The 288,358-nt window shown below is 39.5% G+C and overlaps 12 protein-coding genes, 2 long non-coding RNA genes and 1 pseudogene across 23 annotated transcripts; 9 read left to right on the top strand and 6 right to left on the bottom strand.

The window, feature by feature from the left end:
• Positions 1-14,555: 14,555 nt before the first annotated feature.
• Positions 14,556-19,956, top strand: fastkd3 (FAST kinase domains 3). Its single transcript, XM_067577810.1, has 7 exons — positions 14,556-14,680; positions 15,555-17,054; positions 17,170-17,255; positions 18,980-19,154; positions 19,238-19,307; positions 19,427-19,541; positions 19,668-19,956. Exons 2-7 carry the CDS (start codon positions 15,590-15,592, stop codon positions 19,764-19,766), a joined length of 2,010 nt encoding a protein of 669 aa, XP_067433911.1. The 5' UTR covers positions 14,556-14,680; positions 15,555-15,589; the 3' UTR covers positions 19,767-19,956.
• A 34-nt stretch (positions 19,957-19,990) lies between these two features.
• chmp5b (charged multivesicular body protein 5b) lies at positions 19,991-23,968 on the bottom strand. Its single transcript, XM_067577812.1, has 8 exons — positions 23,800-23,968; positions 22,121-22,225; positions 21,564-21,610; positions 21,339-21,432; positions 21,173-21,244; positions 20,796-20,904; positions 20,432-20,547; positions 19,991-20,339 (listed from the first exon to the last, which is right to left on the bottom strand). The coding sequence occupies exons 1-8, from the start codon at positions 23,866-23,868 to the stop codon at positions 20,289-20,291; spliced, it is 663 nt and encodes a 220-aa protein (XP_067433913.1). The 5' UTR covers positions 23,869-23,968; the 3' UTR covers positions 19,991-20,288.
• Positions 20,817-32,193, top strand: LOC137173106 (uncharacterized). The gene is made up of 2 exons (XR_010925104.1): positions 20,817-20,946; positions 31,983-32,193. It is a non-coding gene; the product is annotated as an uncharacterized lncRNA (long non-coding RNA).
• Positions 26,698-33,345, bottom strand: LOC137173103 (delta-type opioid receptor-like). The gene is made up of 4 exons (XM_067577811.1): positions 32,986-33,345; positions 32,381-32,633; positions 29,502-29,854; positions 26,698-29,153 (listed from the first exon to the last, which is right to left on the bottom strand). Exons 2-4 carry the CDS (start codon positions 32,623-32,625, stop codon positions 28,624-28,626), a joined length of 1,128 nt encoding a protein of 375 aa, XP_067433912.1. The 5' UTR covers positions 32,626-32,633; positions 32,986-33,345; the 3' UTR covers positions 26,698-28,623.
• A 24,828-nt stretch (positions 33,346-58,173) lies between these two features.
• LOC137173419 (parkin coregulated gene protein-like) lies at positions 58,174-59,114 on the top strand (annotated as a pseudogene).
• Positions 59,115-98,806: 39,692 nt separating this feature from the next.
• LOC137172997 (regulator of G-protein signaling 20) lies at positions 98,807-107,979 on the top strand. The gene is made up of 5 exons (XM_067577662.1): positions 98,807-99,000; positions 100,110-100,270; positions 103,948-104,031; positions 104,160-104,394; positions 107,227-107,979. Exons 2-5 carry the CDS (start codon positions 100,113-100,115, stop codon positions 107,413-107,415), a joined length of 666 nt encoding a protein of 221 aa, XP_067433763.1. The 5' UTR covers positions 98,807-99,000; positions 100,110-100,112; the 3' UTR covers positions 107,416-107,979.
• Positions 107,980-108,658: 679 nt separating this feature from the next.
• On the bottom strand, positions 108,659-112,800 carry lypla1 (lysophospholipase 1). The gene is made up of 9 exons (XM_067577661.1): positions 112,459-112,800; positions 112,295-112,326; positions 111,331-111,396; positions 111,053-111,100; positions 110,892-110,962; positions 110,690-110,763; positions 109,654-109,755; positions 109,180-109,356; positions 108,659-109,089 (listed from the first exon to the last, which is right to left on the bottom strand). Exons 1-9 carry the CDS (start codon positions 112,525-112,527, stop codon positions 109,030-109,032), a joined length of 699 nt encoding a protein of 232 aa, XP_067433762.1. The 5' UTR covers positions 112,528-112,800; the 3' UTR covers positions 108,659-109,029.
• Positions 112,801-113,394: 594 nt separating this feature from the next.
• mrpl15 (mitochondrial ribosomal protein L15) lies at positions 113,395-117,283 on the top strand. Its single transcript, XM_067577660.1, has 5 exons — positions 113,395-113,583; positions 113,713-113,870; positions 115,707-115,872; positions 116,557-116,680; positions 116,774-117,283. The coding sequence occupies exons 1-5, from the start codon at positions 113,479-113,481 to the stop codon at positions 117,109-117,111; spliced, it is 891 nt and encodes a 296-aa protein (XP_067433761.1). The 5' UTR covers positions 113,395-113,478; the 3' UTR covers positions 117,112-117,283.
• A 6,378-nt stretch (positions 117,284-123,661) lies between these two features.
• Positions 123,662-125,111, top strand: sox32 (SRY-box transcription factor 32). The gene is made up of 2 exons (XM_067577863.1): positions 123,662-124,076; positions 124,260-125,111. The coding sequence occupies exons 1-2, from the start codon at positions 123,719-123,721 to the stop codon at positions 124,946-124,948; spliced, it is 1,047 nt and encodes a 348-aa protein (XP_067433964.1). The 5' UTR covers positions 123,662-123,718; the 3' UTR covers positions 124,949-125,111.
• A 23,522-nt stretch (positions 125,112-148,633) lies between these two features.
• Positions 148,634-150,806, top strand: sox17 (SRY-box transcription factor 17). Its single transcript, XM_067578213.1, has 2 exons — positions 148,634-149,151; positions 149,536-150,806. Exons 1-2 carry the CDS (start codon positions 148,854-148,856, stop codon positions 150,441-150,443), a joined length of 1,206 nt encoding a protein of 401 aa, XP_067434314.1. The 5' UTR covers positions 148,634-148,853; the 3' UTR covers positions 150,444-150,806.
• A 14,766-nt stretch (positions 150,807-165,572) lies between these two features.
• Positions 165,573-177,011, top strand: LOC137173494 (uro-adherence factor A-like). The gene is made up of 4 exons (XM_067578363.1): positions 165,573-165,818; positions 167,153-167,807; positions 168,519-168,675; positions 169,096-177,011. Exons 2-4 carry the CDS (start codon positions 167,163-167,165, stop codon positions 176,187-176,189), a joined length of 7,896 nt encoding a protein of 2,631 aa, XP_067434464.1. The 5' UTR covers positions 165,573-165,818; positions 167,153-167,162; the 3' UTR covers positions 176,190-177,011.
• A 668-nt stretch (positions 177,012-177,679) lies between these two features.
• On the bottom strand, positions 177,680-189,898 carry LOC137172887 (uro-adherence factor A-like). 3 transcript variants are annotated; one of them, XM_067577472.1, is made up of 10 exons: positions 189,825-189,898; positions 182,463-189,207; positions 182,271-182,373; positions 181,776-181,851; positions 181,586-181,694; positions 181,269-181,400; positions 180,323-180,412; positions 179,646-179,789; positions 179,365-179,549; positions 177,680-179,255 (listed from the first exon to the last, which is right to left on the bottom strand). In XM_067577472.1, exons 2-10 carry the CDS (start codon positions 189,204-189,206, stop codon positions 179,087-179,089), a joined length of 7,752 nt encoding a protein of 2,583 aa, XP_067433573.1. In that variant the 5' UTR covers position 189,207; positions 189,825-189,898; the 3' UTR covers positions 177,680-179,086. The 3 variants fall into 3 exon arrangements, with proteins under 3 accessions (XP_067433573.1, XP_067433575.1, XP_067433574.1); XM_067577474.1 differs by having other exon boundaries at positions 181,586-181,691; XM_067577473.1 differs by lacking the exon at positions 189,825-189,898 and adding an exon at positions 189,466-189,757.
• A 2,296-nt stretch (positions 189,899-192,194) lies between these two features.
• On the bottom strand, positions 192,195-212,220 carry vps41 (VPS41 subunit of HOPS complex). 2 transcript variants are annotated; one of them, XM_067577475.1, is made up of 28 exons: positions 212,031-212,219; positions 211,629-211,667; positions 206,235-206,342; positions 204,634-204,711; positions 201,046-201,120; positions 200,002-200,064; positions 199,797-199,862; positions 198,046-198,165; positions 197,805-197,951; positions 197,653-197,719; positions 197,264-197,361; positions 197,046-197,175; positions 196,812-196,927; positions 196,591-196,709; positions 195,903-195,984; positions 195,660-195,752; positions 195,418-195,545; positions 194,956-195,100; positions 194,801-194,842; positions 194,665-194,715; positions 194,432-194,569; positions 194,288-194,342; positions 194,062-194,202; positions 193,815-193,951; positions 192,993-193,092; positions 192,849-192,893; positions 192,682-192,761; positions 192,195-192,536 (listed from the first exon to the last, which is right to left on the bottom strand). In XM_067577475.1, the coding sequence occupies exons 1-28, from the start codon at positions 212,052-212,054 to the stop codon at positions 192,456-192,458; spliced, it is 2,568 nt and encodes an 855-aa protein (XP_067433576.1). In that variant the 5' UTR covers positions 212,055-212,219; the 3' UTR covers positions 192,195-192,455. The 2 variants fall into 2 exon arrangements, with proteins under 2 accessions (XP_067433576.1, XP_067433577.1); XM_067577476.1 differs by lacking the exon at positions 211,629-211,667 and having other exon boundaries at positions 212,031-212,220.
• Positions 212,221-212,240: 20 nt separating this feature from the next.
• pou6f2 (POU class 6 homeobox 2) lies at positions 212,241-286,666 on the top strand. 6 transcript variants are annotated; one of them, XM_067577479.1, is made up of 12 exons: positions 213,527-213,614; positions 213,840-213,925; positions 217,228-217,373; positions 218,602-218,789; positions 233,236-233,330; positions 237,808-238,027; positions 253,019-253,368; positions 265,834-265,971; positions 271,312-271,521; positions 273,384-273,537; positions 277,629-277,797; positions 282,901-286,666. In XM_067577479.1, the coding sequence occupies exons 4-12, from the start codon at positions 218,618-218,620 to the stop codon at positions 283,406-283,408; spliced, it is 2,016 nt and encodes a 671-aa protein (XP_067433580.1). In that variant the 5' UTR covers positions 213,527-213,614; positions 213,840-213,925; positions 217,228-217,373; positions 218,602-218,617; the 3' UTR covers positions 283,409-286,666. The 6 variants fall into 6 exon arrangements, with proteins under 6 accessions (XP_067433579.1, XP_067433583.1, XP_067433578.1 ...); XM_067577478.1 differs by lacking the exons at positions 213,840-213,925; positions 217,228-217,373 and adding an exon at positions 212,241-212,308 and having other exon boundaries at positions 213,506-213,614; XM_067577482.1 differs by lacking the exons at positions 213,840-213,925; positions 217,228-217,373 and adding an exon at positions 212,263-212,346 and having other exon boundaries at positions 213,506-213,614; positions 283,009-286,666.
• Positions 237,563-242,800, bottom strand: LOC137172893 (uncharacterized). 2 transcript variants are annotated; one of them, XR_010925067.1, is made up of 3 exons: positions 240,919-242,800; positions 238,904-239,045; positions 237,563-238,020 (listed from the first exon to the last, which is right to left on the bottom strand). It is a non-coding gene; the product is annotated as an uncharacterized lncRNA (long non-coding RNA). The 2 variants fall into 2 exon arrangements; XR_010925068.1 differs by having other exon boundaries at positions 238,983-239,045.
• Positions 286,667-288,358: the final 1,692 nt, after the last annotated feature.

Genomic DNA, 288,358 nt, shown 5'->3' with positions numbered 1-288,358 from the left:
GACAAGTGGACCCAAACCATGCCAGCAAAATGCCCCCCAAAGTATAACAGAGCCACCAGATCCCCTCACTGTGGGGGTCAAGCATTCAGACCTGTACCAATTTTTCCTTTAATTTGTCAACCGTCTGTATATATAGACTATGAAGGATGATATCAATAAATGTATAATGAGCATAAATGAAAACAACAATTGGCCATAAAGATATGTTATAAAACCATGTATCTTTATTAAAAACACGAGGCATTATCAGTGAGTGATCTTTGGAAAACTGTTGACCTGCTTGATGAACCTTCAACACTGTAGCTTCTTGGTGACGTCACCTTTGTCAAATCCCAAAACTCCGGTGAATGCAAGTATAGCTCGCCGGGTGCGGTGGCGCGCGCCTGTAGTCCAAGTTACCGGGAGGCTGAGGCTGGAGGATCGTTTGAGCTCAGGAGCTCTGAGCTGCAGCGGACTATGCCGATCGGGTGTCCGCGCTAAGTTCGGTATCGATATGGTGCTCCTGGGGGAGCCCGGGAACACCAGGTCGTTTAAGGAGGGGTGCACCGGCCCAGGTCGGAGACGGAGCAGGTCAAAGCCCCCGTGCCGCTCAGTAGTGGGATCGCGCCTGTGAATAGACGCTGTAGTCCAGCCTGAGCGATACAGCGGGACCCAGTCTTTTTACACTCTGCACACTTTACAACAAACACCTGTGACATCACACAAACATCAAACATCATCTTTACATCTTAAAACAGCTTCATGTTCCAGGAACAAACCTCAGAAACCAAAACTGTTTAGTCTGATCCACACTGCCTCCACCTGGAGAAGAGGAGCAACTACTATCAATCACACCAATCAATACAGCACCACAGATACACAGAACTGTAACACTAGAACTATATTGTGTTAGAACTATTTTTATAAACTATAACACAAGTTTTTCCAGTGGTGAAAGAAGTATTCCGATCCTTTGCTTAAGTAAAAGTACCAATACAGCAATGTAAAAATACTCCATTACAAGTAAAAGTCCTGCATGAAAAATCCTACTTAAGTAAAAGTACATAAGTATGATCAGCTTGATGTAGTTAAAGTATTGCAGTAGAGAGAAATCTTTATTGATCTGATTTATCGATCGGGACAGTGTGCAGTTTTTAATCAATCAAAACATACAACAGCAGAACAACAAACGGTACAAAGCAAAAAACACACAGAACAAACCATACAAAATACAAAATACAAAATACAAAATAAAAAACTACACACAACAGTACATCACATACACCCACAATGTCAATCAGAAAGTAATAATGTAAACTTGTCAAATTAAAGGCAAGACTACCGGCACTAATCAGAAGACCATAGATAAAGTTTAGACTTAGTGGTCACACAGCTGATTGGTCTTTAGCAGATTTTTTAATTTGGCCTTGAATGCATTGATTGAACTACAATTCTTCATATCATCAGGTCGGACGTTCCACTGAGTTGTGGCTTTGACAGAGAAAGCTGACTGTCCAAATGCAGTTCGACGATATGGTCTGGTACAATCCTGTATAAAGGATATTCTGGAGGATCTAATAGAATTTGCTGAGCGAGTAAGTGGTTTGGTCCCTTGAACAAACCTCAGAAACCAAAACTGTTCAGTCTGATCCACACTGCCTCCACCTGGAGAAGAGGAGCAACTACTATCAATCACACCAATCAATCAATACAGCACCACAGATACACAGAACTGTAACACTAGAACTATATTGTGTTAGAACTATTTTTATAAACTATAACACAAGTTTTTCCAGTGGTGGAAGAAATATTCGGATTCTTTGCTTAAGTAAAAGTACCAATACAGCAATGTAAAAATACTCCATTACAAGTAAAAGTACATAAGTATTATCAGCTTGATGTAGTTAAAGTATTGCAGTAGAGAGAAATCTTTATTGATCTGATTTATCGATTGGGACAGTGTGCAGTTTTTAAACAATCAAAACATCCCATTTTTAAACAATCAAAACATCCCTCTAGAAGAGTCCAGAGACTCATAGAATCAGTACCAAGACTGACGAACACCATTCTTCAAAAAGATATTCCCTCATTTGGTGTTTTGATGATGGTGGTGGAGAGCGCTGTCTAACACGTCAGTCCAAAATCTCCATCGGTGTTCAATTGGGTTGAGATCTGGTGACTGTGAAGGCCATAGCATATGATTCACATCATTTACATACTCATCAAACCATTCAGTGACTCCTAGTGAACCTGTGAATTGAGACATTGTCATTCTGGAAGAGACCACTCCCATCAGGGTTGAAATGTTTCATCATATGATAAAGTTGATCACTCAAAACAACTTTGTATTGATTTGCAGTGACTCTTCCCTCTAAGGGGACAAGTGAACCCAAACTATGCCAGCAAAATGCCCCCCAAAGCATAATAGAGCCACCAGATCCCCTCACGCTAGGGGTCAAGCATTCAGACCTGTACCAGTTTTTCCTTTAATTTATCAAAAGTCTGTATATATAGGCTATATAGAATGATATCAATAAATTGATAATGAACATAAATTAAAACAGCAATTGGCCATAAAGATATGTTATAAAACCATGTATCTATATTTAAAACACGAGGCATTATCAGTGAGTGATCTTTGGGAAACTGTTGATCTGCTTGATGAACCTTCAACACTGTAGCTTCTTGGTGACGTCACCTTTGTGAAATCCCAAAACTCCGGTGAATGCCGGTGTATCTCGCCGGGTGCAGTGGCGCGCGCCTGTAATCCAAGTTACCGGGAGGCTGAGGCTGGAGGATCGTTTGAGCTCAGGAGCTCTGAGCTGCAGCGGACTATGCCGATCGGGTGTCCGCGCTAAGTTCGGTATCGATATGGTGCTCCTGGGGGAGCCCGGGAACACCAGGTCGTTTAAGGAGGGGTGCACCGGCCCAGGTCGGAGACGGAGCAGGTCAAAGCCCCCGTGCCGCTCAGTAGTGGGATCGCGCCTGTGAATAGACGCTGTAGTCCAGCCTGAGCGATACAGCGGGACCCAGTCTTTTTACACTCTGCACACTTTACAACAAACACCTGTGACATCACGCAAACATCAAACATCATCTTTACATCTTACAACAGCTTCATGTTCCAGGAACAAACCTCAGAAACCAAAACTGTTTAGTCTGATCCACACTGCCTCTACCTGGAGAAGAGGAGCAACTACTATCAATCACACCAATCAATACAGCACCACAGATACACAGAACTATAACACTAGAACTATGGTTTATTAGAACTATTTTGTTATAAACTATAACACAAGTTTTTCCAGTGGTGGGAGAAATATTCAGTCCCAATACAGCAATGTAAAAATACTCCATTACAAATAAAAGTCCTGCATGAAAAAACCTAAAGTAAAAGTACATAAGTAGCCTATTATCAGAAAACTGTAGTTCAAGTATTACAGTAAAAGTAGTGGTTTGGTCCCTTGGAATAGAGACTGATGACTGGCCATTAAGGCTTCATCAATGAAGCCTTAATGGCATCACTAATCAGGTCAAATGACCACTGCTGTCAACTAAGAACTGATAAAACCACCAGTGTGGACATCCTCTTTGATGTCATATAGCAGTGACATGACAGATGACGCCACGACTGACATAAAATAAAATGAAAGAGTAAAATAAACATCTGAAATTCAAATTCATTGATAGATAAAATATTTCTCACAACAACAGGTGGAGTTAAGGGAAGCTTGATTAAAGCCAATCACAACAGCTGCTCTCATAAGCAGCAGGCAGTTTAATGAGCCAAAAGTTCAGGAGAAAACTGTTCTTCCAAAGACAAAAAATATACACTTAAATACCTAAATATTACTATACAACCATGACAGCACCCCACATTTATACAGTAGGCCATATATGCTTTGGACATAAAATTTGACTTTGTGTTGCAGAAGACACTGAAGTTCCTGTCACCACCTGCAGTGTGCACATTGTTAGCAGACAATTAGTTTATAATATACAAAATATTACAGGAAACCAGCAGGTTTTTGTAAATATTTGTTTTGAAGAACTAATCAACTTTAAAACATTCCCAAATGACGTCACTAATTTTACTAAACTGTATGACCTGTAAACTATGTAATTTAGCAAAAAAATTGTCACAGAGTTGATATTGGATCATGAGGATGTCTTGTCATACTATGACTTTTTGAAGAATGGTGTTCATCCCTCCAGAAGAGTCCAGAGACTCATAGAATCAGTGCCAAGACTGACGAACACCATTCTTCAAAAAGATATTCCCTCATTTGGTGTTTTGATGATGGTGGTGGAGAGCGCTGTCTAACATGTCGATGTAGAAATGTTTCATCATAGAATAAAGTTGATGACTTATAACAACTTTGTATTGATTTGCAGTGACTCTTCCCTCTAAGGGGACAAGTGGACCCAAACTATGCCAGCAAAATGCCCCCCAAAGTATAACAGAGCCACTAGATCCCCTCACTGTGGGGGTCAAGCATTCAGACCTGTATCAGTTTTTCCTTTATCAAAAGTCTGTATATATAGGCTATATAGAATGATATCAATAAATTCATAATGAACATAAATTAAAACAGCAATTGGCCATAAAGATATGTTATAAAACCATGTATCTTTATTTAAAACATGAGGCATTATCAGTGAGTGATCTTTGGGAAACTGTTGATCTGCTTGATGAATCTTCAACACTGTAACTTCTTGGTGACGTCACCTTTGTGAAATCCCAAAACACCGGTGAATGCAGGTGTACCTCGCCGGGTGCAGTGGCGCGCGCCTGTAATCCAAGCTACCGGGAGGCTGAGGCTGGAGGATCGTTTGAGCTCAGGAGCTCTGAGCTGCAGCGGACTATGCCGATCGGGTGTCCGCGCTAAGTTCGGTATCGATATGGTGCTCCTGGGGGAGCCCGGGAACACCAGGTCGTTTAAGGAGGGGTGCACCGGCCCAGGTCGGAGACGGAGCAGGTCAAAGCCCCCGTGCCGCTCAGTAGTGGGATCGCGCCTGTGAATAGACGCTGTAGTCCAGCCTGAGCGATACAGCGGGACCCAGTCTTTTTACACTCTGCACACTTTACAACAAACACCTGTGACATCACACAAACATCAAACATCATCTTTACATCTTACAACAGCTTCATGTTCCAGGAACAAACCTCAGAAACCAAAGCTGTTCAGTCTGATCACACTGCCTCCACCTGGAGAAGAGGAGCAACTACTATCAATCACACAAATCAATACAGCACCACAGATACACAGAACTGTAACACTAGAACTATATTGTGTTAGAACTATTTTTATAAACTATAACACAAGTTTTTCCAGTGGTGTAAGAAGTACTCAGATCCTTTGCTTAAGTAAAAGTACCAATACAGCAATGTAAAAATACTCCATTACAAGTAAAAGTACATAAGTATTATCAGCTTGATGTAGTTAAAGTATTGCAGTAAAAGTAGTGGTTTGGTCCCTCTAACTGATATATTATTATGTATGACATCATTAGATTATTAATACTGAAGCATCAGCCTAGGGGTCAGGCCCCTCCAAAGGGTCACCAGATAAATCTGAGGGGTCGTGAGATGATTAATGGGAGAGGGAAGAAGAAAAAACAAAGTTCTGATACACAAATGTGTTTTCAGGTTTTGGACTTTTTATCTAATCTTTTATGTTTGGTGAAATATTGGATCATTTGAACATTTATGGAAATGAAACCATGTGAGAGGTTTAGAGGGAAAAATCACTATTTGGTGGATCTGCTAACAACTCATAGACATCTGAGACGTGACCCCGACTACACACTGCTTTTTGTAAGATGTCAAAAGCCAAAAAGGTTGGAAACCACTGGTTTCATCTTTAACAATGTGTTGTATTTTAAAAGCTTGTTATATTATCCATTGTGTCAAATCTTCATCTGAAAAATAACTAAAGCTGTCAAATAAATGTAGTGGAGTAGAAAGTACAATATTTCCCTCTGAAATGTAGTGAAGTGGAAGTATAAAGTTGCATCAAATGGAAATACTCAAGTAAAGTACAAGTCCCTCAAAATTGTAGTTAAATACAGTACTTGAGTAAATGTACTTAGTTACTTTACACCACTGAGTTTCTCCCCGAACAAAATAGTTCTAACACAATATATTTCTAGTGTTATCGTGCTGCTGTGTATCTGTGGTGCTGCATTGATTGATTGGTGTGATTGATAGTAGTTGCTCCTCTTCTCCAGGTAGAGGCAGTGTGGATCAGACTAAACAGTTTTGGTTTCTGAGGTTTGTTCCTGGAACATGGAGCTGTTGTAAGATGTAAAGATGAGGTTTGATGTTTGTGTGATGTCACAGGTGTTTGTTGTAAAGTGTGCAGAGTGTAAAAAGACTGGGTCCCGCTGTATCGCTCAGGCTGGACTACAGCGTCTATTCACAGGCGCGATCCCACTACTGAGCGGCACGGGGGCTTTGACCTGCTCCGTCTCCGACCTGGGCCGGTGCACCCCTCCTTAGACGACCTGGTGCTCCCGGGCTCCCCCAGGAGCACCATATCGATACCGGGCTTAGCGCGGACACCCGATCGGCATAGTCCGCTGAAGCTCAGAGCTCCTGAGCTCAAACGATCCTCCAGCCTCAGCCTCCCGGTAGCTTGGATTACAGGCGCGCGCCACTGCACCCGGCGAGGTACACCTGCATTCACCGGTGTTTTGGGATTTCACAAAGGTGACGTCACCAAGAAGCTGCAGTGTTGAAGGTTCATCAAGCAGATCAACAGTTTCCCAAAGATCACTCACTGATAATGCCTCATGTTTTAAATAAAGATACATGGTTTTATAACATATCTTTATGGCCAACTGCTGTTTTAATTTATGCTCATTATCAATTTATTGATATCATCCTACATAGTCTAGCCTATATATACAGACGGTTGACAAATTAAAGGAAAAATTTGTACAAAAATATTGAGTTCATTGTCACACTGTGAACTGTGTGATGTGCACTGAACCATGAACTGATTGTCTCACGACACCCTTAATGTTCACATATTAGTCACACAACAACAAACTTACAACAAGATAGAAAAAAAGTTGAGTGTTTGTGATCCAGATATTCTGTAATCTGATTGTCCTGCCCAAATCATTGTGAACATATTTTATTTGCTGTTTTAGAAAAGTATTTTAATTTATTTTAAAGCTTTTTTCTCCACCAAGTTCATTCAAAAAATTAGGGAAAAACTCAGTGATGTAAAGAAATTATGTCCATTTACTCAAGTACTGTGCTTGGGACAATTTTGAGGTACTTGTACTTTACTTGAGTATTTCCATTTTATGCTACTTTATACTTCCACTTCACTACATTTCAGAGGGAAATATTGTACTTTCTACTCCACTACATTTATCTTACAGCTTTAGTTACTTTCAGATGAAGATTTGACACAATGGATAATATAACAAGCTTTTAAAATACAACACATTGTTAAAGATGAAACCAGTGGTTTCTAACCTTTTTGGCTTTTGACGTCTTACAAAAAGCAGTGTGTAGTCGGGGTCACATTTCAGATGTCTATGAGTTGTTAACAGCTCCACCAAATAGTGATTTTTCCCTCTAAACTTCTCACATGGTTTCATTTCAATAAATGTTCAAATGATCCAATATTTCACCAAAAATCAAAGATTAGAGAAAAAGTCCAAACACTGAAAACACATTTGTGTATCCGAACTTTGTTTTTTCTTCTGTCCTCTCCCATTAATCATCTCACGACCCCTCAGATTTATCTGGTGACCCTTTGGAGGGGCCTGACCCTTAGGTTGGGAACCACTGGACTAAACTAGCTAACTATGTATAAAGTAGTTGAAACTAGCTCCACCTCCAGCAGCTACAAAAGTAACATGCTGCTCTAACACTGATGCGTCAGTATTAATAATCTAATGATGTCATATATAATAATATATCAGTCAGAGGGACCAAACCACTACTTTTACTGCAATACTTAAATTACATCAAGCTGATAATACTTATGTACTTTTACTTAAGTAGGATTTTTCATGCAGGACTTTTACTTGTGATGGAGTATTTTTACATTTTTGTAATGGTACTTTTACTTAAGCAAAGGATCGGAATACTTCTTTCACCACTGGAAAAACTTGTGTTATAGTTTATAAAAATAGTTCTAACACAATATAGTTCTAGTGTTACAGTTCTGTGTATCTGTGGTGCTGTATTGATTGGTGTGATTGATAGTAGTTGCTCCTCTTCTCCAGGTAGAGGCAGTGTGGATCAGACTAAACAGTTTTGGTTTCTGAGGTTTGTTCCTGGAACATGAAGCTGTTTTAAGATGTAAAGATGATGTTTGATGTTTGTGTGATGTCACAGGTGTTTGTTGTAAAGTGTGCAGAGTGTAAAAAGACTGGGTCCCGCTGTATCGCTCAGGCTGGACTACAGCGTCTATTCACAGGCGCGATCCCACTACTGAGCGGCACGGGGGCTTTGACCTGCTCCGTCTCCGACCTGGGCCGGTGCACCCCTCCTTAGACGACCTGGTGTTCCCGGGCTCCCCCAGGAGCACCATATCGATACCGAACTTAGCGCGGACACCCGATCGGCATAGTCCGCTGCAGCTCAGAGCTCCTGAGCTCAAACGATCCTCCAGCCTCAGCCTCCCGGTAACTTGGATTACAGGCGCGCGCCACTGCACCCGGCGAGGTACACCTGCATTCACCGGTGTTTTGGGATTTCACAAAGGTGACGTCACCAACAAGTTACAGTGTTGAAGATTCATCAAGCAGATCAACAGTTTCCCAAAGATCACTCACTGATAATGCCTCATGTTTTAAATATAGATACATGGTTTTATAACATATCTTTATGGCCAATTGCTGTTTTAATTTATGTTCATTATCAATTTATTGATATCATTCTATATAGCCTATATATACAGACTTTTGATAAATTAAAGGAAAAACTGATACAGGTCTGAATGCTTGACCCCTACAGTGAGGGGATCTGGCTGCTCTATTATGCTTTGGGGGGCATTTTGCTGGCATGGTTTGGGTCCACTTGTCCCCTTAGAGGGAAGAGTCACTGCAAATCAATACAAAGTTGTTCTGAGTGATCAACTTTATCATATGATGAAACATTTCAACCCTGATGGGAGTGGTCTCTTCCAGAATGACAATGTCTCAATTCACAGGTTCACTAGGAGTCACTGAATGGTTTGATGAGTATGTAAATGATGTGAATCATATGCTATGCCCTTCACAGTCACCAGATCTCAACCCAATTGAACACCGATGGAGATTTTGGACTGACGTGTTAGACAGCGCTCTCCACCACCATCATCAAAACACCAAATGAGGGAATATCTTTTTGAAGAATGGTGTTCGTCAGTCTTGGCACTGATTCTATGAGTCTCTGGACTCTTCTAGAGGGATGTTTTGATTGTTTAAAAATGGGATGTTTTGATTGTTTAAAAACTGCACACTGTCCCAATCGATAAATCAGATCAATAAAGATTTCTCTCTACTGCAATACTTTAACTACATCAAGCTGATAATACTTATGTACTTTTACTTAAGTAGGATTTTTCATTCAGGACTTTTACTTGTAATGGAGTATTTTTACATTGCTGTATTGGTACTTTTACTTAAGCAAAGAATCCGAATACTTCTTTCACCACTGGAAAAACTTGTGTTATAGTTTATAAAAATAGTTCTAACACAATATAGTTCTAGTGTTATAGTTCTGTGTATCTGTGGTGCTGTATTGATTGGTGTGATTGATAGTAGTTGCTCCTCTTCTCCAGGTGGAGGCAGTGTGATCAGACTAAACAGTTTTGGTTTCTGAGGTTTGTTCCTGGAACATGGAGCTGTTTTAAGATGTAAAGATGAGGTTTGATGTTTGTGTGATGTCACAGGTGTTTGTTGTAAAGTGTGCAGAGTGTAAAAAGACTGGGTCCCGCTGTATCGCTCAGGCTGGACTACAGCGTCTATTCACAGGCGCGATCCCACTACTGAGCGGCACGGGGGCTTTGACCTGCTCCGTCTCCGACCTGGGCCGGTGCACCCCTCCTTAAACGACCTGGTGTTCCCGGGCTCCCCCAGGAGCACCATATCGATACCGAACTTAGCGCGGACACCCGATCGGCATAGTCCGCTGCAGCTCAGAGCTCCTGAGCTCAAACGATCCTCCAGCCTCAGCCTCCCGGTAACTTGGACTACAGGCGCGCGCCACCGCACCCGGCGAGCTATACTTGCATTCACCGGAGTTTTGGGATTTCACAAAGGTGACGTCACCAAGAAGCTACAGTGTTGAAGGTTCATCAAGCAGGTCAACAGTTTTCCAAATATCACTCACTGATAATGCCTCGTGTTTTTAATAAAGATACATGGTTTTATAACATATCTTTATGGCCAATTGTTGTTTTCATTTATGCTCATTATACATTTATTGATATCATCCTTCATAGTCTATATATACAGACGGTTGACAAATTAAAGGAAAAATTGGTACAGGTCTGAATGCTTGACCCCCACAGTGAGGGGATCTGGTGGCTCTGTTATACTTTGGGGGGCATTTTGCTGGCATGGTTTGGGTCCACTTGTCCCCTTAGAGGGAAGAGTCACTGCAAATCAATACAAAGTTGTTCTAAGTCATCACCTTTATTCTATGATGAAACATTTCTACATCGACATGTTAGACAGCGCTCTCCACCACCATCATCAAAACACCAAATGAGGGAATATCTTTTTGAAGAATGGTGTTCGTCAGTCTTGGCACTGATTCTATGAGTCTCTGGACTCTTCTGGAGGGATGAACACCATTCTTCAAAAAGTCATAGTATGACAAGACATCCTCATGATCCAATATCAACTCTGTGACAATTTTTTTCCTAAATTACATAGTTTACAGGTCATACAGCCTAGTAAAATTAGTGACGCCATTTGGGAATGTTTTAAACTTGATTAGTTCTGTAAAACAAATATTTACAAAAACCTGCTGGTTTCCTGTAATATTTTGTATATTATAGACTAATTGTCTGCTAACAATGTGCACACTGCAGGTGGTGACAGGAACTTCAGTGTCTTCTGCAACACAAATTCAAATTTTATGTCCAAAGCATATTTGGCCTAATGTATAAATGTGGGGTGCTGTCATGGTTGTATAGTAATATTTAGGTATTTAAGCGTATATTATTTGTCTTTGGAAGAACAGTTTTCTCCTGAACTTTTGGCTCATTAAACTGCCTGCTGCTTATGAGAGGAGCTGTTGTGATCGGCTTTAATCAAGCTTCCCTTAACTCCACCTGTTGTTGTGAGAAATATTTTATCTATCAATGAATTTGAATTTCAGATGTTTATTTTACTCTTTCATTTTATTTTATGTCAGTCGTGGCGTCATCTGTCATGTCACTGCTATGTGACATCACGGAGGATGTCCACACTGGTGGTTTTATCAGTTCTTAGTTGACAGCAGTGGTCATTTGATGTGATTAGTGATGCCATTAAGGCTTCATTGATGAAGCCTTAATGGCCAGTCACCAGTCTCTATTCCAAGGGACCAAACCACTACTTTTACTGCAATACTTGAACTACAGTTTTCTGATAATAGGCTACTTATGTACTTTTACTTTAGGTTTTTTCATGCAGGACTTTTATTTGTAATGGAGTATTTTTACATTGCTGTATTGGGACTTAAGCAAAGGATCTGAATATTTCTTCCACCACTGGAAAAACTTGTGTTATAGTTTATAACAAAATAGTTCTAATAAACCATAGTTCTAGTGTTATAGTTCTGTGTATCTGTGGTGCTGTATTGGTTGATTGGTGTGATTGATAGTAGTTGCTCCTCTTCTCCAGGTGGAGGCAGTGTGGATCAGACTAAACAGTTTTGGTTTCTGAGGTTTGTTCCTGGAACATGAAGCTGTTGTAAGATGTAAAGATGATGTTTGATGTTTGTGTGATGTCACAGGTGTTTGTTGTAAAGTGTGCAGAGTGTAAAAAGACTGGGTCCCGCTGTATCGCTCAGGCTGGACTACAGCGTCTATTCACAGGCGCGATCCCACTACTGAGCGGCACGGGGGCTTTGACCTGCTCCGTCTCCGACCTGGGCCGGTGCACCCCTCCTTAAACGACCTGGTGTTCCCGGGCTCCCCCAGGAGCACCATATCGATACCGAACTTAGCGCGGACACCCGATCGGCATAGTCCGCTGCAGCTCAGAGCTCCTGAGCTCAAACGATCCTCCAGCCTCAGCCTCCCGGTAGCTTGGATTACAGGCGCGCGCCACTGCACCCGGCGAGGTACACCTGCATTCACCGGTGTTTTGGGATTTCACAAAGGTGACGTCACCAAGAAGTTACAGTGTTGAAGATTCATCAAGCAGATCAACAGTTTCCCAAAGATCACTCACTGATAATGCCTCATGTTTTAAATAAAGATACATGGTTTTATAACATATCTTTATGGCCAATTGCTGTTTTAATTTATGTTCATTATGAATTTATTGATATCATTCTATATAGCCTATATATACAGACTTTTGATAAATTAAAGGAAAAACTGATACAGGTCTGAATGCTTGACCCCTACAGTGAGGGGATCTGGTGGCTCTATTATGCTTTGGGGGGCATTTTGCTGGCATGGTTTGGGTCCACTTGTCCCCTTAGAGGGAAGAGTCACTGCAAATCAATACAAAGTTGTTCTGAGTGATCAACTTTATCATATGATGAAACATTTCAACCCTGATGGGAGTGGTCTCTTCCAGAATGACAATGTCTCAATTCACAGGTTCACTAGGAGTCACTGAATGGTTTGATGAGTATGTAAATGATGTGAATCATATGCTATGGCCTTCACAGTCACCAGATCTCAACCCAATTGAACACCGATGGAGATTTTGGACTGACATGTTAGACAGCGCTCTCCACCACCATCATCAAAACACCAAATGAGGGAATATCTTTTTGAAGAATGGTGTTCGTCAGTCTTGGCACTGATTCTATGAGTCTCTGGACTCTTCTAGAGGGATGTTTTGATTGTTTAAAAATGGGATGTTTTGATTGTTTAAAAACTGCACACTGTCCCAATCGATAAATCAGATCAATAAAGATTTCTCTCTACTGCAATACTTTAACTACATCAAGCTGATAATACTTATGTACTTTTACTTAAGTAGGATTTTTCATTCAGGACTTTTACTTGTAATGGAGTATTTTTACATTGCTGTATTGGTACTTTTACTTAAGCAAAGAATCCGAATACTTCTTCCACCACTGGAAAAACTTGTGTTATAGTTTATAAAAATAGTTCTAACACAATATAGTTCTAGTGTTACAGTTCTGTGTATCTGTGGTGCTGTATTGATTGGTGTGATTGATAGTAGTTGCTCCTCTTCTCCAGGTGGAGGCAGTGTGATCAGACTAAACAGTTTTGGTTTCTGAGGTTTGTTCCTGGAACCTGAAGCTGTTGTAAGATGTAAAGATGAGGTTTGATGTTTGTGTGATGTCACAGGTGTTTGTTGTAAAGTGTGCAGAGTGTGAAAAGACTGGGTCCCGCTGTATCGCTCAGGCTGGACTACAGCGTCTATTCACAGGCGCGATCCCACTACTGAGCGGCACGGGGGCTTTGACCTGCTCCGTCTCCGACCTGGGCCGGTGCACCCCTCCTTAAACGACCTGGTGTTCCCGGGCTCCCCCAGGAGCACCATATCGATACCGAACTTAGCGCGGACACCCGATCGGCATAGTCCGCTGCAGCTCAGAGCTCCTGAGCTCAAACGATCCTCCAGCCTCAGCCTCCCGGTAGCTTGGATTACAGGCGCGCGCCACCGCACTCGGCGAGATACACCTGCATTCACCGGAGTTTTGGGATTTCACAAAGGTGACGTCACCAAGAAGCTGCAGTGTTGAAGGTTCATCAAGCAGGTCAACAGTTTCCCAAAGATCACTCACTGATAATGTCTCATGTTTTTATTAAAGAAACATGGTTTTATAACATATATTCATGGCCAACTGCTGTTTTAATTTATGCTCATTATGAATTTATTGAGATCATCCTTCATAGTCTATATATACAGACGGTTGACAAATTAAAGGAAAAACTCGTACAGGTCTGAATGCTTGACCCCCACAGTGAGGGGATCTAGTGGCTCTGCTGTGGGGGGCATTTTGCTGGCATGGTTTGGGTCCCTTAGAGGGAAAGGTCACTGAAAATCAACACAAAGTTGATCTGACTGATCACCTTTATCCTATGCTGAAACATTTCTATCCTGATGGGAGTGGTCTCTTCCAGGATGACAATGCCCCAATTCATACGTTCACTAGGAGTCACTGAATGGTTTGATGAGTATGAAAGGTCACCAGCTCTCAACCCAATTAGATCGGTGTATTTATAGCAAAAATGAATAAGTATCAAAAAAACTCCTCATGTTGTACTGGTTCAAACAATCTCTGCCCCAATGGGGGATCCTTGTTGGTTAATCTTCAGCTAGTTGTATTTACAACGTCAGTATTTGTATTATGTGCTATAAAAAATCTCTTGGACTTCTAGGTTTAGTCATTTATTCTGAGTCATACGTTTGAAGCTGAGATTTACGAGGCTCCGTGAACACCTCACGATGCTTACGGAACCACGTTAGCATCATGGCACCAGCCGGCATCCTCCCGGTAACTGTTCATTACTTTCTGTGACCCTTTGCCGTCATCAGAAAGCTCCAGGTATGGCTTTAGCCTGTTTCGTCTTGATATTTGTTGTTTAATTATCACTCTGAGATTAAATGTCCGCCTTTAGACACGCTAACAACCAGGATAGCGGGGCGACTCTGCAAGGCTAGCAGCTAAGTAGCTAACGTCAGCTAACAGCTTCAAGGTTAGTTAGTTAACAGTAAAGGAGGAGGTCAGACAACTATTTTACAAACAAATGGAAGAAAGTTTCAAACAAAACAATATATGTGTGAATATGTTGAACTCTGTTGAACTATAATCATATGGATGTAACGTGTAGACTGGTTATGAAAAAGAGAAATCAGAAAATCTGCTGATTAACACAAGTCTTATAATAGTAAAATATTAACTTATTTACACAAAAAAGCCAAATTTATGAACCATCATCTTTTTATACCGAATTTGGCCTTCGTTATAAATCCTTGAAGTGTATGAATTTAAAAATCTGCAAAAGAGCTGCTGAAATTTGTACAACTTTACGAATGAATGAACCCTGAATGTAATAGTCTTTCATTTAAATTGAAGACTTACTAATGTTAATTAATCTTTATTTATTGTATTATTTTTGTTGAATTATTTACAATTTATATATTTTTAAATGTATTTTCTTATTTTTAATAGTTTTATTGCATGGGTTTGTTTTTCTTTTGCTTGTTTGTTTTCTTTTAGTCAGATACATGTCCAGGTTTTTAATATCATGGTTGACTTGCCTTGTTTATAAAATTTATTGTAAATAAAGTATTAAAAACAGTAAAGAAGGAGCGAGCTGAGCACTCTCATTGCCAGTAGTTTTGTTCTGTTCTTTTGTTACATAGTGTGAATATGTGTTTGGTCTCAAACCCTTAAAACTTTTTTCTTGTCTTTAAAGTTTTTCTTCAGCTGGGTCTCAGGAGTCCAGTTTTCATGGCTTTGAAGCTGATCCAGAGACGTCCGCTGCTCGGGCAGTTGGTGATTCAGCGTTACCCTCCTGCTGGACCTGTCTGCCCCACCAGGTTCCTGAGTACCAGCCCTGCAGGTCAGCCCTCATGTGTTGCATGCCTGTGCACTTCAGCCAGTCGCTGCATCCAAAAACAGGGTTGCCGGAAGCTTCAGCCGGACTGCAGAGTAAGGAGCCTGGCCACCATCGTCAGGGAGCCGTCCTTCGTCGCCAGCAGCTCTGTTGGACTCCACAGAGACTCAGTTCCCAGGTTGCATCTGACCCAGCTGCACCGACCCACCGCCATAGAGGAGCAGGCTTTCCTGCAGCGTTTGGGGTGCTGCTCCTCATCCCGGCAGGTCTTCAAACTGCTGCGCACAGTGGAGATCATGTCTGACACCATGGCGGCAGCAGCTCTTCACCGTGTGGCCGACCTGGAGCAGGAGGGTAACTCCCTGAAGGATCCATCCGTGCTGGAGAATGACACCATCAGGGCCCTGTGCTCCCAGCTGGAGGAGGACTCTGGGCGGCTGACGGACGCTGGGCTGGTGTCGGCTCTGCTGGCCTGCACACGCCTCTTCTTGGATCCCTGGAGTACACTGATGGTGCGGCTGGTGTCTGAGAGCCAGGAGAGGCTTGACCGGGGGCAGATGAGTGTGGGGCAGCTGTGCATTCTGGGCCAGGCGAGGCTGGCCATGGAGGGTCATAGCAGTGTGATGCTAGAGGAGGTGATGGAGCAAATCCAGAAGCAGGAGCCCACCCATTGGAGCCTAGCAGATCTCGTCGCTGTTTATAGACTTCTGCAGGGTGGTGTGGGTAAAGACGGAAAATATAGAGACCTGTTGAATGCCATGCACACTCACGCTGTGACCGTCACCTTCCGTATGGATCCTGCTGCTTTCAGCGGGCTTCTCAGTGCTCTCGTGACCCTGAATCAGACCCAGGCCATGCCTCTCGTGATCAGTCTGTGTAAGCAGGCTGTACGGCATATACCTCGCTTCACTGATGAGGAGCTCAGCCTTGTGCTCGGCGCACTAATGCACTTTGGTCACAGTGATCATTACTTTGTGGAGGCGATGGAGAGGTACGTACCCACAATGGCCTTCACCTCCCACCCAGAGACAGTAACCAAGGTGATGCAGTTCTTTGGCCGGAGGAACATCTTGTCCCCGGCGGTGTTCGACGTCGTCGCGGAGAGCTTTGTTTACCGAGCAGATGACTACAGCACCAGCCAGGTGGCCAGGCAGATCATGTCTTTCGGGAAGCTGGGCTACCTTCCGCCCAACGCCGGCGACGTGTTCAGGAAGGTTGAAACCATCCTGCGCACACGCTTCTCACACTTCCAGCCTCGTACGCTGCTCAGCCTGCTCCACTCCTGCATCCTGGTGGAGAGGTTCCCTGTTAACTTTGTTTCCAAAGTTTTTAGCAGTTACTTCCTCCAGCAACTGCAAGGTAAAACATCCTGTCTGACGCCTGTGATATGTATTCACGTATCCTGAATGCATGATAAAAATTTCCCCTTGTAGAGATAAATATTTTGTACATTCTGCATTTATCTATGTTTCAGAGGAAGGCACTAAAATGGACCGGATCGTTCTGGCACAGCTGACTCAGCTCTACATGACGCTGAAGTTAGAATGTCCTTTCTATGAGGTATTTAACTTTTATTTGTGTCAAGTTAGATATTAAAGTGATAATTCCAACCCAGATCAAGATTCCTGAATACCACTTAACAAATCATCAGTATGTGAGGTTCAGTGCATTCCCGTTACTTGTGAGGAAACCTGAACCTGCTATCTTACTGACTTCCTACATTTCCCAGAATTACTTTAGATCAATAGAAAACAGATATGAACTTGTTGGGTTCATCTGCAGCTCAGGTTTCTAGATGACCAGCAGGATTTTTCAGTTGCAGTAATTGAAAGGCACTGAAGCATTCAGATGGAGCGTCTACATCTACTGTCTACAGAGAAGTTGGTGTAGCTCACCTTTATGTATGTGAGGTTTAATGAGGATGTGTTTTTTTTTAAAATAATGTTTTTATCATTAATTGTCTGATACACATACTGTGCGTGTCTCTTTCCATCACAGATCTTTGAACAGTAAAAGGTGGCAAACCCTGTCCCTCCTTCCTTTCTATCATTTTCTCCCTTATATTTCTCTTTTGTTTTTACATATACTACAAGAGAAAGTAAAAAGCATGACAGCCGTAACCTTTGAAAACAGAATCAAGAAACAAATCTATCCAAATACCAAAAACTAAATTAATTTTTAAAAATGCACACCTTTCATATCCAGCAGTGTATACAATTATATTTTAATTTAAACATAACCCAGTTCTTCATGCAGGAAAAGACAATTAGACAACTGGTTTCCAGATGTCAAGCACATAATCTTCCTCTCAGTGTGCCATATTTCTCCCAGACACCTACATTAGTCTTATCAGTGTTTTTCCCCAGTTTGTGGCACTAATCAGCTTTTGTTGTAATATACATATATCAGTAATTGTATACTCGTTAGCTCTCAAATTAAAGGATAGTTTCACATTTTTTCAAGTCTGTCTTAATAACACAATAGCCACATGTCCATATGACCACTGAAACTGTAATCATTCTTCCTGTTCATACTGACCATTAGAAAGTTCCTTCCAATGTGCTTACAGTATAAGTGATGGGGGCCAAAGTTTACAGTTCTTATTTTGAGCAAAAATATATTTAAAAGTTGGTCTGAAGACAATATGAAGCTTCATCTGTATCAGTTAGTCAAATAAAGTGGATATCTTTTGATTTTTTTGTAAAAAAAAATTCCCTCTTTGTGTCTCGACAGTGTTTCCTGTTCAGCTGCAGTGAAAGGATTGTAATAAAAAGAGGGAATTTGGAACTAAAAAGACTGTAACTCTGAAAGATATTGACTTGATTTTCTCATTTGGACGGCTGAAGCCTCATATTAGCTTCAAATAAACTTTCAAATACACTTTTGCACAGGACGAGGGCTGTGTCAATGTTCATTTGGGCACCTGCCTGATATTTTAGGACAGACTTGGAAAATTGTAAACCTATCTTGTCAGATCTGGAGGGTACAAATGAAATAAAACCAGGATACTTGGTGTGCTAAGAGTCTACTTAACATTTACAGCAGATGTTTCACATACTGTAGCTAAAGATCTGCTGTCAGATAGGATGATACCTGTGCATGAATATCTTGGTGTGGCATCATGTTGTTTGTGTTTGGGCAGTTATGTGTAAGACATCAGATATCCAGTCAACAAAGAGAGGCTGGTGAAGCCACGTTCATTGCCAATAGCTGTTGTTGAATGTTGTGAATTTACAGTATTAGTGTGTCCCCGCCTGCTCCTTCACCCTCTGTTGTCTCGTCAGGGTCCCAGACTTCTTCCCAAGTACCGCGTCAAGTCTTTCCTCATGTCTGGACATTCTCTGGAGACACCGGTGGACACACATCTGTACCACTCAGTGAAAACCGGACTAGTGGATTTGCTCGGTGCTCGTTCATACTTTGGATCCAAAGTTCTGACACCATACTGCTACACACTAGGTAACATCCTCTCAGCTGCTTCTCTTCTGAATGTTTCCTATAGTTTATACCTACTTGATATTTAATTATTTTTGTTCTTGTAGATGTGGAGATAAAGCTTGACGAAGAGGGATACGTGTTGCCTGCCAGTCATGATGATGATGTTTTCAAGAGGTAAATGCTTTCATGTATTATATAGGATTACTACTTATGTTACCTGACTACGTTTAACACACAATAGTCATCTTAAAAATGTGTTTTAACTCATTGTACTGTTATTTATGTGTTGACAGGATAGCTCTTTGTATTGATGGACCCAAGAGGTTCTCTACAAACAAGAGGCAGCTACTTGGTAAAGAGGCCATCAAACAGCGACATCTGAGGCTTCTGGGATATGAAGTCGTGCAGGTTAGACCCTCACCTTCGTATATGAGGGAGGATGAAGGATCACAGTACATTATGTCTGTTTTGCATATTTCTTTCTGACTTCCGGTATAATCTTTTGTTCCTGAAATTTGATCTTGTCTTTTCTAGATCCCGTTCTATGAAATGGAAAAACTGCGAAACAAGACCAGTGTGGTGGAATATCTGCACCAAAAAATCTTCCCTCACAGTTACAGACTGAGCTGGTGATGATAGAAAATAACCTGTACGCTGAGGATCTGACATCAGGGGCCGTTATTTCTCTTGAGCTTTTTCTAGCTTAAAGATATCATTATTATTTATTTTTACTAAAGATGCCATTGCCTAAATAATGTTTAATTTATTGATTATGCAATTCCACATGTTTAACTTCACAATAAAGTATCTTTTGTATAAATGATGACTTTTTAATGACTTCAATGTATCACACAAAATTAAGGACTGCTTGAAAAATATAATTTATTTTGTTCTTGGCAGCACAGCGCTGCAGAAACTGTACAATGTTAAGAGAATCCTGATTCCAACAGTCACCTCAGATACATATAACATGAGCTCACTCATACAGAAGAATAATCAAAATTTTTAATTAAGAAACCTGATTTCACGTTAGAGTTTACACAATTTGTCAGACAGAAGATGCTTTGGTCTAAGGCCCGGAGTGTTAGTTGGATAAATACAAAAAAAGAAGGATATGATACATGTAAAACAAGCCCGAGTGTCCTGATTGCTCCTTTATGTGGCAGGAATCTGAGGAAGGCCAAACTCGTCCACCAGAACACCATCCTGGAACACAAAATAAAGACATAAATAGATGCTGTGCAAACAAAAATGTCTTTAAATAATGACAAACTCTGAATCCTAAACCTGTGACGTACCCTGTTGGTTGACTTGTCGCCAGGCAGACCCTGTGGGATGGAAGGAGCTGTGGAGGCCTCGTCCAGGTAAGAGCTGTCTTCATCCAGCAGGAGCTCGTCTCCCAGAGCATCCAGCTCTGTGAACACAGCAAATATGTACATTTGGTCTTTAATATGCACTAAAATCTACTGTGCAGCCTTCTGCCTTACTGTTGTCATCTGCAGAGGGATAATACTGCAGAAACAATATTTATAATTTATTAATTAAATCCATAAATAACTAATTGGAAGAGATTCTCTCTCTTATGCGGTTTTAAAGATGGAGGACAGCACCATCTGCCTGTCACCTCCTCATAAGGTCCTGGCAGATAAATGCTTTACTGACCTGCTTCCAAGTCATCGTCATCAATTTCAGGCGTGCCGTAGCTTCTGCCCAGCGCCTCCTGGATGTCGTTGGCGTCTTCCATCATGTCCTCGAGCTGGTCTTGAATATCCTAAGTATTTAAAAAGGAGTTAAAATGTGGCAAAGAGAAAATGTTGTAAGTTTCTTCTAATGCAATTGTCCTTTTACTGAGTGCTCAGGGAAATTTTTTTATCGGGAAGAGAATTTGGATTTATTATATCTTGGAACATATTCCCAGTTATCTACTGTGACACTCTCTCATCTGCTGATATCAGAAAATATAAACAATCCTTAGTTATAACCAACATTAGATTTAATCACAATGGTCGTCTATCTGCAAAAGACGTAAACAGAAATACCTCAATCTGATCAATTTTCACGTTCTTGTACGCTTTCTTCATGTCTTTGAGGCCGACTTTCATGGCATCAACCTAATAAAAAAAAAAACCAAACAGATATTAGCAGCAAATCATGTTTTCTTCAGTATGCAGCTCGTCTGGTATGTTCACTAATCGTGTCTCTTACTGTGGTTTTAGTGTCTTTAAGGGATTGGATTGTGTAGTTTGCTTGTTCCATGTTGAACGACTGCTGCATGAGGTTGTCTCTCTGACTCTCATACCTGCAAGAGATGAGAATGAAGTTAAGTTTAGCAAATAATGAGAAAAACATTTGAAGCTTATAGTTTTTTGGGTTTTTTTTAACATGTTTAAGAATATGAACACTCTGACTTTAGGAAATAAAATGACTTACATTCTCTTCTGCTTCAGAACTCTCATCGCCTTTTGCTTGACCATGTTCTAGTAGATTAAAAAATTGAGACCACAAACTCATGATCAACAATAAACATCAACTAGACAAAACTACATGATGAGCAGAGCTGGGAGTCAAACCTAAATACTTTTTGGTATCAACTGAAATGCATCAGTAGTATTAAAAAATGTCAAATTATCAAAACTGTCATCAAATGTCTGGTCAGATTTGTGCTGATCTTTACATATTCTTTGATTTTTTCTTATTGAATTCAGAACTTTGCCATTTTTTAGACAGTATTTTATGTTCTTGCACAGTTGATTGTGTTTAGACAACATTTAACATTAGCTTCCGTTGTCAAATGAAAAAAAATGCTTTGTAGAGAAACATGTTTATACTTAAAGTATAGAAGAAAGTATTGTTTTGTTGTGAGTAACAAAGCTTATCACATTGTATGTGACACTTTCAAACAATACTCTGACATAATGATTAGAATCTCAGCATTCAGTGTGATTTTCAGTCAGTATTTCACAGCTGCACTGGACATAAAATCTCACCTTTGAAGGCCCATCTCTCATCTTTTTCATCTGATCTTTGTACTTCACAAGTTCAGCATCTAGTCTGGCAATTTTCTTGTCAACAGACTCTGTCCGACCATCAACCTTAAAGCAGAAAAGAACAGAACATCAACTTTTGTGTGACAGTAGATCATTGGCCATTGAATCATCTTAATAGGGGTGTTACAAACTAAATACAGTCAATACAAATTGATGAACTGCTTGTAGGCTGTCCCTTACGGCACACAAACACAGTAGCCTCATTGATTACCATTAAATATGACAAAACCTCTGTTTCTTCCTGTTTTTTAGCTTCCATTTCAGGGTTAAGGGAGACATAAATAATGATATTTAGCAGCAGATTCTCTGTTTTTTCACCACTAACACTTATGAAATCGTGTTAGACATCGTAGCAAAAAGCCTTAACTCTGTTTAACACATTTTCAGATTTGTGAAACCTTTATTTTGCTTATGAAATTAGAAAAAGGGCGATTCAACTGCTTTTTTTACCCATCCAGAACACATAACAGCAGGTCAAGTTTAAAACCCACTATACTTGGACTTGTCAAATCTGGACTAGATTAACAAGGAGACTCCAGAAACACTTTAAAACACAGTTTCTGATTTGTGACACCTTTATTCTAGTTGTGAAAACCGAAAAAAGACACAAAAAATAAGAAAATAAAGCTACTGTAAAATGAATAAATCTCAGTAGTATGATACTCTGTAATGTCCTCTGTCATACTGGAGTATTGGTTTCTTGAGACTTTTCTTAATACTGAGCAGGTAGGACCGTAGCAAATAGACATAAATGGCAATAAGACTGAAAAACAGTTTACCATGAGTAAGGGCAATAAATAAGAAAAAAATGCCACAGTTAAAATGATCAAAACTCAATAAAGGGCGATTTCACTGCTTTTTCCCCCATCCAGACCACATATGAGCAGATCCAGATCAAAACGCAGTATAGTTAGACTTATCAAATCTGGACTGGATTACTATTATTATTAAGATTTGACAAGTCTAAGTATAGTAGTTTGGTTTGATCTGGATGGGACAAAAAGCAGTGAAATCGCTCTTTTTTCTGTTTTCATAAACAAAATTAACGTTTCACACATCTGAAAGTGGGTTTAAGCAGCGTTAAAGTTATTTGCTACGATGTGTAACACTTTTTCACAAGTGTAAGTGGTGAAAAAACTTAATGCGAAGCATCATTATTTGTGTTTCCCCCTTTACTTTTCCCATAACAGCTAATTTTAGCGTCGCAGCTCTGCCCAGACGAGCAACCAGTATAACTGGTTTAATGTCAGTCAAGTCACTGAGATGAACATGACATAGTTTCTGTTGTATGTTATTCAAATGGCTCAAATTCCAGCTCAAAATTACATAAAGCTGACTCATTACCCAGACACACAAACTGATTTAAATACCTTGATTATCGACGGATATTACCAGAACATGGCGTTTAGTCTAAAGCCTTTGTTTCACTCCCGTCTGGTTTTAATGTAATGTAACACATTATTAATGTATAAGCTCACGTCCATTAAGACAAAATTATAGTTAAACGTGACAAACTCTGGCCTCTGGTTCGGCCCAGAAAAGTTGGCTAGCAGTTAGCTAAAGGAAACCATCTTTGTTTACTTCAAAAGCTCAAAAAGTTGTTCCAGTTTCATACTTACGTTTCCTATGCAGTCCGTCAGGTTCGGCGGTGGACCTTTAGGTTTCCCTCTGCCAAATATACGATTCATTTCGGCAAAATAAAGACTTTAAAATGTTTTAGAGAAAGCCGCGTTAGTTCGCTGTCAACAGCTGGAGAAAACAACCAGGAAGGAGACGGACTTTCAGTGACGTCAGCGGAGTCACGTGATCGGTACTCCCTCGACCACGCCCCCCCCAACAGTACAAACAGTACAAACAAACAAAGAAGGCACATTTTCATGTTTTAATCATCAAAAATCTTCGGCCTCAGGTTGAGCAAGAAAAAAACCAAATATAAAAATGACATAAAGTAATAAAACTTAAATGAAAATGCATAAATAATAATAACAAAAAAGAAAAAAATAGGACTATTTGAAAATAACTTAAACATACGGATGGATGGGTGACAAATTAAAGGAAAAACCAACATAAAGTGCCTCATAAAGGCTTCAGTGCACCTTGGCATTTATTCTACAGTCTCTAAACTCTACTGGAGGGATGAACACCATCCTTCCAAAAGATATTCCCTCATTTGGTGTTTTGATGATGGTGGTGGAGAGCACTGTCTAACACATCGGCCCAAAATCTCCATAGGTGTTCAACTAGGTTGAGATCTGGTGACTGTGAAGGCCATAGCATATGATTCACATCATTTTCATACTCATCAGACCATTCGGTGACCCTTTGTGCCCTGTGAATTGGGGCATTGTCATCCTGGAAGAGACCACTCCCATCAGGATAGAAATGTTTCATCATAGGATAAAGGTGATCACTCAGAACAACTTTGTATTGATTTGCAGTGACTCTTCCCTCTAAGGGGACAAGTGGTCCCAAACCATGCCAGCAAAATGCCCCCCAAAGCATAACAGAGCCACCAGACCCCCTCACTGTAGGGGTCAAGCATTCAGGCCGTCCATCTGTATCTAGTAATGACAACAACTTAAGAGCTTTCTCCACAGTGCTTTGTTTTTGTTTTTGTTGTTTGTATTCTTCTTTTTTCTTTTTTATGGTGTTAAAATGCATTATCGCCACCTACTATGTTGGAGTGTGAACCAGAGTTATATCTGCCCCCTTAAACAAACAAACAAACAGAAGAAAAATAAAACTTAATTCTTTTAATCAACCTAATTTCTTTCAAATACTGGAATAGGCTCCTTAACCTGATAGTAAATAAATTTTTCAGACTCTTCCTCTCCAACCCTCCTGGTTTCCCTCTTTAATGATTCTCATTCTCTGGAGTATTTTTTGCAGTGACAAACTTCATGCTCCACTGATTCCTCTATTTGACACATAATCTATTTGACACATAATCCTGAGGGATGTTTGTCTATTAAAGGCAGTGTTTTATTAAGTCTGGTGTGTCCTGCGCTCAGCCTTGTTAAGTTGTTCTCCTCTGTGGTGCTGCTTTTAACTGACCTCGCTATGTGCACGTCGGGGCTGTACTGCATAAAGGCGTCGTCCTGTGTTTGCTGCATCCCGACTGTGCTGCTGCTCTTTAATGATGTTTCTTTTGATTGTTCCTTTTGCTTCAGATTTACTGAGTGAAATTCTTCTCCTCATGTTTCAGTGCCTGTTTTGCTAATGTGTCCACAATTTAATTCTCCTTTATCCCTCTGTGAGCTGGTATCCACATAGATGTTATCAAAATATTCATATTTTTAAATCTGTACAGAGTTTCATATATCTCATTAACTATATCCTGCCTATTGTGAGATATAAATGAGTGAAGTGACATTAATGCAGAACATGAATCTGTGCACAGAATAACTTTTCCAGTTTGTAACTCTTCTATCTGCTGTAATGCTGTTGCTGTTGTCATAATCTCGACTTTGAAAACTGACAAATGATCTGATATTCTTCTTAACAGAAACTCATAAGGCTGGTTTACTAAAAGCAAAACCTGTGCTCCCTGTCTTATTATCCTTGGATCCATCTGTATATACTGGGATAGATGTATCTTCAACCAAAACTTCAAACTTCAAAGACAGCATTAACAGTAATCTTTATTTGTACCGAACTGCACTGAACTGTGAAATGCTTTACAGAAAGAAATCATGTTAAAAATAAAACAGAAAACTTGTAGGCAATAAAAGCATTAACTGAACCAGAATAAATGGAAAATGGACCCCAGACCTGCAGACCTCGAGACCCCCAGTGGCCTCCAAAAGCTCCATGTGTGGCAGCTGGTTTGTGGTGATTAATTGTAACTCTGTTTGGGACTTCAGGAATCGAGCGCTGACATGATTAAGGACTTTCAGGTGGTTCCTACTTTATTATCCGCTCTTAGGACCCCGTCTCGTAGAGGGACGCTCTGTCAAAATCTAGGTTTCAGGTCAGTCCCACCATGATCTAATCTAAAATATTTCATTCAAAACAACATGAGGAGGAGAAAAGTGACTAATTCTTTGCATTTGTGATGCCACAATGAACAACTAATGCTTGTTATTTTCACTTGATAAGCGACTAACTAATTGGAACATTGGGATCATTATCTGTTGATCAAATAGTTACTAATTAGCTAATCAAGTTAACACTAAATGTGACTGCAATGAAGCTTCTGCAAGGTTTTAGGATTTCTTTTCTAAGCAGACAGATCAGTATTTGCTATTTTCTTCCTCTGGAGGGAGCTGCTGGCTTACACTAAAAAACACAAAATCAGGACGCAAGTGGCTCCTGACCTCTCACCAAAAACCCATATCTGTGCAGAATATTGTCTATAAACTAAAACTGCTCTTCTTTTATCAAACTGTGAGACAATGTGAGGCAGAGTTCTTCTCTTTTAAAGCACGATATGCAAATGTAATGATGTAGAGCAAAGACAGGAAGACATTTGAGCGCTTACAAATCATCTCCGTAAAAGATGAGAGTCAATGTGCATTTGTTAAACTTGCTTTAATATTAAGCACTTTACAAACAGGATGTTTTGATCGATACATCTTCTGTGCGGCTGACAGCAGACAAAGCCAATATACAGGTGCAGATTATAAAACAATAAGCAATGAGAACATAAAATGTCTTGATCACAGTGTAGTTTCCTCTCTTTGTTGTCTAATAACGGAACTTCTGCGCTATTTCTATTTTTATGACCCAGAAAGGTCTGGTTTAGGGACATTAAAGTGAGACTGCGAGTGTTTATGAAAATGGATTTTCTTACTGACTCACTTTAATATTAGCAGAAGTCCTTCTCTAATGATATAGATGAGTTTATACCATGTTTAATCATATGTTTATATAATACAGAGTATATTTGCAGTACATTCAAAATAGTTTACAACAGCACAGTCCATCAAGCATATAGGCTGCTGATGCTGCATTATAATATCATAGCAATGATCACTGACATGCTACAAATACAGTATATTTCATTGATGTCTGTGCAAAGTTTTTCTTTTCTGTCATCTGTACAAAAGAAGTTATTGTATACATACTATCACACTGTACAGCTGTCATGATATACTGTATTTAATCCTGTGCACGACTTGTTTAAACAGCGACTCATGTTTTCAGATTAAAATATTTCTCTACAACGATAGCATGAGTATTTCAATAGGACTATGTGTATTATGGTAAAAGCAATACACAGCACATGTGATTGAATTATATACCATAAATTGAACAACTTATCAAACTGGACACAACTCCAGAGTCAAAGCTGATAGAGAGCCCTCTGTCAAATTTTAAAAGCACATTCAAGTCCAGGATTTTCCCCTTAAAACATTCATCATGGGTAAACTTTTATAGCTTTTATATAACCAACTGTTGCTTTTTTTTGCAACTTCAAAGTCCAACATGAGTCAGTTCTCTCACATCAATCAGCACAATTCAAACTCTTCACAGACGTAAAGAGGATTTTGGCACATATCCGCTGTCAGTGATTCATGCAAATACCACCGACATGTTAACTGTATATATATATATATATATATATATATATATATATAAAAAATTATACATGATGTGCTGTTTGAGCCATCTGCTAATCATTCCTGTAACCATTTTCCACTGCTACAAACATGTGTTATCCTGGACTGTTAAAAGGCACATTTGGCAAAAGATTTATAGCAGGAAATGACAGGAATAAACAAAAAAAGGAGAAAGGAATAAACAGAATGTAGTTAAATGAGAATAAAAACTAAAAAACATTGATGCAACAAATATGAAACTTGCCAATATTAAAGTTTTCATTAATTTCTTTCCCCATGGAGTAATCAACAATTTCCTGAGAAACTTTGGCGTTATGATACTAACATATCACTAATTTTCCACACATAGGAATACTTGTAATCCATATAATTAACGAGCAGTTATTTTTTAGGAATATAATCTCTTTAGGAAAGAGAATGACTTTAAAATCAATACAGTAAAAGGCAAATTTTAATCACATTTGGGCTGTTTTGGTGCTTAACAAACCTGTCTTCTAGTCAAAGTTGAAGTTATAAATACACAATCTTTATCACAGCTGACACGAGGAAATACATGAATGAAAGTGGGAAAAGTCACAGCAGAAGGGAAGTTAAGGGGATTAAGTTATTGTCATGTAGAGACGTTTTGTGGATTAATGCAGTAGATGGAATACAATGTCTAACATGTAACTTTCACTTGATCTCTGAAATGAAATCATATATCAATGTTGGCACTGTTTAAACCCCCCAAGTGACGCGTCCTCTAAAAATAAAAACAAGCGGAGTCAACTTCAGTAATAGAGTCAGAATTACAGTCTACATTGCTGACGTGACGTGGGTTAAGCCCAGGTCATGTGAGTCTTCTTTTCCAATATGGGAAATTGAAGACAGTTCCACTGCTAGTCATGTCGGCTTTCTAGTCCCGTTTGGATTCTCCAGGGGAAGCGCGGCCTCCCTCACAGCGCTGGGGGCCTTCTTGCTCCCCGATACCTTCTCCCCCTTCAATTTGGCTGAGAGGCAGAAGTCTTTGAAGCAGCGTTTGAAGTTCTCATCCAGGAAGGCATAGAGGACAGGGTTGAGGCTGCTGTTGGTGTAGCCCAGAGCCACGCAGAAGAAGTAGGCGGCCATGATGGCGGTGGTTTCGGGCACGCTAACGAGCGCCTTGACGAGGATGAAGATGTGAATGGGCGTCCAGCAGACCACGAACACGGCAACCACCACGACCACCAGGCGGGTGATGCGGCGCAGGTTGCGATCCTTTTCCCGCGAGCCGGACAACATTCGGACGCTCTTCAGCCGCAGGACCATCAGGGAGTAGCACACGGTGATGATGAGCACAGGCACGACGAAGGCAAACACAAACACACATATCTTCATCAGTGTGTCCCAGTAGACGTACGGCTCCGGGAACTGTAAGGCACACTCTGTTATGTCTGCAGGAGGACAGGAGGGAAGGGGGGGGAGAAAAGGTGAATTAAGTGATGAAGTGGACTTGTGCTTCATCACAAATAAATTTCCACTCTGTGCCTCTCTGCTATCAATTTAGCAAGCTGTTATGGAACAGCTAATCTGCACTCAAAAGGGAAACATTTTTGTGCTAAATCATCTATATTCAGGAAGAATGATGCATGATGTGTGGCTAATGGAAAACTCTGCACTGACAGATGATTTGATAGACTATATTTCTGCTCTGAAAATACTATTGCTGCATACTTTAAGTGAATCTCCAACACTGAAAATTGGCTGAAACTTTTCAGTTTTATTCAGGAATTGTTCCTCACCACTGTTTGTCTGGGTTCCACCCAGAATAAAAGCAGGTATCCCTGCGGCTGAGGACAGTATCCAGATGCACACATTGATCATCTTGGCTTTGATTGGAGTGCGGAAGTCGAGGGCTTTCACCGGGTGGCACACCGCCACGTAACGATCCACACTCATCATGGTGAGAGTGAAGATGCTGGTGAACATGTTGTAGTAGTCGATGGAGATGAAGACCTTGCAAACCACCTCACCGAAGGGCCATGTGTTCAGCAGGTAGTCGGTGCTCTGGAAGGGCATCGTGGTGGTGACGAGGGCGTCGGCGAGCGCCAAATTGAAAATGTAAATGTTGGTGGCCGTCTTCATCTTTGTGTACCTGTTAAACATGCAGAACACAAGGTTGTCCTGTAATATCCAGGAAGAGAGATGACCAGAGCTAACCATCCATCCAGACTGTCATAGCTGACGTATATTGCTTGGCTGACTCTGTAGAAGACCTTTCTGCTCGGCTCATTATCAATTAAACACTGGCCATTAGTCCACTCTGCTTCCTTGAATATGTAATGCAATTTTTCGGACTCGCAGTTCATTGTTATGTATAGTATACTGCCGATTTCAGGCTGTGCGTAATCAACCTGTTTTCACTTCATTAAATTATAATCACATTAACCGTCTACGTGATGACTTTTTCAAAGTCTAATTTTAAAGTTCAATTTCAGTTTTTAATTTTTTCCAGTGGTGATGCCTACAGGATATAATGAAGCACTGACATTAACACAGACAGTGATGCATTCTTTTACTTTATAATAATATATTTGTTGTAAACTATATTAGAATGATTATAAAACACAAAAATGATTAAAATGTTGAAACCACATTTCTTGATCCACCATGACCTGCAAGCACCAGGCAGCATGTGCTTGTTTATTGTCATCAAAGGGTGTCGCTATTGGACAAAGACCTCGAAAAGTGATTTATCAAAATCAAACCTGAATTCTTTCTCTTTCCATCAGTAAAACCTTTGGATAAAACCATACATGACACCATTGCAGAGCTGAAGATGGTTATGGATTTTTGAGACATTAAAAGCCTTAAAGGAATAGTCAGGTATTTTGGGAAATAAGCTAACTGTATTTACTGTCTTGACGAGATGAAAAGAAAGATACCACACTCATATTGGATCGAGTGGTATCGATCTTCTCATCTAACTCCTGGCAAGAAAGCAAATAAGTGTGTTTCCAACATTATTGACCTATTCTTCAAAAAATGTATTTATTGATTTTTTTAGGCAAATGGGGCCTTTAGCAACAAGCTAAACACACTATTGACATAATGTAGCAAACCGCCTGTTTGCCTGCACATCAAGCAGACATGGAGCAACATTAGCAATCATTTGGAGTCGTGTTTCTGCAAACTAGAGAATTCAAATCCAATATTTACTCTCCTCTTAGCTGTGTTTTGCTTGAAATATCTCGCTTTATAGCAGTGAAACGCTTCACTATGTTCACCAGCTAGTTGTTAGCTTCATCTCTCTGTTGTTTGGTGCTGAGTAGGGAGCATTACAAGGGATTTTTGAAGTTTCTCTCTATGGAAAATGGCTGCCTGCTGCAGGTGTAAAGGAAGCTGATGAGAGCGGTGAGAGTGAACCAAAACAGTTAAAAGTGTGGCCCGTAAAACCAAAACAATGAGCTGAAAGAAGCTAAAATGCTCCAAAGAGCTGAGAGGAAGTGGAGAGCTATGTGGGTTGATTACTACGAGCAACACCTTTCACACAGTCATTTTTATCTATTGTCAATATAAAGATATTTATTAAGGCAGCTTTAACAAAACAAACTATGCCTACAAGGTGCACTACCAGGTACTGCTCTTAATGGCTTATTGTTTACTGTCTTCTGTTGACTCTATAAGCTTTTGGATTAGTGTAATTTCAAATACTTGTTTACGCTAAATCACCACAAACCACTTCTTTCTCTCTGCCAAAATGACCCTCCACAGAGCAACTAAACAGTAAAACATAGAGTCTTTGCTAAAAACTGAAGTGATAAAATCAGCTTCTACCGACAGGCGACGCAATCACTTTGATTTGAGGTAATTGCGTCTACGGACCAAAGCATTCTGGATGGCACTACTGCATTTCACTGTACATCGGAGGAGATTTGTTGCTCTCACACACCATAAATAACGCCCAATGAGGTGCAAGCAGGCTATCAGCGTGATAAAGCACCACTGGTTTCAACTATAATTAATATCATGTCCACCAGACAATAGGGCTGATTTATTAAATATTGTTATTGTAGTTTGGAGGTCTTGAGGGTTACTGGATTCATAAAATTGGGTACTTTGAAGCCTTTGGGACACTTGTCAGCCAATTTGTAATGACAGCAGGGATTTTAAACCCTTTCTTTGCCAAAATGCTACTGAACTTTCTCTCTTGGGATTTCCTGGCTACAAAACTCATTTGGATGTTGCCCTAGTTGAATAAAAATGTTTCTATTTCCATGCAGATTTGGATGAGCTTCGGAGCAACATGCCTTCTTTTCTCCGGAGGACCTGTCTCCTGAGTGCATCCGAGATCAAAACGCAGGCGCTGAGGAGAACTCTGACATGCACCAGATGGCCTAAAGGTCACCGTAAAAGACTAAAGGGTCGGTGCCAGTGGCTTATTGACAAGCAACATTTACAGAAGCTGTGAATAAACACATACTGCTGGCTGGTTTTCTGCATTCCTGTAAGGCTTTCCTGCATGTGCCAAAAGATACAGTCTTACTATACTACTTACTATACTACTATGCTTTAAATCACCATAACTTTCCATAACCTCATATGATTATTGTGCACATTTTGTGGTGTTATGCAAGAGAGAATATATCAGAATATGTTTACCAAAATAAAATGACCCTACCTGATGATCACATACATGACGAGGCAGTTCCCCAACAAGCCGACCACAAATACTACGGAGTAGACTGCAGTGATGATGGGGATGATGGGGGACATGCTCTCCGGTTCCCAGCTATCATCATGGGTCACATTGCGGTTCTCTGAGTATCCGGACACCCAGGCTGAAGAATTCACCGGACAGTCCTCCATCAGCGTGGAGAGGCACTTATTGTCTTCTTTGAAAATCTCAACCGGAGTGCTTTCCATGCTGACACCTGTTTATTAGGTTGGAAAACAGCTCCTAATTAATAATTTAGAGGATGAATGGATTTTTAAAAAAAAGCCTTACACAAGCCTTAACGGTTAATAATAAAGGGACCGAGCCAGAAAACCGCGTGGAAACAACCACTTAAATAATGGATAGAAAATTTTAAAAATATATCATCACATTAATGCAAAAACATGAGACCTGCACAAACTTCACCTGGGTTTCAGAGCCACTTGTAGATCATGCAAAACACAGTCGAAAGCACACACACACACACACACACACACACAGCTCCAGTCTTTCAGAAAAAAAAAAACCGCGCATACATTTCTGCAATGTGAAGCTCGCAGATTACTCACCTTGGTCACCCCCGAATTAACGAACGCACCCAGATGTGTTTATCCTGCCCGGTAACGATGCAGCTCCGCTTGTTTTGTTGCCCCGCTGAAGGTTACAGCTCATCAAAGTTTGTGGATGCTACTGCGCGCCCGGAGAGGAGCAGCGGCGGCTTTGCGGGCACTCGTGCACACGCACTGATGAAGAGGAGGTGGTGGTGGTGGCGCGCAATCAGGCTAGATCCACCACGCACACACACGCACACACACACGCACGCACGCACACACACACACACACACACACACACACACACACACACACACACACACACACACACACACACATTTGTTGTCCTAGGTCACTTTTGGGGACATTACATAGACTTACATTCATTTCCTGGAAACTTACTCTAACCCTAACCTCAACTACTGACCCAAAAATCAGCTTTCTCCCAACTGGGGGCATGACTTTTGTCCCTAATTGGACAAACTGTACCCAAGTAACTGGTCCTAAGTTTGAAATTTGTCCCCCAAAGTAGCCTATAACAGACCACACACACACACACACACACACACACACACACACACACACACACGTTGTTCTAGGTCACTTTTGGGGACATTACATAGACTTACATTCATTTCCTGGAGACTTACCCTAACCATAACCCTAATCTTAACCATGGACCCAAATATCAGCTTTTTCCCAACTGGGGGAACGACTTTTGTCCCTAATTGGACAAGTTGTCCCCAATTAACTGGTCCTAAGTTTGAAATTTGTCCCCCAAAGTAGCCTATAACAGACCACACACACACACACACACACACACACACGTGTTGTTCTAGTTCACTTTTGGGGACATTAGATAGACTTACATTAATTTCCTGGAGACTTACACTAACCTTAACTACTGACCCAAAAATCAGCTTTTTCCCAAATGTACAAGCTGTCTCCAATTAACTGGTCTTTAGTCTGAAATGTGTCCCCTGAAATAGCCTATGACAGACCAACACATACACACACACACACACCCCTCACCCAAAATATGACATGGCAGAGTGATGACAATGACCTGCAGGCTGACACACAATCTCCTTCAATCTTATGTCACAGTTGAGTAAAAACCATTGAGCAACATTAACCAAGACATCCCTGATTTGTTTAAGCGAATTGGAGATTTTTTTAAAAAGGGTGAACATGACAAAACGTCACTGATCATCCCAGTTTAGTGTTAAATGTCTAAAATCTCTCCTAAATCTAAAAATATAACCACGCAGCTCTCCAAGGAGGCATCTCCTGGTGTAAGTTTTAAAGCAAAGTGACTAAATGTCTGTGTTGATAGACGATGGTGAAGCTGAGAAGTGAGACAGAAGGGAGGCAATGCAGCAGGAGAGATGAATCTGGTGGTATTCAGCCCTGGGTGGGTGCAGTGACGGGGTCATACCTCTTTCACTGGACTCAACGCTGCACATTTTAAGGCATTTCTGCTTTAGTGGACAAAGTACGAGGGCAGCAAAGGGAGATGATATATGACCAAGGTCCAGCAAGCAGACGACACCATTAGTAATAGTATTTTACTGATTACTGACAACAAATGCTCTTATTTTTTACAGAGCAAACAATTAATTCTACCTTTTTGAGAGTTTTTTATGTTAGAAAAAATGCTGATTGAACTCAACATCTGAGAAACCACATATAGATTTGGTTTGAGGGTGCAATTTTGGTCTGATGAGAGCAGAAAAATGTCTTCATACACCAACTGTATATTGCTGCTTTAAAGTCTGAAGCCCTCAGACTGATGTATTGAGCTTGGTTTCTCTGCTAAAGATCCCCTGCAGCGTTGTGCCAAGAAGCAGCTCTCCTTTATTCTGCAATACTGGCAAACACCGGCTGTTAGTGAGATAAGTATTATGATAGCTGCTGAAGCGTGTTGTTGAAGTACCGTGCAGATGTGTGAGGTGCATCTGTCTTCAACGACTGTAAAGTTCTGTTTGGAGTCTCTTAAACCGCTCAAAAAAACATACTTAACACGTCTTTATCAGCTTGATACTTCATGACTTTAGTTAATTTTGTGAGAATTGCTTGTAAAAATGATTTTAACTGCATGATGATATCAAAACATGGTTAAATACAAGTGATTTTCTTATGCTATACAAATCTAACTGATCCCAAATACGCAGTAAGAAATGCCACAATGTAGATGACATACTGCACATTTATTTGTTTGTAAACAACTTTTTGGTAAGCAAAAAGAATATATATTAGCTCATATAAAGGTCATATAACATATAAAGCATGAAATATACATATCTTTATTTGGTGTAATTTTCTACATAGTGGGTTTTAAAGAAAGAAATTATATTTAAAAGACAGAAAAATGGTTGATTTAGCAATTATTATCTATTAAAAGTCTTCTATATAGCACCTTTCATACATACAATGCAGCTGAAAGTGCTTTACATCATTGTATATACAGTATATATATATAAAACACATTTAAAATAAATAATATATATAAATAGCCCATATATATTAACTGACTGATTTTCATTGACAGCCAGGATTATTATTATTATTTTCTTCATATGTTTTGTTCATCGTTTCATCGTCTCCTCCTTTAGAAGCACATATATTGTATTATATTATATTACATTATATCATATTCTTCAGCCATAATAATGACAACAAACATTAAGGCTGCAATGACTCAAAACATTGCATGAAACAGAATAAAAATATAAACTTACAGATGTTTGCATTGGATGCATCGGGGAAACGCTTCGCGTGAACATTATGCAACAGTGATTTACAGCGACGTGAGTCACCCTCAGCTTGTCATCTGTCGACAAAGTAGCCAATCTACCACAGCTGAGCTAATGTTTGAGGGTATAAAAAGGTCTCATTTGTTGATTCCTCAAGGCTCTCGGGAAGCCATGGATCTGTGAGCTTTTGTCAGTAATTATGGTGAATTTAAGGAGCAAAACCAATGAAAAGTCAAAAGTCATTACTGCAGAAAAAATAATTTAAACTGTTTGGCTGCTGACTCAACGTAAGTTATGAATGAGCTCATTTCTGCTCTGGGTATCTGCTTCCATTATTATATCTTTATAGCTAGAAATGTCTCTGTCTAGCAATCAGGCCAATTACTTGCAGCTCAAGTTATTCATGTTGAAGAAATGGAAAAGTATCTGCAGATAACCTTAATGTGCACTTTTAAATACACTCAAGAGACGTATTATCCTCTCTACACAAACTGAGCTTATGAATGTATTTATCTTTGTATATGGTTTGTGAATGTTGAGATTTTATTGTGTACATCCGTCAGTTATTTCCTAAAGCCAGATCAGATCTTACTTTGTCTCTTGTGGCTCTGCTAAGTCATTGGTTTTCTGTGGTGAAACTGTTTTCACATCCCAGCAACAGCAAACAAAAATTCACCAACTTTCTCTTTTATTTTTGGCTTCAGGAAAGATCGGTGCAAGTTCCCAGGAACTGAAACTGAACTCTTGAAAAAGGGGATGGGATTTAGTCCTGAACGAGAAGAAGCAGTTTGAATGAAAGTCTAGAAAGTCAATTAAATCAGCTTCTATTAAGAGGAAAGAAACATAACATTCAATCTGGAGGTAAATATGTGGTTTGTGTGGAATGAATCGTCCATCCGCTGTATACAAACAGTAGACCCTGTACTGAAGATCATTTACATTTACAAGATTCTTCTCAGAGTTTGAATGTTGAACTGGGAAGATGAGAGTCGGACGATACCTGAACCTGAGCACCTGTGCTCATGTTGTCATCCAAGTAACATGTGAGCAAAACTAAAATGATCTTAATACATTATTTATAGCCACAGACTAGAGAGTCTTACCTATGTTGCATCCCTGCCTGGATATTTTGAGAAAATGATCATGTATTTGTATTTATATACATACAAATATGTATTTTTTTTTACTTCATTTCTTTATTGTCCTACATTTTTGCATTAAGACAGCATAAAAACATGAAGCATAAGCACAACAAATACACAAGAGGGCAATTGAAGACATGAAAAGTGTTTGTACTCGGCATTAAATTCGGAATAAAATAAATGATGTACGTTGAAAGAAGAAACTTGTTACCATTTAAGTAAGTAGGTTTGCACATACAAGGAATTCGCCTTGGTGTTGTGGTACATAACAATCAAAATATACACAAAAGTCAAGCAATCATAAATAATATGAATATGAATAATATGAAATTTGCAATAACAACTTGCACAATATATTCTAAGTGAAAAGAGCTGTTGCAAGTTTAAAATAAAGAGGATGAACTGCACAAAATATTGATCAGGAATGTGCAAATATCCAAAGTATAAACAGCACATGCAATGTGCAAATGTGGAGCGAAGAAAACATCAGAGAGCAGAATAAAGATAAGAAGTGCCAAGCTGTGTGAGGAATTAGAATTGGCGGAAATTATTCCGTATATCAGATCAACATGTGAGTATAAATTTCTTAGAAAAACGTTGCCATTGAACTGAATCTCTGATTTAATCTACTGTGATCAGCAGATCTCTGAGCTGGGCAGCATGTGGAGATCCAGTGGAGAGACCTTCCTCCATCCAAGCAAATCCATTTCCTGTTAACTGTTGAACCGGCTGAAGAATCCTTAAGCAAATCTTCCACAGCTGGTTCTGCCCACTAAATCTGTACATTAGATGGGTGAGCTTGAGCGAATTCCCCCTCAGTAATCAATACAACATTAATATTCTAATGAACTTCAATCCCATCCCTCCACACAGACTAATACTCTGCTGATTTAAGAAAAAATACTATATATGTGAACAGACACAATTATGTGTTCCAGTAAGAACTGTAAATACATGTCCGCAGTGAGGGATTAAATAGATTGAAAAGAAGATTACTTTGAACGTCTGCGGCTCCCAACAAACAGCATCAGATGTGACTCATGCTTTGTGCTATTTTGAGAGCGAATACAGAAACCTGGGACTTTGTTGCTCCTCCTATCACAAATGTTTTGATGCTTAAGGTTCAAAAAAAGGTCTCAAAGGCTCAAAAGCAAATTCCACCATCCACCAAGAATATCTCCACACACGCTCGCCAAACACACACAACGCGGTAAAGCTTGTTATTGACTTTCTCCGATGCACACATAACTAGTTTCAGCATCACAGCATCTACTTATTGATATTTTTTAACCCCGAGTACCAAGTCTTCATGGTGCGAAAGCACATCGATGCATGTCTGACAGGAGGATTAATTGACCCTGCTGTTTTGCTAAAGCACAACACATGACGATGACATTTACAAGTTTGCTCTTAATTTGCAGCTTTTGTGGGGAAAGTGTGGGAGGCCGGCGGAGTATCTTTCACAGCTTTGTCTGAACTCACAGGCATGAAAGGACAGATGGATGCCAGAACATGTTTCGTTCGCCTGCACAAAGATGTGAGTGGGTCAGGCGGGAAATCTTGGATCTAAATTAAATTATATAAACTGTGTGATAAATTTAAAGTTTGAGGCACTGACATTCATTTGTTATATTTTTTTTAGTCTAAAAGGATTTCTTAGACAGGCCAATTAAAGTTTGGAAGCCTTTTCTCAACAAAAAAAAAAAAAAAGAGGCTCAAATTCAACTTGGCTGAAAATGAAAAAAAAATGCAATTACTCTTGTCAGAGCAAAAAAAACCCCAAAAAAGTCTGTCAAAAGTTTATTGCACTGAGCCATTACTGTGTGCTCACGCCCATAAACCTACTTCATTTTGTTTAAATCAAACTCTACCATGCTGCTCTTCAGTAATTTGCATATTTTCCCATAATTAAAAACAAGAACATCCTGGAAATTAAGAAAAAGTGGACATCATTTGTTGCTTCTTTGATTTATAAACCTCTCACACATCGCTGGCCATTTTCCAACCTGCTGTGTTTTTCGCTCTTTCTTTTCGTAAATTGGCTCACCAAAAACAGTAATAGAGGTCGTCACTATTTGACGCCAGATGATTAATCTGCTCTCTCCTTCTGCAGGTATTGGTGTGAGTAAGCATCTACACAACTTCTTCTTCACTCGGTAACATGAGGCTGAGATAAAAATGCATAGGTTCAGAGGTGAGAGCGGCTATTTCAAGCTGCTGGTTTTCCCTGCTGGATACATATGGTGTAAGTGGGAAATTGAGCGTGTTGGCTGCTGTTCTGAGGTAGCAGAGTTCATTGCAACATGGAGCAGGCAGTAATGCACTTTTGTGATATTGGAAAAAAAAAAACAGTGGTACTCTCAGATCCCAAAGGTCGCAGTAAAACTCACTACGGAGAACGCTGTAAATTGTATCTTGCAAGTTGAATTCTTCAATCAGAGCTGTTGAGTCATGCACCCACACTGATGCCTCTGCATAAAATACAGCAGGTTTCAGAATGACAACAAACGTGTGTCCTTGATTCTATCGGTTAAACAGATTATACCAACTTTATTTGTAATTTACAAACTTTTGAATTTTTTTCAGTCTGACAAAACAGCCAAAAATCTGATGAAGATGGCTCTATCATCAGTGCTGTAATTAAAACTATTTAAAACACAGGAGAAAAACCTGGCTGGCTTCCATTTCACCCAAAGAGCATTAATGATGTTGGGAAATAAAACCCGGCTCGTGTTCCAGATCATCCCAAAGGTGTTTGAATGGATTGAATCCAGGACTCTGTGCTGGTTTTTCCACACTAAACTCACAAAACTATTTCTCTATGGACCTGAGTTTCTGCAACAAGTCCTCTAAATTAAAAGACAAAACACATCATTTGTAACTGCCCTCCAGAATGACACTTATACGTGTTTTCTGATCTGACACAGCTATGGTTCACTTTGTCAAAGTTGAACGTTTTGTAGACCCATCCAGCCACCCAGACCTCCTCCCTCTGCGGACTTTGTGGCTCTAACAGCATTGCTAGACTCACAGGTCAGTCTTTAAACACTTGCTCATAGAGACTGAGGACAATCTGCCAGGTTTCATTGTTAAAAAGAGGGTGTAGGTTTGTTAGCAGACGTTCTCACTGCTGTTAAAGCAACTACTGGGCATTTAGAAATCCCCAGATTTCGGTAGTCTCTGATTGTCTGGTATCCGGAGACTACAACGTTTCACTCTTTCTTCCTTTGCTCCAGATGGACAAGAGTCATAATTCCTATGAGGGCTTTGTCACTTGAATGTAAACATAAATTGGGAAATATTTGCTGAAACAAGTGACCGATACGCTCACAATTGCCTAAAATATAAGAATTGCTGTAGCATTAGTATTACTCTTCATAGAAGCTGTTGCAAGTATACAAAAGTACTGTGTGTGGACATTAGTATCAGACATACTTTTGGCCATATATACAGATTATTGTTATTTACTAATTAAATACATACAGATATGTCAATGCAATGAAAGAATATATTGTAGATGGGAACTCGAGTGCATCCATACAGTACCGTAGATGTTTATGTGATCCACCTTGAGCGGAGGAGCCAGCAGGGCACAATGTGTTTGATCTATGACCCAAAGGAACAGCTGATCATCTCCAAAAATGCTGAGTGAGCGCCGTGAGAGAACAGGACATTTACAATCAAAGGCCGAGGGATTGGACTGCACACAGAAGCTCCACTACATCAAAAAGCGAGGAGGGGGGGAGGGGGGAGGGGCAAGTTGGAAAATTTAAGGGTTGATGTAGTGAAAAAGTTGGAGAAGGAGGCAGAAGTGATGAAAGATGTGAAAAGAGGCCAGAAAAGATGAGGCAGGTGAGAACAAGAGACTTTTACTGACAGAGGAAAATCATTACCTCACGACCCATGTGCTCTGATGAAAACTATAAAGTATGTAGATAATTACTTAAACCCTTAAAACTTACATAACATTAAACATTTAACCAAAACAGCTGTGAAAGTCAAATAAAATTAATATATATGTTTAAAAGGTAATTGTAGACATAAATGATTCTTTTTCTCATTGGAAAATTGTATTTAATATCATGAACAGTATCATGTCTACTGTTTTTGTGATTGAGTATAACTGCAGACTGTGAAGACCAAATTTATTTATCTTTTTCCTGAACTTTGGGATATCTCTGGTTTCTCACAACTTGGGATTTAAATTCATAGTTTGGGTCATAATTCCTTTTACTAATAGGTTAAATTCTGAGATCTGGAAATGTCATTGTACTGTCAAAACTGTGGCTGAAACGCAGATATTTAAGACATTAAACAGACAAATAAACATTACAAACATTAAAATGGTATCGATCTTCTCATATAACTCTATGAGAAAGTGAGTAAATGTATTTCTCCAAATGTAGAACAATTTCTTTACTCAGGAAAAAAAGGAAAGGAGCCATCAAATGCCAAAAAAAAGAATTGAATATGTTCAACATGTGCACAAATACAGGCATTAATGGCATGAAGAACACAGAAAAGCCTTGGATCCGCAGCTACTCTTGATTGCAACATGTTCCAATCTTCTGAGTAACCTGTTTGAGACGCCTTTTTCCACCGTTTTCTGTGAAACTATTCCTTTAAAAACAAGTCAGATAGGGCAAGAAACAAGAGCAGTCAGGCGTTCATACGGTTTTAAAACAAACCCTCAAGTTAGACCAACATATTTGAAAGAGAAAATGAAGGTAAACCTATTTATCACAGTTTTCAGCTAAACTTCTGTGTAAAGGTTTCAGCAAAATAAGGGATTACCACCTACAGTCCAAATAAAGTGGTTTAGATAATCTGATTGTGTTTCTTGCCCAGTCGGACTTTGTTGTGGTGATGTTACTATGAACCCCTCTTCGTAGCATTTACTTTGGTGAGTATGATATTATCCTAACTGATAGAAATCATAAACTTAGTGGCGATTTAGTGGCTGTTTAATAAAAGCAGACATCTGTTTTAAAATATTAAACCCAGCCCTCCTGCTGTTTTTATTGTTTCATGTGAAAAATCAATCAAAATCGTTTTAGTCTTTGCATCGAGTTGAACGGCTTTATCCCGATATCAACACAATACGATGCTTTTTGTAGAATTAAAGATCAGATCACGAAGCCACTGGAGCCTGATATTACAAAGAAAGCAAACACTAACTCTCTGTAGAAATCTTCCTGTCTTTCAGTGTCAGATATGCTCTCTGTAACGGATGATTTGCCACACAGTCTCAAAACTTGTTCAGCATCAGCGGCTGTAACAAAAGCTCAATGCAAACACAGCTATGTTCACTGTGTGTTTCATGAATATATACATCCAAAACCTGTAGGTATTCTCTCAGATATATTTCTCATCTATTCTGCAGCGAGGACTTGTGTTTCCAACGGTGTGAAGCGTCCTGGCATTAAAAGGTTCTCACTGTGATCTTCCCCCCAGCAGTCACCCAGGGAACCGCCGGCATTTTGATGGAGGCATGCGATTTAATGAGAAGTGAGAGCTGTCAATAGACGGGATCAATAGGCACGCTGATGCATATCTCAGCAGCTTTCGTAGCTTTTCACTCACACGGATGCACACACTCACCCTTGATTCTGAGCGTTGCGGCACTAACTCCCCCATGCATACATGAATACACACAAACATGCATGCATACACATACAGATCTCTCAGCAGACCTGGCCTTGATTGCTGTGTGAAACTGAATACATCAGCAGGACATATGTGATTCATAATAAAGCCCACACACCACAGTGAAAGCAAACATTCACAGCTGATATTCACTCTCAGTGCATTTCAGGACTTTTCTGTATCTGATGTATCAGGTGTTGTTTTTAGTGCCTCAAACAGCTTTTTTGGTTCAGTTAGTGATTTCCTATATTTGTCAGAGTCAGACAGACACTTAAAATCTCCCGGGGAGCTTGTCTGAACTTGCAAATGGCAGCACATGTTGTTCTGAAGAGATCAATGTGTAGCAACAGTTACTCAATCTGAAACAAAAATAAGAGTCGTACTAACAACTGTACTCTGGTTAGTTGAGGCAGATTTCCTTCTGTAGTTCCCTAAACATCTTCCTCTGAATAGCAATTGTCCAATCATAGCTTAGCAACCGTAACTAGGCACAGCAGATCTGTCAAGCTTTGTATTTCTCCACATGTATAAATAGTGTGTACATGGCTTTTTTTTTAACCACCTTTCCAAACACAAGAGAAAAAGTGCAAAGATTTAATTAAACTGCTGTAATGTAAACTGCAAACATTAGCGAAAACCAAGGAACATATTATTATTATTATTATTATTATTAACTACCTACATTATTTTGTGGGGTTACAGATTACATTCAGGCACAGCCATGGTGTAGGAGTCAAACTAGGCTAATGTTAGCAGCTCTGTCCTGCTCTTTACTGGATTTGGGAAACTTTTAAGCGAGCTACGTGTTACCCAAGAAAGCAATAAGTTTCCTAATATTCAACAGTTAATCCTCATCCTCAAAGCCTTTTCTTTTGTAAAAGTGAAACCCACTATTTGAAAATACTAACGATAACACATAAATCTCACCTCTGTATTGCGTGTCAAAGTATGTTTTTCTATATAAAGCAACGGAATGGGCTTATGTTATGACGAAATAACATTTTAATTACATTTTTAATTAAAATAGCTTATAATAGCTATAATGGCTTCTCTGGAAGACAAGAAATGCTGCTCCTTATTGCCTCCATTTCCCTGGGGCATGTAGCTTTAGCCTTAAAGAATAAGTTCACAATTTTTCAGGTCAGTCAGCTTCCTATAGGAACACTGAGAGAGGTTTTAATTGCTGCAATCATTCCTCCTGTTCATGCTGGCTGTTAAAAGATCCCCTTCAAATGCACTTTCAATGTAAGTGATGGAGGCCAAAATCCACAGTGTGTTATTTAGTCTGAAGCTTATATGAGGCTTCAGCAGTCTGAGTTAATCATATCAGGTGGATATCTGACACATTTACAGTCTTTTTAGCATCAAATTCTCTCTTTGTGTTTCCCTGTTGTGCTGCAGTGGAAGTATAGTAACAAAAAGAGGAACTTTGGCACTAAAAAGACTGTGACATTGAAAGATATCTGCTTGATTTGACTAATTTGGACGCTGAAGCTTCATATTAGCTTCAGATAAACTTTTGTCGCAGTCAACCATTCTTGGGTACTTGCTGTCATTTCCCTTTTTCCGAATTCATGTAGCTGAATGTCGGATTTCCTCTGAGTTGATTGGAGGGTTATTCAGGTCACCTGTGGCTCCTTAACAGTAATTGAGAGCAGCTGGGCGCATTCTCCTCGCGGCCAATCAGGGTGTGACGATGCACTTTCTCTGGGGCTTAAGAGAGGTGGGAAATTATGCACCCTTGTCATTCTGATCCTTCATCGACTTACTGTAGACCTTATTTTAGCAGATATTGTCAGACAGAAACTCTGGTCTGTTTAGGCCTTTTTGACGCTTCATTGAAACCTCCTTTATGCACATTTCCTTATTATTGAAGAGGCATTTAATTATAATTGAAGAGGCATGTGTTCATTATTATTGAGTAGGTATTTAACATCACTGAAAAAGCATTTGTTCATTATTATTAAGGAGGCATTTTTCATTGTGAAGGCACTTGTGAGCTTTTTCTCCAAGTAAATATATTTTCTGTTTTTATGTGGTTTGGAACTGGTGTTTCTCAGGCTTCTTCTTCCCAATCAGTTGAAGTCTGGGGAATCAGTGCCGCCACACTTTTGAATACATTTTTGCACAGAAGGAGGAGTGTGGATTTTTGCCCCCCTTCACGTACATTGTAAGTACCAGTGCAGTGTTCATTCAAAACATGACTGTTTGGAACGGGCTGATTTCTCATTACCTGGAGAGAACAGTGCCCATCCCCTAAACGCCTCACATGCAGACTGTCAATAGACAATTTTGAGATGTGCTGACATTGATTGGATGAACTGCAGTGCCTGTTCAAAATGTGCCTGAGACATTCTGCGTTATGTCTTGAACATACATACCAACTTTTCACATGAGGAATGTGAATAAGTTTAACTCTCTGAACTTTCTTAATTCATATGGTAGTTCTCATCACGACTAATGTAATCCCACCACAGTGTGAGTTGCAATGGCAGAGTGGTGCTGTTCGTATCTCTGCTTGTTGACTCCATGTGCAGAAGAAGCAGAAGCAATGTTGTTTATGAGCTATTTTTATATATTGCTCAAATAGTTTTCATCAAAGTCACAGATTTAACGTTAATTAGATGGCTATCAAAAATTCTAAAATTTGTTTAAAAAATATTGAGAATTTAGCAAATGTGCAGCAGTATGGTAAGTTTGACAGGTATAGCAACAGTAACTAAGGGGGCGGGGCTTAGCAATGGTCAATTGTTGGTCATTGGTACAAATTAGTACACTTAGAAAACGTCTTTCCTTTTTGACTCTGAACAGTTACTGATGATTCTTGAGTTTAATTTTTTGGCAAACTGAACTTGATCGCTGCTGGACTGGAAATCTTGATGCAACGTCATATTATTTTCCATTTTGACGGGTGACAGAAAAAAAAAATCACCAAACAATAAAATTGGACCATAGATTCAAGGTACAAAAGAAAAAAAGTTTCTTTAAGCTGTGTTAAATGGTTAACCTCTTCCACTCACCCCTGTTTTGGAGCAAAAACTAAAATGACATATTCAAATTTTTAAAACTGCTACAGTCCCTGAACCACAGTGACTATGTGCATAAATAAAGTCTCGCCAGAAAGGAAAGTTTCTTGTGAAAGTGTCAGAAACTCAGTGAAACAGAAACAGCAAAGAAGGTCTTTGAAGTAGACCTACTATATATATATATATATTATTTCACTATAAATAACTCCCTGTGCTCCTATCTGTAAAGGCCATGGAAGTATGGAACTGTCAACAAAATATCATTGAATACTTGACTTAAATTCAAGGACGACAGCACACAGAGTGACTCTTCACTGTCTGGTGACTTTTGGAGACTCCATATTGTGGTAAACATGAGGACTTCCTTATTATGGTAAAACCACAAGAAAGGGAGAGAGGGCCAACAAGCTGGTTAAACTTGGCTTTTGGACATTTTTCACATGAATTGCCAGAAAACCACATATGTCTGTTTGTGAATTTATCACATGTGAAATGATATCATACAGTGTATATATATGTTGTTTTCACATAAGGACTTAAATTTCACATGAAATACCTTATAAGCAAACTATTTTATGATGTTCCACATGTGATCAGCATCTCAAATGTACTTTTTCTTGTGATTAATTCACGTCTTTTGATTCTACTCCACTCTGTTTGGTTTGTCTGGCATCATAGACAAGATGGTGTTCAGCTTGTTACATCATTCTTTCATGGGTCCACTTAGGCGATGGCGAATGCCCAGACTGTCCAATTTCAGAGCAAATATCGGATGGAAATGAAATGATACTAGGAGCAATTTTATCTGTCTACCCACACAGTTATTTCACCAGATAAATTACAGTGCCAATATCATCTGTTGCAACCAAAATTCATGCCAATAGAAGAGCACCAAGCGCTGTCGCTGCAGAAAAACATATCATTAAATAAAAGACTTCATCTTTGTGGTAATGATCGTTTTGACCGAATACATGAAACAGAAATGATCTCAGGTGGACTTTGAATCCAGGACAGGCAATTAATTCATATGTTATGTGACATATTGTAACATGTGTGGTTTTGCATCTGGCATCAGGTGTGTATGTGTGTAATGTTTGGACTTTGACAATGATGGCAGCGATAGGAACAGATGGTTAAAACAAGTGTAAACATCACTCACACACTACGTTTCTACAGATGCCTCCTTTTATTTTCCTACAGGAAAAAAAACCTCTCAGGTCTTCTGCATTCATCACCATTATTGGTTTATAATTTTGACAAACAAAGTGGAAACATGATTATAATAACCAGTTTCCTCACACTGACATTGATATAAGCAGAGAAAAATATATGGCGTTTAATTCGTTTCAAAACCCGCACATAAAAACCAGGCATGTGCACGTGATTTGAGCGCACAGAACAGTATCTGCGAACAGAAAGCATCCTTATGCGAGCGTTGAGCATCCAACTGCTCAACGCTCGCTAGTCAAGTTGACTTTTGAGACTTTGGAGGCAGGGACGGAGTAGACAGTCCACTCCTTTGGTCACTCTGAATACTGACCTTTGATTGGCTGTTTGGTTTGATCACTGACAGTCAAAAACAGGCAGTTGCCTGAGAGAACAAAGGGAAACATAAATAATGATATTTAGCAGCTGATTTTGTTTTTTTACCACTTCTACTTGTGAAAAAGTGTGATTTCACTATTTCTCCATCCAGACCACATTAGACCAGGTCTAGATCAAAACCCACTATACTGATATATACACCTGTCACCTCTGGACTGGGTAACCAAGGAGATTTCAGAGACTCATTAAAAAACAGTTTCAGATATGCAACTTCTGAAAGTTTCTTTAGCTAATATTCACAATTTTAATCTTGCTTTTCAGTAGTTTGATATTTTCATATCTTTAATTTTTATTGAATTTTAAAATTGTATTTTGTTTCTTTCTTCACAACTTTTGTAACTATGCATGCTTTTTTTTTTGCAACATTATTATATAAAGCACTGTGTTGTTGTTGTAGTAGAAGAAGAAGACTTAATGAAAATAGTTCTACGGACAAAGACTGAGTAAAAACTGCACAATAATTCAGAAGCCTAGAAGTAAATTTAATAATTATAAAATTCAGAGTTGCTTCTCTTATTCTCTCATTATTATCTATAAGTAAATTATTGGGAATGGAGATCTCTCTTCAGCAGAATAACGTCTTATCGTCCTATATTTAGTTATTTCATTTCTCTGTGTAAACAGATATTTTATTAAAAGATGTTTTATTACTTTCTGCAGTCAAATTAAGTTTAATGAAGATCACACCACTGAACGCCTGCATGAAAATGACCCTCACATGGCTGCTTAAAATGATGTCTGAAAAGAACAACAGTATCTCTCAGGGTTTTATGATTATATGTCTTATAAAACTATTCATCGAAGCTGCCCTTCTTCTCTATGCATGCAGGGACAGATTAGTAGACAGATTTTATTAAAACTTCCATATTTGGTTTAACACTGGAGTTGAAGAGTCCGTATCCTTTCCAAAACTTTCTGCTGCCGTAGATCCACGTTATACTAAATAATATTGGGCGCCATGGAGAATATTACAGGGAACCATCAAAGGACAGGTTACATTTTCAGTTATCACACTTATTTAAATTACTTTTCTAAATTTAATTTTTGCTTACTCTAGTCTAAGCGGGCACTGTGCAGCTGTTACCTGGGAAAAAATAAATAAATAAATACTGGATCAGACTCGGTATTGGCAGGACTTGGATCGGACAAGAACTTTGGTGATGGATAATTCAGCAAAACCCTGGTGACATTTTTAAGGTTTAGGGTTCTTTCTCTATGTCAATATCCGTCCATGGTTAAGGTTTGACAAAGATTGGGTTTCGGTTGAAATTAGGGCTGCCACAGAAGACTAAAGAAACCAGAAAATATTCACATTTGAGAATCTGGATATTATTTTTTTTAAAAAATAACTCAAAATGATTAATCAATTATCAAAACAGCTGGCGGATAATTTAATAGTTGGCAACTAATCGATTAATCATTGTTGCAGCTCTAGTTAAAATTTAAAACGCAAATGTTAACTGCAGGTGTGTGACAGGATGCAAACATGGTGGCCACGTCACAAACCTTCTCATATTACAGCTAAACACTAAAATATGTTTCTGGAAATATTTGAGGCGAGAAACAGGCAATGCTGTAACATAATCTTGATTCATATTTGATCAGGATGCCTAGTTTGAAAGTTTAATCTACTGTGAGTTTCTCCCTCTTCTTCTGTTGAGTTGCACGACCGTGTGAAGAGGTGCAAGACGGAAAAGTTCCTGAATGTAGCTGCATGTGTGAATAGTGGAAATCACTAACAGTGCCTGAAGGGTTAGCCCAGTCATTTACTGGGGAGTATTGTGAAAGAGGCTAAACTCTGGTCTCCTGCATGAAAGTCAGACCATCCTGACCTCTACATTCTTACTTCCTGCCTTGCTACATAAATAGCACAGATTGGCACTGAACACTGGCGTTGGATGTTAACGGTGATGTGCAGAATTGTCCAATATGGATAAAAAACATGATCAGGACATCTTTCTTTGACATTGAATAAGAAATGTTAATAACAGTCATTAAATAAAGATTATCTGGCTTCAAGGCCAAGGCGCCATAACACTAATGCTTGTACAAACTGTGTTGTTGCAGCACTGATCTACTCTCCTGGTCCGAGACATTTACAGTAATTTGTAGGTCAGACACCTCAGTGCCTTCTGTGTTTTGACATTTTCCCAGGATGTTTGTGTGCATCAGAGCAGCTCCCCTCCCCTCATCTACAGATGGCTGCACACAGTCACCGACACACACCAGACAGATGGAGAAAGCGGTTTGTGTTGTTGAATCGCTCACTGCTCAGTTGCGTCCACGTTTCCATGCCGACCATAGGCAGCAGTCACACTGGAGTGAGTGGCAACCTTCTTAGAAAGGCTTCATCTATCACTCAATTTAAATAAAAAGACTTTTAGTTGGGAGCTCATAAGGAAAGTATGTGAGCAGTACAGTATATGAGGAGAACAAAATAAAGAAATATTCAAGGAGCTGCAGTGTGTCTGAGGTTAACAAGCCTCATGGATTAGACACACAATAACACAAATATAAAAATGACATTAGCTTCGTTTATTACAGCTGCACCATAAATATTCCTTTATAATTGGCTGCTTAATAATTAATGCTCCGTTACACATGCTTTAAAAGTAAACGTGCGTTTGTCGTTGGTTTGTTGTGCATCATAAAATGAATCGCCCCGTCAGAGGGATTAACATGATAGATCACTATGATGCTGAGCTGTGAGGCTGCAGGCTGTTTTTCCAATTTGCACTTAATAACATACGGCTGGAGTGGCACTGATTTGACTTTACATTTCATAATAGTAGCACTGAGGGTAATGCTGTTGTGCATTAGGCCAAGGGAAAAAGTGATCAGCCTGGAAAAAGCTTTTGTGTTGCCACATTATTAATATGGTTTTATCAACACTGCTGCTGATGCACTAGAGATGTGGGGGAATTATCAGGGGCGGTGAAACATATTGAGTGTCTGTGACATTGTGCTACTGATGGTGTTAATGGTCCCATTTAATTAGATCAGGTAACTTGGACAATATGAATGCTTTTTTATATATTTGCCCTGAAATGCTCTCAAAGCTGAGGGAAACAGCTATGTAATCAGCAATGTGCAACAGAATATTTAATTAGTTTCAGGCATTTTTCACCCTTATTTATCCATTTAGTCACCACGACACCACCTGCAACAACAATTAATTATACTTTAGAGTTCTTTTGTAAATTATGCACTGGTGTAAGTCTTGTAGCTGTCAGATGTCTGTCGATTTGTCCACCACTTTGGTCCAGACTGAAATATGACAACTGCAGGACACATTGCCATTAAATGTTGTACACATTGATGGTCCCCAGAGGATGAATCTTACTGACTTTGGAGATTCTTTGACCACTGTGAGGTTGAGATTTCTGGCTTTTAGTGAAATGTCTCAACATCTATGACATTTGGTACAGATATCCTTAGTGGCCAGAGGAGGACTCTTTATGACTTTGATGATCCCTGGAGGTTTTCTCTAGCGGAAAAAAGTTTTTAATTTGGTTCATGACCAAATTCTTGCAAAACATTAATGGCTTTCCCATAAGCCCCCAAACCTGTCACCTAGAAATTGTGTTCAAATATGTCTAAACCGCTTTGTTAGAAATGCTGGCTGAATTTTCTTTGTTGAGCTCTCTGTCAACATAATGAGAAAATGAGAAAATTAACGTATTTGGCAAATTGCAAAAATGAAATGTTCAGAGACAATGTAGTTTGCTTTTTCCTCACCAAAATATGATCTTGCAGTGACATTATTAAACTTTTATGGTTATGTTTGGGCACTGGCAGCACTTTGATGGTCTTAGTTTAATCCAGAAAAAAAGTCTGCAGTGACTTGAAGCTCGACGTGTTTATGAACATTTAAATGAAACCACAATCTTTCACTAACTTTAACCAAAGTGCTTTGTTGTCTAAACCAAACCACATGCAGGACTCGTAATGCAAACCCCAGACTCTAGTGTCCGACCTCCTCTTTCTGACTTTAGCATGACATGTAGTGCACCGTTGCCTGTGAACATAATCTAAGCAGCAGTTATGTTTGCCAATGCAACATAACCTCAGCTATGCTTTATGTTTAGTGCTAATTAGTAAATATGAACATGCTAAATATAACTTGTTAAATATCAACATGTTAGTACTGTCATTGTGATTATGTTAGCATTTAGCTCTAAGCACTGTTGTGGTGCCCAAGTGCAACCCTTGGTTGTAGCCTCTTTATGTCATGTTTTTCTTCATTTACCAGCTTGGTTACCAAGACACCACCACCACCAAGATATCCCTTTAATGATGCTTTCTGGTTATTTTCCACTGGTGCAGAGTTGCTTCCAACTTCTGAAGTTTTGAACATACTGCACAAAAAGTTACAAGACTTTTTTTTAGACACAAATGTTAATGTTCTCTAGGTTTGCTACTATCAGCACAACACATAATGAAGAAGTCAATTTTATTTACCGTATATAGCGCCAAATCACAACAGTAGTTATCTCAGGGCACTTTTCACATAGAGCAGGTCTAGCCTGTACTATTTAGCTTACAGAGACCCAACATTTCCCCATGAGCAAGCATTTGGCAACAGCAGCAAGGAAAAACTCCCCTTTTAATGGGAAGAAACCTTGAGCAGAACTGGGCTCTAGGTGATCGGCCATCTGCGTCAACTGGTTGGGTTGAAAGAGCAAGATGGAGGGAGAGAGGGGAAAGGTCTAAGACTAAAGGTCTCCTGCGAGAACTAACGATTCCTTCCCTCATATGGTTCAATAAGGATTGAATTCAAATCATTTTTTTCTTTTGAATGGAAACTGACATATGTGAGTGTGACTTCAGTCATTTCCTCCCATTCATTATTAGACAGCTGCTTCTGGGAAACAGCAGGGAACTGGACAGGCAAATATTAATAAATACTGTATATCAGACAGAGAGGGATGTTAAAGGTGCTGGGAAGTGCATTTCTATTAAGTCCTGTCAGCAGCCTTAAATTATCGCAACATAAAGATGGGCAGCAGAGCACTGTAAGGGCTGGTTTGGTGGGAAGCTATAGATTCACACTCAGCTTTACAACCACTAAAATCCGAGCAGTGTGATGGAAGTCTATTGATTGCCATATGAACGGAGAGAGAGTGCATTATATTTGGGTTAAATAGACCGTGGCGAATGAAAAATTTAACTGGTAACCACACACAGGGAAGTCGAGAGACAGCTCTTACCGTTCTCTTACCAATTAAAATGTACCTCAAGCTACTGCTTAATGAAGTATCTACTGTAGTGCAGTACAAACAGTCTTTACAGTGTTGAGTTGTCATATGAAGTTTGACCATGAATAAGCATTTCGCCCCAGCACCCGAACGCTTTGATCGTAGAATTTCTGCACGACAGGTTCATTAAAAACACTTTTTATGCAGCTTCTCAGCATAAACAATATGTAAAAGGACTAGTCAAGAAAATATTTTAAATTTCTTGAGTCAACCTTTTTAATAAAGCATGAGCGGAACAGTACAGAATTTTTGATGGTATTTTGGCAAGGGCTATGTGCAATGGTAATCCTTGTGCAACACTGGCACGGTGCGATATATTCTATATTTTATTAGTTGACTTGAATGCTGATGCAGAGTTTGTTTCTCAGGGATCATTTAGTCCACTGTATATGAAGTATTTATTTGTCTCTACATTGGTGTGTGTGTGTGTCAGGGTATGCTAGAGTAAGGGTGCTTGGAAATGCTGTGTGTGTGTCTGTTTTATGGCTGTTCTGTGTAGTTCTGCACCTTGACCACACAGATTTCCATATCTGGTATAATAAAGTTTACCTTGCTTTTAGAGTGTTGTGCTCTGCTTGCAATCTAATATACATTTAATTTTTTTTTCATAAATTTTCTTATTCTTAAAAAACCCCTAAAGGGAAATTCTCCCTTCCTTTGCTTCAGTGCAGAAGGGAGCTGGTTGCCTTCAACGTCTTGCTCAAGGATACATGAACAAGGCTTGAACCGGAGAGATGCAACCGGCATACCGCCTTTGAAACTCTCCCTGAAGGGCTGTCAGACCAAAACCCAATTTGAGACCCATTTCTGTCATTTGTAACCCTCCTACATCCTCATAATCCTCTATCTGAGCTCTGTGTATGAAATTGATAAATCAGACAGAACAGGGAAGCCACAGTGAGACAAATTAAGGCGAAGGTATTGTAAAGTGTCAAGTTTTGTCCTGACCTCGTACGTCCAGATGAGCCACTTAACCCGAGTCAAGCGAGGACTGAGGAATATATGATACGTCACTTAAAGATCACATATGTGGTGTTTGAGCAGAATTGTAAATAACTGACTATTTTAAGTAGAATTAAGGATATGTAATGTCTATTTCCAATGGTGCAGCATGCAATGTTAGCTCTGGTAAACTGTGTTTTCTTAGCAAACTTGTGGATGGTCGATGAATTTAAATTAGCAGGAGATTACAGGAAATATATTTGACACAGAATGGAAACAGTGTGGTTGGAATGAAATTCAAGAGTGATGATGGATTTGAGGTAATCATGAACAGTGGGACATTTGCTGCAAAAAGAATCCCACTTCCTGTTGAATTATTCATAAAACGCACCGTATACTGTGCAAACGCTCAATGTGACAAGACATGCATCAGGAAAGACTGATGGCAATGTCAGACTAGAGAGAGCAAATATTTACCAGCCATGAATATTCAATCCGTGCATGATGGAGAACATAGGTGAGATTAGAATATGAAAACGTTTCAGATTCAAATGTGTGTCTGTGTTTGAAGTGCAGCTCATAACACATTCAACCCGATGCGTTACAGAAACGTTTGCACATGAAAACACTTCCGGTGACCACAAGTGTGAGCTAAAGCTGCACTATGAAAACCTTTGTTTTATGCTTGCAAAAGAATTGTTATCTTGGCAAAAATGTGAAAAAACCCCCACAAATTTAACTTAAGATACAGACCAAAAATCCCAGAATCACTTTTTTTTTGGAGGACACGTTCCACATATGCGCAGTAGATCGGCGTCTACAGAAACACAGCGTTGTGACACAACAAATTGAAGATGTCCACACGGAGCCTACACTTACACCCTCTGATGACAAAATTTACATCACGCAGACCCTAGCGGACTCTTGTGGACTCACAGATGGATGTGGAAACTATAATTTCTGCTTTAGTAACTGAGTACGTTGTCAACTGTTCTAAAATCACAAAATATTTTTTTGTCATTGCCTTCCAAAGCGTGTTTTCTGATCTGACACTATATCTGTAGGTTCACATTGTTAGTTACTCTGTTTCATTGCTAAAGACAAAAGATTCATATGATAATTAAACCATGACCGTAGTTTAAGTTTAGGGAATGACGATGAAAAACACTTGGTTATTGTTAGAGAAAGTTTGTGGCGATGGTTAAAAGAAACCAACATAGACGGAAGGACACAGGATGCAAGCTGCAGCCTCTGGTGTTAAGGTCACACACTTTGTATAATATAGACCTTGGTTACGCTGCGGTGTTTGGTATCTCATGCAACTATTACAGGGAACCCGGTGAATGAACACTGGAAACAGACAACATCAGCTGTCTGTGAACAGTAACAGATTTGCTCAACTGGAATATCTTTGCATGATTTACAATTTTAAAAAAAACCTCCTTACTTATCTTATACTGGCCCTTTATGAAGGATCTCAGTTCAGCCTGTGTCTGAAACAATCTGATGTCATCACAAGGAGGAAGTGGAGGTAACTTTGCAAATGAAGTGTTCAGAGAATTCAGAGAGCATTTTTACATACTTTCACCTCAAGTTTTGGAACTTTGACCATGTGTAACATAGACATCCAACATTACAACAGTACAAAAATAACAGATAATCACAAAACACATGTTAAGTCCCCTTTAAGTTACAGTGATTCACTAGATTTCTTAGGTTCAGCATGGGGTAAAATTCTTTCTTTATTTCAAAATCATCAATTTTTTAACCATCAAATGAGTTTCTAAGTGATAAAATGTGACTATCAACTATAACTGATGACACCATCTCAATCTGTTTTCCATCCACAGGTCACATGTTTAACAGGTTGATTAGGGAAACACCATCAGAACAATGTGACGGCTCGAGAGCATAAAAGTAACACGCGGCAGCCTCACCACTGACTGATCTCAGGAGGGGAGGAGGAGAGAGAAAAGTTCATTCCCCTGTGAAATATTCTTTGAAGTTACAACAAAAGGATACAGCCGAGGCCTCCCGGGAATCCCCACTGCATCGTTCTACACATTCATTTATTTCACTTTTCATCTCAGAATGCAGAGAAGGTGAGGGTTAAACATTGCCTTTTCTCCCACTGAATGATACCCTGCTCATTTTTTTAACATCATGGTCCCCCTCTAGGTTTCCAAGTTAAATTGTTATTTTTGCTCCTGAAAGGAAACTGTAAATTGGGTCATAATGTACAGTCACGATGTGATAAGCCACAGAAGTATTTTGAAGGAAAGACGGCGAGATTGTCATCTCTCTCTGTGCCACACAAAAACTTCCCAACAGCAAAGGCATGTCAGCTTTTTGGAGGCTGCAAAGTGTTTCATTTCAATCTAGTCTAATATTTGGAGTCATTTTATGCTCAATGTTCCTTTTTAAAAGCACAGCTGCTCTAACAATTATATCTAAACATGGATTCAACATATCAGCTGCATCTGCTGAGGAGTCTGGCTCCAATAGTCCTGGCTCTCAGATGCAACTGGTACTGAGACCAGAGAGTGCTTCTGGAGCAGTAATGATAGGATAGTGTGCCATGGTGAACAGAAGGGCTGCATGCAATCTGAGGATCTGAATAAAGCAGAGAAGGATTCAAAGATTTGAAAAGGTGACATTCAAACCAGATGTCAGAAAAATGTTGTAAAGAAGATGATAAAAGTCTACTGTTTGAAGATTTATTTTCGTAAACCTGGTGAGGTGGCATTTAAGCTTCAATTCATTCATGTCAAAGGAGTCTCATTCACTATTCCAAAAAGGTCAAACAGCAGAGTGCATTTTATTCTGCAAAATGTATACTGGTCTAACACACCTTCATGATGAAGTGACCACATAGGTCAATTGTACCTGCACTTCAGAATGACTCATAGGAGCATTTTCTAATATGCCGCCTCTATCGGCAGTATCACAAAAATAATGTTGTTTTATGGTGTGACAATGCTGTGGTTAAGGTCTGGGTAGATTTAAGCACAAAAACCACTTGGTCAGGGTTAGGGACAGATCATAGTTTGAGTTAAAATGATCACTTGAAACGTGGGGTGGGTTTAAGTTACTTCCTTAAAAGTTATGCACCCTTCATTGTCATGGCAACAGTAAACACCATGACAATCAAAGTTATGTTTTTTTTTAAAAACTGTCCCAACTCTCAGTTGGAAAGGGGAAACAAACAGCGGCCTCCTGCAGCTAATTCCACTTCTATCAAGCCATCCACCCAACCCGCCGCCTCCTAATATGACAATTTGTCATATTAGGAGATCATAAATTCGGTCATAAATGAAAAAAACTATGTGTAAAACAAAGCACTAAGACATTTTGTTGTGAGGTATGTTGACAAAAGATTTCTGCAGGTGTGTTTGCTGAGTTCTTCAAGATAACTCACCGACTTAGTGTCTGAAGTCTTGACTGATTAGCTGTTTATACAAAAGCTTGCCACTGAATGCAGGAAAGCACTTCACAGCTGTTAAACGTGCCATAGAATCAGCAAGCCATTCCGGATAATGAGAAGACTGAAATAATCAAGGATCTGCCTGGTCTTTGCCAGATGGTCTGCTTTCATCACTTGGCGGGTCAGGTCAGGACACAGCTCCTACACCCTCCTCTTCCTCACCTTTCATTAGAGTCAAAATCATTATCAAGGGGCCCACACATCCCTAGGAAGTTTGATGGCTCTGATGAACAACCTCCACAGTCTTCAAGGTGTTACAAAATATAGTCCAGTGAATTAATGAAGGACATGGCAACTTATTCATGTAAATACAATTGATGTTGTCCTGATAACTATACTGTAAGTAAAGATGAACAGATTCATCTGTCTGTAGCTGCCTATGATGTGAGTAAATGCTAACACTGCAGCATATGACATGTTAGGATACTGTAGTAAAAAGTACTGAGACAGATATTTCAACTTTAAGTTTTTTACTGGTTGAACTTTAGTCAATAACAATTCCAGTTAAATGGTATAAAAAATGTTTCCTCTCCGGCTAACATCACTTACTTCCCATTCTGTGTTTACAAATGTTTGCTCCGAATCTTGCAGGAAAGAAAGATCCTTTGCATCAATTCTATCAATTGTCTAAACTAAATAGCAAAGTGTAGATGTGTCACTCTTAGTTTTTTCAATTTTAGGATAGTTGTAGTTTCCAATAATTAGTTATCGTAGCTTATTCTATTCTTAATTGTAAATTATCTTGTGGGCCAAACTCTCCAAACACTGTCAACTCCCATAAAAGGCCCCTTTGTCCACCCACACAGGTGTTACTTATCTACTCAGGGCTGTGTGTGCTTGACTGACATGTTGCTCCTGTTGCACCTGTTAAGGTGAGTTTACATTAGCACCAATCTCTGCAAATATCTGTCTCTGCTTAGCAGTTTTAAAAACTTCTTCTATTGTATTATATTGCCAGTTTATTAGGTACACTTAGATAAAATGAAGAATAATAGAATATCATTGCAATAAATCCTACATACATAAAAGTTCAAATGTTCAATTTTTATTTAATCTCTTTCTAGAGAGGTGTTGATTGATTTCATGGTAATTTTGGAGGCTGCAGTATGTGGTGTTGTTGAGCTGTATTGAGTTATACTCAGAGGTGTATGTAATATTTAGCCTACCCTAATTCATATAAATGGGATGAACAAAATATTAAAACACCTCTGAGTGTATAATGTAAACAATAATATCATTATCTTTATGCTCTTTTATCTTGAGATACAGAAAAAAAACAACTTAACCAGCATAGCAACAGTAGCCAAGGGCGTGGAGCTTAGCAATGGGATTTTAAATAAAGCCTTTACATGCCTTGATGTCCCCAAACAGACTTTTTATGTTTTGCTTCATGCGTAAACAAGAACAACTTAACATGCATGATAGCAACCATTACAAAAAACATGTTGAGAGACACACAAGTATTCATTATCAACATTCCTCTTTGTTTTTGGTGTGGATTCACCACATCATTTAACAAGAGAAGACCTGTGGATAATATGTTTAGGAACAAGAGGCTCAAAGCCCGAGGCTTCACCGTGAAGGCCACCATGAATACTGTGGTCGAGGGTCCCCCAGCTGCAGGGGCTTTTCGGGAGCGCCCTTCCAAGCCAACTGCCTTTTGCTCATCCTACAAGTGTGGAGAGCTGCCGTTGGCACTGCAGCATAAACCAGCATGCAACAGTATTGTATGGAAGGTGGAGACTGGAGCTGGACTACCATCACCACCTGCCTCTGTTCTTTGATGGCTTGTGTTCATCTGTACGAGTTCTGTACGAGGACTGCCCTGACCGTGAGGAACCATCAGGTGATGTGCACTACCCTGAAAGTCCTGTAGCATCTGGTGATGTCTGGAGACCAGGTGGGAGAGGCTCTGGTGCCCTGCTACAGACAGATCCTCCCCATTTTCAACATCTTCAAGAACGGGAATATAAACTCTGGAGATGGCATTGAATACAGCCAGTGGAAGAGAGAGAGAACATTGGTGACCTGATCCAAGAGACTCTTGAGATGTTTGAGTGCTATGGAGGGAAGGACACCTTCAAGTACATGGTGCCCACCTATCAGTCCTGCATGATGAACTGAGAGAGCTGTCAGATCGACAAAGCAGACTTCATACTTTTCACTTTTCTTATTGGATTGAATAAATGATGAAATGTTGCATTTAAGAACTGAGAGCTTTGTTGCTTTGTAAAACTATTATGCCAGAGCATTAATAAGATGTCTGTCAAGTCACAATGTTATTATTATTATTATTTACTCTTAACTGTTGAACAGGCACAAACATATTTACTTATTTTCATTGTGCACACAGATTGTGCACCATGTTCACAGAAATCTAACGGCTTTCTTCCATATGGCAGAAATACCCACGCTGAATAGTGAACTGCTGCAATTATATCTGTGATGCACAGTGCAAATGGTTTTCCCTCGGATAGTACAGCAGAACAAAATAATAAGTTTACCCTTAATGATTAGAGGTGCACTGGTTTGCACAAACTGTAGTAAAAGAGCCTGTTGCTGCTTTTCGTCTACCAGCTCACTGTGGCTGTTTCCTCTTTTACCAATCCTGATTTGTTTTGGTTGTGCGAAGCTGATATGTTGAGTTGGCTATTTAATATGGAGATTTTTGTTCCAGTGAGATTTATAGGAGAGGACACTGTATCCATTATAACAGAACATCTCTTCCATGTAAACTAAATGTTCTGAAATGTTCTCTTTTTGAATCTGTGGAACTGTACATCATGATCTGTTATGTGGCCATCCTGGTAATTATTGTTTAGTGTCTTGTAAGCCCATATGGGCCAGGCACCGGAAAGATGTAGAGCACTTAAATCAATCAATCAATCAAATTTACCAATCCGCCTTTGCAATATATAAAACTGATCTGCTGACCAAATAGCACAAAACATTTTGCTGTGTACACCAATATTGCACCAATAGTGCAGTTGGTTTTGCATTTTCTGTACATGCTTTATAATAAAAGCCACACAGAGGTAGACCAGTGAGAAGTAGCAACAGCAGGAAATGTTTGGACATCAACTTAACACAGTAAATAAGAACATTTTCTTTTCAGTGTTTCCAGTTGTTATAATTTCTGAAAACATTGTTACATGTCCTCCCCTCTAGCCACAAAAGTAGCAGGAACCATGTGCAACTTTCTGCCCTCTAAAGATCATTTTGTAAGAAAGTTTTCAAATGTATACTGTATATTACAAACATTAGCAAATGTTACAAAGACAACATAAAAAATCCAATATACCTATAGCCACAGTTAAAAGGAAACTTTGGTGTTTTTCAACTTGGACCCTATTTTCCCATCCTTATGTGTCTAAGTGACTAATGGGGACAACAATTTTTGAAATTGGTCCAGTATTGAGCGAAAGCACTTCAGCCAGCAGCCACTATATGGGCGGCAATGTAATGTCCTGTCAATGTATGTCCACTAAAAGTGCTTGTTTTTGCCACTAACGGGCTCAGATTTTTATAAGTATCTGACAACATTATGGAAAGGACCATACAGAGAAATAAAATGTTTTTCTTTACCTTTCACTTGATTGTTATTGTGTCTGACCAAGTCTCGCTCATATATATATATATATATAAATAATAAAACTATACAAACTAGCTTGGTGTAATGTCTGGTGTTAGTCAGGACCTCTTCACCATGCTGCAAGAAGTGCACTGTCCACACTGCAAAAATATCTGTTGAACAGACGTCTTTGTGGTCTTCCATATCTTCCAGTGCAGATTTATGAATATTCCAAGTTTGTTGCATCCTTACTTTCAAAGTGACTTAGTCTGCAGTTAAATGTTAGCTGCTAAAGTTATCAAGCGGTAGGATGTCAGAAAGTCCACTTCATCCATCAATGATACTGTCTGACAACTACACCAAGCACAACAAACAAGAACACAAGCACTCTTAAAAACAAAATCCTTTAAGGTAAAAAAAAAAGATAATGTAGCAATCCAAAAAGCTGTTAAATTCCAAACCAGCTGCAGTAAAGTAAATTACTTTGGCGCCTAGACTGACAGTGACTCAATTCAAATTTGGGATCATGGGATGCATTTCTTTGGCTCAACCAATCAGCTCACAACTTCACGAACAGCCTGTCATGACCTGATAAACACTGAAAGTAACAGTCTGCAGAAGCATGAAGAAACAAGGCCTCAGTATTTTAATTCATATGAAAAAAAATACTTCAGACCAATCTTTAAATTCTTTCATTAACACCATGAATTTGAGGGTTTTATTTAAAAGTATTACAAAATAATCTTCAAATTAGTGATTTTCTTTACAAAAGGGAAAACTGTGATTTTCTAGAGTAGTATAATGTTAACTGTGATTTTCTACAGTACTATAATGTTTACTGTGATTTTCTGCAGTAACATAATGGTTTCTGCAGTAGTACTGTCCTTTTCTACAGTACTATCATGATTACCGTGATTTTTTACAGTGACATAATGTCATAGTATGAATATTACTTATTGATTTTCTACAGTAGAATAATGTTTATTGTGATTTTCTACAGTAACACACTAGTTTATGCAGTAGTATATGTAGAGATTTTCTACAGTACAGTACTATAATGGTTACTGTTATTTTCTACAGTAACGTAATGGTTTTTGCAGTAGTATGATTATTACTGTGATTTTCTACAGTAGTATAATATTTATGGTGATTTTCTAAAGTAATGGGCTCATCCAACAGAATCTTTACATGCAGAATTCTGCAGATACATTTTACACATACACAGAAAAACACCAACAAATGCATGTAGAGCAGAATTAGGCAGATACCCAATAATAAATAACATTCAAAAGAGAGCACTCAAATTTTTAAATCACCTTAAACCCAGCCCTCTAGAAAACCCTCCAGTCCAAAGCCGTCAAAACCCAAGAGCTGAGAGTCCCTTATGTCAGTCGGTGCTAAGGCTAACTGTGCCCTCTCAGACACACTCTGACCAGTCTCACACCAACACTGCTTTCCAAACACCAATCAGAGTAAACCAAATCGTAACACAATGTAAAGAAACCTATCAGGAATGTTGGAAAGAAGAAAAGCCAAAATAGATTAGAATGTAATCTGGCCCTAAAAAGAGATTATGAATTGGCAGAATATCTCTCCTCTGTCAGAGATACAAAGCAGAGACAGATCCTAACTAAGTACAGGCTCAGATTGTTTAATTCATTTGTTGATATATTATGAATCACTTATGAGCCATTCAAAGCAATTATAACAAATTATTTTATCATATGAATTATTTGACAATGTTTTGCATTGTCAAATAATTCATAGATAATTAGTTTTTATGAGGATAAGCATTTACAAATGATTTACTGTCAGGGCAAATACACAGACCTACCATCACAGAGATTTTCAATCCTTAGATTTCCTGTGTTTCCAGTAATGGCCAGGTGCTTCGTGACAGTGTCTGTGGGTCTGTGGGAGTGGGATAATGTGAACCTGTAATGTTGTGACCTGCCAGTATAGCTCCTCATGCAGGTGAACAGGGGCCAGGGACTATGTATGAGTCAGCTCTATACTGTACCATCCCGAGCTATTTTAATCAGTGTTCCTCATCTGTTATAAATGATGTGTAAATGTATGGCTAAATCATTTTAAAGTCATTTACAAGTGCTTTTGCCTCCCCCTAATCTAAGGTGTAAACAGTTCATCATACACAAATGTCTAACCTATCACTTTCAGATATGAATTACATCAGACTTGATTAAAATGAGTAAAAGTTTAGAGAATTTTAATAAAAAATTGAGTTGCATCAACAGTAATAGTCCATATATAACATTTTAACCAACTCCTCTTTTTCAGGTATGATGTCAAATCTACTTTGAATAATTAGCATAAACACAATTCAAATTTTAACAAAAAGCATAATGTAAACATTAAATTGCTTATTTTATGTTTAATAACCAAATACATTAATTCATTCTTGACAGTATCATTACTTTCCTGCAACACATCAGTTCAAATTTAAACATTCACTAAATCAAAGCAGAGGTCAACAATTTCTGACACATTAGGGTGAACAGACCTGATGTTCCCTCCACAAAAATTACATTGTGACTCTGCGTTGTGTTTAGTTGCCAGCAATCAGCTTTCAAAATGTCAAATAGACTATTTTAAAGTGCTGCTAAATCTCTCATTTATAAACAAAGTCCATCCACAGGGTCCCAGTAGAGTTTCTTGATCCCCTCTGTCTTAAAGAGTACAAACGTCCCTCACTTTAATCACCCAAAATCCATACACACACCCATACACACACACCCACACACACAGTGAGCGTAGGAACCAACCGCAGCAATTTTGATCAATAGGGAATCAATCAAATTCTCAAACTGCATCTCATCAAAACAAATCCTGCAGTTAAAGAATAAAATCAACCTGAAATAGATCTAAATCTACAGTTTAACACTCAGGAAGTAAAAATTCATCAGGTTGACCTTTGAGTACTGTTCACCAATAAATTAAGACTCTTTCTCAGAGTGGAAACCCCTCAGAGAATAAAAATTAAAACTCAGTCTTGTTGCCCTGATTCAGCTGGACCAGAGAGGAAACTGCAGACATAGATGGATGGAAAGAGGATGAATAGGAGGAGGGAGTCATACCACCTTAAAGATGGCTGGAAGAGTGTGATTTAAGTGCAGGGCGTGAAGGAGGAGGAGGGGGGGGCTTTCATCGAGCCTGTAGCTAATTTCTTCAGTGACATCTTAAAGCTCGTCTTCCCAAAAAGCCCTTGGAGCCTGAATATTGCTGCTAACAGAGGAGCTGCTGACACAGGAAGGGAGGGGAAGGGAGGAGAGGAGAGGAGGACAGGGGGAAACAAGAGATAATGAGTTAGGAGGAGAGGAGGGGAGAGGACAGGAGAGATATTCAAATATGATTGCATAGACTGTTAACCATATAATGCATTATGTATTGAGATGTTTTCATAGTGGTTTAATTCACAACAGTGACACACAACACTTAGGGCAAACACTATCATTACTTGGCTGTCACCAATGCAGGCAGGTCAGGGAGATGTGGATCATCCTGCTCCCTCCCCAGGGCGCTCGATTTGCGTGCATTAACCGTGGTGGCTGTGACAAGGGAAGTTGAAGAGGGAGGGGAAGGGGTGCGTGCAGTCTTGCAGAATTAGAACTCAAATGCAGTTGTTGGGCATTACAGCACGCTTTTAATTGAGAATTGATGCCATGGGCCAAAATTTAAAAACTAAGATATAAAATTAGAAAAAGTACACCACCTGGGGTCTATCTGTGCTCGTGCCTGCTACAATCTCATGTATTGTTTCATTATACTGATGTAGTTTTAATTTTAGTTTGCTCTTAGCTAACTTAACAATACTACCACACATCAATACACAGTAATCAGTCCCTCCAGGAAATTGTGTTTTTACTATCTCAATAATTAATGCAAATTAAAGAAATTGGCGCAATATTTGTGAGTGCTTAAATCACAGCAACCCCCCTCCCCTTCCAAACATGTAGGAGAACTACGGTGGCTGTGAAACTAGTCAAAGAGTCAGTGTTTGGTTTGTCTGTTCTGGGCTACCATATAAACATGACAGTGTGACATGGCGGCCTCTGTGGAAAAGAACCTGCTCCCTATGTAGATATAAAGGGCTCATTCCAAGCTAACAAAACACGATTCTTATTTTCAGGTGATTATACACTAATTAAAACATACTAATAAATATTATATTCCATTTCTGCCAAGTGTGTTCCACTAGATGCCACTAAATTCTACACACTGAACCTTTAACATGCCTTTACCTTTGAATTGACATGTATGCACCAAAATTAAGATGTTTTTCATTCAATTTTGTTGCATACTTTTAGAGCTCATTCATTCTCAGTTGGTTCTGAAAAGCAAAATAAGTGGAGACCTCCGGAGAATTGATGTGCTTAATCCATCATCATGAACAAGCTACAAATTCCATTTTGCAAAGCTGCATCATAATGGTGTAATTAATCTCTTTTCAAAGGAGCCGACCATGCTGAGAGCCATGACAAGACTGTCTTTACTTCTGTTCTCTGAGCCTTTCTCTGATTTTCAGTTTCCCTGTCCAAAATCAATCTAAATAGCAACCATTATAATCTGATTAAAGCCTTGGAAATTATCCAATCAATCTAACACATCAAGGGGAGGCAGGAAAAGCACATAAAACTTGAATCACACTGGAACTGTGAAGATCTCAAACACCAAGTACTTCTATGGGAGATGTCATAGATAACAGAGGAATAAGATGAATACTTGTGTGCTTTTTTGTGCAACAAATTTTAAATAAAAACAATAACACTTTCTTGTTTTGCTAATATGTTATAAATTAAGTATAAAAGTGCCTTCTGTATCTAGATCCAAATCAAGTCATTTGTACATTATGACCACTACAGCAGCAGGATTTTCAACAATTAGTAGAGTGATGAGGTAAATGTGGCAGGTGAGGATGAGATGATTTGTGGTCATTGTGTCATTAGTCATCATCACCTGTAACCAAAAATAAAATTTATAGGGGCAAAAAACTAAACTTAACTGCCGAGATTTTGTGAATATAGGTGTGACTTTGCTTTTTTTACATCTGCATATCTGGACAAATGTGTTTGTTTTAGAATGAGTATTAGTATTAGTTCATGCAGTTTATAATGAAAGGGAAATATCTGATTATGCTAAGCTAACCGTTGTTATTTGGTCATTTCATGTAACATTATTGGCATTTAAAGTTTTGTAATTTGTGGTTTAGTGTGTTTTTTTCTGTGACATTCAAAGTATCAGGTCAGATAGGTCGACTATATTCCATATTACTTTTACTCTTTAGTCTAAACGGCTTAGATATTATTAAACTAACGATAACTTTGTCAGATCTGTCAGATATTAGCAAACTAAAGGCTAATTTATGCTATGTCGCTTGACACTTTTGATAAGTGTCACTCGATAGAAATTATGTATTTACAACAGAAAAAAGTGTTGCTTGACATTTTCCTTTCATGTTGCGCACCTGGAGAATTTTGTTATGTTGCAGAGACCTTCATATTTTGTTGTGCAATGTGATTGGGTAGTGTAACGTAACATGTAACGTTGCCATGGAGATTGTAGTTTTCCTTATTGATAGTTTGGTATGTAACTTAAGATAACTTGTAACGTCCTTGCTTAATTAGTTCAATTAGTTTAGCTAGCTTACTGAAGCATACATTGAAAACATTGTGTGTCTCCTTTTTCTGTCGAGCGACACTTATCAAAAGTGTCGAGCGACCTTCCACAAATCAGCCTTAATGTTTGCTTTGTCAGTTGGTTCATTCAGCTAGCTAACACAACAGTTCCACCTGACATTTAGTAGGTGTAAATATTTAGTCACAACTAATCTCTACTTAAGAACTAGTTTCTGTGGTGCAACCAGTTTTAATTTAGTGAAATGTGTAAATCTCCTCTTACTAAACACTTATAACTAGGCTAAGTTTGAACTTATGAACAGCTGGTGCAAACTGCTCCTGCTGGTGAGGTTTTCTCCTTGTTTCTGACCTATTAAAATGAATCACCCTGGAAAATATCAGCTCATGGATTCTGTTTTCTCGAGCTGTCCATCAAAGAAGGACGTGTCCTTTGATAATTTTATTTTAATCTTGTTGAAAAGTATCCCCTGGGATGTAACTGTATTTTATATTCCTTCAGTTCCATGTGAAATACACTCCATCAGACTTAATTATACTGTTGAAGAAACGAGGAGGCAAGTTAAAAAAAATGAAATATTAATGTCTTTCGAGGGTGTTATGCCATAGTGCCACTGGTATTATCCCAAGTCTTCTGATAATGATAAAGGAAGATATACTGTCTGCACTAATTAGGATAATGCCAATCATAAAGAGCTATTAATATTGTAAAAACTCTGTATAATTTCCATTGTAGACACGTTGTTTGATACGGTATTCAGAATGTGTTTCTGAAAATATGTGTCTCTTGTATGTGAGCAGCACTGGGGCAGATATGGCACTAAGTGTGTTGGAGACTGAGCAGAGAACCAGGTGCAGCTCATGCGGATAACGAGCCACATCTGCCACGAATTAAGCTCTTTGTGTGTCTACTGATGGCAGAAAGACATATAATCATACACCTGAAAACCTGGAATTGTAGCAACACTGTGGACTGTACTGTTGCACCGACAGTGCAGATTTGATTTGGTTTTGCTAATTAATCTATTTGTGTTGCGTGAAAAGCTGCAGGTGCAAATCTGAATTATGAGGATATTATTTGATATGAAGTTCAGATAATTTAACTCTGACTGAAGCATATCTGTTAAATTAATTATGATTTTGGCTTGATAGGATCAATCTGATGAATGCCATATTGCACAAAAGCTCTATATTGCTGTTGGAGTAATTTCTGTTTTTCACCTTGTGACCATGACCTCACTCAAGAGCCCACTGTGGTCTTGTTGCCATTTATATTACCATGTTTCTGATTGGTAAAAGCATGAAATATTAATTAACACTAGTGAACAATAACTTCAACAAAAAAAAAACAGGTTTGAAAGTCAAATCCCTTGATATGATGAGTGCAAAAAACGGTTTACATTCAATTTCATGGATCCTGTAGTTTCCTATAATTTCATAGAGAATAACTGACTATAAATCAATGGGAAGGTTCCTGCAAAAAGGACTTTATTTAGTACTAATAACATGGAAAATGGAGAAAGTGTACCCTGAAAATTAATTGATTCAAATTAATTGCTACCTAGAGACTATTTCAGTGCAAACACAACAGGTCCGCTAAATATCCATAAATATGACATTTGTGTGTAAGTGTGCAATTCAACATGTATGAAGAATAAAGATGCCAACAATAAATGAATAATTGATTTAAATTGAGCTTTTCTGTTTCATGTATTTGTATTAGGAAATTTTGAACCTGTAAAATAAAGTGTTACCTAAAAAATGGACCCAACTTACCGGCATAAATCACAAACCCCAAGCTGCCTCAATCAGCTTTCATTAGACTTATTTACTCACTTAATCTCAACTGATGTAGACACTCAAGTCAATTTTTGTGACATTTTGAAAGCTTTCTTGTAAAGTGACTGGATCTGTGTACAGTTTTTCAGGTCTGTCTTTAAATAACAGTCATTTGTCCATTTAACACTGGAAGAGGTTTTCCTCGCTGTAATCATTCCTCCTGTTCATACTGGCTATTAACACTGGCTTTCAAATGTGCTTTCAATACAAGCGATCCACAGTGTGTCCACACAGTCATTTTGTGCAAAACTGTTGATCTGAAGCTTATATGAGGCTTCAGCAGTCTGAGTTAGTGGATCAAGTGGATATCTGCCACATTTACAGTCTTTTTAGCATCAAATTCCCTCTTTGTGTTTCCCTGTTGAGCTGTGGTGGAAGTATAGTAACAAAAAGGGGGAATTTGGCACTAAAAAGACTGTAACATTGAAAGATATCTACTTGAAGCTTCATGTTCAGATAAACTCTTAAATAAATGCTCACATGGAAGTAGGCTTGTGTATTTTAGCTCCTATAACTTACATTGTAAGGTCATTATTAAGGCGACTGAAAAAAAAACATGTTTAATTTGGGCCCCTGACTACTGTGTTTAAGACAGACTTGAAAAATTGTGAAACCATCCTTCAAAGACAAGGTTACAGCATTTTGGCTGCATCCTGATTTCATCATGTTGACATAAATCTTTCAACTTGGAACAGGAGGTCAAAGTTGGACATCACACGAGGAGGAGATGTAAATCACTGGGATTTCCACTGTGGAAGAGATAGACAGATGGGCTGATTTATTCAAAAATCTGTGATGATTGTGTGAGGTTTTATGTTCATCATGTGGTCACCAGTGTATCACTGTTGTCAAGGAAGTAAAATCGATGAGATTTTGAGCTCAAATGCAATGAATAAGGATGTGTTTTCACCACATATGTAAGGAACGAAGTTCCATTTCTGTGTGACTTCTTGTGTTTCAGTCTTTTCCTTATCATTTCAGATGTATTTCAGCTGAATGGAGGCAACAAATACTCCTCTTCTAACAGCGCTCTGTTTTTATCTCTGAAGTGTTCACACATCTACCAGCCTGCGCGACACTCTTACCCCTATTCTTAACTATGACGAGCAAACCCAAACAGCACATCCCACACACAAACACATGCAATCAGTCATAGGCCAGAGGTAGCATCCAGACAGCAGGCATTACTCTTACTAATAAGCCCTGTCAAAGTGGAACACACCATGCATCCATCAGCCAGTAACAAAACTGTCTACCTTAAATGTCTGAAACATGCAGGGCAATGCCTGTTAATCACAGCAACAAGTCAAAGTAAACTGTCTTTCAAGGATTGAGGTCTCTCTCTGTTATTGCTGGTTGAAAGGAAGTTGTTTTTAAAGTCCAGAGGTCCTCTGACTTCACCTTGGTTGTGTCAATTTTCAGAGTTATTTTAAAGGTTGTGTGTTTCAGTTCTTTGAAGGGAGTGGTGACTATTTCATGTTTTATTGTTGAGCCACATTTAATCATAGTGGATTTTTTGAGCCTGGTAATAAGCAGTATAAACAATTAAGAAACACTTTATGACACATAATGTAGTTAAAAGAAAATAAGGACATTTTAAGTGTTAGTTACATACATTTTAAAGTGTTTATTAGTATATTTGTAAACAATTATCTATATATTATCTATTATAAAGCATGTACAATGGTCAATAAATGCTTAATATAATAGTATAACAGCTATAATCACATTTAATGATGATTACACATATTTTATAGCATTTTATAAAGTATTTATTAATAGTTTATGCACATGTACAAATCATTCAAAGGTGGGTTTAACACCTCATTCAAAAGTCATGAAGACAACTAGTGTATGAACCTAATGAATGGTTTATAACTGCATGCTATGAAGCATTAATAGTCTATACACATGTACAAATTATTCACAGGTGGGTTTAAAAGTGTTAATATATGTATTTAAAACTCATAATGACCTATAATTATATATGATTACAACTATTTTATGTTATCAAGCATTTATAATTTGTTGGGTTTTCTTTTTACACAAGTTATTGAAGCTTTTTAAGAGTTATAGTTGTTGGCATACATAAACATTTAAAAATGTACAACTATTTATCATAGTGTGTTATAAAACATTTAATAATTCAATATATGCAGAATGTAAGTCCTGAATAAGCAGTCCAAATAAAGTGTAACTAATAACACTTTATCCCCAAAAGGGATATGAAGAGGGAGGAAACAGATACACAAATTAAAGAAATTACTTTCAAGAGCTACACTTTATATACATTACAGTACTGTGTCCATACAGGATTTGTGCATTATGCAAATATCTGTATAGAAATACAAAACACATTGTATAACTGAAGGTAATTTACATGTGTGTGCACCCACCCCTTCCAACATCGCTTGTTCCACCATGGTGATTGGTGATTTCATCATTTGGGGGCTCTCGCACCCCTCCCACTACACTCACAGGTCAGTCTCTAAATGCTTCACTCATAGAGACTGAGGACAATCTCCCAGGATTCATGGTTAAAACTGGGTGGAAACAATTAGAGAGTTAAAAAAAAAAACCCTGCATTGCAGAACCAATCCAAAGTCTTTAGGGCGGCCCCTCATATTGGGGTGGTGACATGCAGTTCATTACAGAGGAGAATGGGGGGGCCGCCGTTAAAGCAATTACAATGCATTTAGAAATCCCCAGACTTCAGGGCTCAGAAATCTCCGATTGTCTGGTATCGCGGGACTACCCTCCCACAAACCGCTGTGGTGGTCCACTGTTGTGAGCCCATGTGTTGGACCTCAACACACAGCTTCCAGCTGTGCTTGCACGCTAACATGAGTACTGTGGAGGCACACATTGCCAACTATGGCACTTCTCACCATGAGTCTGAAACTTTAAAACTTTTCTCACCACCTTTAAAGCAACGGGAAAAAAACACTGAAATTTCAGGAGCCTTACTGACTTACAAGAGGGAGACAGAAAAATTTAGTCATCTGTTCTGCTTAAATTCATGGCTAAAAACTGCATGTGACAGATTTAAGGCATTCTTTAAAAGCGATGGACTGCACCCAAACCACAGGGGCTCTCAGGTGCTTGCCCACAACATAGTGCAATGTATTTCACTATGACTACCTACCCCACCCACCCCTGTTCATTTTATAAAACCCATCGCCTCAACTCGACTGCCAACAGAGCTATAAAGGCGGCAAACATAAATAACTTGGTTATAGTTCCCATAAACAGGAACTCATTTTTGCCTGCAAAACAGACAGAAATCAAGATGGCTCTTTTTAATATAGGGGCATTAACAAAGAAATCTTTTGGTATCGATGATCACAGTCTGGACTGTATTTTTCTTACTGAGATCTGGATGGGTACAGATGCACCTGCCACACTGACTGAGGCCTGTCCACCCAGCTACACCTTTTCCTATTCATCCAGAGAGAAAAAGGAGAGTGGAGGGACAGCTGCAATCTACAGACGGTGAAGGGCAGGAATGTGGACCTTTAAATAAAATGCTACTGTTTTTAAATTTTCAGCCTCGTTTCCTTGCTGTGAGATCTCCTAAATTATCTGTCCCCTCTTTTGTAATGGAATTCTTAGACCTTCTATTCAGACAAGCTATGATACTTGCATTTTTGGTGGTGATTTTATCATACATGTTGATAATCTAGCAGATACCAGAGCCAGAAGTTTTAGAATTGTTGGAATATATGGCTTTTAAACAGCACATTAACATACTGACTCACTAACATTGTCACACCTTGGATTTAATTATATCATACGATCTTATCAATATATCCTCTGTCACTGATCTGGCTCTGTCTGACTACCACTATGTGTTTTTTTTAACAGTTTTGATCATACTCTGCCTAGTACCACAGAACATATTGTCAAAAAACGCTGCATAGCCACAACTCTCACATCACATATTGCAATCAAAAAATAACATCATACCATCATCCTGTGAAGACTTAGTAAATGATTTTAACTATAAAATGAAAACAGTGCTTGGCAGAGTTGCTCAAACAAGTCAAATCAATTAAAACCAGGAAAATAACTACAAAAAAGGTTTCCCCATGGAAAAATAGTCAAACCATGGAACTAAAAAGAGGCACGGTATCTCTCTCCGCAACTATGCTGATGACACTCAGCTCTATGTGGCTGTGTCTCCTGATGACACTGAGCTGATTGACTCACATTTTAACTGTATTTTAGATATAAAAGCCTGGATGTCACAGATTTGCAGCTTAACCAGGATATAACAGAAGTACTGATCATTGGTTCAAAGGCTCAGAGGGAGAAACCGTCCTCCAAACTAAACACACTAGGACTCAAATCTAAGAGTGTTTTTGATTCTGATTTTAATGTCAAGGCTCATGTGCGGGTTGTCACAAAAACAGCATTTTATCATTTGAAGAACATCTCCAAAGTGAGGCCATTTCTCTCTCTGAGCAACACTGAGACACCAATGCAGGTTTTTATAACTAGCAGGCTAGACTGTTGTAATGCTCTCCTTTCTGGTCTACTGAAGAATACAATCAATCAGGTATAATTAAATCAAAATTCTGCTGCACGAGTGCTGACTAAGACCAGAAGGAGAGCACACATTATGCCTATTTTAAAGTCTTTACACTGGTTACCTGTTAGTGAATTCTTTTATCAGGCACTACATGGTCTTGCACCAGACTATCTCTCAGAAATACTTTTGGTGTATGAACCAGGAAGGCTCCTCAGATCCTCTGTTTCTCCTCTTTTAGCTGTTCCACAATGCAGAACAAAAATATTTGGTGATGCTCTTTTCAGCCGTTACACTGCCTCCAGAGGATCTGAGAGAAGCTGAAAATATTGATATTTTTTAACGTAAACTAAAAACCATCTATTTAGTCTGGCTTTCATGTAGTGGTTTATAATTTTATGGTTTTATTATTTACACTTATTTGATTTATTATCATCATTATTTATTTTATTCTATTTTATTAACATTTTACTGTTTTACTATAATCTATTTATTTTGTGTAGTATTTTATAATCTTATTTTTGTTGCTATTTAGATTTAGTTTCATAGTCTCATTCAATTACTTTTTTTTGCTTTTTAGTTGTTTTGGTGTGCATTAGTCTGTAAATCCATGTTTGACATCGCTTGTAAATGTGAATTGTGTTTGATTTGTTTGAAAGGTGCTATATAAATAAAGTTTGATTGATTGATTGATTGATTGATTGTGTGAATCTTCCAACATCCCTTTCATTAAGAATTCTGTGTTTTAAATTTAAATTTCAAACATCAAACCAAACCATCACCATGAGATGAAAATGAAAGAAACTGAAGCGTTTGCAGGTCATTGAGGATCACATGAAATGTCTGTGACTGTTGTCTTTTGATATGGAGATGTTGGTTCTCCACACTCAAAGACGCCTGACAAATAACAGCTTGTCTGACATTTTTATCATTTTGAACATTTGTGAACAATTTTTTCATCATCATTTTAGCTTTTCCGACACACCTGTCTCTCAAGACTTTCACACTCTCTCAGCCTCTCACTGGAATAACAGTAACATACCTGAGTGACATTTATAACGAGGTGGGTTTGAGCTCCTTTCAAGATGTCAGAAATGCTTTCAATTTGCCAGGTTCCTCGTTTTTCTTTTATTGCTTTTATTGCAGCTCAGATCAGCTCTCCAGACATATGATGTCCCATGTCAACAGCCTTTGCCCATTCACTCACTTTATAAATCATTTGCTACACAAGGAAAACACAGGGGTTATGGTGTCCACACTGTATCATTTCTTTGTGGAGGCTTCCTATGATAGCCTACCACTAGACAGACTATGGAGACATGGCTGCCCAGGCCTGGACCCTGACTTCGACTGGAAGCATGTTTGGGAAACCATTAAGGAGGCCTCCCGCGACCCTGACCGCCAACAGATTCCTTCTAACTATGTACACAGAACATATCTAACCTAGCGTAAACTCCACTGCATGAGAACCATAAACAATCCCTTGTGTAGTTTATGCACTATGAAGCCCGCGGTATTTTCCTTCACATGATGTCGGACTGTCCACCAGTTTCATGGTTCTGGGCCAAAGTGGCAGCCAGGCTGTCTGACTTAGTATCATGTGATCATCCAAGTGACTGTACCCGCCTTGTTGTTAAATAGCTGAATATCACCAAGCTTAAAAGGCGCATTGTACGAGCTGCCCTGACAGCTACTAAAAAGATGACTGTGTTGCGATGGAAACCTTTTCACTGCCTCACCACCAGACACTGGGTGCTTACATTTTTGGATGTTATTTATATAGAGATGTCAAAATTAATGGGGCTAGAGAGACTAATTCAAACAATTGGCGCACTGCAGCTGACTTATTAAAGGATCTTTTAGAGTGAATCCTTCCATTACTTGGTGCCTTTCAAAGTGATTTTATAGAGTCTCTATATTTCCCTCTGTGTGTGTGTGTGTGTGTGTGTGTGTGTGGGTGTGTGGATGTTTGCTAGGGACGTACAATTTCTCTGATCGCATTGATTGAGTACATTTGGTTCCTTGTGGATTTTGTGTATGTAATTTATAATATTGTTTGTAATTTGTAATAATTTATTTTATTTTGATTATTTATTTTTCAAGTATGTTCTTCTATTATTGTTGTTAAACTCAAACAAGTCATGCTTTTAGTTGTAAATTGTGTGTTTTCATTTCAATAAATATTTGGTTGCAAAAAAGGACTCATACAAAAGCAAAGAAATACACTTGTGTGATAATTGTACTCTGAATTATGTTTATATATATATATACAGCACCTGTGAAGCACTTCAATGAATACCAGGTGTTGCTGTTTGTGTGATGTGGATGGCTGACATTTTAAAAGATATTGAGTTGTAAACATCAATTTGAGACTCCATTCAGATGGGAATTCATGCAGATCACCTGCTGTCAGAAAACAACAATAATTGTGCAAATAATCCATCCAAGATGCAGTCAGGATAAGATAGATGGGCAAAACATAGTGTCTTGTGAGTAAAAAAAAAATCAATAATGATGCTAATATCCTTGTTGCTCATACATGCTTCACAGATTGGATCTATAAATGCATTCATCTATATTCAAACCACAAGTGGAAACTGCTGAGTTTTGCATCCCGAGACCACCAGTAGTTTCTTTATTTTATTTGAGGGATGAACACATGAAGATTTGTGCGATGGCTCAAGCTATAAATAATTTATGAGTATCAAGGCTATTATACACCATCAACCGGTTTCATATTGCTTTCAGACCTTTTGGGCCAGAGGCTCCCCAGATGGTCTTTAGGCTAATGGAAGTGACAACCTGCAAGTGCCATCGAACTAATGGTCATCAGCTTGACAGGCGGCTGCTAATGGGGGCTTTATCCTTCGTCCAGATACCCGACTGACCTTACATACTCTAAACTACATGCCTGAAGCAATTATAGGACTATTACCATTACCAAAACACTTATCACTTATAAATACACTTTAGCACCTCAGGAAGATGCAGTATAGTCATATTTAGGTTTAGATAAGCCTGAAAAAACATCTTTATTAATCTAACTGCACTGGAGGTGCAGAGTTTCCTAATGGCAATATGACCCCTTGAATAAACATTTGTGTTTCAAGTAACACAAAAATTATATACTTCAAAGGACTGAGCAGCTGTTCAGTGGTCAGAGGAAGCCGCCTCTGTTTGATTGAAGTGCCTGTGATGTTAATAAATCTCTAGCATCAGCTTGAATAATCAAATATGTCTTTGATAGGCGTTAAAATATTAAAGTTGCATCAGAAGTTGTTATTAAGTTTTCATCTGAACTTTTAATCAAATCCAATTTGAAGTAATTGTTTGTTTTCTCACATTCTCAGAGGCTGAACTGAATTCTCATTTGTATTCTCATATCATTGTGTGAATAGAGAAACCGGAGTCTCAGACTGAATCCCAACTGACTCCATGAAAGTGACTTTGGTCATATTGCAGCTCCAGGCTTCTTCTTCAGACTCTTGAATAATGTTGCGCCACCGCTCTACAACATTAATCACTCTTTTTTAAATGATACCATCAATCACAAGCCACAATCAATAACACGGGTGTGACTATCTGTCCCGAAAGTGGGAGGTGAGCAGTTAAATGATACAATGATGTTTGTGTTTCAAATCTCCAAACAATGTTTTGATATATTATATGGTCTTTTCTGGAAGTGGTGGACTGATTGCTGCTCTGTGTTCACCTGAGGATGCTGTTATTCACTGGAGGACAAAACAAATGATCCCAAGTTTGATAAAACACATTCACATGCATTTACCTTCCACTATATCATAATCCTACCCAACCCATATTTGCCACCCAGCCTGCAGCTACAGTATTATCTGGTGTATAACTTCAGCACCAACTAAGCAGCAACTACCAAGAATTGAGGCTGAAGCCAATACAGAAGTATCATAAAGTGCAATGCCACTGATGCCAGCTCCAAAAAAATCACTGGATCCAATTTACTGCCATTCAAAATGCGTCAACTTCTCTCTAGAACTACTAAACCAATTTCGTTATGGTCCCAATCGCTAAATTCAGGCCTTTGGGCTTATAGTAGGCTCTGATGTCTGCTGTGTGGGCATTGATTACAGTCTCAATCATTGACAGACTGCTTCACAACATAGAATGAACGTATGTAGATTTGTGTGGTCAAAATACTGTATATGTAAAGAACAATATGTGTCTCTCTGTAATAGTGTGAAAACAGTCATAAAAATATTACATTCCACCATCTAAATTGCAGCTTGTGTGTACATGTTTGTGGAGAGTTTCATGGCTAAACCACCTCCGTTCTTCAAATCAAGCCGTTAGCGTCTGATGGATTTTCTGTCTTTTGAAGAGTGGCCAGTGCAAAAATAAGAAAAATTAATTATTCAAATTTACAAAAGTCTGAATTATTCAAAGCCTGGATGATTTGCTTGCTGCTGCTCTGATTGTAAATGGATTCACCAGAAAAATATCTCAATCAAAAGCTGTTGGTTTCTGCTGAGAAACTCATCAGGTGTTGTCAAAGATGCACAATCTTCACTAGCTGATTTGCAGTTATACTGAAAATTGCATTTTTTTTCTACACAGTGTGATACTGTTCTTTTATCCTTGCAAACAGAAAAATCCTGTTCACTGTTTACTTTTCCTACTCACTTATGTTATCCCTCAAGGCCTGAGTGTGCTCTGGAAGAAGGGTCTACAATTTACCAGGTAATTGGTTACCACTTTCAAGATACAGGAAGGGACAACCATCTAGAATCTACCTTTTAGGAAATCCCTCTGCAGAACTGCAGCCATTGCTCCACAGCACAACAAGTGAAAATGGTTTAGATCAGATCAATAAGCTGTGTTCTGGCTCTTTCTCTCCCCCAGTTTAATTATATCATATCCATCCTGGCCTGCCTCAGGCTCCGTAGGATCAACGTCAACTACTGTCCGTCATGTCATGTCATCTCAGTTGGAAGTGATTGAAGCTGACATCCTAGGTGTGCTGCACCAATTGCCCTTTCCTTTGCACAGCAGAGAAGAAAAGCAAACTGCTGCCACAGTGCAGGATGAAAGAGGAAGGTTTTACACAAATCAGATAACCACACTTGACGGCAAAGAGGCTGAGGTCACTTCAATAGACCTTATCTCTGATGGGACATCAGGAGTGGCTTCACAAAGGTTAATTAGAACCTTTTTTGTCTTAACTGCCTTTTAAAACAGACACTTTGATCATTATCACTTAATACATCAGATAATGTTAAAATCTTTTATGGCAGCTACTCCTTTTTAAAAATGTTTTAAAACTGACTGAATGTAAAGATATATACTGATGGAATCTGTTGAATAAAAGCTAGAAAACTTAAAATATAGTCATGCCAAGAAGTTAACTGCAAGATGTTTCAACCATGGACAACTTATCTTTGCTTTGTCCACATTCAAACAGCTCTTTGAGGGTTTTTCACACAAAGGGGTAAGACAGTAAAAACAATATGGACATAGTTATTGTGACATTACTCATTGGTTTGTGTCATTTTGAAGCCTTGAGTTTGGTGATTTGACTGTCACCATCTTAGATTTGACCGTCTCCATCTTTGATTTTTGGAGCCGGAGGTGACCATATTTGAACAAGAGGGTGCAGTTGACCCTGGCACTATGGTAAACTGTGCTAATGCTAAGAAAACAGGTTTAACACCATTAAAACAAAATATACTTACTGGAAAGACTCCTTAGAGGGTCTTTTAGTACAACCAAACACTGAGCACGACTTTTTTTGGTGACCAAAATGTTACAATTAACTTTCATGAACTGAAAACATACTGTGAAATAGCACATGCTACAGCTATGCCTATACTCTGTGAATCTGGACTTACAACATGGTTATGTTACCTAACCATTGTTGTCGTTGTGGTAGCAACTTGTAAATCACAATGTATCCATGCTCTAAAACATACGCTGCTTTATCGTCAAATTTACATTAAATGGGACCATAATTTGTCAAATGAACATCATGCTGTATTGAAGAACACTTGAAACTAGTGATTGAGACCATAAACCATAGACCATTGGGAAAGTGTTTACTGAGGTAATAAATCAAGTAGGGTCATTTTCTCATAGACTTCAATACAAACGGACTTCTTTTTGGAGTCAGCGGAGTTGCCTCCTGCTGGCCGTTAAAAAGAATGCAGGTTTAAGGCACTTCAGCATTGGTTTCACCTTTCAGACCTGCTTGGTTTAGCCGAATAAATTTGAGCTTTCTGGACTCACAAAGAGCTGCTCTCCTTTAGGCAGGATTGGTAACTGTGGTGGTCTGTGCTGCATGGTTAACTTGCTGGAGGGCATGTTAGGCTCACAGAATCAAAAATACAAATAAAAGGGCTGTCCACTCACCATCAACTGTGGAAACTTTCCTTTATTTATCCAGGAAGTCTCGAGGGAACTGAATATTTGGTTTACAAATGTTCAAAATGCATTTTGCGCCCTTCTTAAAAAATGTTTTACATATTTGTTTTCAGTGAAACTGCTGTATTACTTTATTCTTTTTTTGGACTCCAGGAAATATAGCTTTTGCACTGGTGGCAGCAAATGAGAATACACTTATAAACCTCGCCAAAACATGGAAATGTACACACATTCAGGATCTCATTCAAAGGACAGACAGTCAAAGTGACAGACTGCCAAATGACTTAATGTAAATGTAAGTTCTCTTCAGCTGTTATGTTGTTTAAGTGCACATGTTACAAATGTTTTTTCTATTTTATCAAAGTTCACCAAAATCCAGGTCAAGACATTATTTTCCTGTCATTCATGTGTGTCAGCAGTTGGCAAAAGTCACTCATTTGCATGACATATGCCTCCAGGGACCCAAAGCTCACAGACTCAATTGGTTATTGGTAATTTGATAACTGCTGAGTGCTGGGAGCTCTGGAGGAGAGAGCCGGGAGCAGAGCTGGAGCTTCGGGACAAATAACACCCACGAGTCACACTGGATTCTGCTCTGATCCTGAGCCGTTTACTGACAGGAGGAGAGCTCACAGTTTATTTTTTAAACTTTGAGCAGCAGCAGCAGCAGCAGCAGCAGTGAGTGCTCAGTCCATCTCTGTGGCTACTGGCGAGGCAGGCTAGGGCATTTATATTGATTTACATGTAGCAACATCTTCATGCAGAAACTTATGTCAAGTCATGTGGGAGAATGTTTTTAGAAGGGATTGGGAAAATGGCATACTTTAATCAAAATATGGAACACTACTGGGAAGAGAATGATATAAATACCTCAAAAAATAATGCATCCGCCTTTAAATCACATTTTAGATTAGAATTCAGGCTAAATAAATTAGGTAACTGTTTTGCCAAGGTGGTAAATATTTTACGGGCTTCTCCCCCTCGCAGCCCATTTTCTCACACTTTCCTCTGCTCCGTCTCCCCTCCATTGCCTCTGTGCTCGCTTGGAGAGACACTGAGGCAAATATATGGTAAGACTTTATATGTATATCTCCCAAAACTCTCTTAACTTGCCTGCTCTCCCACATAACACTGCAGCTCAACACAACTCATTCTTGGAGTTCTAGACACATTGCTTGCAGACTATAAACATTATTATTTTTGAATTAAAAAAGTAGCTTGGACATTGGTCTACAATTCACTAACTGGTCTGGGTTGCAAGAGAGTTTTTTTAGGGAGTGGCTGAACACTGGCAATTTTTAAAAAGTCAGGTACGGATATGAGAGAGTAATTGATAATAGAGAGCAGGCTGGGCCCTAAAGAAGGACGGATTTTAGAAATTTTTGTGGGAACTGTGTCACATGGATTGGAGGAGGGCCGCTTATGAGATACAGTTTTTAAAAGGAACTGCAGGGAAATAGGAGCAAATTCAGACAGTAAAATAGGACGGCTGAGTGGGGCAGAGGATAAAACAGTCAGGAGAAAATTGGACCTCAGACCATCAATCTTACCAACAAAAAAAGATAAGAAGTTTTCACAGTCATTAGAAGATGAGGCGGGAATAGCAGGAAGAGAGTGATTTATAAGCTGGCTGGTAGTACTAAACAGAAACCTTGGGTTATGTCTCTTACTATTAATCAAGCCAGAAAAGTAGGCAGCTCACACAGCTTTAATAATTTGGTTCAGTTTAAACAATAACTCCTTCATATGGAGGTGGTGAACCTCAGTTTGGATTTTTTCCATCTACATTTAGCCTTCCTATAGTCCCTTCTTTGTTGTCTGATGTTGTCATTGATCCAAGGAGTTATATTAATAACTGGGACAGCCCTGGAAGTGTATGGAGCAGAAAAGTCCAGGGCTGATGTACACAGTTCATTAAACCAACTAACCAGGTCATTAATATTGGCGAAGTGAGGAGGGCACCTGGCCAGACTAGAAAAGTAGCTGGAGAACGTGGCTGTGGGCTGCTCATTAAAGATGCGAGAGTGGATTATACTTTTCTGAGTTATAGTAGTAGGTAGCAAACGATACATCAAAGGTAGTACAGTTATGGTCAATCTTATTCAGGGAATTAAGAGACATGTCCAGAATAAAAATTAAGTCAAGGATGTGTCTGTGGTTATTTGTGGAGCCAGAAACATGTTGCACAAGGTTAAAAGGTTTGAAAATGTTTAAAAATCTGTGGCAAATGAGTTAAAATGATTGTCAATATGAATGTTAAAGTCACCAACTATAATGCAGCAAGAGGAGCCCAGTGCGGAGGGATGTTGGGCTTGGGCAGAGGCAACAGATAAGCTCATCCTCGTTCTTAAGATCCAATTTCAGAAGTCTGATGTCGTCTTGCAACAGTTTCCACACACAGCCATGATGATGTTTAGCTGTTTCAGAGGTCAGCTAACAATGTCTTGTTGTCTTGTTGTTTATAATACAACAATGGTGATATGGTCTTTTGTACTCCACTGTCTATATCCTGCAATTTCCACCATTTATGTTATTACTTTCAAAGATGTAATCCAAACATGGCAGAAATTATTTTTATACTTTGATGTAAATTGTCCCAGACAGGTCTGCCTGCATGTTTGACTTGACAGAAAGACAAGGCAGTAATAGTGATTTAAATTACAAACAGAGCATGCATATAGGTAGAGACTGGAGGAGCATATTGATCATTTTGATGTGACTCACCGCCTGGAAATGATTAGGGACAAAACTCAGCAGAGATGCCTGATATAGCTCATCAAAGTGCAGCTCATCAAACGAATTCAACTGACAGAAAGGACTCTGAATCACAAAGACAGAAGATCAAAGAGACCCTGATTACAGGTTTAAGATATCAAAGATAAGATTTAGAGTGTCTTCTTCACTCGAGTCCCACGTCAATCTCAAGTTTTGAACCATAAGTTAAGAGTCCATGGATCCATTTAAAGGGGACATATCAGGTCTATATTTATATTCTGGGCCTCTACTGGAATATCTTTGCATGATTTACAGTTAAAAAAACTCCTTATTTATCTTATACTGGCTTTTTATGCAGCCCCTCAGTTCAGCCTCTGTCTGAAACAGGTCGTTTTAGCTCCTGTCTCTTTAAGGCCGCCCTCCCAGTGAGCCCACTCTGTTCTGATTGGTTAGCTTCAGGAAGGTGCATTTCGGCTGACATCCAGTGGATCTCGAGGCTACATAAACCAACACATAAACAAACATTAGTGGATAGCATTTCAACTTCTTTTTCTTGTTCTTTACTCAAAATATAAATTTCTCAAATACGTCTGTACATGTTTGAGCCCAAATCCAATACGAAATATACAAGTGGAAACCTGAACAACCTTAACAACAACAAAGGCTACATAACAGTCAGCTATTTGTGGGCGTACACAAAAAATCTGATGTCATCATAAGGAGGAAGCAGAGGTAATTTTGCAAACAAAGCGTTCAGAGCAGGCTTTTGACTGGCAGGGAGCATTTTTATATACATTCACCACAAGTTTTGGACGTTTGACCATGTTTAACATAGACATCTGACATCAAAATAGTATAAACATGGCAGAAAATCACAAAAAGCATAATATATCCCTTTTAATATAAAATAAATTCTCTTAAACATTTTAATATAATAATATTTATTTACCATAGTTGATGAGATATCTCAGTTTGGACTGAAGTGGTGGAGCGACCGTCATAACCATCCATAGAGCTGCACCTCTAGCGTAGCTAAAAGCGCAAAAACATCCACTGTCTCTCTTCTTTCTCTCAGCCTGTGTGACATCAGGAGAAGTTTATGAATACAAAACTTCTTCTTTTTTTTGCAATTTACACAAAACTATCCTCAAAACTCTATTCAGTTTCAACCTGGAACAAACCCAACTTCTATACTGTATTTGCTCATTTTACATTTTCTCTCTGTGTTTCTTTCTTTGGCTTGTTTTGATGGATGTTTTCATATTGTACTTCGCCCCTTACACAATATTCAGTTGGAACATGAAGGTAGTCCCAATAGGATTTTGCCTAATGATAAATGACCAGAGTTAATACTATTTCCACTCTGCTCCTTCAGGCTCTACTTTCACAGGATATCTTGACTGAGACACATGAAAAGACTGTTTTAATTGACACTTTGTCAATATGAATGATGAATGTTTCTTTAATATGCTGCTTTGGCATTTTTCCTTCTATCTGTTTTTACATTTCATGGCATTTTTCCAATTTTCAATTTCCAGTTTTTTGTCATAACAACGAAAACGTCTACAAATGCAACTGAATGGTTTTTGCTCCTGAAAATCCCTCAAGGTTTCCAATCTCTCTCTCACACACACAGTCAATCATATCAATCAAGTTCCAAGACAATACACACACACACACACACACACACAAGCAGATTTGATAATAGTCGTGAGATTTCTCCAAGAATGTTAAATAAAATCGCTTGGTGCTTTATAGTTATGAGAATCTCATTAAGGCAGTTAATTCTTTTTTTATAGCTCACACTAAACCAAGAGCAGTAAAATCAGTGAGTGGATAGAATAATTTGTGCAGTCAAACACTTAAATTGCCCCTGGCTGTTTTAGACAGTGTGCACATGGTCCTAACAGGTGTACAGTAAAACAGATTTGACAGTCATCTCATTAGATCTGCTGTAACAGCTTTTTAATGCTCCCAGGTGTGTTGTGTTTATTGCAGGGAGGTTTGGCTCATAACTCTCATTTTAATCAGGAGAGTCAAGTGAATGAAGCAAAAAGAAGTGTTTAATTATACAGATGATATTGATGATTAAGTGTTGTCAAAAGTCTTTGGCGCTTAGATTCTACAGGAAGATTTTGAATTGAGGGACATCAGTCCTGAGCAGTAGCAGCAAGATAAAACCCTCCATGGAGTCCAGACACTGGTGGTGGTGCTGATGACTTCTGCTAAGGAAGTAATGCACTGATGAATCTGTGAAGACCGGGTGCTGATTGGGAGGTGATGGGGCGCACAAACGGCACCATAAGAGCACACGTGTTTGAACATGTTTAAAAAGACAGCTGCAATATGATAGGCTGATAATGAGGGTGTATCACCGTGCTATTGGTTAGATATGACCAGATGACGTCTTAATTGATGCCCAAGGGAATGACTGTCAAGGAAAATATAAGTGAGCATGCATGAGGGATGGGAATGACAGTTGGTTTGAGAAATAATACTACAGACCTGAGTGTGCAAAAGATCCTGACTCCTGACTGAACTTTCACTAAGCTTCATTTGTTACAGATATCAGGAAGTTGACTGCATGCCCGTTATATCAAGGTAAACATTTTAGCGTCTCAATTCAAATTAAAATATTTGTTGCCCCCTTTTTCTAGTGCCATTTTGCCCTGATTATGTTAAACAGAATCATACTGTATGTTGAAATACTGAACAACTGAGACACACAAAAATATGAATTATAGTTATTATATAAAAGCCATCATATGTGTTTCCAGGTGATGATATTGTCATTCTGCCTCAGGTGTTTGTAAATTGAAGGACGCATATTGTGATGTGAAAACCTTTTACATCAAACTGTTATATTTTTAGCAGCAGAAAAGCAGCTTTCCTTTCCTATGTTTTTAGCCTCATGGGTCTAGGGATGGCAATGTTAGTGTCCAACACTGAAATATTTCAACTATTAGATAAATTGCCATTAAATTTGATACAGACATCCATGGTGCCCACAGGAACAATCCTAATAACTTGATCTTGATCTGATGGTGATCTCCTGACTTTTCCTCTGGCATGCCACCGGCGAGACAGAGTTTTCACTTAACCTGTGAAATATGTCAACATCTACTTGATAAATTGGCACAAACTGTGTACAGATAATAGTTTTCATAGACATTGACTTTGGAGAGAGACTCTTGACTTTTCCTCCAGCACCATATGACATATGAAGTTTTGGGTGAAATGTCTCAACAACTATTTGATGCATTGCCATGAAATTTGGTTCAGATATTCATGCACCACTCAAGATGAATTGAAATAATGATAGTGATGCCTTCACTTCTTATCTAGCGACACCCACCAGGGGAAAATTGCAATTCGTCCAGTGCTTCGATTTACGAGAAAATACTGAAATAACATTTTCATCAGCCTTTGATGCACAGTGTTTCATGCTAATTAGCAAATGTCCACATGCTAAAACATTAGTGCTGTGTCTCAAATCGCATACTTCTGTACTTACACTTAACATTTTGAGTGCATAAGTGCGTTCACACTGAGAAGTATGGAAAAATGCAGTGCACTGTGAGTACCCGGATAGTGCACTCAAAATGGTCAAAAAGTTGAGTGAGGAACTATGGACACTTCTCGCCCTCAATGGTCGCCATCTTGGCTCGGTAGCTTTTCAAACTGGAAATGGTGGCCGGGTACGTTGTAACTACGGTGAACATCGCCACATTATACAAATGTAAGTTATACATGTGTTTTTTAGCACTAAGTACCACTATACTGTTGTCGGATATAAGCCATCAGTATGGTTTTTGGTTAATTTAGCAGTTTGTAATGATTTGGTAGCGCAAACGATAATGCGAATGCTAAAGCTAGCTAATGCTAATTTGCAATTGTCATTTCCGGTAAGTGCACAACGGCCGTGTTTGATTTGAGACAACACTACCCTGTAGAAATTCATGCACTACACCAGTAAGTACATAGTGTACACAGTGTACTACATGAAAGTGTACTAACAGAAGTATGTGATTTGAGACACAGCTTAGGTTAAGATGGTGAACAGGGTTGCATGCATGCAGGGTTGCATGCATGCAGGGCTTGTTAGTTTATCCAGATCTGTTTCTGAGACATTTACAAATGTAAGAATAATCATAAAATAGTCTCTCAAGCCTTAGCAAGAAATATAGTCTTTCAACAACATATAAATCACTAAACCATGGTGATATATGGTATGTTGTACAGAGCAGTGATATATAGGCTATATTAGACTAGAATTCTCTATTGCAATATATGCTTTGCATTGTCCTTCCCTGAATAATGGTTATTAAACATGTATGTGAAGACTCTAGAGAGACACAGAGGCACTGAGAGCATATAATGGAGTGAGGAGGGAAGATTACTGAATATGAATCTGGGTCCAGTGATTGAACCATCAAGCTTATATTGTAACAAAATTCAAAAATCTCTTTATGTATAGTCCATTGTCTTTTCTAAAAACCTACATTCTGATAGGATGAGAGAATCATTTCACTTGTTGTTTCTTGCTGTGAGAAAAAAAAAAGCCTCAAAATGGCATCTCAGAGGAAACTTAATGTGTCTGCTGTTTTCAGTGATTTGGGTTGCAGTAGGCACATATTTTTGGACATGGTTGTGGCGTTTCGCTGAGCAAAACGTCTCAGCTTTAGCCACATTGTGTAATAAACCAGAGAAACGACTTTGAAACAGACATTCTGTAGGCAGAGATCTTGGCTGCTTTGACATGAAAAATATCCACCTCCTCTGTTTCAGAATGAGCTTACTTTGACATTAATAGGTCTCCTTTGTTTCTTTAGCTTATCTTGCCTTTGCTAATTAAACATCAAGTAGCGCTTGCAAGTTTGTTGTCGAACCAACACAATACACTCGAGTCCTTTGACCTCTCGCTCTCTGTTACATCAATGTTCACATATACACTCGTTGCGTTTGAACATGAAAAAAACATCCTATCTAAAAGCAAACTTGTGTAACTGTCATCTCTTCTTCACACCTTTTAATAATAGACAGGCAGGCTGCTACAAGGGTTTCTGCATTTATGCAAACTATAGATATGACACACAGGGTCACGATGAATTTCATATTCATTTGACAGCTTTGAATGGAACTAATTGGAAGAACCAAGGCCAAGACGGATTATTGACCTTCTTAACCCTCTAAAACAAAAACAAAAAGTTTGTATCTACTTCTAAGTGTCTACTTGAACCAATTCATTTGACTTCCCTCCCCACTTATTTCTTAACTCATCTCCAGGTCATTGATTCCCCCCTTTCATGCATGAATTATTACATCACAAAGTAATTTTTTTTTGTTTTGTTTTTACTAATAAAAATCATGCCAATACCTTTTTTCCCCCCAATACATTTCATTTTGAAGGAGTTATGTATCTGTCTGCATGTATCAATGGTATAAAAAGTGATTCAGTGGAACACAATATAGGTCCAAAGAACATATGTTTTTGCTGTTTAATAAAACTATTCAAATGTAAATTATATCATCATTTTTAAATAAAACATACGATTTTTTTTTACTTTTCTGGTTTTCTGAGAATAAAATGATTTAACAGATATTCCTGAGGTATCTCAAAATGACAAAGAGATACAAAGATAATACCCTCTAATAGTAGTGGCCACCATGCATGAATCACTTCAGTGAACACAAGGCTGCCCAAGCTCTCACTCACTCTCTCAATCAGAGGGTTATTCAACCGAGCAGAGACCGAGCAGCGAGACAATTTAAAAAAAAAAAAAAAAGATCTTCCTCAGCCGCAGCAGTCATATGATGTGAGTGCTACCTTGCATTAACCTCTCAAACAATGTTAACAAAAGGGTTGTCTTAAATCCTCTTATCCGAGCTTAAAGATCACACTATTTGATTTTCAAGGTGAATCATGTCAACTTGACCAGAGGAGGAGCCCTCGGCTGCAGCACGATCTTGTCCAAATCAGGTTGTTCTATTACACAGATATGGGGACACTTCTGACCTATAATATTATCAGAATATATCAAAGCTTTCCTGTCTTTCTAAATTCCTAGAATCACTGTTCATCTTACAATTACGTGCCTTTCTGGAGGATAATAATGTCTTTCAGCCATGTCAGGCTTTAGACCTTGTTATAGCTACAACTGCTGTCAAGGATGACGTTGTTAACTCACTTGATAAAAAGCAACTCTGTGCTGCTCCCTCAAAGGCTTCTGATGATGCTCATTTTTAGATAAACTATATTCCATGGTTTTTGATCATTCAAATCAGATCTTTCTAATAGAGTTCAGGCTATTTTGTTGCTGTCGATTTCAAATCAAGTCACCAGATACTTAATAAACATGTCCCACAAGGATCAATAATAGGTCCTGTGCTATTTACTTTATATGTAAATAATATTTCTTTTCTAATTTTGTGGTGTCCATTTCGTTACATAGAGACACAACATGAAAAAGACTCGTCTTCCCCAAGTTCCAAGCTGCCAAAGAAACAGATTGCTGATTTTCAGTGACTGATGTGTTTATTTACAACATGTGTTTGAATAGATGGAGTTAGGTACAGACTTCAGGGTGGGCAAAGGCCAACATAAGCAACAATAAATCTAACTGGGAAGGTGATGAATAACAAAATCAAAGAAACCAAATTACAATCACTTGCTTCCCTAACTAGAATAAACAGGAGAAAACAGAAACAGTAACCCACCCCTACAAACCTCTGAGGGACAAAAGTCATCAGTGTGTCTAGGACCTCACAAACCACAATGCAAACATTTACATGTACTCTCAGCCACCCACTGTTGTACCATCTTGTATGCCACTGGCTTTACTGCAAACCAGGCTTTCTCCAGGTTACAGCCTGTCAATCTTTTATTAGTTTAAAGTTTGTCCAAAAACACTAAATGTATGAACTTCACAAGAAACCCGAGCTTTGGTGTTTCTACTCCGATCCAGACTCAGTGGAAATCTAATAAATACAACACGGGTATTTATGGATCTGGTTAAACACATTGCTAAAAAATGAAAAATTCAGATTGGATTCTTATACAGGAACAGAGCTTGTTTCTTTGATCAAAACATAAAGAAAGTGTACAGTCCACTGTACTATCTACACTGGATTGTAAAGATAAATGTTCATGCTGCTGCCACTACTGTACCTTTAAATCAGCTTTAAACCACTCAGGTGCCATCTACCGCAGCGCCATTCAATTAATTACTGCAGACAGCTAAGTCATCACGGTGAGTAATATGAAGAGGGTGGAAAGACATTACATCAGCATACCTGTGTTTTCATTTATAAAGCCTCGCTATCGAAATTTGTCATAGCAACTCTGAACTGGGGATGACAAGTTTCTGGTACTACTGGAATGAAGCTACAGACACTCTACTGATTGATATTGCTTTGATAGTACTTGTAAATTATTTAATTAGTATGTGTGTGTGTGTGTGTGTGTGTGTGTGTGAGATGACTACTTTGTGTGACTTAATATTGTTGTGATATACACTCACCGAGCACTTCATCAGAAACACCTGTGTAATCTAATGCAATCAAATAACAGCTCTGCCATAAATTCTAGTTTTATGAAGCTTATACATTTTCACTTTTTGTTGACATTGTCAGAAAGGTGATAATTCTACTTTATGTTCATTATTGAGGCAAAATATCAGGAACACTTTTCAAGATAATGCACTCCAGTACGCCACCAGCATCCACTACGACCTCAGTAATAAACATAAAGTACAATTATCACCTTTCTGACAATGTCAACAAAAATTGAAAATGTCTAAGCTTCTTATTTCGTATATTGGATTTCATTAGATTGCACAGGTGTTCCTAATTAAATCATATTTTTATCTCCAGAGATGATTTAGCCAATTTCAGATCTTTTCATCATGTTAACAGTGAAAAAACTTCATCTCTACAACTGAAATTAGTTGGTATGCAGACAGTAAATTAAAATATGGAAATTCTAAAATAGCAATTAATCGTAATAAAAACAGAGATCTTGAATGACATTTAAGTCTTAAAGTAAAGCTATGCCTCAAGAAATAAACAACCCATTTCTGCAATTAAAATCAAAAATCAAAAAAGGGCCTTCACATTGAATATGAATCAGCATGACTCACTGTGGAGGGTGAAAGCTACAACAAACATCTTAAACAATCATGACACTAAACCACTGTTGGCAAAAAAACATTACTGAATCCAGATTTTTCATCCCTACATAGAATGACTCTCTTTCTTCTGAGCAGCAAAAACAGCTGTGAAGTTAACCAGTAAGCCACATTACTGGGCCAACATAAAACGCTACAACACTACTAACTTTAATCACTTATTTTCCACTCCAGCCACCTAACTGTTATAACTGACCTCTTCAACCCTTTGAGTCAAGTAAAGGAGGAGAATCGATTCGAACAACAGCAGAGAGCCGACTTCTCTTTGGGGAGCTCTATATTTGACAAATAATTTCATCCATTCATGTTATTTCTGACAGAAAACTATTAATTTATACATTGAGAGGTTTGCAGATTCATAAAGCAGCAGAGAGGGAAGAAAATATAATAGTGTTAGATAAATAATATATTTATAAAAGCTGCATTTCTATCATTAGAGCCATTTGTCGCTGTTGTGATGTATGAAGGGATGGCCCGTCGAGGAGTAATGACCCGTTGCATGTGTGTGGGCATGTATCTGCCGCCGAGAGTCCTTCTGCTCCTTTTGTCATAAACAAACTGCTGAAAATAAAAGCAAAATGCCAACGGTGTTAGCTGTGAATTACCCACTGTGCTGCGGGCTCTCGTGATGATGCAACAAGTCAGCTCCCCAGGTGGAGAATAAAGGATCACAGAGCATTCGAGTGCAGGAGAGACTGGCTTTTGCTTCCAGTATTTTAGAAGAAAATGCATGAAAAGGAGTCAGAAAGGTACACACTGTACTGCTCCTGCTAGGCAAAAACAATGAGTAACGCTACATATTTGGTTAACTTTATGACATCAGTTTTAATAGTTGTATAATGTAATTGAACACAGCATGTTTAATTTGCAGTAACTGCAAAAATGAGACTCTCCTCCCAAGAAAAATGACACAATACTGTAGGTCATAATGTAAGTCACCCAAAAACATTTGCATGACAGATGCTATCTAGCGGATGTAGTAATTATGACCCGGAGCAATAGTGCAGTTCAGATGACGTATATAAAAGTTAAAATTGTCCTTATTTGGAGGAGGTGAGGTGGACCCAACAGTGGAGTTTGCCACAGGAGAGACCGCTGTTCATTTCCTGTTTCTGACCACGAATGTCACATTTCCAATTGCAAGTTGGGACAATTTTAAAAAATAGATGGATAGAGGCGATAGATTAGAAAATGCTCCACTGTGTCATTCTGTGGTGTATTTGGTTGTTCAATTTGGAGGATTTATTAGCAAAAACAGAACCAAAAAAAACAAAAACAAAAAAAAACTACATGGACTCTTGAGGCCACTGTTAGATATAGCTAACTGGACAGCTAAAGCAAGAGAGTTATCAGGTATTAACTTGCTGGTGATGTTATAAACCACAGCTAGCCTCAGCTATAGCTAAAGCTAAAATCACTTGTTGATTTAGCTGTTATCTTTAATAGAAAATACACACTTTGATGAACCACAATCTTGGTTATTCAGTTTATTCCACATAACTAAACAAGGCAAGAGCTTCTTTCATGATGGATGAAAAAACAAAATATGCTAACTCCTGCTAAAGCTAACTAGCTTAGCAGAGTAAAAGTAACATTAACTCCCATTTCAGCTTTGACTCCAGTGGAATTCATGCAACATATCATGATTATGTTAACTCTAAATCACATATTACATTACTTTATTGATGTAAATACAAATATTAATAGCTGATGGACAGACAGACACCTAGAAACACAGAGAAACATTCATGAACTATGCTGGTAAAGCTAAAATGGACTAGAAAGATGCAAGTCTGTAGATATTGCACGTGCATCCCATAAGTTTTTAGACATCTTGTAGAGTCTATGACAATGATTTATTGGCAAAATAATCAGCCCAACATGGCATAAAATGCTGGGGAAATTAAAGTAACACTTAACATGGGCAGCTGCTGATAATGTAGAAGGCTGCTTTACATCTACAGTATATCTGTCTCCAGTAATGAGCGAATAAGATGGATCCTTGACAAATCCTAAAATACGAGCCCAACTGGCATGACGGAGAGGTGGAAGGACACACTATAGGCTCTTTTTTTTTTTTTTTTTTTAACCACCTCGGTGTATATCAGAAAGCCATCACTGTGTCTGTCCAATTATTTTGCAGGAACATCTTCCTTTTCTCCCAAACATCATTTTATTCCTGAGAGATATCTAATTAGCTGCCATATTTCCCACGTTGCTGTCCAGAGGAGACAAGTTAAGCCTTGAAACAGAATAATGGAGGTGGCAGAACATTAAACCTTAGCGAGCTTCCAGATGGCTGATTGGCTGCGCTGAAAAGACTGAGATGTATGGTGTGTACAGGATGTATATGAGCACTCATAGACAGAGAGTAGGAGGAGGATGTAGACCTTTAGTTTATCTATGACTACTGGATGACATATCAGTATTATCAGTCAGCCTCCGTCAGTAACCGGAGCCTGACATACCAGATGATTCTAGTTTCTCAAGTGGAAAAACATATTAAACAATCAGGGCTGAAAATGTTTCTTTTAGACTTTCTGTGGACACTGTTTCTGCTTGGCAGTGAATGAGGTGTGAATATGAAGTACCTCCATCCTCGTCACTCCATTACCTGCTCTCTGCAGTGCCTCTCATTACAGCCATTTCCCCCGGGAGAGCAGGAATCACAAGCACTCTGACTGCAGGGCTATTGTACTTGATGGCATTATGCTGCTGTCAGGTATTTTTATTATTGTTCACCCTTGCATGTATATATCAGCTAATAGAACTTAGAAATACTGAAAGCATAAAGTAACGCACAGAGCGTTTAAAATCATATGTTTATAATCTGTTGGATGTACAGTATATGTCATTAAAGTAGGGCGAAAATACATTTCTGATTTGCTGCAAATTTATTAACTTGCAAACAAGATCTTGATCTCAATGAGATTTCCTGAATAAATAAACCGTCTAGACCTCTCAGGTCGACTGCGACAGGTCTGCTTTCTGTCCCCGGAGACAAAACTAAACATCGTTAAGCAGCGTTCAGTTTTTATGCTCCACACATCCGGAACAAACTCCCAGAAAACCTGAGGTTTGCTGCAACTCTCAGTTGTTTTAAATGAAGGCTGAAGACTTTTCTGTTTGCCTTTTATTTAATCAAATTTGGGGCTTCTTATTCATAACTGCACTGTCACTTTTATTCTCCTGTTTTATCTGTCTTAATTTTCTATCTCACTATTTTTTATTTTATTTAAATGTGTCTTTTTATAATGTATTGTGTCTCTTGTATATATTGTCTTGATGCCTTTTATGTTTTATGTAAAGCACTTTGAATTGCCTTTCTGAAATGTGCTATACAAAAAAAGTTGCCTTGCCTCGTCTATACAGCCCCAGGAAATCTTGCCTTATTCTTACCATTTATCTTAACACTGGGTTTATGGATACTGTATAAAATACTGTATAGTCACTTATTTTGTGCAATATTTTTGCAAGATTGCCTGATTCAGAATCATCAAAATGTGGATAGAATGTGGTTGTTTTTAATGGTTTAGGCTAGACCCCTCACAGCATACGATGACATTATAGACCAGTGTTTCTCAACCTTTTTGGTTTGTAACTTGAAATTAAGTTTTTTCCTTCTTGGATTGTTTCATTTGAAGGATTTTTTGAGGCCTGGAGACATAAAAGCAACCAGTACTGAACACAATAAAGCAAAGAAAAATCTAATAAAAGTTAGACAAAACAAACATAAAAAAAAAAATGTTTTCTTTCCTTATTCCTTTAATCATCCTCTGACCCATTAGATTAACCTTGTGACCAATGTTGGGGCAACATCAGTGGCCGACCTCATTAATGCTCTGGTGGCTGAATGAGAGCAATTCCCTGCAAAACTGGCTTCAAAATCTTGTAGATACCCTTCTCAGAAGGATGAAGGCTGTGAGATCTGCAGATTAATGCCCTTTGTTTTGGAATGAGATTCAATCATATTTGGCTGTAATGTTCACGTGTCCGCATTCTTTTAGGCCATGTAGCGTATCTTGATAATCTACAAAACCAAATGAAATATCAGAACAATTAATAAAATCTGATATACAACTCTAATACAAACTATCAAATTTGCAAAGTCAAATCAAGCTCAGCAAAGTAAGAATACAGTATTCTATGTTTGTGCACTACCAACCTTCATGTACAGTATATGCAGTATGCATGCAGGAATACAGCGCCCACACAGATCTGGTAATTCTATGGAGCATTATTCACCACGCGGGCAGAAAGAGCACACATTGTGCGGGATGGAAGTCGGGAAACATACATTTTTAATTCAAGTCCTGAATAAAAAATAACAGTTTAATGCTCTGCTGCAAATCCTCGAAAGGTAATATAGTACATCATCATGATTCCACCACCCTGCAAAGAATCGTATGGATGATGTTCCCTCCGAGTGCCTGTCGCTGCATAATGCTTTTTCACGACAAACAAACAACTCTCTGGAAATGACAGCTGTAACTAAAACTTTAGACAGCTATGAAGGGCCTGAGGGAAAACAAATTGTAACATTTATGAAGTCCTCATTTTATCAGAGTGAAAGTGTGAGAATTAAGCTGAGTGATGATGACTCTCGCTGGAGCTATGTGCAGTCGGAGGTCGTCTGTTCCTATCTGTTTCTCACCGTTGTTGCTCTCGCCTGCAGGCAAATGACAGTCCTTATGGCCTCCTGCATGCGCCTTAAAACCATGCAAACCCAATTCCTCCAGTATGAAAGCTTTGCAATTCATTAACAGTGGCAAAACTGTTCCTATACTGTATGTGCATTGAAGTTTAAAATTGGAAAAATAACTGTCTCCGATCAATAAATGATTGTGATGAGATAGTTTCTGAAATCACTGCATATAAAGCTTGAGCCAATCAAATGCTGAGTGCAGTTTTTATCTGAGGTTTGTTTGACCTTTTGACACGGAGAGAAAGATTGAACATGCAGTGTCTTACATCGACAACAACAAAAACAGACACTGTAGTTTAACTCTTTATATAAGCAGCATATAAACTCTGAATACTGAATACTTTACATTCACTATGATGTTATGAGCAGAGATAAGGATATTTTTAAGTGCTAAACATCTGTAACTGGTGTATAAACAGATAATAAATAATTGATAACATAGTATAACATAGCTGGAATCATGTTTAAAGATCCCTGCAGTGTGTTTCAAAACTCATGAAGACATGTTGAAGGTTTATTCTTGACATTAAAAATAGTAGTTTGACAAAAACTGCACTTATTAGACCTTATTGTAAAGATCACACCACCAGATTTAATAAGAATGGAAAAGAACAATTTAAAGACTTAAACTTATGGAGAAACTGACCCACAGAAAAAAAAAGAAACATGGAAGATGTGTTTGAGAAAAGTTAGACTCATGGTGATGGGAAATTATAACTTATCAGAATTAATCAGAATCAGAATTAATAGCATTAATAAATAAATACTTATAATGTGTCATATAAATATAAGTATAAAGACTTCAATACAATATAGTAGTATCAATAGTATTAATAGTATCAATTCAACTGTGTTCATTCATTATCTGTTTATAAACAGATGCTTCACAAATATATTATAAACACCTAAAATGTCCTTATTTCTACAGTGTTTTGTGTTATAAACCAGTCACCTATTGTTTACTACACAGAAGGGTTTAAATGTTGCCAATTTTCCATCATCTCTTACCATGACTATAACCTTTTCTTCAGATGGTTGATGACCTGCATCCTCTGAGTTAGACTGATGAAACCGGTGAGGAGAAGAAAAAAAAAAAAACACTAAATCAAGTCAAATCTGTCAGCAGTGGATGAGATTTACACATCCAGGTATCCTCGTCCTCTAAAACTCCTGTTGTGCAGTAGAGCCCTGCAGCAGATTGTGGGCCCTTTCTGCCTCCCCCTCTCGCTAAGATATGCAACAGTTCAGCATCGCAAAACCAAGCTGTGCAGCTGTGTAACAAAGGTACTTAATTAGCCAGATAAAAAAAAAAAAGAAGAAGAGTCATTACAGCGGAAACCTCTGTGTCTCTGAGATAAACTCTGGAGAGCTTCCCACTGCCTAACTCTACTTTAAATCACAGGGCAAAAAAATGGGTGAAAAACAATTAGTTTTGAGCCTTGACCCATTAAAAGATTTTTACTCACTGCCAATGCACAAATGATGACTTGTAATGAATCGAGCTCCAGCCTGTGAAAATGGGAAACATAATAACCAGTGTGAATATAACGGCACACATTGTGCGTTCCACTCTGCTGGAAACTGCATCAGTAGAGATCCAGAGGAGGTGATTTACTGGACGTATTTTGGAGGGCTGAATCTTTTTTTTTTTTTTTTGTACAAGGCTGCAACCTCTGAAATTGACACCATATTGAATTTAGAAATGATACACATACAGTATAGCTAGATTTGCTGACAGCAATAGGTGATTACACCCATGTGAAAAGATGAAATGATACACACATGTGCTTATATGTTCCAGCTGTAGATCACAGTAACCAGTTATCTCACCGGAGAGCAGCTTCCATTTAAGAAGCTATTCCTCTTTAAGATTACTACAGCTACAAGATGTATGATTTATTATAAAGCTTAGACAGAGAGACTTCTATATATTGGATTTGTTTTATAGCTGTGTCACCCGTACCAAGTGGAAGAGGATGGATATTCCTCCTCTACTGCAATCACCATTTAGCATATTTCCCCTGTCATATTTGCAACTTCAGCTGCAGTGAATAATCTTATCCAACAATATGTGCTGTGCAATGAAATCAGAAGGCGGGAATATGAAAATGTATTCAACTTGATTAGTTTTCCTCTGTTTGTTTGGGAGATGCATTGGTCCAGTGAGATATACCATAAGAAGGTCTGTTTTAGTCAGATTATACAGTGCTTGAAAGTTTCAGGGCACATTCATGAAACAACAGCTGCTGCCTCACTACTAACAAACTTAACTGGTGTCCAAGACATGTAGAAAAGGTCAAATAAGGTTGCAGATACCACTGAAGACAGTGAGGTCATGTCCTCTGTACTCTCTCTGGGAATTTGTGGGTTTTGATGACCTGAGGAAGAGTTTGACATGTAGAAATAGATCTAAATTATGCATGATGGGCTATTTAATGGTCATGCTTATATCTTTTAGACTAAAATCTAAATTCTGACTGTCTGGCAGTAAATAAAATAAAGGGATTTTGTATTTTTCCAACAGAATTATGCTCATTCAAGCATGGAAAAGGCTTTGAAACAATGTTTAGACCATTGTGTAGGCTTGATAAAATATAACTGAATGTTTAAATAAATCATTAAAGGGGCAATTTTACACATGAAGTTTAGTTGACTCGTCATGAGGAGTGGCCTTATAAGTCCCCGCGGGAACAGTTGGATGATGTTTTCTGTGTTTTTGAAGGAAGCTCTTCTAAATCTGAAAAAAATAACCCTGGTGATGTCATTATGATGTCATTGGGGTTATCTCGGTTTAGGATTTAGACTTCAGATTTTAAGCTGAAAACATGCTTTGCAACCTGGAGGTGTGATGTTTGAAAGAAGAGGAGTTTTAGGAAGCGAATGGGGTCTGATGAAAGGGTTGCATTATGGGAAATGTAGGATCCAGCATCTATGGAGGTTGACCCTTAGAATACCAGAAACTTAAAGTCAGGATAATTGGACTTGTCCTGCATTGATTTTGAAGGATGTCTGTGTTAAAACAACAGTCAGGTGCTTATATGAACATTGACAGATGTTTTTCTTGCTGTAATCATTCCTCCTGTTCATACTGACCACAGAAGATCCTTCATAATGTGCTTTTCAATGTAAGTGATGGAAGTCAAAATAAACAAGCCTCCTCCTGTACAAAACTGGATTATGAAGCCATCCAAGTTAGACAAATCAAGTTACAGTCTTTTTAGTGCCAAATTCCCTCTTTTTGTTACTATCCCTGTGCTGCAGCTCAACACTCTCCAGACAAGCACAATTATTTATTTATACAGCCTTTTTAGACTGTAAGTTTGGAAGATATCCACTTGATTTGACTAACTCGGGCAAATGAAGCCTAAAATTTGCTTTAGATAAACTTTGGAATACATTTTTGCATAGGTTGGTGAGCTGTGAATCTTGTCCCTCATCGCTTGCATTGAAAGCACATTAAGAAGGGATCTTATAATGATCAGTATGAACAGGAGGAATTATTACAGCAAGCAAAATCTCTTTCATTATTCATATGGATACCTGACTCATGTTTTAAGACAGACTTGAAAATCCTTCAACCATTCTTTTTCTGTTTTACTGTCTTTTTGTGTGACCCCCAACTGTAGGAGACTGCAATGATAAATCACTGGAGAAGCCATTTAAATGTTAAAAATAATAATCAGGAAATTTCTAAGAGGGGTGGAACTACACCAGTAAAATCCTGCAGCTCTGAGACCACACTGGTTCATCTCTACACACAGAGTCTTGTGGGCGAGAGAGAAGCTACTCAGGTTTCTGCTTATAATTCAATTTGAGGAATCTCTCTTTGGTTAATCAAGTTTTAACTGTCTTGACTTGCTTCTCCACTGGCCTCCACATCCTTTGTGGTCCAATAGCAGCCTTGGTGTACTTGAACGGACCACTACTGCCCTCTGGTGGACGCGGACTGCACTGGGCCTCTGTGGCGTTATCAGGGGAGGTGAATCTGCAGATGCGGGAATTGGGGGTTTCCAGATGTTTGATTGAATTATTCAGAGCTTCTTCACATCTACCCGTGCTTAGAGGGGATGCGTCATTTCTAAAACAGCAGCTTGACAGTGTTACAGATTACTTCTTACATATTCATGCTGCTCTATGAGTGCTGGGGTTTGAGTGGGAAACAAACAAAAAAAAGACAATATAGTTAATTTCATAATAACTGAGAGATGATCCACATGCCATACAGTTTAAAGATAACAGCCCACATCAGCAGAGGTTTATTTCCAAACCTACCAGACCTAATAATGAATGATGAAGAATAAAAATTAACGTATTATTAATTGAAATCTGTGTCATGCAATCCTCTGCCAGCCTCAGTGTGTCCTGAAGAAGCGCAGTGCTGTAAAAAAAATAGAAATAAAAAATTAAAAAAAGCGCACACTGTGTCCTGGCCGTCAGTGCATGGGCGCAGAAAAATCTTTTCACACTTGCAGGAGACGCATGCGCGCAGAGGAAACCAACTGGTTTGTGTCAAGTCGAGGCGGACGGATGTGATCGAGCCCCAAAAGAAAAAAAAAATCACCTGTATTCTGGCATTCATGGTGACACAGTGAGTACACGTTTATATTTGATTTTTATTAAACCGGTGTAGGCCGCATGCAGGAAAAGATCATATCATCCTTTGTTTGTGCTTCTCTTTGGAGGGAAATGAGTCGGATAAAATTCAGCATCTTTATTTGGATATTCCAGCAACGAAAAATATGAGGATTCATCTCGGTTAATTCGTGCATGCTGTTATTAGCACTGATAATATAATATCGATGATGAACAGTGTAAATATGTGCAGATCTGCTGCTTTCTGCCTTGAGAGGGAAAAAAAGACCCCATTATCATGTAAATTATCAGCTTTTCTGATCAAATAATTTCATTATATTTCTATAAATAGCTGCACAGCCTGCTGCTTGCTTCAGGCTTGTTTGCTTTCTCAAATCGACCATCATGTGGGTTCATCCTCCCGAGGATGTGACTGATGGATGCGATTGCTGCGGTCCAAGAGACGCCTAGTCGCTGTCATTACTGCTCATCCCTCATATCAGAGAGAGAGAGAGAGAGAGAGAGAGAGAGAGAGAGAGAGAGAGAGAGAGAGAGAGAGAGAGAGAGAGAGAGAGAGAGAGAGAGAGATGAGGAGGAGAGAGGAGGAGAGAAGAGGAGGGGGGTTGTTGCTGATCACATTTTGGTTTTGTTACAGTCAGACTGATCCAACAAACCGGTAGGACATTTCCGATTTCCTCCTCGGGGTTGTTTGTATTGAGATATATGAAGCTTTAAGGCACAGTAAGGCCTTTTTTTCCCTTGATCATCTTGATCAGAAATATGGATTATTGAGATTGCATGGCACAGAAGTTGACCCCGCGCGTCATGATCATGAGGTGGTCGTCCCTTCCGCAAAATATAGTTTCCTCTTCTCAGATACTGTAGCTTAAATTTGGTAAATAATGCATAGGATCAGACTGATCGAGGTTTTATTGCTTTGCCAATCAAGTTTGATCCAATCTCCTCTAGTGACGCGTATGCGGGCCTCCTTGCTCCTGTTGGATCTTTAATCTCTTGTGATTTCTTGGACTGTGATCTGTGTGTGTGTGTGTGTGTGTGTGTGTGTGTGTGTGTGATGCGTCAGTAATCTTCCCCAGCCAACTCACACTGTGTCTTCTCCTGCAGTCCATGGGCTCGGAGCGGGTGGAGATGCGTAAGAGACAGATGCAGGTTCATCAGGAAGCAGCTGCCAGTGTCCTCCAAGCGCGCCACACTATGGGAAACACCCCCACCAACGCCTCAAACGCCTGCTGCTTCTGCTGGTGCTGCTGCTGTAGCTGCTCCTGGTAATAACACTCCACTGCCTCCCACACATGCAGAGCAGGGCTGGTGATAGGAAATATGTGGTCTGAGGCACACAGGGGGGACGAAGGGCCTGTTTACTGTCTTTAATAGCTTTCTGAATGTCTCCTTATTCAGATTTACTGCATTCTAGGTTGAAATTATGGTTTTGGGTGCTAATTTGCTGTCATCCATTACTCACTTAACCTTCATATTGTACGTTGCCCACAGCATCTTTAGGAGGCACTCATACAAAGATACTTCCTCTGATTTATCTCCGATTACACAGTTGCTGTCATATCATATTTCTGAGAAAGTGTAAGACCTGTTTGAAACCCTGAGCAGTGTAAAATAAAAACACAAAAGACATTTAAGTCCAGAGTAGAGCTGAAACAATTAGTCGATTAATTGATTAGTCCATATACAGGAAATTAATCTGCAACAATTTAAGTCATTTTTAAGCATATATGGCATCTCAAATGTGAATATTTGCAGCTTTTCTTTTCACTATTTCCTGATATTTTATAGAGAAAATGATAAATAGATCAAATCATTTGTAGATTAATTAACAATGAATATAATAGAGGTCAGTGCCAGTACCTATATGACTGGACTGGAATATATAATAAATAATAACAATAATAAATATGCAGATTTTGATGTCATAAACATTGCAGATATCAAACATATTTTCATCATACACTTGACAACACTGTCTCTTTCTTATTTTTGATGGCTAATGGAAATCCATATTACAAATCTTGCATAATAGCATTATTGTACAATGGTAAAATATTTGTCCTGCTCCTTCCTCAATTAAAATCCAAATCTTAAATTGTCATTACAAAAAACTAAACTAATTTTACACAACTATTTCTATCATGCTTTCCCTACAGCTGCTGGTACATTTTAATGTTTTTAAGAACCAGTTGTTTTTCATTTAATTAATTTACTATGACTGTATACTATTCAAATATCCTACACTACTAAACATGTTTTTCTGACCTTCGATGATCAGCTGACAGAGACTTTAACCTTATCTCACATCTATGTGCAGTTAGACTGTGTGGTGCGTTCATGTACCACTGTTAACATCCAATATCTGAGACTTCAGTCTGCTGTTGTAGAACAATAACATATTTTCAGCCATCCAAGCAGTGTGTCTCTAGTCTGTCAGTCGGTTCACCTCTTTGGTCCGAACTGAAATATCTAAACAACTATTGGATTAAATCTTGTACAGACATTTGTGGTTCCCAGATGATGAATCATAATGAATCTTACTGACTTTAGATCCCCTGACTTTTCCTCTAGCGTCACCATGAGGTCCATGTTTGTGGCTTTGAGTGAAATGTCTCAACAGCATTAGCATTGATTGCCATTAAATTTGATACAGATATTTATCTCCCTCTCAGGTTTGATTTGGTGATCCCGTCACTTTTCCTCCAACATTTCAATTTATCCGATACGTTGGTTTATGACCAGATACCTTTAAAATTACATTCTAATCTGTCTCAGTTGTATTTAATGTTTAGTGTGAATTAGCAGCTGTCAGCATGCTAACATGCCAAACTAAGATGGTGAACATGGTAAACATTGTGCTTGCTTAGCATTAGCATGTTTGCATTCTCATTGTTAGCATGTTAGCATGCTGATGTTTGCATTTAGCTCAGAGTCTCACAGAGCTGCAAGCATGACTGATGCAAAAAGTTGCTAAATTTGTATTTTTATTTTATTTTATTATTGTATTTTCATGAATGCAAGACAGCAGACTCTCAAGTCTCACATGTAAGGTTTGGAAAATGTTTGGCACTAGCAAGGGTTTTAGCTCATAAACATTTTTATCACATTGAAATTTTCACTGATTGAAAATCACAGGAATTCAAAAGCAGGCATTCTTCTTAGATACACATTTGTAATCTCTCTGTACAGCCATTTCAAGAAAAGCCAGTTGAAAATCAGACTTTACTCAACAAAATGTAAAGTGACAGAGCAGCATGCAGCGTCATGCTGCTCTGTTCTTGTCCCCGTTGGGTAGTAGCACTTTAAGTAGACGTGAGACTTTCTTTTGCTTCCATCCTGCCACCCTCTCTACAACACCACAGCCCAGCCCACACCATCATCCCAGAAAAACAGAAGCACTCTGGTCCTGTAAACTACACCGGATCTCATTGGATGGAGGCCTCAGGGGATGTTAATCTGTTTTGGAATTATCAACCGTTTACTTGTGTTTCCTCTAAGGACAGCCAACCTGCTGTGAGCAGAACATGTTAATTCACTCCATCGGGGATGAGTAATACATTTTGTCTCTACATCTTTATCAATTCTTTCTAATTGTTGCACTGCTACAACAGCCACATTCCCAGATGGGATGGCTCACAATGGACCCTCACCTGAGCCAATTAGTCTACAGCCAGCTGCTACATCAGGTGTTGGGAACATTTTAATTATGCACAGTTGATCCGACCAGGATGATGTGGACAGTTGACACTTTCAGCTATTGACGCAAACGTTCCCAGTGTTCCCAGTATATCATCTGAATTTGCTGGAGGTGTTCTGTTATTTGAAATATGGAAAATAACAATGAAAAAAAATGAGTGTGATCAACTGTTGATATGAGATAAATGCAATGTAACGATCTTAATTTGGCCATGTAGTTATTTTTCCAATAACTACATGTCCAAAAGTGTGTGGACACCCCTGTTGTGCTGTCTGGGGCTGCTTTTATGGTCTGGGTCAGGCTCTTTGGTTCCAATTGAGGAAATCTTCATGCTACATCATGCAATTATATTTTATATTAGCAGTTCCAACCTTTTGGTTTCTAACCACTTAAAATAAGGCAACATCTACTTGTGACCCAAATATCAGAGGGTATGGCCTTAGTGTGCACATAAGTTATTAGGCGTTCAACCAAAGAGTGATTTTTCCTTCTCTGATTGTCTCAACTGGAGGATCAATAGAGGCCTTCAGTGGTGAAAACATCCAGATTTTCCAAAAAAAAGCAAAAATTAGAAAAACAATAAATATCCCAGTTTACAGAGATATACGGTATATTTTTTATTTCTTTAATTTCCTTTTATCATCTTGTGACCCGTCAGATTTGTTTTGTGACCCACTTCGGGACTCCCAACCAGGGTCACTGTTCTAGACAGTGTGCTTCCAACTTTTGCTTTCAACAGTTTGGGGATGGACTTTTTTCAACAAGGCAATGCCCTTGTGCACGAGGCAAGGCCCATAAAGAAAGTTTCCAATATTTTTGGGATGAACCGGAACCGCCTGCAAACCAGGTCTTATCATCCAACTTCAGCACAAACCTCATTAATGAGCTTGTGGCTGAATGGGGGCAGCCAGGTTCCAGATTCTTGCAGAAATCCTTCCTAAAAGAGTAGAGGCTGTTATAACAGCAGATTAATACCTACAGTTATGGAATTAAATGTTCAACAATCACATTTGGATGTAATGTTGGGCTGTCCACATACTTTTGGCCATGCAGTATGCAGTTTTGTAGGTGTGATTTCACGTTCCAACCAACTACAAACATTATATTTAGAACAAAAGCTTGACATAAAAGGACTGTAGAACTATTTTAAATGTTCCACTGCACTATGCTGGTGGAAAAATCAAACCTGGATGACAAGCTACTTTAAATAACCTGACAAACACAATGTATGTTTTTTTCTTCCAGTTTGACTGTTAGGAGTGAGGACGAAACAATACAGAGGTCCACTTTTGAGCGCAGGACAGAGGGAACCACTAATTGTGAAGAAAGGTAATGGCTACTGTAAATCCTCACCAAGACACCACCTTTCATATGTTGTGGCATTATTGAGAGAATTACTGTAAAAAAAAAAAGACACAACCAATAAATCAACTAAGGTCTGTACTCCTTTCTTGAAGCCCCAAGCCCACTCTGGAAGACGCACGGTCCTGGACAATTTCATTTGAAAAGGTGATGAAAAGTGCAGCCGGGCGTAGCTGCTTCAGGCAGTTCCTGCGGACAGAGTTCAGCGAGGAGAACATGATGTTCTGGCTGGCCTGCGAGGAGCTTAAAAAAGAGACAAACAAGACTGTGGTGGAAGAGAAAGTTCGTCAAATATATGAGGACTTCATCTCAATCCTTTCCCCTAAAGAGGTGAGACACCAAGGCTATTTGCTGCAAAGGACGGCAGCATTTATAACCAAATTGATCGAATTGTCAATTGACAGAGAAAATTAGTAGTCAACTAATGCCAAATGCTCTCTTGGTTCCAGATTCTCAAATATGAGGATTTGCTGCTTTTCTTTGTTTTATATCACTGTTAACAGAATATCTTTGGGTTTGGACTGTTGCTCAGACTTGGGAAATTGTGATGGGAATTTTCTGGTATTATCTGACATCTTATAGACTATACAAATAATCAAAAAAATTACTATTATTTTCACTGTGAATTAATTTGATTAACAATTTCTTGATTAACCAATTGTTCTGTCTATAAAATGTTAGAAAACTGTCAAATATGCCCATCATAATTTCCCATAGAACAATGGAACGTCATTGTTTTGTCCAACCAATGATCCAAAACACAAAAATATTCAATTAAAGGTTTGACATTGTGGGAAATAAGCTTATAATATTCACCTTCTTGCCTGAAGTTGGAGAAGATTGATACCACTTTCATGTCTGTGTGCTCAGTATGAAGCTGGATCCAGGAGTTGATTAGCTTAGCTTAGTTTAGCATAAAAAAGCAGGAAGCAGGGGAAACAGCTAGCCAGCACCTCTACAGCTAAATAGTAACAGCACCTGACTCCCTGTCAAACCAAAATGAAATTTTCTACTTATTTATGTATGTTAGTCGGATTTAAAAAAAAACAACATATATCATGTTAATTAGTGAGCTTTTTGAGGTACTGGTAGACATGCTTTTGAACTTAAGACAGAGCCAGTCTTTCTGCTTAGCTAAGCTAATGTGCTGCTGGCTATAGCTTCATGTTTAACTGACAGATCTGAGTATTGTATCAATCTTTTCATTTAACTATTGGCAAGAAAGTGAATGAGCACATTTCCCAAAATGTCAAAATATTTCTGGGTATAATGTACTTTTTTTTTTTTTATAAAAACGATGTATCAAACATCGTCTCAAATATCACTCATAGTGATGAACCAACCCAATTCTGCAGCTCTCCCCTCAGCTTTAAAAGGCTTTATAGCAAGTTTCAGCTCATTGTTTAGCTGCAACTTTACTGTTTTGGTTCACTCTTAGTGCTCTCATAGTGTCATTTTCAGCCACAGCAGGCAGCTGTTTTTAGTGAAAAAGCTCTGAAAACCCACTGTACACTACCTGTTCAGCACCAAACAGCTAACAGACACAGTTAGCGTGTGACAGGTGAACATAATGGAGCATTTAGCAGCTAAAGAGCCAGATATTTCCCTCAGGAGTTGATAGAGAGCAAAGACAGAGCTAAGGGAGAGTGAATATTGGACTTATATTCACCAGGTGGACAGAAACACAACTCTAAATGAATGATAATGTTGCTCCGTAACTGCTGGATGTGTAAATAAGCAACTTTTTGCTTGAAAAGTTTGCCATAACTTAAAAGGGTCTGTCAGTGATGTGTTCACAACTTGTTTCTGCTGCCCCCAAGTGGACAAAAATATCAGTTAATGCAAGTTTAAGTCATACACACTAATCTGGGCCACAATATGAAAACCATCAACAGGTGAAGTGAATAATGTTGATTATCTCGTTACAATGGCACCTGCCAAGGGGTGGGATATATTAGGCAGCAAGTGAACAGTCAGTTCTTGAAGTTGATGTGTTGGAAGCAGGAAAAATGGGCAAGCGAAAGGATCTGAGCAACTTTGACAAGGGCCAAATTGTGATGGCTAGACGACTGGGTCAGAGCATCTCCAAAAGGTGGTGTGTTCCCAATATGCAGTGGTCAGTACCTACCAAAAGTGGTCCAAGGAAGGACAACCGGTGAACTGGCAACAGGGTCATGGGTGCCCAAGGCTCATTGATGCGCATGGGGAGTGAAGGCTAGCCCATCTAGTCCAATCCCACAGAAGAGCTACTATAGCACAAATTGCTGAAAAAGTTCACGCTGGCTGTGATAGACAGGTGTCAGAACACAAAGTGCATCGCAACTTGCTGCGTAGCTGCAGACTGATCAAAGTGCCCATGTTGACCCCCGTCCACTGCCAAAAGCACCTACAATGGCATGTGAGCATCAGAACTGGACCATGGAGCAATGGAAGAAGGGGCCTGGTCTGATGAATTGTTTTCTTTTACATTGTGTGGACAGCCAGGTATGTGTGTCGTTTACCTGGGGAAAAGATGGCACCAGGACGCACTATGGGAAGATGATGCTCTGGGCAATGTTCTGCTGGGAAACCTTGGGTCTGGATTCATGTGGATGTCACTTTGACACGTACCACCTATCTAAACATTGTTGCAAAGTACACCCCTTCATGACAGTGTTTCCCTGATGGCAGTGGCCTCTTTTAGCAGAATAATGCACCCTGTCACGCTGCAAAAATTGTTCAGGAACATGACAAAGTGTTCAAGGTGTTGCCTTGGCCTCCAAATTCCCCAGATCCCAATCTGACTGGGCATCTGTGGGATGCGCTTTGAAAACAAGGCCCCGCCTCGCAACTTACAGGACCTGAAGGATCTTGGTGCCAGATACCAGAGGACCTTCAGAGGTCTTTCGGAGTCCATGCCTGGACAGGTCAGAGCTGTCAGGTGACCTGCACAATATTAGGCAGGTGGTTTTAATGTTGTGGCTGATCGATATCAGCTCGACAACAGTAACAAATCCTCACATAAACAGCAGGAACCAGTGGATATTTGGCCTCTTTCCTTGAGAAATAACTTAAAATCAATGTTGGCAATTAACATTTGTTTTGTGTTAATTTATCAGTTTAGTCCTACATGATGTATTTACAATTAATGGGGCTTCACTCTTATCTGCTCTTGTTCTCCAGGTTAGTTTGGATTCACGCGTCCGTGATGTGATCAACCGCAACATGCTGGAGCCGACCTCACACACGTTTGACGATGCTCAGCAGCAGATCTACACACTGATGCAGAGAGACTCGTACCCGCGCTTCATAAACTCATCTGCATACACAGATCTGCTGAAGAGCCTGGAGGAGCCGCCCCCTGAGCCATAGACTCACCACTGCCACACACTTCTAGCTTTTAAAAAAAAAAAAAAAAAAAAAAAAATGGCGCATGCGTCCCACCCGAAGGAGTTTTGTGTTCCTGTTGGCGTCCTGCTATCTAGAAAAAAGACAGACAGGAAAATGAACACTACTTAAAACCGGTCTTTATCCAGCTCTAATTGCTGTTTATTTACCCACAATTAGCTCACCAAAATCCTTGGAGCAAGCAAGAACAAATGCTAGGTCCAGCATCAGTTACTTGTTCAAAAACATATCTATATTTTTATATATTCCCTAGCGCTTGACATTGCACTTTTCTACCTTGTTTAATGAGGGAAAGCATGTATCTATGAGCACTGCATTTGTATTTAGGTATACTGTGAGCCTTAATGCATATCCAGTTCTTGTAGAAACTAGTAAGTTTTATTTAACGGTAACTTCAGACAAAGGAAAGTGCCTTGGAATAAGATCTTCTACACTAGCACCTTTGGTCTAACATGAATGGTGCGACATTGACTTCATATGTTGGTGCTTTCAGCTCTTCTCAAAGATAAGTTTTTACAACTCGATGAGCTGATACCTGAAAATAGATCTTGTCTGCGTGTTTCAATACTGTGATATGAGTCATATTATATTTAATTTAAACAAAACAGGGAAAAATAAAACTGAAAACATGACCTTGACCACTGATATATTTGTGTATTTAAAAAGGAATTTGTGTTAAATAGCTATTTGAATTCTCACAGATTAAATAAAGCACAATCATAAGTTGTTTTTGCTGTTGTGTGTTGTTGACATTCACAGAATATTCTTTCTTATGGTACCATACATTATTAAAAATGCTTCACATGTGAATGGTACATTGAGCTGCTAATATCATACATTTAATTGCATTTTTGTGCTTTGTTTGCAAATGCTTATCTTAACATTTGCATAAATAATCAAATATTAAGGCTGCAAATAGCCATTATGATGATGCTGATTCAATTTCAATTAATGGTACAGTTTATAGGATGTCAAAAATAACGAAAATCAGAAGTTCCTAAAGCCCCAGATAAGGAGTTTAAATTGCTTTTTTGTCTAACAAGATATAAAACAGAGAAAAGCAGAAAATCTTCACATTTGAGATGCTGGAAGCAGCAAAAGTTTGGCGTTTTTTTTGCTTGATAAATACCTCAATAAATCGAGTTGATTAATCAACTAATAAACTTGTTTCAACACTACTATAGATAGGCTACATTAATAGAAAACATTTAACAACAGGCCATTTATTGTGAGATAATAGGTATTAAATCATAAAATATAGCCCTAGTTATTCCGATACATACGTTTCCTGTAGGAAATGGCTTCTCTCAATGGCAAACAGCTTTACAATCAAGCAACTAATGTTACTCTACTGTAACACTGAGGGTCGTGAGTGGCTCCAGGTCAGGATGCAGCATTGTTTCAGTCATGCCTCTTAAGGGCTGACATGTAGTAGCCCCAGTCCTGTCTGGCTCTATGAGTAGCAGCGTGGTTTTATTGTCAAGTAAGTCAGTGGTTCCTCGAGTCCACAGAGTCTCACTGGGGGTCAAGCCCACAGGACTCAGATGGTGTTTTGCGGGTGTGCGGCCGTTCCCGAGTTCATTCGTCACTGATGGGAGGAAGCTGCTTCTCTATGAAACGTTTGACGTCCACCATTTCCTGCAGAGATACAACATAAAGCAAAAATATATTTTGAAAAAAACAGAACAACCGGAGATCCAGTTCAAACATAACTTTTTCCACGCTGACCTCTGGACAAGCGCTGTGAGGTAGACCCCGATACGACTTGAAGGTGATGTTGGCAGGACTGATGAGACTTTTCATCTTCTCTGCTGTCTGGCTGCCAAATATAAAGGGCACCAGGGGGTCGGCATCCCCGTGGCACTGTAGGACATGAGTGTCCTTGTTAGCACTCATGGCAGATGCCTGAGAATAGAAGAGATTAGGATTATACTTATTATTAGATTATGAACGATTATGATTTAGCTGTGAGATATTCCTAAACCATAATTCAATTAAAATACTTCAGAACGTAATGACATTTAAGAAATGTAGTATAGTGTTTTTCAGCAGTTAAATAATGTGGGTTTGGTCGTCCAGGAACATCATGAAGTTTCAAATGATATGCAAGTCAGAACAACTCAGGTATTTGCATTTAAGACACTAAAAATCTGAACAGTGCGGGTGCAGATTGGTCTCCCTCATTTCCTTTTTTTTTTTTACCTGCGGGAAGGAGTTGCGGAGAGGAAGCCAGCAGCTTAGAGCGACCACTCCAGCAAGCTTCTGCTGGGTTGTCAGAGCCGTGTAGAGCGACAACGCTCCACCCTGGAAAGAACAAACTAACGCTTATAAAAATAATCCTTGTCACATGAACTATAGCTATTATTAACAGAGACAACAACCATGGAAAGAATCAGCAGCATAACAGCAAAGATCAAAGGTAATATCAGATCCATATAGCATGAAAAAAAACATGTTTTTGTTTGTTGACTGAACAACCCTTCACTAATTTGTGATTTAACCTTTTGCATAATTTATGTGATGCTTATATACAGCTTTATTGTACTGAAATACAGTGCATTGTGTGTGTAAACAAAGGAGCTGGAAATTCACTAAGCAGTGCTGCCAACTGATTTGTTCAATCATAAATATCTCAAGTGCTCATATTAGTATTGATCTTATGATCTACAGTGTATTGAATCTTAAATGCCATCGCTGCCTCCCTTTGTAATTCCACTTATTAAATTGTGTTTGATTCATGTGCTTTAATTTAAACAATTTAAATGGGGTGTGAACTGAATTAACTCATTTTTGGCTCCTGAATGAAAGGCTTTGTCCTTCCTTCAACTGCCTAAAACACATTTCTTGCTGATTTGGGTGCTGACTATTTATAGACGATATGACCTAAATAGTTTTGTAATAGAAGTTAATATAATATTATGCTCACGAATACTCACCCTCCTCATTATTCATCAGTATAAAACACTGTAATCCCTTTAAAATGACTTAAGTATCTGTTTCAATAATGAATGCCATAGTTAATCTATGTTCTGCATTTAATTACCTCAGCAAGTCCTGCTTCCTAAATGTATGCATATATATTTTATGCATATATATATATATTTTCGTAAGTGCTTATGTGTGCATGTGTGTGTGTATCTTGTGCATTTGGCTATTTAAATACATTATGTACAAGAGCGGTGAATCACAGTAAAAACAGTGTTATGTAACACATCATCTGCGTACATGCCACACCAACCTGTGAAAATCCACCCAGGATAATTCTGTGGGAAGGTATTCCATTCTTCACTTCTTGGTCTATCAAGGCTTTAACTGTGGAGAAATCAAACACTCACAGTCGAGTCTGATTTACAAGTAAACAAGATATTTATGCAACTGGAACAAAACAGCTGCAAATTCCTAACATAAGTACAAAGTTTTAATAACTCGTTGAGACGTACTGTTCTCCGATGCTCTTTTAATACCCATCTCATCTTCATCTGCGTCTGGGCTCAACCCGTAGATGTCAAACCTAGAGATGAGAGAACAAATGTGGGACTCAGTGTGAATGTGACAATCCCACACGGTCGATTCAAGCATACTCACAGACTTTGACACTTACCACGAAGGCATGGACATTCTCATGTTTAAGGAAACAGGCATGGTGGGACTGCAAACATTGAAGAAAAGTAAAATCACAATTCAGCATAACTATACAAGACAAACATGGTGACAAGAAGCTCCAGCAAGATTTTAACACTCTTAAATACCAAGTTTAGTGGAAAAAAACATTACAAACTATATAAAAGGTCTTGAAATTAGGTATCTTCATAGTTTATAAGACTTTTTCCAAGACTTGCAGACACCCTCTGCAAAGTTAAAGTTGGTGAGAATACTTACGCATGTGGACAGATGTACTTCACATGTGGTATCCTGATGCCTGCAAACGCCTCTGCCCAGCCATGTCTGTCATGTCATATTGGACAAAATTATACCAGTTTAAATAAAGTCAATTTGCCTCAATTGAACCAATGGAATAATGTAAAAATACTCCATTATAAGTAAAAGTCCTGCGTGAAAAATAAGTATTAGCAGCTTGATGTAGTTAAAGTATCTCAGTAAAAGTATTGGTTTCGTCCCTCTGACTGATATATTATTATATATGACATCATTAGATTATTAATACTGAAGCATCAGTGTTAGAGCAGCATGTTAATGTTGTAGCTGCTGGAGGTGGAGCTAGTTTCAACTACTTTATGTACAGTTAGTTAGTTTAGTCTAGTGGTTCCCAATCTAGGGGTCAGTACCCTCCAAAGGGTCACCAGATAAATCTGAGGGGTTGTGAGATGATTAATGGGAGAGGAAAGAAGAAAAAACAAAGTTCTGATACACAAATCCGTTTTCAGTCTTTGGACTTTTTCTCTAATCTTTGATTTTTGGTGACATATTGGATTGATTATTTAAATGCAACCTTGTGAGAAGTTTAGAGGGAAAAAATCACTATTTGGTGGAGTTGTTAACAACTCATAGACATCTGAAATGTGAACCCAACTACACACTGCTTTTTGTAAGATGTCAAAAGCCAAAAAGGTTGGAAACCACTGGTTTAGTCTTTGACAATGTGTTGTATTTTAAAAGCTTGCATTATCCATTGTGTAAACTCTTCATCTGAAAAGTGACTAAATCTGTCAAATAAATGTAGTGGAGTAGGAAGTACAATACTTCCCTCTGAAATGTGGAAGTATAAAGTAGGATAAAGAACACTCGGGTAAAGTTCCTCAAAACTGTACTTGAGTACAGTTACTTTCCACTATTGTCTAATAACTATAAGCACCAGCGGAGAAATAAAGCTGTCTTCACGTACCCAGTATCGCCAAGGCCATGCAGGAATATCACCTGTAAACAACAAAAACACATCATTGCAGAGGCAGGTGCAGGCTGATACGTGTCAGTGTTTGGTAGTTGTTATCACTGGAACCAGCAGCTGTTTTAGGTCCGAGTTAAACTAGTGTTATCTGGCTAACTCACCGCCGCAGTGGCTTTCCTGGCAGCAGGCACAATGGCAGGTAAAGGCGCTGACATGTTATTGCCGCACATACAGCGCTGAGGCAGCTGGTATGCAGGGAGAAGTTAGCTCCTGTTAGCCCACAACTGTCAATCTGTTTTCGGTCTTTGTCTGACTCCGGCTATCAAATGCGAAACAGTTGAAGGACAAATGTCGACCGAGGATGTAGGTCAAGCAATCACCGCCTCGTAGTAACGCTTGCAGCCGCGGATTTCTCTTTCGGAAGTTGAATTTTGTGGAAAATAATACACACTAAGCGCTATCAGTTCACGCGCACCAACGACACGCTCAGAAGTCCCGCCTCCACCGCTACATGATTGGCTATTAGTAGAGGTCCTTTACAAAAACAAAGCAGCGATTGGATCACTGAACTGTCAATCAGCGCTAACGGCTAAATCCTCAACAATGACAGCAAAGCACCGCTGAAGCAAGGACAATATAATATACAACTATCAAATAACAAAGTAAAAATAATTCATATGTATTAAACATGTCCTGACTTTTGACACAGATCTTCAACGCCTTCATTTTTTTTCTTATTTGTTCTGTTTTCCGATTGAACTTTAAATAAGTCGTTATATTCGCTTTTCTACCTTTAGGAGACTAATATTTAATATCCTTCAGGCAAATGAATAACAATTCGAGCTAAAATATTTCATATCACAACGTTTTATGTGGTGTACATTATTAGATTCTCTTTTTTAACGAAAAGGCCTAAAAACCTTTCTATTCAGGAAGACTTTTTCATCTTAATTCTTATTTTTTTCTCTTTATTCTGTGTTTTGTAGGTTTTTTAATGCTGTAGCACTTTGAGATTCACTACGAATGAAAAGAGCGGTACATAGTTAATTTATTATTATTATTATTATAAACGCTGCTGAGCGACCGAGAGCGACACAAGAAGCACTTCCGCTAACCTCTGTCACGTGACCCGCGTGTGCCCTTGGATGGTTGTGTTTGACATGTGAGCAGCCAGAAACAACATGTCTTTCCCTAAAAAACCTGGTGGTAAAGCGTTGGATGTTTTGCAGACTCTGCCGCGGATATCTTTAGCAAACTTACGACCTGAACCAGGAGCCAGAAAGCACGTAAGTTTTTGAATAAACGTCTCGATTCTAGCTTAGCTTAGCTAGTTAGCCTGTCTTTCCAATGTTACCCAATGGAGACAAATGCTAAGCCTGCGTCCAGGTTGAAATTCCTTTAATGTCTCTGTTTAGGACAAACACCGGGGCAGAGGGCAGCATGGTGGCAACCGGAGCGGCCGAGGACACAAAGGAGAGCGGCAGAGAGGCACCCGGCCTCGGCTGGGGTTTGAGGGCGGTCAGACACCGTTTTATCTGGCCATCCCAAAATATGGCTATAATGAAGGACACAGGTAAAAAGCTGGTCACTGTTCACGCTGCCTTTACTTGTCAAAAGGTGTCAGACATATTAGCAAAAAGCCGTAACACTGTTTAAACCCACTTTCAGATTTGTGAAACCTTTATTTTGCATATGAAAACAGGGGGAAGAAAGATGATTTCACTGTCTTTTTCCCCCATCCAGAACACATAAGACCAGATCAAAAGCCACTATATTTAGACTTGTCAAATCTATTATTAAGATTTAACAAGTCTAAATATAGTGGTTTTTGATCTGGTCTAATGTGGCCTGGATGGGGAAAAAGCAGTGAAATCGCCCTTTTATCAGTTTTCACAAATAGAATAAAGATTTCACAAATCTGAAACTGTGTTTTAATGAGTCTATGGAGTCTCTTTGTTAATCAAGTCCAGATTTTACAAGTCTAAGTATAGTGGGTTTTGGTCTGGACCTGGTCTAATGTGTTGCCCCTTTTTTCTGTTTTCATAAGCAAAATAAAGGTTTCTCAAATCTGAAAATGGGTGTAAACAGCATTAAGACTTTATGCTATGATGTCTCACACTTATTCACAAGTGTAAGTGGTGAAAAAACAGAGAATAAACTAAATATCATAATTAATGTTTCCCTTAACTTTTCCCTTAACCCCAAATTGGAAGCTAACTTCAGCGTCATCAAATAGATCATAGATTTCATGTTGTCTTTGAAATGCGTTCAGAAAGTATCCTGTTTTCTATAATTCCCTACTGTAAGTAAAGGCAGTCATCAGTCAAGCAGGCACATATCTGTCGAGTGCACACAAGCAATCACAACCGGAGAGAGTAACCATTTCCTTAAAGTCCCCCTCCACTCAAAAATATGTTCCTCTTTTTGTTCCTACAGTTGAATGTTTGAGCTTCTCTGTGCAGAGTTATGTATGTGCAGAGTTTGACACTAGAAGTCTAATATTCAACTTACTCAAGTGTGATGTGGAAACTTGAAGCCTCCAGTGCACAAACACCGAGAATGGACTATGCAGTGAAATAGGAGACATGTTGTGTCCAGCAGTTAAACTACTGAGATGCGACCGAGAAAGTCGGGAACAGTCTCATTTATTATTTCTTCACATTCTCTTGATAATTTTAGTTCATTTTTGAATGTTTTAAACTGAAATTCTTATATAATTCTTACACATTGCACCTTTTAAACTCTGATATTCAGTGATCACAGAGAAACTTTCCACCTTCAGCAGATGAATGTGAAAACAGTCTTCTAGTGTCAAACTCTGCACATACATCATTCTGCACAGTGAAGCTTGAACATCCAACTGAAGGAAAAAGAAGAAAAACACATATTTTCCCTGAGGGGGATTTTAAATTTGCATTTCATGGCTCCGGAGTGGTGAAAAGAGTTTAGTACCACCACTTTATTTCAATGAATGTCAGCCTCATCTCTGTGTATTTGACATAATGTATCTGCTAGTAATCCACCTATACTATCAGGTCCTACACATGATGGTACTGCAGTCCTTGGTAGCAAAAAACCAATGACCATTCACCTCCATACTCATTTTCTTCACCACTTTGAGATAATAAATGAGCCGTATGTAAATCACAGTAATGCAGTGGTTTTTAGCAGTTCACATATACAGTTATTGGTGTTTCGTCAGATGTGTGTGTTTCCACAGTCTGGCACAAATAATTTTAACAGTTTACACCATTTCAACCTCATCTTCTCATGTGAATGGCCCTCCTGATCTTACTCTGTCTGTCCACTGACTCCCTGTCGATGACTTTGACTCCTTCCCAGTTGATGCTGTGGCCATTTTTGGTTCGCAGATCGCTGTTTAACAACATGTTTGTCTGCTCTTCCTCAGTCGCCGTCCTCAGTACCAGCCCCTGTCTTTGAAACGACTGCAGTACCTGATTGATCTGGGACGAGTGGATCCGACTCAGCCCATCGACCTGACGCAGCTTGTCAATGCCAGAGGAGTGACAATCCAGCCTCTGAAGAGGGACTACGGAGTCCAGCTGGTCGATGAGGTAAATGTTGCTGTTGACTGTGATCCTACTCAAACTGACTGAATCATAACAACTCCGGCTTCTGCCTTCTGTCTTTGTTGTCAAATTAGACCACATTACATGCATTTACTGGAGGCTTAGTGTCCTTCCTGTGCCACGTTTAATTTTAAAAGACATTTGAAGGATGGATTTCCACATTTGATCAGCTCAGAAAACATCCTGGACTGGGATTCATCAAATGTTATCTCAAAATGTAGCTGAACTAAAGAAAACATTAGAAGAAAATGCAACATGGTTTTACAAACTGAAAAAGACCAGTATAGCTGCCTGTTTGCATTATTACTCTAAAGATATAATTTAAATAGCTTTTACTTTACTAGGAGAAGATATAATGCTAACAATAAAAATGGATATTGTGAGGAAACTTCATTTCAGGGTGGACACTGGAGTTTTGTTTTAATGCTGTGTAGAAAAACAGGCTATTTCATCATCTGATTACAATTCACAATAGAAACTTGTTTCAGTACAAGGTGAGAAAGAGGCTGTAAGTGTAGGTTTTACATGCTTTTGGTTTTGTGCCAGTAGATGGCACCACATAACAATGTTGTCACTCTGACAGACACAGATCAAAATGTTGTTGTTGACCTTTGTTTTCTCATTCGGCTCTGCCACAAGTTCACCTTTCATCTGTTTGTTCTGGTCCAGGGTAGTGACATTTTTGCTGCAAAAATCAACATCGAGGTTCAGAGAGCTTCTGAAGGAGCCATAGCTGCTATTGAGAGGAATGGAGGGATCATCACTACCAGTTTCTACGACCCTCTAAGTCTTGGTAATAAATGAATGTCTGGTCTCATGCGCTTCATCATCCACCTCATCATCTTGTGTATTTTAAACAATAAATAACAAATTCTCCTCTTTGCAGGGATCCTCATCAAGCCCGTCCCGTTCTTTATGCGTGGGCAGCCCATTCCAAAGCGAATGCTACCAGGGGAGGACATGGTCCCGTATTACACAGATGCTGAAAACCGGGGTTATTTGGCAGACCCGGAGAAAGTCCAGCAGGCCCGGTTAGCCCTGGCGCAGAAGTATGGATATATTTTGCCAGACATTTCAAAAGATGAACTGTATCGCATGCTCTGCATGAGGAAGGATGTTCGGCAGATCTTCTTTGGACTTGCTCCAGGCTGGGTCGTTAATATGCCAGAGAAGAAAATTCTGAAACCCACTGATGAGAAACTTCTTAAATATTACAATTCTTAAAAAAAATGTACATTATCTCATGGCAAAAATCAGAGAAATACTGAGTTTTGCATGTTAAAAAAAACCAGTGAAAACGTCTTGAACATATTTTCATTTTATATAAAAATGTATAAAAACATTTTTCTGTGTTAAAGAATGAAGTGTTGTCATTAAACATCTTGAAAAAACTACATTTTCAGATATATTGATGTAGTCATAATTTTCACTGTTATACAGTATTTTTATGAAGTGTTTTTTTCCACATTCATGAGTATTTCTTTGGATTTGAGTGGCTAACGTCCGACGGCCTCGTGTCCAGGCACAACTGGCCCGTGTAGCATGATGGAAGGAACGTGAACTGTAACAGGTGAGGGGGAAATAAGGAAAATAAGATAACTCAAAGAATGAAAACAGGAAACAGATGCCTGGTGATGTGTGTTACTTGTGAAATGGGTTGCCTAGGCCCTAGAAGGGGAGTTTGAAATTAGTCATAGGCAGCTGTATCCTGGTCTGGACGTTCAAAAGATCCCACTCCCCCCCTCTTGGAATACAATAAGAGGCAAACACATATATACAACATTGCCCGGGTACGTTTTACAGACATAAAAATGCCATGAAGAAATATTGATGTTTTGATAAGTAACAGAATTAGCATAATTTACACTTTTCTAAATGTGTGTATCGCTTAAAGACTTCTCTCACTTTGAATTAAAACATTATTGCTTGTGTTTTAGTTCAGTTTCTGGTTTGAAAATGAAATGAAAGCCGTATCATATCTGAACATGCCGTTATAATGTAGAATCTCAGCTATGATTTTGGAGATATAACTATCAACAGTGGCTGGTGATTCAAAAAGCGCTCCAAAATAAAGTCTCCAAAGTTTCTGGCTCACTTCAGATGAAGGTTCCCTCGTATTTGAACTCTCCATTACGCTCATGTTTATTTTTCGAAGTCAAAATGGCACAGTCACTATAAATAACTTGGTATTTTACACAGATATTGTCTTAAGGGACGCTGCCATAGAATTTCTGCTGGTATAAAAACACTTTATCAAAGGAAGCATATGTTTGTGTGTGTGTGCATAAGACCACGAGCATTGTGTTTCTATACAAAGTCCTCTTTGCCATGTAAGTGACTGTAAGGCAGGTCTCAATTATGCAGTGGTAGAAAAAAAAAATGTGGCAAGAAGAAATGATGCGTCAAACCGTGAATAGCTTTTATTTAGTCAGCTTGCACTTTCAAAAATAGAACAAATTTCTGACAGTTTTTTTGTGAGTTTCATAATTTGTTACTACGTGAGGCAAAGGTTTCACTTTGATGAGTTTGCTTGCGGTTCTGTGAGCGTTTTCCTGGATCTCAAGTATCCAATAAACCACACAAGTAGTGGATACATACACAGCTGGCCCTGCCAGGAAAACCAGCCCAAATCCTTACAGCATAATACTTTAAATAAATCACGCCACAGGAAAGAAATAGCACAATCATTGTTTATGGCAGAACTACAGCGCTTATCTTCAAAGCAGCAGATCCTTTTGAATTTGTATCAGGTCTCAGACGAGCAAAAGAGCACCAGTGAGCTAACAGTTTATAGACAAGCACATCTCAACACTCATACAGTCACTCTGATGGTTGCAGAAAGTTTAAAAGAAATTGAATCAAGTATTTTCTCTATCAATTACAATTAAGAAAACACTCATTCACTTTGGCTAAAAAGATTTGTCAGTCTGTTTAAATCAAGCAATTTACCTCAGTTTCTGCTCCAAATAATCTAATGTCTGAGTCTAACCAGTTCACACTATTTAATTAAACATTCAAGCGTTGTTGCTGGAGTTGACCACGCAGGGCAGATTGTTTTGGTTATCTGCCGCCTTGAATGAGCCGTTTAGGACAGACACAGATATCATGGTGTCTCACAGGTCTCAGTCTAGTTCCAGTTAATAATTAGGGCTAATTACAGCTAAATGCGGGCCTCCTTCTCCCCTGTCTGCTGAGGAGTCGATGTGTGGCAGAGGTGTGGGATCAAGGTCAGATTTACAAATAAACTGTCGGGGAACTTGAAGACAATTTGGGACCAAAAACAGAACTGGAATAAAAGGAATAAGAGGCCTGCTGTGGCAGCAAGCCACCAACATCCAAAGCTCAACTGTGTGGACAATAAAAGACTTATTCAATTCTGCAGATAAGAGTCTTATCAGCAGCAGAATACAATTCCTAATTTACAAAGAATAGTGCTGTTCTTCAGCATGAGTGGAGCTTTGTCTCATTAGCCAGTCTCAGTCTGAGCAAGTCTGCATGATAGACGAATGAAATACAATTAGAAAGCAGCGTGATTACACTTACAGGAAAAGGGAGTGTAGAGGTATTGGCTGTGTAGTGCACAATTGTCACAATTCATTGACATACTAATAATTTAAATAACACTGTAAAATGATGCAGGGCTGCAACTAATAATTATTTTCATTACTGATTAATTTGTCGATTGTTTTTACGATTAAAACGATTAAAAGTTGGCCGTCTTTCTAAAGTCCTTCAGACATAATAATAGTGAAAAGCCATTAAAATGACTTGACTTCTGTCATTTTTTTTAACTTCTTCATTCAATTAATTGACGTTATCTGCATTTTTGGTAGTCGTGTTCTCAGTTGTACTGTAATTAACTAAATGTCAAGATGCCTGTTTGAACTTTTGTATTCAATAAATAAAGTTTAATAGTTCTGTCGTGTCTGTACAGTACTTCTTTGGTCCAACTAACAATCCAAAAGACACAAATATCCAATTGATGATTATTTAAAACAGAGAAATTGATCAAATCATCACATTTTCAGAAGCCAGAAATAGCAAATTTGGCATTTTTGCTCACTAAATGACTCAAATGATTCATTAATTGTGAAAGCTGCTATTAATTTTCTGTCAATCGACTAATCGACAGACTGTTTCAGCTGCTCCTGTGCTGCATCGTGTATAGTGTCCCACCTTAACTTTTAGTTTGAGCTGTGTTTGAAGTCTGGCTGAGCCTGCAGTGTTATCTCTGCTCTGAGGTGGGGGCATTATTGTGTTCTGCTAATGAGGCTACATTAAGCCTGTCTACACCAGGGGGCATGTAATCCTCTCAGCTGGCCTGACGTAGGGCCGGGCAGGGCGCTGTTTACACGGGGAGTGTGGAGGCTAGCACTCAGGACCCCGAGCCTAAAGTCTACAGTTGAATCTGCTCAAACATGTGATTAAATGTGGAGGAGGAGGAGGTGCGGGGAGGCGGGGGGGTGCAAGGAGGTCACAGACCCCTGCATAGAATGGTGTCTGAGTCCTGACAGAGTGTATCTTGGTGCTGGCCTGCTGTGCCCATACAATACAACACAATGCAATATAGTCCCTTGCTGCAGAGATCATGGTCACCTGAGACAACAGTATTATATCCCCTTCACACCTTCAGCTATGAAACAATGCAGCTGTTTATGAATGAGTCACTGTAAGGAAAGTCAGTGGGATGGCACTGCAGCAGCTGGAATACAGTGCTTCATTACCAGGGGTCCAGACACGGGCCTCCTTCTTTTGCACTCCTGTAGTTTTCTTCATCTTTTCCCCCCAAAGGAGAAAGTCCTGCATCGAATATCCAAATATCCAGAAGAGAAGAAGCAGTGTGTCCAGTAGTTTTTGTGAGCGACATCTTCCAATCCGCACCTAGAAACTGGCAGCTTCTGTCTCAGGTGTTCCATCACAACTGCAAACCATCCTTTGCATCTACATAACGTATCAGACCATGAATAGAAGCTCCGATTTCATCCCACATCCAAACCCCAGACATCCTCCAGAATCCACAGCCTTCAGTAAATCCACTCAGGTTGTCTCTTCACGAGGTGCTCCTTGCTCTACCTGTGCCAGCTTGGTCATCACTGATCCAAAAGGCAGGAAGGAGAGGAGTGTCCCATATATGAGTTCTGTCCAATACAATGGCACATTGTGATCAGAAAGCCACTGAGAACAATCCCTATTCAGAAAGCATAGTGCCCATTCAGCTGCTGCTTGTTTGGCGATGAGACAATGTAATGATACCCTACTGTCACCTCACAGATTAGGATTCATTAATAGAGGCAGAATAAAGGACAAATGACACTTTTTTGAAATAAAAAATAACACAGCTAATGTATACTTGGTGATTTTATGCGCAAAAAGGTTAATGTCATGGTTAACAATACAATATTCACACTTTACATTCAAGATATCGACCCCCCCCCCCCCCCCCTTTCCCCGACATTGTCTAATATTTAGCCGACTCAATTCACAGAGAAGGTCAGCCGAAACTAACGTTATTGTATTCACGCTGCGCCGTTCAAGCTAATTGATTAAATCCATTAGCGCTTTTCCACAGCGCATTGGAGCGTGCGTCCCGATTAACACCGCGGATGTGGATTCAACCTCTAATTCTGACAACCTGTGAGAAAACACAGGACAAACAACCCCCCTCCCTCCACTCCCCAACCAAATACTAACAAATTTATTTGGATGAATAATTCTGCTTATAATATTCTCTAAAAAAAATCTCAACTTCTTAAGACTTGATTGATTTTTTTTTTCTTACTCTTTTAAATGTTATCTTCCTCTCGCAGCCACAGGACGCTTTATCAGTGTCCACCTGGACTGCTGAAGGGTTTAGATGTCAAAGGGAGATGAGGGCCACAGTTTAAAGAACATGCTCTAATCACTTCTGTTACTGAATTTGCCAGTGACACAGTATTGATGCAGCTTTTTTTGATTAAAGCTCCATTAGGCCTGATTTACTTATTTCTTATCTTATTCCTTTATTTACTTTAAGTCCAAATCTCCCTGAAGCAAGAATATTCTCCTAATACTAAAATGTGCATGAGTTTTAATGACTTTCAAGTGACTTTATGGTCTTAAAACAATGATTTATGCACCAGCTTCCCTCCTGTATTATCACTCTCTGCTTTAATACACAGTATTTACAATTTAAAGAGGTTGCATAAGTGACTCGTCTGCCGGGACAAAGCAGTGCAGGTGCAGGTATTATAGGCCGGTCAGTCCGTGTATTGCAGACTCAACGTTGCCGCTGTCAACATAATGACGTCTATTGTTTGTTTAATGTTTGTTGTCAGCGCCAAAGAAAGATATTCATTGAAACCATACAGAGGAGGCGAACACCTGTTAAAGTGATGCCTGAAGAGAAGTGAATATTACGTATAATTCTTCATTTTAATACGTTTTAACTCCAGATCTGTGATGTTATTTTACTTTCAGCTTCATTATAATGTCATTACAGGGCGACTCTATCGTCTCTATCTGTTTAATAATCCCATAATCTCTCATAAACAGGTGATTTAGTGCTCAGAGGTGATATTTTTGCACTGCATGCCATTTTTTAAAAACTTCCTAGAACTAACACATTCCTTTAAAATAACTAATTGCTCTACGTGCTCAATAATGAGTCATAATATGCTTTAATTTATTTATGATAATCTTTACTCTGGATAATGTGTTGAATTATTTTCAGATAAGACATGCAATGTGGAAAAAGTAATAAAGAGAAGTGCTCAAGAGATATAAATCATAGTCTTAATGAGAGCAGGACTGCAGGAATCCTCGCAGATAGTTTCTGCGAGTCTGTATCTCTGACCTCAATACACTTTTGTCTCTTTGATTTAACGCCAAAGTCTGCTCTGCTGTTTCCTTTTTGGTTCGTTGGTGAATTTTTCCTCATTTTTAAAATCCAAATTGGTGCATACAAGAAAGAAAAGTTAACTTTTTTTTTGTTTTTTGATGTCCTTAAGTGAGCTCATCACGCCCAGCTTTGCACAGATCTATCAGTTTTGTGTCGGGCAAATATTTGTGCGCCGTAATCGTGTAATAAACACGCCTTGATCATGTTTGTTTCAGTCCTGTAAAATGCACTTTGATAGAGACAGTGGATGGCCGATAAGAGCCGAGACCCACAATGTAATTAGTAACCAGCCCTGCCTCCTGGAAACTTTGATGTTCACCTATCAATACCCTGCCTTTCAAGACCTATTGATTAGATTCCATCTCTGTCTTAAAGTTGTAATTTGATTTTCCTAATATGGTTTTAATAAGAGAATCAAGAGGGAAACCAGATTTAGACTGCAGTATAGCCTAATACACGATATTCAATATATAAGCTGTCAAAAAGAGGTTTTCTGAAATAATAAATGAGGTAAAATATGATCTTGATATGTTGCAAACAAACACAAGATATAAAACGTTCACATAAATATATTATAAGATGTTACTTTCATCTTTTTACTTAATATGAATCAGCTGTATTTGTGTTTTATATTTATATCACCATAAATAGGAAAACATGTAAAAACACTGACTTTGGGTTTACTCAACATCACATCCTTAATGGATAAATCTGATCTCAAGGGGTTTATGTAATGTGGAGATTAACTGATGCGTTTTTATTGGCTGTGTAGGCTATAAGAATCTAGTTGTGAGGTTTATTAGACTGAAGTTTCGTGAGGTCGTTGATTGGGGCGTCAGATGGGCCTATCACCGACCCGAGAAAACACCTGGAATTCACACCTTAAATCCACTCCTCCTGGCCTCCTATTGGCGGAGCTGCCGCATATATCCGTCACTCTGCATCACCAGGAGGATGACTGCGGCCTGCAGCAGAGCCGAAACATCACCATCACCATCTGTAGCCATGCGTTTCAACCACCAGCCCGCTGCTTTCCAGCTTTGCGCAAACGGCGCCATGTTCGAGAGCGAAGACTCGAGCTCCGTCGACGGGGAGCAGATGACCGAGGTGCGCTCCCCGAGTTCAGGGCCCTCCAGCCCGCTGTCCGTGAACTCGGACTCCAGTTGCACCAGCCCCGAGGCCAGGTCCGCCTCGACGCAGCAGAGGGTCAGGAGGCCCCTGAACGCCTTCATCATCTGGACCAAAGAGGAGCGCAGGCGCCTGGCGCAGCTCAACCCAGACCTGGAGAACACAGACCTGAGCAAAATACTCGGTAAGACTTGAAATGTTATTAATACGTGGTTGCTTAAGTTGTAACAAAATAAGAAATGTTAAATGTTTATAGTTCTCATATAGCAGGGTCAACAGTGGCATAAAATTGCTGAATATGGTTCACATTTAAATTTTTACTAAACCAACGTGTATGCAGATAATTAACCCTACTGTGTCCCTGCAGGAAAGACCTGGAAGGCCATGTCCCTGGCTGAAAAGCGTCCATACATGCAGGAGGCCGAGCGCCTGAGGGTCCAGCACACCATCGACTATCCAAACTACAAGTACAGGCCCCGCAGGAGGAAGCAGTTAAAGAAGAGCTCCAAACCCCAGGGTGCAGAGGCTCCGGCAGCTCTCTCTTCACTCTGCAGCTCGGGCTTCACGGTGCCCTACAACCTCACCCACCTGCTCCAAAACCAGCAGCACACCTTCCCAAACACACCTGCTTTCCCAAACTCGCCAGCTAACTTTGCCCCTTTGCACAGCGGCTACCCAAACACTCCCGTTTTCCCAGACACAGCAGCAGCAGACGCTTTCTCAAATAAGCCTGTGATGTACTCAAACCCGCCTGCGTACCCTGCAGAGCCTCATCTGTATTTTGGGGGTCAGCACGGGCACATGCAGTACGGGTTCTCCAGTTCTGCAGCTCCACATGTGGAGCAGGGGGAGTCCAGGTTTTTCGGGGGCCCACTGTGCCCTGCTGGGCCCTCCCTGGAGTTTTACCTGGAGCAGGTCCAGCTGGACATGCTGTACGATCTGGACCGCAGCGAGTTCGAACAGTACCTGGGTCCGAGCCCTCACAGGCCTGAGTCAGTGGATCTCAGCAGCTACCATCAGCAGAGCAGCCACAGAGAGGGACGCTCGCTGTCATAAAACAGTTAAAATGATGTATTTATTTAAATTATTTTCAGTGTATCACAAACACAAGTGCAATATTGTTCATTCGTGTATATTGTTAATTTTGTTTTTGACAAATTTTGTTCTTAAATGACTGTTTAATGTAATTATAATGCATCAATAAATAACTCTAACTCAACTTACAAAGTTCATGTCCTCATTTGCGTCTTTAAAAATGACAAAAAAAACCCAAAAACTGTGAGATTTACAGACTAAACGACTAAAAAACCCACATTATTTTATTATAAACATACGTTCCAGTTAACAATTTTAAATATCTGTCACATTAAACAATGTTGGAGTTATATTACCCACCCTTTGGCAGAAGCCAAACTGTTGACACACTGTTTTTATCTCCATCCCCACGTCTTTCTTGGCTGACAGAGGGAAATAGGGTGGGCGCCAGGGGCATAAACTTCCCAACTTCCTGTTTCATTTTAAAACATTTCACAAAGGCTCTAAAAATATGCCCAAAAATCGACATATCTCCAAACTCATTTGACTTTGGCTGCCAAATGTTTACCCATTTAGGAGAATGTTTACTTCCCTGCCCCATATTTTCTGTGTCAGAGCCTCGAGGTTGAACTCTGTCCTGGACAGATATAAGACTGAAGCCCTCCAACTCATGTCAGGTGCTGTAAGGAATAAACCCCTTTTAATGTTTTTTTTCTTCTCTTTGCATTTCTTAGTTCTTTTGGACACCAAAAACAAAAAAACTATTTTTTTTATAACATTTTGAGCTTCTACCAAATGGTTTAGATGGCCATTTACATCAAAAGTATAAAAATCTGCATAATCTGTCTTCATTAAAGTGAAATAAAAGTTTTTTTTAATTAAAGGATCTCTTTTTATGAACAAGAGCAATGTCTAAAACCTAATACATAAACCATTTTACAGATATGAGTGCAAAAAGACATAAATAAAATAACAATCAACTAATGGCCAAATAAAAATAACAAAACACTATATAATATATAATATGCACTCTAATGTTTGTAAAACTACATAGTTTTTGGTGCAAATGCACAACATTTTTTAGGGTGATGGATGCTTTTCTTGTGGTTTTATTCAAACATTTGCTGAGTATTTCTTATTCACTTCAATGTGGAGTTGCAGCGCCCCCAGTGATCAGAATGAAAAGTGATCGGTGTCAACATTTGTTGCTATTGTTGTGCCTAAATTTTCCATTGAAAACTATTCATTTAACAAATACACAACGGAGTAACATCAGAAACTTTGTATTGCATTACAATGTTCAGCTTTTGTAAAATTTCTCTAACAATACTATTCATTAATGAGCTTCTTGACAGATTAATTGAGTTTATTTTCCAAAAACTATTACATTTACATCACTCTGTTCATGTTAAAAAAAATATGATTCCCTTTGAACACCTCGTCACAAACAGGCCACATGTCGAAAGTGATTTTTCCTGTAATCTTCCTGAAAATGTCTTTTTGTAAATGTCTTTATTGTTCTCTTGGGGATTTTTTAGAGCCTAACATACTTCGACCGAGTGCCAGAGATACTCGAGCAGGTGGAGTTAAGTACAACAACATATCCCAACTTAAAAATGTGCTCTTCCAAACAGTAGAGAAGTCACCCTACATCCCGGGGAAATGAGTCTGCACGTGGGAAACATTCTGAATCAGTGATGGAAATCAGATCTTAAAGTGTTGGTAGGAAATGGATTAGCACAGAGGCTGAAGGAAGGATGACCTTGCTTGGAGGAGAGAGCAGAAGAGCTGATTAGGAAAGTGAAGACCTGCTGCAATCCAACACTACCTGAATGAGCGGAAGAAATCTGACGTCAGTTCAATTCCCAAGACGATATTGCAAAACACTGCGATGTGAAACGCAGAAATGTGCTGCGGTGCAAAACATTAATTGTGAAACAATACGAAAACATATCTGATTCATCGACTCTCAGCTGGTATTTTATCTTTTTTAGTGAGCTGAACAGAAAACTTTTAGTTCAAGTTGTTTTTCTCAAACTTCAGGCCCCTCAGCAACAATTAATGGCCAGTTGCAGGAACTTCCTGAAGGAAAAACAACTGGATGATATCAGCGCTTCAGGTGAAAATATGATCAACAATAAACAGCAGTGGAAACGGCAGCTGGACGAACCAGATATCTTTGTTACGTTTATGAGACTCAGGCTTTTTCAAATATTTACAAGGCTGTGTTTTAACAGACTTCTGGTTTATTAAATGATATAAAAACAACTGAAAGTGAAAGCAGAAGAGGCAAGATGATGAGCGGATTATTTCCTTATTTAAGAGTTGACTTTTTGTTATGTTGTGATTTAATTAGGTGAAGTTAAAACCTATGAAATATGTCAGGATTTCCTCTTTTAACAACTTCTAATTTAGCATTACTACTGACTCCATTTCCCCCATATTTCCCATTATCTACATACAGAACTACATATTATCAGGTTGTGCTATTCTAAGTTGAATAAATGCACTATAATATGTCTTTCTTGTGTGATTTGTGTGGATTATGTAATCTATTTCCAGAGTTATTTTTGCAAGTATTCCAAGAACTGACCCTTATATCAGAAATCTGCTGGAAAGCTCACATGTTTGAGCTTATCGCCAGTTAAGAATGTGAGGAATCTCAACATCAAACATTCTTCAACCATAAAATACTTTCCTCGTTATAGATTAAATATGTAAATATGCCAACTCAGTGTGTCCAATATTGACATGAACCTTGCTGGAGTTTACATTCTAACTAAAAATAGGTTTGGGTTCATCTACTTGTAGCATTCTTGAGATTTTGTGAGCCATAATTAGATTTCTCTTGTCTTACCTCCTACGTGAAGGTCATCGATAGTTTCCTGTGCTGAGTGCAGTTTGGGTAAATTTGGGGCTGCTGTCTGCAGATAATGCTCATCCGAGTATTATCCTGCGGGAACGTCTGCCCTGTCTGGAGCAGAGGAGGAAACTCAAACAGGAAGAGCCCTGAAGTGAGATACTCGACAGTTTCTTATCCTAAAGAAACGATGAGCTAAAGAGAAGGTTGCATTGTTTCCCTCACTGCAACTGGGACATATATTTCTATCATTTTTAGGTGAGTGAGGGCTTATAAAAGGAAGGATTTCTGGTTGAATCAAATGTGTCAGTCTGCTCAAACCCTAATCAAGCACTAATTGGGCCTATCAGATTACTGTAACTTCATCAGTCCTGCTTCGGAGGTTCAGCAGCTTTATGTCTCACAGGTTTGCATCCTCAGCAGCTGTGTTACCCTAAATAGGAACCAGACTGGTGTTCACACAGACTATTAAAGGGTCAGTTCACCCAAATGTGAACATAACTTTTCAGTTACCTCAAGTGGTGACTAGTTTTGATTTTATTTTTCCACATTTTGAGATACTGCTCTCTAAATGTTCAAAAATGTAACAGCAGTTCCTCTTTACTGGCTACTCCGGATAATCTGCATCTATTTCTATGATCAGTTTTCATTATAACTTCAACTTACAGAAGAAATAGTTCCCTCAAAAGGTGTTTACTGTCACATTTGTCAATCCACAGTAACCAGGACTTTGTTTCTGGAAATACATTTTGAACTGAAATGCTGTTGAACTTTTAAAGTGTAATATTTAATTGCTGTGAGCACAAGTTCAAGTCATACAGCAAAGTAAAACTACTCAGTTACAAGAAAAAGTTCTGCATTCAGAATTTTACTGAAGTAAAAGTACACAAGTAGTAGCAAAATATATTTTAAGTATCAAAAGTAGAAGCACTCATTATGCAGAATGACCCCTTTCAAGATATATATATATATAATTGTTGCATTAACATGTAAACAGTATTCTAATGTTATAGCTAGTCAAGGTGGAGCTCATTGTAACTGCTTTATACACTGCTGGCTGGTTTCATGTATAATAAAATGTAACATGTTCTTTAAGATAGTTATGTTTTTGAGTGTAAAATCCTCAACTGCAATGTAAGTAACTATAGCTGCCGAATAAATGCAATGAAATAAAAAGAAAATTACACTTTTAGGACTCAATAATGGACAAAATTTACTTGGTAAAATGGAGATTTTTGCAGTATGTTCTGTATGTTAAATCTTAATCTTCAAATTGGACAGTAACTCCAACTTTCAGGTAAATGTAGTGGAGTAAAAAGTACATTTCCCTCTGAAATGAAGTAGGGTAGAAGCATAAAGTTGCATAAGATGGAAATATTCAAGTAAAGCACAAGTAACTCAAAAACATACCTTAGTAGCATATACATGAGTAAATGCATTTAGTTACGTTCCACCACTGGTGAGCAATACTCACCTAAACACATAAAACCATCTGCATGGCTGGAGGTTGGAAGTGAGAAATGGGGGTTTTTTTGTAATTTGTGGTGAACTGACCCTTTAATGACTTTATTTCTTCTGCTGTCTTAACTTAAATGCCAACAGAGAAGGAGGAGGTTTCACTCTAATGTCAAGAAAGCGACAAGAAAACAACTGTCTGTAGTTAAAATATGACCTCAGTCACGTTTTCCAGACATGGGACAGTCGCTGACCGCCAGACAGACGATTACTGTAACAGCGTCCGACAGACATGCTGAATAGAATAGAGCAGCTGGGTGTGGCCCTGTGACCTGCTGGGCAGATTCAGTACTCTGTCAACAAACACACGCCTGTCAACAAACACTTAGAGGATGATTAACACAATCCTCAACCTGGCCAGAAGTGTGTGTGTTTGTGAAATATACAATCTGTTATGATATTTATACATATGATGATTCATAATGATACATGTTGGTATTTTAACATCAGATCATCAGATTGAAATGTGGCGTGTTTGTTTAACGTCATTCCTACCACATAATTTTGTGTGGAAATAACGTCACACCTTCTTCCTCAGTGTCTCCTGTTGCTTTATGACTCAGTCTATGAGTATGTCCATGAGGTTGTCTGCAATGTGTGTGTGTGTGTGTGTGTATGTGTGTGTGTATGATTAAATGATCATTCCAGATACAGTGTGCACACAGAACGGAAACAAATCAAACTGTGCACGTCCACCTGGCTGAGACGCACCTATCTGAGCTATTTCAGGACATAATTGCATTTTAATATTCCGTCCAAGTGCATTTCCTTTATTGTTTTCATTACCGATATTTGACCACGCTTTTCACTGGAATAAAACAACATTTATTTTACGATGAAATATCCGGTAAAGTTCCCACAGCTGTTGAATGTATCTGTAGTTTGTTATCATACTGTATATTCATAGTGCATTGTGTGTGTGTGCGTGTGTGCAAAGAGGTTGCACAGGATCAGTAAAGAGCTGAAAATAGGAATCTGCTCTTTATTAATGCAACAAAATACAATGGCTTTAATGCAGCTGTTTCAATTTCTTTATGTAAAGCGACTGTATGTGTGTGTTTGTGTGTGTGTGACTACATACAGTAGCATTTCCATACAATGACAGCAGCAGTGGCTCCGTATCAGTGCCATCCATCCTCTCAGTCTCCTCCACTACCTCCCTCAGTCTTGTCACTGGGCACCTGTTAGTTTGTGTTGACGTGGCGTCTTTAACACCTCTGCTGATTGACTTAGCAGAAAAGCCTAACAGCTCATGGGGGCCCCTCAGCAGGTAGTGCACTGTGTGCATGCAGCAGGCTGGTGGCACCTGAAGGCAGCGCATTGTGTGCTAAGCTGCGGCTGTAAATTCACTTTGGTTATAATGGTCTGATATTGTGCTGACAGTGAAAAAAAAAACGTATTTTTTAACACCTTGTCTTCACTGAGGAGTAGGTCAATGGTTCCCAGCCTGGAGGTCACTTAACATAAAGGGAAATCAGCACAAAATTATGTTTTTTATTTCAAGAATTGCCCCTAAACTTTGTTTTTTCTCATGAATAACTATAAAATTTTACCTGTTCTAGCCTGTAAACATTATTCAAATAAAACAACTGGTCTCAACCAGTAGGCATATGAAACTGGTGACGAAGGTGACAAGTGGAGATAGATTTGTTTAAAGGGGTGTCAGAACTCTGGGTGGGTGTTTGGGCTCAGGTCAAGGTTACTTAAATCAAGTTTAAAATATAAAACCAGCTCCAGGTGAGTTCTAGTCAAAGGTGTTTGAAATAAAGTGAAGAGATTAAGACCAGAGCAAATGAAGTGAAGATCACAACCAAAATATGCTTTAAACATAATATAAAAGTAAGCATCTTCTGTCCTACACTCCATCTTCCAACTAAGAGATTTTGACTAATCTTTACAGGTTTGAGAGGGAGATGTTAAAGTTTCTTAATAAGCATTTAGATTTGCAGGAAAAAGCTAATTTCACACCCAGAGGTGACAGAGATAAAAATAAATCCGAGTCAAGCTCGACATGTCAGAAAACTGGTCTTCATTTTCGGGATCTTGCACTGGCAGGTAGCTCAGAATAAACAATATTTGGTTTGATTGGCAGGTTATTGTTGAGTCTGTGGGGGTGTTGAGGAAGGTTGGACCTTCTCTCAGGACGTAGCCTCACTTCCCTCGCTCAGAGGCTCTCAGGAGGAGAGCAGTGTGCCTTTTAACTTTTTTATTTGTGCTGTGTTTGTAAAGGCCACATTCCCTGAGCCTGGCTGCGACTTGTGTTATTCTTCCTGTGCTGTTTGCCCCACTCGCAGCTGGAAGGACAGGAAAACCTATCTGGAAAACTACTTCATGTATGTCATCGGTGATTACGGGACGGCAGCGCCCGCCTGCGCTTGGTATTGGCAGCCTCATGCCCGGGCCCCGCGGGGCAGGGGCAGGCCTGAATAATGCAGTCCCATGGGGACGACGCTGCGCACCCCTCCTCACTCACTCAAGGCCTCTTTTTGCTTCCATGCAAGGAACTCTGTGAGTCCACGCAGCCCTGTCAGCACTCTTCCTGTGGAGAAACTGGAGAGGAAGCTCCACCAGGCAGCCTGAGGTGGCCAGAAACCTCCACAACTTTCAATTTCTGTCTTTTATCTGCAGAGTCTGCAACCGCCTGCTGTATGTAAACTATAAACAAGTTGTGGAAGAAGTATTCACATTCTTTAGTAACACCACACTGTTAAATTACTCCATTATAGTAGTGCATTAAAAATCTTACTTACAGTAAAGTAAACAAGTATCACTGGGATAGATGAATTCACCTCCAAACAACATTTTAACGTTGTAGCTGGTCAAATCCATCATACAAAGTAATAATTAATCACTTACTGAGTCCTATAAGTCTTTATTTCTTACAATAAGTGAAAAATCTGCAAGTCAAGACATATTATTTCAACCTGTGTTCTACAGAAATCAACTTGTTTCAAGAATGTTTCATAAATTATTGTAGAAATCTTGAAAGAAGACAGAATAAAGAAGAATTAAGAGAAAAATTAAATGAAAATTACACAAAATAGACTGCAATTGCAGATTTTTACACTTGTTTGAGGGGAAAAAGAGACATTTCAGACTCAATAATGTCCATAAATGACTTGGTCAAATGGAGATTTTTGCATTTTATGTAGCATATAAAATCACTCTCTTTAACGTAACCAGTAACTCCAGGTGTCAGGCAAATGTAGTGGAGTAAAAACTATGAAATGTAGTGAAGTAGAAGTATAAAATACCAGAAAATTGTAAAGCACAAGGTAAAGTAAAGCACAACTACCTTGTCCTGAAGTACAGTACTTGAGTAAATGTGTTCAGTTACCCTCTACTTCTGCTATCAACCAGAACAAGTAAACGCTTTTAGATCATAGTACTGATCAGACCAGTTTATTTTCGATGCTGCGGAGAAACGTTGAAAAGCACTTTCAGATCAGACGCACTTCTGTAATGCAACATTGTAAAATATTCTAATGTCAGATCCCCTTTTCATTGCTTCCTCTTTCCTCCACCGCCACTTTCCCAGGCAGAGGACCTAGAAGAGCAATCTAGGGGGATCAGGAATGACAAGGCAGTCCGGCCTCCCATTGTATGTGTGCGTTTACTCAGCATGGGAGAGCAAGGACAGTGAGGCTACAAGAATACAATAGGCTCATATTTATTTACTGCTTAGTGGCAGCCAGGGAGAACCCCCTAATAGCTGATAGCAGCTTTACAGTAATAGACCTCTAATAAAGACCTCAGAGGGCAAGTAGAGGCTAGACTCTCTGGCTCTGTCTTTGGCGAAGGTATTTCAATATGTCACTTCAACTAACAAAATACCGAATCTGTTAAGAAGACGTGAAGACTTAAAATCTTTGATTATTGTGTAATAATTATGAATTTTAAGCAACATAATCTGCAAAGTCTTATCTTTGACTACAGTAAAACAGCATTATCCATTGATCCAGTATTGTGAGCATTGAGTAAAAAGAGTTAAAAGCTATAAATATAGTCATATACAGGAGCTTATTTAACTCTCATATAAACTCATACTTTAGTTGCATTGGGACATTTTGGGTTTGAGAATGCCAACTAGTCTCTTCAACTTTTAAAAGTGCTAAGAATGATAACATTACCTAATAATAATTAGGTAAAAATATTGCCTTTTCACAGCTTTTCCACTTGTTAATAATGACTATCTGCTTACATTATCATTATCTAAAAAGAGAGTATCTCGTACATCTGACAGCATCAAAACTGGCGTTTGCTGTTTGCTAAGGGGGAAAAACCCTATTACCTTAAAGGCAGCGGCTACCTTCATTGTTGGATATCAAAACATCTTTTTCCATTTGATCCTGCTCTTCTGAAAGGGAAATCTTTTGAGTTTACTGTCATAAAGTTAGAATTAGTCTAAGTGATAATGTGACAAATCTACAGTGGCACAAACATGATAAAAGTGTGATTTTTTTTTTGTTTTGTACGCACTCCTGTCACAAAATAAGTAGTTGCTGTTTCAGTGATATCAGGATTTACACACATACAATGATGAGGCTTTCTGTTTGCAAATGATAATACTGCCTCAAATATTTAACAAACTTCTCTTGATACATATTCTTTTAAAAAAAAAAAAAAGGTTAAAAATATCCATTTCTGCTATAATCATTTGCAGTGTAAAATATTCTTGTTTTGTTTTCTACTTTTAACACAGTTCCCATTTAATTCTGCATCTTTGAAATGTGATAAACACACTTTTGATTCCCTGTTTGAAACACTCTCCGTCTCTATAGCTACATATGAGGAGATTCATCCAGTGCTAATAGCTGATGGCTGCATATTGTATCATTATGAGCCACCAAGATAAGTTGCTGTGATAAAGTGCAATGCCTGTGAGCTCCAGTGGAGGGCTCCCTCTGTTATAACGAGTGTCCAAATACAGAGGTCATAAACCATCTGTAAAACACAGTAAAGCAAAGCTGCTGTGCTGCATTTACATATATTCTGTAATGTCAGACAGACTGTGTTCCCCTTCAAACTCATCATACAGAATGAATCCTTCTGTGCATGTATACAAAAGGTCAAACCTCACAGTTTTTATCCTGCTGATCTTTTGTTTTTACACACATCCTGACCATCATTCTCACTTGTTTCCTTTCATGTTCTAATCTGACTGAAAAATGCCTGGAAATCGACCGAACCAGCGCCGACTCTCTGACCTACATGACCGAGCCTCAAAAAATTAATTTTCTGAGAGGCATTATGAGCGCGTGATTTATTGGTTGCCTTGATGCCTTGTGGGTGTAATTGTGAGAGCAGGGCTGAAGTTGAGTGGCTTTGATGCCCCGTCCGTCCCCTCCTCCAATCCCCGAGTCTCAGAGATTAACTCAGACGCTGGATTAAAATCTCAAAATAGAGAAATCCTTTTTAGATGAACAGATTGATTAAAAAGGGGGAAAGATGAGTGTGTGGTGGAACTCAGCTGCTGATATTCTTACCTGGGAGTTCTCACATGGTGAAAGTCAACTTGGAGCTCAGTCAAAACTCAGTTCAAACCTCACTTTAACTACCGCTTCAAGTCAGACTGTTGATGCATACAGTTGACTTCCTATTTAGGGAAAATGCTTTTTCTTTTCCTCTTTTTTAGTGACACCTTTGATGAGTCTGATTTCTCTTTTCTCTGTATTTTTCATGAATTATGCCCTGAACATGGATGGGATGTTTCAGAAGCCCTTTTTTTCGTAATTTCATCTGCATGGTTGTATTTAGTTTTTAGTATTTACATAATAAAAATGTAGAAGAGATAAGAGGTGGAAGAAGTATTCAGATCTTAGCAATAGTTTGATATTTTGGGAAGTATGCTAATTCGTCTTCTTAATCAGATTAGAAGTTTGATACCATTCTACTGTCCAAACGCTAAATATGAAGCTACAGGCAGCAGCCGGTTAGCCTTGCTTAGCACAAAGACTGGAAACAGGGGGAAACAGCTAGCCTGGTTCTGTCCAAAGGTGACAAAAACTGCCTACCAGCACCTAAAGGTCACTAATTAATATATATCACATTTGTTTAATCTATCCAAAAACTGAAGTGTAAAAAACGACAAGTTATAGTTTTTTAGCGACGTTAAGTAGTGGACCATTTATTAACTGGGCACAGTAACTTCCTGGAGTCTCCACTGGTGACCTCACTGTGGCAAGAGGACACATAAAAGTACCTCAAAATTATACTTAAGTACAGTACTTGTATTTTTAGAAACTTATATATGCTGCTAAGTTGATTGCTGTCAAAGTTTTGTTGTGTTTAACACGCATTGACAATAAAGCATCTATCTATCCATCTATTACGTTCCACCACTAAAATGATAAATGAAACAACAAAACAACAGCAACAAGAAATAGACACAAGACGCACAACACCACATTTGTTTTTCATGGTCATGCACAGTGTAGTGTCAGAGGCTCCACTTCCCTTTCATTATGAACCAGAACAGTTTGATGCAGACTTTAGTGAAAGCAGCAGTAGTTCATTTTCTTCTTGCTCTTTACCACAAGGTCTGGTGCTAACAGACAAAAGTCTGATGCTTGATATCGTCATCATTGTGTGGTCTGTTTGATTGCTGGAAGCAGGTGTATGTTACTGTGACCAAATTTAGTCATCAACTCACTTCCCCCCTGGACCCCAGGTTCCCTCTGCGTTTCCCAGCAGAGCTCGGCCCTCCCTTCCACCTGCCCGCATGAAACACAACAGACCTCAACAAAGAGTAAACCTGCAATAACTTCATATTCAAGATTTGCTTTTAGATTTTTTTTAATTTTTTTGTTTTTGTTGCTCCACTCTGCTCTCCTACATCTCTTTATGTCTCCACAGCTCCCCTCTCTCCTTCCAGACCTAAGCTCTCTTCCTTCCTGCCCTCTCACAGCTTCCTGCTCCGGCTCTTATCACTCCAGAAAACGTGACACGGTCTCAGCCCAGTCAAACCAACACTAACCTCTGTAGTCCCCCTTTTCCCTGGCCATCACTGCCTTAAATGGAAGTATTCTGGCCCCTCTGGGGTCTAGGTGCCTGCGGGAGGTGTGGGGGAGGAGAGCTCTTTTCACCCACCTGGGCCAAATCTGTTAATGGACTTATTTATTATAAACAATATAGCCTCTACTTCACAGCCTACAGAGGAACAATAAATCTGAAGTGGCCAGGCGTGTTTTTATTTATGTATTTATTTATCTGAGAGGAAGCCGTGGGCACATTGGGACATTATCAACTCATTCTCCTCCGAGGGGTTTTCCTCTGAGCTGAGGAAATCGTCTGCTTTGATTTACTCTGTAAATCTGTGCCTTATAATACAGAGACAGGAGACTGCACGAGGTCAAGGCTGTGCAGTCTGGTTTGTGGCAAAATGTGCAGAATCATGCCCGAGCTGATGTAATCTTGACTTTCTTCATGAAGATCTTTAACAAATAAAGAAAATTCTTTGTTTTTTTTAATCATACAGTGATAATAAATTGTCACTATTACTTCTTTGCACATTATTACATGTATTTTACCTACATATACATTCAGATTTAATAAAGGCTCATCCTAGCTTATAGGAGCATCTTGAGTAACATTATGTGCATGGCTTATAAGCCGTATTTATTGTTGTTCTATGACACCGCTGCCAGATACGGGTCTGCTAAGGCATGATAGAGCCCGTGTTATTGTAAGGCCACAAGGCCATCTGATAAGGCCACATGCTCCACAGCCTGCAGCGATAACACATGTTTTGGATGGTATTGAGCCAGAAAAGCTGAACCTGCCACTGCACAGAATGCAGCAATTATTGCAAAGTTCAAAGTCCACTCTACGGGCATTGATCAGAATATCTAGATGCCATTTTTCAGCTGCAGATCACGTCCTCTTGGGTCTCCATTGTTTCTCACACTGCAGCATGTCAGCATAGGTAGTGAGCTTTTGTTTCAGTGCAGTTTGTAATGATATCAGAGGGGACTTTCCCCAAGCTTCCTGTGAGCTTTTCCCATGTTATCACAGAAGGGGTGCTAATCAGCTGGAATTGATTACTGAATTGTGAATGGTAGCTCAAAAAGTCACCAAAAGACTTTAATGCAGATATTTGTTTGATCTAAGTGCAGGCTATCTTTGCATGTTTGTAAGCATGAGAAATTTAGTATTCTCAACATAGGCCGACATATGCTTTAGACAAATTGTTTGAAATTTTGGGAAATATGTTATTTTGCTTTCTCGCCGAGAGTTTCATGAGAAGATAAAGTATAAAGCCAGACCCAGGTTTAGCATAAAGGTTAGCATCTACTCTGGAAACAGGAGGAAACAGCTAGCCTGGCTCAGCGCATCTATCCAGTCCTCTTAATATAATAAAAAAAACATGTTATAACTCATTTGTTTATTCCATACAAAAACAGAAATTGTAAAAATCACAATTTGTAAGTTTATTGTCACTTAGCCTTCATACCAAAAAGCTAGCAAAACCACAACTTGTGAAATTAAATAAACAAAATAAAACATTAATTACTAATGTTTGTTAGATAGCGTATTTTTGGACAAGGCCAGAAGGCTAGCTGTTTCCCCCTGCTTACAGTTTTTATGCTAAGCTAGGCTAAATGACAAGTGGCTCTAACTCAGTGGTTAAACAAATGGTTTGACATTTAGGGAAATTACCTTAATTGCTTTCTTGCCAAGAGTTGGACCAGACAATGGATACCACTCTCATGCCTGTGTGCTGAGCATGAAGCTTGAGCCACTAGGCGCTAAGTGCTAGCTTAGCATAAAGCTTAGGTTAGCATAATGTCTGGAAGCAGGGGAAAACAGCTAGCCTGGCTCTGTCCAAAGTGAAAAAACACACCTATCAACTCTATTTAAGCTCAGTAATTAACAAGTTATAACTCTGTTTAATCCATGCAAAATAGAAATTGTAAAAACAACAGTTTGTCAACAATTACATAGTAGAAGTATTTCTTGGTGAGCTTGACAAACCACAACTTGCCATATTAAACAAACAAGATACAACTTATTCATTGCTAAGCTTAAGAAATGTTAGGTGTATTTTTTGACAGGGCAAAAAGGCTAGCAGTTTCCCTTTGTCTTTCCAGTCTTCTAGCCAAGCTAGGCTAAGTGATAGCATACCTGTACCTAATAATAATTGCTTTCTGAGAATTAGATGAGAATAACACTCATATGTAAATGCTACATGCAGCCAGTTAGCTTAGCTTAGTATAATGACTAGAAACTGAGGGAAACAGCTAGCCTGGCTCTGCCTAAAGGTAACACCAGCACCTCTAAAGTTCACTACCTAACATGATATATTTCATTTAGCTTCATTTTAAACACATTAGAGTGGTATCAAACTTCATCAAACTCTTGGCAAGAAAGCAAAAAAAGCGTATTTACTAATTACTTTAAACTGAGGCTACAGGGCAGACTTTGGTGCATAACCTGGGGTAGGTGGTGAGCAGATATTGATGATCCTGACCATTGTGTGCAAATGAACTGAGGAGATAATCTCGATCAGGTGAACTCATACACAGAGAGGTTTAGTCAAACACAGGAACTCCTTGAAGTTTAAGATAGGCCAGATATGTGAGATAATGTATTGATAAAATAATGTGCATTTCACTGTGACAAGCCTAAAGGCAGACAAAACAGACAGATTTTATATTAATGATGTACTTTAGGAACATGTGAATATCAGCCCACACTTTGCTCTCGAAAAGGAAATTTTGACAAAGGTGAAAGCTAAATTTTCACACCTGAGATAGATTTTTATTCCACCCCATACCATTGTTGACTTGACACCAATCCATCTGCTTCATGAGTTAGTTCATTTGAAAGGGAATAAAATTAAAGAGAGCCTTCATTGGGGAAATTGGGGGGGGTTGGAGTTTGTTCTGTCATTCCAAAGAAACGTTTTGACAGAAAATACGTGTGAATCAGATTTGCAGTGGGTCAGTTCTTCCTATTAGTGATACTTGTTTCTATACAGCTTTAGTGTAAAGGGAACAACGCAGGGAGGAAGCACTCACACACACAGTGCATTTCCTCCATAAAACCACAGCTGTGTGAAAACAACACGCGGTACATTCCTCAGCCATTTCTCTTACTTCAACACAGTAAAGGCTCTGCAGAGCACTGTAGCCTCTAATGTACTAAAACAGACAAGAATAAAGACTCATGTTTCTGCTCGTCAGATGTGAACACTTACTTTTGCAGTGACGGCATGATCACATAAAAGTTCTACATCATTAAGAGGCAGTGTAAAGATAAAAGTTGGTGTGGGAAAACCATTTTAAGGAGTATTTGACAACAGTCCGTTAAAGGAGAAGTTGCTGCGTCTATGAGGAAGTTCTAGAAAATATTTTTAGAGTATTTGTTCTGTAATCTCCAGAAATGACATGTGCATTACTTCACGATGGGTGAAAAAAATTTATAAAAAGTCCCAAATTTACCATAGTCGTATGATTTTATTTCGACCACACCTCAGCGTAAGCGAAGTCAGACTCTAGATGCTGCGTTTCTCTTATCTTCTGTCTCTGCTGCTCCCTCACCTACTTCTATTGATCCAGATTCTTGCTAGGTGCGATGCCACTGATCACACACGCTATTGATCGACATTGGTCACCCCTGGGCCGACGTTGCGTCCTGTTAGCACCATTGGGGGTATTGGCGTTTTGTTCTGCTGTGACGCTTTAGCGCCTCGACAAGGCAAAGGCCACACATGAAAGGATTCGGAGTGTTTGAGCGGCAGAGGAATCAATTCACACCCTGATTGTCATATACAAAGGCCTCACTGTCTCTCCCCTTGTTTCCAAAAAAACCTAGTCAGGATAGTCTAATTAGTAATTAACTCACTAATCCATCAAACACTGATTTAAAACTCTAGTTCTCGATGTGGTTTTGATTTCCTCTTTACTTGTGCACCAGGAAATGAAAGTGCAATCTCTTCAACCTGCATCATCATGCCGCTGCAAAACAGATTAGATGGATTGAGGGACTTCTTTGGGTGGAGGGGTCAAATGCAGGTCAAGTTGTGACGAGTGGTATTTATGTGACTGGTGGTTGTCAGGAAAACAATAATGCCTCTTAGACATAATCTATCATTTATTTTCTCACCAATACTCATGAAGCAGTTCCTTATGTTGTCATACAAAGCGTACAATAAGTGCAGGGATTGTGTGAGCACTGAAAATGAGAAAAATGACTTTGGTGTTTATCTCTTTGGCCGGCCAAAAGTATTGTTGGCACAGAAATGGACTAGTTATTGTTTTGGAGTCTTTCTCAGTATAATTTCATCCCTTTGATGATTAAAAACCAAAAAAAGTGGTTTATTATGTAGCTGCAGCTCACTCTCTGGTATCCTTTTTTGATATTTGCATGTATCCGTAAGCGTGTTTTCTCTTTTAAAAGACTAAAAAAAAGTTATTTCAGGCTCATACTTATGAGTCAAGGACAAATCACTCTGTGCAAAAAAAAGAAAGACCCAAAATAGACAAGTCTTATCAGTTTGGGAATGGTCATTGCACCAGTGGAAACAATGCCATGGCAAGATGGCAGCTGAGGTTGACCCTAATAATGCGATTGGTCTGTCAAGGAACCTGGAGAACAGGAAGCCCACCGTACCTCTGTCTTCATGGATAAAGTCATAAAAATGATAAACACGGGTCTCAATTAGCCTCAGCCAAGACAATGTGCTGGTCGCCGGTGGGGAGGATTAGGGTCGGGCCAGTAAAAGTGAAGAGATGAAAGAGTCTGGTCTCCCGTGTGGCTGACCTCCCTGTTCATTTCACTGAGGAAACTTGGGTTTTCCCTTTCCCCACTTACTAAGGGTGATTCATCAATCAATCAACAAGTTCTATTTATAGATTTTTTCCTCCTTGTGGTGTTGGGATAAAAGAACTAGGAGTTCAATTCACCGTAAGAGCCAAGGGTGGCTTAATACAAGAGTACATTTGAGTTAAAGAATAAGTCTAAGATATCAGGGATCCAACAGGTCCCCTACAATAAACTATTTAATACGTTGTTTGTTATCGCCCTCCAAAATGACACATATAAGTGTTTTCTTATCTCAGGGAAACATCAAGGTTTGGGTTACAATTACTACTTCATTAAGTTTAGGGAATCTTTGGCATCAAGGTTACGATAATTACCACTTGGTTATTGTTAGGGATCATCAGACTGCACCCAGTTTCCTGCCAAAGAAATTGCCAGATCTTCATAGAAACTACTTACACTGATGTGAGTATTTATGGCAGCAGGATGATGTATGTGGGATTGAAATCTAAGCTACAGTGCCCATGGTAGTGAAGGAACATGTTGCGCAGTGCAGTAGTGTGACTCACTCCTGTGTTTTGAATAGTTTTTGGACAACAGTGTTACTGTATGGTACAAACTATTAAGCTTGGCTACACAGGCAGTACTTAGTAAGATCAATTCATTGATGATTTTGGTCTTTTCATGGGATTTGTTAACAGTAAGAAAAGACAGTAAGTTGACAGTAAGAAAAATATGCCACCAAAAATCATCAACCTTGATGATTTTTGATGTACATGAAATGACATTTTCTCCTATATGAAACAGGCAAAAGTCCTGTTTGATGCCTCTGATTGAAAGCCTAATATGATATCCTTGACATAATCATTTTGGATCTCTGTATCCTCAGGGTGAAACTACAGAACTATGGATGTTCTCAGGAAAGAGACTTTGATTATTTTACTTGTTGCTTCCGTTTTATTGTTGGCTGACCCTTGGCAACGTGCAAACCCTGAGGTCACCACAACTTGTGGCAAAAAAGTTTCCAAACATCCTCATGTTAGCATGACTTAAAGCATATTTAAGATTTGTCTTGGACTTGGCTTCGGTTTAGTAAAACAGACAGAGAATGAGGGTGAGACGAGAAGATAAGGCGGATGCGCTCATCTCCAAACTGAGAGGCAGAGACAAACAAGAAGCAGTTTTATCATCAGGGCATCTTCATGAGGCGGGAGGCAGGATGGTGCTACAGAGGGGGTACGGGTCGAGTATATCAGAATGTCCTCTTTGCTCCACGTGGAATGAAGCAGTCAATATAATAAACACAACAGATTCCCACCTGATTCCCAGCAGATTCCTGACAGATTAACGCCTCCAGAACAATGAGACAAGAGTGGAGACGGCTTCCTTTGTGTCCCCGCTTGTCTGAGGCAGACAACATCCCATTGCTACCCTTTCTGCAGGGTTGGGGTGTGTGCTCCCGGGCAAGGAAACTTTCCCAGCAATCCCCTGAGGGAGGGGGAAAACTATACCACCAATAACACATGAAAAACATCTGTGTGTGCATGTGAGCAAGTTTTAGACAGCGTGATCAGTTTCTATCTTTTTTTTTTTTCATTTGCCAGAATTTCAAGTCCCCAATTTCTGTGACCAAATAATCTCGTGAGTCGGGGAAAAAACATGACCTACTGTAGACTCTCACATCCTTTTCTGAACAAAATTTAACCACCTTAACCTGCGGATGATCTCTCATATCTGCAATCTCCCTTATGGGGAAATTTTCAGGTTACTAAAGCTCAACCACGAAAAAAAGCAATCTTTGAATAAATCAAACATACACTTTTCCTTTAGCTTTGACGTATTCCCAATACTGGTCCTCAACAGGCTTCTTAAGAGCTTGATTGACAGCTGACGGCAAAATAGAAACTCATTTTAAATTCCTGAGTGACATTATTAGTGTTGAAACTTGAAATGTTCCAGCTTCAGGAAAAGGTGTGATTTCTATTTACAGAATCAATCTCAGGAAAGATGTTTCTCTCGTCTTTTCTCTGCTGCACACCTGTTATATGCTCCTCTCCTTAACCTCCTCATTCTCTCCTCCTGACGAGCCCCCTTCCCCCCATCCTGAAACACCTCCTGCTCTCCAGAGCAGGTGTTGGAGGAAGTCATAGTCTAATCAGACAATCTAAACATTCACTATCTCACTGCTGATAATGGCAGATGTCTCTACAGTTGGGTCCAAGACTGTGTGGCTTCCAATTTATTTTCCAGGTTTCTCTAACAATGCTGCAATACAGTGCATTTGACAAAAAGCCCTGTTTTAAAAGAAATTTTTGATTGTTAGACCTTTGTGATTTCTACCCTCATTGTGCATTTAGGTGCACAGCTATGCAGCGAGCTAAACAAACTAAGAGCCACTTTGGCACATACTGATCTTTGGTAAATTGTTTCTGTTATAATCACAAGACATATGTACTAACATTATTTAGGTTCATGCAACAGTTAATCCACAATATATGTACAGTTCAAGTGTATTTTGAAGAGGAGACAATAGGTGTATATACCTGCTATTTTTCAGTTCTTGGGTGCTAGAATGCAGGATCATATGTTTTAGTTTTTTACCACAGTTGACTGGGCCATATGGTTTTATTGTGCATATGCAATAATGCCCTAAAAAAATGTTTTTGTAGATGTAGATGAATCTGCAAAAAAAGTTTAGATCGAAACATGTTTTTGACCGTGTATAGTTGTCCACAACGTGTAATGTGTTTGTACAACGTGTAACGTGTATAACGTGTTTAATGTGTACATCAAGATAGAGGGTAATGACATGTATTACAATTTGGAATACAACATCAACTCGGTGATGGACCAGGCTTTATGTGACTTTAAATACATTTTCATTTTTTCCCTGCCTCCTGTGGACTGGTCAGCACATTGGGATTCAAAAGTGGATTTAATTCAGTGGAAAACCTAGGAACTTGGAACATAAAACGGCCACTATAACTATTCCGATAAAGTTCGACAGCAGGTTGCCTTTGAGGTTTTTACTGGAAGCAATTGTGAAACTGTGAAAACAGAATTAGACAACAAAATCAATGAAGGTGATTACAGATCAGAAAAAGACACCATAAACAACAGTCAAACTAAAGTTATTGTAAAAATGAATTAGCACAGTAAGGAAACTGGAGTCACAGATGTAAGCTAGATGTTAATTAAGTCGCTGGGTCCTCATAGGAAGTACAGCACTGTAATTACTTTAGTAAACATATACACGAGAGTAAACATAAAAAGAGTAAAATACTTAACAGTTACATAGATTGTTGCATTAGCAAAACATTGGCTCAAGATAGCTAGCTAGCTAGCTAGCTTGGTTAGCAGTAAGCTGATCATAGAAAAACTTAAGTCCACAAACTGACAATCACAAAATAGCTGTAATGAAAGAATCCGTAAAGATAATGTTAGTGCCTTAACAAGGGAATTTGCACTCGATAAAAGATGCCTGTCAATATTTACAAATACAAATAGTGTCTTTGCTGATTTCACTTTTTTTAAGTCGCTCGTAGTGACAGAGAATTATCCCCTGACTTGCAATTCCTTTCCACTCTACAGAGTACTTTAGTGTCTTTTAGCTTGTTTTTTGTGGGGTTTTATACCCAGCAAACATGCCCATGCTGGCCCACTGTGGGTATGTGTGGGTTAACTGTGGGGAAGTGTGGGCAAGGCAAAACCACACTAATCCCACGTGGACCCCATGTGCATAAGCCTATGCGGGGCCCACAGTTAGACTTGCCCACAGAAAACCCACATGGGCCCCCTGTGGGATAGCCCATGCAGGGCCTACAGCAGTCTTGCCCTTTTGGGCCCCCATCATGGTTTTCTGTTGGAAACCCACTGTGGGCTTACCCACAGAAATCCAACATGGGCCCCATTGTTGGATGGCCCATGCAGGGCCCACAGCAGTTTTGCCCTTTGGGGTCACCATGAGGGTTTCCTGTGGGCAACCCACTGCGGGCTTGTTGAAACATGTTCAACTTGTGTGGCGTGTATTTGCGTCAATTCGCTCCACCAGGGCGAATTTGTGTCTACTTCTTTGCTTTGGTTTGTATGTAACCGTGTCGCGTCTAAAATTTGCTTTGCGTTCTTTCTGAACTCACTGTTACAACCTGCAACTTTACTGTTTTGATTCATTCTTATGGCTCTCATCAGCCTCATTTTGTAGCCACAACATGAAGCTGTTTTCAGATAAAAAAACTCTGATAAACCTATTGTATACTACTAGCCCAGCACCAAACTGCAGACAAAGTTCGCAACCAGGTGGTGAATGTAGTGGAGCATTTAGCAGCTAAAGAAACAGATCATTCTCTCAAGAGTTGAATATTAAATTTGAAACAAGACTTAAGTTGAATGCTAATGTTGCGCTTTATGTGCTGAAGATCGAAAAGATCACAATGGCTGAAAAGACAGTATCTAATCTACTGTATCTATTACATGTTCATATTTTATGTAACTTTTCATACTGGCAGTCTATGAAATTTCTACATAGTGTAATTGTTTACTTCCCAGAGTCCAAGGTCACATCTTCAAATTGCTTGTTTTGTCTGACTAACAGTCCAACACCCAAACATATTTGATTTACAATTATATAAAACAGAGAAAAGCAGCAAATCTTCATAAATTGTTTAAATGATTAATCATTTATCAAAATTATTACCAATTAATTAATTGACTAATCCATTAATCTACTCTAAGTTCAGTGCTTGTTTGATGTAAAGTGTAAGATTTTAAGAATAGAGCAGAATATTCAAAACATTCACTGATAATTGGCAGTAATGTTTGAACTTTCTGTGGCTTTGTCCAGCTCAGGCCTTCGCAGCTCGAGCAGGATCAGCGTAGAGTGCTAACATATATATACCTTCCGTCCCTGTGATTTAAACTAACACCACTGCCTCGCTGCTCAGCACAAAGGAGCCAGCAAACACATTGTGCAATTCCCAAGAAAGCCACCCACAGACATTTATACAGCAAGACTGGCGACCAGCAGCTCAACTGCGTTACAGAGCTCACTTGGAAGGCGGACAGTTTGTGCTGCTACGCCAAGGACAGGAAGTGCTTGCAGAGGGACAGGAAGTGCTCACCGCTGCAGTAGCCGAGGCTGGAACTGAGATAATGCCATTGTGTAAGCAAGCCAAGTGACCTCTCCCTGAGCGCAGAGTCCAGAGGCTGGCGTCGAGAGCCTTGGCCCCCACCCAGCCCCAGACTCCCCAGGCACGGGGTGGGGGACTTGGTGGAGGGACAGGGGGAGGGATGGAGAGGCGAGAGCGGGGGTGGGGGGTTGGCTATAAGGCGTGTCACCTCCCCCACCACCTCCTCCCCTCCTTTGGGTTGACTCTGAACCTCACCTTGTAGAGGAAATGTGGCTACGACTCCAGACTTTATGACTTCTCCCATCAAAAGCCAGGATTTTTCACTCCCACACAGCGAGAGAGAGAGAGAGAGAGAGGCGGCCAGAGGCACACTCATACCCACGCCCATGTCAACACACACATTCACGGAGACATACAAACACACACACACACACACACACACACACACACACATAGAGACTCTCTTTCTCTTCTCTCTCTTAGGATCGGAGGGGGAAAACCCTATCAGGTCATCAGCGGTAAAATAGACGATGACAGTATTATAGTCCAGATCCTGTCCCATGCGGCGCTTAGCTGGACCTCCATCCAAAACACCCTCCCACTAACCCCCGGAGGGTCACCCAGCTTGCTATGGAGTCCCCGCTGGTGTCTGCACAGGGCACGCAAAGGTTGCATAAGCATCTCTCATATTTCTGTCAGCCCCTTTTGACGTGTCAGAGGAAAGGCTTGACGCGCTGTATCGGACCCGCAGACCACAACGAGATGGGAATAGTCCGAGAAAAGACGGAGCTGACAGGTTGAGGTCTGCCCGCACTGATAAGAACCCCTGCAGCCTGTGGGTGATGTTTGGCTTTCTGACCACAAACAGGGGCTTCATTCTCTCCTACATAAACACACTAAGTTTGGATTTTTGAGAATAGAGATAGGTGCAACAGGTTGCTTTAACCTTTTTCTCCCCTCATATCTCTGATAGTGACAGCTGCTCCAAAAACAAGGAAACATTCCATGTGTGTCATAAAAGTTCATATTTTACTACTGGGTGATGTCATCTGGCGGACACATAGTTTATAACGTGTGAATGCTCATCTTTCCAAAGGTTTCACCTCAAGCTAAATGTGAAATTGCATTTTCTCAAGTCTCAATTTTTTGGGTAAAAATAGAAAAAATAATATTCATTGTACAGTGAAAGGCCTTGTTTTAAACTTTTTAAACAAAACTAAAGCATCATAAGGAATTTGATGAAGTGAGTGAGCATTAAATGAGATAAAAAAATAATCTGTATAAGCCATAAATGTAGAGATATTTTAGGTGAAATACTCCTTAAAGCTTTGAGTCACATGTTTAAAGAGCTTTAAAAGCATGAGGATCAAATCCTACACATGTTAACTATATTATAATTCTTTTACATACTCTATTGTTTGTTTGTGTGTGTGTGTGTGTGTGTGTGTGTGTGTGTGTGTGTGTGTGTTTTGTACTGTAGGTTTAGCATTATTCCCACTATTTACATCATTATTCCACTCATGTTGAAAAAAAAAGGTAAAACAAAGATATTTGGGCTTTTTTGCATTAATGTTGTCAGAAAAATGTAATTTAGAGTGTTTTTACTTCCTTCACTTAATCAGTTAGCTGTTTATTTGGTTCATTAACATCCCAGACCGACAGTGTATCCACATTAGGAGAAACTGATTAGACAACCTGAGACAAAAGCGCATCAGTATCACAAAAGTCTTCTTGTCAGAGACTTAATCTGTCTCTGACGAGAAAGTTTTGGAATGGGTGTGTTTATTTAAGCTTTCTACACTCTTGTTGATTTCACTTTTGTAAGTTCAAATCCTCAATTAACGCCTTTTGTCCAGCTCTTCTCATTAGGCCACAATCAAAGACAGTCTCCATCCAGACGACCGTGCGTAAAGCTGCGAATGAGGGAGCCGTTAACTAAACGCGTAAACCTGATATTCAAGATTTTTAACACACTTAAGCGCCCAATACACAGACTGGTGATCGATTGTATTGATGTCTGAGCATTTAGACAGTCTAATACAGGGGTGAGAATTAAAACTGGACGAGTGTGTGCGGGCTGTGGTTGTCCAAATAAACGTTATTGTGGATTGAAGATTGCAGTTTCACCCCCTTGCACCCTAAAACTTCGGTTTTAATTAACAACATTCCTGTTTTGAAAACCTTAAGTGGATGTATGTCTTATATATTTAATGTTTTTAAGCTGATAGAGGAGTTTGTTGCAATCTACATTTTGTACACAGGAGCATAGATTCTTATCACTTAGAGTTTTGCATCATTTGAAATCTCCTCTGTCCTCAGAGGGTCTCACTACTCCAAACAAGGGTCGAAGGCGGGGTACTCTGAACTTTTTTACACCTTTGTAGTAGTGGGCACTCCCACCAAATGGTGATTGGCTGCCTGTGCGTTTATAGAGCACCAGCATTCACACTCAGCTCTGAGTAGTCGGTACCTTTCAGTCCGTGCGGCTCTTAGAAGTGGCTAATGGATGTGACTAATTATTTTCAATCCCAGCCTGAAAGCCAGAAACATTTGAACTTGTCCTGATAACTTATTTTATCTATCCGCAGGCTGTTATCAGTTGTAGTGTGTGTTTAAGCTGCGAGCTGTCCGGTGGCTCTCCAAACCTCCCAGCTGGACAGAGATGAGTAGTCCCGATGCGGGTTACGCCAGCGACGATCAGACCCAGGCAAGGTGTACGATGTCAGTCATGATGCCTGGAATGGGACACTGCCAGTGGGCCGACCCTCTCAGTCCTCTTGGGGACACCAAGGTGAAAAACGAGCCGTGCGCGTCCGGCTCCGGCGGCCAGAATCGCGGGAAGAGCGAACCGCGGATCCGACGGCCCATGAACGCGTTTATGGTCTGGGCGAAGGATGAGCGCAAAAGACTGGCGCAGCAAAACCCGGACCTGCACAACGCGGAGCTGAGCAAAATGTTAGGTAAGTAATTACAGACTTTTTTCTCTAATCAATCGCATGTGTCTCCATAGAAGTTATCATAATGTTCGTGATTACCATATTATTATTTTTCCATAATTTATCTCTGTCTATCTCTCAGTATTAAGTGGTTGTAATTTTGTTTTAACTTTTAATGGCACATTGATTTTCTTATTTTACTCAAACAATGAAAGCAGTGATTGTTGAACACCAGGTGATGTTACTGTGTTATTACAAATGACTGTGTATGAGTTAAGTGACAGATGTAACCTCAAAAACCTGTCCCTGCCCCCTAAAATGGCAACAAGCTATTTTTGTGTGCATCACCAGACTGCATACAGTATCTGCTGACATATCGCTGATGTGCACTCTCCTCTTGACCTGCAGGGAAATCATGGAAAGCCCTTCCTGTCACAGAAAAGCAGCCCTTTGTGGAGGAGGCCGAGCGGCTGCGGGTTCAGCACATGCAGGATCACCCCAACTACAAGTACCGGCCTCGGCGGCGGAAGCAGGTGAAGAGGATTAAGAGGCTGGACTCTGGCTTTCTGGTCCACGGCGTGTCCGATCACCAGGCCTCGGCGATGGCCGGGGACGGCCGAGTGTGTGTGGAGAGTCTAGGCCTGGGCTACCACGAGCACGGCTACCAGCTTCCTCCGCAGCCTCTCAGCCACTACCGTGACGTCCAGGCTCTTGGGGGCCCCTCTTCTGAGGCCTACAGCCTCCCCACGCCTGACACCTCTCCACTGGACGCTGTAGAGTCAGACTCCATGTTCTTCCCTCCACACTCACAGGAGGACTGCCACATGATGCCTGCTTACGCTTACCACTCCCAGGCAGCAGAGTACCAACCCCAGGACCACCTCTCCAACCACCACAGCAACCCCATCCTGCACCGACACCCAGCCTCAGCTCCAGAGCAGCCCCCTCAATCCGCCACCCTTCCCCCTTCCTACATGGGATGCCCCAACCCTCTGGCTATGTATTACACGCAGCACTGCAGCACCAGCCACCCCAAACGACATCCTGGTGGGGCAGGACAGCTCTCCCCACCGCCTGACTCCCACCCTCACTCAGCAGCAGACAGCATGGAGCAGATGCACCACTCTGAGCTGCTGGCTGAAGTGGACCGCAGCGAGTTTGAGCAGTATTTAAGTTCCTCTTCAGCGCGTGCGGACATGACAGGTTTGCCGTACGGGCCACACGAGGCTGGCATGCAAGGACCTGAAAGCCTCATATCATCGGTGCTGTCAGACGCCAGCACAGCTGTGTATTACTGTAGCTACAACAACTCCTAACCTCCTGCCCGCCTGTTGCCCTGCTGCAAGGACACCTGATCTGACCTCAAATCTCTGTAGCTAAATTTGAACAAAAATGTTTGTATTTTATTATTTTATTTTTTTTACTTAATCACTACTGAAACAGAAGGCCCATGAGATTTAAAAAAGCAGCTCTGAAGAAGACTGTTGTACTGTATCTGTGTAAGAACAGTTTTTAAAAAGCCATATGAACACTGGTTTTAACTTTCTCTCTTGCAGGGATATGAATTCATTTTGTGATAATAAATATTGTACAGTCACTATTTTAAAATCTGTGTATATACTGAAGGTGTTTTTTTTTTATACTTTTGCACTTTTGAGAAATAAATGTTTGCAAATATACTCATCTTCTCTTGTATTTATTATTTGACATGCTTTTCAATCTCAGAAAACATGAAGCTTTGTCTCTTTATATTGCAGCCATATTTTACTCTCTAAATCAAACAGCAAACATCTCGAAGCAGACGCCACTTATTGATCAGTAATTAAATAATGAAAAAGGTGACAAACTTTGGAGCACAGACTCAGTTTTCTTTACTATTCACTCCATGTTGGCTCTGTATTACACCACACTATCTCTGTTTGTTTTTTTCCACTTCCACATGGAGCTAAATGGGCTCACAGCAGCACCAGTCACTCACCTGGAAGCAGGGCCGGGTCCCTCCGCTGTGACCCGGCTTCCTGGCCTGGACAGCGTGGAGGTAATCTCAGTGTCTGAGTTACACATGGCGCCTTGTTTTCGCAGCATGGGGGCGCAGTTTATGCTCCGGATATCCTGCCTGTAAATGATTTAGTCTTTTCTGATTAATGGTCGAGGCCATTAACATTCACAGTGGTTACTACACCTCTGTTTAACAATAGCGACGCTTTATTTTGCGTATTTTCACAGCTGAACATACAATACCCATCCTCCAGCTTCATAATAATGTATAGCAATGACATCAGGTTTTATTTCTGTGGGTATATTGAATGGCTAAAAAGGCTCATGGTGGATATATCCTAATGCCTCTCTGTTACTCCATCACGTATCAAATTTATCAGGTAAAAATCTTTAAGAGATAAAAACCAAACCTACAGGATAATTCAATGTATTTATAGCGGAGAAAGAGTCACATTTTATAAATAGAGACTTCTCCTATTTTAAAAGGAAGAGGTTCTTCTCTGAGGGGTCAATCACCCTGACCTCACGATCCATTTTTAGCACTTCAGAGGAAACATGTTCCAGAGGTGTATATTCATGTGCTTTGTTCATGCTGAATGTTTTGAAATATTCCCTTATGTAGGAGAAGTAGAGGCCGGACCTCAAGGTAAATATTGCTTCTGCTTCCCACGGTCGTAATAGTGATGTCAGCTCTTGTTGAATCTTTTAAAAAAAATAATTACTTTGTCTTATTTGTGTCCAAACAGCTACGATTGTTTTTACTTAAGCATACATTTCTGAGTGTTTTTACTTTAGACAAGTAAGCCTAATGGGCGGAAGGTGTTTTTAACATCCTCCTACTTCCCTCTCACCCAAACAGACTTATTTCCCTCGGGGCCGTGCAGGAGAATCCACTGTAATTGGTGTGAATGTGTTTAAATTCAGTCCGCAGCTGAGTGGCAGGTTTATCCTCCCTGTTGTTACAGCTAATGGGTGCATAACAACAGGCTCAGGACACGATCCCCGAGGCATCAGCCCAGTGGGTGGGGGTCACCTGCGCAGACTTAGGAGAGGCGGACCCCCCACGTCAGCCATGATATTATCTCCACACGCTAATTGATCTGGGCTAATTGACGAGGAAAGGGATAACTGAGTGAATCTGGCATTCCAAAGTTTATGTTAGACGCGGGAAGTTGTTGGTTAAAAAGTAAATGAATTATATTGTCAATGTTAATGTGAGACTTTTACTCAGGTGGAGGTGAAATGATTTAACTGTGTTTGGTCTTTTTTGTTGTTAAATATGTTTGATCACTTCACATTCAAAGATTTTTATACTCAAACAAAATGTATAGTGAAATACAGTGGGGCTACTCTTTTACAACATTCTTCAAAAGATCCAAACACTTTACATGAAAATTAATAAGAGTAATGTATTTTTTTTTTAAAAATGTATCCTAAATATTTAAAAAAAAAAAAAAAAAAAAAAAGAAGACAATTTCTAAACAAATTTACATTTCCTAAATGTATTGGAAAATGCACAACTGAAAAAATTGTACATATGAACATAAAAAGTGTATTTTTTCAGTATCACGGCCACTTTCATACAGAATTATATATGACATATAAGTACAATAGTACATGATAGAGTACAATACTGTATACTGTTTTATATGTGGTAGTTTAGTCATATATATGTTGTTTTCAATGTGTTTGTACGACGTTGTGTATATGGCATTCATGTCAAATCCAAATAATATTGTTGATAATGTTAATCTTGTATATCTACAAACAATGTATAGTATAAGTATATAGTAATATAAAACAAATTTTGAAGCAGATCATAATCATGTCAGACAAAATACAGAAATATACACGTTTTTAAATGTTGATACACACAAACTGCACATCTCCCATAGCATGATTTTTATTTATAGATCAGCTCTGATGGAAAACTGAGCATTTCTTAAGTTTCTTTGTGCCTTTTTCAACTCATTTATAGCAGCTACGTTTGCATTAAGCAGCTGCGCCAAGATGTTTCCAGGTGAGAGCAAGAAAATCAGTTAGAGCAGAGAGTGCAGAGCTCAAAGCCCAGAAAATCAGGGCTTTCATGGTGTTCCCACTGCTGCTGTAATGTGTGTGTGTGTCTCTGTGTGTGTGTGTGTGTGTGCGTCCCTGGGCCTCGCTGCCAGCGGTCTGCAGAGAGCCACTCGGAGATTACAGCAGGACGGCCGGCTACATTAACACAGCAGCACTTAATCATGGCACTGCCCTAATCTCATCTCAGGTAGCTGCCTTTCACAAACACACGGCTTCATTTACCTGCAAAGTCGGCTGCAGTTCACTTCATTCAGCCTCCGACAAACCAGCGAGATCAGCTTTATTTGACCCACTTAGATGCAAACGTGGTGCTGCATGTTAGAGGTTTATTAGTCATTATAATGTTATATTAGCAGTGGTTGAATGCACAAGCTGAATAAACACTGAATTTACAGAAAATATACCCTTCTTACCCACTGATCAGCTGACTCCAGGTGCGAGCATCATTATCTCTAATTGATTACCTTTATTACATTTGCTTCGGGCAAAAAAGAAAACATTTGATCATTTGTTCTCTGTTTCGTATCCTTTTAAATTGAATATCTTTAGGCTTTGGACTGTCTGGTCGGACAAAACAAGTAATTTGTAGACGTTCCCTTGAGCTCTGGGATCTTATGATGATGATTTATAACTATTTTCTGAATTTTTATAGACTAATCTCCAATAACAAGCACTTTCAGCAAAACAGACAAGAGCAAAAGTCAAACAGCTTTTCAGTGATAACTCATGTATTCTTTGTGTTGTGTCACGTAAGGCTTCACTTGCCAACAATGCGGGCCTCGTCTCAAGTTACCCTGACAAGAAAACACGTGTGCACATAAAATAAACTCAAAACATGCATCAGTGTTTGAGATGTGTTTGTTTTCTCTTTAAATGCCCCCCCCCCCCCCCTCTCCCCAGTGCAACACACATAAATACAGTCTCTGCAGACTAGTCGAGCTGAAGATTCTTGTCCAGTTTCAGAGACAGAGACAGAGAGGCTGCGAGGGCCCAAACTGATTAAGTCATTGATAGTAGATTGCAAATACAGCATGCGAGACAGCTGCAGGAGAGGGTGTGTCCCTTGTCTAAAGCAGGGCTGGTTGCTCATAATCCCAGGCATATGCTGTCCCTCTCTGGCCTGATAGCTTTTATGGTCTCTGCCTGTCACACCACCGTCCAGTTGTGCTCCCACTATATATAGTTTCACAGATCCAGTCAATCTCCAGTCAACGCTGTGACTCAATAGTTTATTTTTCTTCTGATTCCAGCTCTGCTTTTTGTCACACGCGGTTATAAATAGTTGTCTTGTGAGCAGATAAATCGAACAGGTACCTCCACTTTCTGTGCCAGGATTGTCAGCTGCTGTGTCGAAATTCACAGGGATTATTCACAAATGGTTTTTGAAGTATTTTTATTGCACAGCTGCAATGTTACAGTGTCATAAGGTGCAACACGATTTTACAGCTTTGCGATCAGTGTGCCTTTTTTATTTCCGGTGGAAATTTTTTTTACCTCTTTAACCCAAGACCCTTTCCTCATGTGCAGGAAAACTGTTAGTTAGTTAGATGCTTAGTTAGTTATGTCATGTTATTTATGGCCTTATTATACTTTTGCCGCTTGGGGAAACATTTGTCAGGAAGGAACACAGCTTTATGTCTCCTCATTTAAACTCTACAAATAAAATCTGGCACAAAAAAAGGCTCCCTTCTTAAAACACAACTCAATTTTCTTAAATATAATCATCCGACTAACAGAACTCATCAGAAATGAAGGACATTTTTCCAAAAGTTTAGCCCTTAAATCATCATACTATGTGAAAAAAAACTTACTCTCACCTACAAACACAACAAATAAAGAAACTCTACATGTTTCAATAGCTACTGCTAATGTAAAGTATCAGAATGTAACTATGCACATTGACTTTTTACTTGTGGTTAAATTCTTCTTAATATGAGGCTTTACAGTAGTTGTTTTCCCATGAGATAATATGTTTGTAATTTAGGTTTGTACCAACAGGCCATCAGTACATTCAGTATGTACTGAAATACAAGGAAAGGTGTATAAAATTATGTATTAGACATCAAGATTTTTCTGTTTAATGTGAAGTTGCGGCTATATAAATCCCTAATGATGTATTGATTAGAACATTTCACACAAAATAAGTGTGACATAGCGTCAAAGAAGTGCTGAGAAAAAGAACAATACAGTAGCCTAGTATAGCAGTGTATGTCAAAATAATGTTTAGGCTGTTATAAACTCAAAGCTACTTGAAGGGAAACATAAAAGTGATAAAACAGAATTCAAAATTTAACACTTTAAGGGCTTAATCATAAAATATAGTGTAAAAATATGCCGATATAATAATATGTTGCGGCACGAATGAATAAATTAAAACGAACAGAAGCTAGGGCTGGTCATAAAATGGCTGTCTCGTGCCAGAGACCATTTTTCAAGCTGGCTGGCACGTTTGTTTCACAGTCAGGAATTGACTCAGGGAGCTGAATCAACTCCGGGCCTCTCCTGATCAGCTCGGCTCTCTCCGTTCTTTTGTTTGAATCCCCTTGTGGCATTCAGGACAATTTTTAGCTCGTGTCCAGCCGGGTAGTGAGTATAAGATGACTACATCAGCAGTCAGTTTCCTTTGCACTATGTTTTTCTTTGTGAGGCTAAAAGGTGTTGGCAGAGTACAGCGCACACTTTGCTCTCTTTGAGACTTGTGTCCTCTCGTTACAGAATTCCCTGTTGGGTTTGGGCCTCACTTCTAGGAAGCACGTACGGAAAGTGAGCAATGCTGTTAGTAGCAAAGAACACCCTGCACTGTGACTAAACATAATTAATGACCAACTAAGGGAAAAAAGGAAAGTAACAACAATTTGTCATATGGGAACGAGAAGCCAAGGACATACATCCTATAGTTTAAATCCCACGTTGTTTTTTAAATAGATTATTTTCTTCAGTGATTCCCAATCAGGGGTATTTATGCTAATTTCTTCGGGGGGACTTGGATGCTTTTAGGTAGTCAACTAATTTGAAAGAATAGAAATGAATAGAAGTTACAAAATATATAGTACATTATATTCAGCTGTAACTCTTGAAATGTCGAGAGCGCATGAAAACTAGTTAGTAAACAAACAGAGAAGGTGAAACAGTTAGCTAAAAGTGATGGATACATGGTTGAAATAAATAGCCTAAAAGTAATGAATAAATGGTGAAATGGATGAAATTAATAGACAGTTTAAATAGTTTGGTAAAAGTAAGAGATAAATGGTTAAATAGTTTATAAATAACTTAATAGCTTAGAGTAATGGATGAATTGCTTAAAAAGCTAGCTAAAGGTCAAATACATTAATAGTGAAATAGCTTAAAGTAGCCTGATGAATAAATGTTTATAAACAGTAAGTAATGGATAAAAAGTTAGACTAGTGAGCTAAATTTAATGCATAAATGGTGAAGTAGCTCAAATTAGTGGATGAATGGTTGAAATAGTTAGCTAAAACCAATGGATGTGAAATAGCCTAGTTAACGTTAGCTGAAAGTAATGAAAACAAAAGGATAGTTAAAGTAATGGATACAAATGTAGCTAGAAGTCAGGGATTAACAGTTGAAATAGCTAAAATAAATGGATAAATGGTTGAAATATTTGAAAGTAATGGATATGAGATAGACTGGTTAACGCTAGCTTAAAGTATTGAAGACATCTTTCAAAAAGAGACTAAAGTAAACAGTGTGAACAGTTAGATAGATGTTTGACATATATGGTGGTATTAATGAAGGAGTTCATTTAACTGGAGGTATGTCTGACAAAAAGGTTGGGAACCACAGATTTATTTGATTAAAGATTGGAAACTGAATCGATTTAACAATAGTAAAAACACTCAGGCTCAGATGTGCAGCTCACATGATAAATGTGGACCATTGTCTATGCTTTTTTTTTTTCTTTTTTCTTTCTGTGGATCTTTGAATCTTCCAGAGAGCACCTGTCCCCACTTCCTCGTTCCGATGACTCCTGTTTGCTCCATCCATGAAAGATTGGCTGGGAACATCCTCTATCCGAGAGGAAACCAATGCTCTGTGAAATTCACACCGCTCGAACCATTTTGGGATCACCGGTAGGACTTCCTAAAAAATAAAAATACATAAAAATATGGTCTATATAAAGGGGGGAGAGGGCAGAGTGTCATGACCCGGGTCAACTGCCTTTGTTGTCTCATTGTTTTTTGTGAGTGTGTACGAGTGTGCGTGCACATGTTTGTAGTTCACATGTTTCTTCTTATTTACATTTTATCAAATCAGTTTATATTTTATTTAATTAATAGATAAATAACAATGTTTTACCACATTGTGTAAAATTTAGTTGGCTGCAAATTGAATTGGCCTCTGTTTAGGTTATTTAATAGTTGCACACAGTTTTCTCCATTTATGGGTCATGTTGTTTGATAAGGGATTGGAGATTTGTAGGATTTATGTATTGATATGCATTTCAGATGCTGTACTTTTAATAAAATTATAAACATACATTACTGACGAACTTCCCAGTGGCGTCATGAGAATTTTTGGACCCAAAACTGAAGCCAGAAAATGACTGAGAATGATGATTTTTTTTTTTTTTTTTTAAATGAAACACAACACAACACTGTCTAGACACTGTTTGGTATTTTTCTTTTGCAATAACACAATCAGTCTGAGAGCTGTCTCTTACACAGGAAGAGTATTTGTGCTCATGTTATTGGATTATGAACTTCAAACAAATATCAAACACATTGCCACTGAAATAGCAAACAGTCCACTTCCAGTTCCCCAAAAGCTGACGGTGTGTTCCTCCCTCGGCAGGTCCTGTCTCCTTTCTGTGGGTCTGGTTTGTCCTGTCAGTGTCAGAAAATAACCAGTAACAGTCATTCTCTCAGAAATTACACACTTTAATTTTTTTAAAAATTGAAATACTGATTTTCTTCATCTGAAAGTTGTTGTAATGGTTCAGAGTCTGTTGAGAAGTCAGTTGTACTGTCAGTTGTTACCACTAGGGGTCAGCTGTGCACAGGACTACATGAAGCTCACTGTCAAATCAAACTTTTACCAGGTGTGAGTCTGTAAAAACTTATAATAATGTGATAACTGACTTTACACTAATGTAAAAACTTCCACAAATAGAGTAAAAATGCATCTGATATTTGGAAAAATGTTAACTGTAACTCTTAAAATCCAAGATAATGTAGTAAAAGTGTCCTGTCATCATATTGATTGATCTTTGATCTGGTCACATTTGGCCCTGATGATATCATACTGTGATATTTAAATGTGTAATATCACTTTTTTTATTAAATTTTAATTTATTTGTGAATAATAAAGTATTGTAATATACCACATTTACCATATAAAAATCTGAGTTACCACCAAACAACATTTACAGATCCTTTAAAGGTAAATCTATTTTACATTTTGGCCAATTATTACATAATCAATGACTGATTATGTAATATTATTCCCTGCATTCATTTGTTTACTACTGGAGGTGATAAATAATTTACCACTGACAGTTTAACCTTGGAGGTGCGGGGCGACGTCACTCTACAGTACTTGGGAAAATGTATGAGAGCGAGGGAGGGTGAGAGCATGTGAGCCTGCTGCGAGTCTCATATTGATCCAAGTGAGGTGGCGTGGCCCAGTAATCCCTGACAGAGGTCACGCTGTGGTCACGCACAGCCCGGTGTTTTAAAAGCTCAGGCTCTGCTGCCATTACTACCATATGCTTGTGTATTGTAAGACGTCACTTGAATGGTTTGTTATGGCACACTGTAATGACCTCATTTACCTCACTGGTACGTCACTTTAATAATAATAATAATAATAATAATAATACATTTAATTTGTACCACTTTTCATTCATAGAGAAACTCAAAGTGCTACTGTATTAATAACATAAAACACAGTATAAAGAAAGTGGTAATAATAACAGTAATAATGGTAAAAGTAATAAGAGAGTCTGGGGTCTGCGCTGCCCTCAGATGGCTGTTCAACAAGCCTGGTGCAGCAGAGCAGGAGACTTGATCCCCCCCCAATGGTCTGGGGCTTGGTACTGGGAGGCCAGAGGAGCAAGCTGCTGGCAGATCTAAAGGGTGCGGGTGTTGGTTTGTGGTGTGATCATTTCCTGTAGGTGGGGAGGCGCATGTCTGTTGATGGATTTGCATGTGAGGAGACAGGGAGCCCGTGCAATGAAAACAGAATTGGTGTAATAATAAGTTGCTGTTTTCGCACTCTCATCAGGATCCTGGCAGCGTTGTTCTGAATGTACTGGAGCTTGTGGATGCTCCTGCCATGGATCCCTGTGAAGAGCTGTATTACAGTAGTCAAGTCTTGAGGAAGTTTCTCTGCATCTGACAGGGTTAGAGACATGCGGAGCCTAGAGATCTTTCTGAGATGATAGAAAGAGGTTTTGCGGAGATGACTTATACAGTCATCAAAAGTCAGCTGAGGGTCAAACTTAACACTCAGATTAGTGACTGAGAAGGAAAGGGGGAAATCCTGGCTGTCAAGGTGGGGTGAGGTATGGGGGGGATGACCAATAAGGAGAGCTTCAGTTTTGCTACTGTTTAACTAGAGGAGATATTTTCATATTGAAGAAGGTCGGTAAACATTACAACTTCCCCGAAGATTAGACTACCTTCCTTTCTAAAAAAAAACTTAAGTATATAAAAAAAGTAACATGAATACTCTTCACCCCTGACGAATATCCTTACAGTGTATGTATACAATAGACACCATCTCCACTGAAATTGAGGGGGGAAGTAACCTGTTTGTGAACCCTGAATATCAGGAACAGTGATCTTCAACAGCCCACACAGACAAGTCAAACAGTGGACGACTCAGATTCACCACATCCTTTTGTTGTCGGGTTGAGAGAATGTCAAGGCCAACCCAATAAGTCTTTATCTTGGCTATGGTGTGTGTGCGTGTGTATGGGTGTGTGTGTGTTAGTCAGTGTTGATGAAAGCAACAGAGAGGAGAAATAGTGACTACGTGCACATTCCTGTGTATATACCCACTAGTAAAATGTGTGTTTCATTGTGGACACCCAGTACAGTACATGTGCTGCCCGCAGCGTCTGGAAAGTCCATTTGCGCGGCGGTCAGGATGCCAGTGTCTCACACAGGGAGGCCGCCTGTCTCGCCCTCTCAACTCCACTCAACTCTGTTGCTCAGTGACTGACCCTTAATCAGAGGAAGGTTGTCTGATGCGAGCACAGACGGATAAATCACTCCTCACCCCGGGCTGCTATCTGGGTCGCGCGTAGCCAGGTTGTCCCGTCAGCGGACTGGCCCTCCGCCCGGCCCCTGCAGAGCTAACAGCCATGTGGTATGAGCCCTTTGGTGAGGAGAACCATGCCTGCCGCTGCCCTCTGGAGAATAACACTCCACATTCTGCACATATCAGTATTTATACTCCTGCAGAGTGGACTGGTTACTGATGTACCTTCACAATCCGCAGACATTCAGAAGACACTGCAGTGCTGAAACATTTTGTCATTATTTAACCTGTGATTGGTTTTTTTGTCCTTGCCTGTGTGGTGTTGTGTTTTTGCTCTTTTGTAGTGTATCTTCTATTGTTAAGACTCATGAGAATGCTTTGGTTTTCATTACTGTTTTGTATTGAACTGTGTTGGAAGGGTGAATTTTGCCATCAGCTCAGTCTTGGTGACCATCATCAACCATTTGATTTGAGGTGTTTGTAGCTCTTCACACAGCCGCTAAAGGACACATTAAGCTTTTCTAACATGAGCCCCTACAACAATAAAAAGACTATTTTTGAATTAGGTGACAATATTTGTGATTTTTATTTGTCTGCAGTTTGTATAATTATGTTACAGTTTAGCTCATAAGTCTCCTCAGACAATAGTCTGTCATTTTGTAGGTATAAGTATCTTAGTTTAGACATTATTAACATTCACCTTTACACTTTATGCATTGCAGAGCTTGACAAGCTATTTAGCCTCTGATGCCTTAATTTTCAGTACCTTGGAGGGAACATATTGCTCAGCCACAATTCTATGATGCTAATAATTCATTTCCATGCAAAGCATGCACCGCAAAGCCTGATGACCGCTACGTTTATGCATGCATGTACAGTTTAGATGAAAGGATGCGATTTTGAGAGCTTCTCTCACTTTTTTCGGTCATATTTTTCTAGCACAAAGAGGGGAAATAAATCAAGGAACACAAGGATGGATTGGACTGTAAAATACTAAAATAAAGCAGGTTTTTGTCGCAGTAGATGCTGTAGTTGTAGTTGTGGTTCATAAGTGTAGCAGCATTGTGAAAGAAAATACCAGTGTGAGCGCATGCAGTTGGTTGGTCTCTTTCTTCATCCTTCTTGCCAGAACATTAACAGGACTTAATGAATCGTTAACTTCTGGTTCAGCCAGCACAGATTAGGTTCTGCCGGCTGTTGTTGTGGGCATCGATAGTACACTCGTGGATGCTTTAAAAATGAGTCAGTTCCATCTGCTTTGCTTGGAAACTGAAACAAAACATACACATACTGTATGGTTTTCTTTTTTTGTTATTGTTTTTTTTTTTTTTTTTAATCATTTTCGATCCAAGAAAACTGTTGCTTCCACACCAAACAAAAACAGCTTTTCACTTCTGTGGCTTTTGTGATTGCCTCTGAATTGTCCTATCATTTTGGCAAGCACTCTCTCAAAAAAGAGGAACTTTGATGTCAAGAGACTATTCTTATAAAAAAAAAAAGGGTTATAATAAAAGAAAAGAAAATAAGAAATAAATAAAATTGAACTACTAGATGCAGCTATGTTTATGTTCTGCAGTGGAGGAAATATTCAGATCTTACAGGTAAAGAAGCAATAACACAATCTAAAAAGTATAACTATACTTATACTGAAGTATTGAAAAGGTAATAGCAGCAACATGTACTTAAAGTATCAACATTAAAAGATATACACAAATGTACACAAAAGTTGGTTTGATTGTATTGTATGGTATGTGAAGCTGTGCTACTGTATGTTTTTTCCTTTTTGAACTTATGTCCTTTATGTTTGCACTCGTGCTGTATGTGACGTATTGTTACAGCTATTCCATCTCTACTGGGATTAATTCCACCAGTCAAGCCGTGTGGTAATAAGAGAAACTTGAAATTGAACCTAACTTAAGTATTTTAACATAAGACAAATCAAATTATGCTCTAATGTGTCAATTATGTTGGTTAATGCTAACTGGTAGCTTGTCACAAAGCAGCATATTGTTTTTCAAGAAAGTAGCTTGGTTGGTAAGTGATGCTATGATGATGCTATGTGGTTAATCCCTTGTTTTACTGTTGTTTCATCTGTAATAGCACTCAAATGTATTAAAATCAGGCGTATTTTGCTAATGTTGCTTAAAAACAAACATATAATTGATCAAATTATAGCCTATAAATGTTGTGTTAACAAGGACTGAAATACATATTCAGAGGCTGACAAAGAGTGACCTTTAAGTTAATAAATATGACTCAGTTTAAACCTAAAGTAGATGCCTTTTCTTATTAGTGTCTGTGTTCTTGTTTCTTTGATTACAGAGAAATTTTACTTATTTTAGGTACTTTATAAATTCTACAGCACCTCAGAAAAGTACAATACTTCAAAATGTGCCTAGATTCTTTCCACCACTGGTGGTAAATGTTATGGTGTGTCCCATTTGTTATGTCATTGAACAATTAAAGCAGATGCTGAAGGGAGAAGAAAGAAAATGAAAATAATATGAAAACAACACCCACGTCTCTGATCGTAATTAACAGGAATCATAGTCAGTTTGAATGCAGCCTAATTGAATAATGGTCATATCAGTGAACGAGTGGGAGTGTGGAGTGATTTACCGCACAGAGGAGCGTGCTTATCTCTCTCTCTGTCCCATGCAGGAAACACTGGGATGTCACCAGGCAGATTAAAAGCTTGGCACAGCTGATACAGAGCGCTCAAAATGGATGGGGTGGGGAACTCTGACTGCTGTGCGAGGGGTTTTGGAGGGGAGGGGACGGGCGGTGGCGTGACCTTATGAGTCTTAGTTGGCAGGGATTCATTCAAAATCTGGGAATTCCACTGGAAGTTAAGGTTGGAAAAAAGATGTAACATCATGTAACTTGACTGGAATTTTGAATAGCAAGCATATTTTTTGGCTCAACATCTGCCAGGCCACATTTTTTGTACTTCACACTTAACTGCTCCCAAAGGAAAAATGGAATTTATTAACATTGTTGTACATATTTCAAATTTCTGGAAGTATTATTAGTTGCTTTTGAGGGCAAGAAAATGTTCAAAATTGTAATATTTGTAAAAAATCAGCTGCCCAGTTTTTAATTAAAGTGAATGTTTAAAGCTGCTGTTAGTCACAGTGCAGCTGTATCACTTATAATTGAATTCCTGACAGCTGCAATGCTTGGAATTTTAACCAGTTCTTACAAGGGCTACAAAAGGAGCTGGACATTATTGTAAAACGACACCACAGAGGTTAAATGTGGCACCACATCAGAGCAAACTAATGTTATTTTATATGTAGCCACCGATGTATTTCTGCCCTTTGAAGCAGGAGCAGAGTGAGGGTGGCAGAGACTCTTTGCCTCTCGAATTGAGGCAATACATGCGGACTAAAAGAGAGGTGTTTGATGGGAACACAGGCAGACAGATCTGGAGGAGCAGCTGCATAGAGGACGCTGGGCCAAATATAGAAAGGGGACAAGGGCCAAAACATATCACACATTTTTTCCCATTAACAGCATAGGTTTGAATCTAACTTGGCGCCAATTAGTTGCAGTATAGGGCTTAAAAATAGAACATGGCAAGGGTGGCAATGCAGCCGGAACGCAGAGACATATCTCTGTCATGGTGGCGTGTGATTTCACGTGTAATCGTGAAGGAAAAATAACAGTGTTCATATCGCCAGCTGGTTCGTTATAACTCTGTGACGCGGAAGGTTATGTGACAAATGGAGCTTCAGACATTTGTTGCTATTACCTGTCATGCTACTTTGAGTGCAGAGCTCCAGCTCAGGCCTATTTTCAGCCTGATTCGGGTATGTTTGGCAGGATCGGTGCTGCTCTATCAGTGTGACCAGCTGTTTTTACCCGCTCTGCTTCAACATTTGCTCCTCTCTTATCTCTGCAGTGGAGGGCTGGAATGAGGGGCATGCAGGCTTCGGGCCTACCTGTTTACTCTGAGGGCTTCCTCCATTGTCCCCCCCAGCTTCCTTTAAAGGATTTTTCACATTTTTGTGCTCGTTGTTGTTTTGGGAACAGGTCATGGACTAGGCACATGGGAGCCTCCTGTGGCATTCCTGAATCTCTGTCTGGTCAGGCTCAGCAGGAATTCTTTCCTACAGCACATATTGTCTCTTTCAAACACACCTGAGATATTTTTACAGCAGCAAACCATACAGTGTGACAGTGTCATCGCTTTGTCCTCTCTCACTCTGCTGAAACCTGATAACTTTTGTGTATTCCTTTGATTATTTAACTTCAGCCACAGGTTTACTGTGGAATGAAGTCATCCCTTGAAGACTAATCCCTTTCACTACAGAAATAGACTCCGTTCAGTTCAGTTTTGGTAACTGTTATGCAACTCGTGATAGTTCATGGTTAAGCGTATACGTGACCAGCTAATACCCCCAGTAATACGGTTCAACCTAATCTACTGGAGTCCACTACCCTTCTAAACTTAATAGTATTTCTAGAACAAGCTCTATTTTATGACATGTACATTTATAGGTACTATAGAAGTCTGTATTTGTGTTTACTATTAATGTAATGTTTGTTATTTTTAAATTCTTATTTTATACATTATTATTTTACACATATATCAGACACTGTGTTATGTTATGTTCCGATCACACAGGGTGAAAACAAATCTCCAAAGAGAAAGCTAATCCCTGCTACAACATATTAATTCATAATCAATCTTCATAATCAATAATTCAAGCTTTCTCATCATTTAGACATATGAGAAGAAATGATCTTCCATTGAAAAACAAGTGCTCTTCTCTGAGGGTCCTGCAAATAAAGAGCCCCTTAATCCTCATTACCTAAAGAGCTCCTCAATGAGATTACAACCTGCACGAAAATTACAACTGGACACCATTTTACCATCTGCTACCACTGATGGAGAAAATAATGCTCTCATTTTACAGGTTGTAAAACCTCCTGCAGGTGCAGTGTTTGCTCTTATTTAAGTTTTAATATAATATTATAATAATATTATAATATAATATAAATAAGAAGAAAACACCAGAATATGTTTGTTACTGTTGTGCAACAGGCTAAAGCTCTTTGTCTGCTCTTAGTCCTCTTTATAAATGTGTTTTAGATCTATTTTAATGTAAAACTTATTAATAAATCTCAGGTCCTTAGTCCACCGCTTCAACTTGTTATGATCACTCTACTTGCATTTGTGTGACACACCTTTCTGAAGAGGATTTCCAAGCACTGCTCTTGCAGTGGAGATTAACTTTGAGCAAAGATTAAGCAAATTAACCATGATGGTGTCTCCCGAAATAAACTGTTGCTGTGCAGTTAGTTCAACGGCAGTCATGATGTAGAGCACGGAATAACATTTCATGGGACTTTTCAAAACAGTTGGGAATTTCAGGATGCTGACGTAGGTGAGTTCAATTTGAAATTCCAATTTTGAAATCTGAATTTCTGTGTATTTGTTTACTTATTGAATTTATTTAACTTGGTTCCTGGTTGCAGGTATAGTAGGGAGTGAGTTATGTGCTACATTTACAGTGTTAGAAATACCATGTGGCCATAAAATGTTCACCGGATTTTGTTTTGGTTTTGTTAGCAAGTAATTATTATATCTAGTTTGTCTTAAATGTGAATAAAAATATAAAGTTGGTCTACTTACCAGAATAACAAATACTACTAACTACTTCTATTATCTACACTGACCAATAATACTAAGTAAAACATCTTAAATGTCTTTGATAAACTTTTAATACAAAAAATTTATTAAATGTATTATTAATGTATTAATAAAAAACACGTGAGGTTATTGCTTATTTATTTTTTCATGAGAAATTGAAAATTAAGCAACAATTCAAAGTTTTAAATGTTTTCATTTAATCATGTTCAGACATGAGTTACTGATGTGATAGAAAATAGGGTTTCTGTTTACATAATACTGTTAGAAAATAGTGTAATATTTCTGATAACACTGACATAAAAGATATATTTTTCTCATACCTTGAGGATTATACTAAAATAACTGCTGGGTAATTACTGGTAAATGAGAATTATATGCCAAACATTTCTCTATTGTTTGTGAAACGCTTTGCAGTGTGTTGCTAATCAGGGTAATCAAATACTTAATCAAATAATTGAAGGTGCCATTCACGTGGCAGGTTTCCCAGAAGCCTGGTCAACTTACCTGATGGCTGCAGTTGTGCGAAGTAAACAACATATGTTTGTAAGACGTCATTCAGCTGTTTGCTGAATGACAGCTTGAACATGTTGTGTGTTGACCCAAGTGCAAAAGTCCAATGATGAGCAGTTGTCACTTTAGATCTTTTTATGATCATATACTTGCCAAACCTGCTTTAATCTTCTCATGATTATTTGTTGCATCGCTGACAGGAATTATACTATTTCCAGTATTACCTATTTCTTATACAGTATATTCAAAGCTGAACAAAACAAATGGAAGATTTCTGTGAAGGCTATTGTCTGTTGTAAAAAAATGTGTTTTATGTGTAGAGGCACCTTTAGAAATGTTCTAAAGTTAATCACCAATGACATAGTGGAGAACGTTGTTGTGCTCTGTATAGAGAATCATCATTATGGTACCATTTACAATTTCTGTCACATGTGCACACACTATGTCTTGGATTTGAGATAAACATCAACTGAGAAGCTTATAGTGGACAAAAGAGGCTTCCTCAACATCCCTGCTTAATGTCTAATTCTTTACTTTGCTCTCTTTCTTCCCTTGCAGACAATAAGAGATGATGAATGAGACAGGGCTTCAGAGGATCCCCCCTGACCAGTCGTCAGGGAGTGGACACACCTTTGGCACCGCACGCCACCCAAGCATCATTGACCCTATTCTATCCAAGCGAGTGTGCTTCTACAAAAGTGGAGATGCTCAGTTCAATGGTCTGCGTATGGTCATCAACAACCGTACCTTTAAAACCTTCGATGCGCTCCTAGACAGCCTGTCTAAAAAGGTTCCCCTGCCATTCGGGGTGAGGAACATCACCACCCCTCGTGGGGTTCATGCAATCTATACTTTGGATGAACTGGAGGATGGGAAATCCTACATCTGTTCTGACAACCGTAAGGTAAAACCTATCAACTTGGCACTGGCCAGGAAGAAGCTTCCGCCCTGGTACCACGCCAGGCCTGCTAGCTCCCGTCGTCGGACTGTGCAGCAGGCCAGGTTTTTCCCCGGAAAGAACATCCATGGGCAGGAGCCGGTGGTTGTGCGCACACCAAAGAGGCTACTGGTTTTTCGCAATGGAGACCCCTCAGTCAAACACACTGTGCTGCTTCAAAAGAGGACTACACCCACATTTGAATCTATCCTGGAATATATTTCAGAGCTGATGCAGTTCCATGTGGTGAAATTACACACACCTGATGGCAGACGTGTGAGTGTTCTCCTCTATCAATACAACACAAACTGTAAACCGCAGTAAATTTATGAGGAAAAAAGGATTTTTAAAGCACTTACAGACTGGTAGAATCCTAAAAAAACACAATATATCTACCAAACCTCCTCTCCTCCTGCCAAGAAATCAAACAAAAACTGAAAGTCTGTGGGACAAATTAAAGGGCCTAATCTGTAATCTCAAAACACACTCAAGTATAGCCTCATCTAACAAACCCTGACCATCTTTACTGACTTTAACTGTAAAGACACAGGTGGATATTTTTTGTATTTTACTTCCCTAAAATGAACTGTTAAGTGCAAGTGTGCACGTTTCTGGTTTTGGTAGCAGCATTATTGACCCATAAAGGACTTACTTGAACCTGCCTGTAATAACTGTCACATGAGGAGGGAAAGTGTTAAGCTTCTTAGGCAACTAACCGTAATACCTAGAACGGCATTCTGGGATACTACACTGTAAGGCTTTAGGTCGAGGATCTGTTGTAAATTGAAAGCCTCGTGGTATTTTAAGGTGCTATTTTATCAAATAATGCATCAATTTTAGACTTGTCATACACATACATGCATGTACAGAAATTCTCAATTATATTACTCCCTGAGATACTTAGAATAAAATGTTTTTTGTTTCTTTTGCTAATACAGTTAAATGCCATGAAAGTGACACATTTTTTTATTTATCTGTCTGCTGTAGGTGGATGGTCTCCCAGGCTTGATATTGTGCTCTGGGACCGTAGTGGCTGCAGGCCGGGAGCCTTTCCGGTCCGCAAACTACGATGCACAGAAATCCCCAGCCCCAACACGGCTGTCTACCAACCGAACAGGTCTCAGAAGACTAAAGGCTTTAAACCGTACGTTTTCTAAAGAACTACCTTGCAATAACTTATTTGGTTAATTAAAATTACAAATTGATTAATGTGTCAGTCCAATAGGCCTTTATTCTTATGACACACACAGAGCGTCTGCAGTAATCTACCTGCTCTCATGGGATGAAGATTGGGAAAGTGCTGAGACAATGATATTACGCATAATACCATAGATGACCTACATACACCGTCTATGTGGCTGCCGGCTATTGTTCTTCATGAGCTGTGAATACGTGTACTATCTCTCTAACTTTTCTTTCTCTTTCTTCTCCCTTCATGCTTCTTGGGTATCCTCTAAAACTGCCTGCCTATTCTCCTCAATCATTGCCTCAAATCTTTGGACATTTCTTCTTCATTTTTCAACATTTTTTTTTACCTGCTTGGCTTTTTTGACTAACTGAAAAGGTAAAAAGAAGTCACTATCATATTCATCGAAGTCAAGAAACTTCTCCCCCTCATCGGAGAGGTACATTGTGAATCGGATTCATAGCTCTATTGCGGAAAGTTCATACGACCTACCCAGTAACCCCACCAACTCCATTGAGTTGGAGTCAAGCCGTTTACTCGAGTCAGTCGCAGAAACGGAGGGTGACACCTGCCTTGGCGATGGAGGTGAGGGGCAGGGCTGTTTAATGCCCACTGAAGATGACATTGAGAAGTCCTTTCGGGTGAACGAGGATGGCAGCATGACAGTGGAGATGAAGGTGCGGTTGACAATTAAGGAAGAGGAAACCGTCCATTGGACCACCACCCTGACACGATCCAGTGTAGCCAATCAGCTTAATGCGGCCTGTTTACCAGCGCCTGAGCCAGAGAAGGAGATTTGCTCGCCTAACTCAAACTCACTGGATTTACAAAACTCAGTTGCCTCCATTGACACCATCAACAGGGACAAAACTACAGATGACAACGATGAGGATCCACCATCACTGGGTAGTGGAGCTTTCAGTGAAAATAGTAATGAAGAGGATAATATCAAAGTACAGACAAATGTGGCGTCCCCTAGGAGAGCTCAAACCCCAGGACACAAGCAAATTAGAAAAAAGCAAGCTTCTTTGGAGAGCATAAAATCAGTGACAGCAGACGGGATTCAAGAGGGTATGGTTGGCTCTTACTCGTACAGAGAACAAACAGAAAATAGAGCCATGACAGAGCAATACTGCATGGTCAAGCAGACTAGCACTAGACCAGTACCCAAACCCAGAAGACTTGGCTCTGTGGATGCCAAAACTATAAACAACAGAAATATATCCACATTCAATTCAGCTAGCAGGACTGAAATCCTGCAAACTGAATCCGGCGAGGAGGAGGTCACTGAAACCGTCTTACACATATATGAACAGCAGACCTGCCAGGATAATTTCCTTGCAAACTTTTATGCACATGAAGCATCTACATCTGGGATATATTTTTCTAGGCCAGCTACTTCGGAAACAGGACAGCTCTCCTCCAGTAATGAATTCGAACCCGAGCTCTGGAGACCCTCGACAGCTTCTGAGTCCATTAGCATCTGGAGGGCTGAGAGCATGTCAGTAACATCTGATTTAACCTTGCCGTCACTTAAGACCGGTGCAATTCAAGCAACAAATAGGCAGCAACAATTCCCAAAGTCCACTATTGGCAAAGAGAAGCCACAACAAAGAGAGGTTAATAAAGACAAGAGGATGTCCCCGAAACCCAAAGTGATCAACAAACGCGTTCATCGGCTTATGACACCAGGCAAAAGGCGAAACAAAACTTCTGCAGAAGCAACTGAGAAACATAAGAAAGTGAAAACTTTCTCCAGCGCTGGATTCATTAAGAGAATTTATGGGAATAAATCAAAATCAGCAAAAAGCATGATGAAGCTTAAAAAGAGACCGACACAAGACGGGGATGGGGGTGTTAGAACAAAGACCTCACAATCATTGGACGACACAATGAAAGAACTAAACATACCATCACCACAAAAGATAAATATAAGTGAGACAGTTTCTCCTGAAATAAGCAGGCTGAATGTTTCTCCCATCGAGGTAAAGCAGCCACGAGGAATATTGGAACGTCAGACATCAATGCATCAAGAGAAAAAGAACAAAAATGAGTCTTATGATGTCAGCGAAAGCATGTCACTGCCTGCTTTTAACTCCTCCAGTTCTGTTACTAATAAATATGTAGAGAACTGGCTGGAGAAAGCCCATCTTAACCCCACTGCAGTTCTTCATGTGAAAACAGAAAATGGTATGTTTAGGGAGTCAGAAAATAATCGTGGGTTGATCGCTGTTGCAGAGGAGGAAAAGTGTTGTGAGAAATTAGAAATGCAAACATGTCAAACTTTCACAACTGACCCACTGCCTGAGAATGTGCAAGGAACTTCAATCAAACAGAGAATCCAGTCCTTTGAAAACAAATCAGGTCCATCAGTGGAGAAAACTACAGTCACGCAGCAAATTGCTCATAGTCATGCCATCTCTACAAATACAGACAACTGTAATAGTTTTGCTCAGAATAAGACAGAGGAAATAAAACCCCACTCGATTGGTATCTCCTCTGAAATAAATCCACTGACTAATACAGCCTCAACAGAAATACCATCAGGCAGTGAAGTGGAAAATAAATCAAGACCAATCAAAATCTCACTTCAAAAGGCAACACCTTACAATACACTTTCAATGGAGCTACCACCTCCACCGTCACCATCGCCACCACCTGCGGAAAGCCCTGTTGAAAAACCAGAGCTATCAAATGCTGAACATTGCACGGTGGATGTACCTTCAGTGGCCAGCAGCCCATTATACAGGCTCTCATCAGTGAGCAGTCAAAAGTCAGATAGTCATCCATTATCTATCAGTCCTACATCTGACATGGCCGACTCACCCACTGACCACACAATGGAAATGACAACATCAAGTCAGACTGACATTCCTCTCTCACTGAGGGAAGCACAATTACCAAAAACTGTCAAAAGGGCCCCATTGGTCAGTAATATATCTCTTGAAAGGAAAATGTCTCTCAGAAAGGCTTGTCTGGATAAATATACTTTATGTAGTGAAGCCACCATGGAAACAAGCACATCATCTATTCCCAACAACACAGTGGCTGATAATGTGCTGCCAAACGACATCTGTTCAACAGAGACACAACATCCAAGCAAAACCCAACCAGAAGAGACACAACAATCGATGTCAGATCTGATGAGCAGTCCATCATGTTGTACTTCTGCGTCTCCAATTAGTGTAACATCTGAAGAGAAAATATCCTCAAACAGTATTTCTTCAAGTGAGACTCCAACACCAAGTAATCACCCATATATAGAGACAACACCATCAACACCATCAACTCAGGTATCATCACCTAAACCCTTGGTGAAAAAAGTAAAAATCATGAGCAGTCCGTCTCCAGAGAGGAACCCCCAAACAAATAATTTCTCCTCTGAACTTGCTAATAACTCTCCAAGACTAACATCATTACATAACCACCCTCTTGATGAAACTATGTCACCAAATATCGGAATACGAAAACAGGAAACACCAAACTCCAGCCCCTCTCCTGAGATAAAGCAGAAGCTTAATAAATCCAAGCAAAAGAAACCCTCTCCATATTCTCAAACTCTGGACATGGTGTCACCTCCTGTCAGACACAAGTCAAATAGAAAGTTGCTCTCCGGAAACCTCTCCTCAGACAGTGCATCAGAGTCTCCAACTAAGACACAAAGAAAAACGCCATCCAAAAGTAAGCATCACCAAACACAACAGTCAGTAAAATCAACTGCTGAGCTGGACAAAACATCAGAAACATCTGATCAGAGTGATGACAATAAGGTGAACGAGACAGATGACCTTGCAAAAGCCTATCAAGATAAACCCATGACAGACACACAAATAATGCCACAGCCATTAAACATCGCAAACCAGCCAAACATGAAACCCGTGCTTCAGAAAATTTGCTACTCAATCAAAGCAATTAGACAAATCACACAGAACAAACGCCAATCATGTCTGGAAAAGTCCAACAGCTTGCCTGACTTCTCCTCTCATGTGGCCACTACATTTGGCTCATCATCTAAAGCTCTCCTTGCTTTCTTGTCCGTCATGACCCTAAAGGAAGGTATAACTAACCTAAATATGGATGAGCTGAATGTAAACAATGTCAGTTGTGCCGAGGCTTTAAAAATGATCGATTCCCTCAGAGAAATCGCCAGCATTGAAGATTCCCAGAAGTTAAAAACCAGTTTGTCTGATTTACAAAAGTCAGCTTCGAAACAGCTCCTGGAAAGTTGGAGGGGCTTTCAAGAATTTAGTGACAAATGCAAGAGTCGCAGCTCAACACCAAATTATTCGGAGAAAGAATTTTCCGAACAAGACTGTGGCATTGAGGAAAATGTTATTGATGAGATAATGGGTGAACTAGACATACCTGAGACACTTAAGGAGGAACTGGCTTCTCTTTCGGTGGATATCGGAAGTGAGAGTGACAATGAGGAAAAGACATCTTCCAGGTTTATCGAAAAAGAGGAATCGTCACCAGATAAAAATAGTGATGCTGACATACTCCATCCCTCCACAAATGAGGCTGTTAATGTCAATAATGAAACTCAAGATGAGAAAGTTAATGTCGATGTGAGTTCCATCATTAAAAAATTCACAGACATTAGCCAGCTGAAACAATCCAACTTAGAGATAGCCAGTCAGAAAATTAAAAATGTGTCAGATGATTTAAAGCAGGTTCTAACTGACGAGGCATCTAAAGACGACAACGATGTGGCCAAATGTCCACCGCCAGATGAACATAATGATAAACAGATATCTGAGGAAAGGCAGCTTCACAGTCAAGTATTGTTTGCGAAAGAGAGCAGCGAGGACACACAGACATGTAAGGATGTAGTGAATGAAGAAAATCAGGGGGCAGAAAAACAGCAGCAAGGCCACAATGAAGACACATCAAACCAAGAAAAGGAGAATATGACTGGTACTGACAGCTGTAGCTCTGAAGTAGAGGAGCAAGATACGGAGTGTGGGCAAAGTGAGGAAAGTATACGTACTCCTGAGAATGAGCTTACCTATGATGATGAGTCAGGTTCAGATGACGAACGGCAGAAGATGTCAAGTGCCAATAAAGATTTAGAGCAGAAAGTGAGCTGTGAGGAAAGTGCATCTAGCTCAGAGGCTAGTCAACAACAAAGCTCAGAAGAGGAGCGAGAAGTTGAATGTGAGGAGATGAAACAGGAGAGCAGGGAAGGTGATTTATCCAACCCTGAAACTCACTTTGAACCAGCAAGCGCCGACTGCTATGTGGAACTGCATGCCAGCAGGAAGGGAAGCACCTCCAGCCCAAATAGTGAAAATCAGTCATTGTCAGAGGAAGAGCAATCAGAGGTTGAATGTGAGGAACCGAGCAACAATGATGCCTTGTCTGACCCTGCAAACCCAGAGAGTAAAACAGGCTGTATGGGACTGAATGCCAGTGCTAACAAAAGCGTGTGTAACTCAGACGTGGATGAGCCCTCTTCTTCAGAAGAAGAGCAGCCAGAGGTTGAATGTGACAAGCTGAGCAACAAAGATATCTTGTCTAACCCCACAAATCTGGCAAGTCAAACAGGCTGTATTGGACTGAATGCCAGTGCTGATGAAAGTACATGTAATTCAGACATGGATGAGCCATCTCCTTTAGAGGAAGAGCAGCCAGAGGTCGAATGTAAGGAACTAAAGGTTATCGTTGAGGAAAGTTTGTCTGAACCTGAGGAAGAACAGGAGAGCACGGAGGAAGAAGAACACCTCGATGATCAGCGGGATCATGAGGAACAAATGAAAAAGTGTGAAGAGTTAAACTCTTGGAGAGAAGAGACAGAGGAGGAAAAGGTTACCTCAGAAGATGAGGACATTTATGCTGATAATACTGTAAAAGGAGATTTAAGCAATTTGATAGAAAATCAGGATTCATATATCATTAAAGACAGTGATAGCTTGATAGAAGAGGAAAAGCATTATAGTTTTGAGGTAGAAGAGGACAGTGGCAATGACCACAGCAGCTGTGAAGAACATATAGAAGTAGAGCAACCAAAAGTCAAAGACAAACAAATCAGCAGCTCTACTGAGGAAGAATTAAGCTGTTATGACAAAGGGTCCAGCTCAGAGGAGGAACATGTCAATATGGACAGACACATAAAGGAGAGCTGTGCAGAACATCAAGAAACTCCTGCAATGGCAAAACCGCCTGAAGATACAAACTGTGAAAAGGCTGTGGAAAATCTCAAGCATCAATCTGAAGTCATAATATCACAGTCGGTCGCAGAGAGGGTGAGTTTTCTGGAAAAGGTGGCTGCTGATACCCAGAAGAGAAAAACTGTTACAGAAAGTTCCACCGTCACATGTGTATCACAAAAAAATGTCCCTCTTGTGTCACATATTGAGGAATTATCCTCTGAATCTCCCACATCTCAGCCAGCTCTCATCACCCAATCAGCCCCTCAGTCATCGTTATCTTTCAGCTACGATTGCGGTGGCGTTATAACCACAGAGCCCGAGGGCAGCAGGGTGAAGTCAATCAGAGAAATGTTCCTGGCAAAGAGTTCCACAGATACTCAGCCCGGGCAGAGACGTTTTCCAAGCCCGAACAGATCAGAGCTGCCCGAGTTAAGAGCACAGACGTCAGCTAGTGGCGGCTATCAGTCTCAGACTTCAAGCGAGCTGTCCAGTGGCGAGGATGATTCATCACGGACACCCATCACTAAAGGCTTTGTGAGGAGAACAATTGAAAGGCTTTATGGCAAGAAGGATGCTAATATTGATGAGGTCTCAAGTGAAAGGCCTCCATCTGCACCCAAGCAGAAAAAGAAAGAACAGTCAAGCATTTTCTCTCCTTTCCACATAGCCAAAACGATGTCTGAGTTGTCTTACTTCAATTCCACTAATGCCCTGGACACCTTAACTGAAGCGACACGATGCATTGCTTTTAATGCACAAGTCGGGCCTGGAGACAGTGTCCCTATTGATAAAGGAAGATGGCTCTTAAAAGAGAACACACTGATGAGAAAGTCTGTTTCAGATCCAGTTGGAATAAACAAAAACTGTCCCAAAAATGAAGGAATGTGTGAGGATACAGAAGAGAGCACTCCATATTCCCTTTTCAGTACAAAATCTGAACTGGAAGACACGAAAAAGTCATTTTCAAAAAAGTGTACCTACTTTTCTTTGCCCCACGCTAGTGACTCAGACGTGTGTCAGGATGACCTGAGCACTGCGAGCAAAGGCAGCGTGAATGGTGACAGTGTCACGGGGACAAAAGACAGTTCTGAGGACACCGCAACGTTGGCAGAGAGGAACGGCACACTGCCCGGTGTCGGTATTAGCGACTTTAAGATGAAAGATAACAAAGTGCACCCACTGATAGAGGTTCCGTCTGATGGTGAGGTTGTAGCAGTGCAGCCTGGGAAAGGTCAGGGTGTTGTCAACAGAAGGATTCAGGAGCCTGATGTGTTGGACTTGCTGTACAATTTTTGCGGTGAACACTGTCCCATCCTGTAAGGACATTTCATTTAGCGTTAAAAATAAATCACACAATCATAAATCAAGGACTAAGGACTTAATATGTCAAAACACATGTACATTGCTGGGCTACAGTATATTATCTTGTCTTTGGTGCCTACATTTTAATGTTGCCATAGCTATGGCATAATACACTATCATATGTCAACTCATTTGATCTAACTGCTGAATGTGTAACAATGGTTAAACCCTTCTTCAACCTTGATATTTCACCATGTGTGTTCAGAGCTTGTGATGCAGTTCATGCTCCATGTTCAGTGTAAAATTAGTGAACATTATTGATTGTGTATTTGCCACGCACACACTCCAGAGCAGCTGTTTCCTTTTAAAGGTTGCCTGTCAACATAACAGGTACGCAGAGCATTACTGTAATCTTGTTTTAAAACTCTTAAAACAGATCAAGTCCCCCGCAGATGTCAACAAGGCAACAAGGCCAATCCCCCACCGCACCGAGCAAACGGGTCAGTTCGTGGTCGCAGCTGCGGTGGTTCGGCCTTCAGAGTTCAGGTCAAAACGGTGCTGTTTCTTTTCTAAACAGCCACAAAACAACTGAATTTGAAACAGGTTATATTAAGATTGTAGAAATTGTCAATAATTGATAAGTGTGACATTTGATTTAATATTGTTTTGTATATTTAAAAGTGTCTAAATTGTAAATATAAGTAAACATAGCTGAAGACATATTTAAGATAACCTGACCTTTATAAATAGGATAAGGAGTTTTATGGTTTACAATGTGGCAGCTGTGACAACTTTGTCTATTTAAATTTGTGTGTAAGAATAAAAGTGTGTATTTGCAAATGTTGTTTTTGTCTTTTATTTTTCTATCTAACTTCTTGGATCTAGACTAAATTCAGTCCAAATGTTGATTCTTGGTTATATTAAACATGCTGTGCATTTTGTCTCACAAGGACATTCAGGCGATCGAGATCATCTTAGTGTGAGAGTAAGGAGTCAAAAGGCCAAGGTGACCGTTGTTAAAGATACCTTAGGAGGCTCAGCTCAGTTGTTTTCTCCTACTGATCAGTATCAGATCTCCAATGAGGAGCGGAGACCTCTGTTTTCTCACTCTCTGCCTGAGGAAGTATCCGTGTTGTTCTAAGGTTGTTTTGTTTCTCAGAAGTTGCCATCGAGCTGGCCCGTGTTGTGACAGGAGCGTCGAGGAATGCGCTAAGAGGGGAGTGTTTACATCTGCAACTACAAAGAGAAAACAGCCAGACGTTTCCCACATTTGACCTTATATAGATGCACGATCAGTAACTGTATTTCATAAAGACATTAGCAAGACATATTCTGAAATGATAAAATAATTAAAATATCAAATTCTTACCACATTGGCCACAAGGTGTCACTGATGATCAACACAACAAAGTATGACTGAAGGGTCAGTACTAAATTTTACCTTTTATGGAATAATAAAAAGCACACACACTCACCTGATGAGTCTATCAATAAAAAAAAAGAGCAGGCATGTTTTAAAATGTTTATTATTTAAATAAATATTTACATAACAGCTTCGTATAAATCAAATTTCTTTTTCTTACACGACACGTCTTTCTAAAAGTAACTGCTTTTAATTAAGAGAAAATAAGGGATGTATTACAATGATACTGTAAATCTGTGTGGTGACAGGCAGAGGTTCATCTCAACCCCTCATGTTGATCATTGAGCAAAAAAAAAACCAAAAGTCCTGTTTTCACTGATAAAGGCTGACACCTGGATGATATGTTCCATCACTTTAATACCATTTAACACGAGCCTTAAGACCTTGCACATCTCTTATTATAAATTTTGTTATAGTATGCATAAATCTACATGATCATTTGATATACAGTTTAATTCGTTGTTACTAAGAAATAGGAGGATGACACTCTACACTAACTCAATAAAAAGTCATATGCTGCTTAGCAGAACATACGGCTAGAAAAAATAAAATCAACATTTTAAGTCACACATTATTCATTCAGGCACAAACAAAGCAATAGACAGCCTTGGTGAAATTAAAAGACATCTCTCATACAGTATAGGCTATAATGCCCTGCTAACTGGTGTACAGTATATGGCTCAGCTTGGAAAACGCAACGTTTCAGGCGAGGTGATCTAAAAACATTAGAGCACACAAGTAATGCCCAAGCTACAGTTCTAACCCACATCTCTTCAATCAGGTTGTGACGCTTGTTGAAATGAGACCCTCTGATTAAAATCACCTTTTTTTTTTTTTTTTTTTTTTAAAAGGTGATTCAAATGTTACAATAAAACAAGACAGTGAAATCAAGGGGACAGGCGTGGAAAAGAGAGTCAAGACTGAACCGCTCAATGTAAATTGTGCAGTTGTGACCTTTAACGTTATCAATGACAGCATCACTGTGAAGAGATGAACATGAAAAAAAACCTCAATGTACACATGTACACGTAGTTTACTACATCATGTCGGTAAAAAAATATTACAGAATGGGGACAAAACTAGAAAATAACCGTTTTATTTAATCTAATAACTTGATTTTATGCTTTTCAGAGATTAAAAAAAAAACAATGAAATGCGCTTTGTTTTCTATTGCTGTCAGGTCATGCATGTATACTTCTAATAAATCCAAATTGTTTACTTAAAAAGGTATAAAGAAAATATTAGTTTTTTTTGCAAAATACTATGCAGGGAGGGATTAAAGGGTGAATTAACAATATTTTCCAACAACAGCTTGTTGTTTTCATCCTGAGATTTGAACCCATGTGTGTCCTCTCCAAGGAGAAATTTACAGTTTTTTTTTGTTTTGTTTTTTTTAATCGTTATGCGAATAGAGAGTCTGTGTCAGACACTGTTTAGTGAGGGCAGGTCCCGGTGGTCAGTTAAATCCATCGTTACCTTTCCTGAAGACTTATCATACTGCATCCGTTTTGGGCTGGGAGGAGCGCGTTCCACTCACAAAGTTATAAACCAAAAACTGAGAAGTGCCAAAGTAATGTGTGGCAAAGAGTTTCCCGTCAGGAGTGGGGTCGGAGAAAGCGATCTCGTCTTTGCTCAGGTATGAACCGTATATGAAGTTGTTCCTGTGCAGAAAAAAAAACAAAACAAAACAAAAAAGAAAGTGTTTGTTATGTCTAACTTAATTTTAGGTGACACGATATCAAATCCTGGCGTGTCTGAAGACACACTGACCTGAGGCACTCCAGCAGGCGCGAGGCGATGCCCTGACGTCTCATCATGTTGACGACCCAGATGCGGCTGATGCCACAGATGGCTGGCTCCGGCGTGGTGGAGCAGCACCAAGCTCTCTGCCGTTCAAACATCACCTTCTCTCCCTCTGAGCCCTCCGGTACGGGCTCCTCAATCACCCTGTACCCCTGCGAGCAGCGATAAAACACATAGATGGACGAGGCTCAGTATTATGTGAAAAAAAATAGAAACTGATTAGACGATACCGGTGGGTCGTATCTCACCTCCTGAATGTGCTCTGCTATGAGGCATCCAGCAACTTTCTTGTCGTTGGAGATGAAGAGGAAGGTTTTGGTCTGAGAGGGACACTTGGTCTCCACCTGCTGGAAGCCGAGGTCATTGTCCACCATCTCCCTAATCTCCTCAACCTGAAGAACAACCAGTTATTGTATAGTCAAGAAAGAGGCCACAAATATTGCAATATAGCTGGGGGACATGTATTCAGATATTTAACTCCTGAACTGTTCTTCATTCTGGCAGTTAAACCTTATGACAATTGGACATGAGACAGTTTGAATGTGCTGATAGTGCAGAATTACCAACACTGTATAACGATACTGTCATTTCTGTAGGAAACTTATCATTAAAGTATCATCTTGTGAGTTAATTTCGGGATTCTGCATTTTATTGGCTTCAATTTGACTGCTGACAGTGTCGATCTGCAAGTAAAAGGCTCTAAACAAGTTTGTATAAAGCATATTGGGAACATAGAACAATGATGTTGTGTTTAACCATTCCTCTTTTTCTCAACGGAGACCGCAATTTCATTTCTTTCTGTTAGGCTCTAAAATGCAAGCACTCATTCCCTTGTTTAAATAGTTTAACCGTTTCTATTAAAGACATTTTTCTGTCATTAGTAATACCTTGATTAAAAGGCTAATTCCCTGTGAACATATCGTACCTTTTTCAGGGCATATTTGGGATCATCTGGCAGGACAAGAATGATCTTGCCGTCTGGATATTCTCCCAAGATTCTCTCTTTTTTCCATCCCTGAAAAAAACAAACAGTCAAAAGTGTTTATTTACAAAGGAAAACCCGTTTTCCCTGCCCTGATGACACACCCATGATTCTGATTTCTATGTACAGTAACTGCCTGCATTTCAACGTTTCTAAATGACCATACTACATGTATTTAATACACTTTAATGCTACTTTTTTCAGCTACCGGTGTTTCATTCACATGGTTTTATATAATCTGTTCAATTGTTATTAAATTTGACACTTGTTTTGCTCTTATTATCATTTCTTCAGTCCTGCCTTCATCCAATCTACAGTATCAATCAAAGGTTTTGGCTGGTGCTCTATATAAAATGACTGAATTCTGCAAGTGAATTGGTGTATTCAACATAATTAAGTAGAAGCTACATAATACTGAGTTATGGCCCTATATGCAATCACAAAACTTGGCAAGAAAATGATCTATTCAGACAGATTCAGACAAACAGAGACTGTGGCATCCTGCCATGTCTTTTTCTAATGGTGTGTGAAACTGAGAACAAACCTGTAAGAAAATGTGCTACACAGCCGATAGTGAGGAGAAATCTCAGTTATTTGCCACACACATAGGATTGTTCCCTGTAAATGATTCCTTCTTACTCTAAATATACATTTTCAGACACTCTCGGTCAGTTCATAGATAGTTATTATATATCCAAGCTGATGTTCAAATGTACTAAACTGAACGCTCACTAAGCACCATAAAGCTCAAATAAACTACACATTACATGCTTTGTGTGAATGATCAGTATGTTCAGAATAAATGAATGGAGACGCTGCTGCATTGCCCCGATGAGTCAATACTGTGAGACGAATAACAGTCATGCAATTTAAGGAAACCTCCTCTCACCACGTATTTGACAGCGCTGATGAACTGGTTGTGGAAGAGTAAATGTTGAGATTCATCTTCAGGGTTGGCAGCAGAGTAGAGCATCCCACACACACTGCAGGCCACTGCTCCAAAATGCTTCTGTCCTGCATCCTGTGAGACAAAGCAAAACAGCAGATCATCCTCATATATAAATACATACTTCTAATACAGTATTACTTGCTACCACTGTGTATACTAACAGGCAGATGCTCCAAAACCGGATGATAGGGTGATTGTCTGAGATGCAGAGGAGACCTGAATTTAAATTGAGGAAGTAAATTAACTGATTTACTTACAATAATAGTTTGAGTGCCATCTTTGTCAGCCTCCCTTAGTTTCTTGACTTCTTTTTGCAGACACGCATCAGAGAGAGGAGTCCCACCATCTTGCGGATTCGCTGCTCTGCTGTGATACAAACACACATCGGATTACAACAGGTTTCTATTGCTACAAGGCAAAACATGTCAAATAAGAGAAACTTCTCACTCTTGACAAGGCTTTTCTGATGTCTTCTCAGCTGTCTTGACTGTTTCTGTCCCTGGAGAGGGATCAACACCAGTGACTGTAAGAAAAAATAAGATTCTTATACACTGAGAAAATCTTGTACAAGCAGAAAGGTGAAGGTGCTGAAAAAAAAACTTAATGTCAGAAACAAGTATTTGTAATTTAACAACTATCTTTTTTCAGCTTTAATTGTGCTGTCATGTAACTACTGTGACACAACGGTCAAACAATTTAGATTTATCAAGAGAAAATATTAAATGAAGTCATCTTGACAATTATTATCTAAATTTATGTTACAAAGTGTTTTTCAGACATAGTGCGCGGTTGTTTTTCTCCAATTTAACAAAACAAATATTAACAAAAGCTTAAGAGATGAGAATAAACGCTAAAATATATCCTGAGGACTGAATTTGTCCCACATTTAGTAATGTGACTACAAAAGTAAATACATCTCAGTAAAGTCAAATAAATACATACCTGCAGGCTTTTCTTTACACTGCTGTGTGCCATCAGACACATTCAAGCTTTCTTTAGAGGGAAGGGAAGATGTAGGAGCTGATGAAAGTAAACCGGCTGTATCCTGGGTAGAAGAAGAGAGAGGGGATAAGTACCATCTGTATTCAGCAATGCTTTTGGTGACACACACTAAGGGATTTAGCTTTGAGTTACCTTGCATCTTCTTTCTTCTGATGATGGGGGATTTGGGGTTTTCTGAGGTATTGAAGAAACAGCAGGCTTTTTCTCAGATGTGGTTGAACCGGCAGGCTGAGCTGCTGTTGGAGTTGACTGCTTTAACTGAGCTGCACCAGCAGCAGTCCTTAACTGGGGTGAAGCAGAAGCAGCAGGTTTGTACTGACCTGGAGCTGAAGCAGCTTTGGACTGAGGTGTTGTTAAAACAGGAGACTTCAGATGAGGTTTTGCTAAAGGAGCTGGTTTTGATGAAGCTGCAGCTGAGGCCTTTGACTGGGGCGTTGCTGCGATGGCAAGCTTTGATTGTGGATTGGCAGGCTTTGACTGAGCGGTGGTTGGAACAGTGAGCTTTGACTGACCTGAGATCTGTCCAGCAGGGGTGGTCTGAGCTTTGAGTTTTGCCTGGTTGGCAAGCTGTGATGAAACTGTGGATTTTGAGGGAAGCATGGGTTTAGACTGAGCTGTGGGTTTTGACTGAGGGTTGGGTCGTGTAGGCCTAGACTGTGGAGAGGGCTTTGTTGGAGCTACTGGTAATGGGTCATCATCTAGTTCAAAATCATCAGGGGAATACTTGGGCCTTGGTCTGTATGGCTTATACTCGACTTCAGGCTTCGTCTTCTGAGCATTAAGTCCGTTGGGCATGGGAGGGGGTACTGCTGGGAGGCTCCTCCTGGCTGATGATCTGGTAACTTTTGGGGAGGGACCCGGAGGAGGGGTTGCTTTAGGAGTCTGAGCCTTACTTTGCCTTGTAGTTTTAGGGGTTTCAGCTTTAGGAGGTCCAGTTTTAGAGGTTTCAGTTTTGCTAGGTTCAGTTTTGGGAGTTTCTGTTTTAGGGGGTTCAGTTTTACTGACTTCAGCCTTAGGAGTCTCAACTTTGGGAGCCTCGGGCTTGGGTGTTGCAGGTTTGCTACTGGAGGTGGGACTTGGGAGAGGTGTTTTAGATGGACTGGCTACAGGTGGAGGATCTGTTGTCACAGGACTCACTGAAACTGGAGAGGGTGCAAACAGCGGCGGCTGCCAATCCATGTCTGAAAACATCTGATTTGCTTGGTCAGACTTCAGTTTCTTCACACGTGCCCACGACATTTTCTCTCTCTGCAGTTCAACCTGTCTCAGTCTTTGATATCGAGTCAGCTTCTTTTTCTCATGGACCTTGAGGGGCACTGAAACCTGTGTGATGAAGAAACGCCTCTTTTGAGGCTCTGCTGTACGCTTGGCTTCGGGTGAATCAGCTGTCGAGGGCTGGGCTGCTGGTGCCTCTTCGTCAGGTGTCACTGATGTCACTGAAGCAGAGCACCCTTCTGGTCCGGCAGGAGTGGGAACATCAACAGTTTCTACTTCCTGTGTGGTAACAGGTGGGCTTTCCTTCTTGCTGGCTTCACCTTTGGCTGCCACTGCTGCTGCTTGTTTTTCTTCCTCTATCCTCTTTAGCAGCATGCTGTCTGTGGCAATGTCCTCTGCGATTTCCTGACACAGGGCTAAGAGGTTCAGCTGCTGTCTGTTTGCTGTTCTCTTAGAAGCTGCGGCCTTTTGTTCAGCTAAGGCTGCCAGACGGGCTTTGGTTCTTGCCTGCGTATTCATTTCTTGTTTCTTGGGTTTTTCTTCCTCCTGTCCCTTTTTATCATCTTCAATCTTGTCAGCTGTGTTGTTTTGCTTTAAGTGGGTCCCATGAGCGTCATCTTTATTTTTCTCATTAACCTTTTCCTCTGGCTTTTTAAGAGGGGCTGCTTCAGTTGTTTCCTGGGGTTTTTCTATTATTATAGTGTCGCTATCTTCGTCATTCTCTTCCTCTGCCACTACAATCTCACGACCAATCTCTATATCCTCCAGAATTTGCACTTGATGCAGATCCAAGTTACCCTCAACATTCTCTGTCACCAGATCATTACAGTCTTCATTCGTGCCTTGAGCGTGAGAGTGTGCCATGTCCATGTCTGTGGTATTAACATCCATCATATCAGATGACAGTTGCTGGTAATCGTCAGAATTATGAAAAACTTGAACACTTTCTTCTAAAGGCAGCGCAGTTGAAGATTCTGTCCCGATCCTGGTGTTCTCATCCCCACCTGAATTGGTCACTGTAGCATCTTTGACCTCATCAGTTGTTTGACACTGCTGCACTTCTGCCTCAGGGCGGAAGCTTTGTTGGGAACCATTCAAAACCCTTTGATTTTCCACATCACCCACCAATGCACTGTCTGGATTCACCTGCTCTGAAAGAGAGTCTGACAAACCCGATTCGGCTGCAGCTTGAGTGACGATATCAAAGGGGATTTCACTCTCCGGGACTGGTTCTAAGATCACGTACTCCTCAGACGTACTATCTGGTATCTCAACTGCAGCAATGGCTGTAGTTGTTGTCACCGTGACATCTGCAACCTCCCGACGTCCAGTCTCCTCTTGCAGCTGTTCGGAACACTCTGTGGCGTTGACGCTTCCTGGAAACCCATTCCTTTCACTTTTTTCCGTTGCACCTTCTGACCGGCCAACTGGCGTGCTGATATCATCGCTAGAGCTGATCACTGCGACCTGTTTCACATCCACAGTGGCGCTACTCTGCTCCAACTGTGCAGAGACAGAACGCTCTGGTACACAGATGGTTTGGACCTCCATTTCAATCACTGCTTGGCTGCCTGAGACACACATTTCTTCTTTAACCGTTTCCAGTCGTAGATTACCAGTTCCTCTGTTTTCTTCATTAGCAGATGTGGCTTCCTTTACCTGCTGGGTCTCTGTGCTCTGAATGTCCAGTAATGACACACCATCATGTTTCTCCAATGCTGTACAAACCTCCCCATCTTCATTACTTTCTGGACTACTAATAGGCTCATACACTATCTGGTTTTCATGAAGCTCAACCCCTGACTGATTAACCGTCTTACTCTGCTCTTCTGCGTCTTGAATTACAATATCAACATCATCTGGTTGGCCACAAACAAAAACTACTACTTCATTGCTTCCAGTTCCTTCTCTTTGTCCTTCAATATTACTGACCGTTTTCACAGATGAATCTGTGGAAACGATTGAAGCTTCTTCTTTGACCTCATTAATCACTCGCCCCCCTGTTTCCTCTTCTAAGGCAGAACCTACCCTTTCTATTGATCCAATTCTTATGTCCATATCCTCTTGGAGATCGACAGCACCAGGGTCTGTCTCTGGCTTATTTTCATCTTCTTTATTTTCTGAACTAACCATAAGAAGAGGTTTCTGAATTTCATTTGACAAGGCCATAGTGTGTTCATTGACTTCCTCCGTCTCATGGTTCTGTTGTCCTACTGTCTCCTCTGGCGTTGCAGTAGTCTCCATATTTATTTGAACCTGTGGAACATCAACACATTCTTTGTCTTCATCCTCCTTCCTCTCACAACTCATTTGCTCGTTTTGAGTTTCCATGTCTGTCGTGAGTTCACTGACCTCCTGGCTTCCCTGGATTTGTATTTCCGCTGTAGATGCTGGATTAGAAATGTCCTCTGGTGTTGCTGTTGTTTGCATATCCATTTCTATTTGATTTACAGTAGCAGTGATATCTTCCTTCCTTTCCTTACTCTCAGTAGAAGCCATGATTAAGCCTTTTTCAACTTCAGCGTCTGTGATGGATTCACTGACCTCCTGAACTTTCTGGCTTTGCATGTTCACTGTAGATGTAGAATCAGAAATCTTCTCTGCTGTTGTTTCTATTTGACTCTCTGTGGCACTCACACATCGTGTGGTAACCTTGTTGTCATTATTCTCACTTGAGGGAATAATTAGACCCTCTTGAACTTCAGATAAGTCTGCTGCAGGTTCAGTGAGTTCTTGGCTCTCCTGACTTTGTATTTCCACTGTATGGGCCAGGTTAGCAAACGCTGGTGTTGATGTAGTCTGTATTTCTGATTTGATCTGATTCTCTGGTGCAGTTGGACATTCATCGTTCACCTTGTCTTCTTTTTCTATATTTTGAGAATTTTCAATTGCAACCTCTGAACCTATTTTCTGACTTTGTATTTCCACTATAGGGAGCAGATTAGAAATCTCTGGTGTTGATGTAGTGTGCATTTCCAAAGTGATTTGATTCTGTGGTACAGACACATATTCAGAGTTCATCTTTTCCATATTTTGAGATTTTTCAGGCATAAGATCTTCATGAACCTCAAGTGGTATGTCCGTGTTGTGTTCACTGACTTCCTGGTTCTGCTGGCTTTGCATTTCAACTGTCGGTGCCAAGATAGAAATCTCCCCTGTTCTTGTCTGCATGTCCACTTCTATTTGGCTTTCCTGACTTCGTATTTCCTCTGACGGGGCTGGATTAGAAGTCTCTGACGTCTGTGAGGCCTGCATGTCAATTTCGATTTGACTCTCCGGTGCAGTCACAGATTCAAAGTTGTTTTCATTTTCTGTAATTGTAGAACTGTCAACCTTCTGATCCTCATGAAATTCAGTACATACATCTGTGGTATGTTCACTGACTTCCTGGATATTCTGACTTTGTGTTTCCACTGTAGGCCCTATGTTAGAAATCTCCTCTCTTGTAGTCTGCATGTCTACTTTTATTTGCTTCTCAGGAGCAGCGACACTTTCAGGAGGAATCCTGTCTTCATCTTCGCTGCGCTTACATCGCGCAGTCACTGAATCTTTTTGTACTTTATCAGATAAGACTGAGGTGGGTTCACTCACTTCTGGGCTCCCCTGGCTTTGTACTTCCATCTTTGATGCCATGATAGTCTGAATTTCCATTTCATTTTGAATCTCAGATCCAGTAGCACATTTAAAGTTTCCCTTGTCTTCTTTTTCTTTATTTTCAGCATTTCCAACCACTTGTACTTCCACTGCTGGGGCTCGATTAGAAATCTCTGATGTCAGTGTAGTTTGCATTTCCATTTTGATTTGACTCTCAGGTACACTAGCACACTTAAAGTTCATGTTGTCTTCATTTTCCTTAATTTTAGAATTTTCAACCACGTGATCTTCATGAAATTCTCTTGATAAGTCTGTGGTAGGTTCACTGACCACTTGATTCTTCTGTCTTTGTATTTCCAGTGAAGAGGCAGGATTTGAAATCTCCTCTGTTGTCGCTGAAGCCTGCGTATGTGCTGTGGCATATTCAAAGTTCGTCTCTTCTTTTCCCATACTTGTAGAACTTGAAACCTTCACACCTTTTTTAACCTCAGCAGGAATTACTGTAGTGTCATTAAATTTTTGGCTGGTGGGTGTCGACATTTCAGTACAGCTTTCATTTGTCTTGGCTATCACCTCTTGAGTGCCATGGCTCAATTGCACTTCAACCAAAGATCCAGGACTGGCAGCAGACTGAGCAGACAGGAATTCAGCTCCTTTTCTTTCACTTTCCTCCAGCTGTTCTTCTGACTTTCTAACTATTTTGTTCACACCATCACATGAATTGGTAATTGTGTCTGGCACTTGGTCAGATTTTGATTCCTTCTTGAATGTTACTTGAATTTTGACACTGAGGTCTGTCTGACTCTCTGGGTTATGACTTGGTGTGGAGTTTGTTTCGTTTGACAGCCCTTGATATACACCTACATCACAGACACTGGCTGCTTCGATCTCTCCCTTTATTTCATGCTGACTTTCCTCAGTTTTACATTTTATAGCCAGCCCAGAGCCAGAAACTGTGGTCTCTCTTGTTTCAGTTTCACTGCTCTGATATGTCAGACTTCCTGGTGTGCAATCACAGTCTGCTTTTTCGTCTGTCTGGTCTTCACGCACTTCATAGCACTGATTCACCTCTCCACTACTAGAACATATTGTTTCCGCTGATGATGGTAGTGTTTCATTATCTAAACCCTTTTGGCTTTTGATGGACTCTGCAACATCTTTCTTGTTTTCATTTACTTCTATACTGCACTCTGCCCCAGTGAAAGAGTCTAATACCGGTCTAGATGATGCCAGTGTTTCCTTATCTATAAGTTTTTGGCTTTCTAAATTTTTGAATTCCTTATGTTTACTTTCTTCAGCTGCACATTCTAATTTGATGCTAGCTTCCGTGCTCCCTGTTTCAGAGACTAAAGCTTCCTTTGACTCTGTCTTTGTAACGTTATCTGAATTTTCTTGTCTCTGTATTTCAGTGTTAGGCTCTGGAGATTGTTTGTTCTCGTTCTGAATAGCTTCATCCATGTTTTGAATGCCTAGTAAATCTGAGAATCTACCATAATTATGGTCCATCTGTACAGGGTCGCTGGGTGAGGGTGATAACTCTTGGCTCGTCTCTTGTGGGTCAGAAGGTGACTCTTCAGCCTTGCGCTTAGCTCGGACTCGGTTTGAATATTTTCTAATGCAGCGGGCCTTGTCTCCGTCATCCCTCTCTCTAAAGAGGTCAGTCTTACTACCATCACTACTTAAATCCTCATCGGACTCTGTGGAGGCTGTCCGCTTAAGGGAAGCTTTGGAGAGAGCTTTCTGTGAGGGAGCTTCTCCGCAGGAGGCACTTGTGGCTTTCAGGAGCTTGGCTTTTTTGACAGGTGGATCTGAAATGGTTTTGCTGGAATCCTTTGGAGGGGAACTGTGTATGGATGACTTGGCTGGTTTGTTTCCCCCTTCTGCTGAAGCAGACAGTTTCTTCTTGGTCCGAGGGGCTGCTGTCGTATCTTGCATATTTCCTGTTTTAAGGGACTTATTGTTGGCAGCTGATGCTGTTTTAGAATGCAGAGCCTCTCCGTCCTCGTCCAACTTCCTCATCTTGGGCTGAGAATCATGAGGGGATGATCCTCTCTTTGAGGCTGGCATTCTGTCAAAACATTGGACATAATGAAATGATATTAGGCTGGACAACAGAACACATGCAACTTCATTAAATTAATTAATAAAACTGGCTCTTATCTGCAGTTTCTCCTCTTTGATTTACTAAGAAAACGTGTTTAAGTTCTCCTGAACTGACAACATGCATTCAAAAAAACATAAATCCATATCCAATAAGTAAATTCAAGATAAGTACTATAAAAGTACTGACTATAATCCTTTTTCCAAAAGCTTCAACAGTACTAACCTGGTTTTCCTAAAAGCAACAAGGCTGGCTAACACTGGACGTAAACACTGATAAATCACTGTTAAACTGTAGCCACACAATGTACGGATTAGATTTAATCGCTTCAATCATTATCATTATCGAATATCTTATTGCTCGTCGGACTTCACCGGAGATTGTTGACAGTAGGAGTTTGTGCAGACAGTCAGAAATGGTCAGTTAGCTAGCTGAGATGGGAGCTAACGCTAGCAGCAGCCAACTCGCAACAAATGAGCGAAAACAACGGCCGGACAGACAAACGTCAGGCTTTACACAGTAGTCCTAACGATATAAGTTTCGGCGAGAAGAAAAAAGGCAAGATATTCGTCAATGAAACTCACTTTGATGTTTTCTTTTTCAACAACAGCTGTTTTTTTTTCCTGTGAATAAAAATTAACTGTACTTCCGGAGGAAAACGGCGGATATGACGTAGGAGCCCTCCAGGCCACACTCAGCGTTATTTTTTTCCCACCCGCATTCTGCGAAGACCCGCCCTACTCTGCCTCTGATTGGTTCTGACGCTGATATTCTTTCCCTAACCCAACCATCTCACGGCTCATGCCTAAATCTAACCAATCTAAACAAAGAAGTTAACAAGTACTAGCCAATCAGAGGCAGAGGAGGGCGGGTCTTCTCAGAATGCGGGTGGGAAAAAAGATAAGGCCCACACATAAACTAAAAAAAACAAAAATAAAGGAAGCTTCCTTCTAACATATACATAGATTTTACTTAGCTAAGATATATATTTTTTTAAATTCTGAAAAACATATTGATTGAAGTTGTACGTTTTGTTGTAGCTCCCTTGAGACTGCTGTTCACTTATTTTGGCCCTTTTGTGAGACTCTTTGAGAATAATGTGCCTTTATCAACGGCCATTGATGAACATTTTATATTATTTTGGAAACATACACATATATACACATATTCCAATTGTTTTCACAAAGGAGGTCAAACAGCACATTGGTTCAATTCAATTTTCCTCTAATCCAAAGGCTGTAAAAACTATGAATGTTTGTTTTTTGTTTAAAATCTTTTTATGAACTGTAACTCCCCCTAGCTCAGTTTATCTGTTTTTGTTTTTTTACTTTTCTTCTGTAAAACAGAAGATCAATATATGATTTGCTGCATATGATTGTTTAGTGGAGGAGGAAATTGTAACTGGTTTTTATGTCAATAAAGAAGTAAAAACAAAGTTGTAGTTTTTTTTAACTTATGACAAACAAGAAAAGTGTGCACACACTGATGTATTATGAAGAATCATTTTCTGTGTCCCCTGATTGACTTTATGTTGTCCTTCATTGTTATTATTGTTTACTTATTGTATTTGAATATTATTTGATTATGATGTAAGATATTATGAGTGTTAAATATTACTATCACTTATAATTTATTTTATTTTATCTTATATTTTATTTACTTGACATATAATTATGTTTTGCAAAACAATACAAGAATGCACATTTCGATTTAAATGCTGAATGTCTGCATGTTCATGATGTTCTATAAAAAATATCTAGGTTGTAGATTTGAGGATTTTAACTTTATTTACTTGTCAGGGACAAACAATACGCACATAATAGATTAAACTGACTGATATAGTTGTGATGTATTTCCAGGCTGAGCCAAATGTTCATCTGCAGTTTGTGGAAAGGTTGTTTTTAAGTTCAAAATACAGGCAAAAGGCAAATATTGTATATAATATGTATGTATAGAGAATAGCAATATTAGACATTTACATTTCAGAATCAGGTTTATTGGCCAAGTATGTTTACACATACAATGAATTTTACTCCGGTTTCTAGAGGCTCTCAGTGTACTTACACACAACAATGTTCAGGACAATAACACAAGGACATACAGCCAAAACAAGAACAAAGTCAAACAAAGATAATTAAACATAAACGTGTCACTATTATGTACAAACAAGTAAGTGAAAAAAAATTTAAAAAAACATACATATAGAAACAACAAATTGACAACAACATACAATGTCAATATAGAGATAAAATAAAGGTTTTTGTAGAGCAAAGGTGTTTAAGAGTGTGAGGAGTGCTGGAATAAATATTGAATTGGGAAATGTGATAAGTTACTTTATATAAATACTGTGGGTGTATGTACATCATATAAAGTACAGCTATGCTTATAGACAGACAGATTCTTGTTTGTCCATAGTTGTCCAAGTACCATAACTTGCCAGGTGTCTCAGTTTCACTGTAAATGTACTTTGTCCGAGTGATGAATGTTTATTATTGGTATCACACATTCACTTTGATCACATTGACATTTCTATATAATCTAAAATTGGCCTAATTAAACTTTGTTGCATTTACTTTTTGTTTCTCAGGGAATGTTTTGAGTCAGTCATGATAATCACATTTGCATTTATTGTATATTTAATTTTTCAACTATATATTCATACTAAAGGTAATGCAAAAGCTTAAACCAGTTAATGTAATGGAATTTTCTTTCACTTTGGATTCATTATTTAATGAAATGTTACTGTGTATGTGTCTTAATATTTCTACAAAAAAATCAAGCCTTTTAATAAATGAAGTTATTCTTGGCACAGCACTTTTTATGTCATATTTAAACTGACCTTTTCTAAACAGCTTTAATCAGACTCTTAAATGAAATTTAATTACCTGACTTGAGAGGATTAACTCTGACTGGGTCATGGAGAAGACGAGCATAATTATCAGATACAAACCCAACAGTTTTTGAAGTTTTATTTTTCAGACGATGCAGTCATTTCATCAACAAATCACATTAGTGGCAAGCAGAACAACAACACTTTACAGTTATTGGATGTAAATATACAGACAATACAATATAAATGTTTTGCATTTTTGCAAGTGCACGGCTCAGTGACTGAGGCAAAGTGATATTCATTGATCAGTGCACTTAAAGTAAGGGAAAGCAACAAGGGAAAGATTAAAGCATCAATAATAAGGTCGTGAGTGCTTAAATTGCTGTTACTTTTTCATCTCCAGGATTCCACTTCCTGGCCCACGCCTCTTTGCACTGCAGATGTTGCAAAACTGCACCCCGGGAATCTGAGACAGGAAGGAGGGAGAAGATGCAGGGATATCAAGAGGTTCATGTTTGGTAGATATGATAATGACAATTTAACATCACACAAAAAGAAATGATTAGATTTGTTGTGTAAAAGGTGACAAGGACTATAGAGAAGGTTCTTACTGTTCCTGCGGATGGTAAACATTCTTTGTGGAACATGTGTCTGCAGTGAAACACTACCACACTGAAGGGTTTGGCCATATCTGAAACACAAGCGTGAAGCATAAATAAGCAACTAATGGCTCTCGATTATAATTCAACTTTTGGATACAACTATACGTATCACCCACCTGATGGTAATATCGTAGCGTGACACGATTCACAAATGTTCTCGTCTGAAAAGAAAACCAGCGGCAACACGTTAATAAGTTCAGTTTAAAAAGGACTCCACTTCTTCTGACGTGACCGTCAAAAGAAAATAAAAGCGCACCCACCATCGACTCTGACTCCTCTCATCTGCGTTCGGTGCATCTTCTGAAGCAGAGAGAGCGAGTCGGCCACCAGGATCTTCTTACATCCCTCCCTCAACAGAATCTTACAGACGAGGAAACAAAAGCCGGTTAGTTATCAAAACCGCATGCTGATTGGTCGGGCTAATAGATGAATTTTTAAAATTAAAAATGTCCCTAAAAACACCTTGATTATTGCCACAGTGACACATTCATTCAAAATTATTGAGGTTATAATAATCACATGAATAGTGAATTTTTGTTATTCTGTAATGTCAGAACTTAATTATAACTGTGCATAATGGAGCTTGGACTTGGATCTTCTTTTAAGCCGCCTCTGTAAGGCTTTCTTATAATCTTTATGTATTGATTTACTTACATTTGTATATGTATATATATATATTATGTCTGCCTTATAAAGCACTTTGTAATTTCTGGTTTTGATAAGTGCTATCAATACTTATCAATAAACTTTATTGTTATTATTATTATCATCATTAACACAGTAAATAATCTCCATTTATTCAGTGAATAACTTGCCGCAAAATATTAAACCAGATCATCTTTTTCTTATGTTGATTTTGAAGTATTAACACCTGTACTGTACTATAATTGGTGAATTTGAGTGATTATAGATATTTCAAGGTTTAATCAGTCTTTAAACTCTTGTATTTATATATTTATTGCCTGCTTGATGTCTCTTTTTTAAAATCTTTTTTGTAATAATCTCTTCAGATACTGGCATCATCAACATTTCAAGTGAGACAAATGTAAGATGATAATTTCATTGATTTAAACATTTCTAACCTGCAGATTGTAGTCCTGGAGGATTTTCACTAGTGAATCTCTGAGGTTTGGGATCTCCATGCCCTCCTTTATGCGATGGATGAGCAGGATGGGATCCACATGGGTTCCAATGTTATTGAGGAGGCCAGTGATGAAAGCTGGAGATGACAACACAGAGAAAAATAAAGAAATATTATGAAAGAGAGCAAAAGAAAAGACAAAGTAGATGTTTACTATAACAGAGCGAACAGGAGAAGTTGTTTCATACGTGGTTTGTCAATAGAGTAAGAGATGAGATCTTCCCAGAGCTCTGCATCGTCCTGCTCTTTGGCAAACTCTATGGCCTTGTCCACGTCCTCCAGTTCCTCCATGATCATCTGCAGAGCTCGTCTGCAGTTCCCCATCCTGCCTGGGGACAACATGATGGATTAGTTTCCTTTTTAACAATTTCAAACACATTTAAAGTAGGAAAACGGACGTTAATTAAAACTTACTGAGCAGGAAGACGGTTTCCTCTACAAAGTTCCTCTGCTGGCAAATCTCGAGAGCCTGAAAGAGAAAAACAAAAGGCAAAATGATTCATGTCTCGTGGCTTATTGAAACCTGGGTGGATGGTGGATAAAATGTAAGAATTGTACCTTCTCAAGTGGGCAGTGGGTGCTGTCTCTCAGGAAAGGTAAAAGATTTGGTCGGTCATACTCGGCATACAGACCAATCTGTCTCTCGTGGTACTTTTGCCCTTTGTGGTGGTCCCGCTTGAACAGTTTGTGGAGGTACTGTGGGGGGGGAAATGTGCACAGGGTGTGATCAGATCAGTCTTTTTTTGTCAGCAAATGTGATTAGATGTAAATGTGTAGAGATTTAAACTCACCACATGCAGAAGTTCGGGTCTGTCAGCTAGTTCTTCCACAACTCTGTCTGTCTGTTAGCAGAGAGAAAACAATCAGTGGGCAGCACATTTTCATTACATCCTTAATAAATGATCAAGGGAAGCCTGGTACACTTACAGATATCTTGTCCTCATTGTCTAGAAGCATGTCAACAGCTTTCTGGCAACGTAAATTGAGAAGGAATATTACTCAGCTGATATGTGTGCTGATTAAACACAATGCAACTGCCGGCAATGGCTGGCAAATGACAATAAAATGATTTCATCTTTTACCTCTTTATCAAAGTCCATGAGGAGAACGATCTTGTCCTCTATTGAAGAGAAAAGGTTGTGTTTGTGGATCAGCTGGTAGACGTCTTTGTGTCTCAGTCTCAGGTAGATTTCTAAGGCTCGGTCGTACCGCTGATCGTATGTGTACCTGCAGTAGCATCAAAGGCCAACAAGTTCATCTTTAAATGTTGATCATTTTGCGTCAATTTCTTCTGTCAGGAGTAATTTAAAAGCCATTTCAGTCATGACTCCTTCAACCCTAAAGTCCTGTCAGTGAATACATCATTGCAGACACATTTTGCACATTTAAAACTCTAATCTAGAGCCTAGAGTTTAAAAAAAAAATCAAATAAGTCATCATAAAAATGCCATTTTTCAGTGTAATGTAACTGATACCTTTCATTTGAATATTTCATGCAGTGTGTGTCCAAGTGGGAGAGTAATGCACGTGTTAAGATCACTCACAGTTCAGCCAACGTGGTGAGCAAAGTGCTGTTAGTGGGATCCCTCTTCAGGTGGTCGGTGACAGCTTGAACAATGGCCATGTTGTTATAAAGCTCTCCCGGCCATTCACGGATCAGTGTGGCAAAACCCTTTTGTGGAAAGCAAAGAAAAGTGAAGTGAGACAAACCGTCAGCTGACATTTAAACCAACGGATTAACGCTGGATTTGTCACAGGACGTCAAGAATATTGAGGGACAAAGTACCTCATAATCAGTTTTGAGAAATTCATGCAAGATCATTTCGTAGATGGCCGGTCTAAGACGTAGATCCCCTCTGGGCAAATACTGGCTGATGGCCTGGAATTGAAGAGAAATTTAGATAAAAGACTGATTATAGACAAAAACAAGAAAAACTTTCAGAATGCATCACATTTCATATCTAATCCATAACCATCATCTGTTCAATAACTAAACTGAGGTACAGAAGTTGGTCTTGATTGAACTCACCTTTAACTGTCCAATAGTCTTGAACCTGTAGACTTCATTTTCCCATAGTTCCATATTTTTTCCAAGAACCTTTTGGCACTTCCTGCATCGGAAAAAACACTTAAATCATTCAGATGAAAAAAAAAAAAAGATCCTGCTTTGTGACTTTGTTAGCAGAGGATGTTCTTGTTGCCGTAGACTCACATCAATTAATTAGGAAGATGAATATTATACATCTCTTTGAGCATATGAGTTCATACTTGACTCCGGAAATAGCAGTTTAACCAAAAAAAACTAACTCAAATTCCACTTCCTGCTTAAAGCTCTGGAAAAAGTTAGTGAGCGGACCTTCAGTTTACACTATTTAAATAAATGTTAGTTGTCCATCACCTAAAAATGGAAAATGTTCCCCTCTTGTGTCTGTATTACAGGAAGGCAAAACCTCATCTTATTTGCTCCATAATCTTTAGTGGAAATAAATCAGATTAATTGTTTAGGAGTTATCCTATTTTCAACATTTATAAAGTGTATAAATCTTTTTACAGAGATGATCTGAAGTGTAAGTTTGTGTAATATGGACCCTGGACAAACATATGAGACATATACGATACAGTTTTTCAAATATTTTATACACAAACTCACTCACAATACAACTTATCAAACAGATCAGTTCATGATACACCTGCAGATCATGTACAATAACACCCACCTTGCAGCGCTGTCATAGTCTCCTTTCTCCACCAGGTGATTGATGTAGGCCATCCCGATTTTCTGAACATCGTGCCTCTTAATGTTTTTGAAACTGATCTCTGCAGCCATCAGCGCCTCCTGTCACAGTTAAACCACAGTTACAGGACACAACATTAAACTCGAGATTAAATTGTACGCCGTAACCTTTTGCAACATTCATAAAAATTCTCCAACGCAAACCTCGTATTTCTTCTTTTCAAGGAGCCAATCGATATGGTCATCTTGGTCTCGCTCCTTGGCCACGACGATGTCTTTGGGACTGATGATGTAGAAGAGCGACTCTCCCTCCGAATGCTCTGTTAATGAAAATACATTTATGCCTCTGCGTGCTGTGCATTACCGCTGACATTTGATAGTCGATTGCATAATGAAATCAGAGTGCAGTAAAAGGCTGCGTGACATTTATAGTCTCACCGAGGCGGTAGTCTCTGCACTCGTTGTCTTGGAAGTTGCGCACAGTCAGCGCATCTGAAGAGATCTCCTCGCAGCTCTCGGGGAGAGGCTGGATGATGTCGAGACGAGGCCGAGCGCGGAACTCCTCATCCTGCAAAAACACACACACACACAATATGAGTAAAAAGTTGTATATAATATTTAAGCCTTTAACACATATGTAAAATAAGTATCATTACCATGTGATCAGAGTTCTCCTTCACAAAGTACAGGGTGACCAGCTGATCTGCCAGCGGCGCCAAGCCGCTGATGAAAAACTCAGTCTCGAATGCGGACACTGTTTGAAAGAGATGCAATCAGTTTATGAGTTGGATTTGGTATCAATAATAAGAATACAGAAAGTGTTTGATGCTGAATCTTCACAATAACAACTGGAACTGAGAAAAGCAGCCTTGTTCTGAGCGTGATCACAATGTCTAATCTGTTTGAAAGAGTCGTACACAAGCTAAATTGCTCTTACTGTACTGACTTCTGCTAACACGTTCCTGTACCATTATCACCAAGCTGCAGATTTATTATACTTGACAGATAAAGTGACTGGCGTCCTGTTGTGTGGTGTATTTTATACCTATTTCCACATAGCGGCTGGGCAGATCTCTCATTTCGGTAGGATTTCGCTCTTTCACGACACAAATCTGAGGAGAAATTAGAAAAAATTAAGTTTGAAAGATCGGAATAACTAGTGCCTGTAATCAAAAAAGAAAAAAAAAAAAAGCGAACCTTAATGGAAGTTCCCCAGCCGACAATGAGAGTGGCGTTGTCTTTCCAACACAGGCTGCAAGGATACATGTCGGGCCTCAGGCTGACGTTGTCTCGCAGCACATTTGTAATCCGCTGTTTTGTGCTGATGTCATATATTTTAACTCCCTAAGACAAACAAAGGAAACCAAACTTTAGCATTTTAACATTTCAATATTGTACATTATTATTTTTTATTGAGGTTCTGTGACAAAACACTCACCACATTGTTGGCCCAGGCTATGAGATTCGCTCTCCACTGGATATTAGTGATGGATCCCTCGCCTTCATGTAGAACAGAGGTCTTCCAGCGATTCAGCCAGTTTCTTTCATACAGAAGAAGCTTTAAGAAAGAAATCAAGAAAATATTTGATACTACATAGTGTGGTTATCAGTCAACACAGGGGTTGCAGTTATGCAGCACCGCCTACAGAGGGCAGTAGATGAACAGCACATAGTAGAGGAACAGACCGTTTGGTAAATGGGTGAAGCCGTCTCACAGATTTAACTTAAACTGTGGGGAACTTTCTTTTCTCACGCTGCAAATAATGAAGTAAAACCTGATTTCAGTCCATATGAGCAGATCTTAATTCTACTCCAAAAAGACAATCAAGACAGATTGTTCATTAGACTTCATCTGAATGAGAAAGCTTCACATTCAGTGGTGGATGAAGTAATTTTAAAGATTCACATGGCCGATGTGATTTGCAAGTAGAAGATGGTATATATATATAAAAAAAAAACCATAAAGAGAGGGTTGAAAATGTGATACATGATTTCATACATCATTCTCCCTTTCATCATAATGGTTATGGCTTCTCCAGGCTACACACCATTTATTGCACTCACTGTGGATGGTGTCAATTATAGAAAAAGTATTTCAACACGTATGTATTTACTGTCCTAGTAGTGAACGCTTGTCTTGTCACAGACGCGTGGAAGCTCAGTGAGAGTGTTGTGCAAGGTTTGTGTGGTTTGTCTTTTTTTAACCACAATGCAGCGTCCCATCAAGGCAGCTTCATCAATACAATTTAATGTTCAGGCCTTAGAGGACAAAGCCTTTCATTCACATTCCCTGTATTGTTACTGTCCTTACTACAATATATAAACTGATACCAAAAAACACCCCCCAAAAAAATGCATAATATTACCAAGGAGGCAGGGAGAAGGTTGTATAGCCTCTTTAATTCAGCAGTTGGGCTATGTTAATAAACAGTTTGCTCAACAAAGAGATGATATGACAAAAGAACTGTGGAGACAAAATTGAATTTCCTTTGACAGGATGTGACTCCTGTTGAGGCCTATTGATTTTCATCACAGGCACCTTGTGGAGGCCTTCACAATTTGGAACTGAGAGGAATCAGCGCCAATTGAAAGAAAATGGCAAAGTAACACTAACAATGGGGTTCCATAAAAAAAAAAGTTGTTTTTCCTCACCCCTGTTGTATAAATGTCAGTATACTTTATTAATGGATAGCAGTGCAATGACGCTACCGCAGTTTATAGCAGTACTGGCATTTAGTAACACCTAGTTTTACTTGAGAAGAAGAAATTGACAAACTTAATACCTGAAATACTTTTCACCTTCCGTAGTGACATACCTACCAGAGACAACTTTCAAGAAAGAGATCACTGTATGCGCCCGGAAATCCTAAGACTATGTACCCTCTTGATAATGACATCTATTTGCTGTGCTTGTGAAGCATTGCCTTTCAAACACTGTTGAGCGAACAGCACTTTGTGAAAATGGGCAGCTCTCCCGAGAGCACTCCAGCAAAGAGACAGAAAAGTAAGAGCCTTTCACACCAGACAAAGGCCTGTGCATCGCCTTCAGCCGAGCCAAAGCGAGAAGGTTTGCAGGATTCTGTTTCACCCGGACACAATCAGGATGAGTTATTGTAGCAGGAAATGCCTAAGAAATGGTGAAAACTGTAAATAATGACTACATGAGTAAAAAGTACTATTCAAACCTACCTTGTTGCCCCCAGTGACAAACTGTTTGTAGTTAGATCTGGTGAACTGAGGGTGTAGTGCCACCACCTACAAAACCATACAGGAATGACAGATTATACCATAAAGATGTTAGCAAGGAGGAAAGAAATGTGATTTTCCTTTATGTCATATGCAGGAAATGGCAACAGATGCCTGCTAAGACACTCAAGTTTTCAAAAGTACTTACTTTGATGGGACAGTCGAAGTTCTCATGGAAGCCCTCTCTCGTATAGAGACCAAATACTTGAACCTGAAACAGGCGAGACAGCAGAATGACAAGCAAAGGTGAATAACTCAAAATCTCTCCTTTAATTGCTGCCTCTGCAACTATCCGAGGCCAGCAAGGGGAATTGTGGTCAGAAAAGACTTTGATTGGCTCCCTACTTCTCCGCTGGGTCACCAATTAGTGGACAAGTTGATTCTTTGAACCCTGAAGGGTTTAGAAACAGGAGTCCTAATCTTGGACTTGACCACAGCCTCAGCAAACTCTAATGTACCATTAGAGTACATGACACCCAGTTTTTCTTTATCCGAGGCCCCAAAAAAGAACATGATACTCTGATATGCAATGTTTTTTTTTTTTTTAAACTGCATCAGTGATTTAGGACTAAGTTAGATTTTAAAGGATTAACAGCCAACTGACTTGGTTGAGGGCAAACAATTGCTGTAGCATTGATTTTAATTGTCTGCTCCACTTTATGTGTGTGACAAGATCTTGTTTTTGCCACCAGAGTGCTAGAAGTGTATGTATGTGTATGTGTGTGTGTGTGTGGGGGGGGCGATATCAGAGAGCATATCTTGACTGCGAAATCCATGAAGGATGGTGGTAATGATGAGAAGAGACAAGATAACAGCAAGGTGGAGAACATGGAGAGGGTATCCATAGACGGCTGATGGCTGACTGACAGCTCATCGGATCTGAGTGCAATCCTTTCCCCCTATACTCTTCAAAATTGGTAGCTTTTTATAAATTCCTGCATCATGAAAAAAATATGGGTTTGTGTGTGTGTGTGTGTGTATATATATGGTGAAGATAAACCTCCAGGTTAATGCTCCGACTGTGAAAGAAGTGGCTTCTAAAAAAAGTTCCACATCATTAGCATAAAGTTTGATAAGACGAGTTTTATATGAATCTGAGGATGAATTATGACAGATGAAAAACACTGATTGGTGATTCTTTGCTGCAGGCCCAAGGATCAGTAACCACCGGTGATGAGCAGAGAGATCTCACCTTCCCATCCTCGGAGCAGATGCCCACATGCTCTCCACTTTCATCCAGACTGATCTGGTTGATCTTCACTGAACTCTGAGGAGACAGAATATCACAGCATCTTTTCTTTTTTTTTTTTTTAGCGGCAGGAAAATATCTTTGTGGCTGACATTTTATCCCACAATGTGAAACGCTGGAAAAAGGCAAAAAAAATTAATGGTCCCATACTGTACATTGAAAACAATGAGGAGAACTCGCGCACACTGTCTCGCTTACTGCTGAAATATTTATTAGATAACAATGTTTCAGTCTGTCCGGCCTTCATCAGGTATATGGGCAGCATCACAACACTGTATAAATACACATAAGAGCTGCCTCAATCATCCAATCATCCAATCAGAGGACTACAAAGATTGGTTTGACTGATCAGTAAGAAAATAGCATTAAAAAGATAGAAAATGACACAATATAACAGTGCCAATAAATCTTAAGCAACATCCATGTAACCTCAAAGCTCTTCAAAGGTCAAAAAATAGAAAAGAACAAGTGAATTAAGAGCAAACATACTGATATATCATGAATCTTACAGTGTTAGCAAACATATTCAATCCATTCTTTACAAAAAGTCAAAAAGGAAGGTAAATTAGGGACAAAAGTCTCAATTTGTCAAAGAATGTTTTCAGTGTGATCATACATTAAACATATCTACCCCCAAATGGCCTTACATAGTCACGAGTCAAGGATGAACAATCGCATAAATAAATAGCATAATTAAGGGCATGAATGCCAATTTGTCAGTGAATCTATACAGTAACATCAGTATAATTTAAATAGTAAAAGAATCATTATAGAGGCTACAGATAAAATGGTGCAGAGGACCAATAAACTTAATCAATACATATATGTGATTAAAAAACACTGCAAGGGACATGAAAAAAACGTGAATCTAGACATTTTAATGAAGGCGTTGCAGAACAGGGAAGGCTAATTTATGATTTTTTTGTTAATACCCAGCGAGGTATTTGTCTTCTAATTATAGCATTGCACATGACTGAAAAATATTCACATCAGAAAAAAGTTATAACATTACATTAAGTAGAAGTTCATCATTCAGTACCTTGAGAGACAGGGTCTGAATATCCAGAACGCCTCCCTTCTTTTTAATAACAGGTCATGATCTCCACCCTAATGTGGCATTGAAATTTTTTCAATCCCACAAAAGAAGAGAGGTCATGTTTCATCTCATTGAAACGGGCCGCTGTTGGATAACTTCTATCCTGTCGATTTGCTTATTCTTTGCTTTAATATTTTTCTGGTAGTTTCACCAATATAAGCGAAGCCACATGGGCAGCGTATCATATATATGACATGAATGGACACGCAGGTGATGACACTCTTGATAGGAAACTTTTTTTTCCTGTGAGTGGGTGATAAAAATGTGCTGTTTTGACAGTGTTGTTCCCACAATGGTAACTGCCATTTGCAAGAGGACATAAAAGAGTTTGTTGCAACTGGCTGTTCTGAGTTTTCTTTATGGGAAGAATTTGCATCGACTAAACGATCTCTTAAATTTCGCCCCCGTTTATATACAAACAAAGGTTTGGTGTAAAGATTCGGGATGGCTCAGGGTCAGCTTTTAATATGTGCCAGTGTTTCATAAACACTGACCTTACAAAATGACTGAGGAGGGTCGTTGGTTATACATGTAGCTGAAAATTGTTTCTCTTTTTTCTGGCTCTTGCTTAACAGATTTCTCTAGAGCTGAGTTATATGCTTGCTCTACCCAATCAAGGGGATATCCCCATGAGAGAAATTTTGATTTCATATCCACTGATTTTTTTCTACATAGTCCTGCGTGGTCTGACATAATCTCCTCAGCCTGTAAAACTGGCTCCTGGTCAGACCTTTCTTAAGTGGGATGTATGCTATTAGCCAACAACAGGGTTATTTCTACCAGTTTCTTTACAGTATAGCATAGTAGAGAGTCCCCCTATTGTTTATCGTGACTCACATGTCAAGAAAATGTATTTCCTCTTTGCTAAACTCACATGTAAACTGAAGATTGTTCTTAAAGCCATTTAGCAAACTCACAAAACCATTCAACTCCTCTGGATCACTTTGAAAGATGCAGAAATTGTCGTAAATGAATATTTTTGGAAAGATGCCTGTGTATGTGAGGGTTGATACAATTTCTTTCACAAAAAAACAACGTATAGATTGACATAATTAGGAGCACGGATCAAGCGATCGAACAGATAGAAATCTGTTGAAAAAAAATCATTATCAAAACTGAAATAATTATACTTCATGACAAACATAGTGTACGTGTCAATGCATAGAGCGACTCACTAATACTGTGAAGGTTAGGGGGTCCCTTTACTGTTGATGCTTTTAAATTTTAGTCACTCATGACTCCATAGGGCTCTTTAGATAAAAGGATCAACCAAATGGCATAAATTACAGCAAATGTTACTTAAAAACCATCCCTAAAGGATTGCCGATGCATCTGTTTAGACTAAAGGAGAAAAAGTTGCTCGTTTCTCATATATTTAGAACTTCCTCCGGTGCATCAGAGGGTTGGTGCGTCAATAAATTTATGCTTTTCGACTCATTTTGAAAATACGTCACAAAATCCATTAGCACCGGGTCTCGTCTGCTCGGTGAAATAGCGTCCTTGTTTCTCTCAGGCTACGACTGATAAACTGGCAGTAAGTTGCTTTGGTGAGAAGCACTCGAATCAATGTTCTCAGTAGGAACACTGCAGTTACAAGCGCGAGTGCAGGTACGGTAATGTAAAACTGCCCCTTTGTGCCAAATCAGCCTTGATTACTTAAATTTTTTTTTGACTTGCAAATTCAGTTATTGTTCATTATTGTAAAACAGTGGGACTAAATCAGATATGCAACATCATTTCTGATTAGATATCCCACACATGCATTATTGTGTGAAATCTTCTTCTATGTGAAACCCCCAAAATGTCTCCTCTCGCCTCCCTAAACTATATCAATCTGTCAGCAGGGCGTTAGCTTAGCTGCCCATTGATGATCTGTCCTTGGCATGTTTTCCGGGAATGTTTTAGGTATTTTATTGGCTGATTCCAGTATTTTTTAGACACAGTATGTTTAAACTGGACTTCTTTTCTCCTGACTAAATGTTACAGCTCTGACACTTTCTGTTCCACTTTGAGAAAAATTTGACAACACGTTGTTTTTGCAGGCATCAAGACTATTAATACTAATGATCACAGCAATCAAGACAGACAGGATCATTGATGAAGACTCTTAAGTCCCACTTAAGTCAAGATTATGTCAGTTTTAAAGGAGATATTTATAATGAAACATTTGCTTGTAGTACAGCAACTGCTAATTATTAGCGATGTAAGGACTGAATCAATATTTTTGGTTATTTAAGTCTTGGTTGAACACTGTAGATGAGTCAAAAACGATAATTCAAGAGGAGGGTCGTCATCCTTTCGTTGGATAATACAAAGACAACTAAAAGTACAGATCTGCACTATTTACTGCTCTGAATTGGAAAAAGTTCATCACATGCACCAGCAGGGCCAAAATACTTTCATCATTATAACCTGAAGGATTTTTATGTACTCACAATTTCAAACTTCTGAGTTACATTTCCTTGGATGTCCAGCAGGAACACCTTTCCAAAATGGGTACCTAAGGCAAGAAACTGAGAAAAGGGAATAAATGTGATGTAAATTAAACTAGAAGACACTTGAAAGCAATTCATGATTTTGGTTAAAAAAAAAAAAAAAAAAAAAAAATCTTGTGCTGATGAAGGCTGTGGGAGAGGATAAAAAAAAAAATATTTCTTGGAGCTGGAGCGACATGGGCACACTGGGGATTGGGTGGGCTTGGAGGCAAAACTGTGAAATTGCAGGGGGTGGAAAAGCCCTATTTATTAAAGCAGACAGTGTGAAATGGCATATTTTTTTTTCTCAAATTAAAATGCTTAAGCATAATAAATGCACTGTACATCTGACTTATTCCCATGCTCTCCATGCAACCCAATCACCTCCCTGCCCAGCACAGAGCTATTATTTCTACTGAGCAGCAACTGGTTTCTGGTGTTCTGTGCTTCAGCAGAAATGCATGTGCGCATATGTGTGTGTATATGTGTGTGTGTGTGTGTGTGTGTGTGAGTCCACTGGGACAAAAAAATTATAGAAACCGGGGGCTTTTGGCATTAGATTAAGTGTGTGTTCTTCCACCCCAGCCCCCTGCTCCTTTGCCCTCCTCCTAATCCCCCTCCCTTCTCGACCAGCATGTGGATGTGCGGCGAGCCCACCATGCTTCAGTGCAGTCTATAATGAAATGCTTATATTTACAGGCACAGCTGAGCATGTCAGACAGAGCCCCTGCAATCTCCCCAAATAAAATAACCAAAAATAAATAAATAAAGGGTTCAACCTTGTGAGGCGGAGCGACTTTTAAAGGGATTTATCAGAATGGAATTGTTCAAATGAAATTCCGATTCAGACACTTAAAATATGAGGCAACATAAGGCAATATGTGCTGTTGGTGGCTTTAAGGTTGTGGGAGGTTTTTTCGCCGCGGCGGTGGGGGCTGGTGTGACCAGACCGGTAGCTGGAGAAAACCTCAGGAAGAAAGACAGTCAGATCAAATTTAGAATTTCAGCAAAGCAACGTCTCTTCACTGTGGCAAGGTTGCTGTTTTAAAGTAAAAAAAAAAAGAAAAAATGAAGAGGGGGGGGGGGGGCTGAATCCTCAAAGTAAAAATAAATAAATGAAAATCAATAGCGGTTAATAAAACATCAGGTGAAGAGACATAACTGGGTATGACTTTTGCTTTGCTCAGGTGTGCATGTGTGCCGCCGGTGCCACGACGATTAACCATCTCGCCGAGAGTGGCCCCCTCTTAAAAAAAATGTCTACATTCGACAAAAAAAAAAAAAAAACGAGGAGAGGAGTGAAAAATATGTAAGAGTGGGAATAAAAAAGAGGAGGAGACAATGGCGCCTGGTGTCTTTTGATGTACCTCCCTGAGAGGAGAAGCAGAGGGAAGGTGAGAAAAGAATGGCCTGCCTTTACGGATTGAACAGAGGAGATGAAAAACAACTTTGAAGAGGACATCTCTCAAATGTGTACATAAACAATGTGGGATCTGTACTTGAGATGGGGTTGAGACTTGAAGCTGAAATGCCCTTGCGGGGTGGTGGATTATAACCTCTACCTTGTCATGGACGGTCATACAGCTGGCTGCATCCTTCTGGAGGATTTCTGTCACCCCATTGGAGAGTCTCTCGTACTTCAGCTTGGGCTCCTCCTCGCTGTCCTCCTCCTGGTTGAGAAAAGCAGTTTTGGGCTTTAATTATTACATTTTCTTAAAAAAGGTTAAACAGCACAGTGTCTCCTCACAAATACAACAGCTTACAATATTATAAAATGTCCACATGAAGTCATTTAAATCCTCTGTTTTGTCTTGAAATGTGATCTTTTGGAGAGCTGCAACAATTAATCAATTAATCGATCAACAGAAAAATTAATTGCCAACTATTTTATATTCAATTTATGTTTTGAGTCTTTTTTTTTAGATGCCAAAATTCTTCAGTTCCAGCATCTTAAATGTGAATATTTACAGTTTTCTTTAATCCTCTATGATAGTAAACCAAATATCTTTGGCATGTGGACTGTTGCTCGAGACAAAACAAGACATTTGGGACACAATCATCAACATTTTTCACCGTTTTCTGACATTTTATAGACCGAACAACTAATCGGTTAATCGACAGTATAATCGATAGATTAATTGATAATGAAAATAATCGTTAGTTGCAGCCCTACAGTGGGAAGAAGTCTGAGAAGTGGATGAGATGACGTTGCTTGCTTCTAGTGCAACTCAACAGGAGTCATTCACACTGTCTGTGTAGGAATAATCATATTTGTAGGGCTGGGTGATATGCATGAAATCTGTATCAGAATATTAATAAGGACATTTTATTATTATATATCATTACATTGCAAACATATGGAAAATCATAGATGTTCAATGCAGTTTATTTTTTTTACTTTTGTACTTTACATCAAAGCAAAACTTCACAAATATGAAACAAAATAAACTATTTTGTTGTTTTTTTTTGCTTAGATTTATTAATTTGTAAAACAATAATACAGTATTATCACATTGTCACAGTATGTTACAGTATGCAAGTTATTTCTTAAATAGGTGAAATCATGTCAGCTATTATCTTTGCAAATATTTTTTTTGCAAAATCTTAACAGAATCCAGGATGTTAGACTGCATTCATCTTCTCTGAACACAACAAACATGAAAAAAGATAAAACATCCATTTAGGGCTGAAACTAAGTATTTTCATTATTGATTAATCTGTTGATTATTTTCTCGATTAATCGCTTTGTTTCTGAAAGTGTGAAGAAGTGAAAAACGTCCAGTATAATTTCCACGAGCCTTTGTGACTTATTCAGATGTCTCATAATCTAGACCAACACCCCAAAACCCAAATACAATTAGTTTACTATCTTACATCACATCTGAGAACCTTGAACCAATTAATTTTCTGTTGATTGATTTATTATTTCAACATCCATTCATATGTACACATATAATACTACTGTATAAAAAAAAGAACATTAACATGAGATCCTTCATAGTCTTCACTGCCACAGAGTCTCTGAGCAAGACAGTAAACCCAGCAGGACGACACTAATGACCAACACCTGCATATATTCTAGTCTCTGGTCACGATACCAGAATTTTAAACTTACAATTAGAGTGCTAGTGTAAAAAATTATACTCAATACCTCTTACGATACCACAGCAAAAAAAAAAAAAGTTCTGGGCACACAAAATTAGATAATTTCTTTCTTTTTTTAATTAAATTTGCCATGTTGCACCACGTTGGAGAGATTACTGTAACAGCCACAGGTTGAGGACCAGTTGATTTTGTTCCCTGTTGTTTCATCTGTGCAGCCTGGGTTTGATACTATCGAATGTGTAATTAATGGAGATCGTATCGTTTTAAATACATGGTATTGAAAATGAATTGAAGTATCAATACTTTTGACAACCTTACTCTTCAAAGAAAATACGTCTGTATGTGTGTACATGAGGTCTGAGCATAAAGACAAATTTCCATTACCTTGCATGAAACGCAGGATAAAGTCTATTTTTCATGAGTGTTCATCCCCAATGAAATACATGAATATGGTCTTTTCATAAATCAAACTTAAGGTATTCTACTGTGTAAGACACTCCAGCGTGAGCCAACATTTGCGGCCAGTCACAGCCTGAATATTACTCATAATTCAGTTTATAACCAATGCTGCACAGTCTGTGGCTGCCCAGAGGGTGCATCAACTCAAAACATTGTCTGCCATTATGTGCTACTGGGTTGGAGGTGGGGGACAATAGCGTGGAAAAAATGTTATTTTCAAAAACAATCCTTTCCCACTCAACAATGCCATATCTAGGCTATTTCCTGTGTATTCTGGTTGTGAGATTTCTGATGCGAGGGCATTTGTCACGGGTTTCAAAGGCGTATCAAACAACAAAGGCAAACTTCATCCCTGGAGAGAAACTACTCATTTTCAAACTTTTGCCATCTCTTGTAAGTTGCCCTTTGTTTTGTCAACTACTGAGCTGGCCTTTGTGTTGTAACCATTTTTCTGCCATATTCTTTGCCTATTGGCAGCAGTTAAGATACAACAGGCTGAATCTTTCCTCGTATTCACATCTAGGATAAAATTCCCCAAACACACAAGGAAGATAACACTAGTTACAAATGTACATTGAAGGATATGGTCACAATTTTTCAAGTCTGATTTAAAACAATAGTCAGGTCCCCATATAAACAAACAGGTTTTGCTTTCTGTAATCATTCCTCCTGTTTATACTGATCATTAGAGGATCCCCTCCAAATGCACTTTCAATGTAAGTGATGGGAGGCAAAATCCACAGTCCTCGTTTTGAGCAAAAAATTCATTTCAAAGTTTATCTGAAGATAATATGAGGCTCCAGCAGTCTGAGCTAGTCAAATAAAGTGGATATTTTCCACAGTTACAGTCTTTTTAATAAAAAATTCCCTCTTTGTGTCTCGACGGACAGTGTTTTCCTGTTCAGCTGCAGTGGAAGGATCGTAACAAAAAGAGGGAATTTGGCACTAAAAAGACAGAAACTTTAAAAGATATTGACTTGATCTGACTCATTTGGACAGCTGAGGCCTCATATTATCTTCAAATAAACGTTTAAATACATTTTTGCACAGAAGAAAGGCTGAAGTCCCCTTTCATTAACACTGAAAGTGCATTATGAAGGGATCTTCTAATGGTCAGTATGAACAGGAGGAACGATTATGACAAGAGCTGCGAGCTCAGGACAGTCTTTATTACATATTAAGAAACTAATGAATCCAAACCTCCACCCACCACCACTAACTTAAACACTTAAACTATGCATGTTTTTTGGGGGCACAGCTGTTACACAAAGCATATTTTGCAACTGAATTTGGACACAAGCTCATTCCCCTTAAAAAATGACACCCTCCTCACTTAAAATAAAGTTGGGATTGAGAAGAAAACTCAGATTAGGGTTTGAATTATTGGTCAGTTACTACCTCACTGACCGAGGACTCTCCCAATTCTGCTTCTAAAGTGAGGAAGAGGATGTGCAATATGTCTGTTACTATAGTGTTATTATGTGTAATCGGCAACTCAGGATTTGATCCACTGTACTCCAAAGTTAAAATGAAAACTATCATTTTTAGGTGAGGCATCAGGCATCAAAAACAACACCAGGCAAAACTTCTCACAACAAGGCTTATTACTGTATCATGTCAGTACAAGTTGGACTAAGTATGGTCAAATTACAAGGCTGGAGATGAGCAGGCCTCTGAGTTTCAAGATCCACAGTTGTTATCCCACTAATTTATTCTGTGAGTAGCTGAAAGAACAACACACACACACACACACACACACACACACACACACACCACCAGCAGACACCAAGCACGAAACAGTATATTGCAGTATTCTAAGTAAAATCAGCTGCAGTGGTGGAAAGTAACTAAATACATTTCTAATTTTGAGGTACTTGTACTTTACTTGAGTATTTCCATTTTATGCTACTTTATACTTCCACTCCACTACATTTCAGAGGGAAATATTGTACTTTCTACTCCACTACATTAATTTGACAGCTTTAGTTACTTTTCAGATGATTTGACACAATGGATAATATAACAAGCTTTTAAAATACAACACATTGTTAAAGATGAAACCAGTGGTGTCCAACCTTTTTGGCTTTTGACGTCTTACAAAAAGCAGTGTGTAGTCGGGGTCACATTTCAGATGTCTATGAATTGTTAACAGCTCCACCAAATAGTGATTATTCCCTCTAAACTTCTCACATGGTTTCATTTCAATAAATGTTCAAATGATTCAATATTTCACCAAAAATCAAAGATTAGAGAAAAAGTTCAAAAACTGAAAACAGATTTGTGTATCAGAACTTTGTTTTTTCTTCTTTCCTCTCCCATTAATCATCTCACGACCCCTCAGATTTATCTGGTGACCCTTTGGAGGGGCCCGACCCCTTGGGAACCACTAGACTTAACTAGCTAACTGTATATAAAGTAGTTGAAACTAGCTGCACCTCCAGCAGCTACAACAATAACATGCTGCTCTAACACTGATGCTTCACTATTAATAATCTAATGATGTCATATATAATAATATATCAGTCAGAGGGACCAAACCACTACTTTTACTGCAATACTTTAACTACATCAAGCTGCTAATACTTATGTACTTTTACTTAAGTAGGATTTTTCATGCAGGACTTTTACTTGTAATGGAGTATTTTTACATTGCTGTATTGGTACTTTTACTAAACTAAAGGGTTTGAATACTTCTTCCACCACTGATCAGCTGCTTGCAGCCACTTGCAGGAGACATGCAATGCCATAGTCACAGATGTTTCTTTCCCTGTGAGTGTTCCTGTTCTACAGGACTGAACACACTGCGCACAGATAGAAAAATTAAGGATTTTTCCTTTCGCTCACTTTTAATGGTTTTCTTAAGAGAGGTGCAAGCAGCCTTTCCCTTTCATTCTGCTCTCCGATTCCTTAAAAAAGACAAACTCCCTTTCCTGCCAGGCTGATGTGTGTAGCGCTATATTTTATTTAGCCAACTGTGATTCTCAGAAGCACAAGCGTACTGTAACATGCAGAAGCTCAGTCATAATATTGATGGATTTGGAAGGCTATCTGTAATTTATGAGTGTTTGACGCCTCTCAAAACCTGACAAACATCCTGCTGGGATCAAGCTGTGTTGATAAAGGCTGGCTATGTATTATGGTCCTTTCAGTAAGCAGCAAGCTTTATTTGAGTTCAGAAATCATCAACGCCTGACAGAACTAGGCACAACGCTGACATCGACATCATGTTGTTGATGATGGACATGCTGGTGCAACTGCAGGACACTTTCAGGAGCTGATTTTTCCCACCATACACAGTGAACTGCTCTCACCCTAATGCATACTGCTCTCACTTTGTCTTTTTGATGGACATTTTCAGATCAACACAAATTGATGTTAGTGAGTTTTCTTACCTCAGACTCATCCGTGAATTCCTCACTAGGATTTCTGCCCTGATAGAAGATTGAAAGGCTTTAAACAATCTAATAGGAGGTATTATTAATAACTTAAAACACCAATGATAGGAACTGTGAGACAACTGGATGTTGGTTGATGTATTTGAATATAATCTTAACTAAAACATTGTTTATATTGTAGGCAGTATCTACAATATCTATTTAGACATGTACACAAAGATATCACATATAACTATCATTATTCTATATTTCACGCTACATATGTAAAACATGTTAGATAACAGGCTTAATCAAAGCAAAAGTCAACAGACAAAACTCACCGACCACATTTCTCATTTATTTTGATGCAGCTACGTATTAAACATCATTAGTCAGCTAGCGTTAGCATGCTCTGCTTACCTGCTCCTCCACTTCCGCCATCATTATTAGCTGTATCCAAAAATAATTGTTAAACTATCTTACTGCGTGTGTAAGAAACACATGTTAAAGATCCGCAATAGCGCTGTTAGGTTTATTTAATGTCAAAAACATCCGTTAAACAACGATGCGATTGTTTGTTGTTGAAGCCTGCTGCCTGTCATAAGTTCAATCACATGACTGAGACAGAACCGTGAGGAATTATGGGTAGTGAAGTCTTTCGGACAAAGAGACGAAACCAACCGTCGAGACAGAAAAAGGTGAAGTTAATGACCCCTAATTGACGAAAAAAGGACAGGTGAAATCTAAAAATGTCTTTCAACTTTGTATTTATATTTTTCAAAAGCTTTTACGCATGTAAATCTAGTTTTTACCCGTTTTTAACTCCTGTATGGTCTATTTTTTACTAGTCTACGAACGTTAATGAAAAAGTAGCTTTGTGCATTAAGCGTTAGCTTATTTCTTCTCAGTGTTTAAGCTTGCTGTCTTAAATTGACAATGTCTGAAACTGCTTCAATGACAGGATCATATTCTCTAAACTACAAATCATATGTTCAGGAAAGGTTTTATTACAACTCCAATAACTTTGAACAGGTGCCAAATACAATAAATTAACTTCCCCTAAGTGGATAAATCAATTAATGGCTGCAGTGGAGGAAGTATTCAGATCCATTAACTAGGGTACTTAAGTAGAAGCCGCGGTTGAAAGTAACTAAATTTATTTCAGTACGGTTTTGAAGTACTTTTGAGGTACTACTTTACTGGAGTATTTTTATGTTACATTACACTTCTTTTCCACTATTTTTTATTCAATTATTGTACTTTCAACTCTTATTTTTACCTGACAGTTATACATGCAGAAACATATGATAATTTTATGAAATACAAAGGCATTGTTAGAATATAAAGTAATTCAAAACAGCTCCACCTCAGCCAGCTACATCTTTAAAATACTACTACTAGAGGTAATTTTGCTGCATAATGAGTACTTTTACTTATAATACTTACAAATAGGTACATTTTGCTAATAATTCTGTAATACTTTCACTAATGTAGGATTTTAAATGCAGCCCTTCTGAGTATTTTTACATTGTTGTGTAGTTACACTTACACCACTGAGTAAAAGTAGCAGCACCTAAATATAAAAGTCAATACATGTAAGTCCTGCATTAAAAGTCCAAAATTATTATAATTTTTTTTAACAAAATATACCAAAAGTAAAAGTACTAAACTGTAGTGTAGCATTAAATGCAACTACTAAGTATGTTAAGTACTTGGTATTGTACACAAGTACTATAGTTGAGTAAATTACTTTCCACCAATGGCAATAATGTTGGGAAAAAATCCTCTGCATGGATTTGTTTTAAACTCAGAGTGAAAGGTTTAAGTCTTAATGTTAAAATTACCCAGAAGGTTGTGTTAGTGCATGTTTTAAATACAGTTAATTATATTTCCAGACATTCCTGGACTCGGTTGCCAGATGAAACCCTCAGATATCAGTCGACTCTCCTGGTCCTTCTTCACCCTGCTGACAGCTGCTTGCCAGAGTCCAGATGAATGCCAAAGGTATGATTTGCCTCTTCTTTATTGAGATTGTCTCACACCCCCATCTCCCCTCATCCATCCTCAGGAGAATCCTAATGCACTGATACCAAGAGGGAATAATTTTTTTTCCTTTACAATCTACTTAGCAATGATTTATTGATTGTGGCTTCCACCCTCACAGAGAATTACCGATCCTTTTTGGGAAATCAGATTTTCACACCTTTCATGAGTGTGTATGTGGCGCAGGTCTCCAGAGACAGTGTGAGGGGGAAACTGACTTTGAGGAGCAGCGGTGTGTGAATCTCTGCGGTGTCACTCCTCTGCTGCCAATGGTATGCCCAATGGATGGCCCTGTGATTCTCTGTTGCTCTCCCCGTCTCTCTCTATAGTTTTGCATTATTTATTGGTTGATAAATACAGCGTCCGGGCTTCATTTCAATATGTTTTCATCCCCCTTTCAAACCTTTAGAACACTTGGTTTGCCCACTCTCATATCATAAGCATGCAGGAGCCCCTCTGAGGTATAAGCATATCATAGAAAAAAAAAAGGAAAATAATAAAAAACAACCCTTGCCCTCATAGGAGGAGTCAGATTAGTGTGCTGAAAGCTTTGATGCTCCAGAATGTCAGCTTCGTGGATCGATCTGGCAAAAAACACACGCACAGCTGACCAATCAGAGGCGTCTATCTGTTGTGGACCTGCTGGGCACCGTGGTTTACAAGCTTCAAAGAGCTCCTTTTAATACACTGCTTTGATAGCCCTCAGCCTTCACTGACCCACCAACCATCCACTAGGGAGCATTTTAGCTTTAGTGGAATAGAGAGGGATAACTGTTGATCATATTAATGAGTATGGAAAAAAAAAAAAAATCAACTCACATCTTGATTACTTATACACTGGCCTGCTATTCTAAGAGAGAGAGCGCAGAGATGCAGTGGAAGTAGATTTGATTTTACGTAATTTTACATATAGTATAATACAAACTGCATTTTTAATGAGTTATTCACATTTAATCATTAGCACTAGGTAGAAATTAGCATGGATAATGGTGCTTTGGTCATTGAACTACATCCATTTACAACGAGAGAGGGGAACACTATGGTTAATAACCCTAAGGGGGAGACAAATCATCATCTACCATACCACATTAGACGTTGAGGGTAGGAGGGTAACAAAGCTGAACAAATATACAAAATATACATTATTACTGTGCACACAAATGTAATATTCAGTAAGTAGATCTTGAAATAAAGAACCTTTGAGAAATTAATCCCTCTCCCCTCAAAACAACAGTATATTTGTCTTATTTTAACATATAGATGCTCTCAGTCATGATTTGTATGAAATATGTGCATTATATACATGTTAGAACTCAATCAGCCTTCATTGTAACTTTTGTTTAAATTATTCCCGCAAAAACTAAATTTAAGACTTAAAAGGAGACATATTTTATTCCAGCTGTAGCACTTAAAACAAATTTCTGATGGCTAATATCAGACAATATTTTGTCTGTGTCCTTGCATTAGGCTACTTAAGTCCTACAAGGAATTCTAACTCATTAGGTTCCAGCAGAAAAACAAATCAGCTAATGACAGTATTCATTTATTTGCTTTTTTCAGCAGTAGGACATTTACAACAGTGATAACGGGTTTTAAATAAAGCTGTCATGGACTGACTGCAGACAACAGATGATCTAAGTAATGCTTAGAATACATTTGTTATCTCATAAAATCATGTAACCTGACAAAGCAAACATTATTTGACAATAATACATTACATTAATGTTTATAAGAGATGACAGGGCAGTCTGACACGTACTGTAATATTGTCAGGTGTCTTTTGTGTAGATGATAAATCTTATTTTTTCATAAATTGTTCAGACTGGCTTATTGTAGTTCACATGTGTGCTGAGGCCTATCCCAGAAAAACACCCACGACAGGTCACCAATATGACAGAGAGCTGGTAAAAGCCATAGATTCTCAGCTGTACCAACTATCCATGTTGAATTCTGTTATATATTATGACAGTAATGTTGAGTATTGATCATTTTCTTTCTCCGTTCAATAACTAGAGGAGACTGAAACCCCTCACACTGGGACAGCACCTGTAAGACCACTAGCTATTAGCATGGGTATCTGATGACGCTGGGGGACTCTCTGCTAACCACTGATTCTCCAGCTATTGGGGGGTGTTTGGTGAGCGGGAGGCAGAGGGGAGGCAAGTGCTTTTTCTTGTATCTGCAACCTGTTCCTGAGCTGTGGCCAGACTGAGTGAACAGAGAAGAAATGAGACAAACCTTCTCCCACATGTCTGCTCTTTCCAACACACACACACACACACACACACACAGAGGCACAACTCACAGTATTGCTTTAATCAGGGGTCTGAGGGTTACTTTAAAAAATGAAGCTAATCCGTTACACATCCCATGCTTAGACTCACTAATGTAATTTCTTATGGTGATTTAGTAAATATCCCTTTTTATTACGGATTTTTACAATAAGATTACAGTTATCCCATTACGTGTAATTACATTACTCCAGGAGCTTAAATTAATAAACACACCCAATTTGGTGGCATGATTGCAAATAGGCAAAGCTAGCTGTTTTGAAATGAAGTAATTAACGGCCGCGTAAGATGGTGAGAGATGTGTTGGCCCCTTATCCTCCAGCCTCAGAGGCCAGGGGAAGATTAGAGCTCTGATCTCATTCCCAGCACTTGTTTGGAGTCTGTCAGGAAGAGAAATGCCAGCATTAGTGAGGTACCGCCACACTCCTGATATGATGAAATAAGGAGAAAAGAGGAAAGGGAAAAAGATGGAGGGATGGACAGAAAGGACCCTGCCCTTCTCTGAAGTGTCACTAGCTTGTTTATTCTATTTTTATCGTAGCTGCCGGGGCAAAGATTCCCATTTTTCCTTTATTTTTTCCCCCCACCTCCTAACAAAAACCACTGCTCTCATTTTTTATAGGTCTTGCAAACTCTCATGCCCCAGTGAAAATTACATTGTGAAACGGTAGAAATTTCAGGGCTGCCTGTGCTCTCCGCTGTCCCTCTGAGCTTTCAAACAGTCAACAGACTGTGAAGAATAAATAATAAAAAACTATTGATTATTTTGATGACTGCAAGATTCAATTAGGTATTAATTTTGCCCTCCAGTGGACCTATCAAGCAACTCAAAAGAGAGGAGGTGGGAGGTGGGGGTGGACCCAAATGCATGCAGAGTGTGGCCAGGCTCAGACAGAGGGGAAAATGTGTTTACCTCGGCGGGCAGAGAGGTGCATTGATGCGCAGTGTCCCACATTTAAGTGCTCCACAAATGAAGCCCTGATGACTAGTGACATTGTTACCAGGGATATGAGTATTGACCAGCCGGCTCACGTTTTTAACGACAGCTTAAACTATTTCTATTGATTAACATTTTCATAGATTATCATGTGTCATATCAAAGAGGGCTGATTCTAGTGATGAGCACATTAAAAAGGCCCCTCTGGGGAGGAACGAATCGACCACCCTGATAAAAGTGAGGGGAGGGGGGGGGGGGGGTGTTGATGGGTGTAGGGGCAAGATAAGACTTACTACCCTTTTTCCTTTCTGTGGCTATATGCGATGGTAACCTTTCCTTTGCTCAGACATATTTAGGTTGGACCTGATTCATAAATAAGGAAGAGGGCCGTAGTCCTGCTGCTCTGTGTCTTAGAGCCTGAGGTGGGGTGAAAACTGTCTGAGGAGCTCTCCAGTCAGAAGACACAAGGGGGAAGAGACAGAGAGAGTGAAGGTGGGAGGGAGTGTGTGTGCGTGTGTGTGTGTGTGTGTGTATGTGTATGTCAGGGAGAGAGAGAGAGGGAGGAGGTGACATCTCCAGTGCTTGTTTTAGGAAGCAACCTCAGCCATAAACCTGTGGTGGCCATTCACATACACGAAGATTCAGGAGGCTGTTTCTGGTTCAGTAGCAAGCATGTACTAGCTGGTCCCTGTGCTGTGGTGGCATGTTATAGCTGCTGTTTGACTGACTTCAACATTTGGACATTGTGAAAATCTTTTATACTCTTTTTCTCTGGAGCTTCATTTAGGTAAGGACACTTTTTACTGGACGTCTTTTCTTGGAACTTGACTTTTAATATTTGTAAAAGTTAGAATTATATCTGTAAACTGTTCCTAGAGATATCTAAAGGAAGCATTTTAACCTAATCACACTTGATAAAATGCTTTTAAACATGCTTTTTTGTATTTTTAACTCACAACATTTCTTTTTTTTTTTTTTTTTTTTAAAGTTCTTAATTTTTCACCCTGCTGAATATATTCTACTCCAAGATGTTAAGACAGATATTACTCCTGTCATGTCATGTAGATGTTGTTCACTCTTGTTTCTAAGTGCTGACAAAAATGAAAATAATTGGGAGAAATTTGGGGAACATCAGTGGCTTCATCTCTTGTTTAAATCAGGCCTTAAGTTCATGTTGCCTCACTCTGCTGCAAGATGTCACCTTTGATCTCATTTTGTGTCCCCAACTACATGAAAATTGATGTAATCACTGGTGTGTATTTCGCTCATATCTCCCTTTTAAGATGTAGAATTAGATTTATTTCATTTATTTATCAGCACACAGCCCATGGACCTCTTTGTACGCTGCTGTCAGCTTAGTGTTTGCTGAAGATGAGGCACATGTCAGGTAGTAATGAGCCCTTGGAGATGGATGTATCACCGTTTTAGGACTGCAGGGTATAATGGTAAAGCCACGCGATCCGTAACAGTTCTTCACCAGGCAGCAGCCGGCAGTATCAGCGGGGTAGCACCAGCCAGATAAAAGAGAGAGCTGGAGAGGGAGGGAGCAGGAGAGAGAGGGAGAGTGATGAGTGAGCGATAGAAAGGAGAAGCTGGGTAGAGAGATAGTGAGTAGAGACATAGAGAAGGAGCTGGTTAGGGTGAGACGCTGAAGCAAATCTAACCAGGGGTGTTTTCTCTTTTTTTTTTTCTCCTTCCTGTCTCCCACCTGGGCTCCCAGCTCCCTCCAGGATCCGATGATTACAGGGCAGCTGAGCAAGCCGCTGCTCTCCCTGCGCAGCGACATGAGCGCGGCAGAACTCCGGGCGGACGACAAAGCGGCCACCCCAGACAGCGATCTCAACGACGAGCCCCTGCTCCTGCCCTCCGAGGCCACGGACAGGGAGGGCACTCCCAACAAGCTGTACGGTAAGTTGGCTCACGCCTCCCGTTCGTCCTTTCCTCTTCGCTGGCTGAAGTCTGGTTTAGGCAGCGGTGAGGTGAAAACAGAGCTTCCAGTGATGGGACAGGTGTCAGCAGTGTCAGGCAACAAACTTAAGTTTAAGTGCTATGAGCAAGTAAATATTTGGCTGGATATGTGAGTGGGGAAATTGTATTTTATGTCATGTTTGTGCGATTAGATGTTTCATGCACCTTCAGACTTCAGATTTTCTTGGAAAAGCAGTTAATTTGTGTGGGAGACAGTCTGGTCAGTTGAAAGTGTATTGATATTACAGGTAATTGTATTGCAGAAATGTTTCTCTTGAAGATGCAGTGTTTTTTTATTCTACTGTCCTTTAACAAAAGTATTACTGGATTATTTGATGCTTTATTAGTGTTGTATATGTTTGGCAGCAGATGTGCATGACTCTCTATATAGAATCTATTTAAAAGTTGAACTGACGCATAAAAATCTAAGTTTTACCTGTCAGGATATTTCACTTTGACCCCACCTTCACAGTCCTGGTAGTGCTGAGTAATATTCAGTATTTATTCCTTAAAATGTTTAAAATAAATCATAACTCAGTGCTAAGTAAAATTAAAACCTCTACTTTATGGCAAATATTGTGTTTATTCAACATTAAAATTATATTTGAAATGTAAATAATTTGATGATGAGTGCAGGATATAATATTGTGTTTCCATATTACTTAGGCTTCTTTTCTTATGGTTACTTATTCCCTCTGTTATTTTTAACTTTTGTTATCCACAGTTGCAAATGATCTTCAAAATTAGCCAATTTCTATATCAGCATGCCTCATTATTTTTGCAGTTATCTCATTATTTGAGTGTTCACACTCTGTTTTGGTTGTGTGTAAATAAGTGTGTTTTTTAAAATTTTTTATTATGAGCTGTCTCAGTCATGTGGACTAATTCAATCACTGGGCCTCGTTATGAATCAATAAGCATAATGATATTAATTACAATTCAAATTATTTATTGTAATGGGGAATATATTCCTAACGTGTTTTTTTTATTATTAGAGGATCTTTAATGATTATTATGATTAGAAATTATTACAAACTTAAAATTTGTTTTTGCATCATATCTGTCCAGTAACTGCAGATTTAATAGATTTGTCGTTATAGAGAGACAACAAGAATTTATATATTTAAGTTCAAATAAATGATTAGAAGTGTTCTCCCAAGATCCTGTTTTTATCTTCTTAGTTTCAGTGGCACATTTGTTATAAGAGACCAGTTCAGATATTATGTAAAACACATTTAAGACGTCCTACAAAGAGCTGATTGTCTTGACACATACTCATTGTTGATCCTTTTTGTCAAATTTTACTATTATTATTATAGTATTATCATATTTTTTGATGTGGATACAAGTGACAAAATCATTTTTTTGTGGCTTTAGATTTTGGTTTCTAATTTGAATATTTATACAAACTATCTTGTCTCCTCTGCTTCTGACTGTTTTTCCATTTGTGAGAGTTAAACTGTGTGTTTATTTGTGTTTGTGTGTGTATGTGTGAGACTATGTAATAGATTTTTTTGCCGGATATGAATTTACACTGCAGTAACCACTGTTTATTTTTTATGTTTTTAAGATTTTAATGAGAGATGTTAATGGAATATCAGTATATGTAGATCTCTATCTGACCCTCTCAGTCTGTGTGTGTGTGTGTGTGTGTGTGTGTGTGTGTGTGTGTGTGTTTCCTGGGAAGTGGCAGAGAGTAAAGTGCCTATAGACTGAGGTTGCAAAACATTTGTGAATGAAACAAAATAAGAATTTGGAGGGATAGCCAAATATTACTCTCAAACCTAATCAGTTAGAGTTCAGCTGTCTTTTAAATCCTTATTTCAAGAATAACCCGAGGCTAGAGGCTTCTAAACAAGGACTGTGTGCTGCAGGATTTGTCTCAAAAGTGTTGCAATTTGGTCTAATAAGCATCAAGTCTCTCCTTTTTCTCTTTCTGATCAGTGTCTATCCGGCTTCTCTCCTGCTTCTCACTTTTTTCTTCTTCTTTTGTTCATACTTTGATGCCTGAAATGCAATTAATGTTGCTAAATGCTTTACTGTGTATTTTTATTTCAAGCTAATTTAAATTTTGCACATCATTGAGAAATAAACCCAGGAAAAGCACGTACCACTTTTTTTTTTTTTTGCTATGTTGCTAATTCCTAGAACAGTAGGAATAAGGTTACAGCTATTTCTCTACTGTATGTTTACCTTCACGCCTTGGGTCCATTTTGTGCTTGGTGTTCGCTGACAGCCTATTGTCACACTGCATGTGGCTGGTCGGAGCCGCTCCAGTGTAACTTGTGAATTTCGAGGGGGGGGAGAATGGTTTCTCACTGCCCGGTGGCGGAGCCCTTGGCTGTGCCAGCGGCAAGTTTGGTTTGGGAGCCGCTGCCCACATGACCTGTCAGAGAGAAAGGCAGGGACTGATGAGGAGATGTAGCAGTCGTGTCTTCTGCTGGGAAGGGGGGGTGGTGGTGGTGGGGGTGGGGGGGTAGGAAGAGAGACGGTAGGGAGTTGAAGAAGAGAGACTCAGCATCTTTCTTTACATTTCCTTAAATGCCACCAGAATAAAGGGAAAGGTATGGTGATTGTGATAAGAGGCTCAAATGTGTTTACTCAGTCAAGAATGGTGACAGAATCCCATTTCTGCATAGACTGTTTTTCGGGGTATTCTTTCCGCTGAAATATGAGCTAGTGTTTTGGTGTTTTTCATGTTTTTCACGGCAACTGATGGATTATATTACCTTGATTTAAGCATAATACGAACATTAAGGTAAAAGCCTGTTTATCTTAGTTCCTGAAAAGTTGACAGTTTGAAGATGTGTGATTTCCACATGATTGGAAGTATTGGCTTGTATTTGTGTTTGCAGTGAAATCTTATGATTGTAAGGAGGTTGCATTAAGTTTGCAAATCTCAACGTTTTACTATCAGTATGAACGCTAATGCTATGAGAACAACCCTGGACAGAGCCTTTAAACTACGCCTGACATTATTCAGTGTTCTCTTTATGTGCTGATGTGCTGTGCAGAAGCCACAATATTAAGATTGTTCCCCTTTACTTGCGTTGTGATGAAGAAGCAAGAGATGAGGATGTACTTTGGATTCCCATGTGAAATGAAAACTTTGCTGTGTTTTATATCTATTATTTTGCATAATCTCTCTGATAGAATGCTCCAATTTTATGATTGACAGCCTGACACAAACACTGTTATCACATGCACAGAAAACCTGCACACGCTAATAGTTTCAAGGAAATGCAAATCGCATCGAGAGTTAATTTGCTCTACTACGGTATCTATCGTGCAGACAGAAAAAAAAAAAAGATCTTGAGTTAGAATAGTAGTTAGAATAGTTTTACACACATGTACACGTAGTGTATCCGTAACACAGCTAGTTGAAAGTTTACATCTTTTGGTTCATGATTAAAACAGAGAATTTTCTTGAGGTCTTCTGCTGAGGACGACCTACAACTTAAGAGTTATAGACTCCCAGAAAATATCTTGTAGAGTTGTACAGTATCTCTTATCACTAGACCTTTTTAGGACAAAAGATGTGTTAAATGTGCAACTTTTTACTTTACTGTACCTTACTTTTATGGCACTATAGAGCCATAAAAATGTTTTAGACTGGCGATATTGAACAGTTTTGAGTCATTATTGCTGTAGTCTCGCATAGCCGGACCTATCTCCACAGCGCTGTGCCAGCAAATGATTGCTGTCACTCTGTGAAATGTTGATATCTTTGCGTGCCTGTATTGAGATGGATTACGTGGTATATATGTATATGTTTTCATATTTAGAGAGCCCAGCACAACTTTTCTTCCCTATAGAGTTGATGTGTGACTTTAGTTTTAGTGCTTTAATACAATGTATAGGAGTTTGTGCCAGTATGAGAAGAAGAAGAAGTCACTGGGAGACAATGACAGTAGCGGTCATGTTTGTCTACAGTAAATTGTCCACGTTCTACACCCACCACATGCTTACTGCGTTGGTGAAAGGGTCGTTCTCCTCCTAAAAGCTTGCCTGTGCAAATAGTCTTCCACTTCAGCTAACAGGGGCTACGAGGCACCACAAACATCCTGCCGCCTTGTATTTATTCCAAGTAGAAGTGGACATTAGGTGGGAAAGCTGTGGTTAGTAGGGCAAGCAATTTTTTTTTCAAAGGACGAGATGGTGTTGGATGCGTACAGTTTCTGTCTTCTCTTCTCAAGCAAATCTCCCCCTTTCAGACATCAACAGACAAGATAATAAGACACTCAGAGCACAATTCCGTATTATATTCAGCAACCAAAGGCTCATCTCTTGTCAGTTTGCATTTACTCTCCCAAGGATGTGACGCTTCTATCATCATGCTGTCAAAGAGAGCCAGGCTGGAACGACAGGAGCACTCATTTCATACACTTACTGTCTACATGAAATGGTCTGCACTTATACGGATTCTGCCAAAATGGTGGAACATTTTCACAAAGGTCACCTAGAGACCCCCCTCCCCAAAAGAGCAAAATGAATCTTCTACTGATTCCTGGCGTTGGAGGTCATTCAGAACAAAAAGTCCACACCGAATGCCATATTGATTGTAATGCTGCACCTTGCTTTTGTGTCTTTACAATCTTATTAGTCTTCACTCACAATAAGATTGTACACTTGATAGTGAAATTAATTTAATCCAGAGTATTCAGCGTGCCACCCACACAGGACAGTCTTTGGTTTGGACAGTACGTGGAGATTTGTCATCAACAACGTTACTATACTTTTCTTTAAATGTTTTTGTGTCCAGTGTTTTGATTGTTTTGTTGATGGACACTTTGTTTTCCCCACATACAAAAAGATGGAGCTGCTGAGAACTTGAAAAATAAAACTATTAGTGGATGTTGGTGAGATATTTCCAAGAACATCTCAAAAAACAGCAACTAAAAACAAAGTATTTCACCTTTTGACAAACAGTTTGCTTTAAAGTTTTTACATTAGTTCATTTTTTTAATAAGTTCCACTTTGACGTCCTCTGGTGTAAGTCTTGTATTATGTCCAGGTGCAAAACAGTAAAGTACTTTAATTTCTTGTATATTAAAAGCCAAAGCAGTATGAAGGTAAGTGCTTAGTGCTCACTTTAAAATATTAGTATATAATATACACCTGGGACAAACCTTCTCTCTTTCGTTCAGAATTTTCTTTTGCCTTTTGCAAATTCATACACACGTAGACACGCAAAGAGACACGCACACACACACACTGCTGGAGGCACGAGTTCTTATTATTTTTGTGTAATCAGCTTAGTGAGCAGGATGCATGGTGGGATAGGCTGCTTGCTGATGCAAAGAGCCTTGTAATGTTGTGTGGTGAGGTTAAGTAATAAAGTGGCACAAACCCAGTGCTGAATGAGCCATGCTGAGTAAATAAGAGTGGATAAAGGAGACCGAAGGGGGAACAAGTCTCTCCCCAGGAGGTGGATCTCATTATGGGGATTTCAGCTGTCTGCGCACACTTGAAAACAAGCTTAATGCATGCCTATAAAGCAGGTGTAATACATTTGCTAATGTGCCCGCAGTGCCCATGGCTACAGCAACACAATCACTGCGTGGCATTGAGGACAGGGAGGGAGGATGAGCACAAGGCGGACTTCTTGTTTTTGATGCAAACAGCAGCAAAGGTCATCAGGTTTCACGGATGCTTGGTTATACAGAAATGACTTTGAGCAACACAGAGAACTTCAAAATAACTGACAATATAATTCTCCCCATTGTTTGTATATTAAGAAGATTGTTTTTGTCTTGACTAGAAAGTATTCCAAACAAAAGCGTGTTTCAAGTTCTGTAGACGGACAGCTGTGGAGAAAATAAATTGAATTTCAATATGCGTTTTATTTTAGTCATACACTTCCTTTAAGTTGGGAAATCATTTTTTTTTTTAAAAACGTACATGTTGTGTAGCATGCGCTCCATAACCAATATCAATAAGCCTTTCATGTAGAGCTAACAAAGAGGCATCACATCTCCTGGCACGGACACGGTTGGTGTTGTTGAGATGTAATTGAAGCTGCAAGGGTCACATTTTCGGGAATAGAAATTACAGTCTTGTCTTTGACTTGTGTGGCGTGAACCAGAGATGCATCCCACAGCCCTTGTGTCCTTCACAAGCCTTTATTATTTATAACGCTTGCTCTTTGAGCAATGACCAGTACTAATGCATAACCTTCTGTCCTTCTGGCTGATTCGCTTCCTTTGAAACCAAAGATTGAGGCAGGAGAAGTGGGTGTATGGTGGATGAGGCAGGGGTGTGGGCGGGCGAGGGGAGGGGGGGGGGGGTAGTATAGGGCAGTGGAGATATAGCTGAGGATGTGGAATAACACTGTGATGCTTCTTTTCTCCAGAATAGAGTTATGGGCTTCAAAGCAATACTATTTCCTGACATCCCTCCCTCCACTATTTGTCTGCTCCACCAGAATAATGTGCTGGGAGGGGAGAGGTGGGGTGGGGTACATGATTATTTGCTTGTTTCCACCTGTACCCACTCAGTTCTGTAAATATCACCGCAAGAGGGGAATACAGTTACAACTAATACAGGACTTTTTCCAGATAAACTCATTTCTAGATAAACTCCATTTAGCTCAGGTTCAGTGGAGGTAAGATATACTCTTGTGCAGCCTGTATCACCTGATGTTATCCTATAGTGATTGAGCCTGTGCTGCAGTGCCGGTGTGATTCATTGTTATTATACCTCTATGACAGAAGGAACGGGTGAGGAGGGGGTGGGGGGGGAGGAGGCTTTGAGGGGCAAGGGGTAGAAAGTGGGACATAGGCAGCATTAGTCCCGGATAGCCTGGGGGGCCCAGGCTGATGTGTCAGGCATGACATGTGGGTGTCTAGCCCACCACACACACACACACACACACACACACACACACACACACACCACGATGGACTGCCCTCACACCCCACTGGCTTCTTCTGAATGTCCTGCACTTGGCCAACGCATGATGGACAAAAAAGGACACACATTTTTATTGTTGTTCCAGTTTGATGAGACTCATTCCTAATGATACAACATTATCATCAATTATATTCTGTCAATTCTGGTTTCATAATTAATCAGTTAATTGTTCCTTCTATAAAATTGTGAAAAAAGGCCATTCACAACTTTACAGAGCCCTGGGTAATAACCTTCACATTGCTTGTTTTTATCTGAGTAACAGTCCAAAACTAAAAGATAATACATTTACAATGACATAAAACAATCAGTAAATCATCCTGTTTGAGAAGCTGAAACCTGCAAATGTTTGGCATTTCTGCTTAATAAATAATTTACAACCATTAAGCAATTGTCAAAATTGTTGTTGATTACTTTTCTTCTGATTGACTAATCCTTTCAGCACTAGTCATTTTCAGCTTATAACTTTGTGCAATTTGATTTTGTTCTTTTTGTCTTTTGTTGAAGTCTTAAATAGAGCGTAAACCTAAACTTATTTTCATCATCGATTCATCAAAACATTAGAAAACAGTGAAAATTCAATCACTGTTTCCTGGAGCCCAGGGTGACATCTTCAGTTGTCTTGTTTTGTCCGACCGTCCAAAACTCAAAAAGATATTCAGTTGACAATGATAAAAAAAAAATCCTCACATCAGAAGGCTGGTACCAGATAATGTTTGGCAATTTTGCTTGAAAATGAACTTGTTTTTTTTTTTTTATCAGCTAATTGATTAATTCAGCTCTTGTCGTAAGAGCCTTGGGTTTATATACAGACAAAGTAGAGATGTATGACAGAGTGAGAGGCGCAGGGTTGTCGGCTGCAGGCAGCAGAATCCTATTTACAGCAAATATCATTTAAGTAATTCAGGAGGAGGAGCAATTGTGAAGCAGCCATCTCCTAAAAGGCTTACAGCTCTCTAAAGCTAGTCTTCATCTCACCGTCCCGCCTTCACTGATGGCCGTAAAAGGATGAAGAATAATTTGGATTGTTATTTGCCTCTTTCAACCCTGAGCTAATCAGGTTGATATTGCTTTGGGAATGAGGAGGGCGCTCCATAACAGATGTGCTCATGTGCAAAGTGTCCCAAGTCCCCCGTGAGGATGCAACACAAAAGCCCTCTTCTCCCCTCCCTCCTCCGTTCCTCTTCCCTTCTCCATCTTCCTCTCTCCATCACACCATCTCTCCTTCTTGACCTTTGAAATGGGCATTGCCTCTTCTCACCAATTTACCTCCCTCTGGTCCCTCTTGTGCGTGTTCTGCTTCCATCTCCACTACAGCATCAAGGGAGAGACAGGTAAGAGCTGGAGCAGAGCACTCTCATGTCAGAGAGCCTTTTGGTGAAGACCTGTGGCCACGAGTGAGAGCATAAGTGTTGGAGCACGGGCCCCTTACTGCTACGAGCATCGTTTACATGCAGATTCTCCGTCCGTTCATCAGAAACAGCTTACTTCTACAACCTGAAGTGTACTATTTTCAGTTGTTTACATTTAAAACCTCCTGTCAGTGAAGACATCTATTACCCCATCATAACCATGTCCTCTCTGCCTGTCCTTCCCCCCCTCCCCCCCACCCCCCCATCCCGTCCTCTGCTTGTGGCTTAACAATCACCTCAGAGGCAGTCACAGAACTGCTGAGGTGTAAAATCCTTTCTGTTCGGCACACTCCACAGCACCACCTCCTATGTAATTCCTTAACTCCATAATTCCACTTTGTGCCAGAATAATGAATGAGTTAGATTTTTTTCTCCGCTGTAAGGTCTACGCCCTTGCGAGATGAGGAATCAGGCTTTAATGTTGGAGGCCCGGAGAGATTGCTGTGGCCTCTTCTCCCTCTTGCCCTGCACAGGGCTCTTAATTAAGGAAATGACAGCTCTCCTAGCAGTGGCAGTAGCCATAATGTAGCTAATAGTGTTACAGGCAGCCACTCAAAAGTCAGTCTCTGGTGATTTTCTATCCCCAGAAACACTATTGACCTATCCCTAGCAGCTTCCCCACCCCAGCCTCTAAACAGAGTATTACTTCCCGGCAGGTCCAGAGGGAGCCATCTGACTAAGAGCACCTGGAGTTATTGGCTGCAGATTATGCTCTGTGTTATTGTTGAGGGCTTTGGTGCGAGTAATGAAACACTGAGCTAAATCACAGGTGATTTTGGATCTCTTGCATTCTACAAGGAGTTAAGTAAATCGCTGTAAAGCTCACACTGCATATTATAGGCTGTACTCTTCTATACAGCAGTCCACCTCGTGTGTAACACTACTCTTTGGACTTTATTCCATGCTGCTTTTGAGAGAAAAATGAAAGTGAAATCATCTTTCTCGCTGCGTTTGCTGTCTCTCATCTCTCTCCAGTGCTACATCAACTTTCCAAGTGGTATTACCAAAATCAATGGTCAAACAATTTGGGACAATTGGCTGTGTATTGATGGAATTAAACCTCGTGTATGACGTGTCTAGTTGTTTATCTGGGCCCAACCTTAACGCTTCAGCAGCACACATTTGATGATGAAAATCATATTGTTGTTGTGCGTTTTTTTTTTTGTTTGTTTGTTTTTTTGCACTGTAATTATTACTACTGCAATAATTCCATTCATTATAACAGTTAAGAATGTGATTAACTTATAATCTTCAGTCTTTTTAAATGACTTCACATGTGAAATCATTTCACATGGATTAGATTTCATTGGGAAAATGATTGACAACATCTTAATAGCAAACACATGCACTCAGACAGACATTTTCAAAAGGACCATTATAAAAATGGGGCTTGGCTGTTCATTCTGAATAGCCTGAATCGTTACCAGGCCTCTCTCGTACATTTGACAACTTACATAATGCATTTCCACTAAAATAGCTTAAGTGTTACAGCTTCTTTTATGGGCAAAAATTGATTCATAAATGCACTGAGGCGAAAGCTAACATGAACACAAAGCTTTCAATAACACCCATTTTATTCAGACTGTCAATGTATGAAGCGGTTGCATTAGACAAGGTGGCATGCTGATTGCTTTATGAAATCCAGGCTAATTGTTTTGTGGTGTAGTCCTTGGGGCACCCTGCATTAAGACAGGCCGAATGAAGTCATATAAATATAGCTCTTTGCCCCCCTCAACCACCCCACACACACGCACACACACACACAGCACAGAGAGGCCTTCTGCCTTGTGTGGCATTGAAAGTCACTCTCCAGTGGCCACTTTGCTGATCAATGAAAAAAGAATTTATATAGCGGTGGATATTGGCAATATTTTCATGACATAAGTCCCGTCCAATTTTGCTCTGTGCTCTGTAATAAATGTAATTATTTCACTTCCATTAAAAACTATTTTCTCTGATATTCTCACCATGTATGTCAGTATATGAATAATAATAAAAAAAGTATTGTTTCATGTAATTAAATTCATCACCTTACTTTCAATCAAGGCCATGAAATACCTTCATGTAGATTTATTGGCTGAAGAGTGTTTTTTGTTAGTCTGAATGTAGATGTGATGTAAGGGCACTTGTATTGTTACAACAGCAATTAAAGTGCTCCGGAAATTCACAAACAGAGATGTGTTCTTGAATGTCCCAGATAAATGTAAAGCCACGTTGAATGTGTGTCGCCTATTCTTTCATCCGTTTGGCCTCTTCTTTCATCTCTCCTCACTTCAATACATCCATTCATTCAATTTTATCCATTGTGTGACCTGCGTATAATCACGGCATCAAAGGACTTTCTTTTTAGTAAAGGTTTGATCAAGGTATTTTCTCTTTTTTTTTCCTGTATGCAGTATTAATCTCCATCTGGAAATCTATTTAAGAATCATTCACATTGGATAAGTAGATTTTTTTTTTAAAAGAAAATAAACACAAAACATGTACAAAGATTCTAGTAATAAAAAAGAATTGAAGATTGACTCCCTGGGTATCGCTCCTGTCAGCTATTTAATTTAGTTAAAGAAATTACACAAATCCTTCGGGGAAAGATGTGCATGTGTATTTATTTATTATCGATTTTTTACCCTGCGATAAATGTGTTAACGTTACAGATATTTGCAAGGGGATGAAGCTTTATAAGTTATTGTGAAATGATGCATTGAAAGGCATCAAGGAATCGTTATTCAGTGAGTCTCCTACACTGTTTATCAGATAAAATGTATTATTCACAACCAATATCTTAACTGCAATCATGAGACATACTGTCTGAGGCTTATTGATGATGTTATAAAGCCTCGCTCCTTCATTATAAGTTGAGTATCTTAATTTAGATAATTGGCTTTTGTTTTGATGATAATTAGATAATTCACTGACATAAAAGTTACCCAGTAGCACTGCTGGGTTTGTTATTGTTATTCCAGTGTGGCAGCTGCATGTGGAGAATTGCCTTTGAGCAGATGGGAAAGTTTGAGTTGTTATAAATGAAAATCAGGCTGTTTCAAGTCTGCAAGAAAGAAATTAATTTAATAACGACCAAAGTGAGAATTAACTGCTCAGAGACAATACTTCTAATGAAATCCAGTAAAAGAATTCATAGCCTCATAATATCTACTCTCCAGCTTCCCAAATGAAATTGAAATTATACAGCAGATTGTGATGATAGTGTACTTTATAAGTAGCTTTATATGGACCCTTATACAGCTACAAAGTCTTTGCTGTATGTTCAGATTGATCTTAATTCCAGATACTGAGCGCACAGGGTGGGGCTGTGCACAACGTGATCCATAATGGGTGAAATAATTGGTGAAAAGAGACTGGCTTGTCAAAATATCCAGTGCGTTGTGAGGTTGATAAGCGAGAGGATGTGGACCTTCATCGAGAAGCAGGCCCAGCCAGCCAGAGGTAGAAACCAGCTAGAAAAGCAGGCTTCCCCTTGGGCTTTCACATCAACCATCAAATGGTTGAGGTTCATTTGTTAGGTCATGCCATTCACCAATTATTTGGATTTTATGTAAAGATGAAATGATTTTAGTTGGCGGAGTGGAGTTTAAAATGTAATGCATAAATATACTTGACAGGCAATGAGATCTTGCTGGCAAGGCTATTCAATAGTGCGTTTTGTATGAAGCTTTTATAAAAGGGCTAGAAACCACTGCATGCCCTGTATGTTCAACAAAAAAACCTATTCATCTGTGAATAAAAAGACACAATGCATGAGGGCTTTATTCTTTATTTAAAAGCTGCAATATTCCATTTAAGATATTCGATCTTACAGTGGAAATGTGATTATATTTTTTTAATTCATTGCCAACATCGTGTGGTTTAACGAGGTTGCATGGCCTTCAAACGCATTTCCACATGGCTGGCTTGACTTTATGTACAAAATCCACTTTATTCAGGGAAAGAGGTGTTGTATGAAGAGGACAGTCCATTTAAAAAAGATATTTTATTCACTTTTTGTGAGTGGTTTTCAAAACAGAGTCATACTTATTAAATCAGAGATAACACATAACGTTTTTGTAAAATGATCCTATTTGTGTTAAATAAATAAGTCAGTTTATTTCTGCCTGTAAACTGACTTAATAACTATGGGTAATAGGAGTTCTAGGCATTCATCTGCACTTTAATTATCAGAGTTAACACATCATTATCAAAAAGTGGAAGTTTACTCATGCTTTTTTGAGTGAGCAGAAGAAAATAGCTTCTTGTAGCACATATGCAGTTTCTTAACAACGCTACAGTACATTTAAAACTCATTTTTGCTTTTGTCTTGTTTAGATAATGAAGACACACGTCACCAATCTTTGTTTTGCACTGCTGGAGCATAGCAAGAATCTTGCAAAGATTAAGGATTGAATTGGACCTTTTAAACTAATAATTTATAACATTATCAGAAACAAAACAACATTTTTCAGCTCTATGTCACCAAGTAATATAAGAGTATGATGATTCAGTTTTACACTCAGCTGCACACTACAGTGTGTAGAAATGATTTCTGTAAAGAGACCAGTTACTCTAAGCAAGAAGAACTGCAATTTAAAAAGAACAAACACCAAAAATATAACTGAATAAAGATGTCTCCAAAAACTTAAATACCTTGGATTATCATTTGATGGTTGATCAAAGTCAGCTACTTTCACCCAAGTTAAGGCTTATGTCGTAAAACATGGCAAGTTTGCATCAATAAAAGGCCTGAAGTTGTCATTGGCACACCTGAGTGAGCTGTGAGATGAATCAGTGAGCACATGTTACACGCTGTATTGACAGCCTGTCAGTAGGAGAACAGGGGTCCTTGTCGGTAATGCCACATAGTTTTGCAAGTTTTTGGTTTCTGCAGAACTACGCTCTCACCTTCACCAACTTATTCAAAAGACAATCATCCTCTGAACAACACACCCACTACAACCTCCTTTCAACTTGCTTTTTTGAAGTCTCTTCATGAAAATCAATTCAAGGTTCGCTTTGTGTATTGTGCCTTGTTTAGTTCTTTTCCATTTTGTTTAGAGGAAACAATTATAAAATTCACAAAATTCACATTTTTTTGTTGCAAAGCCATTGTGAAAGTTGCTGTAGTATCTTTTTACTTTTTAAAGGTATTTGATTTGGTAGATTCTTGTTTTAGTGAGGTCTAAGTTAAATTCCCCACGTTAAATTACTTCAACTTGTAGTTTTCTGCTCTCTTAAACAAATACTCAGAAATAATGAAATAAAGAGATTTTTAGTCAGGTGGCTCTGTATTTTTCTTCATGACAGTCATTTTGGTGAAAGGCATCTATGAAACATTTAATTTTTCTGACAGTTCTTCCTGCGAGATTTGCTCGTCTTTGCACTCCGCAAGCCTTTGTGTCAACAGTGAGGCGTCATGCGACCTCAATATCATCGGGGTCAAAGTGTGAGGGTCAAAGCAGCCCTTCAGACCTTTTAGAGCAGTCCACACTCCGCGCGCTGCTGAGAGATTCTGTGAGATAGGGATTGCTATGATATCCAATCGTCGGTGTCCTTTATTTTCCCCGCAGCCATCAGCAAGCTTATTATCATGTCCCTGTCTGCTCTGCTCCACTCTGCCCTCATAGCAAACAGGTCTAATTGTGCCTCGTAGCTGCAGGCTCCAAATGGAGGGAGGGAGTGGGTTTAGATGAGTGATACTCAGTGATGTAAATGGCTGAATAATATGGCCCCGGCGTTTGTGGTTGAGCTCCATCTCTCAGCGGTAATCTAGGCCATCGGGGACCCGCCAGTATACATCATCCCCCATCAATGAGCCTCTCCGCTGGTTGGTAATTTATTCAGTGCTACAGCGGTTATTGATAAAGCACTTAAATACAAATTCCCTCCTTTCCCAACTGCCCTCCTCCGCTCCGTACGACGTTCTGTGTTGTGATATCACAGAGTGGTCTGTGTTGTGTGTTTATCTGCATAGATTGTTTGTGTTCTCACATCTTTTTTCTCTCTCCCTCTCTCTCTCTCTCTCTCTCTCTCTTTCTCTACTTTTGTACATGGATCTCTGCCTCTTGCTCTCTCAGGAGCCCGTGACGGTTCGGTCCAGTCTGACGTCAGCAGCAGTCCTGAACAGAGTCAGCTGGGTCAGTCTCACCCAGGATACCCAATGGGTCCACAGGTGAGTGAAAGGATCTTAACCCAAACTTAAAACATCTCGATTATGTTAATAGTTAGATGAACTCACCCAATAACCCCAAATGTACATGAGTTGGCATAATGAGCTGCATGAAACTGGCATAAGAAAAACATTACACCAAAAAAATACGAATCCTTGAATTGAGGCTTTTCAAGACGTGGAGTCAGATGCATCGCTCCCATTTCATAGGGAAAAAAATTCCTGCACACTGACAAAAAAGTAGAAGAGGCTCTTCAGATGCAAAAAGAATGTCGTTTTCCTCTTTATTTTCTCTCCGCCACTAGACATGCTGCTCTTTTTTTCAACCACACTGCTTTGCATCCAGTTCCCTCCCTGACCTTTGTGCCACATGTGCAGAATGAAAACACTGAAAGATACAGGACTCAATTGTGTATACCAGAAAGATTGACAAATAAACCAGCGCAGTTAAGGTTTGTGATCACGCATAATGAAAATAAGATCACTGCCTTCTCAGCTTATTATAAAATATCATCAGTATATGTTGTGCAATTCTTTTAGTGCATTTGAAACAAAACATAGAACACCCTCACTGAATGCTACATCGTGAATCATTTTTGAGCTAAAATGTGAAGTCGTAAGGTGTTTTGTCATCACAAATCATCTTCAAATGTAATTAAGCTGTGGCACTAATGAGGTGACAATACAGGCCTTGTCAAAACAAGCAGGGGAGTAAAGAGCTCGAGCCTGCAGCCGTGTTAATAGCTCAATCAGGCATTGTCCTATCTGATTGGATTTATCGGCCTGGTGGCTCGGCGATGTTTAATGAACATCTATCTCATTAGTGTTGCTCAATGTCACTGCTCAACACACACACACACACGCACACACGGACACAGTATCAGGTTTCGTCCACCCTCTTTAATAAGGCCATTCTCCCCTGCACTCAGTGTTACTCAATGACAGTCAATCCTCATCAGGATAAACAAAAGAGGAAACATGAGAGAAGGAGAGCCATTCAATTTTACTTGGGTAGGTTTGTGAGGTGAGAAATCCCCCAGTGAAAGAGTCAATCTGCTGCAGATGGAAATAAAGGATGATCTTAATTAAAACCACTTTTCTGATAATAGATACCCATGCTGGTCAAAGCCACTGTTCTGGTAATAGATAAGAAATAAACACAAAAAGGAAAGCATCTCAGGCAGGCAGCAGTTAGAGTCTAAGCCTCAGCAGGCGGCTCTCAACAGTCACCATCTAATATATTAATGCTGTCAGTACAGTCTCTGTGAAGCTAACACTTTTCAGAAACAAAGGCGCTCCACATGCCATACCCAATTCTCTTGTTCCAGGATCAATATGTTTTGATAGATTCTCGCTCCAGAGCCGGATATTGTTCGAACAACCATTATCCGATGGTAGTTTACCCAACATGAATCCACCTTCCTTCTGTTTCCCACTCACAGTTAGGATGACAAAAGTCTGCTATCTGGGTGATTATGGGCAATTTCTCAGTGCCAGAGCTGCCAAGCAGATAGAAGGGCCTATTCTCCCCTGATGGGCAGAGAGGCTGGGTACCACATCCAGTCCTGAGTGGGGCTGCTTCCCCATCTAGAGCCCAACACACACCCAGTCTATGCGTCAGTGTGGCCCCTAGGAGACCACTTCTCAACACTCAGCTGTCAGACCTGCCAAGCACTGTACAGCAGCTTTCCAACAGCACCTATGGAGAGGAAAGGCAGAAGGTGAACCGCTGCTGTAAATCTCGACGAGTGATGCCGGGGATCCTTGTAGCAAAACCGTGTTGTGTGGCTGTAGAGTTGAGCTAATTACGTTCACGCTAAATTTATTCTTATCTCAGATTTTGATGCACGCATGTACGGTGTTCTCACCTCAGATGAAGATCATAATCACTCTTTAACTGGCACAACAAACAGCCTAAAGACCAAGAGTTCTTGCATGCTTAAAAAAAAAAAAAAAATCTCCAAAGTGCTTTCTCTTGTCAGCTGACTGTGTGCTTAACAGCTGCCTGCTTCTCCAAAGCTGCCTGTAATGATAAATAAATCAGGGCTACATCTGATAATTGTAGAATTGTCTTTTAATGTTATTCCCTTCTATGTGAGGCTGTCTTTGCTGTCAAGCCTGGCAATCTCATTTTGTTTGACTCAAAGATGAAATGTTCAAAGAGTGTCTTTGATTATGCGCTGCTTCGATTCGAGATTAAGTTGAGTTTAAAATGCAAGATTAAACATGTCACTAGCAGCTAACAAACGGGTCGCCTTTGTTATTGTCCTTTGAGGATTCTTTGAGCTCCAAAATTATTAATTCATTTTTTAAAGTTAATGGCAAATGTCATTTTGAATGCTCTCAGAAGCGTCAGATATTGTCATTTGTTATGCTCTGCTGTTGTGTATCAAAGCAAATGTTGAGAAAGAGGAATCCTATACAGTGTGTGTGATTACTCCTGCCAGCAGCAATCACCTCTCCATGTTTGTTATTCTTTTAACAGCTTAGAAACGCAAACAGGTATTCGTTTGTCTTTCACTGCAGATATTTCGCCCCTTGAGATCTCCCCGTGCGTTTTGTGGCTTTAAACCCATGTGACCTCGTACTTCTTAAACTGTGATCGCATGTATGTCGGAGCGGGTGCAGGCGTTCTGCACCATGCAGGGTTATCACAGTGACACGCCTGTCACCTAGAAGCACCAGGCTCGGGAGTATGGTGGGCTCTTCGCACCAGTCAGCCCGCTCTGCATCCTGTGCAAGCTGCAGACACACCATGCAAAACAGAAGCAGATAGCTGACAATTGGAGTTAAAGGCTTGTGAACTTAAGTCACAGTGGAGGAGTCAACACAGTGCAGCCAGGCTTACCTAGCAATGTCTAAAGGCTGGTTTACTGTGGACACAACACAAGCTGACAATGTACTTTTGTGATTTTATTTCAAACAATTCAATTTTATGTTTAAACGATAATTTTGTTGGATTTTGCAGCATCTTCAGTATCTCCTGTGTCCTTCCTCCTGTGTAAATTCAGTTTGACATGCTCAAACGCTGACATAATTTCAAAAAGGTTTTATCAGAATGAATGAAATTTAAGATGTCATTCCCTGTGTATTCATGGAGATTTCAGCCATGGTACAAACAGTCCCACTTCTGGCTCAAAGCTCTCAATGACAAATGTGTTGGTGTATTTCCGAACCCACTTCCTCGGAAAAAAACATTTGAAGAGATCTTCTACTGTGCAAAATATCTCAGAGCGATACCTCTGATAACATATCTTTTTCCTCTATGGGTATGACTGCACAGATTCCACTTTAACTAATATGAATGAATGGATACATGAACGAGACAAGAGTGATGTGTTATATCCCTCATCAAAAGAGTAAAGTATTGCTACTTTTTTTTTTTTTTTCCCCCCCAAAGCACTGTGTGTTTCAGGCACATTTCTGTGGTAGCAGGGATTTGTTCAATGGAATGAAACATAAATCACTCTGCATCTCTGTGAAAGAAAAATTCTTTGCTCTTTCACAAAGATTGGATTTGATCTCTGTCAGTACCAACGGCAGTGTGTTTTGACTGAAAGTCTGTGACACAGCAAAGCACAGAATTCAGCTGCAAAACAACTTCATCAAAACACACTGATTAGTGAAACAGTCACTTTGGTGACATCTGCTTTATTGTGTGTGTCTCAATTTAGTGTCCCAGGATATAAAATAATGTACATATTCATCGATTGAATGTGATTCCCTTACTCTGTAAAACAAGTATGCTGCAGCACATACATGACTTTCTGAGGGATTCTGGTGTCCGAAGTAGTGATTATGAGAAACCTGTTATTAAAAATTTAAAAAAAAAATGTTATTGAAGTTTTCATTTTACACATATCAAGAGTTTGGTCTCATTTAATGCTTAAAAGTGGAGCGCAGTTAATTGCTTTCAACATCAGTTTGATTATTTCATGTGATTTTTCATACTTGTGTCAAATTATGATATATGTACATATGTTGCTACTGGAAAATATCCCACTTAATATCAGTATAATATCAACAGCTCTACAAACAAGTTTGACATATACAGTAACTGGGTATTTGGCATTAATGGTCATGTATTGTAAATAGATAAAGATGTAACTGTAATCCACTACATTATCTATACATAAAAATATATTCAGATTAGTGATTCTTCTTAAACATTAGAGTATTACTTCAGAAATAAATTAAACATATTTTAGACTTAAAAAAGTGGTTTCACTACAGAATTTGCTTTTATGTAATTTTCTTACATTGCAAATTTGGGTAATGCCTTGTATTACACTAATGATTCCATTTTTGATTATATGAAAACCATTAAAAAACTACCCCACTTTGATTATATTGAAACTTAGATTCTCATAACTATGTGTGTGTGTGTGTGTGTGTGTGTGTGTGTGTGTGTGTGTGTGTGTGTGTGTGTGTGTGTGTGTGTGTATCTATGTTTTTGTGTGTGCACATGTGTCTCCCACAGTCTCTCCTGGTAGCCCAGCAGCTGGCCAACGCAGTAGGTGGCGTTATGTCCGGGGCAGCGCCGGGTATGAATCAGCCCATCCTCATCCCTTTTAACGCAGGCGGACATCTGGGTGGGCAGCAGGGCCTCGTCCTCTCCCTGCCCACGGCCAACCTCCAGAGCCTGGTGGCTGCTGCTACTGCAGGGGGCATCATGACACTCCCCCTCCAGAACCTGCAAGGTAAGAAAGAGGGCATAGTAGGAAAATACTATGATGAAACAGGGACAACATGATGCACTAGTGCAGAATAGCAAAAAGGTGCATGAACAAGAAGAAAGTAGAAATTCTGATACTCTTGGAAGCTGATGGATGTTCTAAAAACATCACAATCATTACAGAAAAAACACTACTTCTGCTACTATTAGTCACGAACACAACAAATATTGCTCTCAGCAAGAGTTTGTTATACGTTTATTGTATTACATGGAACCGTTTTTTGTTTTTCTTCAATAAAAATGCTTTACAAAGCTCCTGACCAGGTAAGAATCCTTCAGGGATTTGTATCCCAAAAAGCCGCTATCCTCAACTTGCCCAGAGGAACAACCATATTAATTACAGGTCAACGTTTTGCAGTGCAGCGCAAAAGCACTTTATGCCTCTTTCCTGTGCATAAGAGTGCACTGTACTTCACTTTTTTATCTCTTTTCCACCTCATCTGTCCATCCACATGGCTGTACTTATCTCTGCCTTTAAAACTTTAATGCCCAAGTGTTCTCTTTTGATCATAGTTGTAAATGGTTTTCATTTTAATGTTTAAAACATTGTCTCTTTTATACCATTAGGTTGAGGGATGGATGGGGAAACCGTCAGTCATGAATCTTGGATGAGAGAGCTGCACTAATGTAAAAAGATGCCAGGCTACATGTAAAGCAGTGTGTTTTTAGGGTGGAGATTACAATAATGCCAGTGCAGCACAAAGTGCAGGGAAGCCTCCCTTCATGTGGGGAAATGGATGGACAGATGCCCTGAGTGAGGAAATGTGGAGGTAGAAGCCTAATGGACACAAACATGCATAAATAACAGCAGCCATCGCTGTGGGCAGAGCTTTTAATAAACCTGCATCTATCCAGTGAAGTCCTTCAATGTATCCGTCAGTAGTGGACGATAATGGGCCCAGCAGGCCCGTCTGACTCACACTTCAACAGATCTTCCTCCCGGTGCGTGAGGGACAACCCAGAGGCTTCAGTGATCTGATGAACTGATCGACAAACACATTGTCAGGGTGTCAGAATGCCAAAACAAACACCTCTCAGTCATCCTTATTGTCCGCTGCCAAACAAGCCAACAGACAGTCTGGAATTCAATGTCCTGATAAAATTCCCTATCCATGAGAGATAGAGGGAAAAAAACTGTTGTGGAGAAATGCCTCTGTGGCAGATCTTTTTTTAAGCGTGTGGACTGACAGACTGCCTGTTCGCACGTCCTCTTATCTGAAGGGGATGCATTGAAGGGACCTCCGTGGAGAGAAAGTGACACAAGTCACGAGTGAAGCTAAATGTCTTGACTGTGTCCAGGCCCCTCTGGCCACGTGGCGCTCCTCCACTCTCCCCTGTCTGAGTTCATCACAGCTCCGCTGAATGAGGCCTGCTGGCACAGCACCTCTGTCAGACAACTGCAACTCTGGCCTCTGCCCCTGCGTCCCCCCCGCTTCCCCTCCCAGCCCCTCCGGGTCTCCAGGCCTGATTAATCACACATATAATACAGCACCGTGCTGTCGCCGGGGAGCAGTCAGATCATTTCACAACCTCACGAGCAAGTGTGCTTTACAGCACTCACGCTGCTAGCTAATTAGCGTCAGATCAGACACAAGACAACTGTGAGGCACAGTAATGAGACTCCAGGAGGAGCCCAGCCAATGGCTGTATTTAAATGTAATGAGGCGGCTAATGACCAACTAATAAGGCTGTTTGTCTTGGGGAATAGGCGTTTGAGGGTGAAGGAATAGTATACTTAACATGAGAGCTGGGATGTTTGTGGTCTCATAGTCTTTAGACTTTCACCCTTTGCAAGAATGCAGTATTTGTTATATATTATATATTATATATTATATTAGATCAGAACAAGGCATTTCATTCCAAAAGCATGTGAAAATGTGCAAAATGTGCATTTTGTATGTTTTCTTATTCAGCTTTAATGAATGAAATTAAATGAAAAGACAAAATTAGAACAAACACTGACAACAGCATCTTTGATCCCATGCTAATCAAAGCTCGCTCTCTAAGAATGAATGTTGACAGAAGGGAACTGGCTGGCCTGCTGTGAGCTTTAGGAGGGCAGCTCTCACAGACTGTGATGAATAACTATCACTGTAATGGGGTTGTGCTATGAAGTTGGAGCGGTTGCTTAAATAAAACCGAGCAGCATCTTGTGGCAGACTCAGTAAACACAGGCACCAGTGTAACTGGTTATTTGTCAGAATGATTTATGCCTGCAAACATGCAGTAAAAACAAATTCCCAATGAAACTAAACAAGGGAGAAAGTTATCTTTTGTGACAGAGTGCACACAATTCTAGCTGACTTCACAGAGGCAAAAACTAGGTTGGGTCATGCTAGAGGTCTGTAAATATGACGGCTCATATGAAAAGAAAAATCATGAAAATCATGAAAAAAGATGATTTTCACTATGTTAAATACAAGTATGCACGACTGATGCAGACAAAAATCCATAGTTTTTGTTAGGTATGATGCTTACTTTCTGCTGCATTTTTAATAGGTTTTCATTTCACATGATTTTATAACAAGCAAAGCATGATTACCATACTTGTAAAACTAGTTGTATCAAAGCACTGTACATGTAATGCTCAATGAGAGGAAGCAGAACAAAGTCTCATCTGTCTACTCCTCTTCTCTATGACTCACTCAAAGGTAATGCAAGAAGCTAGTTTACTGGAGCTCTTTCATATTAATAAGTATATCCCATCTTATTTGCTCTCAGCAGAAAGCCAGGCAGCGCATCACATCAGAGAGCCGAGTTCTAATGGTTAGGTGAGAGCATTGTTCCTCTGTACTCATCCACAGGAAACACAAAACAGCACTCAAGCTTCCTGATAAAGGTCGGCATCCCACTCACCTGCAGTAATGAGACCCGATGTCAGTGCCAATCAAAGGCATGTCTGCCGTTTTGATGAAAACGCTCAGCAGTGTCGTTCGCAGGTTGCGGGTGTTGGTATGATACAAATTAGGGAAATCACTCTGCTCATTACACCACCAAAGGGTGGGCTCCTGGGGGAAGAGCCAAATGTTTCCACACTAGTTAGACATGTCAGACTCTATCTCTTCTGCCTCAGCTGACTGCTGCTCCTTTAAGAGGTTAGCTCACCGGGCCGGGCCACTCACTGTCTGCTGTGGGAATGCCTCTGTGTACCTTTACCCATTACATTATACTACTACTGTAGCTACTGTAGAGAATCTCAAGCATCCTTTTCGAGCTTGTTAAAGCCACACTAGTTGCTCATCATGGGATTCTTTTTCTCATGTGTATATTTATCGAATCACTTTGGGATAAGGAAAGAAATAAGCTTTGTTTGTGTGCACATTGAGCCAGTAGAAGAGTACATTAAGTGCAAACAGTCCATATTTCCTCACATCACCATCTGCCATCTTAACACAATAGAGGCCAAACCCATCCCTTCTCCCTCATCGCTGTTTAATTTGAAGTGTTCTCAAGCAGTATGTATTCCACGTCGTCCTTTAATGATTAAACTTTGCTGTGGTTGTAAGATGACTCGCAGGGGAGAGAGCTGCATTAAATAAATAACAGTGATAAAATGTAGACCTCATACATTTCAAAGCTAATGCAACTAGCGGTGCAATAGGAGCAGCTGCACACAGTCCTGGAGCGGTAATTTGATTGATTTGTTGTGACAGCAGCCAAATAATTGAGAGTGAGAGGTGCTGCTGGAGATGAAGTGCAGGCAGAGGCAGGTTCGCCAGGCAGTCCCAGCAGATATGGCACCCAGGTTCTCATCTCTGCCATTGATATCTGCCAGTGGTTTATTGTTTATCTTCAATAAGCAGCTTGGAAACGTGCGGGGTTACTGCCTTTGTGACAGTACGGCGACGGAAAGAAGAAAAAAATCACCAATCAAAATGTACAGAAGAGCGATGAGAGGGTTAGAATCAAACACAGAAATTTACACTCGGGCTCATACGCAGCCTTACTGTACATGCACATATGAACACACAGACACACTCCCTTGAGACTCATGATTTATACTCTGATGTCTTTTTTTGAAGCTGAGACGCAAGTAAATTTTCCCCCCCGGTGTTTCACTTGTTGCAGACATGCTAATGATTTGTTCTGAATTCAAGTTACATATATTTCATAATTGCACAAAAATAACAGTATAAATAGAGCACATTGCATTTGAATTTACAGCAGGATATTTTTTTTAATGTATGTATCCCCAGATATTTTTATGTTTTCTGTCTAGTAAGATCTAGTAGCGCTGTTTGTCTTTACCTTCTGGCTCTTGACTCGTGTTTTGTTTCTGTAGATGGTGGCAGTGTCACTCTGGCTCAGCCATGCCACAGGACAGCACGCTGCCAGAGCCTGAAATAGAAAGAAAAGAAAAGAAATGGTGGGGGGGGGGGGGATGAGTCTTTATGGCGGTGTGGAGGAGGTCAATAATATTGTTAATCAGATGTGGCTGTGTCTGCTCCTCCACAGCAAACCCTGACATCTGCCCTCACTGGTAAACACTGAGGGAGGCTTTTTGCAAACCTCCTGCCATAAGCACATAGTCTACAAGACAGTCTCTTTACATTACACACTGTGTCTGTCTGCACTCTGTATGCAGGGAGTGTAATGTATTTATTTAAGTGGATTTTACTCAAGGTGGCAATAAAGCACTGTGCAGTAGAATTTCAACATGACGAATTTTCAAATTAGCTGCCAATGATATGAATAATTAGGAACATGTAATATTATTTAATATTAATGCAGCTGTTTTTTTTACTCCCACAGCTCCCGAGCTACATAAGATGAACCGCTCCCTGGTGTAATTAAGTTTTTAAATATAAAACATGCATACTGTTGAGTTCATTCAACCCAAAAATCAGTTTAACATAGCAAAATATTACAAGTTATGCAGGTATTTTGTCATAAAACGTTAACTGAGCTGGTCTCAGTAGAATAAAATCTTCTGCACGCTGATACATTTCATTAAATATTCAGTATTTAAGATTGTTGCATATATTGACAATCAACAGAGTTCATCTTTTCATTATAATGTAATCCTGTAGATTGACCAGTCCATCACAAGTCTAAGGTTTCAATAAATGAGGGAGTATTGAATCTGATATAAATAACAATGCATAATAGCTTGTGTTACAACTGTATTGTTTTCATGATATTTCCACTCTTGTAAAATGCCTCCAGTAAATGCCTTGACCACTTGGCCCAGAGTTGTTTTGTAGAAATTACATCTCACTTTTTCCTCCTTTTTTCCAGCCAGATTGTTTCCGTAAGATTTGCTAAAGGTCTGCCATATTGCTGAGGCGCAATTCAGAAGCTTTCAGCAACAATCTGTAGTCAAGCATTTTAAATGAAAATTGATTTGTGATTTACATGGTCAGTGAGGGGAAAATGAACTTATGAAATGTTGTAAATGAAATATTAGACAAGGTGCAGTGGGAGAGAGCAGACAGAGATGGTAATCTTGTGGAACTGGAATTCCCGCCTGGCAGAACTGGGTGACATTTTACATTTATCTGTGTTCTGCATGAGTTGTAATGTTAATGGTAATTTTATGGGACTGAACTGGAATGAAAATGGTGTTATCACCGATTGCTTCAAATGTGGAATTGTGTAAAGTAGCACAGCTGCATCCTTTATTTCCCATTCCCCAGTAATGTGAGTTATTGCATGATCTGTCCTCTAAGGTTGAATGTGTGTATTCAGCCTATTTTTATCAGTATGTTCTACTCACAGCACCTTATATCACACACCTTTGCCACAGGATGAAATACACAAACTGCTGTGTTTTGATATTAGTATAAAAGCTACGATTTGTTTCTGAATGTTTATCACATTTGTTCAGCGGGTCTTTGCTGCTGTGTATGTTTTCATGTGAAATCACATATCACGGACATTATCAAAATAAAGATTTGATTGGATGTTAATGACAAAAGCCACAACTGTTTATGTCTAAGGGAATTTCCTGATAATAATAATCAACATACATCACAGTAAGCATATTGTGTCTGTGAAAACTTTCACTCACTTTCATTATATCTGTATATAAGATTATAATGTAAACTAGCAGATTATCAATGCGGATCTATCACAGACTTAATAATACAAGCAAATCAATGTAGCATTACGCTCTGATCAATACTACTTACGCTCACGCCCAGATGTTCTAATTTTGATCGATACCTTGTGCAGTGAACGTTTCCTACTCCCACTATGGCCCTGAACAACATGTATGGATTTTCATAGAGCTTGCTCTCCCGTGTTTGAGAGAGAAAAGAACCAAAGAACTGAAAAGAACAAACAAAGTGATCCTGCAGCAGCAGAGAGGCTGTGGGAGTCTGGGAGCCAGCCTGGATCACACAGAGGTCATTTTTAAACACAGCTCTCCAGTTCCCAGTCTGTGAAACCAAAGAGTCCATGGTGACATTTGTCAGCAGATGGTATGGAACCAAACCCCTCACCAGCGGGGATGTCTTAGCCGCTGCTAAAAGCTATCTGTGGTTACTAATTGCTGACCAGGGCATAATTACCTTAATTAATGGCCTAGGTATCTGGGGGCCAGATTTGTGGGGGCTTTTATCAGTATCAGTGCAGCTTAAAAGGTCCCGTAGGAGGTCTGAGGAGTGTGTAAGTCTCCTGGGTGCTATTTCTGGACTAACTGCAGACCCATCACAGATGGATCCTGTGGCATCAGTACAGGACGGCATGTTTGGAAAGAGATATCTGTTACTTACAGATCCTACGAAAACCTCACTAAGTACATCTCAGGCTAGAGAGGAAAACGCGTTTTCTTGCCTTTCCTTCGGAACATATTTTCCACTCTTCTTCTTCTCCCTCATACACAGAAGCACGTTTCCCTGAATTACACTGCCGTAATTCACAATGACAAAGTAGACTTAGCACCTTTTCCACAGACCGTGGGGGGTTTTGTTCAGTGAGCTCTCACTGTGAAATTAGCCCTGGTACTTTCATTTTCCAGCTGCAGTGAAATGGTTAAAAGACACAGATCAGCCAGTATGAAAATAGAACTGATTCAACAAAATCTGCTGCTTCCCATTGCTTGCTCCTCACCCATCCAGCAAAAAACCCTCCCCCCTTTATTCTCCCACTTGCCCACCCCCCCTTTTTCCCCCCCTACTATCCCATCCCCCCCCCCTCACCCCCCTTCCCCCCAGCCCCGTCAGGCACCTTGTCCGCATCTGAGGAAGGCTTGTAAGTTTCGGGTGCATACATTTCTTTTGATGATATATTGTCCCGGTGCGGAATTTCATTTACTGCCGCTGCCCTTTGCTGAACCTGTTGCTAGTCAGTGAGCACGATAAGCGTATAAGTAGCATGCTACTTCATTCATCATACATCGTTCTGGGCTCTCAAATATCTCATATGCGATTCAGGAAGAAACTACTAAACCGGTACAAAGGATCCCCACCAGGATCAGCTGAGGTTCCATTAAACGCTGTGTACAAAATAGAGCACACTTGGTACTTGTTATCAAATACACATTTTCATTGTTGCATGTACAAAACATTATCCTTCATTTCATGGTGTACACATTGTTTATGTAGCAAGGGGGGAATGTATCTCAAGTGCAGTGCTCATGTAGAACATAATTCCATTCACATTGCATTTTGAATGCATGCATTTTGAAATCTGTTTTTTCCCTCAATCATAGTGGCTCCTCTGTGTTGTATTAAACAGCATTAATAATCACAAGAGGCTCAGTGTCACTCAGAAGTCTCCACATCACTAAGGCAGACAGTGTTGTGCTGCTGGGCATGTTGTGCTGTGTGAAAGTGCTTACACGCTCCCTCAGACAACCAAAGGGAATAATTAAAGACAGAAGATGGAGGCAGAAGAATGGAAAGCAAATCCCATTGTTTGGGGTTATTTCATCCCACTGAATTTCTTTTTCTCACTTTCTTTCGCTCTCTTCTCACATTCCTCCCCAAATGCACTGTGGGTATGTGGCACGCTATCAAAAGCATATGTAAGCGAAGCAGCGCAGAACAAAAGCCCTATGATGTCCTCCTCATACCCACATTGTCTTTTGATTATTCTACAATCATTTTATATCTGTGTAAGTTGGAAAGGAAGGGAAGGCTTAATAACCCCATAATATCCAATACTGTAGCTGTTCAGAAACCACAAGATGTGTTTTAGATGATTTGAAAACAAGCTTGCTTATTCCTCGTTTGCTCCTTCTTTTTTTTTTTTTTCCCTAATGGCGTAATTTCTTCAAACCACCAATATCCAAGTTGTTATCAAAATAATCCACAATGAAATTCAAATTTAAGGTGAACTAGACTATTAGGGCAACTCTACTCCACTCCATTTCTAGAGCAGTAAATGTAGCCCCTCAATCTCTCTCGGCTTTTACTGTCAGTCAGAGAGCACTCAGTCATCTCTGTGCATCAGGCCCGTAATATTGATTTTTCCACCCACTGAAACAGCCGCATGAACATAAATTTTGCATGAGGCTTTTACTCGTGGCCTCCGCTTTGGTCTGACGACACATGATGGGGACCATGAACACGCTGTAACAACCCAGTCTGTCCTGCAAGGCAGACAGGCTCTTTTTTTAAGAGTGTGTGTGTGGGGGGGGGTCCAGCACCTTCTGGACTATGAAGGACAAAAGCAAAGGACCCCTTACTGGGTTCCACGGTATTGCATACCTTCAATGTACTCTGAAATGAGAGTGAAACACTTATGTGTCCAAAAGCAGTGGGGAGGATTGTCTCAGTGTGTGCAAGGGTCTAATTGGTTTAGTCATTCATTTGAATTAAGAAAGTAAGTAAGTAAAGTAAAACAAAACAACATAGTAAAAAAACGCTTTGCATTTTTAAAGGATGTCTTAAAATTTAAGGCATTGCAACTACTAAGAAAAAAAAAACAATATTCACTACCCAAAGACTCCATCTGAGGAGATTTTTAGCTTTAGACCTCGATTAGTGGACAACAGTCATGCGCCATGTAGGATCAAGAGTCTGCAGGTTCTTCTTTAAATCAGACATCATGCCAGCTTCTTTAACGAACTTCTAAGCAGAGAGAGATCAACTAATTAGTGCATATAACGTGTAGTCTTTAGTTGGAGGGAAACCTGCAGAGTCCCAGCCTCTCAAGCACATGATCTGACACCATAGGCCAATATTGGGTAGCGGATAAAGCTACAATCAAAACAGAAATCCTCATATCTTTTCTCAAAGGAGGGAAATCATAGTGAAATTAAACTAGCTCCTATTTTGCTGGGGACCCCCTGGATTTCTTTCAAGGGCCCCTGGAGGTCCCTGGACCACACTTTGGAAATCAATAACCGAGCGTAAGCAACACCAAAAGGGCAACATTATCGAGTGCACAGGGATTTTCTTGTATGTGTAACATCTCCATGGAGAGGATTTGATTCTTTGAAATGCTTCCCCCAGAGTGAGAATTCTACAACACAGCTTGATATTGCCTTGCATCACAAAGTGAAAGCATTATCTCTGGATCCCTACAAGCGATGTGGTTTACTCTCTAAAATCCTGTGGCTCTGCGACTCCGCTCAAATCTTAACTGCCTATATATATATATATAAATATATATATATATATATTTTTTTTTAGTAGTCGCTGAGATCCTCCATCCTGCAGTAGGACTGAAACACTGATATTGCCTGCTGTGGCTCTGAGAAATGTTTTTATTCAGTAGTTCACTACTTCCTTTAACGTTTCATTTTCCCCTAAGTTTATTCCAACCATTGCCGAAGCAGGAATCTGTTTTCCATTCCTTTAACGTGATTATCAACTGTATGGACTCGCTGGTAAAAGAATGTAACACAAATTTGTGTTCCAGTTTGTGTTAAGAAAACGAAACAGAACTTTTTTTTGGTTTGTTTGTTTGCTTTATGTTAGGACAATAAGATTCCAACTTCATGTGTGTCTTCTAATATCAAGATATGTTCAACAATAAACAAATATATTAATAATTCATTAGCTCAGGTAATTATTGTTTAATTGATTAGTCGCAAATAATGGTCCTTGTCACTGGAAATACAGATACCTGAGGTTACGCCTCAAATTCCAAACATATTTCTTGCTTTTCTATGATTTACTTTATTATAAGATGAAGACCTTGATGTCTTTCTGTAGCTGCTAGTATTGTAATCAGTTTGAAGAACTCACTTTGGAGTCTAGTGACTTGTGAAGGGCAGCTGTTACTGTGTGTTTAATGAACAGTTTATAGACTAAAAGTCAATCAAAAACATAAGCGACAGATTGATCATTAATGAAAATATTTTATGTTGATGTAAACTGGTCTTATCAATGTGACACAAAGTGACCAACAATGATAAAAGTTAACAGGGAACTTGAGAAACCAGCAGCAGAAACAGTGATGTTATCCACTTCATCAGTGTGCAATAGCTCCGATCTAATCCGCAGAGTAAAAATGACCTTCCTTTGACCACCTTCATAATTACCAGATCTCATAGAGTCTAAATCTCCTTACGTCCAGTGCAGTAATTATCAGTGTGACTCACTGAAAAGGCAATTGAGACAGTGGTTTATGGACTCCCATAGTGGAACGTGAGGCAGAGCAGTAATAGGGAGCTTGTTTGTCCCCTCTCACCTCTCTTGTTAGAGAATGACAGCTGTGTTTAGACTAGAGCAGTTCCTAAAAATACAGGGTGGGTCACATTGGACAATTTCATTAACTGCTGACAGGCTCCTCTACAGTCGCTGATTAGCTCTTAATTTACAGCCCTCCTAAATGATGCCAAAGACATTCAGACAGCGCAACAGCAGTTAGGGATGATTTGAACGCCGCTCTGCAGAACGATTGTGGAGACATTTTTCTGTTCCCAGTTTAATTATGTATCAGAGCTGAATCGATGAGGTGGTGTAGATGTACTCCAGCTTAACACTTTCAAACTGTATCTTCAAGAAAACAGCACACACATACATATAATTTACTGATCTTACATAAAACATGCTATAGATTTTATTCATCCCGCTGAATTCAATACATTCTTGTCAAGGTTTGTGAGCTATGTTTTCCCTTTTGATGCTCCGAAAACTTGAATTCTTTCGACATGAGATGATCATCTCCATCCTCTTTGCGCTGTACTTCACGCTGTGTGAAGCACATACAGTTTGACGAGAGTCAAAGATCATCAAAGTCCTTTTATGTAGACTTGATTACTGTTACGCTGCAATTGCTCTTCATGTTGGCCTTGGCAAGCCTTTTCTAAGGGCTACAATATGACAAGCACCTATTTGTTTATGCTGTCTAGAACGCTTAAAATTCATTAATACATGTTTTTATATTTATTTTAACGCGCTAAATTTACAGTGGCAGACAATATGACTGGTATGACACCTGTAATTATGCCAAAATGTAGCCAAAACACTCAGAGATGGCAGAGATGTAAAAAAGTTTACTACTCCTGTACACAAACATGCACACACACAAAGATATATAAGATAACTCATAGGGAATAGTTGTAAAAGTAGGTGTAGTGCAATGAGAGGAAAACAATGAGTTGAGCTAGAATCAGCCCCAGAGAGAAAAGTGCTGTAATAGGGGGGTTGGCAGGGACTACTGAGATAGCGCTGGTAATGAGAGAGCAGACTGCTTCCCCCCCCCCCCCACCTCCCTACTCCTCAACCACACAGGAAACAAAAATAGCATTTTGTCTGACGAATGAGCCAGCTTTGACCTAGCCTTTCGACCTCTGACAATCAGTCTCGCTTCGTCCTCCAGTACTTCAGAAGACAGGGCCGGGACAGTCAAAGATAACAGTTGATTTCTACTATGGCAATACAGCAAAAAAAAAAGCTCTGAACGAGAGATGGCAGACAGTTTCTCAAAGCACTGAGGTTGGAGGCCTTAGACTTCTCAGTACTGGTGTTTCATAGTCCCAAATGATTGTTGTTATATGTTTAAATGGAGCACAAAATGCCACAGTTCAGCTAGTATCTGATCATTTAGCTGCACGACTTTTTCTCTATGATCTGGCTCATTCCTCATTATAAACATTAACATAGTCGAGTTGTGACAACAGTGAAAGTGGGACCCTTGCTCTTGCACCCCTCGGGCGTGATGACTAAGTGGGAGCGCTGCTTGCATCGCAGTCGGAGAACTAGTGAATATGAAGCACAACAAAGAGACAGTAGGAGATATAATGAGCACTATAGAATCCTGGCACCCTTTTGGCCTCACTCCATCATCAGTGAAGCTCCTACTGTCATCCTCGGCCCTGTGTCTGCTGGAGGAAGGAGCACAAACAATTAGCTGAGACAAGCCGTTTGGATTATGTGCTCAACCAAAGCAATCAGACAGCTGCGGTTAAAAGAATGAGCTTCAAAATGCCAGTTGCCCAGTTAGAGGGGAAGGGAGGGTCAGTGGTCCTGACAGTCTTAACAAGATGACAGAATTTATAAAGCACTGCTGTTAAAGAATATAGTTACCTGCGGTGTAGCCCTTATAATAAGGCCACATGGGGCTTCTTCCATATTCCCTCTGTATTTGTTTTCTTTTGCCTCATATTCTTTTGTTGTGCCTCTTGTTCCTCAGCGTAATGGTTGGTGCTGGAGGAAATTCTCCAATCGTCTTTGATCTCCGCCTGGTTTCGATAATTTTTTGACAGAAATCTTATTAAACCCCCCTTTTGTTTTCTCCGTCTTTGTTCCATTTTATTCCGTCTTTAAATAGGGCTCAACATTTTGTCGTTGTGAAGATGCAACGGAAAAGAGCCGGTCCTGTCAGGGGCTCAGCGCTTGGTAGACAACTTGCCCCAACGTTTCAAGTGAGAATTGGACTCTTGCCGTTTGCACAAATGATATATAATTCATGGTGGGGGTGTGAGAGAGGTGTCAATGTGTCAGGAGGTAGAAGACATGTAAAAGTGTACTGTTTACTGGCCAAGAGACGCAGGCTTTCTTTTGCTGCGCTTCTGCAGAGTGAGGGAAGAGGAGGATGATCTTCATTAAATGTTCATCTGTGCTTGTCCTGAAGTCGTAGTGACCACACTAATCAAAGACTTGTCTGCCCTGATGTTTTATTCATCTTTTATGAGACAACCATACTTAAATTATTTAAGTGCATTGATTCTGTATGTATACAAGCTTGTCTACGCCTGTGTTCACAATTGCTCGGCTGCATCATCAATAGATGTTCACAAACACTCTTTTGAACCAGCATTTGTTATTCAGTCCTTTGTGTTTTAAGTCATTTTAATAGTGAATTGCGTATGTGAGACCCTGTTTAAAACTTCTCTCACAATGCTGTAGGTTTCGGTTGTAGAGGGATGTCTTTGCTTTATATATATCTGCAAAAATGAACTTTAAAGTTCAAGAATTTTATGATTATAGCATGCAATAGTGTAGACTATTGATCCAACTGTCAGAATCAAACATGCTATTAGGGCTTTTAAATGCAAGTAGAGACGTTTTTTCCTTTTATTCATATCAGTGATGAATTCTTGGGGTGGGAATTAGTAGTTCCCTCTGTATAAATCAATCTGTTAACATTTTAGTTGATTTTTTTATCTCATTGTTTGTTGTAGAAACTATCTCATCTGTGTTAGATAAATTTGTGAAATTTCACAAGTCCAGTCAAATATTAACATGCAGATAAGGTCTGACCCCTTCAAACCTGTATTATCTTTTAACCCACAGACATGATGTAGGATCCCATTGCGGTCATCTCCTCTATTTATCCTTTTGTTTTCTTTACAAAACTGTGTAACTTCACAGAATCAAAGAAACTAGAAACTCTTTTATTAACTGTCTGCGTAGATGGGAGACCATCATGACTTTGAACTAATACTGCCCTGTGTAGGAACAATATATTCTATTTTAAAGTCACTGGTATTTGTTTATTTTGTGCCTTTCGCATCCACTGTAGTACATTATGACCCCTGAATAACCTTTTTGTGTTACTGTATACATATGACTCTTTTCCTACAAGTACAGTTTCTTTTAAGGATTTTCTGGTGTGTTTGACTGAAAAAAAGACTGAAAAGCTTTCTGACTGTGTGCAGGTATAAAAAAAAAAACAAGCTAAACTTTTCTATCCATCATATCTGTATGGAAACTCATTTTGTCTTTTTGTTTAAGGAGCTGTGAAGGTCAGCTTAGATGCTGTTTTTTAGCCTGGTTCTCCAGATATAGTATTATAGTTGATACCCTCAGTAGAAATTATTTGCTGTCCATGTTGTGTTATGATTTTCTTATGACATTCAAACACAATGTTTGTGTGAGCTGACAGAAGATCCACCAAATTTTGAACCGCCATAAAAATGACTAATGCACCTGCACAGCATTCACACTGAGATATTTTTATGTTTATTATATTATTGTATATTTATTTTTGTATTTATTATATCATAGATAGCCGTTCTGGGTTCTCGGGAGAATTTGCATGCCAGTGCGGCTCTATTTTATTCTGGCTCAGTTTGAGCATTAACAGTTTTTTTAAACAGCATAAAAATTTATAAGCATTTAATTGTAGAAATAAGGTTCTAATGGTGTGCCATTATTGGATCCAATTAGTTAATGGGTTTATTTCTGAAGTCTTCCAGTGAAGATGGATGTCTCTTTCCTGTGAGATTTTAAGCCATTAAACCAAAGATTCTGACATTCTCCAAGTGACAATGAAGACTTTTGGCTCCAAAGAGAGCAATTATATCAGTCGGGCTTGATAGCTTTGTCCTCCAACTAGCTAAATTAAATTCACTGACTCTATCATGCAGACTGAAACCCTGGAGGACCTTGTTGTGGCTCCATGCAATTTACATCTGTCTCTCACTCTTCACCCTATGCATCCCACACCTCCATGTGTACATGTATTTCTATCCGAGGTGTGGGCATATTCTTCAAATAATGAGTACTTCCTGTTTATGTGCTAAAACACAATTTGTCATGTTGTCAGCTCATTTGTGTTCAGAGGGTTCAGGTTTCAAGCAAAAAGAAGACACAAACTGTTCTTTCACCAACAGCTACCTCATCACTGAACTCCCAGCTCCAGCACCTGCAGCAGCTCCAACAGATGCAGCAGCACCACCAGCAGCAACAGCAGCAGCAGCAGCAGCAGCAGCAGCAGCAACAACACCAACATCAGCAGCAACAGCAGCATCACCATCACCAACAGACCCACTCCCACACCCAGAACCAGCTGTCATCCCAGCATCACATGACCCCGCCCAGCCAGCAGCAGTCATCCGTCCCGTCCCCGGGCTCCGCATGCTCCTCCACCTCTGGACAGCCGCAGCAGTCCCCGCCACACCGGCCTAACCAGTCACCGGCCCGCAGCCTTCCTTCACCCGTCACCCCGCCCATGCCTTTGTCGGTGAGTCAACAAACTTATGCACCAGTTTTTTTCTTTCTGATACCGATTTTAATACCTTAAGTACTGGAATTAGCAACGTGCTAATCTGACACCAATGATCTTTTTTAATTTAAAATTTGTATACTTACCTTTATCAAGTGATTGGTATCATTCTTCTATGTGCAAAGTAGCACAAGACTATAACTATACATTAGCTCTTAGTGATTTGACGGTTATACACCAATTTTTTTTTTTTACTTATGTTTTACACCTATTTTTGTTTATTCCAATCTGTCCACCGGTATCAAAGGTGATAGTATGTTTTTTTTTGCACAGTCACACGTTAATGATGTCAATGTCTTCCATTATACACAGGTACAAAACTTCCATTCATGTAATTTTTCACAGACACATTGGATAAAGTACCTCACAAGAACCATAAAAAATTTCCTAATTAATTGATTTTAACCTAAAAGTACACAGAAATCTAGAGTACACATTGGATATTTAATTCCTATTTAAAAATGTAATGCTCCCCTTAAAAAGCTGAAATGTGCATTTGAAAAGTGTGATGATGGTGTTATTTCGTGCAGGCCAACCTTGAGAAAACGCAGTGCTTAAGCGGTACGCACAGTGCTTGATTCTCTGTCAGCACTTGATCTTTATCAAGTGGGAGTATTTGAATGGAGGCTGGTAGCTCTTCTGTCTATGTGGAGCTATTAGAATATGCATCTTGTCGCTTAAGCCTTGACATCAAACCTCACAACCAAGTAGGAGCCACGATTCACATCCTCCTGTGGCAGACCCAGGAGGGATTCAGAGGTTATCTATCCTTGAGCTTTCCGAACGTAATCAGTCCCTTAATCTTTGCTGCTCTTCCTACTCAACCTCCTTTTTAGTCACTTTGTCTGTCCATCCATCTCTGCCCTTCTGTCCGTCTGGCTGTCACTGTGTGACGATAATAACCTATATCCCTGTGGTTTCATTTCTGGTGGAGACTGGCCAGGGTCGCCTTTCTGTCCCTGGTCACATTCATCAGCGTCAGACCCTTATTGGGTTGTGGTGCAACCTTCTTTATGGCCAGGATGAGTTGGGCTATTTGTTTCCCTCGTTGCAGCACTCTCCGGCCCTGTCACGGCCTAGTGAGACTCAGCAGGAAAAACAGCCTCTGGATTTAATGGGCTCCAAAGGCTGGCCGCTACATCGCACCAAACACACTGTCCAGTCTGACCGTGGATACAAGGGCTACTGACCAACATACAGATTCAGACATTAAGCTTGCATCAGGCATCGTACAAAGACCTAAGATAACTGATTTGATCAAATACACTTCAATCAGACTCTGCTACTCATAAGGCTTTGATTTGCTAGGAAACTGCTGCTTTGTTAAATTTCTAGTAATCTGTGAATATCTTCCTATGACACAAAGGATTGTTTTGGGACTTGCTCACTGGATTGATAAGACTGAGACCCTTAGCTTTTTATAGATTGTCTTCCTCTAAAAGAAGCGGTGAGGCTGATTATGATGACTGAGGACAGACCTCCCTTGAGGGGGGCCAAAGGGGCCACATCAGGTATCATTAAGATATTGCCTCATCAAATAGGATTATGGAACGTGTGTTTGTGTGTGTGTGCGGAAGACGCAGACTGGCCGTAAAAGGTTTAGTTTCTCTGGGTCAGTGCTGGGGTTGTCAAAGAGTGTGTCACCCAGCGAGGGGCTCGCCCAAGGACAGGCCACGGCCTCAGCACCCACTCAAGTCAGCAATAGGATTTAAACAGCAGCTCCGCCTCCCTCCAGCTCCGGCACCCCACACTGCCTGGGTCAATGATTGGATTTTCAGTCCTAGAATCACTTGAGCACCTCATTGGTTAATTCACAGAAGTTTTTTAATTCAGGAAGACTCCCAGAGCAGAGACTTTCTCACAAACACACGTGAATTGTCACCGAGATCTGCCTTTTGTATGTTTTAATTGAAGACACAGAAGGGCATTTCTGGTGTTTCCATGCTTTACCCACAGTCGAGTCATAATTACCATAATACAATCAGCATTACACAGATAACACCCCTATTTCCTACTGTCATTATTCAGACGCACAGAATCACCCAGCCATTCAACTATTTGCTGAAAATATAGCACAGAGCCACAGAGAGACAAACACTCATTATGTTCCAATTAATGTCCCATTGTAATTCTCTTCTCATGGGAGGTGTGTGATATTCTTTGTAAACTCGTAGTGAGGAAATCCTGAGCATTCATTACATCCCTAGTGTTTTTAGTGTTTGGTGTTTTTAATTTGTGAGACAAAATTCATTAATTGGCTCATTAATATCCCTATTAGAATACAAATCACACCACAACAGACTGTGTCCCCTTGAGTCAATGGTCTAAACTCAGATTACTGCAGCTAATTTGGTTAAATGGAGTAAGAATTTACCTTTCTACCCCGCCCACACCCACTCCGCTCCCCAACACGCAGAGTACAGTGAGATGCGGCCTGTGGCTGCCTGAAATAGCCACCACAGTGATGACAAATAGACGGGGGGGAGATTATGAAATTTGCTTAAGTGTGTTAATGGGCTGATTGCGGGAGCCTGCTGGATTTTGCTGGAAGTTGATTGATTAGAGCTGCAGGTTTTCTCCACGCCCGGAGAGCTCAGGGATTTGACGGGGTAAAGGCGCTCGCCAAGTCTGTTACACCGGAATTGATCTTAATTAGATCTGAAAGACCTGCCACAGCAGAATGGTCGCGGCGATTAAAATGAAAAACAGGAGAAATTACTGATCAAATTAATCATAATGTCGGGCTACAGCTGTAGGTCTGGTGTAATTTGCCACTCCAGTGAGTTACATCAGCCCAGGCAGGGAGAGGAGAGGCAGTACATACTGATCCGTGGCAGCGGGAAGCTTAGGCCAGCCTATCAACTCTCTTATTCCAGTTCGTATGCCCGGACCCTCCTGACCCTGCTGCGCCATCCAGTGGAGCCCTCACATGTCTCTCTCTCTCTCTCGGCTCTGATCTAATTAGTCACTCTGTAGCATTTTTATTGCCTTTTTTCTTTGCCAAATCCTTCCACGTTATGTCTCTCTTCTTACCGGAGCTGCATCTTCTACAACGCTGCGCCGTCTCTCTGCTGTTCTTGTCATGGCTGTCTTGTCACCGGCATGTTGTGTGTTCACTAATAGCCTCTGACCTTGGTCCACTGTCTGGCTGGCTGGTTTTCGGGGGGCCTGGCGGAGATGGAGGCGTCCTGTCTTCCTCCTCCGTCAGACTCCTGCCGTCTGTCTGTGTGTCTGTCTCTACTCCCCTTCGCAGTCGTCTCCTTGATCGCTGTCAGAGCCCCACACTGGGCCTGTCCACTCTCCATCTGCACACTCATAGGGGTAATTACAGCCTAGGGGCCTGCCTCCTATCCCTGTGCTCCACAATTTACCACCAAAGCGTCCACAGACATCTCTCTTCTTCCCCAGTGCACCCCGACATCACAGGACCGCAGGGCCTCAGACCCACAAGTGCTGCAATTACCTGAGCCTCTCCTCTATCCTTTTCTCTCTCTCTCTCTCCCTTCTCTCCTCTCATTCTCTCTTGCTCTCTCTCCTCTCTCCCCCTCTGCTCTCCTCTCTACCCTTTGGCTCCCTCACTATTCCCTGGCAATCAGCCTTCATTAGAAGCCTCTGGTGAAAACCCATCGTCACCAAGGTCAGCGGCTGCCAACCACAACGGCCTTTCAGAGGCCTGGCTGTCTGCACTCTCCATCTTTCCTCACCTCCTTGCCATCGTCCCCCCCCTCCTCCTCCTCCTCCTCCTCCTCCTCCCCCTCCCGTTTGTTCCACCATCCTCCTCAAGTCTCAGGCCCATCTCTACAGCTTTTGTCTCCAGCTGAGGCCCCTTCAGACACTCATGTCACTGTTTTCCACTGCAGTGCACTTTTACTTATGTCAACCGCTGTTAAAATCACCACTGTCCAATTTGCTCCAAATGTCTCTCTTTTATGGGCGGCGGGTGTTTCTCCCATTATATTAACATGTGTATTAAATGAGCCTTGCACATCGATTAATTGATTTTCCAGATCAGCTCCACATCTATTCAATTTAGCGAGACGGGCCACCGTCATTCCACTGGGTATTAAATCAAAATTAAAATGACATGCTCAAATGTAGACCCAATGGCTCATACTGTGGCTTGTCAATGAAGCTGGCAACGCTTAAGTTGAGTAAAGAGTCCATTATCTGTCATATGTCTCATAACTCTACAGCAGTGTCTGTGTGGTTTGGAAAAAGGGGGTTTATTAATTAATTTTACATATCTTTTTGCAATGTTTTCTGGCCTCTTTTTGTTTTATTTTTGCCTTTATGCTAGCTTAAGGTTGATAGAAACAAAGAAAGAGAGGAGTGTGACAGCATCAAGGATCCGCTGCTGTTGTGGTTATGTGGTATTCAGTGTAACCAGTAGGCTACTGGGTCGCACCTTTTTTCAGTAAACTACCATGTTGCAATAAACTACCATGTATATGCACATTTTGAATGTGCGTGAAAGTCAAACAAATTTCTGTTAATCAGAAGTATATTGTTTTGAAAAACACACTAAAATGCTGTGCTGTAGCTACCATTTAGGATACCAAGTTCATGTCCTTGTGATTCTGATTTATTCTTAGACTCAATGTCCTCAACTAAACTAAAAAAAATCCAATGAAAAACATTAATTTAATGTTTCTGCACCAGAACTGTATTCCTTGCAGTGTGGTGAATCATTCAGAGCATTATATTTTTCTATATAAAAATATATAGAAAAATAAAATTAATCAGTTAAATTAATAAATATACAGATATTATAATTGAAAAATGTTTTAAGAGATGGGGTTGCTTTGGTTGGAATTTGGACTCATGATCTTGGTGTTTCTGGCTACAACCCTGGTAAAGTGGCATTTTTTATATTGTACTTCAGGCAAAGTTTCAAAATATCTGAATATACTCATATAATAAGCTTCGAAGCATCCCATCTGCCCATTATTCAGGATAACACCTGTTTTAAAATCACTATTTTCTAATAAAACTTTTAAATATGTATAATTGGGAATGTGGTAGCGGACTGTGCTGGTGGTTGTGTGGTTTAGAGCATGAACAGGCCCTCAGCTCTCCAGCAGCTCAGCCTAGCCTCTTATTAATGCACAGGAGATCCGGCTCTTAAGAAGGCAGAAAATTGCCTTACATAACAAGCGCTCCACAATTTAGAAATACAAATGTGCACTGTTGACTGAAGCAGAAAATAAGACTGTTGCCCATCAACAGCACCACATTTCATATGAATAATTATAAAGCATGGGAGCTAGATGAGGAAAACAACCTGACCATGACAGCTCTACTACTTTTATTTACTTCAAATGAGGGATTAGGCAGGACCAACGATGAGCCCTGAATTTCTAAATAAGGAGTAACTTAAATTTATCATATTTCAGAGGGATCATTTGGAAAACTGTAAAGGTACTTTCACTTTTAGAATTACACCTACATAAAGTACACCCTGCACTTACTTTTTGGCTTTTCTGGTTTTGTTGGGTTTTCAGACCTCACCAAGTTGATATTTCCTTCACTTTTTGAGGTCTGTGATTCTTCTAAACTTCGCCCTGTTACTCTCATGGTGGGCAGAGGGTTGCCAGCTCAGACACCCAGCAGAAAGGCAGCTCCCTGATCAGCCCACATGCACACTGGGGGCAACACGCATTAGACGCCCACGGGGGAGCCCTCAGATGGAGCACCAAACTAGGGCTCACCTAACAGTGGATAAGGAATAGGGTTTCTTTAATTATGAGGCAGGGTTGTGACATTGAGTTCCCCCCTTCCTCTTCCAGCAGCCTCCCAGACACTGTCTAAGTGCTCCGCTCCGCTGAGGAGGCCAGTCCCCCCGCGGGGCGCGATTCCACTGCCTGTAATTTCTGATGCCCATTAGTGACCGCAAACAGAGCACCGGGCTCACACAAGGAATACAGCCGTGCAGCGCTGCCACGCTGTAAAAAGACCCTTTTAATGCAATGTTATTGCATTATGCCCTCCTCATAGACCAAGTCAAAAGTCCCATTTGTGGTCCCTGCAGAATATTATCAGAAATACTTCTCCACAGTCTTTCCAGTCATGGTTAGCAGAGGCTAGATTTGGTGTGCTTTGCAATGTATAGTGGACTAAATTCAAATTCCTCTAAACTGTACTCTCCTACTCTTTGAGGAACATTTTGCATTTTCCCGGTGGATGATTTTATGCCCTTTATGATTAGGGGAGGGAATGTGCAATTGATGGTTTTGTAAATGGACTCAACTAGAATGCAAGAGCAGTGCATTTTCTTAAGTCAACTCCTGAAGGAGGGGAGGCTCGGAAGTCAAAACTCATGGAATCAATACAAATACGGCTGTAAATGTCATCAATTCATCTCTCCACTTATGCTGATTTAGCTTGCGCCAACGACTGTGTATATTTTGGAGAAAAAGAGAGAGAGACATAGAGGGAGGGGAAGGAGGCGGATTTATCGATCAAGGGTGACCACATCTTAGCCACAGAGCCCCTCTCTCGTGATTAATCTTAGGGCTTAGAGTTGGCCAATGACAGATGACAGGCCTCCCCCTCAAACTCCTCCATTTCTCTTCATTACTGGCCGTATTTTTGGACACCACAGTGGAGAGTAATCATTTACCTTTATTGTGTTTATAAAGCTGCGGCACGGATGACCCTTCCTATATTGAATTGAGGACATCAAAAGATCACTGGACATTGATTAGGAGGATATTAAAGTCATTCAAATGCTATATTTATATGTCAAACAACAGCAGAGTGAAAAGAGATGCCATTTCCCCCTAAACAAAAACAAATGGTGTGTAGTTGGTCCAGTTGAAATACAACTCCTGAAATCAAGAAATATGTTTTATTACCTATTGAACATTTGAGGTAATTGTCTAGTAAAGGTTGGGAAGAGTCTTGGATAATACACCAAAATAATAGTGTTCATAATTTCTTTATAGCCTGATCTTATGACTCTAATGATTTTATTTTTCATTTTCTCACAGCAACCAGAAAAACGTGCCCAGGTATCCACTTTAAAGTCATAGCCAGAGCAGCAATAGATTTACTGCAACACCGGTTTAACGCTGCTATGATTTCCAACCCAACACTAGCACGGAACAGAAATAACGGCACCAAATATGTCACATCATGAGCTGAAATGGTCAGCACTTTCCTGTAGATACTTAATCACCAAGTAGTTTCAAATTTAATACATCTGGAAACAGCTAAATATTATAGATCATTTCTCAGGAAGAGAAATCGTGTAAGAGGAATGTAGTATAACTTATATTTTTACTCGCAGAGTGTCCCCTAACCAGAGGAAATATACTGCTGCCGTGATTGATGACAAAGAACCCACTCTGAACCTCTGCGACTCACAATTATCAACAAATGGGCTGGAGCAGATTTTATGTAATGATTAAAGCTGCTGTTAATTTCACATGAAGGTAATGAGTGGGGAGATTGACGGCCACTGTCTGACACTCCATCATCCCTTTATAGTTAGTTTAAACGTTTTCACGACTCTTTTCCTACTTCATTTGCATTTTGCCTCATTAGATATGGCCATTTCTGAGGCTGCCTGTGATATCCATTTCCTGGAGTTAATGCATTTTATTTGATCAGGCAAACCTCCCCAGTTAACTAGCTGTCATTCTGGCGTTTCTTATGACATCACTCCATTAGCACCCGCCATGCCACCTCAGCCACCTCCACGTCCACACCCACTGCCACCAACATCCCTACGCTGCCTTAAGCAATTACAACGTCCGACCATCACCGGATGCAGCGTTATTGTATTTCGCCGGGTGTTATCTGCCCCAGTTGTTCTATCCGTCTTTCACTTACCAATATTTTTCCTCAAGAATGGCTCTTTTTAGGGTTTATTTTTCACAACGGCTGGAGCAGAGGCCCAGTGGTGAGCAATAGTCGGCGCTCAGAGGGCTCAGAGTGCATGACCGCAGTGCGAGGCCCTGCCAACCAAGGGACCAGAGGTGTTTTGGAGGGCCTAATGGCATTTTGATGTTCATAAGCACAGTGGATGTGCGGGAGGGGAGACAGGGAGGTAGGGGAGAGGCCGTTTTGGGGGAGGAGGAGGAGGAGAGTCAGCAGAGGACTGTCAGCGGAAGACTAGCAGAGTCCTGACAGACAGAAAACGTGTTTTCTCATGTCACAGCTGATTACATTCACTCTGGAGTGGGAAAAGAGCAGAGAGGAGACAGAGATGTGAGGTCGGGATGAACGAGGGAAACTTCCATGTTGTTCCAGAGATAAAGGACATTCTTCTCATCCAGAAACAATAGTGAGATGGACTGTTAATTTGTACTTTTTGATCCACTTTGGGCTAAATGAGGACTTTGAAAGCATGGAGATTTTGACTTATGTCTTACATTTGAGTGCCTAATTTCCACCTGTAAGCAATCTAAAGACTTTCTAGACAGGATGATATTCCAATTTCACCAGAATATCTTTTTTCAAACAACAGTTTTAGCTGCTTTCATTGACAATTAAAAACATTACTGGCTGCTAATTAGCCAAATCATTCTCTGTGGTGTTGTATTCTCTTTTGATTTTCTCTGATATATTAGATAAATGTTTGATTCTGTTGTTGAATCATAGATGAGTAGAAAATAAATTTTACACGCCACTGAAGCCTGAGAGCAGACAAATCTACCCGCCTCTGGTGTGTGCACCATTTTGACCATTTATCTTTGCTCTTTTTTTGTCCTGTGCAGGCCAGAAAAAAAAGCAATTAAGTTTAAAATGGCCACATGAAAAGAGCAAAACCAAGAATAAACTCCAGTTAGTTTGTGTCAGACAATTTTAGTTTCCAGGGGTCTCTCCACGGTTTGCAGGGACGCTATTTTTCCCTCTATTCCTGAGATTACACGGGTTGCTGCACCAGGTGACCCTCATGGTCAAACAGGCGACGGAGAGCCTGGCGGAGTTTAGATTCCCTACCCTTCATACCGTACGGAGAAAAGATGCATTTTTAACAATTTGCAAGGTTTTTTTTCCTGCTAGAGACATTTATTTAGTGTCGGTTGATCCCTGTGTCGTTCTGTGTATTTGGCTTTATAAACTGTGAAAGCGCAGAGAGTGATAGGAGTTCTGGTGTCTTAAAGGTGACAAGATGATGTCACATGATCTAATGGAGGTTCGGACAGTGCAAAGGTTTGCTGCTGTACAACATGAGAATGTAATAACAAAAGAACTTGTTCATTTCTGATGCTGAATTTAACTTCAACATCTAAAATATTTCTTTAACAAACGCATTGACTTCTGTTTGTTTTTGCATTTGCTATATCCCAGCAGTTGTGTGGTCGACCTGAATGGTCTCTGCTGCCGAAAAATCCTCTTGACGCCCTTTTCATGGCGAATGAAAAGAATGAAACACAATGGTTAACTTGCAGGCTGTGCAAACTGGAAGATCACTGTTTATCTCCTCCAACACATGCAATCAGTACAAATGCTAGGCCAGGTCTGTCATTTTGTGCCTCCCGCCGAGGTGTTGAGAGGAGTCACCGTGGCGGAAAATCACCTGTTTAGGTGTTGAACACAGCCTCGCCTCTCCTTATTCCTGGCTCTTCTTCCAACTGCTATCCATATTACCCAGTGCCAGCAGATGCAGCAATAAAGTCTGCTCTCTTTTCACCTAGATTTACCAGAATAACATAGCATCTGAAAGGGCTATCATCGAATGAAACACAATGATAATGTTTCAAATAAATCTGAAAGCTTCTGCAACAGCCTATCACTCACACAATGACACCAAGCACAGCAGATTTTCTGGGAGACTCTGGGTGTGCTTGCCTGAGCAGATCACATTATCTATGTGTTGATCTGTAGCCTCTGTTTAACTCTGTTTAACTGGCCGTGTTGGCTTTTCTCCACGCTCCCATTCACTATAGCAACACCTATAATACTGTGTGTTCACCAAAATGCCTTAAAAGACCCCTCTTGACAACACTTAAGTATCTTATATTCACAAAACCTCTCTAACCTAAACTACAGCAGCACCTGGTTCATGTTTTATTACTCCCTCTCAAATACTATGACTTCTTCTCCAGTCAGAAGTGGAAGTGAAATCAGCTTCAGACTGATATCAACATGCAGCTCTCACCTACTTTTCAAGAAAACTCTTCTTTATCCGTCACCCCAAATTGGCCATATGTTAATTAAGTATTTTGAAAACAGTGGTGTTCATAATGGTGACATATATTATCACTGTAACGAATTAGCAATTTAGTGTTTTTTTGTGTGTGTGTGCTCAGAAATGTGGCCAAATCCATCTTGGTACATGATCTTGATGACTTTAAATAACATTAAACCTTCCATTTTAAAAGTTATCACTGCACATTACATCGTGGTAGTGGTCGACATACTGTATTACAGCTTTAGTTTCTGCTCTTTTAAAACATCTTAAGCAAATTAAATAGTTTTGACTATGAAGAGAGACTATTGTGTGGACATCCCTACAGCTTACTTGGAATCATTAATTTGGAAAACAGAAATTTGTAGATAGATAACATGATAAAATCATATCATCATATCACCATATAAATTAATCCTGCTGAAAGTTGATACACAATGATATTGAATTATGATCCAACTATGATAGGTCAAAGATAGGTCAGACCTTTACATGAATTTAAGAAGAAAAAAACCTCCCTATGTAGCAAAGTGTTTTGGGCAAAGGACAGTTTGGTAAAGCAGACATATCTTTGGCAGAAGACATACTGTATGTGTAGCTGATTCTTTTAAAAAATACAATAGTAAAAGCTTATCTTGTCAGTTAGCGTCATCTGCAGTGCAGTGTTTGTTTTTCGAAGATCAGACATAAGTAAATATTACCAGAAAAGACAAGATTTCATAGTGTTTTAACAAATATTGTGTGCAAAATGGTAAATACATGCATCTTTCATGGTTTGTTTTCTCTGGTTTAATGAACTTGGACAGTAAATAAGCACATACGATCAAATCCCAAAATTAATATAAGTTGTGGAACTTCTTATCAATATAGACTGTTGATTAATATCAAAATCTTTCATTTCTGGTTGACTGATATTCTGTTATCTTTTAAGCTTTTAATGTCAGGCTGTATAGAACGTAATTAACGTAAAGAATCAGGCTTCTGCTTTTCTAACATTTGAGATGTTAAGATTTCTGAAGGACAACCGCTGGACGCATAAAAGACAATCTTGCGATTATCAAGGAAAAACTGGATGACTTTCAGACGAGGGGAGGCAATATCAATCACGGCCAATTTGAGGCCACCAACATGAAATATGATTTCATAAGACAAATGCAGTGTCATTCTTAATGTGCTTAACCTTTACTGTCAATGAAAAAGTATTGATCGCTCAGTGGCATTTTTTCATCATTTGATTTCAGAAAGTGTAATAATATATGGTGGTGGGGTAAGATAAAAGATGAATTGCAACTGAATGATCTCAGATGAACAAAGCTGAATTCCCAGCAGAGTGCAAGAAGTGTGGAGAAGTTGATGCTTTCAGTCAAAGACGAAACACACGCTAGATACTTTATGATATTTCAAGCCTTTTATATAAACTCTACTTTTAATTCTAGCAATCCTGTTTGAATATTGCCAACAATATTAGCAGCAGGGAGCAGGCAGCTTGCTTCTAAGCAGTGTTTCTATTCTCTATTCTGGTGAGTAATTGGGAGGTCTCCTATCTCTTCTTGGTCTTTGATCTACTTACTCAACCTAATAAGACTTTGCTCTGCTGCACTACAACCAAATCAGCAGTGCATTTTCAGCCCCCTAATAAGTGGTTAGCTTGATTTATATGGGTAATCTTGGCGATGTGGCGGGGCTCTACAACCTCTCCCCGACGCAAGGAGCCTCTTTTCACAACCACAGGCCAGACCAGATGAGTCCATTACAGCAGGGGTAAAGATGGTCATTTTAACCCCCCTTTTCCTTCAAAAGTATCAGCGTGCTGGTGTAGTATGACGCAGGAGGAATTCGAAGCGTATTGAAGCGCTTGACGATACAGTGATGCATGGCCACACTGCCGCACTCTATTGTGAGAGCGGGATGCTGTTGGGCTATTGCCACGGGTAGAAAGACTCGGCTCGGCCCGTGGGGAGCCCCAGGGGCCGGAGGAAGCACTTAGAGTGGTAAAATGGCCATTTATTCACAGCCGCCCTCCCGTTCTCACTGCTCCTCCCTACCCTTGAGCCTCCCACTGGGTTCAGGAGCACAGACCTCTGGGAACTGTATGATGGACTGCATAGCCCTCACTACTGGACTATACAGACCTCACTGCAGTCGGCCTATTCTGGCCTTGGCAACAAAGAAGTGTGAAGCCCCCCCATGCCGAGCCTTTCTGAACCTGTGTTTTTTTGTCTTTTTTTTTTAAGAATTTGCATTACACTGGTAAACATCTGCACCGGTTTCTTTGCTCTCACCAGCTGAATCCTCTGGCCAGCCAGGCGGCGGTAGCAGCGGCAGCAGCCATGGGATCCATCGCCGGTTCTCAGGTGTTTGGCAACACCCTCTCAAACCTGCAAGGAGCCACCGGACAGCTGGTCACCAACGCACAAGGACAGGTGAGGGGTGTACACCGGTTGTTAACATGCTAAGAAACTTTCTGAGTGACCGGTTTTACATACAGCTAATTAAATACTACAAAGATAAAACAATTTCCTCGGTAACCGGTCTGTGAAAGCTGTTTCTGGTCCTTACAGTCGCACACTTTATCATGTGGCTATGTGAAATTCAGATAAAACATTTGGATAGTATTTCTGATCTTTCCTCATAGATTTCCAGTGGTGGGTCTGTTTGTTGTCTTGAAGCTGTTTGTCTACAGTCTAGTAGCCGCTGCACCACATATTAAGCTTTTTGGGAATAAACAAAGCCCTTCTTTCTCTTATCCACATGCGCCTGTCGCAGTAAAACGCTGACCTTGTCATATTTACAGGGTGGCTGCAGAATTGTTCCATCAGTAGCCAGAGGCTTGAACGATGATGCTTGTCATTGTGGGGCCCTATCTAATGAATCATCTTATCACAGGTGCACACAGCACATATTAAAGGAAAATTGTATGGACAATGTGCCCTTTCATGCCACTCTGTGTTATTTAGCTTAACCCCTGTTTCATCTTTTAACATTTGCACTATCCTCATAGCAATATGTTAAGAAAAACATCAGATACTTCAAGTTGTTGTTGGTGATGCTTCTTAGAAATGAAACACATGAAAAAAAGACTTAATTTTTAATGATACACATGATGTTTAACCTACTGGAGTTAAGTTTCAGTGCCACCAGTGTGACCGTGCTTCTTTGTTTATAGTTAAGTGTTGTCTGTGCACGAGTGCTTGATGCTAAACGTTGCTAATGAGACAGTATGGACTTCCCTGGCTCACAAGGTGCCTGGAGCACTGGGGACAGATCACTGTGGATATGGACTTGATGGGATGCTCTGTGCTTTTGTAGTGTCTTGGCGGCTGACACTCCCTGACATAATCAGGTCACAGAGACGGTCAAAGCCCTGGGCTACAGCCTTTGCTCCCCGCCTCATTATTCCACAGCATTATTCAGACGGAGGGCTCTGAAACATGCACTACCCTATCAGAAGGTCCCCCCCACCCCACCCTCTTGCCCCAAACACTGAGGAGATTATACAGCCTAATACATACCTCAAACAAGGCTGGAGGTCCAACAAACATGCTCTCAGAGGCTCATACTGTGAAAAGAAAAACTTATGTCAGCATGAAAAATCTAAAAAGAAAAAAAAAAAACAGGAGTCAGAGGAGTAGCTTTTATCAAGGTTTGCACTCACTCAAAAACTGCTTTTATCCATTCAATGTAGTGTTTAATTGGAATTTTAGCTAACAATCTCTATCATAACTGTACTCTATGAGTAAAAAGTCACCTTTCCTTGAATTTAAAACATGGTATACTGTCTTTGACCGCATAATTTCCTCTACAACTCTGTCAAAAGACCTTTTCATAAGAAAGAGCTCTGGGGACCTTGAAAAGTGCCAAGTTTGATGGACATTTTGAGTTCAATGTGTTTTTAAACCTTAATTATATTGAGCCTAGCCTTTTTATTCTCCAAGGAGAATCAGTGAAGTTATTTTATCCTCATTGCCTCTACAACAGTAGTTTAGGCTGAGGATAAAAGCCAGAATGTTGTTAAATCACACTTACTCCTGATATTTTTCCCCTTTATGAATCTCTGGCATTTTTGTGAACACCTTCTTTTCAGTACAAATTCCTACTTTCCCTGCAGTGTTATCCTGGGTTTCAAACCGAGGCAGGAAATAGGGATATTTAATTTAGACCACCATACATCCTGAAAGGTGTACACACCCCTGAAATGGTTTGTGTGTGTGTGTAGTAAATCCCAGCTCGATTAACCCCTCCTCCAATTGGGCCATCCATCCCTTTCACTCTCAACATTCCCAGTCTTTGGTGAGGGCTCAGGCCCCCTGGGTGGACAGTGCTGCCACTAATGCAGAGAACAACAGGTAAGGAACACACGCACAATTAACCTGCAGAGCATGTTAACCTGCAAAGCCGACCCTCAACACAAGCGCTTCCTGTGTATTGATGGAAGCTTCCAGCCCATAGATCAAGTGTAACCACAGTGTAAACTGCTATTGATCTTGCAATTGTAAATCCAATTGAGAGAGGGCTGTAACTATTGATTATTTTCGTTATCAATTAATCTGTCAATGTTCTACAAGTTACTGGTTTACTTGTTTTGCCTGACTGACAACCCAAAAATATGAAGAAGTTGCAAATTCTTGTTGTTCAGAAGGTGCTACTATTCAGCTAATATTCAACATTGAAACATTTAAATTGTTTAAGTAATTAATTAACTTTGAAAATCATTTTGTCTGTCAACTGAGTAATTTCTATTAATGTACTGATCATAGCATCTCTAAACTACTGTGTAGTCATTTGAACATTTTTGATGTCAGTGCCAATGTTTTACGTACTGATACCAAAAGAATACTTTTTTGGAAACCTTAGTTTGGGTAATATGAACCTGTTTTAAGATGTTTCCTGCTGTATAGTTGGGAAAATAAAACAAAAGGCTGATAACTTTGAAGAAAATACCTGCCGGTTCTGTATTAGGCGTGAAAATGGATACCCAGGAAGAGTCTTCTTTCCAGTGGATCATTATGAATCTGCTGTTTTAGTCTTTGATTTGCTCCAAATGTTTGTTTTTTTTGGACTTGTGTGTTGACACAAGTCCAAACTTCCCAAACATTTTGTCTCTCGGGTCTCAGTTCACCCCATGAACAGTGGAGGAGAGTAAATGGGCAGAGATATTGCCTGGCGACCATGGCTAAAGACACAGATTGCTCTGGCTGGAGAGATGAGATGACATTTCTGTGGAAACAAGAGCAGCATAATCTTAATGAGTTCTGCTGGGTGGAGAGAGGCTGTGTTACTCACATGCCATATAAAGTAGAGCGGGAAGCAAACACAGGAAGCCAAATAAAGGAGAAGAAACAGCAGGATAGCCAACAGTGAGTTAGAGAAGGTCTTGAGGGCTGCTTATTTATGAAATGGATGATATAGCACCTTAAGTACCGACTCAATCAGGAACACACAAACAGGTATTTTGAAACTGAAATGGTCGCATATCTCCAACAAATTCAGACTCGCTGTACAGTGAGCGAATATCCTGCTGGATATATTGAACTATTCTCACTGTGCAGCTTCCTTATGAGCAGCTTCAGCACACTTCTTAAAACATGCTGTCATTAATCATTTTTATCATTTGAACATTTTTGATATCAGTGCCAGTGTTGTACCTAAGTTTCAGTGCTGATACCAAAAGAATACTTTTTTGAGAACCTTAGTTTGTATAACATGAACCTGTTTTAAGATGTTTTTTCCTGTTTAACAAAATATGACGTTTAAAATGTAATGTAATTTAAAATGTTTTGTGATTTAGATTAGAAAACGCATGCTCAAATAATGTCTGATCAATCACTGTTAGCAGCAATACTTGATGTTATAGACACATTTTGGTTGATACTCAAATTATTGAGGTGCAGTTAAGTTCAAGTACAAACTCAACAGCACTTTCATAAATGAGGCCCGTGCTCTTTAAACCACAACATTACTGCATTCATTACTTTCCATTAGACTATTGTATAACAAAAACCTGCCCTTCTGTCTATAAGTTACCACTCAGATAGTCGTCTACTCTGAGAACTTTACACTTAGAGTATGAGAAGAGCTTTGTGACACTGCCATGAAACATCTGCCATGAAACATCTGCCTGACACGGTCAGATGGAGAAGCATTGCATCGTGGGACAGGGACGAGAGCTAAGCTGTCAGTTGCCTGCTCTTTTATTATGCTTATAGAACAACCACTTAGTCCAATGACGATGAATAATTGAGCGGAACAAGTTCCCTGCCACAGTGGCATGCAAAGCGGGATCAGTGGGACTCGGGAGACACGAGTGTCAGGCAGGGCAATAAAATATGCTAAGTGGCAGGAGAGCATTACAGGGAATTTGTAAAGCCGGCGCGGAGAGAGAGATAAATTATCTCTCCCCTAATGCGAAGCAACGTAAGCAAATGAGCCGTGGCAAGGATGAATTACAGATTGTCGGCCCACCTTTCTCTCACTGATCCCTCCCTATTATGTCAAAGAGACAGGGGGAGAGAGGAGGGGGAGGCAGACCGCGCATTAAAACACATCAGCAGTGGTGGCGAGAGAGACTAGAGAGCCAGAAAAGGCTCGGTTAATGCTATGTGGAAGCTGCTTGTAATTCTGTGTTGCTTTGCGTAGAGGTGTAGAAGCTCGGGCTGAAATATAAACTTAAAGAACGAGTCGAAGACAGTGCAATTTTAGCAAAAGTAGCTTTTTGCCCAGTTGCCAAATAACAGAATTTAGAATGATGGGCGTCTTATCCATGTTGAGCCGCTCTCTGCTGTAATGAGGCTTGGTGGAGGAGGGCTGTCAGCGGGGGGAGGGCAGGCGGGGGGCCAGTGCGACGGCTGCTCAGGAGCTGCCCAGAACCAGTCCCCAGATGACATTAACCTTCATCATGGTGAAGAGGCGCTAAGTCCCCCCTAAAGCGCCACTCTTGGCCACACTCTGGCAGCTCTGAGAGCTAAAACGCTGCAGTGACACTCTGCCGCCCCCTTTGATCTGCCCTTCCTGATTACAGCCACAGAGGAGAGGAGAGCAGGGGATGGAGGGGGGGGGTGGAGGAGGGGTGAAGTACCCCTGGGACCCTGAGAGTTGAATTAGAAACACAGGGTCCTGTCGCACTCTCTGATGCTCTCTTTCTCCCCCTCTTATTGTTTCTTTTTCTTGCTCTTTCTTCCCACTTCTTGCTCTCTGCCCGTGTGTGTGTGTGAGAGAGAGAGAGGGTGAAATGGGAGTCTCTGTCTCTCAGCAGCCACACTCCTTCTCACCAGAGACAGACAAAGACACTTAAGCACAAACACACTTAGACACACACAGTCACACATACACACACACTCATCCCGGTCTTGGCCTGGTGATGGATAATACAGTCAGTGGTGTGCACCATCACACACACAGGTATTCAGCGTTGACCTTTGCAGTGTGCTCCCAGCAGTCTGCTTTGGCTTCACTTGCTCTAGCCTGTAAAACCACGTCAGTGACAGATGATCAGTGGACGCTTGTACATGTTTCTCTCTCAAAATCACTCGCAGATCAACTCGAAAGCAGAGGGCTCTGATTAGCCTCATAACACGGCGAAATGACTGCTCACGCTTTGTTTCCGCTCACATCCAAAAAGCCCCCCCCCCCCTCAAAAAAAAAAAAAAGACTCACAGCGGCAGAGATCATTAAGACTGATACCTCCAGTAGCGTTTACACTCTCTGCTCCTTCTTCTTTTTAAAACCGCCCAGCTGATTTCGTCTCCTCTCTACCCCCTTTGTAGATAATTGGAACAATCCCACTGATGCCCAACTCTGCAGGGCCCTCCAGCCAATCAGGGGGTGGCAACCCAGCACTGCAGGTACAGCCAATTACACCTCAGCTTCTGACCAACGCTCAAGGCCAGATCATCGCCACGGTGATCGGCAATCAGATCCTGCCTGTCATCAACACCCAGGGAATCACGCTGTCACCAATCAAGCCTGGACAGCAGGTAACATGCACAAACGCACACACACATATATAAAAGGAAGATAGTTCATAATATACCGATGCATCCGATGACCAACAATGATCAAGAACTGGCTTTAAAACTGTTGAATGAGCAACACCTAGTGGAGTCAGACTAAAGCTCTGTTTACTCATGAAAGCAATATTCCAGCACGGCTAGTCAGGTCTCAAACACCTCATATTTTTCCTGCTTCAACACTCATTTGCATCATTCCACTCGGAAAATTGTAGCTTTTTGGTACAATTGTTCACAATATGTGTGTGTGTGTGTGTGTTTGCATGTTGCAGTTGTGTGTATGTGCATGTTTGGAAAGCACTTGTCAGCCAACCTTTCAGACTCAGGGAGACTGCTGCACCCCTGCAGAGCTAACCCACCCCCATCTCCCACCCTCCCACCCCCCCCCAAAAAACAACACTTTTCATCACCCCACAAACTCAAACACTCCTGCCTCTGTTCTCCCCCTCTTTCCATTTCACTCACCCTCCCTGCTTCTCCTTCCTCAATCACACTCTCCAGCCTTATAATTTGTCCTCTCTGACCTGAACAAGAAGTATTTTGTTTTGATTCAAAGGAACAATGCTGCTCCTGCAAATCACAAAACACACGAGTTTCTTTCTTTTAGTCACGCTAGATTTGCATTCGCACTGTAACATTTTCTCCTCCCAATTTAAAGATCTATACGGCGCACAAGTGAGGAGTCACATGCACGCATACGACAATGAAAAACGTTATTGACTTGATAATGACGATGTCAGCGCAGAATTACAGAGTAAAAGTTCACATCGAATGCCCGTACAGTGCAGAATGAATAAACTCGCAGCAGATGGACACCTAATTGTGGCTCCCCAAAACACCAGATCATACTCTTGAATGAATTATTGCATTTGTAATAATGTTTATGCTTTTGTCTCCACTTCAAAGCCCGCATGTACACATTGTTCCACGGGCATAATTTACGGTTGTCAGAGTCTGCAGTCTAGAATATTTCCAGTGAAGCTAGATAATTCTCCGAGCCTGTCAACAGTCCTGACAGTGTGTGCATCGCTGTTGACACCCCCCACCATCCAAACAAACACATGCCACAGAGAAAATAATTAATAGCAAAGAAGGAGAGGAGAAGCCGGGCCTAGCTTATGGCAGAGACAGCTTTCCGCTTTAAAAGTGAAGACGTACCATCTTGATCTTGTAAAAGCAATTCAAATGTGCATAAAACATGAAAATACATCGTTTTTCTCGCCATCAGAGCACATAGCTTGTGGATCATGAATTATGTTTGATATGGGGACTGCTGTGTCCACATGTTTTTATTTCCAATTCAGACTGCCATTATTAGCAGACTCACCGCTCTGATGACGAGAGAGAAGACTCTAATTGTCACGAGCTGTTTTCTTTTTCTTTTTTTTTTTTTTACTGAGTTGATATCTGCAGGGAGGCGATTATGAAGCTCATAGAGACGGTGGAGTACCTGAGCTGAACCAGCATCTACTTCCTTTGAGATTCACTCTCTCCTGCAGTAGTAAACTGCTGCTGAGCGTAGTGTCTCTTAGTCTATTGAACAGACTATTGACACTACATTCTGCTCTGTCAGTCTACACAGTAATTAACATTTAATCATCAGGTTCAAGCTAAATCTCATTATATCCACCTGTTAAGTGGTTAATTTAATAGCTGTTGATTGGTTGATTAGATTTAACACTATAACCCAATCACCGTAATGACGTGATTACTGTACATGATGATTATTCTGATGATGTGCAGAGGGAATAATAGATATTTTTATCTACTGCATGCTGTCGATATATTGTATCAACTCTGTGTGTGTTCGTGTGTGTGTGTGTGTCCAGCTGCCTCAGGCTCAGCAGGGTCAGACAGGCCCTGCATCGTCTCAGCCCAACCTGCTCCACATGCCCCACAGACAGAGTCCTCTCCACCAGGCCTCCTCCTCCTCCTCCACCTCCTCCTCTTCCTCGGCTCTCAGCGTGGGGCAGCTGGTCAGCAGTAAGTGTCCGACACAGCTCACAAAAACACACCATGCCTACAAATACCCTACTCTGTGCATACAAGACCCTCTGTAGCGTTAATATGACAGTGAATGGGCACTAAAGGATGAGTCTACCCAACATACAAAAAATATATATCTATTCTCACCTACCACAAGTATCTAGCCACGTAGATTTTAGGTTTTATTTGTCCAGTTTTTGAGATTTCTGCCTCAAATACCAGTAAGTGAATAGAATTTAATTGATGGTGATGATCACAGTATTGAAAGAGCAACGTCGCTCACATTGTCCTGGTTACTCTAAATAATCCACGCTGCAAATATCTCCTTCTGATCAAGATTTCTGTCTGTCATTGGACCCCCTACAGTCGTCTTTTATTGTTTTCTTAAAAACAATCTTCCAGTGCAGTGACAATATTCGAGTTTGTTTTGACGGCTTCTGATGACAATCAATTTGTTTGAAGTTATTTTCTAAAATCATATTTAATTTTTCTTGATTCTAGAGCAGCAACTGGCCTTATTCTTTCCTTTCTCAAGATACTGACACACATTCCTAGCAAATTCTTGGTTGAAATATTCTTACTCCACTGGCAGATTGTTATACAAAAATAAGATTATAAGGAATGAGATGACTTGATAAGAGAGTACCCAGGACAATCAAATATACACAGAAATGAGAAATATTCTCAGGAATGATACAATAGGATGGAGGTCTTGTAATGCACAGACTTTGCTGTGAAAAGTTTTTATTGGAACAGTTTTTTCCATGTAATAAATCATCCCAATGTAAACTGTTGACGACATGTTCTGTGGATTATTCAGACTCACAGGAACATTGTTTCTAGAGAGAGATTAGGGCTGCAACTAACAATTATTTTCATTATCGATTAATCCGCCGATTATTTTCTCGACGAATCGTTTAGGCTATAAAATGTTGAAAAAAAATGCTGAAAGATGCCTGTCATAATTTCTTAGAGCTCATGATGACCTTGATCTTCAAACGTCTTATTTCTTCTGATCAACAGTCCAAAACCCAAAAATATTCAATTTACTATCATGTATGACACAGAAAAGCTTCAAATCCTCACATTCAAGAAGCTGCAACCAGCAAATATTTTGCATAAAAAAAAAGACTAAAACGATTATTCAATTATCAAAATAGTTGTTGATTGATTAATTGATTAATCAACTAATCATTGCAGCTCTAAAAGAGATGATTTAAATGTAATTTTTTCAATGTTTTGAATCCATTCACCTCCATTATATTTGGGTGGCAGCAGAAATTTCAGAGACATATACCTCAAAGCCTGGACAAATAAAAACAAACTATCTACATTGATAGATACTACTAGTAATGAGAAGAACAATGTCTTTTTGTAATTTGGGTGAACGACCCCTTTAACATGACAGACGACAGATTCAACATGGCAGACACACAGTACCTACATTACTCTCAGTGTAGACAGCTTTTGACTGATCCCCGCTTCATGAGATTGTTTTATTTTTTTCCTGACTGTCATTTTTTTATGGTTTATTAGACGATCCAAAGTGGCGTGAGTTACATATAATGAACATAAGTTTCATTCTCCAAATGCATGGCCCTTTGGCAGAGTCTTATAAATCACTGGGCCACAGCCTGTCAGCATGCCGCTATTGCCTTTAAAAACTGTTTTATTCAGATAAATTTCATTTGTCAGTCGATTCCCCTAAACTCCATGTAAACTCATTTCAAAGGCAGCTACAATGCCACTGAATTTAATAAAAAACAAGTCGCCATTGATCAACTTGTTGTAGACATTGTGTTTAGTTCATGTTTACTTGTAGCTTGGAAAATATCTTGTAAACCATTTTTGAGTCTGCACAAAATCATTGTGGCTCAGCTCTGCGGTAAATAGAATTAAAGCTTTATGCTGAGTATGAGCCATATCACTTCCTCTCAGTATCACTTACAGCATACATACACAAAGCAAAGTCCCATGACAGAATCAGAGAGGGAGAGAAGATGAAATGTCATTGTATTCGCCGGCCACAAACACTGTGCAGGAAACAGATTAAAAAAAAGCAGAGAATGTCTCTAAACTGTTATTTCAAATAATCAGATGGGAAAATGTCAATCAGAAAGCAGAATGTCAGCAGTATTTTGAATTTAGCTTTTATTTTGACTTATTTTTATGCAGGGAAAGTCCACTGAGCATGCATGCTGTTTTCCAGCAACGACCCTTCTTAGCAATAATTTTCGTCTGTTGGTTGCCAGTTAGCAGCTGCACCTGACTCCGCCTCTTCCTGCGTGCTTAAGCAAGCATGGTGAAAAACTACAAGTACTGTAGGAGCAGTTTCTAGAGAGTCTTTACATGCAAAACATGATTTATGAATGAACGACTCTGCCATCGTTTTCCTCGACTGTGCCCCTAGTTACGAGTCACCAGCCGCGCGTAACTAACAAGCATATTGAGAACCGATCACAATGTGGGCACAATAGAGAGTCACTGCCCAGATAATGTATCCAGATACAGATCACATGTCTTCTTTCTAACATTTCAGACTCCTTGTTCTCAACAATTACAAACTTTCATCATCATTCAGTCATTTAGTCTAGTTCAAGTGAATTATTATTAGCACTTTACCAAAAAGCAAAACAAATCGTTTTTTGTTTGTTTGTTTTTTTTCCCCTTAAGTTAATGACAGACTGAGACAAAAACAGCACCGTGAAGCACGAGCCTAGCCTGTAATTTATGAAAGTGATGTTTGTTTCTCGTCGTCCTTTCCAGCAAAGATATTGAGTGTTTAACCTGTTATTGTCCTGTTGTAATTATTAAGCTTATTAGTGTAATATTGCTGTGCAGAAAAGTAGTTTTTGGAAGCCCAGAAATCGATTGCCGCTATTGTTTCACTGTTTTTCAACTTTTACTTCTAGTAAAAAATATATTACTCACTTTTTTTGTTTGCTTTGTTTATGTTTTGTGAAGCACTCAACTGTTCATTACTGCAAAACAAATTAGAAAGATTTAAATCTTAAATCACGTTCGGGTTGTGGCTTAATGTCTAAAGAAAAATATGGATTCACAGGCTACACCGGTAGAGAACCTCTGCCATTAGTCTTTCAAACCGCTAAGTAAATAGACTCCACAGGGAATGATGAAGAGATGCTCATCAATGTGGAGATGATGGGACCCGAAGCTGTGAGTGCTCATCCCTCCCATTTAGTCGGTTCAGAGTTTCTAGTCCCTCATCTTCCAAGTGTTCACACGTCTGGAGCACGCCGCATACGCTACACGTCACTTATGAGGCACAACGAGATGGCAGCCCCATAGATTTTTGCTTAAATACGCTTGGAGGATTCCTTTAATAATTCATTGATAATGACCAAGATGAATAATTCAGAGGCACAAACTTTGCTTTAGTAAGCAGGATGCCAGGGCACCTGACATTGATGTACAACGTGAAATCACTTTTTATTAGCAGGGAAATTCTTCAAAATGCTTCGGTGATTTTTTTTTTTATTTATTTATTTTTTGTAGATCTGCTCAAATGCGGAGATTCACAAACAGCATTTTCTTTGTATAGAGTGTGGTCTGTTTATCGTTTGTAACAACATGATAGTGTGTATGAGGCTCGCTGCTGGTTGGAAGGCCTGAACTGTCTTCACTAAGGGTCAAATGGATGGAATAATGTCTTTATGTATTCTTTAATGTTTACTTGAGACTTGTAGCTTCACTATATATGTGTGTATATCTGCTCAACATCCATCCATTTATTGAATTAAAAAGCTCTGTGTCATGTGCTTTGTCCGAATGCTTTTGTGTTTGAGATTGAAGATTTACACTTGCAAGTCAGAGCCATGACATGCCTGTATTCACACCTCAGATGAATTTATTCTTCAAAACATCTCTCAGATACATGTAGTTTAAAGCGGAAGGGCAAAGAGAAATAATATGATCTGACCCAGAGCGAGACTATTTTTTTTAAAGTTGCTTAGAGACGATGATGATGGCTTATGGCTGGATGTTTGCCTTCATTCAGTCTTGGAAAATGGGGTAAGCGACAGAGGAGCAGAGGGCTAATAAAATGAGATGTGTGTGTTGTATTGTAGACCCGCAGACCGCCCCCAGCGAGGTGGACGGGGTCAACCTGGAGGAGATTCGTGAATTCGCCAAAGCATTCAAGATCCGCCGCCTGTCCCTGGGCCTGACACAGACTCAGGTGGGCCAGGCGCTCAGCGCAGCCGAGGGGCCGGCTTACAGCCAGTCTGCCATCTGCAGGTAAGGAACGAACAAAGAGGAGAAACATCTAGCAATAAATGCCTCATTATTTCTAATCGATATGTCCCGATTCTGTCAAAGAAGCAGATGTAGCGTCAGTGAGCTGTCCGGTGCTCATAACAGCCATCTATTTTTCATCTCATGTTTTAACAGACATTATTAAGATATTAAAATACATAATTGACTATCACCACCCCGACAAACGAAGCTCTCATGTCTGTGCTTCTTCCTTTTCTCCCTTTTTCCTCTCCTCCCATCTGCTGACATGACAGCAGCGCGTTTACTTATGCAAAATACACACACAAGTATTACACCAAGCACTTAAAGCATTTAATAATTACTAAGGCCCGTTGCCGTTCGTTCCGCATGAACATGAGAGAGCTTGACGGCGATGATCTGTTAATAAGATTGCCATGTTTTACTGCTGCCACGAGGACAGTTTAGTCATAAATGGTGCATTATATATTCATGAGACAATCAGACAATCAGTGTTTCATCCCTCCTGTTGTTCCACTTGACTAACATTTTGCATGAAGGCGCCAAATGAGCCGAATTTCCCTTTTATGTCAGAACATTTGGCCTACATCGTGTCCAAATCTTACTTTTTCCAAGAGAAATAGAGTCAAATGTTTTGTATGTAAAAAAAAAAAAAAAAAACTTTTTGAAGAACACAATTAAATACAAATTTCACAAACTTAAAATATCTTTTGTGAAATCTAATTAGAGGATAAATTTTGATAACCTTTGCGGCCTGTTTTCACTGTTATTCCTCTTTGTTTTTTAAGTCAAATTCCTGCTCTTATTCCTGTTTTAATTTTAATGTCCCTCTGAAATGCCTGTGCTGCGCTGATGACCTGTACTGTTTATGTGACACAGCGCTGCCACGCACTTTTAAAAATTTCATCACATCAACATCAAACGGCCGATAAAATGTGAAACAGTTCAGGGGGCCGGGTTCTTATGAGGCCCGGCCGTCTCTGACTAATGTTTAAAGTCTTAAAATCACACATGAAATATTTACAGCCCGGCATAATTCAAATATTTATAACATACATTAAAAGCCATTAGCTTCAAAACTAAACACTCTGTGGGTTGTTATTCATGCCGTTAAGACAATTTTTTTTTGTTTGTATGACATTGGACATGACATCCTGATGGCAAACTTCACATGCTTTAGTTTAGTTAACATCAACACAGACGAGAAGAAGTTTGAGGAGGGCAGGACGTCACAGTAGCTCTGGGGCTCCGACTCTGAACCCAGACACTGAACAGACACTGACAGATGCTTCCATCTTGTCTCCTTTCATTGCTCAGTATGTTTCCAGGCACTTTATTAGTTTATCTAAACAGGCAAAGGCATTACATGAGGCCATCAGCAAACCAATGATGTGCCCGTGTGTGTCCTCTCGCGGATTCAAATTGGCTTGATTTAGCAAATGTGGATAAAAGAATATAAACGAGGAAAGAAGGTGATTAAAATTAAAGAATGTCCATCACCTTCCTCATTTTAATTACACGATTTGAGATGAAAACTGTTTGATAATTCACTAATTAATGTTTCACACGACTGAGGATGTATATTTCTGCTAACAGTGCATATGCTTATATGTTCTCAGGTTGCTGCGCTGTTTTATTTAAATCATTAAAACATTTTTCTCAGAGTAAATAAACACGACAAGAATTTTGACTGTAATAAACATAAATGTAGAAGTTGAGTGGACAACAAACTTAATTCATTAAATTACCAACATTATGAATGTTATGTCTTTCAGACCTAAAACTACTTATTTATCTAGAGCTGGGTATCATTTTAAAATGTTCTATAGTTGTTGCTACATAATACCTGAGTTTAACTGCTACAGCCACCCAGTGATACTTTACATTGATGAATATATAAAAACATTTGTCTACAAAATCCTACAAAAATCTACCCAATAAATGTGCCCAGTTTTATCTTAACACAAAGCAGCCGTACAAAAACTTTGTCTACATAAAATAAAGCCTGAAATTAGCACAATTATTGTTTTAATCAGGAAATATCTAATCAAAGAATAAGTAAACAAGACTTTGATAAAGCATTAAGACACACGTTTTGGTGCTGGACAGTCAAAGTGTGACAAAAATCCTCCATAACGGTATATTTAATTTTATATCCAGTACTGATATATAATGATATCTGAACTGTTAATAGATGAATAACCAGATGGAAATGTCAGTTTTTGACCACTGAAGTGGGTTCAGCACCTGACAAATCAAAGTTCTTCAAATTTCAAAAACATATTTTAAAAATGTCGCCATAAAACAGTTAAAATAGCTCAATGATTCTCAATGATCTAATACAAGATGGATATTAAAGGTATCGATACCATATTATAAACAGTATCCCTGCCTGGCACATGTTCATACTTTTTGCTAAAGACACTTTTTTATGTCTGCAACCAAAAAAGTATTAACGTTTGATATTCAGCATAAATCGTAAAATCAACTCATGTCTACAAACGGTCTAAAAACTAACAGTAGCTTCAACAACTAGTGACATCTAACCAGCAAAATAACCAACAGCTTCGTCTTTAACTCTTCATACACAAATCAAACAGGAAAAAAACATGAGACGATAAATAAATGTCATCAAGATAAACCTGATAATTCACCTTGATATACTGTAGATTTTAGGTCATAACCTCCAACCATAATCTTAACCGTATAACCTCTGATAGCTCTCAGTGAAGTGCTTGAAACTCCCTCGGGCGAACTGTAACTCAGGCCTAAACATGCAGCATGTCTAAACAGGCTGCTGAGGTACTTTTAAGAACAGTGAGAGAGGCTGGAGGTGCATTCAGGGCCACTTCTCCCTCGTGCTGATGCACTAGAGGAGGGAGTGCATACCGCAGCCGAGCAGCTCTCAACTCATTTTAGTATCTGCGGTTCCTGTTGATCCATGAAATGTCCTGTCTCTGGTGACTCTTCATATTTACTAATGTATTCCCCGCAGTATGGAGCCCTCCTCTCTCCACTGTTTAGGAGGAGGACGGGGTTATAAATAATACCGCCTGTCGACAAGAAGGAATGCACCGACGAGGTGTAGAAACAGAGGAAGTTCATGCATGCATGGGCATCTCGCCCTCGCTGTTGTTGTCTGCAGCAACTCACCTCGCCATTAAAAAATGTCTTGTGTGCATTGTTTGTTCCACAGAGAGCGGAGATGCCTCGTAGCTCTCTGCTGTCTCTCAGACCTGTCAGTCCATTCTTAGACTGGATATTACTCCGCTAAAAGCATCCGCACACATCACACTCATGTTTGTCTCAAAGTGTCATCAGAGGTTATTGATTCAAGGTTTTAAAGAGCTTCTATAAGTATTAATATGTCCTTCTATTGATAGACAAATGATGTTTCATTAAGGCTGATAAATTGTGATTTTCTGTGGTTTAATAAGTAAGGTAGTTTATTCAAAAAGTCTGCAAGAGAGACCTAAAAATAAATCTCAAATATACAAGATGAGTCAATTACACAAAAAGATCATCTGACATAGAAACGACACTTAAAACAATCACAAAATCTCATTTAAATTATCAGCAAATAAAGCTATAAGGCCTTTCAGAGAGTGTTGCAGGTCATTCCTGTAGTAAAGCCTGATTTTTGATTGGAATAAATATTATAACAGGACTAATTAAACTAATTGCAATGTTCACTGGTTTTAAGATGTTTTCCAGTTTAAGCGGTGACCTTTGTCACATGTCGTCCACACATCTCTCTCCTCACGTATCCTGTCATTCTGTCAACTATCAAATAAAGACCAAAAAAAAGGCCATCAAAAATCATAATAAACCCAAAAATAATGCTGAAATCCATCCAATCAAAACAATATTTAACATTTCAAATGGAAAGTATTAAGGAATCAGGATGGGAAGGTGTCCAGTTCTTTATATTTAGACCATCAATTAGTCGTTTAACTTATAAATCACCATAAATAATACTTATATACTTATCTAATATATTTGTTTACATTATGTGTTTATCTTAAAAAAAACTAAATTGACTGATGTATTATCAGCTTTAAAAGAAATCAAATATCAGTATCAGTTCGGGCCTTTAAAAAACAAAAAAACTAGAGTAATAGTCGACTATTATAATGCAGATTTTATGTTAAATTAAACCAAATATTAATTTATTTGTAGAGAGAAAATAAATATTTTTATCTGGAGCCATAAAAGCATTTAAAGTAAAGTGTATGTGGCTGTTAAAACCAGGCAGGTGTCTCTTCACTGGATAATATAAACACATTCAAAGCATGAGAGGAATCCCTTTAGAGTATAAGACTGTCATCTTCATCATATCTAATTCAAACGCCACATATACTATCCGCTCATATCGCAGACAAGAGCACCTGACAGTCATTGAGCTGCCAACTAGAAAAAGCTTCATTCTCCATTCTTACAGTGACTCGCTAAGATGCCGAGTACACGTGAAGTCAGAATTATGTGTCACGCAGCCTCAAAGTTGTGAGAACTTTCAGGATTAGAGTGTGTAAATGTATTCTTATTAAATATAAAATGAGAGGTTGTTAGAAGATGAAAGAAAGTTTGAAAAATGTATTAAATGTACATTTTGATTAATAATTCAAGCTCTTTTTGTAAATAAATGATGGTGCCACATTTAACTGCATGCATTAGTGGATTTTTTGTTTTATATCACCTGAGGGACAGAAATGGGATATTTGGAGTAATTCCTGAAATGTTTTTCTGTTGATTGATGAAAATTTAGAGTACATTATTGAAAACATTTTTAGTTAGATGTTTGAATGTTTCTGGTTCAATTGGACTTGATTTCTAGCCATTGGCAATATCTCCTTGCTCCACTATTGCCAATTTGGGACAGAGAACCAATTTTCTTCCAGAAAATTAACACACTGGTGGAAAGCATCGCCTTCAGCTGCTGCAGCTGTGGTGTATCCAGGTGCAGAACGCAGAGGAGTTTGGCTTGGATGTGTACCTGGATGTTAGTCTCAGTCCCTGTGGCATTCTGGTTGAGGAGACTAAAAGGCAGGCAGCTTATTGTTCTGGCAGGGCACCTAAGTAAGATTCTTTTTTCTCAATTCTCCCCAGACACACCATCCTGAGAAGCCACTTTTTCCTACCACAGGAAGCCCAAGAGAACACTATAGGTAGCAGTCTGACAGGCAAACTGAACCCTGGCCTTTTATATCCTGCCAGGTTTGAGAAGTTGGACATCACCCCTAAAAGCGCCCAGAAGATTAAGCCCGTTCTGGAGCGCTGGATGGCCGAGGCTGAAGCCCGCCACCGATCCGGCATGCAGAACCTGACTGAGTTTATCGGCAGCGAGCCTTCGAAAAAACGCAAGCGGAGGACCTCTTTCACCCCGCAGGCGCTCGAGATCCTCAACAGCCACTTTGAGAAGAACACGCACCCCTCCGGACAGGAAATGACGGAAATAGCCGAGAAACTGAACTATGACAGGGAGGTGGTGCGTGTCTGGTTCTGCAACAAGAGGCAAGCCTTGAAAAACACAATAAAGCGTTTGAAACAGCCCGACATCGGCCCCGCTGCACCGATGGACCCTCTCACTGATTCTCTAGAGGAGCTCCCGAAATGAACGAGCTCTCCGGGATAAAAAAAAAAAAAATTAAAAAAAAAAAAAAAGTGGAGTGGAAAAGTGGCAGCCATTAAAAAAACAAGGTGGATGAACTCATCTTGATATGAGAACTGAAAAATGTTCCCGAGTCACCTGGATGGACAGTCATGAGTTTGCAAACAAAAACTATGTGTTGTCAGTGTGATTACCACAGTTATGTAAATGACCTTGGCGAAAACCAAAAACATGAAAAAAGAGATTAATATCTGAGAATTATGTAAAAACATACGGTGTGCTGTTTCAAAGAGTTTTAGATTCTGGCCTTACAGACCAGACTATTGCCCAAAATTTTGGTTCCCACGACGAAGGAGGGATTTAGTAAAGAGATCATACCAAATCAAAACACTATTTACCAAAGTCTGTTGCATCTGAGTACTAAGAATAATTTTGTAATGTAAATGTGCTCTAAATTTTTACATTTGTACTGGCAAATCTAAGCTATATGTGTGAGGTTGAGTATACATTTTATCTTTGTCTCGCTTACTTTTTTCTTCATTGTTTGTATGTAAATATCTTTAAAAAAAAACACAAAAAAAAAAAAGAAAGAAAAATTCTGTCTTCAAAATTTAAAATCACACTGATAAAAGTTTCTCTTTTTGGACAAAAAAAAAAAAAAATTTACCTTTGCTGTTAAACAATTGCATAATAATGTTGTTTGCCTCTGATTTGTGTTTCATCTGCAAATATTTTCAGTCACAGTGTAACTTTGTACAACTTTTACAGGTATTTATTAATGATTTCATGAGATTGTTGCAGAGGATGGACGGAGAGTAAACTAAGGACTGTCACATGATGATGATGATGATGATGATAATGATGATAATGATGATGAGGAGGGGTTTCAGTGTCTGTCAAGTCTACTGCAGCTTCGTTTTGAGCTACTGTGTCATTCTGTTGCCAAAGCCTGATAGCCAAAGAACACAAACATCAGCTCAAGGACTGGGGAAAGATTTTACCTTTTTATTTGTTCACATGGCTTTCTCTCTCCCCCTCCCTCCCTCCCCCCTCCCTTTTTTCTAAAGTGTTTTACTCTGTGGGTCACGTTTAACAAAAAAAACACAAAAAAAAAACCAAACACTGTCATGTCAAACAGCTGCAACAGTGTCTGTTGTAACTCCTTGTTGTGGCGATATAGGGGGGAAAAAAAGCTGAATTTTCTTTGCATGTTTCAAATAAAAACCACATGAAGATTAACAATTTACAGACTTAGCCCAAAAGTAAACTTATTATTGAAAGGATTTTGATAATATCACTGAAAATAACACATTATTTTACACACTAAACCCTTTAATTATGCCCAAGAATTAAGTAAACGTGTGTGGTTGAAGCCTGTTTGATGCCACTGACCAAAATACTGAGCTCATTCCAGTTCAGCTGCTTTTATAAATTTCAAATATTATTTTCTGCAAAGATATGAAACTGTTTTTTTTTTTTCTGCATTACTGAGTGAAGTGAAGGTTTACAGATGTTACAATCGACGTGTTGTTTTTTTTTCCTCATGTAAAAACTGATTTCTAATACAGCGAACTGCTTAAAAAGGTTCATTTCAACAGTTTTTCTTCAAGATTTTATGTATTTGTGGTTATTTTTTTTTATCACAATTTGCATGGATGGAAATTAATTTCAGTCCACTAGTGTGTTAATGAATTAACTCTCCTTCACTGTGTACTAAACTGTTCATTTTACGTGTGAGAAATGACAATAATCCAGACGTGAACCTCCCAGATCGTCCGTCCGTCACTACAAATGTTCGGCTCTTACAAAAAAAAACCCCTCACAGGAAAGACAAGAGAAAAAGAGGTGAATGTTGAGAATAAGTGTCACATGTCAGAACGACTGAACTTAATTTGAAGTGAGGTGAAATTTGATGCAATTTATTCAGAATCATGTGTCTTCTCGATATCTGTCCCTCCATGTCACATTGGTTTCCTCAGCCTTTCAGTCCGCCCTGTGCACGGCTGTGTTCTTCTTCACTGCCTTGAAAACACACACACGCTCGGTAAATGTTAGAAAAATACACAGAAAAACGTGTAAAAGAAAGGAAACTGTTTCTTTAGGAGATATAATTTTGATTATACTGTAAATTCAAGTGTTTTAACTAAATTGTCATCTGCACGTCTACAGCGACACCTATTTGTTTTCACAGATTTTAATCATTTTGCTACTAAAGAGGAAAATGCTTTATTTCATTCAGGCAAATCTTTGGCCAAGTCTGCACCATCAGTCATAGATGAATATATGAGAAAGCAGCAGGTTCCTGCAGGTAGATCACGGTTCAGTTCTGAGGCTTAACAGTGAATCTGTAACCAAAACCAAAAAGATTTGTACTAATAATTTAAAAAAAAAAAAAAGACAGAAAGGAGTTATGCCTTTGCTCAACTTTTCAATGCTGGACCAAAGCTCTATAGTTATGCACATTGTACAGAGAAATAGATTCATGATGTTGACAATCTTTAAAAATCTGAGAAGAAAATAATTGAAGAGTAGAAATGTACAGTAGTTCATTCAAGGTTTACCTCAGTACTATTCTTGTGAGAATCATACAAACGCCATACAAGCAGCAGCAGCAGGTCCGTAGAAAAGACAGATGATTACTCTGCACTGTGTGTGTGTGTGTGTGTGCGTGTGTGTATGTGTGTGTGTGTGTGTGTGTGTGTGTGTGTCGATGTTCACCTTCAGTGTGGAGGGAGAAGGGTTTTTTTTATTGTTATTATTGTGTGACACATGATTGTTTTATTTCTGTGAAGTGGTTTCCTGAGCCACATGTGAATCTCTGGTCATCTGTTTTGTTCTGTTTTTTATTATTATTATTATTATTATTATTATTATTGTTATATTATTTTTCATTCGTTGTGACGTTCACCTCTCAGTTTTCACAGACCTGTAGACCCGCATATAGGAAAAAGAGAGATTAATGTTGCTCTTAACCCAATTAGGATGATTTGTTAATCATCTTTAAATGCTTTTGTGGACTTTTACTAACACAGACAAACTGGTTTGACGTTTTAATAGTCGAAGAACTCGAAACCAAAGCTGAAGAGCCTGCAGAGGTTGGTTTTCCTTTTTTTATAGACTGAAAACTGTACTTAATCTATAGAGCAATATCTGTTTGGTCAGTTAAGCAGCACTTTGTGTATTTCTAAAAAAAAAAAAAAAAAGCTTCAAGTCTGTCACATTGATTTGTACCATAATTAGTAATAAACAATTGTTTGACATGAATTGCACGTCTTGTCTTCAGTGTAATGTGCTTTTGTTTCTTTGTTGTCGAAGCCAAAACACAGTTAAAAGCATTTATGTTGCATATTTGTTCAATATTAAGACATGAATCTGACTTTTTGGCATCTATTTTACCATATAAACAATATTAACACATAGAGACATTACAATATGACAAGACAGCTAACGAGAGCAGGTGGAATTTATCTAGTGAAAGCTAGCTAGCTGGGGAAATAGCCACAGCTAGCATTAACTAAAGCTAAAACAAAATGTATTTACAGATTTTCATCAAGCTCTAAACTAATTAAAAAGGATCCAGTTTAATGAACCATCATCTTGATGATTTAGTTTGTTATTCTAGATTTAATCATGGTGGAGAAAAAGTAAACTGTTAACAGTAACTAGCTTAGCAGCGTAGCAGTAATTTGACATCATTAGTTTCCTTTAAATTACATATTTAAATGTGTTTAATTGTAAAATAATTTGTAACAGATTTCAATCTTGGTAATTCAGTTTATTTCATAATAATAATATCTTGAATCGTAGATTTGCCAACTTTTATATATTGTAGTAACAGTAAATATTAAAGGACAGGTTCACAATTTTTCAACTCTCTTTTAAAACAACAGTCAGGAGCCCAAATGAACCCTGAAAGAGGTTTTTCTTACTGTTATCACTCCTCCTGTTCATACTGACTATTAGAAGATCCCTTCATAAAGCAATTACAATGTAAGAGATGGGGGACAAAAATGTATTTAAAAGTTTATCTGAAGCTAATATGAAGCTTCAATCTTCCAAATGAGTAAAATCAAATCTTTCAACATTACAGTGTTTTTAGTCCCTCTTTATTTACTATACTTCCACCACAGCTCAACAGGGAAACACAAAGAGGGAATTTGATGCTAAAAAGATTGTAAATGTGGCAGATATCCACTTGATATGACAGACTCAGACTGCTGAAGCCTCATATAAGCTTCATATAAAACTTTAAATGCAATTTTGCACAAAATGACTATGTGAACACACTGTGGATTTTGGCCCCTATCAATTACATTGAAATCACATCGAAGGGGATCTTTTCATGGCCGGTATGAACAAGAGGAATGATTACGGCGAGGAAAACCTCTTTCAGTGTTCATATGGGCACCTGACTGTTGTTTTAAGACACTTGAAATATTGTGAACTCGTTCAAGACAGTGATTTGTGAAAACAGAAGGTTGAAATCCTGTTAGATTGTTCCTAAAAGGGCTTAAAAACTAGAGCCTTACAACCTAGATAGATAGATAGATAGATAGATAGATAGATAGATAGATAGATAGATAGACTCTTTAAAAGTTTGATTTACATTCAAGGAAAATTGTCGAGTTCATATTTTGTGTTTTGTTCAGTCTGCTGCAGAGTTTCAAAGGTTTCAGTAACATACAAATATTCTAAAAACACCACTGACTTCTCTTTTCATCTCTCTCAACTACACACATAAACACAGTTATTGTGTACGTCAAATAAAAATCAAACTTGTCCCGACTTTCTCATTCTGTGAGGTCATGGTCAAGAGCGTCTTAAAGCATCCCGTACGAACCGTCGTATTGAAGGTGGTGTGCAGTGTTTTGACGTCTGAGCTATTGGTGGAGAGATGAATGGACTTAACTGACTATTTGGTGTATTTAATGAGAGAAGAGGCTACAGAAAAGGTTC

The sequence above is a fragment of the Thunnus thynnus genome, chromosome 21, assembly GCF_963924715.1.
Source record: "Thunnus thynnus chromosome 21, fThuThy2.1, whole genome shotgun sequence".
Taxonomy (NCBI): domain Eukaryota; kingdom Metazoa; phylum Chordata; class Actinopteri; order Scombriformes; family Scombridae; genus Thunnus; species Thunnus thynnus.
Note: the sequence above shows the minus strand (reverse complement) of the source record. Positions and strands in the feature narration are given on the sequence as shown.

Coding starts and splice junctions, on each gene's coding strand:
- fastkd3 (XM_067577810.1), top strand. CDS start 15,590: ATGGCTTTGAAGCTGATCCAGAGACGTCCGCTGCTCGGGCAGTTGGTG. Junction 17,055..17,169: donor CTTCCTCCAGCAACTGCAAG/GTAAAACATCCT, acceptor TCTATGTTTCAG/AGGAAGGCACTAAAATGGAC. Junction 19,542..19,667: donor TGGGATATGAAGTCGTGCAG/GTTAGACCCTCA, acceptor TGTCTTTTCTAG/ATCCCGTTCTATGAAATGGA.
- chmp5b (XM_067577812.1), bottom strand. CDS start 23,868: ATGAATCGTATATTTGGCAGAGGGAAACCTAAAGGTCCACCGCCGAAC. Junction 20,548..20,795: donor TGACGATGACTTGGAAGCAG/GTCAGTAAAGCA, acceptor CTGTGTTCACAG/AGCTGGATGCTCTGGGAGAC. Junction 20,340..20,431: donor GCGACAAGTCAACCAACAGG/GTACGTCACAGG, acceptor TTTGTGTTCCAG/GATGGTGTTCTGGTGGACGA.
- LOC137173103 (XM_067577811.1), bottom strand. CDS start 32,625: ATGGAAAGCACTCCGGTTGAGATTTTCAAAGAAGACAATAAGTGCCTC. Junction 29,855..32,380: donor GTCATGTATGTGATCATCAG/GTAGGGTCATTT, acceptor CATGTTTAACAG/GTACACAAAGATGAAGACGG. Junction 29,154..29,501: donor TGGAACCCAGACAAACAGTG/GTGAGGAACAAT, acceptor GTCCTCCTGCAG/ACATAACAGAGTGTGCCTTA.
- LOC137172997 (XM_067577662.1), top strand. CDS start 100,113: ATGGGCTCGGAGCGGGTGGAGATGCGTAAGAGACAGATGCAGGTTCAT. Junction 100,271..103,947: donor TGCTGCTGTAGCTGCTCCTG/GTAATAACACTC, acceptor TTTTTCTTCCAG/TTTGACTGTTAGGAGTGAGG. Junction 104,395..107,226: donor CAATCCTTTCCCCTAAAGAG/GTGAGACACCAA, acceptor CTTGTTCTCCAG/GTTAGTTTGGATTCACGCGT.
- lypla1 (XM_067577661.1), bottom strand. CDS start 112,527: ATGTGCGGCAATAACATGTCAGCGCCTTTACCTGCCATTGTGCCTGCT. Junction 110,963..111,052: donor AGAATGTCCATGCCTTCGTG/GTAAGTGTCAAA, acceptor TCTCATCTCTAG/GTTTGACATCTACGGGTTGA. Junction 109,756..110,689: donor TCCTGGGTGGATTTTCACAG/GTTGGTGTGGCA, acceptor TGTTCTTTCCAG/GGTGGAGCGTTGTCGCTCTA.
- mrpl15 (XM_067577660.1), top strand. CDS start 113,479: ATGTCTTTCCCTAAAAAACCTGGTGGTAAAGCGTTGGATGTTTTGCAG. Junction 113,871..115,706: donor GGCTATAATGAAGGACACAG/GTAAAAAGCTGG, acceptor GCTCTTCCTCAG/TCGCCGTCCTCAGTACCAGC. Junction 115,873..116,556: donor GAGTCCAGCTGGTCGATGAG/GTAAATGTTGCT, acceptor GTTCTGGTCCAG/GGTAGTGACATTTTTGCTGC.
- sox32 (XM_067577863.1), top strand. CDS start 123,719: ATGACTGCGGCCTGCAGCAGAGCCGAAACATCACCATCACCATCTGTA. Junction 124,077..124,259: donor AGACCTGAGCAAAATACTCG/GTAAGACTTGAA, acceptor GTGTCCCTGCAG/GAAAGACCTGGAAGGCCATG.
- sox17 (XM_067578213.1), top strand. CDS start 148,854: ATGAGTAGTCCCGATGCGGGTTACGCCAGCGACGATCAGACCCAGGCA. Junction 149,152..149,535: donor GGAGCTGAGCAAAATGTTAG/GTAAGTAATTAC, acceptor CTTGACCTGCAG/GGAAATCATGGAAAGCCCTT.
- LOC137173494 (XM_067578363.1), top strand. CDS start 167,163: ATGATGAATGAGACAGGGCTTCAGAGGATCCCCCCTGACCAGTCGTCA. Junction 167,808..168,518: donor ACACACCTGATGGCAGACGT/GTGAGTGTTCTC, acceptor TGTCTGCTGTAG/GTGGATGGTCTCCCAGGCTT. Junction 168,676..169,095: donor AAGACTAAAGGCTTTAAACC/GTACGTTTTCTA, acceptor CTAACTGAAAAG/GTAAAAAGAAGTCACTATCA.
- LOC137172887 (XM_067577472.1), bottom strand. CDS start 189,206: ATGCCAGCCTCAAAGAGAGGATCATCCCCTCATGATTCTCAGCCCAAG. Junction 182,374..182,462: donor CAGAAGAAAGAAGATGCAAG/GTAACTCAAAGC, acceptor TCTTCTACCCAG/GATACAGCCGGTTTACTTTC. Junction 181,401..181,585: donor ATGGCACTCAAACTATTATT/GTAAGTAAATCA, acceptor TTTGTCTCACAG/GATGCAGGACAGAAGCATTT.
- vps41 (XM_067577475.1), bottom strand. CDS start 212,054: ATGATGGCGGAAGTGGAGGAGCAG. Junction 211,668..212,030: donor TGGCGGAAGTGGAGGAGCAG/GTAAGCAGAGCA, acceptor ATCTTCTATCAG/GGCAGAAATCCTAGTGAGGA. Junction 193,952..194,061: donor TTACTCTATTGACAAACCAC/GTATGAAACAAC, acceptor TGTCATCTCCAG/CTTTCATCACTGGCCTCCTC.
- pou6f2 (XM_067577478.1), top strand. CDS start 213,529: ATGAAACCCTCAGATATCAGTCGACTCTCCTGGTCCTTCTTCACCCTG. Junction 238,028..253,018: donor CCCCCTCCAGAACCTGCAAG/GTAAGAAAGAGG, acceptor TTTCACCAACAG/CTACCTCATCACTGAACTCC. Junction 253,369..265,833: donor CCCCGCCCATGCCTTTGTCG/GTGAGTCAACAA, acceptor TGCTCTCACCAG/CTGAATCCTCTGGCCAGCCA.